Source organism: Triturus cristatus, chromosome 11 (genome assembly GCF_964204655.1).
Source record: "Triturus cristatus chromosome 11, aTriCri1.1, whole genome shotgun sequence".
NCBI lineage: Eukaryota > Metazoa > Chordata > Amphibia > Caudata > Salamandridae > Triturus > Triturus cristatus.
In genome coordinates, this window is record NC_140594.1 from 1,178,653,195 (window position 1) to 1,178,941,552 (window position 288,358).

Genomic DNA, 288,358 nt, shown 5'->3' on the forward strand with positions numbered 1-288,358 from the left:
TAACAGACAGATGAAGTACATACATAGGAGATGCATAGGCAGCCACACTTAAATGGACATACATGCCCTCTTGCTCTTTCCCTCTCCCATCCAATCGCCTGAAAGCTCGCTTTGCCCCAGCCCCCTCGTTCTCCCTCTCATCCAATCACCTGGAAGCTTGCTTTGCAGCTTTGGTCCCCCTCCCCACCCGGGCAGCCTCCACGTGTCCTCAGGTGCCCGCCTCGCGGCTCCTCCCACAGCCCGTCACTCACTCGGGTCTGCCCGCAGGCGGCTCCTGCGAGGGCGCCTCTAATGACGCTACTTGTGATTTTCTGCATGCGCGAGCATGCACGGAAGGCGGAGAGGCGCTCATTGACATGAATTACATTTCCCAAGGTACCCTTCTTCGAAGAACTGTCTCAAGGACGCAGAACCTTCCGAGACAAAAGTGTAATCTCTGCACCAACGGGAAGTGGGGGGAGGGAAGAGACAGACAGTACAAGGGAGAAGGCGTCACGTGACATGGAAAGAATGGAATAGAGCGTCAAGACATTGTGCTCAGAAAACTCGGCTCCCTTCTGGCGAGGATGTTATGGTTTCTAGCATTTGATAGTGTGCAACTGGCACCTGCGTGGCACTGTAGCAGCCAAATTAAAACCCTCTACCAATGTGCACGTGTACAGTGGGATCCGGCCTCCGTGCACAGGTATTTCCTTATGACGATGCGTATGCAACAGGGCAGCCCGTCAGCAGACCCCTTCCACAATCTCTGCCTCCAGAAGGACTCTAGGCTCTCCTCCATGCACTCTCGTGAGTACTCGCCCACTTGCCACATGCACTCTGTGTTCTCGGGGTGGGAAACGTTTTTTGTACCCCTTGAAGTTTTAAGCAGACTCAGATCCTCACCCTTCCCAATGACAGCAGCCTTTCCAATCTGCCTTCCAAATGCATAGTTTTCATTCTGTATGGCCAGGCCATGGGCTTGATATTAGAAGCTAGTCGCATGAAACGTGGCTGGGAGCGCCTCGTGTAACGCGCACATTTGCGAGTCCAAACTGGCAAAGAAGCACAGAATTTTGAGGACCTTACAGTTCTTATTTTTTCTTCAACTCCAAGGTGCTCAAAACCTTAAGAAACTTCGCCCACTCTTAGTTAATTGTTAACCCAACTTTGCATCTCGTTCAAGATTCTCCGTTTCAAAAGCAAAGCCAAAGTAGACCGAAGCAATGGACTGTGAGCCTCTGGTCTTAGCCTGAGAAGACATAAGCAATGGAATGTGAGCCTCCTGTTTTAGCCTGAGCAGACATAGGCAATGGAACCTCCAATCTTAGCCTAAGCAGACCGAAGCAATGGACTGTGAGCCTCCTGTCTTAGCCTGAGCAGACATAAACAATGGAATGTGAGCCTCCTGTCTTAGTCTAAGCAGACATAAGCAGTGGAATGTGAGCCTCCTGTCTTAGCCTGAGCAGACATAAGCAATGGAATGTGAGCCTCCTGTCCTAGCCTGAGCAGACATAAGCAATGGAATGTGAGCCTCCTGTCTTTGCCTAAGCAGACCGAAGCAATGGACTGTGAGCCTCCAGTCTTAGCTGAAGCAGACCGAAGCAATGGACTGTGAGCCTCCTGTCTTATCCTGAGCAGACATAAGCAATGGAATGTGAGCCTCCTGTCTTAGCCTGAGCAGACATAAACAATGGAATGTGAGCCTCCTGTCTTTGCCTAAGCAGGCTGAAGCACTGGACTGTGAGCCTCCTGTCTTAGCCTGGGCAGACCGAAGCAATGGACTGTGAGCCTCCTGTCTTAGCCTGAGCCGACCGAAGCAATGGACTGTGAGCCTCCTGTCTTAGCCTAAGCAGACAAAAGCAATGGACTGTGAACCTCCTGTCTTAGCCAAAGTAGACCGAAGCAGTGGACTGTGAACCTACTGTCTTAGCCTAAGCAGACCAAAGCACGGAACTGTGAGCCTCCTGTCTTAACCTAAGCAGACCGAAGCTATGGACTGTGTGCCTCCTGTCTTAGCCTGAGCAGACCAAAACAATGGACTGTGAGCCTCCTGTCTTATTAGCCTAAGCAGACCGAAGCAATGGACTGTGAGCCTCCAGTCTTAGCTGAAGCAGACTGAAGCAATGGACTGTGAGCCTCCAGTCTTAGCCAAAGTAGACCGAAACAATGGACTGTGAACCTACTGTCTTAGTCTAAGCAGACCAAAGCACTGGGCTGTGAGCCTCCTGTCTTAACCTAAGCAGACTGAAGCAATGGACTATTAGCCTTCCCTTTTAGCCTAAGCGTACCGAAGCAATGGACTGTGAACCGCCTGTCTTAGCCCAAGGAGACCAAAGCAATGGACTGTGAGCCTCCAGTCTTAGCTTAAGCAGACCGAAGCAATGGACTGTGAGCCTCCAGTCTTAGCTGAAGCAGACCGAAGCAATGGAATGTGAGCCTCCAGTCTTAGCTTAAGCAGACCGAAGTAATGGACTGTGAGCCTACTGTCTTAGCCTAAGCAGACCGAAGCAATGGACTGTGAGCCTCCTGTATTAGCCTAAGCAGACCGAAGCAATGGACTGTGAGCCTACTGTCTTAGCCTAAGCAGACAGAAGCAATGGACTGTGAGCCTCCAGTCTTAGCTTAAGCAGACCGAAGCAATGGACTGTGAGCCTCCAGTCTTAGCAAAAGTAGACCGAAGCAATGGACTGTGAGCCTCGTGTCTTAGCCAAAGTAGACCGAAGCAATGGACTGTGAGCCTCCTGTCTTAGCCAAAGTAGACTGTAGCAATGGACTGTGAGCCTTCTGTCTTAGCCAAAGTAGACCAAAGCAATGAACTGTGAGCCTCCTGTCTTAACCTAAGCGGGACGAAGCAATGGACTATGAGCGTCCTATTTTAGCCTAAGCAGAGCAAAGTAATGGACTGTGAGCCTCCTGTCTTAGCCTAAGCAAAGCAATGGACTTTGAGCCTCCTGTCTTAGCCTAAGCAGACCCAAGCAATGGACTGTGAGCCTCCTGTCTTAACCTAAGCAGACTGAAGTAATGGACTGTGAGCCTCCTATCTTAGCTGAAGCAGACTGAAGCAATGGACTGGGAACCTCCTGTCTTAGCCTAAGCAGACCAAAGCAATGGACTGTGAGCTTACTTTCTTAGCCTAAGCAGACAGAAGCAATGGTCTGTGAGCCTCCAGTCTTAGCTTAAGCAGACCGAAGCAATGGACTGTGAGCCTCCAGTCTTAGCAAAAGTAGACCGCAGAAATGGACTGTGAGCCTTCAGTCTTAGCCAAAGTAGACCGAAGCAATGGACTGTGAGACTACTATCTTAGCTTAAGCAGACCGAAGCAATGGACTCTGAGCCTACTGTCTTAGCCTGAGCAGACCAAAGCAATGGACTGTGAGTCTCCAGTCTTAGCAAATGTAGACCGAAACAATGGACTGTGAGCCTCCTGTCTTAGCCAAAGTAGACCGAAGCAATGGACTGTGAGCCTCCTGTCTTAACCCAAGCAGACCGAAGCAATAGACTGCGAGCCTCCTGTCTTAGCTTGAGCAGACCGAAGCAATAGACTGTAAGCCTCCTGTCTTAGCCTGAGCAGACCGCAGCAATAGACTGTGAGCCTCCTATCTTAGCTGAAGAAGACCAAAGCAATGGATTAGGAGCCTCCTGCCTTAGCCTAAGCAGACCGAAGCAATGGACTGTGAGCCTCCTGTCTTAGCCTGAGCAGACCGCAGCAATAGACTGTGAGCCTCCTATCTTAGCTGAAGAAGACCAAAGCAATGGATTAGGAGTCTCCTGCCTTAGCCTAAGCAGACCGAAGCAATGGACTGTGAGCCTCCTGTCTTAACCTGAGCAGACCAGAGCAATGGACTGTGACCCTCCTTTCTTAACCCAATGGACTGTGAGCCTCCCGTCTTAGCCTAAGCAGACCAAAGCAATGAACTGTGAGCCTTCTGTTGTGAGCCTCCTGTCTTAACCTAAGCGGGACGAAGCAATGGACTACGAGCGTCCTATTTTAGCCTAAGCAGAGCAAAGCAAAGGACTATGAGCCTTCCATCGTAACCTAAGCGTACCGAAGCAATGGACTGTGATCCGTCTGTCTTAGCCTAAGCGGACCCAAGCAATGGACTGTGAGCCTCCTGTCTTAACCTAAGCAGACTGAAGTAATGGACTGTGAGCCTCCCATCTTAGCTAAAGCAGACCGAAGCAATGGACTGTGAGCCTCCTGTCTTAGCCTAAGCAGACCGAAGCAATGGACTGTGAGCCTCCTGTCTTAACCTGAGCTGAACAGAGCAATGCACTGTGAGCCTCCTTTCTTAACCTGAGAAGACCGAAGCAGTGGACTGTGAGCCTCCTGTCTTAGCCCAAGGAGACTGAAGCAATAGATTGTGAGACTCCTGTCTTAGCCTAAGCAGACCAAAGCAATGGATTAGGAGCCTCCTGCCTTAGCCTAAGCAGACCGAAGCAATGGACTGTGAGCATCCTGTCTTAACCTAAGCAGACCGAAGCAATGGACTGCGAGCCTCCTGTCTTAGCCTAAGCAGACCAAAGCAGTGGTCTGTGAGCCTACGGTCTTAGCCTAAGCAGACCGAAGCAATGGACTGTGAGCCTCCTGTATTAACCCGAGCAGACATTAGAAATGGACTGTGAGCCTACGGTCTTAGCTTAAGCAGACCGAAGCAATGGACTGTGAGCCTCCAGTCTTAGCTGAAGCAGACCGAAGCAATGGACTGTGACCTTATGTCTTAGCCTAAGCAGTCCAAAGCAATGGACTGTGAGCCTCCCGTCTTAGCCTAAGCAGACCGATGCAATGGACTGTGACCTTCTGTCTTACCCTAAGCAGACTGAAGCAATGGACTGTGACCTAATGTCTTAGCCTAAGCAGACCGCAGCAATGGACTGTGACCTTATGTCTTAGCCTAAGCAGACCAAAGCAATGGACTGTGTCCTTATGTCTAGCCTAAGCAGACCGCAGCAATGGACTGTGACCTTATGTCTTAGCCTAAGTAGTCCGAAGAAAGGGACTGGGAGCCTCCTGCTTTAGCCTAAGCAGACCACAGCAATGGACCGTGACCTTATGTCTTAGCCTAAGCAGACTGAAGCAATGGACTGTGACCTAATGTCTTAGCCTAAGCAGACCAAAGCAATGGACTGTGACCTTATGTCTTAGCGTAAGCAGACCAATGCAATGGACTGTGACCTTATGTCTTAGCCTAAGCAGACCGCAGCAATGGACTGTGACCTTATGTCTTAGCCTAAGCAGACCAAAGCAATGGACTGTGTCCTTATGTCTTAGCCTAAGCAGACCGCAGCAATGGACTGTGACCTTATGTCTTAGCCTAAGCAGACCAAAGCAATGGACTGTGTCCTTATGTCTTAGCCTAAGCTGACCAAAGCAATGGACTGGGAGCCTCCTGTCTTAGACTAACAGACCGAAGCAATGGACTGTGACCTTATGTCTTATCTTGAGCTGATGGAAGCCATACATTTTCTGTCTCCAGTGTTCGTGTAAGTAAGCCACAGTTGCAGACTGTCAATCTCATATCTTAGCATGAGCACATTGAAACCATGGAGTGTCACCCCCCCCCCCTTTTCTCAACAGGATGCTAGGGTTGTACTGTCCTTTGTGCTGTAGTGGCACGGGCTCGAAGGTTCTTTTCAGAGCAGGATGTGCTACCATAACTCAATCAAGTCCCCATGGCTCCATTGTCGCTGTGGTCTCCTCCAATTTATGTTGGTTTGAATATTTATGCAAGTGTTGATTTTTGTTTTCTGTCAGGCCATGAAGTAGATCAAACCAGTAATTCGACTATCAATTACCTTAGCAAGAGCACAGCAAAGAGGTGGATTATCTGACTATCATGAGCATGCCAACGTGAAGAATTTCTTTTTTTATATCTTGCTTGCTGAGCGGAAATGTAGAGAAAAACGGGCTAAAAAAGTCCCAAAGAACAAAAAGAAGTGAAAAGAGTGAAAGAGCAGAAACAAAAGAGACAACCAGATGCAATCCTGATTCTGAGGCCGCAACGAGGCAACGACGGAGAGAGCGGGGCCTCTTAGTCTGGAATCAGGATCCGGGCGAGGTGAGGTCCGTTCCCCGATCATTACGGATGCACGCAGCATCCTTTTGAGACGGAGGATACACATAAGGTGGTACAAGGTGCCATTATCACATGATAGTGAGATAAATGTACTTGTCTGTCTTTATCTATATGTTTGTCACTATACATGTTTTTCACTTTTTTGCAGTAGCTAGATATATAACAACATAGGTCCTGAAGAAAGCCGCAGAGGTGATTGTATCTCATTTGGCTGAAACATGTCGACCTTCATACGGCAGTCATTTGTTTAATACTGCTTTTCTGCACTGTTGTTTTACTTAGGATGCGAGACACGTATTAAATTGTTAGTGTTTTCTCGCAATTCTATTTTAACACACCACCTCACTGTTCCTTGTTAGCACTGCACTCCTGTCAATTGTCCTATCATCCAACTATGGTTGGTTTTTCCATTTCAAACCTTTGACAACCTCGGACCACCCACGAGTGAAATTACTCTTATTCAGATGCTCTCTATGATCAAGAGAAGCATCTCACTTTGGATTGGACAACCTGATGATAAGATTGATCACACGGATATTTGATGGGTATCCAATAATTCCGCTCCAAGGCTCACTCTCGATTGCATCTGGTTGTCTCTTTTGTTTCTGCTCTTTCACTCTTTTCACTTCTTTTTGTTCTTTGGGACTTTTTTAGCCCGTTTTTCTCTACATTTCCGCTCAGCAAGCAGGATTTGACTAGACCCCCAGTTCATTGTTTTGTTGTTTTACACTATAGATTTAGGGGATTAGAACTGTGGCAGGTCATTAAATTTTCCCTTAGACCCTATCAAAAAAATTTTCTAGTGCCTTTTTTTATATCTTAGCATTAACAGACTAAAGCAATGGAATGGAAGTTTTGTCTTCCATCATAGTATGAACAGACCAAAGCAATGGAATGTGTGTTATCCATCATAGTATGAGTAGACCAAAGCAATAGAATGTGTGTCTTCCATCCAGTATGAGCAGACCAAAGCAAAGGATTGCCTGTTTCCCATCTTAGCAGGAACAGACAGAAGCAATGTATTGTCTGTCTTCCAGCTTATGTTATGTTATGTTATGTTATTGAAACTTATTAAGCGCGACAATTACCCGGAGGTGTCCTGGCGCTAGCTAGAAGTCCTGAGGCTCAAACTGTCAAGGATCCATAATGAAAGAAATCAGTCATGCACAAAAAGCCAAGTTTTAAGTTCCTTTCTAAAGGACAATAAATCAGGCGAGGATCTAAGATAGAAGGGCAGAGAGTTCCACGCCCTAACAGCTCCATGAACAAAACTTCTGCCTCCCCATCGGGCCCTCCTGATTCTAGGGACTTGCGCCTGTTTAGTGCTTTCTGAACAAAGGCATTTGTTTGGAACATACCAATGTATGCATTGCTTTAAAAAGTCCGGGCCTAATCCATGCAAGGCCTTGAAGGCCATGGCCAGCGCCTTAAAAAGTATGCAGCTTTTTAGAGAAAGCCAATGAAGGGATCTTCTTTCTGGCGTGACCGGGGAAAACCTGGAAGAGCCTGACAGCAGACGGACTGCCGCGTTTTGCAAGGTCTGTAATTTAATCAATATGCTTTGTTGCGCATTTAAATATAAACCATTGCAATAATCCAGTCTTGTAGTAACTAAGGCCCTTACCACCGTATGCCTACTCTCTTGAGGGAGCAAAGGAAGCACTTTCCTCATCATTCTGATGGTATACCAGGTTTTAGATGTTAATGCTTTGATTTGGCGCTCCATGGTAAGTTTATCGTCCAAAATCATACCGAGGTTTTTAACCTGGGTAGCTGGGGTTGGAAGGGCACCCATGGAGTTGGGCCAACAGGCTGGAGTCCAAAAGTTGGAGGAATTGCCAAACAGGATAACCTCAGTTTTGTCCGAATTTAATTTCAGACAGTTTAGGGACATCCAACTGCTCACAGCCACCATGCATTCCCGCAGTCGCGGTTCCACGTCCACCTCTCCCCCTGGGGTCAGTGGTATAACAATTTGTGTGTCATCTGCGTAGGAGGTAATGCCAAAACCATAGGACCCAATAACGGGTGCCAACGCACTAACATACACATTAAAAAGGGTGGGGCTGAGAGAGGATCCCTGAGGGACCCCACATGGTGTTGAGAAAGGTTTCGAATGGAAGTCCCCCAAGGTCACCACCTGTTTTCTTTTGGCTAGAAAGGATTTGATGAGGTCCCTGGCTTTCCCAACAATCCCGCATGTTTTTAAACGATTCAGAAGAGTAGAGTGGTGAACCGTATCAAAGGCAGCGGATAAATCGAGCAGGATCAACGCTGCCTTGCCTCCCTGATCCACTGCTTCCCTGATCTCTTCTGTAGCTTTAATTAGAGCCGATTCCGTACTGTGGCCTGACCTGAAACCATATTGCGTGGAGTGAAATGCTTGGGTATCTTCCAGGAAAAGACTAAGTTGTCTATTCATGACCTTTTCCACGAGTTTAGCTGGAAACGGAAGTCTGTCTATAGGTCGAAAACTGTTGAGGTCACTGCTCGGGAGATGGGGTTTTTTAATTAATGGGAGAATGGAGGCCAATTTCCACTGACAAGGAAACAGTCCCGTTTCAAACATCAAGTTGAATAGCCTAGAAAGCTGCTCAGCAATCGGACCTGCAGCTAGTTTGGCCACCTTAATAGGGCACGGATCAAAAGGAGATCCGGACTTCGCTTCCAACAGGATCTTTTTCGTGTCTAGTGAAGACACTGGGCAAAATTTAGCCAGAGTAGGATAGGAGACAGATTTTTGGCTAGAATCCTCCCTTCTAGTCTCCGGGCTAGAGAAATTCTTCTTTTTAAACACCTCGAAGATGGTTTCCACCTTAGAGGAGAAGAATTTGGCCAAGTCCTCGCACAGCTGTTGGCTGGGTTGAACTGGGCACGGCTTAGGGGCTACCAGGTTGGTCACTGTCTTAAATAGCTCCTTAACGGAGTTGCTGGAGTCTCTAATCTGTGTTGCAAAGTAAGATTGTTTCGCCTTAAATTTGCCTGTTTATATGTCAGAAGACTGGATTTATAGGTTTTTCTGTCAGATTCATTGTAGTTACTTCTCCATCTGCGTTCATGCTGTTTGCAGATGAGCTTTTGGGCTCTAATCTCCTGTGAATACCATGTCAAATCAGGCTTCAGAGCACACAGGAATGAGTTTACCCCAGTGCAAAAACCAGGGAGAAAAACCAGCGAGGGTGACATTTTAAACCCATTTACGTAGTCGGGGGGATTTAGGAAATTTCAGCCATCATCAAGAACCAGTAAACACCAAACCACCCAGGAAACCTGCTTGCATTTCAGCTCTGGTTTAGACACTGCTGTGTGTTGTGGAACACATAACAATGGTTGAAACATATTTAATGTTTCTATCTCAAAGTGTTTTCGCCGAAACTTCACCTGACACTGTGCTGGCACAAAATCCAATGAGCTGTCATTTACCTTACCGTACCAAGTAATGTTTGTGCGCATCCTTGTACATTTTTATTAGCTCATTATGTTATTCTCTCTTACTCCCTCTACAATGTTCCCCTTTTACCTTGTTCTCCCCTTCCATTATTGTGAAGCGCTCTGATACCCTTCGGGGTCTTGTTCGCGCTATACCAAACTTTTTAAATAAATAAATACATTTAGATTGTCTGAAATCTTGAACTGGGCTAAGTTTAAGTAAAAGTATTGTTTGGTGTAATTAAATTACATTACAGATAGGCTCCTTCAGTGCCAGTAGTCAAAAGGCACTTAACACTGGTCCACTCCACCCCACGCTCTCTTTCTTTTACTCTCTCTCTCTCTCACGCACACACACACAAAGTTACGTGTGCGCACAAGTACACAGACACACTAAAATAGACTTCTGGGATCTTTGTCTTAAAAAGGGACACTAAAGAACTGATTCCTTTCCTGTCCGTCCATCCCTGAAGAATGGTGATTCTGATTTTGAATCTACAGCAGTCCGTGTCGCTCTCTTCCAGGAAGCCGATGAGTTCTGCACTCTAGCTTACGTGTAATGTTTTCCAAGGGCAGTGGAAGATTGCAGATGCTCGTCACATGGTTCATTGTTGGCGCTGATGCAACAGCCCAAACCTTAGAGCGAAAACGGCCTGAGGCTGTTGCTTCAGGTAGAAGCAGGCGCTGCGCATGTTTAATTTATTGAGGTAAGTGCCATTGGTCTGCAGGGGATCAACCCACCTGGGGACCGTTCCTGATGTACAACCACAGGCTGAGGATTGAAGGTACTGGACTGTAGTGGGACACTCACCACTGGCTGCAGCACACAGACCGGGGTCTTGCAGAGCCCACCAGTAGATAACTAAGCAGATACCCACCACAGGTGCAACTCATGTCCAACTCCACAGGGCGAAGACAGTCACCGCGGGACATTGACTCCCTATGCAGACTCCACCAGGATCAGCCCACTCTAACTCCCGCCACAAGACTCAAGACAGTAACAACACTGGTCTTTCCAACAGCCCTCCTGGCCCCAATCTGATGTAATCAGTCTCACAGAGTGACACCGTGGACTGAGTCACTGCCTGATCCCTCTTCGCGAAGAAACAGGCATATAATGTAGAAATCGTTTCGTGGAATCTTGCTGGCACACCTGGAGGGGACAGACTGAAAGGCAACCTATATGGGAAGATCTTAGCTTCCCATCCACCCCTAAGGGGTGGGAAGCACTACACAAATGCTACACTACAACACACCATCTCACATGTACATAATGTCAAGACTTTCTATAGTTCTATGTCCGCAGATTGAATGCTAACTAAGCCTCCGCCCACTATATGGAAACCCTGCATGAAAAGTGCCCTCGACTTAAAATGATTGTTTTATCCTTCATTCTATTGAACGATCCTCTCCTTACCTTCAATCCCCTAAATGCCTCTTCTTTCCGAGCACCTCCAGCTTTGAGTGGCATTACTGTGCCTTATTCTCTCTTGTATTTCTGCAAACTGCCCACACCTCATTTTATAGATTACAACTTCTATTTCTTTGAAACTAAATCCCTGCAACCAAACAATGCTTACTGGGCTCTAGCCTATCTATTCACCATACCAACTATCTGCACAAACTCACATACCTCCTGTTAGTTTGATCACCACATAAACTACAGGGAGTACCTGCAATGGTTGCGGGAACAAGGATAATGACCACTGGTTTAACCATTAACCTTGGGTTCCGCAAAATCTTACTACTCACCACAAAGCATTTCAACACCTTATTGTGGTAGTAAAACCATAGCATTGCAATGAAAAGAAAATACTACTATGAGGCATCCCAGATTTGCCTGCCGCACGCATGGTCTAAGTTTTCTTATACCTTCAGTCGGATGACCACGGCATCATGGAAAGGATATGAACAAATTTCCAAATAAAGTTCCAAGGTATATGCAATTCTTCTTTTTATTCTTTTTTTGTTCTTGTATTCTTGTATAAAATATATGTCGCCAAATTTACAAAAGAAACAGCCAATGCGTTTCGTCCATAGCAATGTACTTCTTCTGGGTAAAGCTGTATTCAAAGCTCATATCATCAGGTAAATTCTCATGCATGCGACGACTGTCATCCTCCAAAAAGCATGTCAGTGTGGATCAATAAATCGTCAACCCCTAATCAAAACAGACGATGTGGCAAGTGAAAGCGTCCACAGGCATTAGAGTAACAACATTCGGTAAATTCTCAAGACATCCAACTGAAATTATATTGTTGAATGTCAAAGAAGGGGTTTATCCACCCAGCTGTGGCACTACTGTAGGTGCCCGAGCCGCTCTGAAGAGCATGCGTCAGGTACTCCGTGTACCAGATTCGGTATTTGGGAATTTGTTCATATTGTTATTACTTGTGGTGCACTTTTTGTTACAATTCGAAATGTCCTTGCTCTAGGGCTGCGTTGTGGCAGAAGGTGCTGGTATTGTGTGCACACGCAAACTGGAATTTTCCCATTAGGAGTGTTCAGGGACACAGGATAAGTGCGGTGAGCTGCATCTTTTTGGTGTTTTTGCCAACATGGAAAGGACTACAGGCTGCAGAGAACAGTCTCTCTGACTGTCACCTGAGTCACAGCCACATCATTTACTTTTCCCAGGCTGTAAGTCACATAGTCAAACATGACATTCCAGCAAAAAAGGGGCGTGGCTGGAAAGTTCCAGTACCAGCCAAATGCTCCTTTTAGCTAGAGTACTTTTTCAAACAGCAGCATCTTACAGGTCTGTGAACTGATTAAACAAACAATAAACCAGGCTTGTAAGGGAGCTGACCTCCCAACTTTGCACAAGCCTAAAAACTTTCTACTAGTTTGTAAATATGATTTGTGTTGGGTGTTTTCTGGGATTTGCGCCAGATGTACACTTTGGCACAATAATGGACAATACTGTGTGCAAATGGTATTTATTCCCTTATTGTGAGTGTCATTTTCGCATTTTTCCAATTTACCCTCACACACGTCACCCGCTAAAAGAAAGTGATAAGTGCGAGAGCAAGCGATGAGCAAGCACAGTATGCAGTGGTTGTTGATTCGAATCAAGCGGTGACATCTATTTCCTACAGTGACGAGACAAAATAGAAGACTGCACTGGAGACATCAAGTCAAGAAATAAAGAAATTGGGATTATATCAAACCACCTGTATGTGCAATACAAGCGATTATTGTAGCTATAGGGGAGAGGAGTTGGCCTAACGGCTAGGGTGTTCGACCTCAAAACTGGGGAACCGGGTTCGAGTCTTGACAGGGACGCACAACATCCTGTGATTCTAGGCAAATCACTTAATCTCCCCTTGCCCAACAAAAATGAATGTGTCCTCATGTAACGCAACTGGTGCTTGTGTAAAGCGCTCTGATACCTTTGGGTCAAGTTCACACTATATAAAAGTACATAAAAAGAAAGTTGTGCTATATGCTAGAGAGATAATGTAGTTGCATAAGAGAAATGCATATTTGGGACTGAGTCCTTGATACATTAGAAAGAATCCGCGAATGCCCCACTCAGGGGGTCAGATCTGACCCAGGGCAATGCTCTTGGAGCAATATATATTTTCAGACCACTATATGCTTTTTGCTAGTCCTGCAAAGGGTGTCACAACTGCCTTGAAAGATGTTTTCCAGAGCAGGATTCCAAGAGGTGGCCCCAGTCAGAGAAGGGTGGAGAGAAGTCATTGGTTCGGGTTGCACATGGGGTGAGGTATTGGGTAAGGAAAGGATCTCAAAGAATCACTTTATAAAAGGAACACTAAGCATGATATGTTTTATCAAAAATAAATCATGTTTGGTAGCAGCAAAAGATGGATTTTCTAGGGTTTCGGAACTCTGTAAATAATTTTTATGAATTGCGCTGTTTAAACTTAAGGTATGTGTTTTAACAATAGCTTTTTAACTGCTGTCATACTTTCAATAATAAATAAGCATTGTCAAAGCCAATAGGTTTTGCCTATATGAAATCTACTGGCTTTGCAATTTTTATTTTTTTTATGTTGCACAGCGGTGCATGCTGCTGAGCTACATAGCTTAAAGTAAAAAACACAAGTGATATGACATGGCCAGACTGCATCATATCACTTTCTTTACTTTAAGCTGTGCACATACAAACAAGTTAAAATGTTTTTTTCCCTCTGCTTAATATACAGTTTATATTCTGATAAAATGCCCATTGCAGTTACCATCATGTCAAAGTGTAGCTAGCTGGAACACTGCGCATGGAGAGGCTGTGGCGTTATAGCCAGAGCTGCTCACTTTGGAGCAGCGGAAGCAGGTTCAAGTCTTGGCGCTCACCATCTTGTAATTCCGGGCAACTCACTTAATCACACTTTACCTATAAAAATGTATGTGTCCTTGTGTTATGTAACTGACACTCGTTGAAATTGCACCAAGTCCTTCCAGTAGACTTTGCACTATTTAAAACAAGCGATGACTAGCAATGGAGTGGAAAAGGGACATGCAATGATGGGAGTGAGAGAGTGGGAGGGACAGGCCAGCAACCAACGGGGAAGGGCATGCAGCAATGGACATTAGGAGGTGGTAGTGACAGGTAAGAAACAAACAGAATGTGGCTGCTGGAAAGTAAAAACAAAACAAAAATAAAGTATGCTAAAACTGCCCGCCAGAAGCAGTACTTGGTCCAAGCTCCACAGCCAGGACGAAGACTTGAAGCGGAGCAGAAAGCTGGAGGTAGGAGGAGGGGCTGACCAACAGGAACAAAGGAAACAAGAGTGACGTGGGAGCCACCCAATGATAAGGAAAGATAAGTAATGGGCGCGCTCTAAGTCCCTTTAAGATTTTGTTTTTCATTACAAGAGATTTTGCAAGCAAGGCACAAGTGCCGTGTAGATGAAATCTAGGGCCTGTGAATGTTGCATTATAAGCCATTTTTACAGCACAATCTATACCATTCAAAAGGACTATTGGCGTATAGATCAAGGGAGGAGACTGAAACAGAAGTGCAGTTGAAAAAAAGTTACATTTAAGGGATTTACTTCAATGATATCAACATTTAAATGTCGAACTTCCAAAATAGTGTGACCATATTGACTACTAGAATATCTTGAAGGTAAGTATATACAAGAAAGTAGACACTTAGCATACTTAACTCAACATTCATGTAGCTATATATTTATATATATACACACACACACACACACACACACACATAGGTGCATACATATATATATATATATATATATATATATATATATAGAGAGAGAGAGAGAGAGCGAGAGAGAGAGATAGAGTGTGAGAGCATGCTTCAAGGTACCAAGATGTGGTAGATGTAGAATTAAGAATAGTAAATGCTGGCAGGTCGCTATTTTTGACCTCGATACTCTAAAATACAACTCTGAAATAATCTGCTTTCCGAAATGTCAAGTAATTATATTTTGAGTGTCCTTGGCTCCTAGGGCCCCGCAGGTTGTCAAAAACAGTAGGGCAATGTCTTGAACCCCAGGGCACCTTGAGATATTTCAACAGGTTAGGGAACATTTCAGTTTCAGCGCTATGCCACCATTGGCCAAAAGTGTGATTCTCAAGTACGACAGTTGTCAATCACCCCCCTATGTCTATAGGAGGGGTGCAGCCAAGACCAATGGAAAAAGGGTGTGGTGAAACCCCTTATGAAAAAGGCAAACAAACCCCCCTCTGATTTAACCAACCTTCGTCCCATCACCCTGTTACCTGCGCTGGGCAAAATAACAGAACAACTAGTCCACAAGGAGCTCAAGTCCTTTCTTGATGCCCACAACCTACTCCACCCCCAGCAATCCGGTTTCCGGTCTAAACATTCTACCGAGACCGCCCTGATCGAGCTGACCGATACCATCAAAGGTCTCCAAGATCAAAGGAAGAAGGCCATTTTGATCCTTCTTGACCTCACGGCGGCTTTCGATACTATTTCCCACTCCATTCTGCTTAACAGGCTTATGGACATCGGCGTAACCAACTCGGCCCTTGCCTGGATCAGTTCCTTCCTCAGTGACAGGTTCCAAACTGTTTCACTGGGCCCTTTCCAATCGAAAGAGAAAAAGATCTTCTGTGGAGTTCCCCAGGGCTCCATTCTTAGTCCCCTTCTTTTTAATATATATCTCATCCCCCTGCTTACTCTCATAGAATCGTTCGGCATAACTGTCACGTCTTATGCCGACGATACTCAGCTTGTCATCCCTCTCGACGACAATTCAAACACGGCCGAACTTAATCTCAAGCACTGCCTTACAGCGGTCTTTCAATGGATGGACGCCAACCACCTCCGCTGCAACTCCAATAAAACCGAAATCTTGCCCATTGGAAAGAATGCTTCTTTTATTCCAGCCCTGTGGTGGCCTGAAAACTCTGCCGCCCCACCGCAGACAGTATCATCGGCCAGAAACCTCGGAGTCATTTTCGACTCCGATCTCTCTTTTGACTCCCACGTCGCAACCGTAGCAGGTAAATGCTTCGGAATTATTAAGTCCATGCGAAAGTTCTTTGACTTTCTCCCGCTCGATTCTAGAAAGACCATTGCGGTAGCCCTCATACTCTCCCGAGTAGACTACTGTAATGGCCTCCTGGCAGGGACCAAAAAATCCACCCGACTGAAACTACAGAGTGTCCTGCACACTGCTGCTCGGCTCGTCCTCAAACTGCCACGCAAATCTTCTATTTCGGCTGCCCTCAAATCCTTACATTGGCTCCCCTTGCACAAGAGAATACTCTTCAAAATTCTCATTGTTGCCTTCCGAGCCTTCAACAAATCTGGCCCAGCCTACCTGTCGAGACGCTTCCCTCACTATTCCCCGGGTCGCACTCTCAGATCCTCGCAAGAAAATCTCATGACTCCCCCCAAATTCAACCTGAAGACTAAGGGTGGAAAAACACTCAGTTTCCTTGCCATCAGAGCCTGGAACAGTATGCCAGGGCATCTTAGACTTCAGACGCAGGAGAAGCCTTTCAGGAAGCTCCTCAAAACGTGGATTTTCAACCTCTCCGATGACTGGACTAAAGCAGCGATCTAGTCCTCCAACTCCCCCCCCGGTGATCTGGTCCTAGGTTTTACAGCGCCAAGATGCTCCCTTGGGAGCGAACGTTAGCGCTTTATAAATACCTATCCAATATCCAATATCCAATATCCAATGCAGCAGATAGAGGTGTCCCATGGCCCTGGTGTCTAAGGAGCCCCATGAACCCTTGCTGGCCCGCGGTGGCAGCCTGAATAAGTTACGTTGGCACTAGAGCCTGGGGCGCCGCTGCTATACCGCTGGGCAAAATCCATGCAGCCCGTCACTTACAGGGCAAAGCTTTGGAACCAGGTTGGTTGGAAAACACGACAAGTCGTGGAAAACAACGTACTGTGATGGTGGCTGCATGCAGGTTATCGTACTCTGAGGAACGACCGGAGGCCATAGTTACGTTTTTCGCTGATAGAGGAAATTGTGCTATCTACTCTACTAAGTAAGATTGTGACTTCATCACATGAAGGAGTTTTCCAAGAACATCTTGTAGATATTCACTTGTGGGCTGATGTTCTGTTACTTGCTTATACAAAGTTGTAATTTTGCCCTTACACTTTAGATACATCTGGGAAAATCCAAATGTGTTTGTACTCACGGGATACTAGAATCTTGGACGATGCTTGTTTCCAGAGATGTACTCAGCCTAGGTTTGCTATTTTGGAGTTCTCCATACTGGGGACCGACTTTCTGTAGGGTGTGTTCGGTTGTACCTCAGACCTACTTCTGGATAATGTGTTAGCTCAAGTGATGACTAGACTTTGGAGGCCATTCAGAGTTTGCCATAATTGAACGTTTGTCGTCAATCAGTAAAAGTCTTGTTGAGCTCACTGTCCCCCATCTCATTTACAGGTGTTTCCAGTGACAGCGACTCAGTGACCTACAAAGTTGGGAATTCTTTCCATCTGTCACATAATTTATGGGAACACAGCCCTGGGCGGCCCACAGGACGAGCCTTTGAATGCAGAGTTTCCTTCGTGGACTGCCAAGTGAGGTCTGGGGGACCTAGGTAAGAATAGTTATTATGACCTCCACACACAAGGATAAAGATACCTGCACACGAGGGACTTTGCTTTTAGGTCTCCCTTACAGAGAGCTTTAGCCGTCGTGTGTCAAAGACCTATTGTGGACTTCCAGTGCCTTTCTAGTGAACCTCAGCTGATGCTTCTTATTCAACGGATTTCCTTCCTCTTCTTGTGCTTGGCTCTGCCCTGGAGCTCAGCTTTGTTACCATCCTCTAGATTAGATGAAACGCATCCTTCAGCTGCTCTCATTCAGGAAGTTACTGTTTTCCTTTTTAGGTCTCGCCTGATCTGGCGCGCTGGTCTGGCGAGACTTATTGAGAGGGCTCCAAAAAGTGCTACCAGGCCAGCCTAGAGCTACAGTGCATGTGCGCGGGCACGCGCGTGCGCTTTACCGCGATTACTTTCACTTTCGCGGCCGCTTTGATGTTTGATCGTGATTGCGAACGCAATCACTTTCACTTTCGCGGCCGCACGGCCGCTTGGCATAGCCAATAGGTTTCGCTTTTGGGACCGTATAAGTATTTAGTTATGCAACTGTTGCATGGCTAAACACTTATAAGGTCCCAACGGCGCGACCTATTGGCTATGCCAATTCTTGTGCTTTCTGCACTCTATACAGTGCGTCTGCTTTCTTGCCCTCAGCCTGTGTGCTGCTCCCCCCTCAAATACATCCACACATGCTCTGTCTTGCTCCCTCTTCAACCTGTTCATTGCTTCCTTCCCTCCTTCACGCACATCTATTTTCGCTTCTTTTGCGTGTTTGTTTTTTTAATTTTCTGTACCTCAAGTTTCTATATCCAACCACCCCTTGGCAAGGGTGGATATAAATAATAAAGTAACCTTAAATTCTACAGGACCAGGCAGCTGTTCCTGGTCCTTTCTGGGAGAGGTTCTGAGTAACAGGAATCGAGCTTGGGAGTAAACTGCGAGTGCGAGCCTCAAAATAAAACAAGCATTTGCAATGCAATAGGTCTCGCATTTGCGAGAATTTGAGCTATTGGATTAGTAAATGAAAATGCCTTTTATTTATGTGTTGGTTTTTAAAACAAAAATAAAAGGCATCGTCATTTACAATGTGGCCAAAAATTGTACAAAATCATTCAATGTGAAATGTATAAAAAGTTTTGCCCAGGCCTTGTCGAAATGTTCATGCATTTGTCCACTCAATTTCTCAGGATTGTATTGATGAATTGGCGCCCCACTAACGGCCACTTACCATCGTCATCAACTTGGCCTATGCTAGTTTTCTTCACAACGTAGGTGTGAAATTTGGCTCAAAGACTTTGGCACTGAGACCTTATGCACCAAGACCTTTTGCACCCATGATGCTTATGTAATGCACAGTGCAAAAATGATATTGAAAAAATGAAAGTATTAACACCACAATAATGCATACTTAACAGTCTGAACATTCCGCCCAAGGAGATGGTGACTTGCCAACAGTCACATGAGTGCTAGTCCCTCGCCGAGGTCGGGATTCGAACCCTGGTCTCTAGGTTCTAAGAGAAGCTTTCGTTTGAGTGCCTGCTGGGCAAGGATGACGTGCCACTTGCGGAGGAAGTAATGCAATGGGGGACCCTTGTGGAGTATAAAGTGATTAGCTATTCTTTGTATTTCAGAGTGTTTTCCGAAACTTTGCACTAAAATAATTCTGCAGTCATATTGCGTGGGCTCTGTCGCTTTGTTGGGGTGCGGCTTCCCTGGAAGCGGGGTGCAAGAGCATGGAGGTGACAAGCTGCTCCTGTATGATATGTTTTTGCTAGGCATGGTCTTAGAGTGACGATGGGAGGGGACATTCTGAACCCTGGTCGTGTACTAACTGAATTAGGGAGATGGCAGTTGGGTGCAGATCCCCCGTACTCTCTTTTGCATCTCCCAGCCTTCCAATGATATCCCCACGCAGTAAAAGACGCAGCGAAACAATGCACTGTGAAAGTGAACGCACACATGGCATGCTGTAAATACATACAAAGAAGCGGCCGCCATTGCTGAAGCTGGCGTCCCGCAAGTGCTATTTACAAGAATTTAGCAAAGAGTTCTCCCCAGCAGCTAATGCAAGCTATACAGTAAGGACACAGTAAAAAGTCCAGTCGTTATGGGAGGTTACAAATGCAGACAAGGCGGTACAAAGGCATGACTAAGCCTATTCACAAATGAAAAGCAACCATTTCACAAGGGCGGTAACAAGAGGCAATTGAAAAGATGGATGCCATGCCTCAATACAGCGTGCCCCACAGAGCAGCGCATGCGCTGCCCAGGCTAGACGTAAAAAGGGGGCACATGATTTTTTAATTTTTTATTTTTTAAATCATGCCATTTTATTTGCAAGCATTTAGCAGCCATGTTCAGAGGGCTGTAAGTTTAAGCTCTGTTGCTGAATATGTGGGATGAGTTTAAAGAGGATGTCTCCAAGCTTGTCGCTCTGCATACTGGCTCCATCCTCACAGCTGCGAGACATTCTCCTGTCCTTCTCGAGCAACAAAACTGACACGTTATGATCTAGCTTTACCAACAGGACTCCACACGTTTAGCACTTGCCCTCCCCACCAAAGTCTTCAATGGATTCTTGGTTTGCTCTGGTACAAGCAGATCTGTACCTTTGAGGGCCTGGCAGGCCTGGCCATCTGAAGGTGTTTGGGTTTTATTCCAGCATCTTTGCTGGATTTGACTGTCACTATAGGGACACAGTATATGGAAATCAGGAAACCAGTGGCCCTTTAATACTCTGAGTTGCAAGTGATGGCTGCTCATCGAACGGACTCTTTGTCCAGATGTTAACTTCATTCAGTGATGTTAAATAGGCTGAGTAAGATCATGGCTGGACTTAAATTAACGGCAATATTTGGGTGGATGGAGGAGGGCAGCCAGGCGGCAGTTGTGCTTATGGCCACCTCAAATGATGGGCCCTTCCAGCTCCAATAGAAAAAGTGTTAAGGTGGACCAGAGTAACAGAGCCTCCGCTGAACCATTTCTACTTTTTTTTATATAATTTCGGAAAAGCTTGACTATCTGGAGCGGAGTTGTTGAATCAAGTCTTAGCTATGGCTAGGAAGTGGATAATAATTTTAAGATGTGGTCCTGATCGTTAAAGATTTACATTTGTGTTATTATACACTGTGTTGAACACTAAGCATGTTGTGTGCTTGGGGTGGGGGTGTGGTTGGGAGAGGGAATGTACCGATGCAATGTGTGGTGACAGCATGGAAGAGAAAAGTAACAGTGCAGAGGTCAGCTGGGAGAGACTCTTAGTGGAGGGAGGAGGAGTCAAAGGAGACACTCCCCCTCAATGTACATTAAACCACTCTGGCACAATTAACCCTCTCTATGAACACAACACGCGTGCTGCCATTTTTCTCCTGCACACATAACCGGTTTTGCAACTTCTAAGACAAACATACTAAACCGCACACAAAAAAAACCCTGAAATGCTCACGCATTTCCCATAATTACTCCATCACTAACAGACTGACGTTACAGACGTTCAAAGAAGTTCCAAGGTGAGTATGCTGTAAATCAAGGCTTGATGCATTTATACCCTTTTTACAAAATTACAAGATGTATCTTCAGTGATATTTATCCCAACAACTAAGAGCGTACCATCAGCCCGCAAGGAAAGGGAAAAAAGTCGCAATATCTGGGATTCAAAATCAGAAACCCACTCAGCGACGCGACTCCTGAGTAACAGCACTTGGGTGGCATTACGAAGCGCCGCCTCGTGTTTAGCAGGGTCTCAAACTCGGGTGCATTTAATATTAAGACAACACAACAAAACCCCCTCCCACGTCAAAGACTGAACCCATCACTTCAAATCCAAGCTGAAAGAACCCACTAAATCAGGTGTAGGTTTTCACATTGATATGTCTACTTAATGACCATCACCATGATCGCATGCACCTAGTCTCTCAAACTAGGACATGCTTGGAAATATTCCTCACAAATTACATTTCTGATCAAAGTTTGTATCAGACTTTGTTCTGTATCGGACAGGGGTTATGTTATGATTTTTCGGTTGCCTCTAAAATAGGTCAAACACACAGAGATCATACACAGCGCAAAACATTCACACTCTGGAGGCAACTTGCTGCTCGGCTTTGGGACTCCTGTTTCACAAATGTTCTGTTTACTGATGTAACATGACTACGTCCAGCCAATAGAATTACAAGCATTGAAAAGTTGAACATTCCTAGATATCAACTGCATCAAAATAAATCAACATTATGCTTTCTCAGTGACGCAAAACATGATCACAGTGCACTCGAAGAAGGCAGGCAAACTCTTACTAAATGTAAAGCATTTCATTTAAACAAAGAAAGGCCCTCGGACAGCTTGGTAATAAGAGTGGTGAATCTGAACATTAGGAAAAAGATTCAAACATCCAAAGTGGAATTTCATGTTCCAGACGCCGCCCATCACTAAGGAATCAACAATGACCATCATAAAAACAAGCATTGGCATAGCCAATAGGTCTCGCCTTTGGGACCTTATAAGTGTTTAGCCATGCAACAGCTGCATAACTAAATATTTATAAGGTCCCAAAAGCGAGACCTATTGGCTATGCCAAGCGGCCGTGCGGCTGCGAAAGTTAAAATAATCGCGGTAAAGCGCGTCGCGCGCGCCCGCGCACATGCACTGTAGCTCTAGGCTGGCCTGGTAGCACTTTTTGGAGCCCTCTCAATAAGTCTCGCCAGACCAGCGCATGCGCTGGGTCACGCGAGACCTAATGAAAGAATAACCTTAATTTTCAAATGTCTCACAAGCAAGGGTAAAAAACTGTTGCAACCAATATCACGTCTCGCAAAGCCACAAATGAGCACAACCAGCCCAAATCCTTATCCTGCAACATATGTGATGATGCTTCGCAGCATTTAGCTTTGTGTTTTTACCCAACCCAGCACGAACTGTCTGTGGCCCCATGAAGGAAAGCTGGACGCCTTATGAATTTGAGTCTACCAGACATAAGCAGGTCACAAGCAGGACAGCGAAGGGCAGGTAAAACCGGACAGCTCTATCTGGTGTCGAAACTATTTGTAACAGAAAACTGAAGCGGCGCCATCAAGTAAGAAGGATTGGAAAGGAGTAACTGCTACTGCAGAGAAAAGACTTCGGTTCCAAAAATGCCTGAAAACGGATTTGCATAAAACAGATCCGTGTGCTGAGCGTTTATCAGTATGCACTGCAGCATAATGCAGAGTAACAGAGAGCTCTATAACGCATTGACTAAATAGATGCTTGTCATCCTATCCTAGACCTCGTTCTAGTAATATCAATGCAAAATTGCCCAAACCGGGGCTACTGAACTTGGCATAGCCAATAGGTCTCGCCTTTGGGACCTTATAAGTGTTTAGCCATGCAACAGTTGCATAACTAAATACTTATAAGGTCCCAAAAGTGAGACCTATTGGCTATGCCAAGCGGCCGTGCGGCCGCGAAAGTGATCGCGATCAAGCATCAAAGCGGCCGTGGTCCGAGAAAGTGAAAGTAATCGCGGTCAAGCGTGGCGCACGCGCCCGCGCACATGCACTGTAGCTCTAGGCTGGCCTGGTAGCACTTTTTGGAGCCCTCTCAATAAGTCTCGCCAGACCAGCGCATGCGCTGGGTCAGGCGAGACCTAAAGAGCTTCTTAGATGCTGCCAACTAAAACTGGTGGCCTGTACATTCCTGACTCTGGTCTCTAATAAATGTATATTTATCTTACATTTATATTTTAATCCACATTGGGAAATAATGCTCTTTTTCTCCAGTGATATGTTTGGAACTGGTGGTTTGTTGAAACATCCTGCGTAGCACGGTCACAAGGGATGAACACAATGTCTCCTGTGCTCTTTTTCTCTACACTGTTGTCCAGTGATGTCATTGTAATATGTTTCACACTATAACTGATTGGATAAAAGTGCTTTGGTGACCCTGCACCAACCCTACCCGCCTTCCAGAGGCATAGCCCTATAAGGACATCTCCTTTCTTTACTCTGCATGTTTAACCCCATCATTTGCCCTGATGCCACTGGTGTTTCACCCCACGCCTTCGCCCTCCTCGGGTGCTCGGTTCCACCTCATTGGTCACAGACGACAGGCCGGCCACCGGCCACTGACCTTTCAAACATGGAAAGGCTGCCTCGCCCTCTCTGCACGCCCTGCTCGGCTCACAAACAGAAGGTGAGCTGTCAGGAGCGCCCGGGGCAGAGTTTGTACTTGAATTCAAACTTTTGTTTATCGAGGTAATAAACCGGTCCTCGGCTCCAGGTGTAAAAGCTATTATGCAGACGGATTTGCGCGGCTCCGCCTTGACTGTACGGTATGTTCTGGATGCGGCCTCCGACGAGGCAGGGAGAGGTTCCTCCGGCTTCTTACAACACTGAGAAGAATGCAAGCGCCTTCCCTGGGAGCTCGCTGACTTGGAAGTACAAAGTAGCTGGGTAACCAGAAGTCACTTCGGTGCCTACCACCCGCTCTTGGCCTGGCAAGCCTGGGTTGACCCTGGGCCCGCGGTCTCCCACGCGGAGGTGGCCCCAGGTGTCCTCAGAGTATGTTTACTTGATCTGTTCTGGCAACTTCTTCCACACATTCTTTATTTATATTCTCAACAAAACAACTTGAGACCAAGTGGCACCTGAGAGCAGCGTGTCAGGTTCAGCGGAGTAGATGGGCAGCCGCCAAGTCGCGGGGAGTGGCTGCTGAACCGTTGAGCTGCCGGGACAGAATAGGGAACCGCCATGTCGAAGGAAGTGGCCAGAAATCCGCTAACTCAGGGGACGGACTGAGAACCGCCAAGGCGAAGACGGTGGCTACGCAACCACTAAGGCCCTGATTACGACGTTTTGGCGGAGTGGTGGCACGGCTGTGTAAACTGCCACGCCACCGCTCCACCGAAGGTCGCCGCCGCCCACCTGCCACTTTACGACTTTTTAGTAGTCTGGCAGGCAGATAGCATAGCGGTCCCATGGCAGTGCCACTTCTAAAGGCTGTGGTGCCTTAGAAAAAGGCACCACAATGGTACCACACTATAAGGTTGCTGCACGCCATGTACCTGAAAGTTCATGCCATGAAGGAACCTATGTGGGTGCACACAGGGTGGCACATGTTATGCCCACTGTGCATATCCACGAGCAGTTGGGGCACAAGGGGGACCTGTGGAGCCCCCTTTGTTTCCTCTCCTCCAAGGTTTACATGGAGGTAGAACCTCCATGTAAACCCTGGAGAAGAGGAAACTCGTAATATGCTTGGCGGGAACACGGCGGTCCCGCAAAGCATATTGCGGCCTCTGACCACCGCTCCAATGCCAGGGAGTGGTTGTTCCCTGGCGGAGCCGGCTGTCCCAGGGCGGTCCGACCGGTCAACTCCTAATGGGGTGGTCCGACCGCCAGTGCGGCAGTGGATGGATCTGCCACCGCTGCACCACAACGAGTTTCGGACTCCCAGACTCATAATCAGGCCCTAAGTTATAGGGCAGTCAAGTGCCTCTCCAAAGTAGTGGAAGTGAGAACTGCTACGATGGAGACTGTGAACAGGCAACGGTAAAGTCATAGGGATTGTACCGTGAGCTGCCATGTCGAAGGGAGTGGATACAGAACTGCAATATCACAGGGAGCGGATAGGCAGCCGCCAAGTTGAAGGAAGGAGAATTTGGCTAGTGGCGTTTGTAGGAGAGTAGGATCTGCACTTGTGTTGCCCCCACTTTTTTCTGATGTATACACTGGTTTCTGGCTATAGTCTAGCTGGGTCCCTGCTAATCAGGGCCCCAGTCTAACTGATCTCTCTAAACAACTTGGTGTGCATATTAGATGCACTAGTGATTGGATACTGTTGTACCTTATGAGCCCCTAGTATATGGTACCTTAGGTACCTAGGGCATTGGTACTTCACAGGCCTACCAGGGGCTGCAGCATGTATTATGCCACCCCTGGGAAGCATTCACAATCTGACACCACAGGCCTGCTACTGCAGCCTGTGTGAGGTAGTGTTAGCACTCCTTACTGAGATATAGGTTCCTATATCTCACCATACACACACATATAAACCTATCAATCACCCCTATGGTAGGCCCTATCAATCCCAAGGGCAGGGTGCTTGGTTTACTATGTGAGGGGGTGCTTCTGCCTGAGCAGGACCCCTCTGCAGCTGGCAGAGTCTATTCTCTGCTGCTGTTTGTGGATGCGGTTAAACCATATACTTTTAAGTGCATTATAACCTCGCGGTAAATGCTAACTTTGGAATGACTGCATCAAAACATGTCGTGTTTGGTGTCAAACAACTTGGAATCCTACCCCCACACCAGTAACTGGTGTGGGAGTAGGATCCCACTCTTCTAGAGTGGACGACATGTACCTACTGTACTACACGATAGAAATCTTCTAGAGCCCTGGCATCACAAAATGGATGCCACCAGCACAGACACCGGGCTGCCCTCCTGCTGCTGACCGAAACTCGCAGTGGAGGGTGCCCAACAAAGGGTTTCCTGTCACAGGGAGGTGTTGCCACCTCCCAGACAGGATTTAGTGTATTGGAGCTGGGTGGGTGCACTCTTAGAGTGCTTTGAAGTCCTGCACTGGGGGAGCAGGCGGCTCCTCTGTGCATATGCCAGCTCAAACCGGTTCAGGGGCTACCTGTCCCTGCTCTGGCATGAAACTGGACAAAGGGAAGTGGGTGTAACCACCCACTACCCTGACCCTCCTAGAGGAGTGGTCATAGAGCTAGTCCCTCCCATCTTTTTACTATAAGGTACCAAAGCTTGCCAATGCAACTTAGATTACACCTGGACGACGCTCTACAAAGAAGAATCCTGGCCCTTCGACGTTCCACTATCTCTGGAAGACTGAAGAATCTCCCTTGGAGTCAAGGAGTGACTCCCCTGCTTGGCAGGCACCAAAACTCTTCAACAACGGTTGCAAACTTTACCGCTCCCGCCGGAGCCCAAAGTCTCTGCGTCCCCTGGAGCAGATTTCCTGACCTCTCAACGGCCATTTTGAGTCCCCAGCGAAGCTGTGGCATCTGGACCCCACGAGTGACGAGGAACAGCAATACCAGGGAACCGTGCACTGATTTCAAGTGCAAGCCCTAATCTACGTCCAACGAAGTTGTGCTTTAGAACACTTGTTGTCCGTGTCCCTAGCAGGTCTAGTACCGAATTTCAGCGGCCTACCGCGTCCCGAGTGACCGTGGGCTGTTGTTAAACTTTTCTTGCAAAGGCGTCTTTGCGGTTGCTTGCCCGTTGGCTAGTAACTCACCTGAAGACTTCCACATCGACTTCAAGGGCTCACCTGGTTGCTCTGGGCCTGCCCTCACTTACCTTTGCTGGGTAAGTCCATCAGACCTTGCTGGTCTGCACCATTGCCAATCTTCACTCCACACGAGACTTGCGGCTGCCAAGGCTTGTTGGCTCCAATCCGGGTGCCAACACCGTCGACAGCTGCAGACGTTGTGGGCCCTCCTGAATCCACCTGCTGGTCATCGTTGAACCTTCCTGGACCTCGTGAGCGAAGAGACAAAACACCATCAACGACCTGAAGAGACGCCACAGCTGTGGTCATCCATCTTGCTGGCCACCGGTCACGGGCAAGTGACTCTGAACTCTGTCCCCTCAATTTCTAGGTCTTCTGCAACTCCAATCCATCTTCGGATTAGAACGGACATCTCTCCAGTCGTCACAAGCAGCAAGTCTTCAGTGTTCACCATTGAAAACAGCATCGCGACCCGACACCAAAGGACACCTATGCACCCGGCTTCCCTGGGTGAGGTAACTCGTGCACTCCAGTGCCCAAGTGTGTGTTGGCTCTAGAAATACTTACCCTGCAAGTTGCTTGCCTGTTGACTTTTGAGAAGTGCCCTAAAACTGTAATTTACAAACCGCGACATTTGCCATTGAAACGTATAGAAAACCCGTGTGTGTGTTTAGACACTGCACGCGTCTCCTGTGGGCTGGCTACTTACCTGCTAACACTGCAGAAGTGAAGCCCCAGCGATTCCCAAGGCCCTAGGCCTCTTCATTTTGCAAGTTGAGTTTGTTACACCATTTTTTTGTATATGGTCTGGTACGCCCCTAGGGCTACAGCCATATTTGTGCTTAATTTATTGAGAACTGTTGATCTTTTGAATGTTTACCTGGCTCTAATCTCATAAAGAGATTAGTAGAGTATATGTAGAAATAAATACATATATATTTGATATATATACCTGTGTGGTGTCTTTTCATTTGGTAATTCAAGAGATTATAAGGTAAAACAAGCTGCTTTACATTCCTCAGAGACATAGCCTGAAGGCTGCTCTCCACAGCTACCACTAGGATAGCTTTCTTTAAAGGTTGTCTTAAACCTATCTACCATAAGAGTCGAATTGGACTGGTGCAAGGTGGCCACTATAACTAGTGACCAGCATATGCCAGGCCAACTTCTCACATTGGTGGGCAGCGTGTGGGATTCCAGCTTGCCATTGTTTTACCAGAAAATCTCTACTTGAATTACTAACTGGAAACCACTTAAGGTACTCAAGGTACATATAAAGTCAAGCTAGTATCAATAAGTTCTACTGAACTTAGAGCTGTTTGTGAAGGGACAAGCACACCCTTGTTACAGCTCAAGCTAGGTCCAGTAGGCCTCAACTAGTGTAGGTAGTACAACACTGCACAACACTAGTATGTCTCACCAGGGTGGAGCCAGTGGGTCCACCCCATCTCAGAACAAAGATGTAGCCTACACTGAACTGAAGGCCTTATGCTTTGAAAGACAACTGAGGGTGGGCAGGAGTCCCTCATCACAACACCTGATAGATCTGTTAGTAGCATATGACCTGAGACAAGCTCTAGTAGCAAGTGGGTCTGCATCAGGGGGTAGGTCAAACATAGTCTCTGGGTCTGATGATGAAAATCAAGATGACCTGGACTCTGTGGGGTGAAGGGCCAGACCCAGAAGGGTCTGAAAAGAACAGAGGAATTCTCCCTAAGAGAACTGACAAAGTGGGAGGAAGGCCTTGATCCCTTTCAGGGGACTCTGACCATTCATACCACTCTGGAAAAGAATCTGCTCACCAGAGGAACTCCAACTTTCCCAGGGAGTCCTCCTCTGAAAGAAGGTTCAAGATGCTCCAGTATGAGGAAGCTAGGCTTGCCCTCAGAACCAAGCAACTGGCCTTAGATAGGGAAGCCTTCGAGCTCCAAAGAGCTTAAAAGACGGAGGGGTTAGATACCCCTGGTGGCAGCAACAGTGTCCCTAGAGGTAGAGATTACATGCCAGATCATAGGAACCTGTCCAAGGTTGTTCCTCCCTACCAGAGTGGGGATGATATCCACAAATGGATAACTGCTATGGAGAGGACATGTAAAGTTCAACAGGTCCCCCAGAAACAGTGGGCAGCAATCTTGTGCCTCTCCTTTTCAGACAAAGGGAGATACAAGCTCCTCACTGTTAGAGAAGAGGATGCTAATGATTATGAAGTCCTGAAGAGTGCTTTGATAGATGGGTTTGGCTTAACCACTGAACAGTACAGGTTGAAGTTCAGAGACACCCAGAAAGCACAGACTCAGGATTGGACTGACTTTGTTGATTGTGCAACCAAGGCTCTAGAAGGTTGGCTGGTGGGTAGTAGAGTAACTGATTTTAAGGGATTGTATAATCCTATAATGATAGAACAGATCCTTAATAATTGCCAGAACCAGTTGTTGCATCAGTACCTGGTGGACTCTGATCTGACCTCTCCCCAAGAATTGGGAAAGAAGGCAGACACATGGGTCAGAACCAGGGTGAGGCAGAAAAACCAGAACCAAGGTGGTGACACTAAGAAGCAAGATCCTAAAGGCTCAGATAAGGGTGGGGATAAATCTAAAGACCAGAAGTCTTCACAAGGGCCCCAAAAATCTGCAACTGGTGGGGAGTCACAAAAAGAAGCCAAAAGGGAAAAGGCCAAAAGAAGCCCTGGTGCAAATTCTGTAAACAGATAGGGAACTGGACGTCTGACTGTACAAAGTCCAAAGACCAAACCACCACCACTCCAGCCCCTAAGGCAACTGTTCCCCCTAGTGCAGCCAGTGGTGGAGGTAATACTCAGAATAAGGGTGTGGTAGGGTTGACCCTGGGTTCTGATGTGGACTCTGGCCTAGTCAGAGTACCAACACAGGCAATGCTAGTTTGTGAGGGAGACCTTGATATGTCCTTCCTGGTGAGCCCCAGTAATCTGGGCAAATACAAACAGCAGCCTATCATAAATGGCAAACAGGCTTTGGCATTTAGGGACACAGGTGTTAGTGTCACCATGGTGGCAGAGGACCTAGTGGACCCTACACAGATCATCCTGGGTGAAATGTACCAGGCAACCAATGCAAGCAACACCAGGACCAACCATAGCCTGGCAGTTGTGAATTTCTCCTGGGGTTGGGTAACTGGCCTCAAAAAGGTAGTAGTCAGTGCAGACCTCCCTGTCGAATGTTTGTTGGGCAATGATCTGGAGACTTCAGCCTGGTCTGAAGTAGAATTATGGACTCATGCTGAGATGTTGGGCATACCTGCAGAGGTATTTGCTGTGACCAGGTCCCAAGCCAAAATGCATTAAGCTGAACCAGCTCTGGATCCTGAAACTATGGACCAGGTGCTACCCAAGAGGAGGAGCAGTAGGGTTAAGGCTGGGCCTTCCCCTCTGTCTCAGATCTCAGATTACCCTCCTGAGGGAGGAGAAGCAGAGCCTGAAGAAGGAACTGCCCCAGAGGAACTTGAGCCTGGTCAGGTTGAGTTCTTGGAGGCAGGGGGACCTTCCAGGGAAGATCTGAGCAAAGAGCAACAGTGCTGCCCCACTCTTGAACCCCTCAGACAGCTGGCTGCTGCTGAGGCTGCTGGGAGTGCTAATGGGTCCCATAAGGTTTATTGGGATGAGGGGCTCCTATATTCTGATGCTAGAGATCCTACCCCTGGAGCCACCAGGAGGTTGGTAATTTCTCAGAAGTTTAGGGGGTTCCTCTTGACCCTAGCACATGATATCCCATTGGCAGGACACTTGGGCCAAAACAAGACCTGGGACAGGCTTGTACCACACTTTCATTGGCCACACATGTCTGAAGACACGAAGGAGTTTTGTCGCTCCTGTGTCACTTGTCAAGCCAGTGGCAAGACAGGTGGCACCACAAAGGCCCCCCTGATACCACTACCTGTGGTGGGAGTTCCCTTTGAAAGGGTAGGGATTGACATTGTTGGTCCCCTTGACCCACCAACAGCATCTGGGCACAGATTTATACTGGTGGTAGTGGATCATGCCACCAGGTATCCAGAAGCTATACCCCTAAGGACTACCACAGCTCCTGTGGTAGCAAGAGCCCTCATTGGAGTTTTCTCCAGAGTGGGTTTTCCAAAGGAGGTCATCTCTGACAGAGGTTCTAACTTTATGTCAGGATAACTAACTGCAATGTGGAAGGAGTGTGGTGTAAACTACAAATTCACTACTCCCTATCACCCACAATGCAATGGGTTAGTTGAGAGATTCAACAAAATCCTTAAGGGAATGATTAAAGGACTCCCAGAGAAGCTTAGTCGAAAATGGGACCTTTTACTTCCCTGCCTTCTGTTTGCATACAGGGAGGTTCCTCAGAAGGGGGTTGGCTACAGCCCTTTTGAACTTCTGTTTGTGCACCCTGTTAGAGGACCATTATGTCTGGTGAAGGAGGGATGGGAGTTACCTCTCAAACCTCCCAAACAAGATGTAGTGGACTATGTACTTGGTCTCCGCTCCAGGATGGCAGAGTACATGAAGAAGGCCAGTAAAAACCTTGAGGCAAGCCAAGAACTTCAAAAAGCTTGGCATGACCAAAAGGCTGTCTTGACTGTTTACCAGCCAGGCCAGAAAGTGTGGGTGTTGGAGCCTGTGGCCCCAGCAGCTCTCCAGGACAAATGGAGTGGGCCCCATACAATTGTTGAAAAGAAGGGAGAGGTCACCTACTTGGTAGATCTCGGCACTCCCAGGAACCCCCTTAGGGCGCTCCATGTCAACAGACTTAAGGCATATGTGGACAGGGCTGACATGAGCTTGCTCATGGCAACTGATGAGGACCAGGAGGAGGAGAGTGACCCTCTCCCTGACCTGCTCTCACAGAACCCTGAAGATGGGTCAGTTGATGGTGTTGCTTTGGCAAGCAGCCTCACTGAACATCAACAAACTCAATGTAGACAAGTGTTACAGCAGTTTAGACATATGTTTAGCCTGACCCCAAGTCAGACTTCCTGGTGCACCCATGAGGTGGACACTGGAGACAGTCTGCCTGTAAAGAGTAAAATCTACAGGCAACCTGACCATGTCAGGGACTGTATCAGGACTGAAGTCCAGAAAATGTTGGAGCTAGGTGTTATTGTGCCCTCAGATAGCCCTTGGGCTAGCCCAGTAGTACTTGTCCCAAAACCTCACACCCAGTGCGGTAAGAAAGAGATGAGGTTTTGTGTTGACTACAGGGGCCTCAATGCAGTCACCAGGACTGATGCCTACCCAATACCAAGGGCAGATGAACTAATAGACACTTTGGCCTCAGCCAAGTATCTCAGTGCATTTGACCTTACAGCAGGCTATTGGCAAATCAAGTTAGCTGATGATGCCAAGGCTAAAACAGCATTTTCGACCCCTGGTGGGCACTATCACTTTGTGGTAATGCCCTTTGGCTTGAAGAATTCACCTGCCACATTTCAGAGGTTGGTGAATAAAGTTCTGACTGGTATGGAAACCTATTGCGCAGCATATCTTGATGATATTGCTGTCTTTAGTTCCACCTGGCAGGATCACCTGGTCCACCTCAGGAATGTTCTGGAGGCCCTGCAGAAAGCAGGCCTCACTATCAAGGCCACCAAGTGCCAGATAGGGCAGAGTCAGGTTGTGTACCTGGGCCACCTTGTAGGTGGAGGCCAGGTTCAACCATTGCAGAGCAAGATCCAGACCATAATGGACTGGGTAGCTCCAACCACCCAGACACAGGTGAGAGCCTTCTTGGGCCTGAATGGGTATTACAGGAGGTTTGTTAAGGGATATGGATCTATAGTGACCCCCTTAAATGATCTGACCTCCAAGAAAATGCCAAAAAAGGTTCAGTGGACAGCTAGCTGTCAAAAGGCATTTGATGACCTCAAGCAGGCAATGTGCACTGCCCCCATCTTACAGAGTCCAGATTACAAAAAGAAGTTCATTGTCCAAACAGATGCTTCAGAGCTGGGTGTGGGAGCTGTACTGTCTCAACTTAATGATGAAGGTCAAGACCAGCCAGTAGCTTTCATAAGCAGAAGGCTGACCCTTAGAGAGAAACGTTGGTCAGCTATTGAGAGGGAGGCCTTTGCTGTGGTGTGGGCCCTGAAGAAGCTGAGGCCATACTTGTTTGGCACTCACTTCATAGTTCAGACTGACCATAAGCTCCTCCTATGGCTTAAACAGATGAAAGGTGAAAATCCTAAACTGCTCAGGTGGTCCATTTCCCTACAGGGGATGGACTATACAGTGGAATATAGACCTCGGACCCAACATGCCAATGCAGATGGACTCTCGAGGTATTTCTACTTAGAACATGAAGACTCAACTGGTCAAGGTTAGTTTAATGTCCCTGCGTTTGGGGGGGGGGGGGTTGTGTAGGAGAGTAGGATCTGCACTTGTGTTGCCCCCACTTTTTTTCTGATGTATACACTGGTTTCTGGCTATAGTCTGGCTGGGTCCCTGCTAATCAGGGCCCCAGTCTAACTGATCTCTCTAAACAACTTGGTGTGCATATTAGATGTACTAGTGATTGGATACTGTGGTACCTTATGAGCCCCTAGTATATGGTACCTTAGGTACCTAGGGCATTGGTACTTCACAGGCCTACCAGGGGCTGCAGCATGTATTATGCCACCCCTGGGAAGCATTCACGATCTGACACCACAGGCCTGCTACTGCAGCCTGTGTGAGGTAGTGTTAGCAATCCTCACTGAGATATAGGTTCCTATATCTCACCATACACACACATATAAACCTATCAGTCACCCCTATGGTAGGCCCTATCAATCCCAAGGGCAGGGTGCTTGGTTTACTATGTGAGGGGGTGCTTCTGCCTGAGCAGGACCCCTCTGCAGCTGGCAGAGTCTATTCTCTGCTGCTGTTTGTGGATGCGGTTAAACCATATACTCTTAAGTGCATTATAACCTCACGGTAAATGCTAACTTTGGAACGACTGCATCAAAACATGTCGTGTTTGGTGTCAAACAACTTGGAATCCTACCCCCACACCAGTAACTGGTGTGGGAGTAGGATCCCACCCTTCTAGAGGGGACGACATGTACCGACTGTACTACACGGTAGAAATCTTCTAGAGCCCTGGCATCACAAAATGGATGCCACCAGCACAGACACCGGGCTACCCTCCTGCTGCTGACCGAAACTCGCAGTGGAGGGAGCCCAACAAAGGGTTTCCTGTCACAGGGAGGTGTCACCACCTCCCAGACAGGATTTAGTGTATTGGAGCTGGGTGGGTGCACTCTTAGAGTGCTTTGAAGTCCTGCACTGGGGGAGCAGTAGGCTCCTCTGTGCATATGCCAGCTCAAACCGGTTCAGGGGCTACCTGCCCCTGCTCTGGCACGAAACTGGACAAAGGGAAGTGGGTGTAACCACCCACTACCCTGACCGTCCTAGAGGAGTGGTCATAGAGCTAGTCCCTCCCATCTTTTTACTATAAGATACCAAAGCTTGCCAATGCAACTTAGATTACACCTGGACGACGCTCTACAAAGAAGAATCCTGGCCCTTTGACGTTCCACTATCTCTGGAAGACTGAAGAATCTCCCTTGGAGTCAAGGAGTGACTCCCCTGCTTGGAAGGCACCAAAACTCTTCAACAACGGTTGCAAACTTTACCACTCCCGCCGGAGCCCAAAGTCCCTGCGTCCCCTGAAGTGGATTTCCTGACCTCTCGACGGCCATTTTGAGTCCCCAGTGAAGCTGTGGCATCTGGACCCCACGAGTGACGAGGAACAGCAATACCAGGGAACCGTGCACTGATTTCGAGTGCAAGCCCTAATCTACATCCAACGAAATTGTGCTTTAGACAACTTGTTGTCCAAGTCCCTAGCAGGTCTAGTACCGAATTTCAGTGGCCTACCCCATCCCGAGTGACCGTGGGCTGTTGTTAAACTTTTCCTGCAAAGGCGTCTTCGCGGTTGCTTGCCCGTTGGCTAGTAACTCACCTGAAGAATTCCACATCGACTTCAAGGGCTCGCCTGATTGCTCTGGGCGTGCCCTCACTTACCCTTGCTGGGTAAGTCCATCAGACCTTGCTGGTCTGCACCATTGCCAATCTTCACTCAACACAAGACTTGCGGCTGCCAAGGCTTGTTGGCTCCAATCCGGGTGCCGACACAGTCGACAGCTGCAGACTTCGTGGGACCTCCTGAATCCAGCTGCTGGTCATCGTCGAACCTTCCTGGACCTCGTGAGCGAAGAGACAAAACACCATCAATGACCTGAAGAGACGCGACAGCTGTGGTCATCCATCTTGCTGGCCACCGGTCACTGGCAAGTGACTCTAAACTCTGTCCCCTCGATTTCTAGGTCTTTTGCAACTCCAATCCATCTTCGGATTCGAACGGACACCTCTCCAGTTGTCACAAGCAGCAAGTCTTATGTGTTCACCATTGAAAACAGCATCGCGACCCGACACCAAAGGACACCTATGCACCCGGCTTCCCTGGGTGAGGTAACTTGTGCACTCCGGTGCCCAAGTGTGTGTTGGCTCTCGAAATACTTACCATGTAAGTTGCTTGCCTGTTGACTTTTGCGAAGTGCCCTAAAACTGTAATTTACAAACCGCGACATTTGCCATTGAAACGTATAGAAAACCCGCGTATGTGTTTAGACACTGCACGCGTCTCCTGTGGGCTGGCTACTTACCTGCTAACACTGCAGAAGTGAAGCCCCAGCGATTCCCAAGGCCCTAGGCCTCTTCATTTTGCAAGTCGAGTTTGTTACACCATTTTTTTAGTATATGGTCTGGTACGCCCCTAGGGCTACAGCCATATTTGTGCTTAATTTATTGAGAACTGTTGATCTTTTGAATTTTTACCTGGCTCTAATCTCATAAAGAGATTAGTAGAGTATATTTAGAAATAAATACATATATATTTGATATATATACCTGTGTGGTGTCTTTTCATTTGGTAATTCAAGAGATTATAAGGTAAAACAAGCTGCTTTACATTCCTCAGAGACTTAGCCTGAAGGCTGCTCTCCACAGCTACCAGTAGGATAGCTTTCTTTAAAGGTTGTCTTAAACCTATCTACCACAAGAGTCGAATTGGACTGGTGTAAGGTGGCCACTATAACTAGTGACCAGCTTATGCCAGGGCAACTTCTCACAGCGTTGTAAAAGTTTACCTTGTTCAAGCGAATGAGTGTTGAGTTCCCTTGTATGTTATGTTTCTACTGCCAGTACTGTACAACACATGTGATGACTCACCAACCTCTTGCTAGCCAGATAATTAAACCAAATGCTATCCAAGTTTTCAGCCTAATTGAATAATGATGCCCCAGCGGCCAATTACACATTTTTCGTGTACTCCTCCTTCTAGGGCACGCCATCTTGGAGTTTAAGTCCTATTTTTATTTCACTTGTTGACATTTGTTGGAGACAAATGGCGGCACAAATGCTTCCCAAACGCAAGGCACACTCGCAAGTCACATTGGCGAGGGTGAAGTTGAGAGGGTTTGGAGCCCCAGGCGAAGGCAGCTGCTGCTCCTGGTGGCTTTGCAGTGTCAAGTCTGTGATGGCAGTCAAAAGGTTCAATGCTACAGGGAGTCCCGAAAGACTCCACAAGTCAGTCTTCTAATGAAGTGATAGAACCCGTTGGCCTGGTTTTGATAAATTGAAGCATGCCCGGCAGTAGGGTGCGAGTCGTCTGTGCAGTGTTCTTGGCACACTGCAGTTGGAGCACGATGGGGCCAGGTGGGTATGCCCGTCACTCTCCCTGGCTTCAGTCTCCCTTTGAAAATTGGGATCTTTCTGTGTCACCATGCAGCAGGGCAGGATAGACTCACCTTCTTAGACAAAGTGTGGGAAAGGCATTATTAGGGGCGGGCCTGCATGACTGTAGTTAATGATGCTCGGCTCAATAGCAAAGAAACAAGTTCCTTTACTGATAATAAAGCCCTGGTCACAGGACAGCTGGTGTTCAGATCCCCAAATAGTTCCTAACTGTCTCCTTCAACCCCAAGAACCCTCTGTACAATAGACACAGACCTCTGACCCCTGTAACATTCTAAAGAATATATAGAAAATAGAATTCAAGCCCATAACACAGTCCCCTTCCTTAACCAGAAATACACCAACACTTAAAAAAAGAGAAAGAAGTAGATACAAGTGAACAAAGAAGAGTCCATAAAGGTCTGGTGGAGTAGAACTGAAAAACCATAGGTACAATCATAACAAGCAAGGTTCTTTGGTACTCTAATCTTTCTACTAACCTTACTCACAGTATTATATTCCTCAAAATACATACTAGGTAAAATTCATCACCATTTGCATCAGCAACACATGACTGCTCCATCTCACTACCGCCCAAACCATTCACATGCGCGGCCTTTGAGGATGGGTCATCTGCGGACAGGAAAGAACCACTTATACATATAGGTTGAATGCAGCCATCCTCATGCTGCAACACCTTTCCACCCATCTCTCCACTCTGCAAGATTCACCTCCACATTCCTCTTCATCTAGTATGTGTATGTATACTGACCTTATTTCAAATCTTCAGCCACTGTTTCTGATCACCTCCATCATCAACATTAGAATGTGTTACATGCGTTCATGCCCCTCTTCTATCTAGTACTGAGTGCTTGTTTATGGTGAAGTAGGGATGCTGGACTAGTCACGCTTTTTCTGATGGAGTTTAGACACTGGACAATTCCATACGGAGACCAAACATGAACAATCAATACTTTACTATTAGGTGTGCACAAGTGCTTTGGCCATCTCGGCGATGTACCTTCTATGAAACGGACAGAACGGAAAGAGTACTTCTTGAATTATATCCTAGTTATTGAAAAAGGAAATGTAAACACAGCAGAAAAAAAAGAGAATGTTATTGCACTCAGCGGGTCCTCATGGGATTAAACTGTACAACCAAATGTCTAACTGTGCAGCCATTGGGAAAACCAACATAATTGTGCATTTCTGGATTCTGGCAATTAATTTGCACTTAAACTTTGTGCAAGGACCAGTAGTTGCGTCCCAAGGAGATTAGTCTAATCTGAGTGAAAGGGAGGTAGTAGACGAGTCGGTTACACATGAGTGTGAAGTAATAAATGCACCTTCCGCTGTTGTGGACATTCTTGACTGTTCCAAAACCTTGTTGGATGAAGCTTCCACTTCACCCTCACATCTGGAAATATGGAAGAGAAAGCCGACTATGTAGCTGAAGGGTTATGACACTGGCGATTCTCTAAAAGACATCAGAGCCCTATGCTCAAGTTTCTTGTAATCTATTTTTTAGGTTTTGCCAGCATAGTGCTTGCGCTGTGCTTGAGAAATCTGTTGTTTTTAATATAAACTTAAAAGGGACTTACATCCCACCTCTTCTCATTGCTGGCTACTCATTGGTTCCTGTGTGTGCCACTTACCTTTCCTCCATTTCTATTGGCTGTAGCATATTTTCCTGAATGTACCAATTCTTTTTCCTCGTCTGCTTCTCATATTAGTTTCCCACTACTGAAATACTGTTAACATCCACTTTGGTGGAACTATATTTTCATAAAGTTTTTCCTTTTACTATTACAGCGTATTTATACAACAGTTTGTCACCGGGAGAGATTAAGTGATTTGCATAGAATCACAGGATGTTGCGCGATGCAGCCAAGACTCGAACCAGGATCCCCAGCTCCTGAGTCAGCAGCTCTGGCTGCTGCACCAGAACCTTTCCACTCCCGTGTTATCTGCTAGGGAGCTCTTTCCTTCTCCCGGATGGTGATTGATGTAAACAGCTCTTTATTCATTACATAGGTGAAACCGATGCATTAACAATGCTAGTTCTTTTTTCTTCTTCATCCTTTCTTCTTTGCAACTAGCATGGGGTTTTGTCTTTTGTTATTAAAGGGGGAAGGTGTAGGGTGGTGGAATGTTTGGTTTGTGTTCCACAATTTGCTTGGTTAGGGGAGTTGAGACATAGAGCAGATAAAGATGTTTCTACTTCTCAGGTGTGCACCAAAATAAAGCTAAGAAAAGTATTCTTCAAATGTGAATATTGTGGACATCACCACTACAGTAACGCACTCGGAGTCAAATCCCTGCAAGTTTGATGCATTACAAGTGGCAACTTCCATCACATCACAGGACACAGGACAACCCTGAAACGACTTACATTTGAGCTAAGTTCTCAATCACAGTCTGATATTGTGTGTTTTAATAAAGTCACAGACCTATAATGTCCCGGCAAACAATTCCATAATTTAATCCTGAACTCAATACTAGTAGCTCTGGCACAGTGAAAACAGAAAATGTATAAAAGATTTAGAAGTATCAAAACAGCAAAAAAGTTCAAAACTCAACACATTTATAAAAAAACATGATAAATGTAATAAGCAAAATGACACAAAAACAAAAAAAATCTGATAAGGAGAACATGAGATATGAGTTTTTCAACATTTAAGGCAAAAGTGTAAAGAAAAAGTAAAGCACCAGTCATTAGTCACTGTTCGTGGGTCACCGGGACATATAAGCACGATGTTAAGCTGACCGCAATGGCGTGCACGTTTGATACGCCAAGCAGATTAGTCCCCAGGACCTGATTTAAAGATTGGCAGGCAGGCTGCCCCGACACAAACGTGACGGATATCCCGTCCGCCTAATTATAAGTGCCTTAGTGTATCCCAGGTGTCTAATTACAAGTGCATTGGTATATAATGCACTGGTAGTTAGGAGGATGGGATATCCACAACGTTTGTGATGGAGTAACCTGTGTGCCATTAGTCTCTGAAATGAAAGTCAAAATCCTTCGGTCAGGCGAGGAAGTCCTCTCGAAGCTGGGTAGCCAATAGATGAGGTTCCACTGAAGCTGTTGGTTGTGCCGGGGAAAGATCAGAGCAGAAAAAGTTCAAATTTCGGGCGCAGGGATGTCCCCTTGACAGCCGGATACATTAGTCTCGCTTGGACCACAAACATGCACCGGTCCAGAGTGACAAATTAGTTGACCTGGTCTGTGCAACAAGAAAGCCACCTAGAACAGAAGGAGTATACGATCAGCTGGGTTTGTACCACTTAAAAACTACCTAGGAGAGAGGAGACACTATTTATCATGAAGCTGGGCTGTACCACAAGAAAACTGCCCTGAACAGAGAGAGCATATCATTAACCTGGACTGTACCACATGTAAATTGTCGAGTAAAGAAAGAGCGTACCACAAGCCGGGGCCCTACCACAAGTCAACTGCCCAGTACAGAGAGTGAGTGTACTATTAGCCTGCGTGCCCCACAAGAAAACTGCCCAGATCAGATATGTATTGCTATTTAACATTAGCCTGGGCATTCTGTACCACAAGTCAACTGCCCAGTACAGAGAGTGAGTGTACTATTAGCCTGCGTGCACCACAAGAAAACTGCCCAGATCAGATATGTATTGCTATTTAACATTAGCCTGGGCGTACTGTACCACAAGAAAACTGCCCAGTACAGAGAGGTATACCGTACAAAATGAATGTTCTTTATCACAAAAATACTGTTAGACCCGGCCCTCGTAACATAGTCAGACCTGACCCCTGCACCTCACACCAGCCCCGAGCCCCTGGCCTGGCCGATCCTTCCCACCAGAACACACACACCAGACCCGGACTTCCCCCATCCGTAGGCCTCCCTCCTTCGGCCACCCCGGGCCTGCGTGCCCACTTCATGCACCAAGATGGCCGCCCGGCCCCAGCGCGACCCTAGCCTACAGGCGCCACTCCGGCTGGAGGACATCGCGCTCCCCTTGGGATGAGAAAGGGAGGAGCAGTTTCCATCACACCTCTGCGCTTCCCTGGGAAGGTGGGTTTCGATCGGCCCGCCGGCCTCCCCGAGGGCTGGCTCCATGCCTGCTGGGTGTCTGGGGCTCCTCCCGACCCGGCCCTGAAAGGATCAAAGGACAATGGCAGGAAACCCCCAACAAGCGACCCCCAGGTGACAAGACCCCTGCCTGCACAGACTCCGGACATCAAAGAGGAGTCGCCCTATAACAAGGGGTGCCCTGGGACTGTCCGGCAGATTCGCCTTGGAAACACCTGAGCCCTGCTGAGTGACTCGCGGCTCCCTGAAAGATTGTAAGACCTCCGAACTTGTGCTTGAGCCCTGCTGAGTGACTCGCGGCTCCCTGAAGATCGTAAGACCTCCGAACTTGTGCTTGAGCCCTGCTGAGTGACTCGCGGCTCCCTGAAGATCGTAAGACCTCCGAACTTGTGCTTGAGCCCTGCTGAGTGACTCGCGGCTCCCTGAAGATCGTAAGACCTCCGAACTTGTACTCGAGCCTGCTGAGTATCTCGCAGCGCCCCCAGACTCCCTTGGTCCCGCCGGACCCCACGACGACAAGCGTATCCCCCAGCTCGAGGATTGTGAGCTGTGCGCCGGATACGCTCCTGCATTTGATCCATTCCCCCAAGGACTGTCCCGCTACCTCCTAACCCCCCTCCAAGACTTTGTGAGCCCACGCTCTACTTGTATATATATTGCCTTGCTGATCATAAAGATCTTACCACTCCGATCTGATAAAGATTTGCTCTTAAGAACTCTCGGTGTGGTGTCTCTTTGTCGTGTGGTGCCGAGTGTACGATCCTAGATACGAGATTCCTCCCCTGAGGAGTCTCCCGCCAGTGCCCGGCTACGATACCTCGAGGGTTGGTCTCAGGACAGTCAGGGCCCCCTCCGGGCCCCTCTGAGGTCGCCTTCTAACATTGGTGGCAAGCGACGGGATTCGGGCCCATAATCTAGAGATCGTACCGTGAACGGCTGACGCACTACCGACAAAGATGGCAGAAGGAAACGCCGTGGTTCTCGTAGAAGACGACGCCAGTACCGTGTTCCAGGTGGAACAGCTGGAAGAGTACACTCACAGGGAACTAAAGCAATTCTGTAAGGAACTCAGAATCGCTACCACTGGTCTCAACACCAAAGAAGATATGCAAAAGGCACTGAAAGCTTGGGTGGATTCGGGAGCCCCCCGCCCAGAAGGAGCGGTGGAGCCCCACGACGAAGCAGGACCCTCCCAAGGAGAACGCAGCAGCAACCAGGTGCGAGGCTTCATACCAGACGGGGGACTATCCCCGGAGGAACTCGCAGACAGAGAAAAAAGTCGCCATCACGAGCTCGAATTAGCCAAACTCAAAATCGAGGGCGAGTTGAAATTAGCCGAGAAAAAGCTAGCAGTAGAACAGTTGCGAGTACAAGGAGAACTGGAAGAGAAGAAACTCCAACGAGAACACGAGGGAAGGAGACTTCAACTAGAACATGAATGCAGTTTGAAGGAAATAGAACTGAAAGCAAGAAGCGAAGAAGCGCGGCCCCCGGGTAACCGAGAGGCGGCCGCCCCGACGGAACAGAACGTCCACATCCCCAAGGATGTGGTCAAGGAATATTACAAGAATTATGACATTCAGCAGTGGTTTCGGGCCTACGAGGTCGCCATGACCTCCCATCGGGTCCCGCAGAAGGATTGGGGGGCTGGGTTATGGGGACGGTTCCTGAGCGAAGGAAGAGACACCCTGCTCGACCTACCCACCTCCATGCAGACCTCATATGAACACATGAAAGCGGCCCTCCTCACAAGGTACGGCCTCACCCCGGAGATGTACCGCCAGCGGTTCCGGGACTGCCGGAAGATCCAGGGTACCACCTGGGTGGAATATGTGAATTTCTTCAGCCGTGCCTTCGATGGGTAGATCAAGGGCAGCAAGGTAACCACCCTGGAAGAACTAACTGACCTTATGTTATGGGAACACCTGGCTGCCAACTGCTTTGTGGAACTACGCCAGCACCTGCTCGACAGCAAGCTCACGGACCCGAGAAAGCTGGCTGTCGAGGCGGATCGCTGGACCAACACCCGGGTCTCCCGGGGCCCTGTAGGAGAGTACCCCCGAGCCAGTCAGGGACCACCCCGCCAGAGAGGGGGGGGAAACCAGGGAGGGCAGAGAGAGCCCCAGACTAGTCCCCCGAAGTCCCAACCTACGCCTTTCCCGGCACCCCCACCAGCTGTATCCAGCCCCCCCCTGAGACGGGGGCACCGGGTAACCATCACTTGTTTCCGTTGCCAGAAGCCCGGGCATTACGCCAACGACCCTGAATGCCCCATGGCCCCACGCACCAACCAGGCAGCACCCCCCGCTAGACAGATAGCCAATGTAGCCCTGGGGGAGGAGGTTGAGGAGGCCGAGGAGTGGGAACCCGCCGCTATGGCCCTAGTGTCCTTAGGAGATAGAGAGATGGTCCCTGGGAGCCTCCTGCCCTCTAACACGAAGAAATATGGGCAGCTCGTCACGATCAATGGCCACCAAGTAGAAGCCCTCCGTGACACCGGGGCCAGCATCACCGGTGTCCTCAGCCATTTAGTCCACGAGGACCAGGTCCTCCCCAACGTATTTTGCCCTGTCATTTCAGCCGACAACACAGAAAGCCTATGTAAGGTAGCCCTGGTGCCTTTCGAGTGGGGAGGGGTGGTCGGTAAACTGAAGGTCGCAGTGAGAACATCCCAGCCCGTCGACTGTCTCCTGGGGAACGACCTGGAAAGTTCCCCCTGGGGGCAAGTTGAGCGCAAGACCCACCTAGGGATGATGGGCCTCCCTGAGTGGGTGTGCGCCACCACTCGATCCATGGCGGCTCGACTGACCCCCCTGAGGGACGTAGACGACGCCCTGACCCCTGAAGATGGGATGGTCCCGGCCGAGGGCCCCCACATCCCCCCACCGGAAGAGTCGCTCGCCAGTGACGAACCGCCGCCTTCCGACTCCACCCCAGACACTGAGTTAGGCGATCTTCCCGAATTAGCACAGTGGCGCCACGAAGGGGGCCCCTCCCGAGAGGAGTTCTGCCGAGAGCAGGCTACCTGTCCCTCCCTGGTTGGGCCCCGGCAACAGGCAGAGGCCCAGGCCGCAGGCGACCAGACGGGGATGCACCGGGTCTATTGGGAGAATGACCTTCTGTACAGCGAACAGAAGTCGGTGGAGCTAGGGTCTGGCCGAGTGCTGGTGGTACCACTACGCTTCCGAGACCTCCTCCTGGGCTTGGCCCACGACGTCCCCCTCGCAGGCCACTTGGGTCAGGACAAAACATACAGTCGCCTCGTGACTCACTTCTACTGGCCCAGAATGAAAGCGGATGTAGAAGCCCACTGCAAGTCCTGTCCCACGTGCCAGGCCAGTGGGAAGAGTGGAGGGAAGCGTAAGGCTCCCCTCCAGCCCTTCCCTGTCGTCAGTACCCCTTGTGAGCGGGTCGGGATCCACATTGTAGGACCTCTGGACCCCCCAACTTCCCAGGGGCACCGGTTCATCCTCGTCCTGGTGGACCATGCCACTCGTTACCCTGAGGCCATCCCCCTGCGCACCGTCACGGCCCCCGTGGTGGGCCGGGCGCTGATGGGGATCTTCTCCCGCATGGGTTTTCCCCGCGAGGTCGTGAGCGATTGCGGTACCAACTTTATCTCCCGATACATGAGGTCCTTATGGCAACAGTGCGGGGTGTCCTACACGTTCACCACCCCGTACCACCCCCAAGGAAACGGCCTGGTAGAGCAGTTTAACCGGACTCTGAAGGGGATGATCGTGGGCCTGGAAGAGCCCCTCCGGCGTAAGTGGGACCTCTTGCTCCCCTGCCTCCTATTCACATACCGAGAAGTTCCCCAGAAATCCTTAGGTTTCAGCCCCTTCGAGCTACTCTACGGGCACCCCGTCAGGGGGCCCATCAGCCTGGTCAAAGAAGAGTGGGAGGCGGCGCCCCGAGGCACCCCCCGAGACGTGTTCCGTTACGTCCTGACCCTCCGCAATCAGACTAGGAGGTTCCGGGAAATGGCAGAGGCCAATCTGGAGGCGAGTCAGGAGGAGATGAAGCGCTGGTACGACCAGAATGCCGCGCTAGTCGAGTTTCAGCCGGGCCAGCTGGTGTGGGTCATGGCCCCCGTGAAACCCTGCGCTCTCCAGGATAAATGGACCGGGCCCTTCAAAGTAGTTGAGCGAAAGAGCCCGGTCACGTACTTGGTAGACGTCCAGTCACCCCGGGACCCCCTCCGGGTCCTCCACGTGAACCGCCTCAAGCCCCACTTTGTGCGGACAGAGCTGAGCCTCCTACTGGCCACTGACGACGGGTCCGAAGACGAGCCGGATCCTCTCCCTGATCTTCTATGCACCAAGGAGAAGGACGGCTCCGTAGAAGGAGTGAACCTCTCCCCGTCTCTCACTCCCCAGCAACGTGAGGATTGCCGCCAGCTCCTAGGGCAGTTTCCGGACCTTTTCTCCCTGGTCCCCAAGGTCACCGACTGGTGTGTCCATGATGTGGATACCGGGGACAGCCCACCAGTGAGACACCGAGCCTACCGAATCCCCGATCGGGTCCGGTCCTGTATCCAAGCCGAAGTCTCGAAAATGTTGACCCTAGGCGTGATCGAACCCTCAGACAGCCCCTGGGCCAGCCCCGTGGTCCTGGTCCCAAAAGCAGCCGCCCCCGGGGTCGCCCCGGAACTCCGCTTTTGCGTGGACTACCGGGGACTCAATGAGGTCACCCGAGCCGATGCCCACCCCATTCCCCGAGCCGACGAGCTCATTGACCGGCTCGGAGCTGCACGGTTCCTCAGCACCTTCGATCTCACCTGCGGCTACTGGCAAATTGCGCTCACAGAGGGAGCCAAGGAGCGGTCCGCCTTCTCCACCCCGGATGAGCACTATCGCTTTCGCGTAATGCCCTTCGGGATGAAAAATGCCCCGGCCACCTTCCAGCGACTGGTAAATAGAGTCCTGGCCGGGCCCGGAAAATTCAGCGCTGCATATCTCGACGATATCGCAGTTTTTAGTTCCGAATGGAGCGAGCAACTCCAACACCTCCGGAGGGTGCTAACCGCCCTACGCCAGGCGGGCCTCACCATGAAAGCCAGCAAATGCCAGATTGGGCAAGGTTCGGTAACCTACCTGGGGCACCAGGTCGGAAGCGGGCAGGTCGCCCCTCTACAGCCCAAAATCGACGCCATCCTAGCCTGGGAACCTCCCACTACCCAAACAGAGGTCCGAGCCTTTCTGGGCCTCACGGGCTACTATCGGAGATTCATCCGGAATTACGGCAGCCTGGTCGGTCCCCTCACGGGGCTCACGTCCAAGAAGCAGCCCAAGAAGGTACAGTGGTCCCCTGCCTGCCAAGAGGCGTTCAATGCCCTGAAAACGGCCATGTGTACGGCCCCCGTCCTCCAGGCCCCCGACTACTCCAAAGAGTTTGTGGTACAAACTGATGCCTCCGAGCATGGCATCGGGGCCGTCCTCTCCCAAGTAAATGACCAGGGTCTGGACCAGCCCGTGGCCTTCCTCAGCCGAAGGCTGTTGCCCCGGGAACAGAGATGGAGTACCATCGAGCGCGAGGCGTTCGCAGTAGTCTGGGCCCTCAAGAAACTACGCCCTTACCTGTTCGGCACCCATTTCAGGGTCCAGACCGACCATCGCCCCTTGCGATGGCTCATGCAGATGCGAGGAGAAAACCCCAAGCTTCTGCGGTGGTCAATCTCCCTCCAGGGGATGGATTTCACCGTGGAACATCGCCCTGGTACGGACCACGCCAACGCCGATGGCCTCTCCCGATTCTTCCGCCTCAGCGAAGAGAACCCCCAAGAAGATGGGTAGTTCTCTACGGCTTTCAGCTGGGGGGGACGCGTGTTAGACCCGGCCCTCGTAACATAGTCAGACCTGACCCCTGCACCTCACACCAGCCCCAAGCCCCTGGCCTGGCCGATCCTTCCCACCAGAACACACACACCAGACCCGGACTTCCCCCGTCCGTAGGCCTCCCTCCTTCGGCCACCCCGGGCCCGCGTGCCCACTTCATGCACCAAGATGGCCGCCCAGCCCCAGCGCGACCCTAGCCTACAGGCGCCACTCCGGCTGGAGGACATCGCGCTCCCCTTGGGATGAGAAAGGGAGGAGCAGTTTCCATCACACCTCTGCGCTTCCCTGGGAAGGTGGGTTTCGATCGGCCCGCCGGCCTCCCCGAGGGCTGGCTCCACGCCTGCTGGGTGTCTGGGGCTCCTCCCGACCCGGCCCTGAAAGGATCAAAGGACAATGGCAGGAAACCCCCAACAAGCGACCCCCAGGTGACAAGACCCCTGCCTGCACAGACTCCGGACATCAAAGAGGAGTCGCCCTATAACAAGGGGTGCCCTGGGACTGTCCGGCAGATTCGCCTTGGAAACACCTGAGCCCTGCTGAGTGACTCGCGGCTCCCTGAAAGATCGTAAGACCTCCGAACTTGTGCTTGAGCCCTGCTGAGTGACTCGCGGCTCCCTGAAGATCGTAAGACCTCCGAACTTGTGCTTGAGCCCTGCTGAGTGACTCGCGGCTCCCTGAAGATCGTAAGACCTCCGAACTTGTGCTTGAGCCCTGCTGAGTGACTCGCGGTTTCCTGAAGATCGTAAGACCTCCGAACTTGTACTCGAGCCTGCTGAGTATCTCGCAGCGCCCCCAGACTCCCTTGGTCCCGCTGGACCCCACGACGACAAGCGTATCCCCCAGCTCGAGGATTGTGAGCTGTGCGCCTGATACGCTCCTGCATTTGATCCATTCCCCCAAGGACTGTCCCGCTACCTCCTAACCCCCCTCCAAGACTTTGTGAGCCCACGCTCTACTTGTATATATATTGCCTTGCTGATCATAAAGATCTTACCACTCCGATCTGATAAAGATTTGCTCTTAAGAACTCTCGGTGTGGTGTCTCTTTGTCGTGTGGTGCCGAGTGTACGATCCTAGATACGAGATTCCTCCCCTGAGGAGTCTCCCGCCAGTGCCCGGCTACGATACCTCGAGGGTTGGTCTCAGGACAGTCAGGGCCCCCTCCGGGCCCCTCTGAGGTCGCCTTCTAACAAATACTACCCACATTAGAGCGGGATCTTTGTTTACCATTGACATGGACTGTACGATGAGACAACTGCCCAGATCAGCGAAATAACGCAATACGAGGCTCAAACCACAAAACACTGCCCAGAAGAGATATTGAAACCCAACATTATAGACTACAGTTTGCCATTACACCTGAGAGTTTGGACTTAGAGTACTCTGGCTTGGTTAGAACATTATGCCCAAAATACATTGAGTGGATCAGTATGTTTAAAATGCTTTGCCCTACTTAAGAGGCCTTATAAACACATAAGGGGCAGAGTACTCTCCAGTCAGTACTGACAGAGAAGAGGACCCTGCAGGCCGGAATTGATGTGCATCAACACAGCTATGCACGGGTCTCAGTACTGGACCATCAGGAAGCATTCCAGGTCCAGAGGGATTTCCATTGGTAGAGCAGTGCGAACCCCAGTACACGCAAAGCAGTGGGGGCCAAAGTCAAAGATTAATGTGCATTTGTAAAGCTGGGTTCATAGTGCTTGAGAATCACGCGTGTTAAGAGTGAGGATTGAGGTAAGCTAACTTAGCTCCGTGTGGGTCTCTGACATGGAAGTGTAGGGAACGTGGTAGGCCACTATTTGTTTATTATGTTTCAGGTTTGTAAAGCGATACTATTCATCCTGTGGTCATCTCGGAGCACTTTGTGGAAAAAGTAGACACAAGACGTAAGAGTGAGTTCTAATATGGTACATTTACTAGAGCCGGTGGTGGAGAACGAGTTGAGCATCCAGCAGTGACACAGTACATGGATTAAACCTGCCATCCATTTGCCCCCAACTAGATACCAAGCCTTGGAAGAGCAGTTTATTGTGCTGCAAGAGATGGGCTGCCCACGGGTGTGAGTATTAGAATAGTAACGGGTGCCACAAATCCAGAATAACTTGCATTGTCTTATATTTTTGTTGTCCCAGTACTAGACTAACAAGGGAACTGCAGGTCACGATAGAAATGCTTTGGGCATCTAGGAACATCCCAAGTGCTGTCATAGCAAGGGTCCGGCAGGCGGTGAGAATTGAAGGGATAAAACACGTTACTTATCTGTACACTGCGGTTCTCCAGATTTGAAATCTTTCATTGATTCAAGCCTGCGAATCTATGAAAGATTCAACACTGGAGAAGTGGACTTCATACCTAACCCACTCCGAACCTAGATGTTTATTTCCTCCCCCCCAGGTGTTATAGTTGAGCAGTGTGTATGGTCACCTGGTGCCTAACACCATATCCATATTTGTTAGTCTTGACTTGAGTCTGCTGCTACTTACAACTACGTCTTGTGATGATGATGATGATGTGATGAAAGACCTCCATCTTAGAGTGACTGAACTACTGCCTGAAAGCTAATCATTATAGTACTCCAATTACTTTGAGTGGCCGCGCATCTATCCTACATTATTACTTGCGATGTTCTAACCAGTCTGGAGTGTGAAATGTCCTCATTGAATGGAAATCTGATTGTGCGAGGAGAGTTTAACATCAGTCAAGGTCGCGTAGATCAGAGTTTGGTGATGCATAGACTACAACTGGAAAGAGATGCAAGCTCTTGTATCATTAAACAAAGGTCAATCTAGTAAAGATTTGATGGGTTTGGCTGAGACTTCGCTGTTCAATACAAGATTCATACTTATATGTCGATTTGTAATGAGCAGATAGATGGCAATATTACTAAACATGCATTGTCATCTCCAATAGACAGTCTGTTGTACCGTACCTTGCTCCTGCACGCTCTCCTTTGTTCTCAGTTAGGATACAAAACATAATTTGTCTTGGAAATTAGAATATTTGGTTCTTGGCAAGACCAGATTTAAAGAGTGTGTTAACAACCAGGTTGATGTTTTTGGAAAGCAATATGGGAGATGTTGAAGTCTTGGGTCGGAAAAGTATTAAAGCAGTTTGATGGGTATTTTTATTTCAGAAGCATGAAAGCGAAAGAAAGGTATGTATATCAATCCAGAAACAACACCTAGCTACACTTCGTTAATGGGTAAGATACCAGTAGACGTGGCACCCACGCCTGATATTAGACATTACAATAAATGTGAAATATCAACTGAAAAAAAACTTTACTGAAAAAAACAGAATTATGTTGAATGAGGATTGAGCAACAGTTTTGGGAAAGAGGTGAATTAAATATCAAACTCTTTGTTCATTCCAGAAGATTATTCAAACAATTAGACATCAAAATAAACAAAACGTCAGTGATGTCAAGGAAATGATTCATAATTTCAATCTCTACTATGAAAACTACCCCAAAAAAGGAAATAAGGCATTAAGCCTTCCGAGAGCTCTTATGATGTTTGGCAGTATACGAACTGAAAGCAGAAAGTAAAGAGTGACTCAGTGAACTTATCTTAGGTGTTGACGTCCCCAAACTAGTAAGATTTTTCATTTTGGAAATCAGCAGACATTATAGGCACTTCACGTATATAGTGCACCTTTGTTAAGGATGCCTTGGTAAATGTCTTCCCAAGACATACATAAGAAGGAGTCTCAAAGAATCCTCTTGCAAAGATCCACTGTACTGAACATCCAATGTATTGCTGTAAATATAGTCCAATCTCCATGGTAGTTCATCAGAGTTTATTGATCTGAGGTCCCTTTTCCATTTCTTTGATTTCGTTGGTTCAGCATTCCTCATCGACACTTCCAAATTAATATAAAAGAGGATACAGTGATGGTCGGTCCAGTCACATGGGGTAATGGAGTCCAAGGTGATTGTCTGCCCTTTCGAGATAATGAGGTCTAGAGTTTCTCCTTTAATATGAGTTGGTTGGTCACATTGTTGAGTCAGTTCTTGATCATTTAAGAATGATTTAAGGCAAGATACAGCGAGGCCGTTGGGGTTAGACCAGTGAAGGTTGAAATCACCAAGGAAGATTTGGAACGGGGTTGAATCAACATTGACGGAGATGATTTCCATTAGTTGCTCAATGAAGGGAAAATTGTTTCTTGGGGGGGGTGGGGGGTGGTTGGTAGAGGGTGTGAAGTTTACAAACCGGTAGGTTCATACTTGAGAAGCTGAGACAGAGGTATTCACATGAGAAAGGCTTAGAGGACTCCAAGTGAGAGATCGCGAGTGTGTTTCTATCAATACAGGCTAGGCCACCACCCAACTTCAGAGCTCTGTCTAGCCTAAATATTTCATGAGTGGGAGGTACTAGTAGGTCTAAGATCAGAGTGGAAGAGGGATTTAACCAAGTTTCAGTGAGGATGAGAATGTCTAAGTCATTGTGTTGGATGAGGTCGAAGATGTCGGAGGCATGTTTATTGGCTGATCAGCAATTAAGTAATACACATTTAAGTCATAACGGATTATGGGGGGGAAGGAGTGTGTGTGACTGTCACACGAGTGAGGTTGTCATTATGGCTGCCTCTAAGATTGCGAGGAGATTCTCTGTACGGGTTTGAATGGATGGATTGTATCTGTCTCAGCTGGATCATGTTGGGGGTGGACCCGGTAGAATAAGAGTTGTGAAGGTCATGGAGATCAATGGACGCCAGGTGGGTCTCGCGTCTTTTGGGGCGGGAGGGAGCATTAGGTAGGGGAATGGATTTTGGGATGGAGGGGGCTAAAGGCTGACCCTTGCGATCACTATCACTAGTGGAAGCTCTGGGAACATTCGCAGAGGTGAGGAGAGAGCTGATCACGGGGAAAATATCATTATAGAGGGCTTGCAGGTCATGTAGCTCAGAGGTGAGAAGGTGCAACTGGAGAGATATAGCATCCAGGCGCGTAGCCAAGTCTTAGTGTTGGGCGAGCGGTGGAGGGAGGGGAGGGAAAGCCAGTGGAGAAGGGGGGTCTCGGTGTAAGCATGTGGGGTCTGCGGGGAAGGTGACTAGTTCCTGGGGAGGAAGTTGATCATTTGGGACTCAAGGGGTTCCATGTCCTTTTAATGGTGAGGTTGGAGCATTTGCAAAGAGGGTGTGATCAATGAACTTAGGGTTAGGTACATTCAAAACCGGAATGAGTGGGATTGACGGATCATGAACGGTGGTGGGCGTTTGCCCAGATTCCAAACTGATATGAGTCGTAGGGATAAGGCTGAGGGACGAGGGATCAATCGTTGGAGGAAGTGCCAGTAGGTCACACTGGGATCTCTCCAGTCGAGGATCGGGTAGGATCGGACTGGCTAGCTGTGCGCCGAGTGAAAAGTCTCTCACCCTCTGAGTCGAGGGTCTAGTTGGTTGGGGCACATCAATAGCGGACAGAGCCACTCTGTGAAGATCTAGTGGCAAAGGGTGGTTTAGATGGAGTGAGCGCCTTCCTAGTTGGGGCACGTCAACAGGGGACAGAGCCACTCTGTGATGATCTATTGGTGAAGAGTGGTTTAGAAGGAGTGAGGGCCTTCCCGAAGAAGAGGGGGGTGGACTCGACAAGTCCTAAGAGATGGTAGGGTGAGTGTATATGTGAATACATGTGTATGTGTAAGCATGTGTATGTGTGAGTGAAAGTGATGGTCAAAGGGCATGTGAAGTCACTTCTACAACCCCAGGCATTTTGGTGAATGGACGTTCATGGGTGCGAGAGAGGAAGATAGTGGGGGGTGGGGATAGGGACGTTGCGAGTTAGTGTGGGGAGAAACACAGAGGGGGCTGGTCGAAGGATGTAGAAAGAGACCTAGAGGATGAGAGAGGAAAAGATAGAGTGAGAGAAAGTGCAACAGAGAAAAAGCAAGATAAAGAGAGATATACCAAAGAGGGGATGTAAGAAAGTGCAAGAGAGAGAGGAAAGGGGAGGAAAATAGAGGCAGAGAAAAAGAGGGCACAAGACGGTGAGAGATGAGTGTGAGGAAACAGGAGAGTGCTATAGGTATGAGTAACTGTCCCACAGAACCACTGACTTCTCAAAACTGGACGATGAACAGGGGTACTACTCAGACAAGAACCAGACATGTCGGCAGAATACCTGAGGGTGAATATCACCAGCAGAGACGGCCCTGGAACACCTGAGGAATATGCGGAAGCTTGCAAAACTTTGACAATACCTTTAAACAGATGAGACAGGTCAATAAAGCATTATTGAGTTGAAATGGCAAAGTTAATGGTGGAATAACGGGTTGAACAGAATGAGAAATGATTCTAACACCCAAATGTTCCAGTTTAGTGTTCTGCAGCAGATAATCTTCTGCCCAAGGCCAGAACCCACCACTCTAATCCTCAGAGTGTGATTGGGAGGCCATAGGTCAGACAGCGACACCACTATATTTGTAACTGTAACCTGGGCCTGCCTGCCAGGACATAATGTGGTGTGACCCGTGGGAGTATAGCTTCAAGCACCACGAGGCGTGGTGGCGGCATCCCCATGGCACCGTGGTGCTAGCCCTACCCCTCTCCTCCAACCACAACCACCAGTAACCTGAGGTTTCCAGGCTATCGCCTTGTCACCTATGTCTGTGAAAGGAGCACAGGCAGAAAGAGCAAGGAAAGTCCATGTTACAATGTTACTAGTGCTTCACCCAAGGATGCAAAGCAAGCTCTCCCTCCCCCGCCCCAACGCCCTCCCAAAATAATGTATTGTTTACATTGGTAGACACCTGACTGCAGCCATGCCTGAACGGAGGCCTGCAGAGGCGAACAGCCTGCTGGGAGTGCTGGAAGCTGAGGTCCTGTTCCTCGAAAGAAGCCCCTCCTCGGTCGGCCACTTCCGTAGCCTGCGCTCATTTTGTAACTTTTGTGCAGAACCCAGGGCCTCGTTTATGGGGTTTTGGCGTGAGGCAGCGCAGCAAGGCACCTTGGTGGTCTGCTCAACCCCAAAGTGAAAGGGAAGGAATGCACCGTATTGAAGCAATACGGTGCATTGCTGTCCTCTTTTCCGGCGCTGGCACCGTTTCAGCAGCCTAGCGCCAATGGACGCACCCTTGAATGGTGGAAGTGTGCCTCTGTTGCAGGCAGGATTGTTTTTGTACAGGAAGGGAATCCTTCCTGCACAAAAAAATCTTACGCGGTCTCTTCCTCTTTTTAAAAAGTAGAAACAACGAGGAGAAATAAACATATTTCTCCTCATTACGGCTCACCTCTGGAGGTCTATGGATTTGACACTTTCCCAGGTTTACATCTTTTTGTAAATCTGGGGCAGCGTCAAATTCCGTGGGTGTTGCCCATCGCAATGCCCGTGAACACCTCCCGGGTTCAGAGTAAGGCGACGCAACGATTTACGCTGAGTCGTCTCACTCATGATTTAGGAGGCCACTCAAAGCCACGCAGGGTGGCTTTGCGTGGCTTCATAAATCTTTATGAGACCACTGCGTCCCGCATGTACCACTTTAAATGGCCCAAAAGTGACATGGGACATGGGGCTCTCATTAATAAGTCCCCCCCCCCCAGTGCCTAACTTGTCACCACGCATTCCGTACTGCAAAAATGCAATTCAAACATCACTCATAGAGATTTCATTTCTCCAGTTACAGCTGGTTCATGCTGGATTCAGTTAGATTTTTTGGGGACTTTTCTGGACTTCTGTGTAGAAATTGCATCCGATACGCCTTGGAACTGGTTTTTGGCATTCGATGGTGTCTGTTAACTTCTGTTGCCATTTTAAGCCAATAGAATTTTCCCTTATTATATTTTTGTCTGCAACATAGTCCAATGGCCAAAAACATATATGCTGTAAGTGGATCAAGTCGAAATTTGTTGTGGCTTGTCAGCTGCAATTTCCAGAGGGGGGAGAGAGAGCTTGAGAGTGAGAGAGACTGAGATGGGTGATCTTGTGAGTGAAAGAGTTTAACAAAGATCCCAGAGATCAACTGAACTAGAGTAATGAGCGCCACTGGTTATACACCATGCTTGCATTTCTCTTCGAGACAAATTCAAATGTTTAGTCTTGGAGAGCAGAGCATGACGACATAGCAATCATTTTAATAAATTCATCAACAACAAATTCCCCTTTTCAGTTGAGTTTGTATTTTAACACGTTAAATCGAGAGACCTCCAGGAGAGGAAAAAAAATGGAATTTAGTAGAATGAAAAAGGGTCCAAATGCAAAAATAGATTGTAAAATATTTGTCACTTTCTGTACATTTTCTCTATACTTTAATTGGGTTTCTATGTTAAAGTGCGAGCTAAGACCAAGCTTTAGCTCACAGCTCAATGCCAAGGTCACAATGTTCGTGAAAGTAATGGCTTCAGAGTGTGAACAGGTGAACTTAAACTAAGTAGTCGCATTGCATTGTTCTAGAATGCCGGGTGACAAGGACACCTCAGATCACACAAGCCGTGATAGACCTTTGCTGGGATTACAGAGATTTGGAGTTGCCCCCCCCCCCCCCCCCGTCCCGTTAGGTATACGTTCCTATGAAGCTATGCTGCTATGGAAACCAAAGCACGGTTGCTATGCTGCGGAAGGGAGAAACGTTGCCCTGCATTGCAATAGGGTTGACACCTTTCTCAAAGAGACTTACGAGCCGTTTTTGCGTGATTTGGGGTTCTGGAAGGACAGCGGCGGAGACTCAAGGAGGAGGCTGCGTAGAATCATCTGACACCTTTTTTAATGCAGTAATTTAAATTCGATTTGCTGGAGAAAAAAAACATTCTTGAATAGTAGATAGTATTAAAATTCGTTTGATGAGTTTTTAAAAAAAATATTTACTTCTGGGGCATTTGTGGCATTGGGTAAAAAAAAGTAAAAACTAATCCCTCCACTAGGGCCAGCCGGACAGGCCTGTTATTGCACTGGGTATTTCCCCAGTGGGCTGGAGCCATGGGAGGCCAGGTTTGAAAACCGAGGACAGCTTTCCTAGTTCACACAGGTTAACTGGAGCAGACGCAGGGGGGACTTAAAGAGGGAAAGAAAGGGAAGGGGTGGAGAGAAAGCAACAGAGAGATAGTAGAGAAGGGGAGAGATTAAAGGGAGGCAGAGAAGCGAGCGAGCTCGTTTGAGCGTTTTTGCCAGGGCTGCTTTTAAATCCCCAGTCCCCACTGGGCACCGACACATGCCACCAACCTGCCTACCTCTTCCACACCTTGCACATGGAGAGCGCCAAAACACCCCTGGCCTGGCCACTACCACACCACCTAGACGGCCGTATTGCCCATCCTTACCATCAAACCTCTTGCCCCGAGAATTAGCACCGGAGCACAGCAGCAGAGCAGCAAAGCAGGACTGGAGCTCAGCAGCACAGCAGCACAGCAGTGCTCTTGTGCCTGGAAGTGGGGATAGTTGTGACGGTACCTCTGCTCACTACTTGCAGAGGTAGCAGAAGTGAGCAGGTGATGGCAGCCAGGTAAGCCACCGGTCTGTGGCTGGCACTGTGCATGTCCACCGCACTCTACCGCTGCTGCCCGTTCACCTCTGAGGGCCTCCTCTCGCCTTCTCTGTTTGGACTGTATTAGTTCTCATGGTAGAGGAGGTAATGGAAGGGTGGGTGGGCACAAGCTGTCCTGGTGCTCAGAGGTGGAGTGGTGGTGATGTGATGTACAGTGCGCCTTCCTGAAGAGGTGCAGTGGATGGTAGATCCTTACTAGCGGCTGCAAGGGAGAGTCCAGCACGGGGCATAGGAACTCTGCGAGGATTTAGCTAAAGTCTTCCTGAATAAAGTGGAGACCATGTTTTCGGTGTTTAACAATCCAAATGCAGCAGGGTGGGCCACAGCTAAAGAGGAACACAATTTTCTTAATGTGTTCCCCTATACTCTTGATAAGTTTGAGCCACTATCCATGGATAAAACTCGCAGCCTGCTCTTAGCAGTAAGCTCGGGGTCACCTTATGACCCATGCTCAATTGAAGTGGCCACTTTAGCCATGGAACCAGTCACCCTTGCAGTTCTGCCTATCTTTAACGCAATGATTGAAACAGGATACTTCCCCAAATTATGGAAGGTGGCTTTGATCCTGCCCCTCCTGAAAAAGCCCAGTCTGGATCCCAAGGACCCTAATAGCTTCCGTTTGATGTCGAGGCTCCCTTCACCTGCCAAAATGATAGAAGAAGCTACAAACATACAACTTAGTGCCTTTCTTCGCGAGTCCCATGCCCTGGATCCCACTCAGTATGGCTATAGAGAGGGTCATAGTACGGAGTCAGCCCTCATCAAAGCCACGGATGAGATCAGGAAGGCAGTGGATCAAGGTGGCAAGGCCGCCTTGATCCTACTGGATCTCTCTGCGGCCTTTGACACGGTCCATCATGATCTCTTGATGGACCGGTTAGGGGCATGTGGGATTCAGGGGAAAGCATGGAAACTCATTCAGTTATTTTTAACAGATAGAGTACAAATTGTACCCCTGGGAGATTTCCAATCAAAACCTTTTGTCTTACCATTTGGGTTCCCTCAAGGGTCATCGTTGAGCCTCGCATTGTTTAATGTATATGTCTCATCTTTGGCTCCCATCATTAGTACATTTGGTTTTGGTCTCACCTCCTATGCGGATGACACCCAAATTGTGGTGTCTCTGCTTCCAGGACAGGAGGGGGGAGTAGACAGGCGCTTCCAGGACTGCATGGAATCTGTGGGCAGCTGGATGGCGAAAAATTGCCTAAAACTGAATGCAGGCAAGACATAAGGGTTACTATTCGGGAATGACGCCAACTTCTGGACCCTAGACTGGTGGCCGTCGTCCATGGGCCCTAATCCTATACCCATGAAAAGAGTGAAAAAACCGGGAGTAATAGTAGACGAGACTGAATTTTGGTGACCAAGTAAATGCTTTTTCCTCCTCAACAGCATATGTCCTTAAAACAGTGAGAAAAATACTACCGTTTCTACGAGCTGACAGGAGGCAAACGGTGGTTAACGCACTAGTCTTATCAAGGCTGGATTATTGTAACAGTCTCTATCTAAACATCCAGGAACGCTTTATGAACAAACTTCAAACGCTGCAAAATGCCGTGGCAAGGCTACTCACGGGAACGCCTAAGTTTGCCCCAATTTCTAAAGGAATTAAAAAACTACATTGGCTCCTGGTGAAGAACCAAGTGCGTTTTAAATTCCCGTGCACCGTTTTTAAAGCACTCCAAGGAGCAGGACCTGACTACCTATAAAAACAGTTTAAATGGTACATACCTAAAAGAAGTTTACAGTTGCTCGGAGCTAAGCTTGTTAGTGTCCCAGCTACAAAAAGGCGATGTGGGGTGACCGTGGCTTCGTTTTTGGTGCAGCCAAAGCCTGGAACGACTTTCCGGTTCACCTAAGAAACGCATCAGACTTGTTAGCCTTTAGGAAGGGTCTGAAAACATGGCTTTTTGATAAGTAACTCTGCCTATGCCACTCTTGCATGACGGATAGGTAACTAGCGCCAGGACACCCTTGGGTAATCGTGCGCTTAACAAATATCCGTAACATAACAGAACAGTTGTGGCACCCCTGGCCAGCTGGTCTCTTCTCCCTTTCTTCACTCCTGGTCCTTCTCAGAGAGTGCCTCCAGTGCCAACATTTCAAGGATGGTGTGTGTTTTGCGGGTGAGAATGAAGCTGTTGTGGTGCCAGCTGGATGTGAGATGTCTCATAGAGTACAGTGTTACCCCCTGCCTCTGCTAAACCAACTGTATTTGCAAATGCTTGTTTCAAAGTTTTTCATCAAAGCCAAAAAAGATCACTCATTGGTATTAGAGGGGTGTGAGCTTATATCTTAGGGTTTTTCCCAAATGAAACCAAACCAAATGCCACACACAAGAGGAAATCAACCTCATTATTTAGAACATGTGTCACAGGACCCTCACCAATTGCACTTGTGAAGCCTTCTGGGTCTCTAGTGATGGAGCGCTGGCAAGGCTACGAGAAACACTGGCGGAGCAGGCGCCCAGTCCATAGTGGCTCGTTGACCACATGTGCCAATATCACCACCAGAACTATTGGCCTGCAAATAGTGGTGGTCTCTAACAGGAGGGTAGAAAAGGTGCCCCTAAAACCCTGGGGATATCAGTACAGTATGTTACGGAGTCCTGTAATGTGTCTGCATTTCCAGTGCCGACATAAGTTGAAGGAAATTCCACTGTCCGCCATTGTCATCATGGATTTATGCTTTGAACATCTCCCCCAACATGGATTCTTCCAACATGGAGGAATGCTATTAACATGATGGGTGTTCATCTGCCATGGCCAATGCAGTTGTCATGTTTAGCCTAAATAGAGCTTTAGTTCATCAATATATGCTTTGTTAGAGTCCCATCTTTGTAAAATGTGTAGTTTTTTCCCCCCTGCTATCCGTGGGATTTCCAAAAGACCAGTCATGGCCAGGAGCAGGTATCACAGAGAGCTTCCAGGCTATTGGATAGGATAATACGGCTGAGCCTGAAGGCACTGCACAAAACAGGCGGTTCTCTGGGACACCTGCATACAAGGCAGTCCGCAGCTCCTCCCCTTGCAAGACGTCCCTCTAGGAGCACAGAGGATGTTCAAAGATGTCCTACTTGCTGAACGTCATCTTCTTTTTCTATCTTCTTCTGAGGTTAATGTTGGTGGATTGTTTGTTACCCATGTGCCCTGTTCCACAGGTTTTTATCCGCATCCTAGCGAGGCTTTCACGATTACTCTGACCTGATCATGCATTATGCACTGCCCGGTACCACCCATCTTGCGGTGTCTTCTGATCTGATTTTTCCTGATCCCACTTTGGCATGGAGGCCTGCAGGGACTTAATTCAACAAGGCTGATTACTGAGTGGCTTGTACCACTGGATACCCAGTCTTGTAACGTGGACATCGCATCGGGTACGGATGGACACAGAGGTGGAGACAGCATCAGTGTGGGCAACACCTCCATGCTAACGCTGTCCCACCCAGATCAGCAGGGCTTGACGGCCACTCAAGCCAGAGTAGGTTCTTTGCAGCAGGGGCACTTGATGGGGTCGGCTACCGATTCCACATTGTGGTAGTGGCGTCCGAGGGGTGGTTTTTCTCAGAATGTTTTTCTTTTTAGTAAATTGCTTTTACATAGGCTTCCATTATTATGCAACTGTTGCCTGAGGTAGCTGAGTGACAAGCGATGACCCAGTACACTATGTATCAACTTTCAAAGTGTCCTTTATTTCATTAGCAAAACACTTGTCTCCTTCACTTATAATTATCTGTCTCGCTTCTTTTAGAGTTGGAAGCGCGGATAGTCTAACGGTGTAGTATTGGTTTCTTCCTTTCATCTTCTCTTTTATAGGTTATCTTCCCGTCCACCGCCCCTGGAAAGAACAAAAGTACCTGTAAGTTCTTAATTCTTAAGGGTATTTAATTTTTACACTTCTATTTTCTTTCCTATCTACTGTGTTCCTGTATCACTTCTATTTTTGTTCTTCTATTTATCAATTCCTGTTTCCTCCGTCCATTGGCCAACATTGAGTCATCCCCTTGAATTCCCTGAAGTAGTTAGTACTACAGGGTTGTCAGGTGTGCGTGACATTGGCGTTCGGTGAGTGCAGCAAGTATAGGCAGAGAGGGCAATGCAGAAAACCCCTGACAGTATATTCAGCTACAAATGGCCCACAGAGAACTGCTGTCATTTCACACTTCAGTGCTTAAACAGGATGCACTTGTGTGGCGCCTACCCCACTGTGTCCCAGTCTGATAATAGTGAGGTGACCGGCCGCAGAGAGAGGGCTGTGGAGCCGGGGGAGATCCACGGGCCCTGAGAGGTGACAGTGTACAAGGCTGAGAAGACTAGGACATTGCATGGTCATCACTGTCACGGCTTGTCGCAGTATGTCATGATCGATAATGCCACAAGCAGATGAGGGAGAATGGAAATGGTGAAGGGATGGCTGCCGGCTACGAGTGAGAAGTGAGTTGTGGTAGTAACTCATGGTGCGGCTGGGAGGGCAGCTTGAGTGGGAGCACCTGGGTGTCTTGGTTCTATCTGAACAGAGAAGGAGGTAGGGGTGAGGTGATGTACGTGCATAGCCGGGTTCTGTGCATGCAGCTAGGATGTACATGTTTGTGTTTGAGGGAGACAGTGTAAAGGAGAACCAGCGTTGGCTATTTTACGAATTCAAGAGGGCTGATCCGGAGTGGTCTTGGGAAATGTTCATAGCATCAAGCTCGACTCATCCAAAGTCTGGGGTGATCCATGGTTTGACGGCCCCTTTACGATTTTCTAAGTTTGAGGCCGCGGATTTCACTGCTCTAGCGGCTGCGACAACCGTTCTCCATCGCTTTCCTCCAGTATTTTTCCTATGTCTATTGTTACAAAGATATAGAAAACAGACTAGCACGGGCAGGAGAAGGAGAGGCATACATACATCGAATCTGAAACCAAGGTTTAGCAAAAAAACTATTTACTTACCAGCATGTGTCTTTTGCTCACTTCTCCGAGACCCTTTCTGCCTAGCTCATTCATTTTCTATGTCCAGGTCACCATAGACATGGAACACACACTAGAGAGAGGTGACAGCTGCATTTGGGGGGAAAATATAAGGGTCTATATGTTTTTATGGAAACCCAAGATTGTCCTGCTATGCAGATGTCTGGCATCCCAAAAGAATTTCATAATAAATAACCAGGAACACTGCCCTGAGAGGGCCTTTCCTTCCTCTCAAGAGTCCAAACATAAAGAGAAAACAATAAGGGGTACACAGTCTTGAGGAGGTTATCCTCTCGCTTGTGGGACGTAAAAGGTTTCCTACCCATCCCCCCATTTTCCACCATACATGCACTTACAGGCATAAGAGCATGCTCCAATGGTTAACGTATGCAGATGCCACAGATAGCCCAAAATTAGGTTTGCCCAACTTACATTTTCATGGCTCCACACTCGCACTCGCGTGCATGGAGTTCGCAGGAGCGGTTTTTAAGGTCCAAGAGGACAGCACAGCTGTTTGCAATACCTACATGTTACAGTAGACATGGAGCAGGTTTGGGTGAGTCCCCTTCAACCAGTGGGTGATCTCCATCAGCTTCTCTCAGGTATTGGCTTGAGATAATGTTAGTCACGTCTTAGTTTATCCCAGAGAAGAATGTATCAACTCCCTCGATGGTATTGGCTGGTTGGTGTATCATTCCACAACCAAGTGTTTGTGTGCAATAAAAGAGGGACTATTTTGCATGGAATCAGACTTTTTGTCGCATTCAGAAAGTCTCATCAATGTATTCTCCATTACATGTTTCTGAGTTACTCTTTGAAATTTATGGACTTCACTCATTTCCAATGGTTTGAGTGACGCTTTTCAATTTAAAAGACCCTGGTGATATTTCTGCATGCGTCTAGTCCTGGACTCATATGAAGGGATGTGGTACAAGAACACCGCTGTCCGAAGGGGCCATAATCTTGTTCTGTATGGGGGATGTGTGGTAGTTTAAAGCAATAATACATTAAACACCACACCGAAATGAATCTGTTCTACGTTGTTTCTAAAGTTTGCATTTAAGAGAAATGAACCACAGTGAGGTCAAAGGGTTTGCTTAGGATCACACATTTTGGTGAAATGGGGAAGCAGTGATTTGAACCCAGTTGGGTCCGTAGAAGGGCACCCAAAGCAGGCATAGAATGATTGCCCCGTGTGTCTCATTTCATGAGGGAGACCCCTGACTGGCGCACGATTGTCTTTCTGAAGCTAAACTGGGATGCTGTTGTGACTTGCAAATCCCATGACAGGCCCGCCTGCTTCTCTAGAAGAAATACTTCTATGAACAAGTCAGGCCAAGTAAGTGTGACTCAGCCACAAATGGGTATCAAGTGATGCGAAAGTGCGTGGGACTCATTGAAGTCAAGAAACCTCATACGGAAATGAAAGCATTCTAAACACCAGTGGAATTATTAGATATTTGAGCTTAATTAGCCGGCAGCAGGACACGCTGTTGGAAGAACAATCTTCATGGCTCTTTGATAAAAGAATAAATCAATGAAGTGCTGGACCAAGGAAGCTTCAGTCAGACATGTATTGTATTCCTACACACATAACAAGAAGGTGTGGCAGAGTGTACCAATAGTGCAGACGACACAGTGAACATAAAGGGTTCAACAGACAACAATCATTACAATTCAAAGACACCGTGTGATCTCAACGCTTGGGAGCGTTTTTGAGTTCCCAAGAATAAATGGAGGCTCAAGGAGTGTAGCCAACCTTTGGTTCAATTCCAGGTATGAACCAATTGGGAATATTGTCTCTTCGGGAAGTCATTATTGCTTACTTTTAATCTCACTGAAGTTGTCCTTGTGCACCTTGTTTTCCCCACACCGGGATCCTGAAGCCTTTGCCACCCGGTCCGCCACAGCTTGTGCTGATTGCACGGAGAAAGCCTGTCCCCACTTCCGGTTGAAGCGTGGTTAGCACTCTAGTGTGGCCGCATACATGGCCATAAAAGCCAATGCCGGGACAGATGCGCAGCGGGCGGCCCACAGGCACGCCAAAGTCAAGCCCTTCTGCGCCCGTCTGCGCCTGGACGTCGCCAGGAGCCAGGAATCTTGGACATTTTGAGGTGAAAAATAAGACCACTCAGCGCCTTCACTACTCAGCAGATATGTTACACCTACTGAGAGCACAGAAGGTCAGACACCATTACAGCTCTTTTGCACCAACCGATATCCCCATACCCTAGAGGGGCCGGTGGCCTGTTACAATTGCCAGTTCCAAAGCGACCATGATACGGATATATACCTGGGGAAGGTACCCAGGCCCACTCCAACCAAATATGGCCTAAATAGTTTTCTCTGTAATGTAAGGTAATTGGCCAAGCACTCAACCGAGATATGGGATGTGATCACCACCCAGTCTCCTGATATTTGTTTCTTGACAGAGACATGGGTAAACCCCTCCAACCATCCAACTATCGCGCTAGCTAACCCAAATAACTATAACCTAATCCGTCTCGATAGAGAGGAAAAATGGGGGGAGGCATTGCCATAGTTTTTAAAAATACAATCAATGTGACATGGATTTCAACCACCAGCACTGACTCTATGGAGTAAGGTATTTTCAAGATAAGAGTATCCGCAATGGATAGCTGGATTGGAGCACTGATTTACCGCCCCCCCCTGGGCCTAAGGCCAATTTCAGTCAGCTATTGGTAGAACAGATAGCCACACATGTTATAGCCTCAAACAAATTTCTCCTCCTAGGTGATTTTAATTTTCATGGGGAAGAACATACTAACTTGGAAGTTAGGAAGCTACTAACAGATCTAGAAACATTAGGACTCTCCCAAAGAGTCAGTGGCCCTACGCATAGCTGGTCACACAATTTTTTCCAACATAGAACAGCTGGACTGTAAGACACCTTTTCCCCTCAAATGGGCTGACCATTTTTTAATCCCTTTTGAAGTACAGTCCCCTCACTTCCCGGGTACCACAAAGAACAGCAGACCGCGACACGATGCTCATAGACTGTGGCATAAACTTACTTCGGAAGCCTCAGCAAAGCTTTCCACCCTAAGCCACCAAACGATAACCCCAAGGTCTCTGAATTGCTGAACTCCTTCAACTCTGTCCTAATGGCGGCGCTGGACGCAACCGTTCCCTACAAATATTACGGTTCCACGCATCACCGATCCTCAGGCCTGTCGTTCACGCCAGAGCTAAAACTAGAAAAACACAAGTGCAAGAACTCAGAGAGGCGTTGGCGCAGAAGGAAAGAGCCTCAAGACAAGGATCAGTACAAACAAGCGCTGTCTTACTACAGCCATAGTATTAAATTGGCCAGGCGAAGCTTTATCATTAACCAAATCGAACTAGCTGACAATTCCCCCAAAGTCCCTTTTAATATAGTACATGATTTTATCACCCCACAAGCGTGTATTCAGTCTCCCTCAGAATCCCAGGACCTCTGTGACTCTCTGGCCAATTTTATCCAAGAGAAAATCTTGCACATTTACTGAAAGTTCCTTCCAGCCCCTTGCAGGACACAGAGATCACCATCTCCAAAGAAGAGCGGGCAAAAGAAACCCTCCATGCATTCGACAGTTTCCAGCCTATCACTTCAGAGGAAATACATAGATCCCTGATCTCAGCTAAGTCTGGGTCTCCCTGGGATCTCTGCCCTCCAAAAATAATGGCCCAGTGATCCAAGAGATCTTTAATTGCTCAATTAAAACAAATAGGCATCATTCCGCTAGAGTGGAAGGCAGCATGTGTACGGCCCATATTAAAAAAAACAACGTTGCACCAAAAATCCCTCGGCAATTATCATCCAATATCCTTGTTACCTTTATTGGGCAAACAGCTCGAAGGCCTAATAAACAAACAGCTGGGATCCTATCTCGAACTCAACCACATCCTTGATTCCTCACAATCTGGCTTTCGCCCAGGGTACAGCACAGAGACGCTTCTGGCTATGACGATTCTTTGAGACTGGGGGTAGATGCAGGGAAGCCAGTGATACTGGTGTTATTAGACCTCTCCTCAGCCTTTGATACTATCTCCCATTCAAGGCTTTTGGAAAGGCTGCAAGCAATCGGTATACAGGGTCTGGCACTCAAGTGGCTTCAGCATTACCTGACAGACAGACAGCAAACTGCCACTCTGGGCCCATACTCATCACGTAAAACGACCTTAGACAAGGGTGTTCCGCAGGGCTCATGTCTGAGCCCCACTTTGTTCAATAGCTATATGGCACCGCTGGCGAATATTGCAGAGCACTTCGGCTTTGAGATAACATCATACGCCTATGACACCCAGCTGATGTTTAATCTAGGTCAAGACCTGATAACAACAAAAAAAGTTTTGCATCAGGCATGTTAGTAATCTCCAGTTGGATGAACGAGAACTGTCTCCAGCTAAATGCAGGAAAGACATAGATCATGCTGCTTGGCAAAGCCCCCTCTATTTGGTCGGATGACTGGTGGCCTCACCAATTGGGTGCCACTCCCGTGCCCAAACAAACAGTAAAGAACTGGACCAAGCGTTAACCCCTTCAGCGCTGCGCGGATTCCCCCGCGGTGCTGAAGGGTTCTAGCGCGGGCGTGGTCATGACGGAACGGTTCCGTCATGAGCACAGCTCAACCGATGCTCATGACGGAACCGTTCCGTCATGAGCATCGAAGGGGTTAATGATGTACGAGCTCATGCTACTACAATCTGCGCCTTCTGTGCAGAATATTCCCCTTCCGCCCGTAGAACGCTGGTCCAGGCCATGGTGATAAGAAGACTGGACTATGGAAATGCCCTTTTGGCAGAGGCCAGAGACACTGCTCTCCAAGCTCCAGGTGGTCCGGAACACTGCAGCCAGGCTTATTCTGAACCGCCCTTCTGGAACATCCTCAGCCCCCTTGCTGAAGGAACTACACTGGTTGCCAGTGAAGAACCGCTCCTACTTTAAGATCTGTTGCCTCACGTACAACGCCTTAAAAGGCAGAGGCCCGCTATATCTTCGGGAAAAAATAACAGCATACTCTCTCAGTCGCAATCTTAGATCCGGCGATAAAGCCTTACTATGTGTTTCCCGCATCCGCCAAACGTGCACGGGGGGAAGGCCTTTTCAAAACATGCCCTAAGGTCCTGGAACAAACTCCCCTTGCCCATGCGATCCACCCTCAACTATTGTGAATTCAGGAAACAACTCAAAGCCTATCTATTCTGAACTACCAGGTATGCTTTCCTGATATGACTTGAAGAGTAAAACATAAAAGTAAAAAAGGCTTTATTCACTGTGCTGTGTCCGGGACCTCGTCAGGTTTATGAAGAGCCGGGATACTATGCGAACATCTGTGCAAAACAGAATCGTTCATTGATTATAAATGTTACAACCTCTGGGCTCGATTCACAAATTGCACTTTCTAGTAAGTTTAGTAATACTACATAACTTACTTCAAAGTGCTATTCACAAACTGCTCTTTTGTAGTATCTTACACTTTTGAGTAAGTTTACAACTTTTCAGTAGTCACAAACTGCACTTTAATAGTAACAAACATGTTTGAGTATGTTTACAACTTTTCGGTATTCACCAACAGCACGTTTGTAGTAATTTACACTTTCATAGTAACTCAGACTTTTGAATGAGACCCTCCCCCCCACCTTTTCGATAGGAGGGTGTGTCAGTGCTAGTGGTTGGCTGTATGTAGTGATGGGTTACTACAGAAGTGTACGCTTACTACAAAAGTGGAAATGACTACAAAAATGCAGTTTGTGAATACCGAAAAGTAGTATACTTAGCTAAAAGTGTAAGTTACCTTTGTGAATCAGGCCAGTATTAGCTACTCACTCGAATTACTCGTACAACCAAAGTCTGCCACAGCCCTGCAAGGGGTAGGAAATCGCTGTACAAATGACAATGAAAACACTAATCCATTCGCATCTGAATTGGTAAGGCACGGGTAGGTGCATCTCCTCAGAATGGTCATCCACTGATGAAATAAGTAAGCTTTTTAGGAACTGGGCGCGAGGACAGAAGCGTGGCGCTGGGTGGCATTCCCGAAAGGAGCCAGTGATGTAAACTCCAGTCATCGAGAGTTGCCTGTTGAGGTCATGTACCAGCCGAGCTTGTACACAAAGGCTGCTTTCTGGGCAGGAGTAAAAAAGAAAAAAAGGATCAGATGAACTGTAGGCATTGGATGAGTTCCATGGCATGGATGACGGCAGTGCAGTGGGCACGGTGCCGCCCTGCCCGCTAACAATCATGTCTCAAGGCACTGGAATGGCGGGTGCAGATCGCAATGAGAGCCAAGGTCTGCTGAGAGAGACCTGCGAGGTTGAGTGATGATTCAACAGGACTCAGTCCAAAGAAGGAGTGTCCATGTCATGGATGCATCAACACCGATTCTTTCAAACCCACTTGGCCATGGGCGTCTACCATCTGATTGGCTCCCATAGTTGGCAAGCGCTGCCGGAAGCTACCTTTCGCCGTAAATTAACAATAGTATCGAAAGAGCATTTCCCTCTGTACTTTTTAAATGATTTAAAATTCGTTTTACTGATATCCAAGGGCTGATTGGTTAAAGTTTCAAGATTCTGCTTGCAATAGACTCCTTGGCAGACAATAATCCACGCATTTTAGTACTTGCAAGACATTGCCTGTGGCTTCCTGGTGCCTGACGCGGAGGACTTTAGTGATGAAGCATGGTGGTCAACCAACCGTGCATGTAGCAGGGGCCAGGCATGATGCACAGGAAGACTAGAGGAGCTTTGCCCTCCATCTTGGGAACTTTGAAGAAGTTAGCCAACGGTAAGAGGCACATTTTCTTCTATTCCGATTTAAAGCTTATTGTGCAATACATAGATCACGACATGGGCGCGCAGCGCGAGTCTGTGCAAGCGCAAGGCTTGGAAGGAAATTGTAGAAGCCGTCTCCTAATTTGTGGATGGCTGCAGGAGTGCAGTTAATTGTGCTTTGAACAAAAAGGAATGCAAATGCATGAATGCATGATTAAAATAAGAGATACATCTGCATAATATCTCATGCCTTCATGAGCATTAATTAGCTCTGCATGAATACAGGTGAAAGGACGTAGGCGAAGCTGCGTGGCTGTTAGTGCTCTGCAGGAATGCATGCGCAGAACCCCTCAGCCTTACATGAGCTGGAAAGCCTTAACCGTGAGCTTGATTATAAACCACAAGAAGTGCAAGTAAGAAGAAAGGAGAAACGGACTTTTTGAAAGAATTGAGACTCCTATAGGTCGTATGCTAATAGAGACTCCTATAGGTCGTATGCTGATAGAGACTCCTATAGGTCGTATGCTAATAGAGGAATCTTGTCTGAACTGTCTTTTCATCTATCCTGTCCTAAGTATGACTTGTGGATGCACGCATGTTTGTCCTTCCAATATGTTGAATTCTGAATGTGGTTTTCTACGATGACGTTTTGTTAACTTGGTTATTGGGATGTGTAGCATACTCAAGCCATACACACGATAACAAATATATTTTCAGCACGACCCAGCAAATAGGAGTTAGATGCAAAAATGTAAAATTATATTGGATTTGTGATGGACTGTAGGAGTATATATGTGTTTGATATGTATTACCAGCCCCGCCTCCAGAAACGCCCTCAGGGCTACACCTAATATTGATTTCTTGACCAGGCAAGGCGTCGCTCGACAGGAGGCCGAACCCACAACACCCAACTCTTGAACAGGGAGCACGGAGTGTCAGGACGACGGACTTGTGTGTTGCAATGAGGGTTTCGTAATTTGCGTTCACGCCTTCCGCACTGACAACTTCGAGACCAGTAAACGTTGGAACACTGCCTACCCCTCCAATGCAGGGCAGCTCACTACTTTCCATGGCTGTACGCTCTGCCTTTGTGCCCTTGGCTGTAAGGTTTGCACATGTGTCCATGGATCTAGGGTTTGCCCTTGTGTCCATGGCTGTAAGGTTTGCCCTTGTGTCCATGGCTGTAGGGTTTGCCCTTGTGTCCATGGATCTAGGGTTTGCCCTTGTGTCCATGGCTGTAAGGTTTGCACATGTGTCCATGGATCTAGGGTTTGCCCTTGTGTCCATGGCTGTAAGGTTTGCACTTGTGTCCATGGATCTAGGGTTTGCCCTTGTGCCCATGGCTGTAAGGTTTGCACATGTTTCCATGGATCTAGGGTTTGCCCTTGTGCCCATGGATCTAGGGTTTGCCCTTGTGTCCATGGATCTAGGGTTTGCCCTTGTGCCCATGGATCTAGGGTTTGCCCTTGTGTCCATGGATCTAGGGTTTGCACTTGTGTCCATGGCTGTAGGGTTTGCCCTTGTGTCCATGGCTCTAGGGTTTGCCCTTGTGTCCATGGCTGTAAGGTTTGCACTTGTGTCCATGGATCTAGGGTTTGCCCTTGTGTCCATGGCTGTAAGGTTTGCACATGTGTCCATGGATCTAGGGTTTGCCCTTGTGCCCATGGATCTAGGGTTTGCCCTTGTGTCCATGGCTGTAGGGTTTGCCCTTGTGTCCATGGATCTAGGGTTTGCCCTTGTGTCCATGGATCTAGGGTTTGCACTTGTGTCCATGGCTGTAGGGTTTGCCCTTGTGTCCATGGCTCTAGGGTTTGCCCTTGTGTCCATGGCTGTAAGGTTTGCACTTGTGTCCATGGATCTAGGGTTTGCCCTTGTGCCCATGGCTGTAGGGTTTGCACTTGTGTCCATGGATCTAGGGTTTGCCCTTGTGTCCATGGATCTAGGGTTTGCCCTTGTGTCCATGGCTGTAAGGTTTGCACTTGTGTCCATGGCTGTAGGGTTTGCCCTTGTGTCCATGGCTCTAGGGTTTGCCCTTGTGTCCATGGCTGTAAGGTTTGCACTTGTGTCCATGGATCTAGGGTTTGCCCTTGTGTCCATGGCTGTAAGGTTTGCCCTTGTGTCCATGGCTGTAAGGTTTGCACATGTGTCCGTGACTGTAGGGTTTGCACTTGTGTCCGTGGCTGTAGGGTTTGCACTTGTGTCCATGGCTGTAGGGTTTGCAGTTGCATCCATGGCTCTAGGGTTTGCCCTTGTGTCCATGGCTCTAGGGTTTGCACATGTGTCCGTGGCTGTAGGGTTTGCTCTTGTGTCCATTGCTGTAGGGGCTGCTTTTGTATCCATGGCTGTAGGGTTTGCACTTGTGTCCATGGCTGTATGGTTTGCCCTTGTGTCCATGGCTGTAGGGTCTGCATTTGTGTCCATGGCTGTAAGGTTTGCACTTGTGTCCATGGCTGTAGGGTTTGCACTTGTGTCCATGGCTGTAGGTTCTGCCTTTGTGCCCATGGTTGTAGGGTTTGCTCTTGCGCCCATGGCTGCAGGGTTTGCACATGTGTCCATGGCTCTAGGGTTTGCCCTTTTGTCTATTACTGTAGAGTCTGTACTTTTGTCCACGGCTGTAGGGTCTGCATTTGTTGTCATGGCTGTAGGGTTTGCATTTGTTGCCATGACTGTAGGGGTTGCTCTTGTGTCCACGGTTGTAGGGGTTGCATTTGTGCCCATGGCTGTAAAGTTTGCACTTGTGTCCATGGCTGTAGGGTTTGCACTTGTGTCCATGGCTCTAGGGTTTGCCCTTGTGTCCATGGCTGTAGGGTTTGCACTTTTGTCCATGGCTGTAGGGTTTGCACTTGTGTCCATGGCTCTAGGGTTTGCACTTGTGTCCATGGCTGTAGGGTTTGCCCTTTTGTCCGTCGCTGTAGAGTCTGCCCTTGTGCCCATAACTGTAGGGGTTTCCTTCGTGTCTAGTGGTCTCTGGCACACTTCCACACGCTTGGATTTCTCTCTGGTATTAAACGTTGTGTGGACTATGTCCACCAGTAATGAACACTCATCAAACACTTTGTAATGCAGCTGGACAGCTCCCTGTGTCCTTAGTGTATCTATGTCCTACCAAACTGGAGACCCTACATCATTGTCATCTTCTACACCATCGTGGGTGTCTGAGAGTTGATAGTTCATGCTTGAGAGCAGCATCTCTCTGTCTGTTTTCCCTCCTTTTTTAAAAAGGCCCTGGGAGCGTTAATGTCTTGGTCTGTGGTTGCCTGTCCCTCTAATTCACCGGGTGTTCCTGTTTCTTTGCTGTGATCCTAATGTGGCCACCATCTACCTCTGGACTAGGTTTCTTAGTTCGGAATCTGAAGTCTGTTGGCTGGTTCCTTGCATCTTTTTAAGCTTCTCTCTCACTTTGATCACACATGGATGGTTGAATGCCATCAAACCTATGATGCCAGCCGCTTGTCTTTTAAGACTTCAATGCCCATTGCACAACATGCACAAGAACACTCGCGTCTTCATCCTCTACAAAAAGTCCTACTGAAGGCTTTGTCCCTGGATCTCTTGGGTGGAAGGAGCTGAGGTGGAAGTTGTCCTCACGCCTTTTGATGTCTCTTGCCAAACCTTGCTTGTCAGTGATTTTAGACCAACCATGGTGAGTCGGAGTGTTTTCCACAACGTTTGTCTCTGGTGGATAGGGTGGGATTTGCCTCCACCTATAAATTTGAAAATGGTTACAGCATCGGGCTGTCTGAAAGCGCAGCAACAACCCTGTGTCACCCACAGCAACAGTTGTGGGAGTCACTGTTCTCCGTGCACTGCCACGACTTTACTCTTTCTTACAGCAAGTTCTTGTGCGTCGGAACCAGCAGCTCCCGCACTTTCAAAGTCAACGTCATCGGAGATAGTAGCTTCACTTCAAAAGCTTTATTTTGAGAATATTGTCATTAAAGCAAAAGCAACACAGTATACATAATGTGACTAATAGATTGATCTACAAATCAATATGAACAGTGGTATAAGCCAAAAAAACAATTAATCATTACATCTTAGCGGATTTAAAAATAGGCAATTTCATCAATGGTATCGCCACAGAATTCATATATCATACACTATACAGTACAAGCATGATGTATAATGTAGTAAGATACCACAACTCAGGGGGGCACAAACCTCGAGACGCAAGGTTAACCAATTAAAAGGTAACCTATAAAATATATCAAGTCAATACAATCAACATTTCATAAAACTCCATACGTGATATAGATAAAAGGTTAAAAAGTTATTAAAGAGACTTACAATGCAAGTAATAAAAGATTTACACAGTGTGGTTCAATAACCCCATGCGAGGATCGAATGGATGCTTCGGCGGAGGGAGAACCTGGTGCAAGGGTGCGGATGATTCTCGGTGGGGGCGGCTCTTGATCTGATGCACCAAGCACCCTTTAGATATTTGGCCAGGGGGATGGCACAACGAAGCAAGGGGTCAGTCCTCAGCATTCTTGGGGCTTCGCTGCTTTGCCTGGTGCCCAAGTAGCAATTACACTTCATGTTTTTCAAAACGAGGAATAGATTTTTCTACGTGGAAAAAACACCAGTTTTGGCGGTGTTCTCTGCCCTTCCTCTCTGGAGAGGAATCTACTCCTGCAAACGGCAGGAGTAAACGTGGCCCTGTTTCCAAGGTGGAAATGGGCAGAGTAAAAATTGAATAGCCAGAAATGTATGAGATTGTGGTTACACACACACTTTCCTGAGCGATCCCACCCTGCAAACACCCCTCCTCCCTCAGGGGACCATATTTACTCCCACATAATGTTCCACCATACTGGGGGTAATTTTACATGAATATATTTACAATTGCAAAAACACCTTTTGTGAATTGCACATGCTGATCAGTGTATAGATCAATAACTTTTCATGTATAATGTGAACTTGTTTACGCAGATTGCTTTATACAAAGAACTTCAGGTGTGGTGTGTCGGGTGACTGCTGGGGGAGAGCGGGACTGAATCAAAAGTCATACTCCGATACACCACCTTCCTAGAACACTGCAGCAAGAAGTCAACAGCCACGCCCACACCCACCTAAAATAATGTGCAAAACCACGACCAAGTGTCACAGATGAGCACAAACAGAAGCCCCTAAAATCTGCACAAGAATGCAATCAAGCAAAAAGTACATTATTGGTCATTATCGGTTGAGCATCCATCAATCAGCAACAACTGAGCTCTGTCCACAAATTATAAAACATCGAGCCCAAGGTAACACATGTATCTGGAACTTGCAGAGTCATTTAGATGCCTTGAAAGGCATCACTGAATTCCTAGAATGAAAATAAGTTGAATTGTTGGCTGGTGAAGTGCACTGACGGCCACTGAAAGTTTGTCAACTTGAGAGATTTTCACAGTCAGAAGTTTGCGGTGAGGGGTGTGGAAAAGAGGGAGTCTGTGCAGGTGACTGTACAATGCGATCCAACCCACACATGTGCACGTCTGTACAGAGTTATGAACTGTGCTTGAAGGGTGAGATAGGGAAAGGACTCACTCCCTGTCTGTGCTGCACAGGCCCCTGCAGGGACGCTGCTCCCACCTTCAGACCAGCTGACCTGGAGGGGGAAGAGGGCGCCGGCCGCCTGGACATGTTTACAGCCGGCACGGCCCCACTCCTGCGGCTGAAGCCATTCCAAGAGCGGCTGCATTGATCCGCGCTGGGTTCTCCCATTCCAATGCAATCCATTCCATGCAATCTTCAATTGTCCAATTTGTTTTTAGATTGGATGATAAAAAAGAACTCTTGGCAAACATATTCTGTATCCCATGCCTCTTCATGTCGCATCCCTTTGGTGTCATTCCGTGCAATGCTTACCATGTACAAATGAATGGAATCACCATATATTTCAATTAAGAGTATTTCATATTTTGCTGCTTGACTTGCACCGTCTTTTTTTGCAAGCTGAACATGTATACTCTCTATCTTACATTAGTTCATCTGGTTTTGTAAAGCGCTACTTTTATTCGCGTAGCACTTACTGATGTTGACAGGCAGGAGAGAAACTCACACCCAGATCTTCTCGCTAATATCACAGAGGCTGGCTCTGATAGATTTCTTCGGCAAGTTCCTGAGAACTTCTGAGTAAGTCACAACTAAGCCAGGAGTAACTCACACATTTTAAACATTTTCGAGAATCAGGGCCTTGTAGCTGAAGAACTTCTGCACAAAACAAATCATTAGTAACTTGAAAAGTATGAGATGACGCGATTCTCCTCTGTGGGGTTCTGGGATTGAATTCCAGTGGTTAGTTCCCGGCACTCGCACAGATCTATCTTAATTCCATCTTGATGTGGGAGACTCAGCCCTGCCCTGTGGCAAATTGCTGTTCACCAGAAGCATGGTCCTGTGCCAAGGTCTTGCTGAAGAGACTCACCAGCCAGCTTAGGCGCCACACCCAGTTGTGATGGCGGCTTCCTTCGTCCGTGGACTGAGAACGGATAGGAGCTAACTCGCCCGCTATCAACCGTTGTTGCCTAAACTTGAATGTGCGTCACACCGCTCAGGTGTTGGATTCAGGAATCACTTTAGACATGTCCACATTTGTAAACTTCAGATGATGCAACATCAAGATGAAAACCTCAAACATATCAAATGTCATGATGTTCAAATCTTACCATCCAATGCAGGATTTTTAGTTGAAAATGTATAAAGTGTGAACCACAAAGTGAACTCCGAGGATACCTAACTAATATATTTAGTTAAGTTTGTTGTGTGCTTACTGGCAGTGGTCCTGCGGTGTTACCTCTTATCCTATAAATATTCCTTCTTTTGTCAAACGTTTTGAACTAAAAGCCCAGTCCGACTTTTCTGCTAAACCCTATTAAGGGTAGTGTGTTCTAAATATGGCAAACTTTGCCACATCCACACACATGAGCAGTTTTCAATGGTACATCATTTCCACGTAGGTAAAATGAAATTCTTAAACACTGAAAAACATTGAAGATCTCCACCTCTCCCAGATGGCTGCCCCATCCCAGAAGTGAGGCATCTGTCACAACTGTGATCTCTGGTTGGGGGAAGGAAGAGGGGTCTGCCGTTGACCCAATCGTGGTCCGTCAACCACCACTGCAGATCTCTCGCAGTTGATTCTGAGATCTGGACCATGTCGGTTTGATTTCCTCGATGCTGTGCTCACTGGAATTTCAGGTCCAGCTGCAGAGCCTGCATACACCACCTGGCATGCCTTACCAACAGGATGCAGGAGGCCATGAGGCCCAACAGCCTCAGAGTCAGTTTCACCGAAATCCAGGATAGAGGCTGAAACATCGCAATCATAACCTGAATATAACGCACTCACTGCTCGGGAGTATAGACCTACTGGGATCTAAGTGATTGTCACTCCTGGGTACAACCACATACCGGGCTCAGAGTGATCATCACTTCTGGCTACAGCTCACCTACTGGGCTGTAACAGTCAGATGTACAAAGGATTTTTGCAGTCAACATCCCTCCAATTTGGTAAAATACATCTACTGCAACGGCAAAAACCCTTTACATATGTATTAACCTCATTTTGTGACTAGGAAAAGTTTTCCGAATCACAAAATGGATTCAGAAATTATTACTGAAACATTAAGGGGCGTGTTAGGGGCCTTTATTCCAAATTGTGATTCAGTAATCAATTTTGCAATGGTTTTGACCATAATTCCTGTAGCAAAATTCGAGCCCTGTTTGAATCCCTTCCCCTATGGAAACAACCATCGTGGCTTCAGGAGGAACCTGCTCTCAAACTCTGGAAGTTTTTATGTTTTTTTAACAAGCAGCTTGGTTCTTTTAAGGAATGAGACTGCTTTTTGTTTAAAAAAAAAAAAGGTTTTCTGTTATGGAAAGCAATGACAGGAGGTGGTTTGCTGCCCCTTGAAGACCATGATCTCAGGGATTGTAGCCAATCCAAGGGGTTTGCAAATTTACAACCTGCCTACTGAACATTAATTAGGTAGGCTGTTCATAAAATAGTGATCGCAAAAAGTCAGTACACAATCTGTGACTGTTTTTTCCAACCCCTTTCTTTATTCATCAAATCATGATTCGCTTGTGAACTCATCGGACGTGACTCAACTAGGCACACTTTGGTCTCTCTGTCCATAACACACCTGGGGTCGCATCACAAGTACCACTGATTTTCTGATGTGGCTGGTTTCATCTGATGTGGCCTTTACTGGTCGCTGGAAACACCTTGCACCTGTCTTGTTTCCCCTACAAGCTTATACTGTTCAAAACTCCAAGGGAAACTCTGGGGACAGATGGAGAATTATCTGTTGAATCGTGCTCAGAACTACCGATTCACCTAGTAATCCCCCAATTCTTAGTGGACCCTTACGGTTGCACTCAGAATACCAGCAAACTCGCCATCCAGAGTTAATGGAACCCCTTATAACATTAATTTGGGGTTGCAAATTTATCAGGTATGGGTACTGGTACTCATAATGAGGCCCTGAAGGGGAGTTACAACTTCGCAATACAGAATTACTCCATCATGGGCCCTCTTTGTCCCAGTCGTAACTCAGTGAGGGTACCCCGCCCCCAGACAGACCATCCACATGCTAGTCCTTTTTCTATTTTAATAGAAAGTTTGAAGGCTCCTCCTGCCCTCCACCATTCCTGTAAGTGACAAATCGAAGACAGAGGTGTAAAATCTTATGGGAGGGAGGGAAGGCCAATGACTGGGACGAAGAGGACCCTTATCGGGGTAATGAAGTTTACTGGTAAATAATGTATTCATTTTCAGCTATAACAGCCTTCCAGAATGGGTTTGGGAAAAGTGCCATCAAAGTATGGCCCTGTGATGCATGTTTCTGGGAACTCACCTGTTAGTTTTTAACAAGAGTTTGCAGGTTTGCCAGCCAGACTCAGTGTGAACTGTCTTAAAGAACAAGTTACTTACCTTCGGAAACACATTATCTGGTAGAGACTCTGTCTAGATGCAGATTCCTTACCTTTGAATTTCCCAGGTGTCAGACTGGATCTGGAAACTTTTTCTGACCAATACCCCTTGCACGTGCCGTCGAGTGGTTCCATTTGGCTCCGGGTGACTGTGTCGGCAGCATCGGTTATGACGTTGCAGTACCTATATAGTCACCACCCAGGTACGCGAACATCAGTACTTTTCGTTTTTTCCACACCAGAAGCGCAGAGCCACTAAGCAACTGATGTAGTCCTATGCAAAACTAGGGCCCTGAAAAGGGGAGTAACACTGGCCTAATAAAATCAGTCCGGAAAGCTGGGAGGCATGGGTGGGGCTGTAAGGAATCTGTAGCTTGATAAAGTCTCTAGCAGATAATGCGTTACCAAAGGTAAGTAACTTGTTCATTTGATAGAGACTTCTAGCTGCAGATTCCTTACCTTTGAATTAGATGCCAAGCCATACCATCTCGGCTGTGGGTTGCAAACCAATACCTTATACTACGAAGTCCTGTAGGACTTAATGGGAAAAATGCCCGTACCTACAAACCTGACTGTCCAGGCAGTAGTACTTGGCAAATGTGTGCCAAGATGCCCACGTTGCCGCCTGACAGATGTCAAGTACTGGGACACCCCGAGCCAAGGCCATAGTTGCAGCCTTCCACCTGGTGGAATGGGCCCTTAATCCCTCAGGGGGCTGCTTCTTAGCCAGGGCATAGCAGATCTTAATGCAGAGAATGACCCAGCGAAAGATGCTCCTTTTCGGCACTGTCTGCCCTTTCTTAGCTCCCACGTACCCCACAAAGAGTTGGTTGTCCACCTGGCAATCTTTCATGCAGTCAAGGTAGAACGACAACTCTCTTTTTGGGTCCAGTCGGTGGAGATGCTCCTCTTCCTTAGAGGAATGCGGGAGAGCAAAGAAGGTGGGCAGCATGACAGGTTGACCCAGATGGAGTGGGGTCACAACATTGGCAAAAATGAAGCACAGGAGCGAAGCATTACTTTATCCAGAAAAGACATAATGTAGGGAGGCATGAAAGATAGCGTATGCAATTCATCACCCTCTGGGGCAGATGTAATTGCCACTAAAAAGGCTGTCTTCATGGTAAGCAGTAAGAGGGGACAGTTGTGTAAAGGCTTGAAGGGAGCACACATAACATAAGTGAGGACCAAATTAAGGTCCCACTGCAGCATAACAAAGGGTGTGGGCGGAAACAAGTGAGCCAGCACCTTTAAAAACCAATTTACAATTGAAGTCCTGAAGAGAGAAGGTTGGTTTGGCAGCCGCAAAAAAGCCGACAGAGCAGAAAGATAACCCATGAGAGTTCCCAAAGCAGAGCCCTGTTGGGCAAGGGTTGAAATGAAGCGAAGGACAGTGGAAAGAGACGCAAACAGAGGGTCAATAGACCTTTCTGTACAGTATAATACAAATTTCTGCCAACAGCAGGCATATACCTTCTTAGTGGAGGGCCGCCTGGCCACCAAAAAAACATTACATACATCGGGACGAATGTCAAAAGCCATCAACTGTCGCCGCTCAATTTCCACACATGGAGGCACAGAGTTGACAGGCACGGCTGCTGCGACAGAAGATCCTCCCAAAGGAGTAGCCTGATTGGAGGATCAATGCTCATCCTCAGAAGCTCTGGATACTAGACTCTCCTCACCCATTTCAGAACCACAAGAATGACTTGGACTCGGTCATTCCTGATCTTCGTCAGATTCCTAGGCAAGGCGGAAAGGCGTACAGCAGGCTACAGCAGGCCTGAGCTCCACTCGTGACTAAAGGCGTCGCCGAGCGATAGCCGCTTCAGAAATTCCAGCGCGCAGTATAGCTGACACTGCACATTCTCTTCGGAGGCTAACAAATCTAAGCAAGGTTCTCCCCCACTGCTGAAAGAGACCTTGCGCCACCTCCGAATGGAGACACCGGTCGTGATCCATTAGGCATCGATGGCTGAGTTTGTCCACCCTGGCGTTCAGAGAACTTGCCAGGTGTTGAACCACCATGGTTATGCCCTGCTGTTCTAGCCATGTCCAGAGAAGCAGGGCCTCTCGACAAAGGGTCCACGGCCCCACCCCGCGCCACTTCTTGCAGTACCACATGGTGGTGGTGTTGTCCATGAACACCTGCACTAACTTCCCCTTGACAGGAAAAAATGCTTTCAATGCCAAGCGAATCGCTCGAAGATCCAACAAATTTATGTGGAGCTCCGTCTCCGCCGGAGACCAGTGTCCCCTGATCTCCACCTCTCCCAGATGGCTGCCCCATCCCAGAAGTGATGCATCTGTCACAACTGTGAGCTCTGGTTGGGGAAGGAAGAGGGGTCTGCCGTTGACCCAATCATGGTTCGTTAACCACCACTGCAGATCTCTTGCAGTTGCTTCCGAGATCTGAACCATGCCGGTTTGATTTCCTTAATGCTGTGCCCACTGGAATTTCAGGTCCAGCTCCAGAGCCTGCATACACCACCTGGCATGCCTTACCAACAGGATGCAGGAGGCCATGAGGCCCAACAGCCTCAGAGTCAGTTTCACCGAAATCCAGGATAGAGATTGAAACATCGCAATCATAACCTGAATATAATGGACTCGCTGCTCGGGAGCATAGACTTGAAACTGCACTGTGTCCACGACAGCTTCGATGAAAGGGAGCATCTGAGAAGGAGTCAGGTGTGACTTCGGCACATTCATAGAGAACCCCAATAAATGCAAGAGGTTCACTGTATTTCGAAGGTGGGAGACGACAGCCTGGGGCGAGAATGCCTTCAACAGCCAGTCGTTGAGGTAGGGGAATACTGACACCCCTAACCTGCGCAATGAGCTGCAAACACTGCCATCACCATGATGAACATCCGAGGGGCACTGATAAGGCCCAAAGGGGGCATGGCAAACTGAAAGTGTAACTTGAACGGCAGGTAACGCCTGTGGCCCGGCAGGATGGGGATATGAAAATACGCATTCTGCAGGTCCAACGCTACAACCCAGTCTTCTTGGTCTATGGCAGACAAGACCTGAGCTAGAGGGAGAATCTAGAACTTTTCCTTCTTGAGGAAGAGATTGACGTTCCGAAGATCTAAAATGGGCTGCAACCCTTTGTTCTTCGGAATCAGAATGTAACGGGAACAACCACTGCCTACTTCTGAAACCGGGACCCTTTCAATAGCTCCCTTGGGCCTGATTTGGCAGAACAGGAGGAGGAAAAGAAAGGAAAGACAGAGAATAGCCCTCCTGACTGATCGGCAAGACCCACTAGTCCGATGTCATGGACCTCCAGTGAGGGAGAGGATGATGGATTCCCCTTCCAACTGGAGAGGTGTGGTCTTGCAGAGTCAGACTAGGAGTGCTTGGAGGCGGCGGCTGCCGAAGGCAAGGTGGCCGACGGCTTCTGGCTTCCATTGCTAGGCCGGAATGAACCGCGTCCTTGCCCCACACGGCTTGGGAAGCCTGCACAGGATGGTGGCTGGGATAGGGCTGATGCGGCTGGAAACCCCTACCATTGCCACGAAAGGGGTGAAAGGTAGACTGGCCACGAGGAGTAGAACAGAGGCCCAAGGATCTGGCCGTAGCTCGAGAGTCCTTGAACCTCACTAAGGACGAATCTGCCTTTTCCTCAAGAAGGCAGGTTCCATCAAAGGGCATGTCCATCAAATTTGCCAGGACATTATCCGAGAAGCCAGTTACCCTAAGCCAGGTGTGGTGCCTCAAGGCCACTATTGTGGAAATCAATCTACCCAACGAATCCATTGTATCGAGGCCACACCTTATGGTGAATTTTGCTGCATCTCTCCCATTCTTAACTGCTTTAGAGAGCACAGCCTGGGCCACCTCTGGGACCTGTGGCAGCACTTGCTCAACCGTCTCCTAAAGAGAGTGGGAGAAATGGCCAAATAAGCATGTGGTCTTTACCGGCCGCAATGCCAGGCTGGAGGAAGAAACATCTTCTTACCAAATGAACCCAGCTTCTTGGATTCCCTATCCGGAGGGGCAGAGGGAAAGTGACCTGGGATGTGGAGGCCTGCACCACCAACCTGAGGCTGAGGAACTTAGGGTTGCTATGCGGTAGGCGATGGCAACGTGCAATTGTCCTATTCACAGGAACCCCTGTGCTAGGCTTGGACCACGTGCCTAGAGGTACATTGATTAGTGCTTCATTAAAGGGCAAAAGGGGTTCATAGGCAGAAGCTCCAGGTTGAAGCACTTCAGTCAGGAGATTTGTCCTGACCTGCACGGAGGGCAGATCTAGTCCGAGGACCTCGAACACCCTTTTAACCACCATGGCATAGGATGCCCCCTCCTCCGTAGCCACAGTTGGCGGAGACAGCATGCCAGTATCTGGAGACGTATTTATTTATTGAGTTTTATATAACGCTGGCTAGACGCGGAGGTATCAGAGTACTTTACATAAGGAACAACAGCGAGTTACAAGAATATTAATTTTAACATTTTCACGGAAATTTCAAAGTAAATGACAAATCATAAGAGGCAGAGAGGGAAGGGGGAGAAGAATATGAGTAAAAGGATAGGTGGAGGAGGGGGGAAGGGAACCTGAGGGGGGAGGGAGTAAAGGAAGACAGGTGAAAAGAGAAAGACGTTTGACTCAAGTGTTAAGGAATCATAGCGATTAACATAAGGTCAAGGTACAGTAAATTAAAGACAGAGTTGCACGGAATAAACAATGATAGTGGAAAAATCAAAGGGGGGGAGAGAAGGTAGAGGGGGACAAAAGTAGTGTTATGAGAGAGGGTGGGCGGATAGGAGGGAGCGGGGGGGGGGGATGGAGTTAAGGCAGACCAGAAAGAGGGAGAAACGTTTGAGAATCGTCTGGGATAGAACAGAGGAAAGGGGAAAAGGACACAGGTTCAACAAGATGGCGGGTCCGGGTCCAGGGACTCGGCAGTGATCAGCAACAAAATGGCGGGCAGACCAAAAGTAAAAAAGTCCATAGATGCGAACCAGGGAGCATGGTTTAAGGGCAAAAAAAGAAGTCAAAGGGGGGTACGCAGCTCCAAAGTCAAAAGCGGGAGGAAGGGAGAAGAGGAGTGCAGGCTTGGGACCACTGGGACATCGGTGTAGGCAATCCGCCGGTCGTGGGTCCCGTGCCCCCATACCTGGAAAAGGTCTCTCGGGTCTCAGAATTCGGGGACGAGGCAGAGCACATCCAGGCAGACGGCGAGCATGGGGAGGCAGCAGCGAGGACTGGCAGACAGCCGATGGAGACAGAGCTGTGCCATGGCTGGCCCCATTATCAGACATCGACGGAGACTCATTCCGAGGCAGTGAGCAGAGGGAGAGAACAGCAGCAGCAGCGGGACGAGGAATGTCTTTCCCCGATGTCCAGCTGGGTAGGTGACGGCGCCGGGAGAACCCGGGCCGGACTCCTCGATAGCCAAACCATGTGGCTCCACTGGGCATCGGCCAGGTCGTCTTGATGTCCCGCAAAGAGTGGAATCACGCCCCAGAGCAATCCGACGCCATCCGCAGCCATCCAAAGGAGCCAAAACGGCGCCGAGGCTGGTTAGTCATCAGGAGGACGATAAGCTCTGAGGGGGGCGGTAGAGCCGGAAAGAGAAGCATCAGCGGGGTGAGATAAGCCATGCCCCGATGTCCGGCTGGGTAGGAGATGGCCTCGGGAGAAACCAGGGCCAGAATCCCCTATAGCCGAACCAAGCGGCTCCCCTGGGCATCGGCCAAGTCTTCTCTGTGTCCGCTGTCCGGATACCAGAGAAAATTACAGGGAAAAAGGGGTTTAAGCCCAGAACGGCAATCACTGACCGGGAGCTCCCGGTCGGAGCTCCTCACCGGGTGGCCCTCTTGAGACCTTTTTGTCTAGTATCTAGTGCACTGGCTTTCCTAAGTTCCCCATACCAGTCCAACTGCTCTGCAGAGTCATCCTGATGTTCCAGAGGGTCCATAAACCCCTCCCATTCCTCTCCCGAACCTAACACATCCTTAAAGTGTTCAGGAGTCAACATAGAACCCCTGGGGTCAATCGGCACCAGAATTGGCATCGAGCGACGTTGTTCCAACTCTTTTTCATCGGTGATAAAGATGGGGCTGGTGTGGCATCGAAGGCTCCAACTTCAGGTCTGATGCTGGAGTAGGTCGCAATGGCACAACTGGCGTTGACCCGGATCCAGGATCAGATCCCTGAGCCCCCACGGACGCCGTGGCTGGAGCGACAGCGTTGAATCTGATGGGGCCCCTTCTGACCCCACGGGGCCCGAGGGCTCACCAGAGGGGTCAGCCCATTCAAATACACTGTGCATGGCCTCGTAAAATCTTGAATTTGAACAGGGGTCTCTCAGGCTCCCGGAAAGGGAGGAAGGCACAAAGCTGACCCTGACTCTGGCTCCAAGAACCGTGCCTACAGCATCAGTGCTCCTTACCTCTTTTGTCGAGGGACGACAGCCGTGGTGAAGATGAAGTCAGCTTGGACTTCTTCTTCTTCTTGTGCCTCTTTCCCAAGTGTCCGGAAGACCTTGAGTGGGTTGAAGAGCACTTGGGGCTCCGTGAGTGGACCCGCAACCTCCTCTTCTTTGATCAGGACCAGGTCCTCCGCTGAGTCTCACTGAACAGTGTTGACTACTGGTCTGCAAGGAGCGTCATAGCCTGCTTCCACAAGGCCTTCAGAGCCGTAGCCCAACAGCCCGAGCACGACTTTGAATCGTGGTCGCACCTGAGACAGACAAGTGGGGATGGGTAACCGACATCATGCGGTGTCATGACTTGAAACCTGTCTTCTTTGAAGACATCCTCGCACATGAAGGTGGAAAAAATTCCTAAGTCGACAAAAAGTCAAGAAAAAGCCTGTCAAAAGCAAAAGAGGGTGGCTCTTTTCGGAACGGTGCTTAACTGGCGTGGAAACAAAAGAACTGACGCCCGCGCACCTGGGTGGCACCTATTTAGGTAACGTGATGTCATAACCGACGCTATGGATGACGTCAGGAGCAGCCGAATGGAGCCACCCGATGGCGAACGCAAGGGGTATTGCTCAGCAAAAGTATCCTGATCCAGCCTGTCGCCAGGGAAATTCAAAGGTAAGGAATCTGCAGCTAGAAGTCTCTATCAGATAGAACGAGGTATGGCAAAGTGGCGCATTAGGAGCATCACATCTGGCATCTGCTGAGATGTGACCATGTTTAGGGAGGGCATCACTTCTGAGATTGTCTCAAATGGAACCAGGTTTAGGGAGAGCATCACAGCTGAACACACTTGCGGACAAGAAGTTAGGTGAATGGGGGAACATCAGGTGTCAATGGCTGAACTGGACCTCGGTTTATCGAAGGTCATCAGATCTGCATCTTCTGAGGCTGAGATAGGTTCGTTGGAGAGGGTTACATCTGCCAGCTACTGGGAATGAACCAGGGTTATGTTGGACCAGCACTGCTCCCACCTGCTGAGATGGGAGGATGAACTGCAGTGACATAGGAAGCAGAACACGCCCCCTCTTCAAGATGCATGTCTTTCAGAATGCAATTAAAAGAATCAGAAACGTTTAGGCTCCATCAGAAACATCCAGAGCCGATTGGACATCATTTCATTGGTCAGTCGACAAAGAAGGCTAAACAGGGCGTGTCTGAGAGCAAATAAGCGAACTGCAAGTAGAGATGAAACACAGAATATTTTGCTGCCGTTTGATTCCGACAAGACTGGGACTTTAGGCAAAGAAAAATATACATATACATCCTTGGAAGAAGTCCTGTTGGGGGATGGGGATGGAGGCAAAATGTAAAGGCAACAGCTCCAACCCCCAGAATTCAGTGTGCTCGGTACCATTTAAACACAAACCTTTCTGTTGTAGCAACTTAGAAAGCTGTTTGGACTATGTCTCTTTATGGCTCCATCCTTGGACGCATTACGCGCGGGAATGACCCCCGTTGCTACAGAACGCTCCGCGGCCGGTTTTGCTTCATGTGCACTTTAGCTCGCCCCCGCGCTGCAGCGCGTTTCCTTCTCGCTGCTTCTTTCTCCAAGTGAAGTGATGCAGTGTCGCTGCGTCATTGACTCGTGGTCCTGATACACACGTGTCTGGGAAAGTGATTCAGTGACGGAGGTTGCGCCGTGAACTCTACAAAGACGCCGAGTGTGATCCCGAGAACCCTGCAGTGTACAGAAGAGAGGGGGCACTGCGAGTGGCGGCTGGGCTGGGCCGGCCCAATGTTCCTGTCTAAATATAACATACCGGGATCACATAGGGACGCTCCCTCTAGGGGTTCTGCAGGGTATATACAGTGTCTGACTGCAACTGGCTACAACCCTTCTTTTATTGGGAGGGCCAACACTGGTTGGACTCCGTCATGTATGGTACTGATAAGGTGAGCACTTGAATGAAATGCTCCCACAGATTCTCACAGTGAGCACCATATTTTGGTCACATTTAATCACTCAGTGAGTTTCCTGGATGGTATTTGCAGATATAGGTCTAGGCAGCTGCGGCCGCTGCAGGTATGAGCGCTGAGGCGGTGGGGACAGGTGGGAGGGCATTTCGAGAGACCACCACATAAATAAATAATTCATTTTCCCCCTTGGTCGTCTCTCGAAATTGCCCCTCACCTGGCCCCACCGCTCTTACCTGCAGCGGCCACGGCTGGGTCTAGGGTTCTTTATGCCAAAGAACCACCGGACAAGGCCACAGATGCTTGTGGTCTCACGCAGGATGAATTGAGTCCGGTAAGTGCGAGTCAGCTGTCCTTTCTCAGGTGGGTCCACACTGACTGCCATAGAGCAGGTCACCTTTTAAAATGGGACGTCTCAGTCAAGAACTGAATGCAATCGCGCTCAGCAGAATTCACAAAGAATAAGAAATGTTAGCGAGATTGCAGAAACACAGGGACATACATGGCAGAGCTGTGGCAGAGTGACCGGATTCGATTTGCTGCTACAAATTAATGTAGATGGACCCATCTCAACAAGTCTTCGTAACATCAAAGACACCTTTGGTCTCCAGAGTCCTACTAATTGGAAAGGACTTGATTCTGACAGCGTGCTGGTCAAGCAGAGACCTACCTTTGAGGACTGGGTTTCAGAAACCCTAACAATTCAAAATAAGAAAAGGTTATCTATCATTATACGCTAGCATGACAGTCTATGGTGATGCCTTGGTGTATTGGATACATACGTATTTTTTACTTTTTTGCCTATCCCTCGTGACATATCTTTTTAATTAAGAAAAAGATCTTTCACTTGAAATTTTAACTGACATTGAGTTATAAGTAGAAAGTCATTATTTGATTGAAATCCAATGATAATTTCAGTAAGAGCCTCAAACTGTAATATTATCAATCTGTTATTAAATATTAACAGCTAATTGGTTTAAAGACAATGAATATTAAAAAGGAATAGCGTCCCTCATCCATCAGGGTAAACTGAGTCTCAAGGTCTTCGGATCTGTAAGCAGCCAACGTATCCAATATACCCTGTCCTCCCTCAACTCAGCTTTTCAAAATCTGTGCCCATTCCAATGGGGAGTAGGGTACAAGACTGATTTGCATATGGCTGGGTCCAAACTGGAATGGCATGGTGAACAAGAAAACGATGGACTTAGGCATAGATCTCTGTACTGGGGTGAATGTTTGACATTGTTCAGCATTCCATCCATCATCTTTTTTGTGTTGCTATAGTCACCGCTAGTGGGAAGGGTAAGCCCTGACGTGGGTCCCGTGCTCACTATGCCACTGGATTCAACCCAGCCCATCTGATGAGGGGTGGCACCCCAAAACCGGTCCCAGGATATTTGTTTCTGGTCCAGGGAGGACCTGAACTGGAAGTTCAGGATGGACTGCTTCCATGGGGAGCAGGGTCAAGACTGATTTGCATATGGCTGGGTCCAAACTGGAATGCGTGGTGAACAAGAAAACAATGGACTTAGTCCCAGATCTCTGTGCTGGGGGTGAATGTTTGATACTGTTCGGCATTCCAGCCATCATTCTTTTTTCTGCTCACATTCTGCCACCCAGGTGGAGTCTTCGCATCCTTCCCACATTTGATACTAAGGTCTGGGTGCTCCCGGTCACAGGTTTCTGGCCATTCAAGCTCACATTCCACAGAGAGCTGAAGGAGACATCACCATTTTCCAGGGCAGCAGGCTTTGCCCCGTTTAATTACTTTTAATTAATTTAAATTGAAAACCTTACCCTTGCATTTCGGTTCATTTAATTACTTTTCAATTAATTTAATGCATTTCGGTTTATTTAATTACTTTTCAATTAATTTAATAAAATAACCTCAACTTAGAAATACTGTTTTAAATTATTTTGATATGTATATGTAATTAACATATCTTGCGAGAATTCCCCTACAAAGCCCAGATTTTGTTTAACCCAATTAAACACATTTAAATCGATTTAATTTAAATGTCATTAATAATCTCGAACTCAAAATAAATTAATTAGATTTATACTAATTTTACTTAATGTTCATTAATAACCCTGATTGCAAAATTAATTAGGGACGGCTGTATAATTGTGCGTTCACAAACCAGTCAGTGTTTTTTGCATGCCTACTGGTTTGAGATTTCTTTTCCATTTTGTGATGAAAGTGATGTGATAATCGGATGCATCGCCCATCTGCTGGAAGCTGCCAAGACTCCTGCCTCATTCATATGTCTGAGTCAGAAATCCTTGTCACTGCCTGCGAATGGCTGTGAATGCACTGATTGAGGTCCTTGAAGAACTACAAACCTCGCCCACTGCATTCATGGTCAATGAATGTCAATATTTGTCTTTTAAAGTCACCCACGTCCGTGCAGGTAAGAGCTGTGAGGCGGTGGGGCTGGGTGAGTGTGGGGGGTGGGGGGCAGGGATTTCGACCGGTGACTACGAGGGAAAATTAATTATTCATTCACTTTTCCCTCGTCATCGTCCGTCGAAAGCCCCCCCACCCCTCTTACCTGCACAGCCCTGACCCAAGCCAAAAGCACACATTCACAAGGTGTGAGCTGTTTCAAGGCGACAGCTACCACTTTGCGGATGGAATATCAACCCCTTCATGAAGGTTGTATCAGGTCAGTAGGTTTGCGAGCACCATTGATACATTCCATTGCAATTCACAACGTTGGGTGCCAGTGGCGGCTGTAAGCTATGGAGAATGGAGGGTGGGCACATGGGTGATGGGTCAGCGCAAAACTTTATGAACTAAATTGATGCCGATATGCATTAAATTATCATTTTAAAGTTACAATGTTTAGTTTTAAAACGGTAATGCAATGCATGTCGGCGATTTAGGGCATACATGCAAACACATAAAATACATACAAAACAAAAGGAAATAAATGTCAATTACCTTGCTGCACAACCTCTCCGGTCCCGATGTTCTTCTCTCCTTTGGCCCAGCCAATTCCCCTAACCAATCCTGGTACTGCTCTCATTCTGTTAACTAGTATGAGAGAAGCACCAGGATTGGATGGAGCAGCCTCTCTCAGCGCTTTCAAGGGCACTGGAGGCCTGTGATTTCTCTAACCCAGCTGTTTAAGACAGTTGGGTTAGAGAGGTTTCAAATGTGCACATCTGACTGGTCGTTACAAGATGGCTGGCCAAAGAGACATACATGCTCACTTTACACTAGTGCACAGGCAACCCACCACTCCTCCGTGCTGTTGCCACTCAGCAGGCCCCGCCCCCATCCTGACACTCGGCTCGGGACACAGGTTTGTCGAGTTAATGAAAAAAAAATGGTAACAATGTTTATTACCATTTTATTTTTTATCTCGGCGTATTTTAATTAGTGGTGTGTCACTCCTCCGCCTAAAAGGAGGAACCACCCCTGAGAGGTGCCCCTTTCATGTCCCCTCCTTCTTCTGAAAGGCAATCAGCCTCGAAACGTATTTTGCGAGTAGCACAATCCTGTTTGAAATGCCATGTGACTTGTGTACATTGCTAATTGCACTTTTCGGACACAAAAGCTGTGACATTGCGAATCATAGCCTTTGTGACCACAAAAGTGCTACATTTGTTGGGCTCTTTGTTACTTCTGTTAGTCAATGGAGTTATCAGGCATGTAGTAAGCCATGATATAGTTGTGCTGAGGATGTAGTGGAGGAGATGTAGTAGGAGAACCAACAACTGTATTCCTATAAATCTACTCCAGGGCAGATGAGCAGGCTCTACTGTGGCTTGTTTCCTCCAGAAGAGTGACACTGATGTTTTAAAATTCAAAAGAACCTTGGTTTACAACTTTGATCTCCAGCTCAGCATTTCTCTGAATATGGATCTTGTCTGGTCATCTTCTACCACCTGCTTCATTGATAACTCTCAGCCATGTACTTTGTAGGGAGACGGAAAGTGTTGGCAAGGTGGACGCAGTCTATAGAACTCATAATACCTTGATCCAGGATGTGGGATTTCATGGGTCAGATTCCACAATGGACAATTCACAGACCAGCCAATCATCACCAGTTCATCAGTTCCTCTGAAACCTGTGAGCACCCAGAAGCATGCACCATGTGATTGTAGGCACTACGTACATGTGTATGGATATGCATTGAACTGGAGGGCTAATCGAATATTCTTACCAAGTCATCTGTCAGTGCAGAGACGCTCACCTCCTCACCATCAGGGGAGGGAGGGCTCCTTCAGAAGGCAAAACTGGCATCACCAGTGATAGTCCAGGGTCCTCTCGGGAAAAGGCTTCGGTGGAAAGTCAGATATCAAAGGTGATTGGGATTCAAAGATTTAAAACCTCTTTTGGCATTTACAAACTCTGCCTCAATGACATCTGTGGGGGCTAAGGTTTGGAAATTGCAACTCTGGTTTTAGGTAAACATGTTTTATTCATTGTGACACCGGCTAATAATGTAGATTTCTGAGCTAATATATTATGTATACTGCTTTCATGAACACGTGGAGGCTAGTTAATACTTTAACTAAATATAATCAAACATTTGGGGAAGTTCTATAGCTCAAGCAATCCAAGCATGTAGCGGTAGAGTCAGGTGAGGACCAAGATGATGCTATAATTGGGCTACATATCCTACACCTCAGAGGATATGAAAAAGCAAAATCGATATTATGTACCTGGTCTACCGCCAAGCACTAACTGCATCATCAAGGTAAGCATACAATCAGTAGCGGCGGGCACAGGTAAGAGCGGTGAGGCGGGGTGGGATCGGGTAAGTTGACATACGACGGGAGAAGTCAAATTAAATTATAAAATAAATAAAACTGATTACCTTGCCCTCGCCGCATCGCCGTTTCAGCGATGCGTCGAGTGCAAAGCAAGTGGTTTTGTTTTTTTTCAATTTAATTTTACTTCTCCCGTCATATGTCGACTTACCCAACCCCCGCACTGTCCCGACCCCGCACCGCCCCACAGCTCTTACCTGTGCTGGCCACCACTGCGTACAATTAGAATTCTTACCTCCACCGTTGTCTACTTAGACTTGTGTGGCGATGTCGCTTTTTAAATTGATGTGGTGGAAGCAATACTTCTGGGAAGTCATACAATGTTTCCAGTATAGTGAGTGCATTTCATTGGAGGTAGGAGTGGATGCGTATGTGCACCAGGCTCCATAGTGAAGGGACTTACTTTACAACGTCTCTGCTTCTTCGTGAGCTTTTGCATGCATGGGGTGTGAAGGATATGGCTGGAGGTGCACCAGGAGGAAGTGCTGACATATGTAGACAACATCCCTTAATTATATTCATGGGTGAGAAGGAGGCCTTTATAGATGATCCAGGAGCTGACTAGGAGCCAGGGGAGTCTTCCTAGAAGTGAGTAGGTGGAAGCCCGAAATTATTACGGTGTTACTAGTTTCAGTCTTCTCCAGGGCCAGGATTAAAGCAGCACATTTGATGATTGGGCCACTGAGGTAGAGAGAATTTGCACTAATAATCTAGGAGGGACCACCTAGTCCTCTGAAGGAGCAGCGGAAGGTTGACTTGCACCTGAAAGACTTACGTTGCCTGTAGCTCAGCCCTAATATTTGGTGAGTGGGCCTTTAATGACTAGTATGGTCACAGGCAGTGGGCTATAATGCAACATACTTAAACTTGCCAGGTCAGTGCCATCCCATATGAGGAGCAGAGAAATCATCACCACTGAAGAGATAGAAATTGGATCATCCACCGATATTGTGCGGTAGTATGAAGAACTAATACTATAGTACTTATGAGCAGTGGCGGCCGGCATTACTCGTAGGCGCGGAGGGCACTAGGAAAAAGTAAAACATACAAAATAATTAAAAATTGTATACTTACCTTGCCATTGGATCCCGCAGCCGTGTCTCTGCTCCTGGCTCCTGCTCCCCTCATGGAACAGGAAACCAGCAAGAACAGCCAGGCTCCCTTGACCAATCACAATGCTGCAATGCAGTGTTGTGATTGGTTTTGAGCATCCTGGTTCGACGCTCAACCAGGGAATGGGGGCCTGGGCATGTTCTCCTTGCAGTCTGTAATACAGCCTGCATGGAGAGCGGAGAAAGTGTGCATGACTGGTTTGGGTGGCCAGAGAGGGCTGTCCAAACAGTCATGTTCACTTCGGAGTGGGCAAACCACTCCTTCCCTGCTCCATGAGCAGAGGAGCATCGCCCACCCTCAAACGAAACATAAAATGATAATAACTCAAACCAGCATCTTTCTCAACGCGAACGGAAGGTTTCTCAATGCAAGCAGTCGCGACCACCCGCTACCGCCCACATTGAGAAATCCAACCGCTCACATTGAAAAATCTCGCCGGGAGGTTGATTTTTCTCACTCACGCTTGCCAACTTGACATTGGGGATCACGAACAAGGAGAAATGTCACCGGGAGGTGGATTTACCTTGTTTGTGCTCGCCAATTTGACATTGGGGAGCGCGAGTGAGGAAAAAACTCTACTGCGCTACACGGAACAGAGTGTTTTAAAAACTCTGTGTACTCCGCAGAGTGTGGAAAACTCTGCAAACAGAGCGTAGTTCACCGCCCGGGCTTAATTAGCAGATCAAGGAGACAAGTGCAGCAGGAGATTGTTGTAACTAGTAAAGGTGGTTAAGACTAAGGGCCTGATTTAGATCCTGGCGGACGAGTTACTCCGTCTCAACGGTGACGGTGACGAATATCCCGTCCGCTGAAATACATATCCCATTATATACCGTGGGATTGATATTTCAGCAGACTGGTTATCCATCACCATTGTGACGGAGTAACCCTTCAGCCAACATCTAAATCAGGCCATAACTGTTTGAATATTAACGTTAAGAATTTGTACTAGGCCCCATTTTGCCACGTTCGAAACCTATACAATGTCTTAAGGAGGTAGTAAGGAAGGGTCTATGGAAGGAGGACAGGGCGTGAGTTATGAAATTGAAACTTTTTCCAGCGTTAGGAAAGACTAGAATAGGAGAAGAATGTCAAGGGTGACGTAGCAGTCCAGATTTCTGAATATTTCAGTACTCATCAAGGATTTTGAAGGATGGGGGGGTGATATCTGGACAGAAGTTGTGACTTTTCAGAAGGAGGCTGTTGGGGAGAAGGACAGCGTTAGAGGTGAGGAAGATGGAAAAATGGAAGGTTTCTGGGGGCGACTATTAATGCATGTGGTTGTCATGGTTATCTGAAGGTTTCTGGCTGAGGGTGTCCTCTGCAGATACTGATGGGAGCCCTGGTAACAGTGGTGGAAGGAAACACACAACGTTTGTGTTGTGTTGAGCTCCAGACAATTCAGATCCATCAAGGTACAAGCAGCATTGAGGAAATGAAAGCTTTGCTAAGGAGATGGAGCCAGATTGGGCGATGGTAGGAAATTAAATGTGGGTGTCAGGTAACAGTCACACTTTAAACATGAATTCAAAAAAAGAAATGTCAGAGACATAAATCAATTAAAAATCGTAACAGATTAAAAAATCAATATATAAACAGGGTCAGATAGTCAATTACAAAAGACCCTGGTCAATCTTTTTAAGAAGAAGATTGGAGAGAGTTCCAGGTAAAAGTGCTGCAAGAAATAAAAGGTGAATATTTCGTTGTGGTGAAATAACGGAGAAATGAAAGTCTTCGGTCCTGTGCTAAGGATGAGACGATAGTGAAGGGCGTTTTTAAATTCTTACCACCTGTTTGAGACATCATTTAGATAGCTAAGAAACCATAACTCCCTTTCCCCCTCAAATAAAAGTTTTCACTAGTTTTATAAATTGTGCAATTCCTGATTCGGAATTCGACTTTGATGTCTCACAGGGAAATGTTTTATCAATCAATCCCTTGTATGAAAGTCCTTTTCTGTACTGCGTCCCTGTTTCACTTTCCTAACCTGTCTTTTCTATTGAATGAATTCCTTTTGTGCTGCAACCTTTTCTCATTTGAGCGTTTATTATTTCCTGAGGGATCCAGCGGTGTTTTCCTGCCCCGTTAAATTCTTGTTTGCGGATAGAGATGATTTGCACTCTGACAATCATTTGTGGCGTTCTCAGTAGAGATAGTTTTTTGCTTTGTCAACTGAAATTTTGTGTACCTTTGTAATGATTTATGAATTGGTCTTCTGGGGCCGATGATTCATTTGGTTTATTAATAATGGTTTTTGAAAAATGCATTGATATCCCATTGGGGTGTCTTGATATACTCCATTATAGGTGTATAAACGTGTCCCTCCCCAACTAACACCAATGCATTGGGAAATTGGCAATGTGTTTTTGTTTATCAACTATATTTACAATAACTATTTGTTCCATAGTCATGGCAAATTTTGTTTTGGCACACAGGGGGTTGCTTTTTCACTTTTTACACTTACGAATTTTCACATTCCATACAAGCAAAAGTCTTTCCTTCATGTCTATAATGTTGGTAGCCCTTTAAATATTTGGTGAGCGCAGCTACATGTCATGTGAGCAAGACCGAGTTCACGGTTGAAACCTGTGTTTCTTCCACATTTCCGCCAAGTCCAACTACATGAAGTAACTTCATTGGTGTGGTTAGTTTTTTCCTGACCAAAGTGACTGTGAGCTGATTATATATATCTATATCTATCTATCTATCTATCTATCTATCTATCTATCTATCTAACTATCTATCTATCTATCTATCTATATATATATATATATATATATATATATATATATATATATATATATATATATAGAGAGAGAGAGAGAGAGAGAGAGAGAGAGAGAGAGAAATATTTATATGACTTTAGTGATGTAACAAGTGAGGTCATTAGCAGTGCAGTATCTATGGTTTTAAAATGTTATCTGTTTTATTTTTAAAGGACCTAAGTAAACCTCCCCTTCAACCTTTGTTTTTTTCAGTGCATTTCTACATTTTGTTTTAATACAAGTTCAAATATTATTACCCCACATTTTACATCACTCATGGCATCTTCTATGACATCATTGATAATACCGCTGCAAAACTTGCAATGAAATTATTGATGAGTAAACTTCATGGCAGGAGCGAGAGTAATAGTCACCCTAGGGTAGGAGTTATAGTTACTTGAGATAACTATCACTGGTGGTTTTCAGTGGTTTTGTATGTTTCAACCGTTACGTTGTGACTGATATTTTTACCTCTCTGTAACATGACCTTTGCGTCTTCCTTCTTCTGCCATTCGTCTGTCTGAGCGTCATTTACACTCTGCTTCCACCCATGGCTTCATACTGTGCGGTACAATGGTTCCGTCCTCATCTGTCATTGGCTCGCTTGCTCAGTGACAGGTGGCATTTAAATCACATGTGCACCCCCACCTGAAAATGAGTGTGCTTCAGTGTGTGGGCTAGTTGGCGAGTCCTTTAGTTTTAACCGTACTCATTTTGTAGTACTCCTTTTATTTCTTTGCTTTTCCTCTTTTCATGTGATTTTTTAAAGGGGAGACTGCAGCTCCCCTGGCTGTTCTTGCTGCTCATTTCGTCTGCAGTGCACCACATCGCATATAGCCGCTTCCTCTAAACCAGGCAACCATTATGGAATGCTGCTATCAAAAGCATATCATTGTTTTACCATTCCAAGATGGCCAACATGTTGGTTCTAACGTAGCGGCCATGCTGAAACTTTAAAAAGGGGTTGGTCAGAGAGAAATAGAGAACGGTGTTAAAGAGCAGCTGATTGCAGGAAGGTACAGAGGGACACACGAAGGGAGAAGGCAGTGCGTACCCTGAGGGCACAGCAGGGGAGCTGCATGTGGATGGGAGCCTTCTTCAGCGAGCAACCGGTAACTGTTGAGTAGCACCAGAATACAGTGAAGTCTGAAGAGAAGAGTCTTCAGTTTGTTTCGGAATTGGATGATCTCGGTGAAGACAGAGGTCCAGATGTGTATGTGCCGAGCAGGAGAAGGCCTGCAGTCCTTCCTTTGTTAGTCTCTATCCTGATGCAGTTGCTCCTGTGAGTACCACAGACACAAGTAAAGGCATTTCCAGAAGCTTGTATTCTCACTTTGTGTCATGGACATTACATACATGGATAGCTTAAGTTACGCACGTCCTACTTTTGGTCATTGTAGATACGTATTTCGATAATTGGTCGTCCTTGCCCCTGTCTTGCTTAGATGGTTTATAATAAAGCTCATTTGTTAATGTCCTTCGTTCCTAATCGTCAACTCTCAGTTGTGCAATGTTATTCCACCGCTAGTGTTGAACTGAGGTTACCTGTGGCACCGAGTGCCACCACAATTTTGTTTTCTTTTCTGTCTCATCTATATTTTTTGTGGTGATCCACAGTTACATTCCAGTCATGTGACAAATGCCACTAAGTTTCTGTCAGACTTAGAATAGTGTAGGTTTTTGCCCACATTACAGTTGTCGTTGTTCTTCCTGCTTCAAGCTTTTGTGTATCAGCACTTGTGTGAACTACCCCACCCGTATCTGTGATGTGTTCCTTCTATTACTGCTTCATGTTTGCCTTTTCACCCACTTCTTGCGCACACCACTAATTTAGCCTGTTTAATGCTGCTGATGGCAAACAGTTGGCAGAACTGCCTTCACGGGTGCAGCCAATGGCAACAGCCCTTTTGCATTCATGTGTTGGAGGCCCTTACACTACACGGGGCCCTGACTCATTGCCAAGCAAGGAAGCGCAATGTACAAGGGGATAATAAAAAAGCCGCAAGACACACTCCAAGCTTAAGTTCTGGTTACTCAATTTAAATTTCCAATTTATAACTAAGATCTGCTTCTTGTCGTCCCGTGGATGTATGACGATACAACGCATACTAATACCACGCGTGCCATTACAACGCGGGTATTACTACGCGATGTCAATGACATCGCATGTCATTACATCGCATACTTTTACCATGAGTATGCCTTTACCACGCATGCCATTACAACGCAAAGGCATGCGTGGTAAAGCTATACTCGTGGTAAAAGTATGCAAGGTAAGTGACAACCCTACCCCTACACAACACACTACTCCCACCCCTACACTACCCCTAACCCTAAAACACTACTACACTACCCACACTACTCCCACCCCTACACTACCCTAAACCCTAAAACACTACTACACTACAACACTACCCACACTACTCCCACCCTTACACTATCCTAAAACACTACAACACTACCCACACTACTTCCACCCCTACACTACCCTAAACCCTAAAACACTACGACACTACCCCCACCCTAAGCACAATCAGCCTTACCTCTTTCCTCGTGGGTCCAGCGTCGCTGTCTCTGCTCCCGGTTCCTTCTTCCTGCGTCGTCCGAGGTCCACGTCGTTGTGAGGAAACAGCCTCAGTTTCCTCACAACGACTTGGATAGCTGCCACATTACATCGCATGCGTTGTAAAAGCGCATGCGATGTAATGGTATGCGTGGTTTTACCACGCGTTGTAACATCGCATGCGTTGTAACGCATGCGATGTAATAGCAACGCGTGGTAAAACCCGCGTTGTAATGGCTGTTCCCCCGTCCCGTATGGTTTAATCACTGATTATTCATTTAGAAGGAGTAGTTTCTTACCTGTAACTCCAGTTCTGTCGTAGGGTTATCCCAGTTATAGTCATAATCTGTGAATAGTCCCGCCCATGTGCGTGGACCCCGGAGCAATAGAAATAGTCTCTTAAGTTGTCCTCTTCTGCAGTCCTGCATAGACACTTAAGAGACAATCAAAGACAAATAATGCAGCCTGACATTAACAAGGCTACACTGGCCAGCACTTCATCCTGCAGTGACAAAAAAGATAGCCAAATAATATTTAAATTTACACATTTTGCTAAGTTTCACACCAAGAGAAACTCCCCTTCACAAAAATCCTTTGTCATGATAGAGAGGAAGGGTTGGACAGACAAGCCCCATAGGCTACTATTATGTGTCTGGAAAAGGGATATCGTGCCTTTAAGGAACCCTCTAGAGACCCTCGGTATCCCATGATGCACAGCCAAAGGCAAGTTACTTTCAGTTCTTTTTGAAGGTGTATAAAGCCAGGCCTGTAGCTTTCATGATGTTGTCATTTCATCCTCTGGGGAGGAGGGTGGGTCGCTTATGACTATAACAGAGATACCCCTACTACATAACTGGAGTTACAGGTAAGAAACTACTCCTTCTGTAGTAGGGGATCTCTGTGTATAGTCATAATCTGTGAATAGAATGGCAAGCCCATCCCAAACAACCCAAACCCAGCGGTGGAAGAAACATATAGAATCACTACTGTGCAAATAAATTCCTCAGCGAAGGCTGCCCAACCTGCGCATCTGCTCTGGCATCAGAGTCCAAGCAGTAATGCTTAGCAAAGGTATGGACGGACTTCCAAGTGGCAGCCCTACAGATGTCTGCAATAGGAACATTACGCAGCAAAGCCGCAGTAGCCGCTTTGCCCCTGGTAGAGTGAGCCTTAGGCTTACCCCCTAGAGTCTTGTTAGCTTTCTGGTAACACAATTGGATACAGGACACAATCCACCTAGAAATGGACTGTTTAGAGGTGGCAAGACCAGTCCTGACCGGACCATAATTAACAAATAACTGATCGGATCTACGAATCTTCTTGGTCTTATCTAAGTAGAATTTTAATACCCATCTCACATCAAGTGAATGAAGGGACCTCTTCGCCGGAGAGGAAGGATGTGGAAAAAACGATGGTAAAGTGATCGTTTGATTGACATGGAAATCAGATATCACCTTAGATGAAACTTAGGGTAAGTCCTCATGACAACCTTAGATGCATGAAACACAGTATAGGGCTCTTAGCAACACAGGGCCTGGATCTCACTCAACCTGCGAGCCGATGTTATAGCTACAAGGAAAGCTGCCTTCCAGGATAAATGCTGTAAAAAGCCTTATGATTAGGCTCAAAAGGCTCCTTCATCAATCTAGACAGCACCACATTAAGCTGCCACGGAGGCGAAGGACACCTAATGGGAGGAAACACCTTCTTCAGACCTTCCAGAAAATCTTTGATGACAGGGATTTGGAAAAAGGAAGTTTGTGAAGGGCATTTCCTATACGCAGTTAAAGCTGCGAGGTGGACCTTAATAGAATGAATATTAAGGCCAGATTGAGCCAAATGCAGCAAGTACGGAAGGATGACATCCTCCTTGCAGGATGTAGGATCAGCATCTTTAGAGGCGCACCAAATGCAGAATCTCTTCCATTTGTATGCGTAGGAAGTCCTCGTAGACGGTCTCTTTGCCTCTTTTAGTTTCTCCATGCAGCTCTCAGGAAGATTTAAATGTCCATACTGCACTAGTTCAGGAGCCATGCTGCCAAACTCAACGACGAGAGGTTGGGATGCATCATCTGCCCTCCGAACTTCGTGAGAAGGTCCGGCCATCATGGAAGCCGAAGATGCGGTAGGAGAGACCGATCTAGTAGGTCGGTGAACCACCACTGCCGAGGCCATTCCGGAGCAATGAGGATCATTCTGGCCCGTGCCTGGGACAACTTGATCAACACTGTCAGGATCAGGGGAATGGGTGTAAAAGCGGAGAGAAAACTGTTCGACCAGTTGATCCACAGTGCATTCGCCAGCGTCCCCGGTTGGTAAAACCTGGAGGCGAAGTCTCGGCATTTGCTGTTTTCTGCGGTGGCGAACAGATCGATGTCTGGAGTGCAAAGATGTCTCTTAACACCTCGTCGTTTAAGACCCACTCGTGGTTTTCTTGAACGAGCCTGCTGAGAGCGTCTGCCTGAGCATTCTGCACACTTGGTAGATGGGTCGCCGTTATCGTCAGTCCCCTGGCCAACAGCCATTTGCAGATCGCTTGCGCTTCCAGAGACAGTGTGCGTGATCTTGAGCCCCCCCTGCTTGTTGAGGTAATACATGTTGTCCGTCTGTACAAGCAGGGAATTGGTCCGAAAGGACGGGTGGAAGGCTTTCAGTGCAAGATGAACAGCTCTGAGTTCCAGAAAATTGATGTGATACGTGGATTCTGTCTGAGACCACATGACTTGGATCTGAGGGTGGTCCGAATGCGCTCCCCAGCCCTGTAGAGACGCATCTGTCACCATGGTCTGAGTCGGTATCTCCTTGTGGAATGGAATCCCTTTGAGGAGATTCTCCGGTGAACACAACCACTTCAGGGATTGTAGAGCGTGTTGAGACAGTTGGATCCTGTCCTCCCAGCTCCCTCATCTCTTGTCCCACTGATCCTCCAGACATTCCTGCAACGGCCTCATGTGGAGGCATGCATGTGGAGTGAGAAAGATACAAGAGGCCATCGACCCCAGGAGAGAGGACACCGTCCTCACCATCGGTGATGGAACGGACATGAGAGTCTGAACTTTCCGAAGGATCGATAACCGTTGCTCCTCCGAAGTACACACGCTTGCCTTGAGGGTATCGATGGAGGCTCCCAAGTACTTCAGACAGTGAACAGTAGTCGGGACAGATTTGGATATGTTGATGTGCAGACCCAATTGGTTCAACAGAGCAGCCGTCCTGTTGAAATGTAGCTGCGCCTCCTGGAACGTGGATGCTTTGATCAGCCAGTCATCCAGGTACGGGAAAACAAACACCTTGTTCTTTCTCGGGTGCGCTGCCACCACTGCCATGCACTTTGAAAAAGTCCTGGGAGCAGACTTCAGGCTGAACGGAAGTACTGTATACTGATAGTGGTTGGTGCCGACCAGGAAACGCAGGAACTTCCGATGCTTCTGGGCAATGGGGACGTGGAAATACGCGTCCTGCAGATCTATGGCGCAGAGCCAGTCTCCTCGATGCAGCTGAGGATAAATCTGGTGCAGGGACAGCATACGGAAATTTTCTCTGCAAATCCATTTGTTTGCTTGCGGCAAATCCAGAATGGGCCTGAACTCGTTTTTGTTCTTTTTCCGCACAAGAAAGAACTTTGAGTATAGACCCTTTCCTCTCAGAGATGGAGGAACAAGCTCTATTGCCCTTTTTCATAACAGGGTATCGGCCTCCGCTTGGAGTTCGCATAGCAGGTATTGTGAGCGAACTGGTGGAATAGCTGGAGGAGGGCTGATAAAGAGTAGACTGTATCAATTGCAAACAATATTCAACACCCACTTGTCCTGAGTAATTTTTCTCCACTCTGCCAGGTAGTTCTGAATGCTTCCCCCCACCGGAGTGGGTAACAGAGGAGGGGGAAGTAATCCCTCAGGGCTTAGACCCAGCCGGGCCCTTGTTTCCTGATGTGGACTGTTGGTTGCCTCTGCCCCTTTGACGTCTCTGAAAAGGCTTCTGCTGAAACTGCTGCTGCTGTCCAGCCTGACGACCCTGCCCGCGTTGAAACCGTTGGGAAGAATAGCGTCGTTCATAGGTGCGGAAAGTTTTACGCTGTTCTTTGGGCTTCTCCAAGCCAACAGTCTTGAGTGTCTCAACTTCTGCCTTCATGCAAGCCATTTCCTCGTCTGCATGGGCACCGAAGAGCGTGGAACCCGAAAAGGGCAGATTAGCAATTCGCTGCTGTGCCTCCAGTTTCAGGGAGGTAAGCCGCAACCAGGAGTGCCGCCTCAGAGTCACACCGTGACAGTATTCATGGACTGCCAGGAGAGAGGTGTCTACTGCCGGACTGATGATCTGATTTGACACCATCATGCCCTCATTAAGAATCTCCTGAAAGTCCTCACGCTTGTCCATAGGGAGGAGTTCAAGAAATTGCTGGAGAGACTCCCATAAGGAGCGGTCATAGCAGCCCGAGAGGGCAGTTGAGCTTGCTGCCTTCATGGAAGTGGGTGCTGTACTGCAGACCATCCTCCCCGCCGAATCCAGTCTGCAGCTTTCTTTGTCCGGTGGTACAGTGGACGATGGAGCCGTAGAGTGCTGTTTCTTAGTCGCCACCACTATAACCGAATCCGGAGGATCCGTTCGCAGGAATTAAGGGGTCAGAGTACTTCTTCTGAAGCCGTGATGGAGCCGACTTCACAGAGGCAGGCGTCAGGAACAGTTCCATAGCCGGTTCCTCCAAACGGGCACTAGAGGAAGCAGAGGACGAGAGATTTGCTTCCGTTGTAGCGTCTCGAAGATGACAGAGGTGGACGGGGCAGGCACAGCCAGTGCGATCGCCAGTTTAGCCGCTCCTCTCAACCGCACGTCTTGAAACGTGGCGATGTCATCAACCGGTGAAACCCTCGTAGGAGGAGAGTCTGACAAAGTTGGCGAGTATCTTCCACCACTAGAGGAATCCGTGTCCCTAGTGTACCTGGAGCGTGACCTCTCACGACGGTGACGATGTCGAGACCTGGTAGAAGATCTGTGCCGGCTACGAGAGCGATGCCCCGACTGGGAGCGAGGTCTCGGCCTTCTGGGCACAGCCGGAATCACCGGCACAGGCTGCTGAGGCTGAGGCGGTGGTGTTGGCGGAGGCGGAGCCAGAGGCAGAGGAGCAGGTGGCGGAGGAAGAGTAGGAGGAGGTGGCAGAGGAGGAGGAGGAGTCGCCATCCGAGGCCGTGGCCGGGGAGGCGACAGACGAGGGACCACAGGCTGGGCTGTTTCTGGAGACCTAGATGGTGAATAGGTCCTGGAGTATTCCGAGTCCGAGGTACGAATCACTCTCCTCCTCTTGCGGGCAGGTCTTGAAGAGGGTGCTCTGGAGGCAGTATCCCCTGATGGAGAACGCCGGTGCCGCCTTGACCTAGGACTGTCAGATGTGGAAATGCTGACCACAGAGTGTGACAGGCTTCTCGAAGATGACCGCCTTCCCGACGTCGACTTTCTTCTCGATGCTGACTTCCTTCTTGACGGCGACTTTCTACTCGACGTCGACTTCCTTTGTGACGTTGACTTCCGGCGAAGATCTCCTTCTCGAAGGCGACCTGTGCGTCGACGTTGACAGCGAACGGCGGTGTCGCCTTGACGGCGAGCGCCGATGTCTTCGGGACTCAGATCGACGACGATGATGTGTGTACGTCGTCTGTGATGTCTATCGACGTCGACCTCGTCCGAAGTCTCGACGTCCTTCCCCTCGACGTTGACGCCGTTTATACCCAGAGCCCTGGGTCGACGGAGAGCATATCGTCATCATACCTTTAGACGTCGACGTCGTAGCCATCGACGTCGACCGGGACCGGTACCGTTTCTGGGCCTTCTCGTGACTGGGGAGCCCCCCAGAGGCCGAAGCACGGGAAGTGGAAGATGAAAGGTTCCCTCCATGCCCCGAGGCCTCACCTGCATCCTGATGTCTTCTCTGCTCCAGGCCTTGAAGACGAATCTTCTCCCTGTCACACAGGGTCCTCCTGGAGAATGACTTGCAGATGACACAGGAGTCAGGAACATGAGAAGATGGAAGACAGAGTATGCAAACCCTGTGGGAGTCTGACTTGGCCTTCTTCCTGCCACACTCAGGGCACTTGTCAATAAGAACTGGCATTTTGACAAAAAGGAAGTGGCTTAGCTGGCCAAAAAGGACAGCAAATGGAAGATAAAGGCCCAAGACGTCGAATGAAACACTAAAACTATCAAAAAAGCTCCAAAAATTGAAGAAATACCAATAAAGGTAGAGCTCAATGCTCCAGGGTCCTGCTAGCAGGAGCCGGAAAAAAGAACTGAAAGTAACTTGCCTTGGGCTGTGCATCATGGGATACCGAGGGTCTCTAGAGGGTTCCTTAAAGGCACGTTATCCCTTTTCCAGACACATAATGGCAGCCTATGGGGCTTGTCTGTCCAACCCTTCCTCTCTATCATGACAAAGGAATTTTGTGAAGGGGAGTTTCTCTTGGTGTGAAACTTAGCAAAATGTGTAAATTTAAATATTATTTGGCTATCTTTTTTGTCACTTCAGGATGAAGTTCTGGCCAGTGTAGCCTTGTTAATGTCTGGCTGCATTATTTGTCTTTGATTTTCTCTTAAGTGTTATGCAGGACTGCAGAAGAGGACAACTTAAGAGACTATTTCTATTGCTCCGGGGCCCACGCACATGGGCGGGACTATTCACAGATTATGACTATACACAGAGATCCCCTACTACAGAAATGTTGTTTACTGTATATGTGGTTTGAACTGAATTTAATTTTATAGCCAAACTCTTTATGTAGTGTTAGATATGGTGATGCCCCGAAACCGGTCCCAGGATGCTTGTTTCTAGTCCAGGGAGGACCTGGCTTGGTAGTTTGGGCTGGACTGTTCCCTTGAGGCTCAGGGTCAAGACATTTGCATTTGGCTCAGTCCAAACTGGGCTGGCATGGTGTGCAAAAGAACGATGGATTAAACCCAGATATTTGTGACTGGGGTAAATGTTTGCATTGTTCAACATTCTGCAATCAATAGTTCATTTTGCTTAAGTGGGAAGGGTATGCCCAGACATGGGTCCCGTACGCACTACACCACTGGATTCAAGCTAGCCTGGCTGATGAGGGGTGATGCCCTGAAACCGGTCCCAAGATGGTTGTTTCTGGCCCAGTGCGGACCTGACTTGGCAGTTCTGGCTGAACTGTTCCCTTGAGGCACAGGGTCAAGACTGATCTGCATATGGCTGTGTCTAAACTGGGCTGGTGTGGTGAGCAAAAGAACAGGGGATTAAACCCAGGTTTTTGTGACTAAGGGTAAATGTTTGCATTGTTCAGCATTCCATCCATCAGTTGTTCCTTTTGCTTTTGTAAGATAACTAGTCCTGGGTTTTATCCCTTCTTCAGCAGTACGGTGCTTCACCTTCATGCTTAACACAAACCTCAGAAGCAATGCACACATTTCAGAACATTCTGATGGTCGCGTTCGTACAGTCCATGCAAGGACTAGGCCATCACCACTCCAGCGTTACCTCTTCTGACCATCAACTTAACCCCATTTCAGCTATCATACCATCTCCTTTTCTTACTATTAACTCAACACTTTTAATTTAATACACATAGATAATAAACCATGATTAGCGTTGGGGAAAGGATTACGTTTCTAGAAATTCAATTTAATTAATTCAATTTAAATAACTGAAATCTCAGCATGTGTTAGAGTAAGCATTTGGGTTAGGGTCCCTAAACTATTCTAAATTATGGTAATTCGAGAGAATTTAATTCATAAAACATATTTTGCATTGGTAAAAGATAGTGTTAGGCACAACAGAATTAAATTATTATCTAATAATACTTAACATAGGTCAGAGTTGAGGTTAAAAATCGTTACAGTATTTATTTTAATTTAATGAAGAATGCTGAAAAAAATACAAAAGTAATGCTCACAATAAAAACAATATCTTAACGGACTAGGGCGTATACTTAGCCTTTATTGAGAGGGCAAAAGTCAAAATGAGAAGATTTTAAGATAATTGTGATATTAATGATAAAAATTGGTTAATGAAGTAATGGAAGATGGGAAAATTGGTGCGGTAATAGCTGTAGCAGGTAACGAGGGAGAGGTAATGGTATAGCAGAAGTAATGGTGTTGAACTATAGTGAAAGTAATTGCAGGAGAGATAAGAGGATTGTTAAGTATGTGTTCACAATTCACTTGCAAATTGAACCACTGACTTAGTAGACATATATTCCTCCTTCAAATTTTACCTTTTCAATTATTCTTATCCTAAAAGTACTCATATTTTCTCAATTCATATTTTAAAAAAGGTGTATAGTTCCAAATGTTCTCTGTTCAGCATAGTTTTTGCCTATTCTTGAATCATTTCCACTGAATGGATTTGCCCTTGGATGTTTTCGACGCTTACTGGCTAACCAGAACGGACAACCCATTTTCAGATTTCCACTACCTGAGATTCTGAAGAAAGGAATGAAACTCCCACAAATAGGCTATGATTTAAAAAGAGTATTTAGTTTTAGAAGTTAGCTGTGGACTCCCCATTTAAGAGGAGATAAAAACATAGGTCTGGCAGATTTTGTTTTCTACTTTGCTTTGATAGAGATAACTATAGATCATTTGTCGTGAATGTACAATATAATGGTTTTCGCATTACTCAGCTGAATAATTCTGCTGTTAGCAACATCAGAAGGATGGAAAACTATTTTAGGACCATGGTGATTTGAGCCAGATACGGTTATGCATTAAACCTTCATTAGTGTTAGGCATACGATTAGCGTTAGTATAATGACTTAAAATACATTACAAACCCTTGAATTGAGATGTTGTATTAATTCTGAAGCAGACACATTAAGTCACTTATGCAGTACCATGTGATATGTTTCTGTGAGCTGTGACTGGTGCCTTCTTGCTGCCAGGCGACCCTTGAAGATTCAGGAATAGTTGTGTCAATCTCCTATGAAGTGTTATCATATTGATACACAACAGAAATCAGATAACATACATGCATACGTGCATTGAAACTTCTGAATTTATGTACACATGATCATTGTAATGGTAGAAATGAGGTTGAGAGTACACGCAGGGCCATTGTTTGAATACCTGCAGACGCCTCAAAAAAATAGGGAATCCTTCTCTTCTTACTCGGATGGACAAAAATAATTACAAGTGTTGCCACACCACACCATAGGAGACATTTAATAACAAGAATTGGCAATGGCAGAAGGTCTGGTTTATAACTGAAAGTGCCTCTTAATTGCTGAGAAGATTATGGACTCAAGAAGTCAACATGCAGGTACTCTGTCACTCATTTGTGCGCTCATTCATCCACCCACTGATTCATTCTTGTATTCATCCACTTATCAATCCGTAATAACACGGGCTCTCAATCTCAACAGGCATAAGGAAGGTGTAATAAAAGAATAAAAGCTGAAAAAAGAAAACAGGCCACCACCTAAGTTAGTGTGCATGTGCTTGCAATAAAAAATAATATAGCGCCTGTCTTGCTATAGTATTATTGTACATAGTGTATTGTCATTTTAAAGTTTCAATATACCTGCCATATTTAGAAGCAAGGTGATAGCCATCCTGCAATGAAAAAAACAATGTGAAGCTATGCAAAATACCATTCCAAGATGGCTACTTAGTAAATATCACACTGGGAGGCCATCTTCAAATGCTTACGTTTATAGTGTATCACTTTTGTCCTGGTTCAAGGTGGCCAACATGATGCTTCTTGGAATCTAATCTTGGAATGCTACAACAATGATACACTGTGGACAATACCATTCCAATATGATTACCCAATTTAGAAATAGAAGCCTTACCAGATGCAGCACACTGATGATTAAATGAGTGGCAATCGTCCCAGCGGGCATGTCTGAGGAGATGCAAGATGCACATAAGAAAGAGGAGGCAAGAAATCAAAGAGGAACAAGCATTTGCAATGCAATAGGTCTCGCATTTATAAGAGTTTGAACTATTGGCATTGTAAAATTACAATGCCTTTTATTTATGTTTTGGCTTTAAAACAAATAAAAGGCATTGTCATTTACAATGTCAGTAGCATTAAGTCGCATAAAAGCAGTGTGGGGAGTGCAGCAGTGTGTGGAGTGCAGCAGTGTGTGGCGTGCAGCAGTGTGCGGCGTGCAGCAGTGTGCGGCGTGCAGCAGTGTGAGGCGTGCAGCAGTGTGAGGCGTGCAGCAGTGTGTGGCATGCAGCAGTGTGTGGCGTGCAGCAGTGTGTGGCGGGCAGCAGTGTGCGACGAGCAGCAGTGTGTGGCGTGCAGCAGTGTTTTGTGTAGCAGTGTGAGGCATGCAGCACTGTGTGGCGTGCAGCGGCGTGCAGCAGTGTGCTGCGTGCAGCAGTGTGCTGCGTGCAGCAGTGTCGTGCAGCATGCAGCAGTGAGTAATGCAGCAGTGTGCAGAAGTGTGTGGCATGCAGCAGTGTTCGGCGTGAAGCAGTGTGTGCCATGCAGCAGTGTGTGGCGTGCAGCAGTGTTTCATGTAGCATTGTGCGGCGTGCAGCAGTGTGTGGCGTGCAGCAGTGTGTTGCATGCAGCAGTGTGTGGCGTGCAGCAGTGTGTGGCGTGCAGCAGTCTTTTGTGTAGCAGTGTGCGGCGTGCAGCAGTGTGCGGCGTGCAGCAGTGTGCGGCGTGCAGTAGTGTGCTGCGTGCAGCAGTGTGCGGCATGCAGCAGTGTGTGGCATGCAGCAGTGTGTGGCGTGCAGCGGCGTGCAGCAGTGTGTGGCGTGCAGCAGTGTGTGGCATGCAGCAGTGTGTGGCGTGTAGCAGTGTGCTGCATGCAGCAGTGTGAGGTGTGCAGCAGTGTGTGGCGTGCAGCAGTGTGCTGCATGCAGCAGTGTGCTGCGTGCAGCATGCAGCAGTGAGTAATGCAGTAGTGTGCAGCAGTGTGTGGTGTGCAGCAGTGTGCGGCATGCAGCAGTGTGTGCCATGCAGCAGTGTGTGGCATGCAGCAGTGTGTGGTGTGCAGCAGTGTGCAGCGTGCAGCAGTGTGTGGCATGCAGCAGTGTGCGGCATGCAGCAGTGTGTGGCGTGCAGCAGTGTGTGGTGTGCAGCAGTGTGAGGCGTGCAGCAGTGTGAGGCGTGCAGCAGTGTGTGGCATGCAGCAGTGTGCGGCGTGCAGCAGTGTGCGGCGTGCAGCAGTGTGAGGCATGCAGCAGTGTGAGGCGTGCAGCAGTGTGAGGCGTGCAGCAGTGTGCAGCATGCAGCAGTGTGTGGCGTGCAGCAGTGTGTGGCGTGCAGCAGTCTTTTGTGTAGCAGTGTGCGGCGTGCAGCAGTGTGCGGCGTGCAGCAGTGTGCGGCGTGCAGTAGTGTGCTGCGTGCAGCAGTGTGCGGCATGCAGCAGTGTGTGGCATGCAGCAGTGTGTGGCGTGCAGCGGCGTGCAGCAGTGTGTGGCGTGCAGCAGTGTGTGGCATGCAGCAGTGTGTGGCGTGTAGCAGTGTGCTGCATGCAGCAGTGTGAGGTGTGCAGCAGTGTGTGGCGTGCAGCAGTGTGCTGCATGCAGCAGTGTGCTGCGTGCAGCATGCAGCAGTGAGTAATGCAGTAGTGTGCAGCAGTGTGTGGTGTGCAGCAGTGTGCGGCATGCAGCAGTGTGTGCCATGCAGCAGTGTGTGGCATGCAGCAGTGTGTGGTGTGCAGCAGTGTGCAGCGTGCAGCAGTGTGTGGCGTGCAGCAGTGTGCGGCATGCAGCAGTGTGTGGCATGCAGCAGTGTGTGGTGTGCAGCAGTGTGAGGCGTGCAGCAGTGTGAGGCGTGCAGCAGTGTGTGGCATGCAGCAGTGTGCGGCGTGCAGCAGTGTGCGGCGTGCAGCAGTGTGAGGCATGCAGCAGTGTGAGGCGTGCAGCAGTGTGAGGCGTGCAGCAGTGTGCAGCATGCAGCAGTGTGTGGCGTGCAGCAGTGTGTGGCGTGCAGCAGTGTGCGATGAGCAGCAGTGTGTGGCGTGCAGCAGTATTTTGTGTAGCAGTGTGAGGCATGCAGCACTGTGTGGCATGCAGCGGCGTGCAGCAGTGTGCTGCGTGCAGCAGTGTGCTGCGTGCAGCAGTGTTGTGCAGCATGCAGCAGTGAGTAATGCAGCAGTGTGCAGCAGTGTGTGGCGTGCAGCAGTGTTCGGCGTGAAGCAGTGTGTGCCGTGCAGCAGTGTGTGGCGTGCAGCAGTGTTTCATGTAGTATTGTGCGGCGTGCAGCAGTGTGTGGCGTGCAGCAGTGTGTTGCGTGCAGCAGTGTTTGGCGTGCAGCAGTGTGTGGCGTGCAGCAGTGTTTTGTGTAGCAGTGTGCGGCGTTCAGCAGTGTGCGGCATGCAGCAGAGTACGGCGTGCAGTAGTGTGCTGCGTGCAGCAGTGTGCGGCATGCAGCTGTGTGTGGCATGCAGCAGTGTGTGGCGTGCAGCGGCGTGCAGCAGTGAGTGGCGTGCAGCAGTGTGCGGCGTGCAGCAGTGTGTGGCATGTAGCAGTGTGCTGCATGCAGCAGTGTGAGGCGTGCAGCAGTGTGTGGCGTGCAGCAGTGTGCTGCGTGCAGCAGTGTGCTGCGTGCAGCATGCAGCAGTGAGTAATGCAGTAGTGTGCAGCAGTGTGTGGTGTGCAGCAGTGTGCGGCGTGCAGCAGTGTGTGCCATGCAGCAGTGTATGGCATGCAGCAGTGTGTGGTGTGCAGCAGTGTGCAGCGTGCAGCAGTGTGTGGCATGCAGCAGTGTGCGGCATGCAGCTGTGTGTGGCGTGCAGCAGTGTGTGGTGTGCAGCAGTGTGAGGTGTGCAGCAGTGTGAGGCGTGCAGCAGTGTGTGGCGTGCAGCAGTGTTTCGTGTAGCAGTGTGCGGCATGCAGCAGTGTGCGGTGTGCAGCAGTGTGTGGCGTGCAGCAGTGTGTGGTGTGCAGCTGCATGCAGCAGTGTGTGGCGTGCAGCAGTGTGCGGCGTGCAGCAGTGTGAGGCGTGCAGCAGTGTGAGGCGTGCAGCAGTGTGCGGCATGCAGCAGTGTGAGGCGTGCAGCAGTGTGCAGCGTGCAGCAGTGTGTAATGCAGCAGTGTGTAATGCAGCAGTGTGCGCAGCAGTGTCTGGCATGCTATAGTGTGCGGTGTGCGGCAGTGTGTGGCGTGCAGCAGTGTGTGGCATGCAGCAGTGTGTGGCGTGGTTTGTAAACAACAAGAAAAGCGGACATCAAAGGAAGGGTGGGAGGGAACGAGCATATGGGGTGTGAGTTATAACGAAAGTTAATTGTTGTAAGAGGGGATGCAGGAAGTGAGGCCCAGCGCGCGCTGGCGAAAGCAGTCTGCTGCTTTGAAGTCCGATGCCAGATGCCAGCTTCGCGCTTGAATGCCTCACATGGACTGGCCATAAACCGCATTCTTAAGGTCTTGTGCCCCTTACTAAATCTCTCTGAATGCGTGAGGCGGCGCACGCGCAGGAAGTAGCTGGTGGCAAATGGAATGCGCGTGGTTGTGCGTGTAACCGCCACCTGATCCGCCTGGGAAGCCTTTGGGAGCATTTTCTGAAGCCCCTACATAAGTCTCGCTGTGCAATCGCTTACGCGATAGCCAGGCGACACCTAAAAAGGAAAAGATGGAAAACTTAAGACCTGACATCAACCCAGATTCGGAAGCACACTCATTTTCAAGCCAATATGCACACGGGATCATGCAAAATGCTGTTACCCACAGCACATCAAAGCCAAAATATGCTTGGCGGTGCTGCAGCGGCACCCCCGGCATATTTCTGCCTCTGACTGCTGCGCATCCGCCACTGGATCTCCGTCGGTTGCAGAGGTCCTGTGGTAGTCCAGCCGTCACACATGTAATACTGCAGGTGACCCGCTGTATGGCGGTGGTCGGCCCTCCACTGCAAGTACGGCGGTCCTATGGACCGCCGTACTCGTAATGAACCCCTAAGTATTTTGGCTTCATAGACACAATACAGTAGGAAAAAGGATTGCCCTGATACTGAAAATATTGCCAGTTTATTAATATTGTACAGTTAACAATCAATCAATCAATCAATAAATCGGGATTTTTAAAAAGCGACAAATCCCCCGTGAGGCACTAAAAAAGATTAAAGTGAGATCCAACTATAATATACATGAAGAATTGGGATTATAGGGACTCTCCTCCAAATAGTAAACACAATAAACCAGAGAAAGGATTTATTGTGAAACATACATATCTCACGTTTATTAGCCAGTGGAGGAGGGATAGGGGAGGACTTCTACTGACAATTATGTATCTCCAGTTCATAAATGCAGTACAGGAATGAGAGCGAAGGGACTTCAGTGACATCTATCACACGTTTAAAAATATTATACAGGGGGGGAGTGCATATTTCTATGTACACTCAAGGAGTAAATGGGCGTACTTTAGAGCAACATCAAAAAAGCTCATTAACAGATGTGGAGTAGAAAAGGGAGAAATGTTAGGCGTTTAAATGCCTCAGGATATTAATAAGGTAAAAGTGCGAGGGGATTTACTGTCACATTTAAATACCACAGCTTAATAAATAAAGTACAGGAGAGAGATTAGATGTCTGGAGCTATTTAAATATCTTAGTGATATAAATATAGTATGGAAGAGGGGCAAGCGATAAGATACCTCTGAATACTTAACCGATAAAAATAGAATGGGGGAGGAGAATGAGAGCCTAGAGACATTTAAACATTGGTGGGATGTGAACTCAGTAGGGGATTAGGAAAGATATTACGGCCTACTGAAATACTTCTGGTAATAGGTGGGTGATGAAGACATTATAGAACGAAAAATCAGAAAATGAACAATATGGTAGTCAGAGAGAAAGATGGCAAAGACAGATTTAAATGCCACTAAGGTATAAATATAGAAGAGGGTAACCAGAGATGAAAGAGAGACATTTAAACACATCGCGAGCCTAAACACAGAAAGAGAGTGTTAGGGCTGAGGAATAAACATATCCTCGAGTAACAAGAACAGAACACTGGGAAGAGGGCGACATTGGAGGTGAAACATCCCAAAGGTGTAAACACAGAAGAGGAAGAGATATGATAGACACGGTTAAGCGCCACAAACACTAGGGTGGGTAGGAGTAGAATGCTAGGCACACCTACATACTACAGAGGAGTGACGGGTACATTACAGAGGGTTTTAAATACCACCGTAGAACGAAAAAAGTAGATGGTGAAGCAGGAGATATGAGAAAAACATTTAAATATCCAAAGTCATAATATAGAACAGGAAGGAATAGGAAAATGTTTTAAAAAACCTCAACATATAATTAAAATGAAGAGAAGATATATCATAGAAGTATAGAAAGGTTTAAATACCACTGACGTACAAGTACGGTGTAAGGTGGGAAACATAAGAAAGCATATTAACACCAGAAGGGCATCAGTAGAACAGAGGAAGGGGGTGAGATGCGTGCGGCATGCATATAGATACACCGGGGGTACCCCTTTCGAAAGGCATGAGTAGAACAGAGGAAGGGGAGGAGATGCGTGCGGCATACATACAGATACACCGGGGGTACACCTTTAGAAAGGCGTGAGCAGAACAGAGGAAGGGGATTAGATGCGTGCGCCATACATATAGATACACCGGGGGTACACCTTTAGAAAGGCATGAGTAGAACAGAGGAAGGGGGTGAGATGCGTGAGGCATACATATAGATACACCGGGGGTACACCTTTAGAAAGGCATGAGTAGAACAGAGGAAGGGGATGAGATGCGTGCGGCATGCATATAGATACACCGGGGGTACCCCTTTCGAAAGGCATGAGTAGAACAGAGGAAGGGGAGGAGATGCGTGCGCCATACATATAGATACACCGGGGGTACACCTTTAGAAAGGCGTGAGCAGAACAGAGGAAGGGGATTAGATGCGTGCGCCATACATATAGATACACCGGGGGTACACCTTTAGAAAGGCATGAGTAGAACAGAGGAAGGGGGTGAGATGCGTGAGGCATACATATAGATACACCAGGGGTACACCTTAAGAAAGGCATGAGTAGAACAGAGGAAGGGGGTGAGATCCGTGAGGCATGCATACAGATACACCGGGGGTACACCTTAAGAAAAACATGAGTAGAACAGAGGAAGGGGATGAGATGCGTGAGGCATACATATAGATACGCCGGGGGTACACCTTTAGAAAGGCATGAATAGAACAGAGGAATGGGATAAGATGCGTGAGGCATACATATAGATACACAGGGGGTACACCTTTAGAAAGGCATGAGTAGAACAGAGGAAGGGGATGAGATGCGTGCGGCATACATATAGATACACAGGGGGTACACCTTTAGAAAGGCATGAGTAGAACAGAGGAAGGGGAGGAGATGCGTGCGGCATACATATAGATACGCCGGGGGTACACCTTAAGAAAGGCATGAGTAGAACAGAGGAAGAGGATGAGATGCGTGCGGCATACATATAGATGCACCGGGGGTACACCTTTAGAAAGGCATGAGTAGAACAGAGGAATGGGATGAGATGCGTGAGGCATACATATAGATACACAGGGGGTACACCTTTAGAAAGGCATGAGTAGAACAGAGGAAGGGGATGGGATGCGTGAGGCATACATATAGATACGCCGGGGGTACACCTTTAGAAAGGCATGAGTAGTACAGAGGAAGGAGGTGAGATGCGTGAGGCATACATACAGATACACCAGGGGTACACCTTTAGAAAGGCATGAGTAGAACAGAGGAAGGGGGTGAGATGCGTGCGACATACATACAGATACACCAGGGGTACACCTTAAGAAAGGCATGAGTAGAACAGAGGAAGGGGTGAGATGCGTGCGGCATACATACAGATACACCAGGGGTACACCTTTAGAAAGGCATGAGTAGAACAGAGGAAGGGGGTGAGATGCGTGAGGCATACATATAGATACACCAGGGGTACTCCTTTAGAAAGGCGTGAGTAGAACAGAGGAAGGGGATGAGATGCGTGCGGCATACATATAGATACGCCGGGGGTACACCTTAAGAAAAACATGAGTAGAACAGAGGAAGGGGATGAGATGCGTGCGGCATGCATACAGATACACCGGGGGTACACCTTAAGAAAAACATGAGTAGAACAGAGGAAGGGGATGAGATGCGTGCGGCATGCATATAGATACACCGGGGGTACACCTTTAGAAAGGCATGAGTAGAACAGAGGAAGGGGATGAGATGCGTGCGGCATACATATAGATACACCGGGGGTACTCCTTTAGAAAGGCGTGAGTAGAACAGAGGAAGGGGATGAGATGCGTGCGGCATGCATACAGATACACCGGGGGTACACATTTAGAAAGGCATGAGTAGAATAGAGGAAGGGGGTGAGATGCGTGCAGCATACATATAGATGCACCAGGGGTACACCTTTAGAAAGGCGTGAGTAGAACAGAGGAAGGGGATGAGATGCGTGCGGCATGCATACAGATACACCGGGAGTTACACCTTTAGAAAGGCATGAGTAGAACAGAGGAAGGGGGTGAGATGTGTGAGGCATACATATAGATACACCGGGGGTACACCTTAAGAAAGGCATGAGTAGAACAGAGGAAGGGGATGAGATGCGTGCGGCATGCATACAGATACACCGGGGGTACACCTTTAGAAAGGCATGAGTAGAACAGAGGAAGGGGGTGAGATGTGTGAGGGATACATATAGATACACCGGGGGTACACCTTTAGAAAGGCATGAGTAGAACAGAGGAAGGGGATGAGATGCGTGCGGCATACATATAGATACACCGGGGGTACACCTTTAGAAAGGCGTGAGTAGAACAGAGGAAGGGGATGAGATGCTTGCGGCATGCATACAGATACACCGGGGGTACACCTTAAGAAAGGCATGAGTAGAACAGAGGAAGAGGATGAGATGCGTGCGGCATACATATAGATGCACCGGGGGTACACCTTAAGAAAGGTGTGAGTAGAACAGAGGAAGGGGATGAGATGCGTGCGGCATGCATACAGATACACCGGGGGTACACCTTTAGAAAGGCATGAGTAGAACAGAGGAAGGGGGTGAGATGCGTGCGGCATGCATACAGATACACCGGGGGTACACCTTTAGAAAGGCATGAGTAGAACAGAGGAAGGGGGTGAGATGCGTGAGGCATACATATAGATACACCAGGGGTACACCTTAAGAAAAACATGAGTAGAACAGAGGAAGGGGTGAGATGCGTGCGGCATACATATAGATACACCAGGGGTACACCTTAAGCAAAACATGAGTAGAACAGAGGAAGGGGATGAGATGCGTGAGGCATGCATACAGATATACCGGGGGTACACCTTAAGAAAGGCATGAGTAGAACAGAGGAAGGGGGTGAGATGCGTCAGGCATGCATACAGATACACCGGGGGTACACCTTAAGAAAAACATCAGTACGACAGAGGAAGGGGATGAGATGCGTGCGGCATGCATATAGATACACCGGGGATACACCTTTAGAAAGGCATGAGTAGAACAGAGGAAGAGGATGAGATGCGTGCGGCATACATATAGATACACCGGGGGTACACCTTAAGAAAGGCATGAGTAGAACAAAGGAAGGGGATGAGATGCGTGCGGCATACATATAGATGCACCAGGGGTACACCTTTAGAAAGGCGTGAGTAGAACAGAGGAAGGGGATGAGATGCGTGCGGCATGCATACAGATACACCGGGGGTTACACCTTTAGAAAGGCATGAGTAGAACAGAGGAAAGGGGTGAGATGTGTGAGGCATACATATAGATACACCGGGGGTACACCTTAAGAAAGGCATGAGTAGAACAGAGGAAGGGGATGAGATGCGTGCGGCATGCATACAGATACACCGGGGGTACACCTTTAGAAAGGCGTGAGCAGAACCGAGGAAGGGGATGAGATGCGTGCGGCATGCATACAGATACACCGAGGGTACACCTTTAGAAAGGCATGAGTAGAACAGAGGAAGGGGGGTGAGATGTGTGAGGCATACATATAGATACACCGGGGGTACACCTTAAGAAAGGCATGAGTAGAACAGAGGAAGGGGATGAGATGCGTGCGGCATACATACAGATACACCGGGGGTACACCTTTAGAAAGGCATGAGTAGAACAGAGGAAGGGGTGTTTGCTAGTAGCCCGGTGGCAGTGGGCTGGCTGGTAAAACGCTTGGATAACAGGTCGCGATCTCCTCGCTCTCCGCCTCCGCTGATTACTAGCGCAGGCGATGTTCACTAGTACTGCATTTTTACTGCTACTAACTCGTTTTTAAAGTTTGTGCAGGTTTCTTACCTTTATTGGGGTTTCAGAGTTGGGTTGCCAGGGCGGGTTGGCGTATTTGCGGGCTCTTAGCAGCAACGGGCGCCATCTTAGATCGGGCTGCCTTCCTTCCCAGCCCTGCCCCTCCTCCACCGCCCCGCCCCTACTTAAGAGCTTGGACTTGTTCTCCTCTCGTGTTTGCTAGTAGCCCGGTGGCAGTGGGCTGGCTGGTATAACGCTTGGATAACTGGTCGCGATCTCCTCGCTCTCCGCCTCCGCCGATTACGAGCGCAGGCGATGTTCACTAGTACTGCATTTTTACTGCTATTAACTCGTTTTTAAAGTTTGTGCAGGTTTCTTACCTTTATTGGGGTTTCAGAGTTGGGTTGCCAGGGCGGGTTGGCGTATTTGCGGGCTCTTAGCAGCAACGGGCGCCATCTTAGATCGGGCTGCCTTCCTTCCCAGCCCTGCCCCTCCTCCACCGCCCCGCCCCTACTTAAGAGCTTGGACTTGTTCTCCTCTCGTGTTTGCTAGTAGCCCGGTGGCAGTGGGCTGGCTGGTATAACGCTTGGATAACTGGTCGCGATCTCCTCGCTCTCCGCCTCCGCCGATTACTAGCACAGGCGATGTTCACTAGTACTGCATTTTTACTGCTACTAACTCGTTTTTAAAGTTTGTGCAGGTTTCTTACCTTTATTGGGGTTTCAGAGTTGGGTTGCCAGGGCGGGTTGGCATATTTGCGGGCTCTTAGCAGCAACGGGCGCCATCTTAGATCGGGCTGCCTTCCTTCCCAGCCCTGCCACTCCTCCACCGCCCCGCCCCTACTTAACCGTGCAGTATGTGTCAGCGCAGCGGACGAGCGCAGCGGGCGCGACGTAGGCGCGCCGGAGTTGCGCTAGAGTTAAGCCCGTCTGCGCCCGTCCGCGGCCGACCGGGGCTAGGGGCACGAAAGGCTGCCCGTTTACTTACGTACTCGTCAGCACTACTACTCTCCTATTGGGTCTCTGGAGCGGTTGACCCCCTGATCAGTACCCACCTGAGACAGCTTGATCTATACTCCCCCCCCCTCACTGCCCTCCCATCATTGGTCCACACTTAGTTCCTTCACCCAAAACACCATCCTCTATTCTCTTGCCCCCATCAGCTCCCCCAGCGCCAACGTGCAATACCTCAGCAATACTCTTAAATACTAGGTCCGCGGTTAGTCATCAATACGAGTTATTTGACTATATTGACACTCATAACCCAGACCTTATATTTTTAACTGAGACCTGGTTCAAGGCTGACTCCCTGCCCAACGTGTTAGCCGCGCTGCCTCCTTCATACTCTGTCATTCGAGCTGATCGGCCTGAGGGCAAACGGGGTGGTGGAGTCGCCTTAATAGCCCGGACTGACTTCAGCTTCCAGATTCTCCCTTCCCTACCCATTCCTGAGGTAGACTACCTTGTAGCTCGTTCAACCTTCCACCAGGTACCACTCACTTTTGTTTTAATTTACCGCCCTCCCCAGCCTACCCCATCCTTCCTTCCTAGCATTCAGGCTCTCTTAGCCACCCTGGTGGTTAACAACTCATCGGTACTAGTTCTAGGGGACCTAAACTTTTGGCCCAATGAACCTGCTGAGAGCCCTCAATCCAAAGAATTTACAGACTTTATGATTTCTTTAAACTTCTTACTGCTCACTCATGGCTCTACACATACACACGGTCACATGTTGGATCAAATCTGGGCATTAAACATTCCATCTACATCCCCCATAATTTCCCCGTGCTCTTGGTCCGACCATTTTATCATTTCCTTTTCCCTGGCACTGACCGCGTTGGTCAAACCTCCACTTCCCAAAAACACCTGGGTCAGGAAATGGGGAAAAACGGATATGCCCACTTTTTGTTCAACCCTGGCCAAAACCGCTCCCGATCTTGCAGACCTTACTGCTACCTCTCAACTGGTCGCCATCGACAACTGGCTGACTTTGGCGGGTGACGAATTCGCCCCCCTGAGGCGACTCACTGTTAAGCGGGCCCATGCAGCCAATCGATGGTTTACTTTAAAACTAAAAGAACAGAAACTAGCAGCTAGAAGAGCCGAGCGAGCCTGGAGGAAAAACTATAGTCCAGAGCTAAAGACAATGTATCTGTCTGTTCTAAAAACTTATAAAAAGGGCATTCTTGCGGCTAAAACTGAGTTCTACACCAGCAGGATTATGGCAGCTGAGTCTCGCTCAAAGGAAATGTTTGCCACGGTCCATGAACTAGCATTATCCAGTAGAACCACGGCCACCATCCCCCCCTCTCAGTCCCTCTGTAACTCGCTCAATGAGTTTTTTATTGACAAAGTAGCCAAAATTAAACTTAACATTCCCCCACCCTCCCTCACATTTGTCATTCCCTCCCCCCCGCCCACTGTCCCTAAACTCAATCTCATTCCACTACTAACTGAGGACACATTCTTCCCATTACTTCACCGTGTCAAATCTGGTTCTCCCTTAGATTTCGCCCCAGCCCATATCCTTAGGGAAATTTATTTAACCTCCCCCACTCCCCCTCTTACCCTCCTTAATGACTCGTTAAGGAAAGGAAATGTCCCTGGCTTACACAAATCAGCGGTTGTAGTACCTATTATTAAAAAACCTGACGCTGATCCTTCCTCCCCCTCCAATTATCGTCCCATATCCCTACTGCCTTATCTAGCAAAAATTCTGGAAACTCATGTCACAACTACCCAAAGTACTCATGTATAAATCAATCACTGTCTTTGTTCTCGTCAAGCCGGTTTCCGCCCATTGCACTCCACCGAGAAAGTGGTCATCTCGGTAATGGATGCGCTACGTGAAGGCATCGATACCAACCTTCCGCAAGCCTTGATCTTATTAGACCTGTCCGCCGCCTTTGATACGGTGGACCACTGCATTCTCCTCAATCGTGCCAGGGCGGCGGGCATAGAAGGCCTAGCCTTCTCGTGGATTGAGTCCTTCCTCACAGGGATGGCCCAAGCTGTCCATCTGGCCAACTTCACCGCGGACTCTCGTAAGGTGGAATGCGGGGTTCCTCAAGGCTCATCACTTTCCCCCCTCTTATTTAATTTATACATCCACCCCCTCATTTTTTCGTTACAGCAGATGGAGGTCACGGTGTTTAATTACGCCGATGATCTCCAGTTATTTTTAATCTTTCTAATTCCCCTTCATCTGCCCCCAATGTTCAGACAGTTATGACATTCATTCAGGACTGGATGAACTGCAACCACCTCAAACTCAATCCGGACAAGACTGAGTTAGTCCTGACCGGAGGTGGTTGCAGTCCATGGACCTCTTCCCACTGGCCCCTGTCACTTGGTGTTCCCCCTCTTCCCGTCCCTAAGGTCAAAACTCTCGGGATTTTTCTTAACTCACAACTCTCTATCCACTCACAAGTTGGTTCAGTGGTTTCTGCTTGTTTTTTTTCACTAAGGCTAATTAGGAAAGTATCCCGTTTTTTTTCCCTTTCTGCCTTAAAAATTATTGTGTTGGCCATGGTACTGTCGCGAGTTGACTATGGTAATATCATCTATAATGGAGCCCCTGCCTATGCGATCTATCGCTTGCAGCTCATTCAGAATCAAGCGGCTCGTTTGATTTATGGCTTACCCAAATACCATCGTGCCACTCCCCTGCTCAAAGCCTTGCATTGGCTCCCGGTGAGGGAACGTGTTCTTTTTAAACTCGGTTGCCTCACCTTTCAGGCCAGATCGGGCACAGCCCCCGAGTTTATATGCTCTGCCATAAAACCGTACCTTCCAGGTCGCGAACTCCGCTCTGCCTACAAGGCTCTCCTGACCACTCCTCGCTTCAAGAAACAGAAATCTGGCTGAGCGAAATTTGCTGTTCTCGCCCCGCTCTTCTGGAACTCTCTTCCTGCCGCTCTCCGTATTTCTCCCTCATACATGCAATTTCGGAAAGACCTCAAAACCCTGTTATTTGAGCAAGCCTACATTGTCTAGCCTTCTACTGCCGACTGCTACTGCATCACTTAAAGCGCCATGAAACCGCATGGTATAAGTGCCCTCAATAAATGTTTTTAAATTCAAATTCAAATTCAAATTCGAAGGGGATGAGATGCGTGAGGCATACATATAGATACACCAGGGGTACACCTTTAGAAAGGCATGAGTAGAACAGAGGAAGGGGATGAGATGCGTGCGGCATGCATACAGATACAACGGGGGTACACCTTTAGAAAGGCGTGAGTAGAACAGAGGAAGGGGATGAGATGCTTGCGGCATGCATACAGATACACCGGGGGTACACCTTAAGAAAGGCATGAGTAGAACAGAGGAAGGGGATGAGATGCGTGCGGCATACATATAGATGCACCGGGGGTACACCTTTAGAAAGGCGTGAGTAGAACAGAGGAAGGGGATGAGATGCGTGCGGCATGCATACAGATACACCAGGGGTACACCTTTAGAAAGGCATGAGTAGAACAGAGGAAGGGGGTGAGATGCGTGAGGCATACATATAGATACACCAGGGGTACACCTTAAGAAAGGCATGAGTAGAACAGAGGAAGGGGGTGAGATGCGTGAGGCATGCATACAGATATACCGGGGGTACACCTTAAGAAAAACATGAGTAGAACAGAGGAAGGGGATGAGATGCGTGAGGCATACATATAGATACACCAGGGGTACACCTTAAGAAAGGCATGAGTAGAACAGAGGAAGGGGGTGAGATGCGTGAGGCATGCATATAGATACACCGGGGGTACACCTTTAGAAAGGCATGAGTAGAACAGAGGAAGGGGGTGAGATGCGTGAGGCATATATATAGATACACCAGGGGTACACCTTAAGAAAGGCATGAGTAGAACAGAGGAAGGGGGTGAGATGCGTGAGGCATGCATACAGATACACCGGGGGTACACCTTTAGAAAGGCATGAGTAGAACAGAGGAAGGGGGTGAGATGCGTGAGGCATACATATAGATACACCAGGGGTACACATTTAGAAAGGCATGAGTAGAACAGAGGAAGGGATGAGATGCGTGCGGCATACATATAGATACACCAGGGGTACACCTTTAGAAAGGCATGAGTAGAACAGAGGAAGGGGGTGAGATGCGTGAGGCATACATATAGATACACCAGGGGTACACCTTAAGAAAGGCATGAGTAGAACAGAGGAAGGGGGTGAGATGCGTGAGGCATACATATAGATACACCAGGGGTACACCTTTAGAAAGGCATGAGTAGAACAGAGGAAGGGGGTGAGATGCGTGCGGCATACATATAGATACACCAGGGGTACACCTTTAGAAAGGCATGAGTAGAACAGAGGAAGGGGGTGAGATGCGTGCGGCATACATATAGATACACCAGGGGTACACCTTTAGAAAGGCATGAGTAGAACAGAGGAAGGGGTGAGATGCGTGAGGCATACATATAGATACACCAGGGGTACACCTTTAGAAAGGCATGAGTAGAACAGAGGAAGGGGATGAGATGCGTGCGGCATGCATACAGATACAACGGGGGTACACCTTTAGAAAGGCATGAGTAGAACAGAGGAAGGGGGTGAGATGCGTGCGGCATACATATAGATACACCAGGGGTACAGCTTTAGAAAGGCATGAGTAGAACAGAGGAAGGGGTGAGATGCGTGCGGCATACATATAGATACACCAGGGGTACACCTTAAGAAAGGCATGAGTAGAACAGAGGAAGGGGATGAGATGCGTGCGGCATGCATATAGATACACCGGGGGTACACCTTTAGAAAGGCGTGAGCAGAACAGAGGAAGGGGATGAGATGCGTGCGGCATACATATAGATACACCGGGGGTACACCTTTAGAAAGGCATGAGTAGAATAGAGGAAGGGGGTGAGATGCGTGCGGCATAAATATAGATGTACCAGGGGTACACCTTTAGAAAGGCGTGAGTAGAACAGAGGAAGGGGATGAGATGTGTGAAGCATACATATAGATACACCAGGGGTACACCTTTAGAAAGGCGTGAGTAGAACAGAGGAAGGGGATGAGATGCGTGCGGCATGCATACTGATACACCAGGGGTACACCTTTAGAAAGGCATGAGTAGAACAGAGGAAGGGGGTGAGGTGTGTGCGGCATACATATAGATACACCAGGGGTACACCTTTAGAAAGGCATGAGTAGAACAGAGGAAGGGGATGAGATGCGTGCGGCATACACATAGATGCACCAGGGGTACACCTTTAGAAAGGCATCAGTAGAATAGAGGAAGGGGATGAGATGCGTGCGGCATACATATAGATGCACCAGGGGTACACCTTAAGAAAGGCATGAGTAGAACAGAGGAAGGGGGTGAGATGCGTGCGGCATACATATAGATGCACCGGGGGTACACCTTTAGAAAGGCATGAGTAGAACAGAGGAAGGGGATGAGATACGTGCGGCATACATATAGATACACCGGGGGTACACCTTTAGAAAGGCATGAGTAGAATAGAGGAAGGGGGTGAGATGCGTGCGGCATAAATATAGATGTACCAGGGGTACACCTTTAGAAAGGCGTGAGTAGAACAGAGGAAGGGGATGAGATGTGTGAGGCATACATATAGATACACCAGGGGTACACCTTTAGAAAGGCGTGAGTAGAACAGAGGAAGGGGATGAGATGCGTGCGGCATGCATACTGATACACCAGGGGTACACCTTTAGAAAGGCATGAGTAGTACAGAGGAAGGGGGTGAGATGCGTGCGGCATGCATACAGATACACCGGGGGTACACCTTTAGAAAGGCATGAGTAGAACAGAGGAAGGGGGTGAGGTGTGTGCGGCATACATATAGATACACCAGGGGTACACCTTTAGAAAGGCATGAGTAGAACAGAGGAAGGGGATGAGATGCGTGCGGCATACATATAGATACACCAGGGGTACACCTTAAGAAAGGCATGAGTAGAACAGAGGAAGGGGGTGAGATGCGTGCGGCATACATATAGATGCACCGGGGGTACACCTTTAGAAAGGCATGAGTAGAACAGAGGAAGGGGGTGAGATGCGTGAGGCATACATATAGATGCACCAGGGGTACACCTTTAGAAAGGCATGAGTAGAACAGAGGAAGGGGATGAGATGCGTGCGGCATACATATAGATACACCAGGGGTACACCTTTAGAAAGGCGTGAGTAGAACAGAGGAAGGGGATGAGATGCGTGCGGCATGCATACAGATACACCGGGGGTACACCTTTAGAAAGGCATGAGTAGAACAGAGGAAGGGGATGAGATGCGTGCGGCATACATATAGATGCACCAGGGGTACACCTTTAGAAAGGCATGAGTAGAATAGAGGAAGGGGATGAGATGCGTGCGGCATGCATACAGATACACCGGGGGTACACCTTTAGAAAGGCATGAGTAGAACAGAGGAAGGGGGTGAGATGCGTGAGGCATACATATAGATGCACCAGGGGTACACCTTTAGAAAGGCATGAGTAGAACAGAGGAAGGGGATGAGATGCGTGCGGCATACATATAGATACACCAGGGGTACACCTTTAGAAAGTCGTGAGTAGAACAGAGGAAGGGGATGAGATGCGTGCGGCATACATATAGATACACCAGGGGTACACCTTTAGAAAGGCGTGAGTAGAACAGAGGAAGGGGATGAGATGCGTGCGGCATGCATACAGATACACCGGGGGTACACCTTTAGAAAGGCATGAGTAGAACAGAGGAAGGGGATGAGATGCGTGCGGCATACATATAGATGCACCAGGGGTACACCTTTAGAAAGGCATGAGTAGAATAGAGGAAGGGGATGAGATGCGTGCGGCATGCATACAGATACACCGGGGGTACACCTTTAGAAAGGCATGAGTAGAACAGAGGAAGGGGGTGAGATGCGTGAGGCATACATATAGATGCACCAGGGGTACACCTTTAGAAAGGCATGAGTAGAACAGAGGAAGGGGATGAGATGTGTGAGGCATACATATAGATACACCGGGGGTACACCTTAAGAAAGGCGTGAGTAGAACAGAGGAAGGGGATGAGATGCTTGCGGCATGCATACAGATACACCGGGGGTACACCTTTAGAAAGGCATGAGTAGAACAGAGGAAGGGGATGAGATGCGTGCGGCATACATATAGATACGCCGGGGGTACACCTTAAGAAAAACATGAGTAGAACAGAGGAAGGGGATGAGATGCGTGCGGCATGCATACAGATACACCGGGGGTACACCTTAAGAAAGGCATGAGTAGAACAGAGGAAGAGGATGAGATGCGTGAGGCATGCATATAGATACACCAGGGGTACACCTTTAGAAAGGCGTGAGTAGAACAGAGGAAGGGGATGAGATGCGTGCGGCATGCATACAGATACACCGGGGGTACACCTTTAGAAATGCATGAGTAGAACAGAGGAAGGGGATGAGATGCGTGCGGCATACATATAGATGCACCAGGGGTACACCTTTAGAAAGGCATGAGTAGAATAGAGGAAGGGGATGAGATGCGTGCGGCATGCATACAGATACACCGGGGGTACACCTTTAGAAAGGCATGAGTAGAACAGAGGAAGGGGATGAGATGCGTGCGGCATGCATACAGATACACCGGGGGTACACCTTTAGAAAGGCGTGAGTAGAACAGAGGAAGGGGATGAGATGCTTGCGGCATGCATACAGATACTCCGGGGGTACACCTTAAGAAAGGCATGAGTAGAACAGAGGAAGGGGGTGAGATGCGTGAGGCATACATACAGATACACCAGGGGTACACCTTCAGAAGGGGAGAGATAGTGATAGCAGCCACGTTCTTGGGTGTGAGTTTAGTGGCACAGCTACTACACTCCATTTTCAGGGTATATTTATGGGATTAGGGGATGTTTTCGACTATGGCTGACATCAGAGTTATCTTCGTGGGAACTGGGCGAGTGGCAGTTGGTTCTCCAGTCCAGCGGCATTACTACCTTGATTAAGGCTTCCAGTTTTCCGTCTTTACTGATTTTTAAAGATAAATACAGACAGAACACAATGTGTTTCTTGTCTGTATTTATTTGTAAAAGCAGAAAAATACTGAAAATGGTGCTTCTTTTAAGAGACTTAAGCTGTCTCTCGTGAATTCTAGACAACAGCTGAGCAGCTAGACATCATGAAGACTTAAAAACAGCTTGAGATTTCCTTAAATACTGTCCTATGTTAACATGTATTTGTAGTAAAATGCTAATTTGCTAAAACGACTGGCATCCATGGATGAGTGCATAGACAACAAAATAAATATGGATAAACACCAGTGATATGGACAACAAAATAAATATGGATAAATACAGACGGAAATGTTAAAAAAAAGAAACACCATCAACCCGGGAGCCCTATCCATGATGAACATAAAACACGAACTGTTTTCTGAGGCGATTGCACCACAGAAATCCGGTGTTTACAGATTTCAGCAGCGCATGCATATAGAGTAACTCAAGGGTCAGCCATCTTTACGTAGGCCAACCCTCCCCAACCCTGTATATGAATTTGAATGTGTACATATTTGGTAAGGATTTAGGTTTCTCAAACAAATATTATGGAATTTGTGGAAAAACTTTTGATGGTACAAGGTTTAATTAGTCTATTGTTTTTGCTTTCTTACAGTTTCCTATTTTTAGCACTTGTTTGACATAATGCAGAAACAAAAAGAAGAAAAAAAGAAAACAGAAAGCGAAGAAGAAGCTGCGGCATTCCAGGACTACGACTGGCAGAGGGATGGCCGGTGGGCAGGAGAACTGGACTGTGGCTGCAGGTATGATGCAACGAATGAATGTTGGAGGTAAGGGTGAAACCCCAGAAAAACCTCAGCGTGAAAGTCCGATTGCAAAACACGGCTCATACACAAGCCATTCTGATCCTGAGCCCCTACAGAAGCAGAACCCTCTAAACCAACTAAAGGGCACTGCAGTGCTTGTGAAATCATTCCCATGCCAGGCCTGCTGTGAAAGCAAGCGATAGCAGGGATAAAGGATGTCTTTAAAGCGATGATATTATTAAAAGTACAGAAAACAAACAGACGTGAGCATCGCCCTTCTGCAGACCTGTTACCTTGCTCCAACGGAGCTCCATAAAAATCTTAACCATGCACCTTATCTCTGTCTGTATATCTTTCAATCTGTCTGGCGGGCTGGGCTGTCTGTCTGTCTGTAGATCTTAACTATTTCTTTACCTGCATGTCTTACTGAGATGTGTGTCTTTATTCACTAAACAATGAAAGGAAAGTTAGCATTTGCTAATGAAAAAACAATTAAAAATGCCCCTAAAATTCCAACTGCCTGTAGAACAGCCTGGTCGCCAACGAAGGGGGCCGTGGCCCCCAGTACCTGCCACCTGACGCTGGAGTTCTGCAGGGCCAGTCACTGTGGCACAGTCTGCTGTCAGTACTGATGGGACATGTCTTGTCGTCTGTGAGGTCATGTCTTGTCGTCTGTGAGGTCATGTCTTGTCTTCTGTGAGGTCATGTCTTGTCCTCTGTGAGGTCATGTCTTGTCGTCTGTGAGGTCATGTCTTGTCTTCTGTGAGGCCATGTCTTGTCTTCTGTGAGGTCATGTCTTGTCCTCTGTGAGGTCATGTCTTGTCTTCTGTGAGGTCATGTCTTGTCGTCTGTGAGGTGATGTCTTGTCTTCTGTGAGGTCATGTCTTGTCCTCTGTGAGGTCATGTCTTGTCCTCTGTGAGGTCATGTCTTGTCCTCTGTGAGGTCATGTCTTGTCCTCTGTGAGGTCATGTCTTGTCCTCTGTGAGGTCATGTCTTGTCCTCTGTGAGGTCATGTCTTGTCGTCTGTGAGGTCATGTCTTGTCGTCTGTGAGGTCATGTCTTGTCCTCTGTGAGGTCATGTCTTGCATCTGCGACTCCAAGTGCGAAGTAATGGGGGCTGCACTGGGGGAGTCATGGGTCACTGCTCATCATAGCAGGCAAATGTCACTGTTTTTTTAGGTTTTGCAGCACAAACATATCAAGACATAGTAAGACATTTTGAGGGCAATTTCAGTGTTTTTAATGACAAAGATTTTTCTCTTCTGAGCGAAATAACAGATCTTCCTTGAAAGAGCTATTTTCGATGAATTCTCTTGGTTCTTGAACGCCATGCTTCGGCCATGGCAGGAATGTGGGTGCAGGCTCTGGTCTTGGATGGATGCCAAGAGGCATGACCTCAATGTAGCCTTGGGTCCAACATGCGCCTATATCTTCATGTCAAGTTTGGGGGGATTCTTTTAGGTATTTCTTACTACAGTCAAGAGCAATGTTTCCTTTGAGATGTAAAATGGGAAATGTTTCTTTTAGTTTGCCGCAAAATTACTTTGCCAACAGGTCTAATCTGGAGGAAGAAACGAAACTAAGCTGGACCCATGAGAGTCTCTGATGATTAGTGTAAGAGCGACAAACTTATATATGCAAATCAGAAAGGCCTTTTCTCATGAAAATGGCAATTTAATCATAACTACAGAGATGCTGTTTGTGACTCTGGAATACATTTGATTGGCCCTCTGTAGGTCTACCTATATCTTTCCGCGCATCTTGCAAACATTTTTCAATGTATATATTTACCTCTGCATTTGACTTTCAATACACGTGTCTATCTACAATATTTACAACCAGCATTAAGAATCTTGTGCTCTAGAGGAGACCGTGAGTAACATGTTTGGGAAGTGCCAATCTGGTCATCGTAGGAAAAAACAATCGCACAACAAACGAATTCTGCTTACACAACAGATTGAGAATCAATATATCTTTAATAATGGTTTTAAAAGCAATATTTCATACAAACTAAAACATGTACAATAAAATGTCATATTTTTTTCAAAAAGATACATTTCTTGCCACCCATATTGAAATGTCCGTAAGAGGATATACCAGCTGTAGCAAAGTCTATGGGTGCGCGCGGCCTCCGAATAGACCCAAAAGGCACCACGGCAACCAGGGGGGAGGGGGGAACCCGCGTGTCTGTGCCCATCACATCTGCCCTACCAACCCTGAACTCATATCGCTGCCAGTTTCTTCCTCTACTGTCTGCAATCTTGTGTTGAGGGACAGCCTGCACACTTGTGATAGGTTGTTTGAAGCCGCACTGGCGATACCACGAGGTTGAGGGTTCCTTATATAAGTAACAAATGATAAAAAATATAGAGATATTATGAACTTCTAATTTGTTTAAATCGTTTTCACTCCACCAACATAAAGGGCACCAGTCCATTTCATTCAACCTTAAACTGGTTCAGTAAGAACTTTTCCCAGTGTTTGTGGTTTCATTGTGTAGGCGTTATGGGTGATTTCCTTTTTGCCCAATGTTTGTATTTTAAATGCAAGTCTACTGTTTGAAAGCAGTAGAATCTTTATTAACCCTGGCTTGTGCACGTGATTCAATGTGTTTGTTTTAAATTCCACATCCATTTGTTTTAGTCCGATGTTTGTTTTTCTCCAATATACTGTTCACTAGGATTGTACACAGTGGCCTTCCTACTCTCCCCCCACCAGGTTGTATTTACACGTAGCCGGTCCTTTAATGTTTACTGATGGCCATATGTTTATGATAGGTAGAAGCATTACACTCACCACATTAATTATTTGACGTCAAGTTAATTTAACACCGATTTTAATTCAACTTCGTTAGTTTTATAAAAATATATACAATTGTTTTTTTATTCTTTCAGTTATATCAATAATTTGCCTCAAATCATTCTTTAGTAAAAAAAAAGCAGGGGGTTTCTCTTCAAAGAGGCCCAGTTTTCTTTTTTTAAGATCGTTATGGAACTATAATAAGTCAGATCGTTTTAATATAATGCCATTTGCCTTATTCTGTTTTATTCCCAGTGGTTTGTAGATGGTGGGTCGGGTTTGTTTTTATGGTATTTTTAGTCCATATTTTTATAAGGCATATCATTTCTGTTCATGCTTTGACACTTTTTGCTTATATTTGGTTTAGAATACCGAATTAGAAACAGATTTGTATGCAAGTCAGTAATTCTCATTTTTTCATGTAAATGTTTGAGTCAAGCACAGCCTTGTTATGGTGCACAATTTTCTCACCATTCATTTTGCGCAGTGTTCCAAGAATGCGAGTTCAGGTTACGCTTTGTTCCACATTTATTTTTAGTTGGAGTCGTGTACTCACTTAGGGCCAGCTGTTTCTTCTGGTCGCTCATCCTCACTCTGATTTATCTTGGATGTGTCCCATTCTTCTTAGAGCCTTGAATGTATGGGATTCCACTGGAGTTTTGCTCCACTTTTCCTTGACTGTCGTTGATTAGTCATGTCTCTTCACGGCTACATTGGTATTGCTGCGGATGTTGATGCGGGTCTTGTTTTTAAAAGGTTTGTTTTACCTACCATACTGTGAATGGTTTAATGTATGTTTCATAATCAAGAGAGTAAACTTCTTTGGTCGGCTTTGATGTCTCACTTTTGGGCACAGTAATTCTGCTCCACATTGAGATGATGAAGCTACCGTTCAGCGCTCAAGAGCTTGCTTTTGGGAACATGTCTTAGGCCACCGTCTGCAGGAGGCACACCACACAATCTGGTACTGGCCTCGGTTCAAAGTTGGGCTCTTAACATTAACAATAATGTTTTTATATGGCAATCCTAAATTACAGGTGTAATAGTGTACACTTTACCGGGCTTGCAATGATGGAAGGCGGCTTCGGCCTTGTTTGGGATTGATTAAACTTGTGACTTGCAGCTCCCCGCAATGAACTATCAGCTCGCTCAGCCACTGCTGGCCTGGAGGGGACTAGCCTTGGCCCACAGCCCGTTGGGGAGGATGACCTTGGGGTTCTGGTCTTGGGGCACAGGTCATTGGGTGGGACCATCTTTTGGGTCCTAGCTGTGGACCTTTTGGGACTGGTCGTGGTACCCAGACTTATAATTATGTGCAAAGCGAAATCAATAAATCCAGCTGTGGCTCAGATCCATGCAGCTCCCACCTTACCCCACCTCAGTCTCAGTCATCTGCCCCCACACTATCACTCCCACCTCAGTCTCAGTCATCTGCCCCCACACTATCACTCCTACCTCAGTCTCAGTCATCTGCCCCCACACTATCACTCCCACCTCAGTCTCAGTCCTCTGCCCCCACACTATCACTCCCACCTCAGTCTCAGTCATCTGCCCCCACACTATCACTCCCACCTCAGTCTCAGTCATCTGCCCCCACACTATCACTCCCACCTCAGTCTCAGTCATCTGCCCCCACACTATCACTCCCACCTCAGTCTCAGTCATCTGCCCCCACACTATCACTCCCACCTCAGTCTCAGTCAGCAGCCCCCACACTATCACTCCCACCTCAGTCTCAGTCAGCAGCCCCCACACTATCACTCCCACCTCAGTCTCAGTCAGCAGCCCCCACACTATCACTCCCACCTCAGTCTCAGTCATTTGCCCCCACACTATCACTCCTACCTCAGTCTCAGTCATCTGCCCCCACACTATCACTCCCACCTCAGTCTCAGTCAGCAGCCCCCACACTATCACTCCCACCTCAGTCTCAGTCATCTGCCCCCACACTATCACTCCTACCTCAGTCTCAGTCATCTGCCCCCACACTATCACTCCCACCTCAGTCTCAGTCAGCAGCCCCCACACTATCACTCCCACCTCAGTCTCAGTCATCTGCCCCCACACTATCACTCCCACCTCAGTCTCAGTCATCTGCCCCCACACTATCACTCCCACCTCAGTCTCAGTCAGCAGCCCCCACACTATCACTCCCACCTCAGTCTCAGTCATCTGCCCCCACACTATCACTCCCACCTCAGTCTCAGTCATCTGCCCCCACACTATCACTCCCACCTCAGTCTCAGTCATCTGCCCCCACACTATCACTCCCACCTCAGTCTCAGTCATCTGCCCCCACACTATCACTCCCACCTCAGTCTCAGTCATCTGCCCCCACACTATCACTCCCACCTCAGTCTCAGTCCTCTGCCCCCACACTATCACTCCCACCTCAGTCTCAGTCAGCAGCCCCCACACTATCACTCCCACCTCAGTCTCAGTCATCTGCCCCCACACTATCACTCCCACCTCAGTCTCAGTCATCTGCCCCCACACTGTCACTGGGTGTTGAAATCATCATAAGTGAGACGCAGCCGCTAAAAATCACATGCACTCCATGTAGAGCAGTCGACTCCTGTTTCTTGATTCTAACATTAAATATCTAACATCATATTAAACATAGTGTTCAAATACAAAACACGTGGACTTATTACATGAAATGCGGTCTCCTTAATAGAGACGGACATCTAAATTCAATCAATGTCCAGTGTTAGGGATGGACGGGGCGTACGCAAAGTTACCATTTGGTACGCCATTTATGTGACACAATAAAAGCAAGATTTAAAGGCCTGTTTACAGAAAACGAGCAGTCGGAAGGATACAGTAAATAAGACGTGGGCAAGGGAAGGGACGAACTCAAGCCGGACAGCCTGAAACAAATAAAGCCGGCAAATGTGAGTTACAACCCACAAAGACAATGGACAGCAATGGACGGAAAGCATTCCTAGGCCAACTTTCTGGAGGTCTCCAAGATGTCAGACTGCTGTTCTGCATCCTACGCTTCGACCACAAAACATTCTCCCATGTTCATTTAGATGGTTTTTTTTTACATGTATTACCCTCTTATCCTTCTGCGACCTGAATCCACAAATAATTTACAAATTAACGGTCAAGAATTACATAAAACTACCTCTTTGAAACACATCTAAAACAATGAAACAGACGTATGCAAAACTTCATGATAAGCTGTTCAGGAGATTTCGTTACAGTAGCCAGGTTTTTAAGAGACTTAAAATGAAAAAGCTTCTATTTTCAACCCCCTGTCATTAATTTCCCCTCCCGGACAGATATGTATGAATATGCACATAACAAAAACTAAGCTGAAAGTGATAAGCGCGAACTAACTCTCATGCAAGTTTCTAAAACAGTCTGAAAAGTGAACTCCCCTATAGAATTGCTTCCTACACTTACCTGCAAAATAATGAACATTCCAAACCTGAGGTACATCTGCTCTATGCCAAATTTTGTGCAGACCCATATGTGCATTAAAGTTATTACTAAATGAAAAAAACATGTTTTAATGGAACTTCAATTTTATCAAAAATATATATTTAAAATCCTGATTTCAAACTGTGATTTTTCTTTAAAATGGTCATTCAAAAAAAAATATATATTCTCATAGAGAGAAATTGTTTCTTTTTTTTATTTTCCTAATACCTGCAAAAAGCATAGTATATTTTGCATATCTGCTTGTATGATTTAGACCATGACATTTTTTAGGTTTAATTGTTTTAAAAAATATTGAACTGAAACCAGAATGCAAAGAGTAAACATTGAGCAGTAAATTAAGCTCACATGGAATATGAGTCTTGTGTTTCTTAGCAGTATTGTTTCCATGCATTAGGTTATTTTAATACGCACTCTGTCAGGCGGTAATTTTAATACGCACTCTGTCAGGCGGTAATTTTAATACGCACTCTGTCAGGCAGTAATTTTAATATGTACTCTGTCAGACGGTAATTTTAATATGTACTCTGTCAGGCGGTAATTTTAATATGCACTCTGTCAGGCGGTAATTTTAATATGCACTCTGTCAGGCGGTAAACAGTATTTATCTAATGTCAAGTTCGCACTTCTCTGCTATTCAACTGAAATTTCACTTTGCAGTGTAGACATGTGTAAATGTGCACTTACCAATCATTTGCACTATATACTATATTTCGAATATATATATTTTTTTTTTGCAGAGTGTAATATCCTATTTATGACCACTGTTGATTTTTGATGGGTTGGGCCATGACCCAGGAGAAGCGAAGCTTTGAGTGAGTCATGATCCCCTCGCCCCACTCCCTCAAAAATGTTATTAATTCCATATTATACTCTGCACATCTGCATTTATGATTTATATACTATGGCATTATTTTTATTGTATTTATTTTAACAAATGTATTTAACCCGCTTAAGGCAAGGGGATACATTTGTGCAGTAAGGTGCTATCACACTGAAGAGACATCGTGTCAAAGAGGACACAATATCAAATACTGGGTATTTACATATTCCAGGCACGCACAGTAGATGCTTATATTTTACATTTAAACAGCTGCTAGAAATGCCAAATTTACATAAGGTCGAATGCCAATGACCAGCGCCTGGAAGTGAAATTCGCTGTATTTGATCTCTGCATTTTCCTTAAGCATAATTTGTCTATGGAAACAAACTATTTGAAATATAAAAAGGCAACATGCCTGGGGCCAGTTACACCTTTGCCCAGCCCTCAGCACCAGGTGTGGTAGGTTCGAAGTCCAAGTTCTTCGGGGTCTTTGTTCTAAAGTATGTTTGTAGTTGGTGTGGGTCGAGGGCTGTCAGAGTTACTATAGGCCCAACTATTGGTATCCTACAGAGTGTTGTGTCACCTTTAACTAAAGCGACATCATCGCTACCTGTGTAATGCACACATATGTATCACATAAAATTACATGTATGTCATGGCAGTGAAAATAAATGGCCCAATAAAACATTTAATTTAGAGCAATTGTGATAATAAAGACACTCACACATTTAGCACTACCGTGCACATGTCACATTTCACTTTACTACCACGGTATAGCAAATCTGACATGAGAAAGCACGTGTTACTTCCTCTCAAATGACATGTAACAATGACTTCACACAGAGAAAGGACTCTCCTCTAAGACACAATATATCTTCAGTGTGAAACCACCTTGCTGCACAAATGTATCCCCTTGCAAAAAGCTGCTTAAACACATTAGTTAAAAAATACAACAAAAATGCCACGGTATAAATCATAAATGCAGATGTGCACAGTATAATATGGAATCAAATACATTTTTGAGGAAGTAGGGGACATCATGACTCACTCGAAGCTTCGTTTCTGCTGAGTCTAACAGTAGTAATACATAGCCCATTACAGTGTGTGTGTGTGTGTGTGTGTGTATACATATCTTATATTTGCATCTAGTGCAAATGATTGGTAACTGCACATTCACACATTTATTTCTACACTGCATACGTGAAATTGCAGTTGATTAGCAGAGAACTTTATACTTGACATTAGAAAAATACTGTTCACTGCCTGACAGAGTGCATATTAAAATTACTACCTGACAGAGTGTGTATTAAAACTACTCCCTGACAGAGTGCATATTAAAAATACTGCCTTAGCAAGTGCATATTAAAATTACTGCCTGACAGAGTGCATATTAAAAATACTGCCTGGCAGATTGCATATTAAAATTACTGCCTGAGAGAGTGCATATTAAAAATAATGCCCGGCAGATTGCATATTAAAATTACTACCTGACAGAGTGCATATTAAGATTACTGCCTGGCAGATTGCATACTAAAATTACTGCCTGACAGAGTGCATATTTAACAAATTGCCTGACAGAGTGCATATTAAAAATACTGCCTGGCAGATTGCATATTAAAATTATTACCTGACAGAGTGCATATTACAATTACTGCCTGGCAGAGTGCATATTAAAATTACTGAATGACAGAGTGCATATTAAAAATACTACCTGGCAGAGTGCATATTAAAATTGCTGAATGACAGAGTGCATATTAAAATTACTACCTGACAGAGTGCATATTAAAAAATACTGCCTGACAAATTGCATATTAAAAATACTGCTGGGCAGATTGCATATTAAAATTACTACCTGACAGAGCGCATATTAAAATTACTGCCTGGTAGATTGCATATTAAAATTACTGAATGACAGAGTGCATATTAAAAATACTGCCTGGCAGAATGCATATTAAAAATACTGCCTGGCAGAGTGCATATTAAAATTACTGAATGACAGAGTGCATATTAAAAATACTGCCTGACAGATTGCATATTAAAAATACTGCCTGGCAGAGTGCATGTTACAAGTACTGCCTGTCAGATTGCACATTAAAATTACTACCCGACAGAGTGCATATTAAAATTACCGCCTGGCAGATTGCATATTAAAATACTACCTGACAGAGTGCATATTAAAATTACTGCCTGATAGAGTACATATTACAATTACTGCCTGGCAGATTGCATATTACAATTATTGCCTGACGAATAATGCACTTCTCTGTTGGACCACGTGCATTCTCCCTTCCCTGACATGTATATACAGAATACATAATGGGTAACATCAAATAACATGGCCTAACATTACTATCGGACGATGGTGGTGACGCCATAAAATACGTGGCCAGAGGAGAAGTGGTTGCCCCCCCACCGCTCTCCGCACTGCCTCATAATACCAGTGGCCCTGGCAATGGAAAGGGTCTGCAGAGGGGCTGCCTTTAGGATGCCCTGAGCCATATTTTACAGGGGCCTGTGGAGCAGGTTTCTACTTGCAGGGGTCCCTGTGAGTTATGGGGTGATACACACCATTCGCCTCGCAGTCCTGGTGCAATGCGCACACCTTTATTAGTTTCCCATAAGTCCTTTATGGCCGTACTATCTGAACCGTCCGATGACGTCATTAGACCACCTCTCCATGGTGTCTCTGTACTTCGACGTGTTTGGGGGCGGGGGCGCAGCGATGAGCCTGAAGTGGGGGGACACCCCACTCCCTGCAGCGTCTGTGCCATGATGAGAACTTTATTGGGCACCGAGAGACACAAGATTTCTGGGTGAACCCTATACTTAAAATCCAAGTCATCTGCGAGTAGTTTCCGTCCCTCCTCCAACTCCGAAGGTAACATTAGAAAGCGCCCGATGACTAATGTAGCGCTTGGTGAATGGTTAACCTGGTGTCAACCAGCAGCTGACAGATAGCCTTGCCACAGGAACAGGGGGGTCCTCGAAGCACGCCCGCATTCGGCATCCTGCAGCCACCAGGGCAGCCCGCCAGGGGGTTAACGCAGCTGCGGCTCTGTCCACCTGCCGAGCGTGAGCTGCGGTGTTTACTTAAATGATTCCTTCATTATTACCTTTTACAATAATCCCTTGCAAAGCAATATCACTCATGCAAACGTCAAAGGTGAGGTTTTTTATTTGAACACGTAATTTCGCATGTCTTCACAACAATGAAAAACAGAAGAAAACGTCATTAACATGTTTATTTCATTTTTGAATTTGCTCAGGAGCGCGTGCGCTGCACTGCTGGATTGATGTCTAGTGCCTCGTTTACAGTGGGACCTGCAGAAAGTAAACAGGGCCCCCATAGAGGCCAGGGTCACAACTGCGTCTATCTCCTGGCGACCCCGAACTGACGCCCATGGGTCGTCCTCATGCCCATCGCCCCAGGGCACTGCGGCAGGGGTAGTGCAGGGGCCTGCCTCAAAAGGGCAGCCTCGCCAAGGGCACTGCTGGCACCCGACGCTCTCGGAGAGCCTGGCCACTCGCCGTGCTCGGTCTGCATCTAAATGGCAGCCAGGCCAGAGGTCGTGCTGCTGCATAGCTTTCAAGGGTAGCCTTCCCCAGGGTCACGTGGCGCCTGTCTCTCACGAGCAGCCTGACCACGGGTAGTAGTGCTGGTGCCTGTCTCTCAAGGGCAGCCTAGACAAAGATCGTGCTTGTGCCTGTCTCACAAGGGCAGCCTAGACAAAGGCCGCGCTTGTGCCTGTCTCTCAAGGGCAGCCTAGACAAAGGTCATGCTTGTGTCTGTCTCACAAGGGCAGCCTAGACAAAGGTCGTGCTTGTGCCCGTCTCACAAGGGCAGCCTAGACAAAGGTCGTGCTTGTGCCTGTCTCTCAAGGGCAGCCTAGACAAAGGTCGTGCTTGTGCCCGTCTCTCAAGGGCAGCCTAGACAAAGGCCGCGCTTGTGCCTGTCTCTCAAGGGCAGCCTAGACAAAAGCCGTGCTTGTGCCTGTCTCTCAAGGGCAGCCCAGACAAAGGCCGTGCTTGTGCCTGTTTCACAAGGGCAGCCAAGACAAAGGCTGTGCTTGTGCCTGTCTCTCAAGGGCAGCCTAGACAAAGCACATGCTTGTGACTGTCTCACAAGGGCAGCCCAGACAAAGGCTGTGCTTGTGACTGTCTCACAAGGGCAGCCCAGACAAAGGCCGTGCTTGTGTCTGTCTCACAAGGGCAGCCCAGACAAAGGCCGTGCTTGTGCCTGTTTCACAAGGGCAGCCTAGAAAAAGGTCGTGCTTGTGTATGTCTCACAAGGGCAGCCTAGACAAAGGACGTGCTTGTGCCTGTCTCTCAAGGGCAGCCTAGACAAATATCGTGCTTGTGACTGTCTCACAAGGGCAGCCTAGACAAAGGCCGCGCTTGTGCCTGTCTCTCAAGGGCAGCCTAGACAAAGGCCGTGCTTGTGCCTGTTTCAAAAGGGCAGCCTAGACAAAGGCCGTGCTTGTGCCTGTCCCTCAAGGGCAGCCTAGACAAAGATCGTGCTTGTGACTGTCTCACAAGGGCAGCCTAGACAAAGGCCGCGCTTGTGCCTGTCTCTCAAGGGTAGCCTAGACAAGGGCCTTGCTTGTGCCTGTCTCTCAAGGGCAGCCTAGACAAAGGTCGTGCTTGTGCCCGTCTCACAAGGGCAGCCTAGACAAAGATCGTGCTTGTAACTGTCTCACAAGGGCAGCCTAGACAAAGATCGTGATTGTGACTGTCTCACAAGGGCAGCCTAGACAAAGGCCGCGCTTGTGCCTGTCTCTCAAGGGCAGCCTAGACAAAGGTCATGCTTGTGTCTGTCTCACAAGGGCAGCCTAGACAAAGATCGTGCTTGTGTCTGTCTCACAAGGGCAGCCTAGACAAAGATCGTGCTCGTGCCTGTTTGAAAAGGGCAGCCTAGACAAAGGTCGTGCTTGTGTCTGTCTCACAAGGACAGCCTAGACAAAGGCCGTGCTTGTGCCTGTTTAACAAGGGCAGCCTAGACAAAGGCCGTGCTTGTTTCACAATGGCAGCCTAGACAAAGATCGTACTTGTGTCTGTCTCTTGTGCTTGTGCCTGTCTCTCAACAGCAGCCTGACCACGGGTAGTGCTGGTGCCTGTCTCACAAGGGCAGTCTAGTCAAAAGCTGTGCTTGTGCCTGTCTCTCAAGGGCAGCCTAGACAAGTTTCCTGCTAGTGCTTGTCATAGGTAGGCTAGGCAGAGGTCGTGCTCTTACCTGTCTCACAAGGGTAGTTGGACAAGGTGCCTTGCAGCTGTCTGTCTCCCAAGGACATCCTAGCTAGAGGTGGCGGAACTTGCGGAGTTACATAAAAAGTCTGCGAGATTCCGCTGAGTTCTGCGAATGGCAGAGTTTGGTATGACACGCTGCTCGCACTGATTTTTAGTGCCGGGAGCTTGTCTCGCACTGTAACATCAGCTGCTTCTTTCTGCCGCTTGAGTAGCTCTTCTACTCAAGCGACAGCTTTCTCAACACGAGCGGCAGCTTCCTGAGCGCGAGCAGTAGCGAACAGCCGTGACCACCCGCGGAAGTGGTATACTGCTCGATATTCTCATTCCCACTATGCAACTTAACACTGAAGAGGCACGCACAAGAAAAAACGGTACCACGCGGCGGTTGGTCGAGTTTTTCTGAAACTCCGAGAGTGGACAAAACTCTGCGAACTTTGCCGGAGGAGGGGAGTTTACGCCCACCCCTAATCCTAACCAGGTGTCGCGGTCTGGCCTGGTCTCGGCAGTTTACGAGGGGTTGTGCCGGTGCCCATCTCTCAAGTGAAGCCTGACCAGATGTCCTCTTCATGCCTACCACTAAGCAGCCTGCCCATTTGTTGAGCTTTTGCTCGTCTGTAGATGGCAGCCTGGTCAGATGTCTGCTGTGTCCATCTCTCAAGGAGCACACTGGCCGGGGTCATGCTTTTGCCATCTTTAAAGGGCAGCCTGGCCCAGGTCATTCTTTTCCCATCTCTAAAGGGCAGCCTGGTCGGGTCATGCTTTTGCCATCTTTAAAGGGCAGCCTGGTCCCAGTCATGCTTTTCCCATCTCCAAAGGGCAGCCTGACCGGGTCATGCTTTTGCCCATCTCTAAAGGGCAGCCTGGCCCGGGCCATGCTTTTCCCATCTCCAAAGGGCAGCCTGGCTGGGGTCATGCTTTAGCCCATCTTTAAAGGGCAGCCTGGTCCGGAGTCATGCTTTTGCCCATCTCTAAAGGGCAGCCTGGCCCGGGTCATGCTTTTGCCCATCTCTAAAGGGCAGCCTGGCCCGGCTCATGCTTTTGCCATCTTTAAAGATCAGCCTGGCCCCGGTCATGCCTTAGCCCATCTCTAAAGGGCAGCCTGGCTGGGGTCATGCTTTTGCCCATCTCTAAAGGGCAGCCTGGCCCGGGTCATGCTTTTTCCCCATCTTTAAAGTGCAGCCTGGCCCGGTTCATGCTTTTGCCCATCTCTAAAGGGCAGCTTGGCCCGGGTCATGCTTTTGCCCATCTCTAAAGTGCAGCCTGGCCCAGGTCATGCTTTAGGCAATCTCTAAAGAGCAGCCTGGCCGCGGTCATGCTTTTGCCCATCTCTAAAGGGCAGCCTGGCCCCGGTCATGCCTTTGCCCATCTCTATAGGGCAGCCTGGCCGGGGTCATGCTTTTGCCCATCTCTAAAGGGCAGCCTTGCCCGGGTCATGCTTTTTCCCCATCTTTAAAGTGCAGCCTGGCCCGGTTCATGCTTTTGCCCATCTCTAAAGGGCAGCTTGGCCCAGGTCATGCTTTTGCCCATCTCTAAAGTGCAGCCTGGCCCGGGTCATGCTTTAGGCAATCTCTAAAGGGCAGCCTGGCCCGGGTCATGCTTTTTCCCCATCTTTAAAGTGCAGCCTGGCCCGGTTCATGCTTTTGCCATCTCTAAAGGGCAGCTTGGCCCGGGTCATGCTTTTGCCCATCTCTAAAGTGCAGCCTGGCCCGGGTCATGCTTTAGGCAATCTCTAAAGGGCAGCCTGGCCCGGGGTCATGCTTTTGCCCATCTCTAAAGTGCAGCCTGGCCCGGGTCATGCTTTAGGACATCTCTAAAGGGCAGCCTGGCCCGGGTCATGCTTTTGTCCATCTCTAAAGGGCAGCCTGGCCCGGGTCATGCTTTAGGCCATCTCTAAAGGGCAGCCTAGCCCGGGGTCATGCTTTAGGCCATCTCTAAAGGGCAGCTTGGCCCGGGTCATGCTTTTGCCCATCTCTAAAGGGCTGCCTGGCCCGGGTCATGCTTTAGGCCATCTCTAAAGGGCAGCCTGGCCTGGGTCATGCTTTTGCCCATCTTTAAAGGGCAGCCTGGCCCAGGTCATGCTTTTGCCCATCTTTAAAGGGCAGCCTGGTCCGGGGTCATGCTTTTGCCATCTCTAAAGGGCAGCCTGGCCCGGGTCATGCTTTTGCTCATCTCTAAAAGGCAGCCTGGCCCGGGTCATGCTTTTGCTCATCTTTAAAGGGCAGCCTGGCCCGGGGTCATGCTTTTGCCATCTTTAAAGATCAGCCTGGCCCCGGTCATGCCTTAGCCCATCTCTAAAGGGCAGCCTGGCCGGGGTCATGCTTTTGCCCATCTCTAAAGTGCAGCCTGGCCAGGTTCATGCTTTTGCCCATCTTTAAAGGGCAGCCTGGTCCGGGGTCATGCTTTTGCCCATCTTTAAAGGGCAGCCTGGCCCGGGTCATGCTTTTGCCCTTCTTTAAAGGGCAGCCTGTCCCGTGTCATTCTTTTGCCATCTCTAAAGGGCAGCCTGGCCTGAGTCATGCTTTTGCCCACCTTTAAAGGGCAGCCTGGCCCGGGTCATGCTTTTGCCCATCTCTAAAGGGCAGCCTGGCCCGGGTCATGCTTTTGCCCATCTCTAAAGGGCAGCCTGGCCAGGTTCATGCTTTTGCTCATCTCTAAAGGGCAGCCTGGCCTGAGTCATGCTTTTGCCCATCTTTAAAGGGCAGCCTGGTCCGGGGTCATGCTTTTGCCCATCTTTAAAGGGCAGCCTGGCCCGGGTCATGCTTTTGCCCATCTCTAAAGGGCAGCCTGGCCCGGGTCATGCTTTTGCTCATTTCTAAAGGGCAGCCTGGCCAGGTTCATGCTTTTGCCCATCTTTAAAGGGCAGCCTGGCCTGAGTCATGCTTTTGCCCATCTTTAAAGGGCAGCCTGGTCCGGGGTCATGCTTTTGCCCATCTTTAAAGGGCAGCCTGGCCCGGGTCATGCTTTTGCCCTTCTTTAAAGGGCAGCCTGGTCCGGGGTCATGCTTTAGGCCATCTTTAAAGGGCAGCCTGGCCCGGGTCATGCTTTTGCCCTTCTTTAAAGGGCAGCCTGTCCCGTGTCATTCTTTTGCCATCTCTAAAGGGCAGCCTGGCCTGAGTCATGCTTTTGCCCATCTTTAAAGGGCAGCCTGGTCCGGGGTCATGCTTTTGCCCATCTCTAAAGGGCAGCCTGGCCCGGGTCATGCTTTTGCCCATCTCTAAAGGGCAGCCTGGCCAGGTTCATGCTTTTGCTCATCTCTAAAGGGCAGCCTGGCCTGAGTCATGCTTTTGCCCATCTCTAAAGGGCAGCCTGGCCAGGTTCATGCTTTTGCTCATCTCTAAAGGGCAGCCTGGCCTGAGTCATGCTTTTGCCCATCTTTAAAGGGCAGCTTGGCCTGGGTCATGCTTTTGCCCATCTCTAAAGTGCAGCCTGGCCCGGGTCATGCTTTAGGCAATCTCTAAAGGGCAGCCTGGCCCGGGTCATGCTTTTTCCCCATCTTTAAAGTGCAGCCTGGCCCGGTTCATGCTTTTGCCATCTCTAAAGGGCAGCTTGGCCCGGGTCATGCTTTTGCCCATCTCTAAAGTGCAGCCTGGCCCGGGTCATGCTTTAGGCAATCTCTAAAGGGCAGCCTGGCCCGGGGTCATGCTTTTGCCCATCTCTAAAGTGCAGCCTGGCCCGGGTCATGCTTTAGGACATCTCTAAAGGGCAGCCTGGCCCGGGTCATGCTTTTCCCCATCTCTAAAGGGCAGCCTGGCCCGGGTCATGCTTTAGGCCATCTCTAAAGGGCAGCCTAGCCCGGGGTCATGCTTTAGGCCATCTCTAAAGGGCAGCTTGGCCCGGGTCATGCTTTTGCCTATCTCTAAAGGGCTGCCTGGCCCGGGTCATGCTTTAGGCCATCTCTAAAGGGCAGCCTGGCCCGGGTCATGCTTTTGCCCATCTTTAAAGGGCAGCCTGGCCCAGGTCATGCTTTTGCCCATCTTTAAAGGGCAGCCTGGTCCGGGGTCATGCTTTTGCCATCTCTAAAGGGCAGCCTGGCCCGGGTCATCCTTTTGCTCATCTCTAAAGGGCAGCCTGGCCCGGGTCATGCTTTTGCTCATCTTTAAAGGGCAGCCTGGCCCGGGGTCATGCTTTTGCCATCTTTAAAGATCAGCCTGGCCCCGGTCATGCCTTAGCCCATCTCTAAAGGGCAGCCTGGCCGGGGTCATGCTTTTGCCCATCTCTAAAGTGCAGCCTGGCCAGGTTCATGCTTTTGCCCATCTTTAAAGGGCAGCCTGGTCCGGGGTCATGCTTTTGCCCATCTTTAAAGGGCAGCCTGGCCCGGGTCATGCTTTTGCCCTTCTTTAAAGGGCAGCCTGTCCCGTGTCATTCTTTTGCCATCTCTAAAGGGCAGCCTGGCCTGAGTCATGCTTTTGCCCATCTTTAAAGGGCAGCCTGGTCCGGGGTCATGCTTTTGCCCATCTCTAAAGGGCAGCCTGGCCCGGGTCATGCTTTTGCCCATCTCTAAAGGGCAGCCTGGCCAGGTTCATGCTTTTGCTCATCTCTAAAGGGCAGCCTGGCCTGAGTCATGCTTTTGCCCATCTTTAAAGGGCAGCCTGGTCCGGGGTCATGCTTTTGCCCATCTTTAAAGGGCAGCCTGGCCCGGGTCATGCTTTTGCCCATCTCTAAAGGGCAGCCTGGCCCGGGTCATGCTTTTGCTCATCTCTAAAGGGCAGCCTGGCCAGGTTCATGCTTTTGCCCATCTTTAAAGGGCAGCCTGGCCTGAGTCATGCTTTTGCCCATCTTTAAAGGGCAGCCTGGTCCGGGGTCATGCTTTTGCCCATCTTTAAAGGGCAGCCTGGCCCGGGTCATGCTTTTGCCCTTCTTTAAAGGGCAGCCTGGTCCGGGGTCATGCTTTAGGCCATCTTTAAAGGGCAGCCTGGCCCGGGTCATGCTTTTGCCCTTCTTTAAAGGGCAGCCTGTCCCGTGTCATTCTTTTGCCATCTCTAAAGGGCAGCCTGGCCTGAGTCATGCTTTTGCCCATCTTTAAAGGGCAGCCTGGTCCGGGGTCATGCTTTTGCCCATCTCTAAAAGGCAGCCTGGCCCGGGTCATGCTTTTGGCCATCTCTAAAGGGCAGCCTGGCCAGGTTCATGCTTTTGCTCATCTCTAAAGGGCAGCCTGGCCTGAGTCATGCTTTTGCCCATCTTTAAAGGGCAGCCTGGTCCGGGGTCATGGTTTTGCCCATCTTTAAAGGGCAGCCTGGCCCGGGTCATGCTTTTGCCCATCTCTAAAGGGCAGCCTGGCCCGGTTCATGCTTTTGCCCATCTCTAAAGGGCAGCTTGGCCCGGGTCATGCTTTTGCCCATCTCTAAAGTGCAGCCTGGCCCGGGTCATGCTTTAGGCAATCTCTAAAGGGCAGCCTGGCCGCGGTCATGCTTTTGCCCATCTCTAAAGGGCAGCCTGGCCCCGGTCATGCCTTTGCCCATCTCTAAAGGGCAGCCTGGCCGGGGTCATGCTTTTGCCCATCTCTAAAGGGCAGCCTGGCCCGGGTCATGCTTTTTCCCCATCTTTAAAGTGCAGCCTGGCCCGGTTCATGCTTTTGCCCATCTCTAAAGGGCAGCTTGGCCCGGGTCATGCTTTTGCCCATCTCTAAAGTGCAGCCTGGCCCGGGTCATGCTTTAGGCAATCTCTAAAGGGCAGCCTGGCCCGGGTCATGCTTTTGCCCTTCTTTAAAGGGCAGCCTGGTCCGGGGTCATGCTTTAGGCCATCTTTAAAGGGCAGCCTGTCCCGGGTCATTCTTTTGCCATCTCTAGGCCATCTTTAAAGGGCAGCCTGTCCCGGGTCATTCTTTTGCCATCTCTAAAGGGCAGCCGGGCCCGGGGTCATGCTTTTGCCCATCTCTAAAGTGCAGCCTGGCCCGGGTCATGCTTTAGGACATCTCTAAAGGGCAGCCTGGCCTGGGTCATGCTTTTGCCCATCTCTACAGTGCAGCCTGGCCCGGGTCATGCTTTAGGACATCTCTAAAGGGCAGCCTGGCCCGGGTCATGCTTTTGCCCATCTCTAAAGGGCAGCCTGGCCCGGGTCATGCTTTAGGCCATCTCTAAAGGGCAGCTTGGCCCGGGTCATGCTTTTGCCCATCTCTAAAGGGCTGCCTGGCCGGGTCATGCGTTAGGCCATCTCTAAAGGGCAGCCTGGCCCGGGTCATGCTTTTGCCCATCTTTGAAGGGCAGCCTGGCCTGGGTCATGCTTTTGCCCATCTTTAAAGGGCAGCCTGGTCCGGGGTCATGCTTTTGCCATCTCTAAAGGGCAGCCTGGCCCGGGTCATGCTTTTGCTCATCTTTAAAGGGCAGCCTGGCCTGGGTCATGCTTTTGCCATCCTTAAAGATCAGCCTGGCCCTGGTCATGCCTTAGCCCATCTCTAAAGGGCAGCCTGGCCGGGGTCATGCTTTTGCCCATCTCTAAAGTGCAGCCTGGCCAGGTTCATGCTTTTGCCCATCTTTAAAGGGCAGCCTGGTCCGGGGTCATGCTTTTGCCCATCTTTAAAGGGCAGCCTGGCCCGGGTCATGCTTTTGCCCTTCTTTAAAGGGCAGCCTGGCCCGGGGTCATGCTTTAGGCCATCTTTAAAGGGCAGCCTGTCCCGTGTCATTCTTTTGCCATCTCTAAAGGGCAGCCTGGCCTGAGTCATGCTTTTGCCCATCTTTAAAGGGCAGCCTGGTCCGGGGTCATGCTTTTGCCCATCTCTAAAGGGCAGCCTGGCCCGGGTCATGCTTTTGCCCATCTCTAAAGGGCAGCCTGGCCAGGTTCATGCTTTTGCTCATCTCTAAAGGGCAGCCTGGCCTGAGTCATGCTTTTGCCCATCTTTAAAGGGCAGCCTGGTCCGGGGTCATGCTTTTGCCCATCTTTAAAGGGCAGCCTGGCCCGGGTCATGCTTTTGCCCTTCTTTAAAGGGCAGCCTGGTCCGGGGTCATGCTTTAGGCCATCTTTAAAGGGCAGCCTGTCCCGGGTCATTCTTTTGCCATCTCTAAAGGGCAGCCGGGCCCGGGTCATGCTTTAGGCCATCTCTAAAAGGCAGCCTGGTCCGGGGTCATGCTTTTGCATATCTTTAAAGGGCAGCCTGGCCCGGGTCATGCTTTTGCCCATATCTAAAGGGCAGTCTTGCCAGGGATTGTGCTGGTGCCCGTTTTTCACAGGCTGCCTGACCAGGAGTCTGGCCTGTCAGCGTAGGAAGGATTATGCCAGGTGTCTTCGAGCTGAGGGGCAATCACCGTGGGGGGCGTAAGCTGATATTGGGCTGCGGATGCCAGACTCTGGGCTAAGAGGAGCGGTTAGTAAGCCCCTTAGAGTCCAGACAAACATCATGACTGATTTTAGGAAAGACAATTTTTGTCCGTGTTGTCTTGGCTGAGTGGGGCTCCAAATAACACCTAACATCTCATCCCTCGCGCTGTTAAAGGGTCACACTGGGGACACTTTTAGAGTGGTAGATCTAAAAACTCTTATGTTGGCACTCATGTATTTGACGTCACTTTCTAAAGGGATAACTGAGCATAACTGCAAGGTTCCAATTGTTAAATATGGCGTCACTTCCTGTGAAACATCTTCAGCCAGTCCTGGTGGTTTAGCTTACAGTGCACTGCATTTTGGAACGTCTTTTTTATATTTGATATTGTAGGAATGGGTTCGAAAGTTCTAGCATGAAAAGTGCTTTTGTCTAAAATGCCAGGACTGGTCTCAGTGTCACATGTGACATAGGACTAGTTGTGTAGCTAGGTACAAATGTAGCAAAATAAAAGGCAAGAATGCAAATCAATTTTTCTTAACATTTATTTGATATGCTTATTTTAAATTCCCTTACATATTTTGGCCCCTTTGCTTATAACATTTTTTTTTCAATTTTGCAAATGTGATGTAGTGTAGGAATACAATGAAAGAGAACATTGCTTCTGGGAAGGCCTTCTAAGTCTGCAGACCATCGAGTTATACTGACTTCTTAAAATCCTGATTAACAAAGAAAGTCAGCAATGCCCTCTTCCTCCGTCTGGAACAATTTTCGACTTTCTTGGAATTTCGAAAGTATTCCGCGACTCTTCATTATTGCTGCCACACAAACAATTGGGAAATCGAACAGGTGCACATATCTGAATGGGGAAAACGTGCTGCGTGGGTGCCCTTGCACATGCTAACTACAGTTTACACCAAGGGAAAACATTTTTCACGTAGAAAAAAATGTCTCCTACATCTCTGTCTGCAGGGTTCCCTCCCCTCCCCCACCATGAAACTAAATGTACTCCTGTCTTTCACAGATGTAAACCGCAGGGCGTTAGATGGCCAGTAAATATTTTGTGAATGCCAAATAACTTTGGTTTGTGGGGGTTTGCTAACTTCTGCAGCTGTCCCCCACTCTTGCACTCCCACATTATATTAAAAAAAATAGATACAAAACAAAAAATGAGAGTAACACAAGTTTGTCACTGTGCAAAAATATTACTTTAGTTTCACTTTGAAACAGAATCAAGAGAGACATGAAGAACTCTATTGTCGAGCCATAAATCAATTTAAAAATGGGAAGAACTGTCTCGAGCAATATAATGGAAGGTATGACGTCTCTTCCAGGAAGATGAAACCAACAGGCCCGCCCGAGGGACTTCTATACACACATTACATACATTAAGTTTCAGATTGCTGAACCTTGAATGCTGTTGAGAGAGTACTTGTGGAGACCCGTATGCCACCGTCTGCCATCTTCCAGGTGGCTTTATGGCGGACAGCAGGTACAACAGTGGATCACAACGAGACGCAAACTCCATAATAAACACTGCAGTCTAAACAACATATTATGGTGGCTTTACAGAGGAAAACAACTGCTAATACTCAAAGAAATGCGTCTTCGAGGTGATTTCTCAGCACTTCACAAATGTAACCCTTTCATCTTGATTTTGGTCAAATATCTTTATTAACGCGATTTCACATCAAAAAGACCACAGCACAGATTGTATATGCAAAGGAGAGTGTAATATTCCACTTCTTGCTATTGTTGAGAAAGAGGAAGGGCTTCGTGATGAGAGTTGTGTCTTTGTGTGTTTTGTGCTATTTGGTGAACGTGGAAAGGCAGGCCTGGGCTAACGTGCGCCGAGAGGCCTGCGAGGCGCTTCATTCATGGCGGGGCTGTTTTCAGGACTATGGCTTTATCTGTGATGGGCGCCTCCCTAGGTTCAGACGATGATGAACAGAGCCCATGGCAGACCCTTTATACCAATGGGTTTGAAATTCACAAATCAACTGAGTGAGCGAGAAAGTCCAATCCACTGGGCCTGGATTTAGTAAACCGGACTATGGAAAGAACTTATGTTGCTAAAGGGTAAAAACTAACCGCACCAGAGGGGTAACGTATCACCCGCTGTGAAAAACATTCTGGCGATGGCACAGTTACCACACGTTTTGAATTTATTACCGCTGGCAGGAGCTGCGTTGGAGGAGGCCTTGCCCATTTTAGGAGACCTGCCATCCAGAAGTAAAATTATTACCACTGGAAATAAGATGAGATCTGAGCAGTCCTAATATAGGGCCAGAACAAGACCCAGCTGTCAGCACCTGCAATGAGGGCGAGGAAGGGACACTACACACCCAGATAATGGGAGGGTGCTGGGGTTTATTAGCGTGGCCTTCAAGTACATGCAGCGTTGGGGTCTCCATGCCAGAGGGTTCCATGTTGGTCAGTTGTAGACTGGAGATCGAGGGGCTGGTGGTTTATTATCTTAAGCTAATAAACACATCATTAAAATATGCATTTATGCACCCATCTTTTTTTCAATGGGGACAGGAAATGTGAGCCAAGGCTGGGGGTACTGGGCAAACCCCAAATTAAGCAATAATAACAAAAATAAATGATGTCCACAATCCATAAACGTGTGCGAGGGCTGCAATCTAGTTGAGCAGTCTTAAAATGTCAAGAGCGGTGAGGATCATGGCATGGCTGCGGAGACTCAAATTTACAAACACACAACACTTGATAATGATCTTATCTCTGAGCGGAAGTTCATTGTGTTGGCCCTATATGAAGACAGCGCCAAAAAGGCCAAGCAGAGCAGGGATTGCAGCGCTGTATGCAGTTTTGTCGCATCTTGAAAACTGCAAGCAATAATTTCGTTATTTTTTCCTGATGGGATAGGAGTGGGCAAGCAACAAAGGGGAGAGGTTTGACAGACAGGGCGAGCAACAAAGAGGGATCGGGAGAACTGAACAAGCAGCAACGAGGAGGGGTTGTGGGGGCCGGGCACGCAATAATGTGGGAGTGGGGAGGGATGAAGGGGTTCAAGGAAAAGGAAAAAGTACCTTTCAAAGCTGAGAGCAGTGAAAGGACACTGGGCAAGGGTAGCAGTACTTGGGTCATGCTCCAGTGTATGGACAAGCACACAAAGAGGAAATGCACCATCACTTGCTGAGCAAAGACAGGTAAAGGGAGGTAAGGGTGATTTTAGGGTTCAAGGGTGGGTAGGCATAAAAAGAGGTAAGGGTGATTTTAGGGTTTTAAGGTGAGTAGAGGGGAAGGGAGGTAAAGGTGATTTTAGGGTGCAGATGGGTAAAGATAAAGGGAGAAAACATTGATTTTAGTATTCATAGATGGGTAGAGGTAAAGGGAGGTAAGTGTGATTTTATGGGTTGCGGTGGGCAGCTGTAAAGGAAGGTAAGGTTCATTTTAGGGATGGGTAGAAGTTAAGGGACATAAGGGTGATTTTAGGTTTTAGGGGTGGATAGAAGTAAAGATAAAACAAAAACCTTTTGAAATCACTACATGTTTGATGATGAATAAAACATCCTCTAAATAAAAAAGAAAGTAATCAACAAATAAGTAAATGTGACACAGTGTAAACGTTAATTCAGAAAACACATGCTGTATGAGAACAGTTTTAAACAAAGAGAATATGTTTTCCAGCTAATCATCAATAAAAGTGACAGGCGGCCAAAATGTTTGTGTCAGAAATTGGTCACATGCCATAAAGCTTTGCGATTAGAAATTCAGTTCTTGGACATACTGGGAAGTGAGAGCTTGAACTCTGATGGTTTCAAGTTGTCCTGCAAGCAAAACCAAAAAAGTACCACAGTCCGAAACACAAAGGAACACATAAAAAAATTCAAAGGTTACATGGTCCATGCTCCAGGGAAGAAAACAAACACACATAGACACAGTGAAGCTGACCTGCATACGCTCACCAATCAAAAGAAAGAAAATAAGATCGACAATGAAGACAACCAGTAGTGAGTAATGGGTGGGCTCTAAAAGCCCCAAGGGTCTTGGGACTGGATTGCTAATACATGGGGCAGATATACACCCAGAGACATAACATTAAGAGCTCTGTGACGGGACCCTCAGTTCGAGGGACTGATGCACACACACAGGGATTAAGAAAGAGCAGACAGGCACAAGGGGTCTGTGACGGGACCCTCAGTTCGAGGGACTGATGCACACACACAGGGATTAAGAAAGAGCAGACAGGCACAAGGGGTCTGTGACGGGACCCTCAGTTCGAGGGACTGATGCACACACACAGGGATTAAGAAAGAGCAGACAGGCACAAGGGGTCTGTGACGGGACCCTCAGTTCGAGGGACTGATGCACACACCCAGGGATTAAGAAAGAGCAGACAGGCACAAGGGATCTGTGACAGGACCCTCAGTTCGAAGGACTGATGCACACACACAAGGATTAAGAAAGAGCAGACAGGCACAAGGGGTCTGTGACGGAACCCTCAATTCGAGGGACTGATGCACACACACAGGGATTAAGAAAGAGCAGACAGGCACAAGGGGTCTGTGACGGGGCCCTCAGTTCGAGGGACTGATGCACACACACAGGGATTAAGAAAGAGCAGAAAGGCACAAGGAGTCTGTGACGGGACCCTCAATTCGAGGGACTGATGCACACACACAGGGATTAAGAAAGAGCAGACAGGCACAAGGAGTCTGTGACGGGACCCTCAATTCGAGGGATTGATGCACACACACAGGGATTAAGAAAGAGCAGACAGGCACAAGGGGTCTGTGACGGGACCCTCAGTTCGATGGACTGATGCACACACACAGGGATTAAGAAAGAGCAGACAGGCACAAGGAGTCTGTGACGGGACCCTCAGTTCGAGGGGCTATTGTACCTCCACAGAGATTAAGAACACTCAGGCACACCGGGCCAGGGGCAGGGCTTTCAGCACATGGGGATACACAAGGGGCGGATGACCATGTATATAGATTAGGGACAGACAGACACACATGCCGTACATCCATTCCCACTGAGAGCAGACAGGCCTGCCGGGCCCACAGAGTCTTACACCGCGCACTCACAGACGTAGCCAGGGACCCCTCCCCAAGCAGCTCTCAGACACGTCTGGGGCTCCGCTGCTCTTTTAAGTCATTGCCTTTCCAGCACATTGGGTTCAAACAGCAGACTTTGCTCCTCAGCAGAGTTAAACATTGATGGGGGCGGGGCACGGGTGTATCACTCTCTGTTGTGACTGAGAGAACAACACTGAAGCCATATCACTGTGCACATGAATCAGTTAGTGCCTAGACACCGGTCATTCTGTACAGTTTAGCGCCGTCCTTACTCCCTTGGACTCCAACCAAGAACACGTGATCAGTCCAGGGCCATATTAAGTGGTTTTAAAGACCACATTTAATTCTGCTACAACAGTTTTAAAAACAAATTAGACGGTGTTTAACCTGTTTCTGCCATGACATAAGTAATAAACAATATTCCCTTGTTTTTAATTGTTCATGGACCAGGGCTGCTTTGTAAAAAAAAAATCGTTGTTTTAAATCTCCATGTAAAATGATTTATGAGTAAAATAATGTCTACGTTTAGCAATGTCTCAGCAATTAGTTTTTTGATGTTTGCCCTGATGCAAACACCTTTCCACAGTATACTCCGGATCAAAATTAGTTTTTTACATTTGAAATAAGACGTGCTGCAAACTGGGGCAAAGTTCTCCAACTCTGTTTTTTGTCCCTGTCCTGGAAGTCCCTCTGCAGGACAGGATGTGTGCACGAGCCTCGGAGAAAGGATAACTACGAGGGCGATCCTAGCCTGACCATTAAAGGCTAGGTTTACCGAGGGTGCTGTGTGCCCGAGGGGCCTTTGTAATGTTAGGTACCTCTCGATGCAATGCGCTGTGGCGCTTTGCACCACGTGACCTCCGATGCAAAGGTGACGCAGGTGACGCAAGCAATCTCCCTCGCTGGTTCTCAATCTTCGTGGTACCTTGTGGTGGGCCAAGATGGCTTCCCTAACAGAAGTGCTCCACTGAGGGAAACACCGTAGGGCGAGCTGTACAACTCTGCATACTAGTTTGCGAGGATTTAAAAAAACCACACACACATATATATATATATAATATACATATATATATATATATATATATATATATATATATATATATTTACAAATCTGTAAAATATTTGTTTTATGAACTTTGAAAAAAGTTAATAAAAAAACAATACCGGTAGATATATACTGGATAATGGGGGGAGGGGGGGACAGGGAGGTTGTCAATAAAATTACGTTTTGCAGAGTAATTGATCTGCACACTAGATCTTACAGGAATATTCTCCCTTTAGGACCTTTTAAGGCAAGAAAGTGTCACTGAAGACTGGTGAATTGCGAAAGTTTTGCCCTTTAGACAGTTTCACAGATGAAATTTGTAATTTCACACAGGACAGTCATTCAGGATATCTTGGGCAGGGGAACTTGCCACGTTACATCTGTGAGCACAAAAAGGTGTGCTTAACTTTAAAAAAATAGCATAAATACGCCTTTTGTATTTTGTATGTTGTAAATTAGTGAAGTCACGCGTTATTATGTATTAAGTAAGTACATGTTTGTTGTTCATTAGTCATGATATCTCATCTTCTAAGTAGGGGTGAGCGGTTTTTATGCCGACTAATGTTTGCAGGGTATCTGGTTTTTCGTCATTTGCACAGTTTGCAGGTTTAAGCACAGCATTGTCGCGTGTGAACATTTTCATCATATTCCAAGATAATTTTCACTCTAATGAAAACCTGCAAATATGGACATTTTGTGCAAAACATCTCAGTGCAGGATTACTTTTGCCTAGTTATTCTGTGCACAATGGCAAATGCATGCAAAGTTCTTCTCTGCAAATATACCCTTTGTGGCACCAACTGCTGTAAAAGTAGCCATTTTGACGAACACGTGAGAAAAGCAGTATATTTTGCAAGTTCCCAAAGTTGCAAGTATTTTCATGAACTTGCATTGGTTGTGAGACAAAAACTTCTCAACTTCACGCACTGTAGGCTACATTTTGCATATGTATTTTAACATGTCATGTGGTTATATTGAGGGCGGATATGGGTTATCACAAGGCATATGCTTTATATTTTCATATGTAATATATGTTACATTAACTTGTATGGGAGTGATTCGATATCGTGGGGCACATCTTGAGAAAAGTAGCATGTATCTTTTGTCCTGCTTTTTTTCTTGTGTTTTTCCTTTCTTGGGGAGGGTGGTTATATATGGGAAGCTTTTTCTTATTAAAAATATATTTAAAAAATCTAAATGCCGAAGTATTACATGGCCAAATCCCCTGTCCTCCCTGGTAAGACCCAAGCAGTGGCTGTATAGATTACGACGTCACTGTGGTCTCCTGTGTGAACCAGAGTTCTTGTGGAGTCAGTCCATACCAGAATACCATGGATGTAATACAACCCGGCAGTAATACCTTAGCCCTGTGACTGGCACTCAAAATATTGCTAATTATACAGTTAAGTATAGGTTTACAACACTTTACTCTCTCTCTCTCTTCTACTGGCGGTCGCCAGTAGATAGTTATAGTTAGGACCGAGTTCCCATAGGAAATCTGAAAATTCTATTTTGAATAACTTTGGCGCCGGTTGACGAATCCTCGCGAAATTTTCAAAACTAATGGGGCGCTCTACTCAGCTCCTACCCTGAAAGTCTCGGGGGGATTCGTCAAGCGGGGGCTGAGAAAAAAGGGGGGTCCCAAAACACGTTTTCCCCATGCATTTTCCCACAGGACCTTTAGTCGAAGGTACAGCCCGAACGGCTGAACAGAATTACTTGAAATTTGGCAAAGAGGTAGTCCTCAGGTCAGGAATGTGCCTTTTGCATATATGGTGTCAATCTGTTCAGTAGTTCCTGAGAAAATTGCAGTTAAAAGTACGTAAATATCTATAAGCGCACACCATGCGCGCACCGTGCGCGCACCATAACGTGCGCAAGCGTAATTCTGATTGGTGGTTACATGTCAGTCAACATTCGAGTCGGTCGAAATCGGGAAGTGTCAGCCGCCATTTTGTGTGTGACAGTGAAAAAGAAAGGTGGAGAACATGAAAAGGGGGCACGGTAGAGAGTTCCTGACCCCCTAGCCTTTGTCAGGGGGTCCCTGAAGAACCCCGAAGGGTGAAAAAAACATTATTTTTTTTTCAAAAAATCGCGGGTTGGGGGGGGGGGGGAACCCTTAAAAAAAAAAACATTTTAAACGAGCCATTCTATATTACAGGATACAGTCAATCTATAACTATATACATAGGTAGTTTATTGTAAAATAAATATATAAAAAATATAATAATACATACATAAATTAGCATTTGAAAAACCTTACAAATTCACTTAAAAAACCATAGGTTTCACACACGTTATAGTTAGGAATTAGCATTTAAAAAACCTTGCAAATTCACTTAAAAAACCATAGGTTTCACACATGTTATAGTTAGCTGGACATTTCACTCGTAAAAAACCATTGAAATTCCCCCGTTATAGTTAGTTCAGATAACTATAACTCGCGCGACCGCCACTCTATCACAAGGATGATGTCATCAGTGATGTCATGAGTGATGTCACTGACCATATCATGAGTGATGTAATATGTGACTGCGGGACAGTGGATTGCGGGCGCGCGAGTTATAGTTATCTGAACTAACTATAACTTGGGAATTTCATTGGTTTTTTACGAGTGAAATGTCCAGCTAACTATAACATGTGTGAAACCTATGGTTTTTTAAGTGAATATATATATATATATATATGCAATCAAACGCCTCATAATTGTTGAAAAAGAGACGGAACCGGCACTCCGAAGGTTTTCACTCTGGCTTTTACATTTATAGATTTGTACCAATTGATGCAATATAAATAGATAAAATCTGGGAGAAATATTTGCACTTTAATAAAATTAGAGCACTTTTTTAGCACAGCACTTTAAAATGACAAAGCACTTTAGCATGTTTGCACGTAAATAAATTGCTGAGAATTATTATAGACGCACCAGTAGGAGATGGCAGCCATGGACAAATAGGTAGGGGTGGGCGGAATTTGCGTAGTCGCACTACGCAAAGCTCCGCGAAATGGTAAAAAATATTCGCGAGCATGCAGAAATCCCGCGAACTTGCGGAATTGCTTGTTCTCGATGCTTTTTGTCCTGTTTGCGAACACTGTTTGCGTGCTCAGGGGGGAATATCTTGCAAACAAGCAAACATTTCTGCCAAGCCGCAGAACGCAGAATTTTGGGCAAGTCCGTGTTCTCCGCGGAACGCAAAATTACCCAAATTCCACAAATTCTGCGAGCGAACGGAATTTACCACCCAGGACTACAAATAGGCACTTGCTTAAATTAAAGATGTAATACAACATAGAAGTTGGACAAATGGGTACTTTCTAATTGAATGAAAGCAACAACGTTTTTTAGTTAACAAAAAACTATTCTTGAGTGTTGAAAAATGTAATTGATTGTGCCAGTATGCATGGTCCAAGATGGCGCTGATGTATACCTAAGGGTGTGAGAAAGAAGAAAACAACAGCAATTGTCCTCTTTCTATGTTTTTAGTAATGTAGATTGCATTTAAGTAAGAAAACAAAATGGTGCTCATCATTGTGAAAAAGGCTGCATTGGGGAGCCGAAACGCCTAGATGAATGTGTCACTCTGAAGAAAATAAAACCGGAGTGATGAACCTAAGGAGTGCTGATTTCAAATCTATTAGTTAAAGAGGTGTTTGGTTTTATATATATATATATCAGGTGATCAAGGCCGCTTGGACGGCCGAAACGCGTCTTGACATAGAGCATAAAATAATGCTGAATACAGTTGGTCTACGCTGGTGATTTCCGTGTGTAAGCGGGTGAATATCGCGAGTTGCTGAGATATATATATATATATATATATATATATATATATATATATGAAACACTCCTTCTCGCAGCAACTTCTCCTCTGCGCACAAATGGAGTAGAGACCACGATTACGTGCAGCTCAGATTTTATTCAGCTCCTGTAAAACACAACTCCATCAGCATGACGCGTTTCGATCCCCAAAGGGATCTTGATCACATGACGCGCAACACAGTGGGTGGAACATTTAAATACAGGTGGTTTTGTTTTTTGAAGTGACATGGGCATGGATTTCTATTGGTCAATCATATAGACATAGAAAAAAGACTCTGCAATCAACTGGAATTTGATTTATGGTTACATAAAACATTTGGTTTAAATATGTATTTTTATTACCATAAAATCATCCATTTTAAAAGGTATTTTAAAAAAGCATTCAAAGATTATACTGTAACACGTTAAAAAGCTATTGTTAGATCACATAATGTTAAAAGAGATTACAATATTGCTTTTATATGTTGGTGTCTGACATACATATACAATCAAACAACTCATAATTGTTGAAAAAGAGTCGGATACAGCACTCCGAAGGTTTTTCGCTCAGGCTTGTTTTGATTTTATGATCATCCGTGCGTTCAGTCTGATAGTGGCAGCCTTGTTCTCTCTCTCTCTCTCTCTCTATATATATATATATATATACATATGTATACACATGTACATATATTTGTGCACGCGCACACACGCACATAGGTATTTTGGCTACATTGTTCTTGTAAGACAGTGTTGCATCTCCCACAATCTTCAGACACACAACTGTTCATAGAGAACAAAAGGCGGATCATTACTAAAAACAAAACAGCCTGATTCACAGAAACTTGACTAACCTAAAGTAATTCCATCTACTACAATTATAACAAGAAAAAAACTTGTTGGAAATTTGCTACTGAAGTAAACTATCAATAAAAATGGCGTTTCTTGCTCTCCAGGATGCCTTTTATATTTCCTTCTGTATTTATCCATACGCATTTGTACTCATTTTATTTTACTTTATGTTTTGATAAAAAATGAAGCTGAAACTTGTTTCTTTTTATATTTATTCAACCAACGCATGCACAGTCACACTGTGATGTTTGAGGGCTGATAGCACTATAAGTAGCAGTCAGTAACATAATTAAAACAATTCCTAACAAAACAGTAACATTATAATACAAACACGCGTGGATGTCAAAATTGTTTAAGCTTCTTTAGAAAAACGCCATGCCTTCCTTCACCCCCCCATCCCCCCCCCACACACACACACATGCCAACCTTCACAGCTAGCATTAAGAATACTAAGGAATACGTATTTAACATCGGTTTCCATATTTCAAAATACACACAGCCCGGGAATAACGCTCTGCGTCCACATGTTAAAAGCAATAAAACAGAAACGTTTTAATTACTGTGTGTGAGCGACTGGCCAGCCTGGTAGGCGCTACTCAGGAGTCACATACCGACAGAAATATCTTCTAAGGAATTACGCGCTGTATTTTTGAAACAACAACTGAACAACTTTATTCACGTACGCAACATGCAAGCTGTCGCTGGATTTTCAACAAAAATGTACACATCTGTTTCGATAAACATGACTGTAGCTTTGAGGGAGACAATCGATGAAAAACTCCCGAAAGCGTCTGCATTGCCACGGTGGGCAAACGTCACCTGCTGAGGTAGCCCTGTCGGCTAACACACCTGCTGCACAGAATACTCTCAACTTCAGGCGAAAGGCTGAAAATCTAGTAAGGGAGGTTAATGCACCAGATGCAGACTGGGTTAATGAACCTGCTGCTGAGATTTGAATTCTGTAGGTCACAGGTTCTAACTTGAATAAGCCAGCTCAGAAGGCACCAGTCAATCAGAACTCTATGTGGCCTGTGAGCCACAGGTTAAAAGTGAAGTATGACAGCTCAGAAGGCTAATGCAACTGTTGCAGACATATGTATGTCATCTTCAAAACACCTGTTAACACTGAATAAGACAACTGATAGGGTTCACCTACCTGCCACAGAGATGTGTGTGTAGCCTGCAGGCTCCAGGGCAGGATTCTAGGAAGATGATTAAGGCTCGAGGACCTGTACCCGAAGGTCAGGGTTTCACTTTCAGTTCGACGACTCAGAGGGTTAATAGGCCTTCAGCAGAGATCTCTTTGTCAATTGTCACCTACAGGTTGGAAGTCTAGTAGGACAACTCTATGGGTTAAAGCACCTTCAGCAGAGATCTCTTTGCCAATTGTCACCTACAGGTTAGAAGTCCAGCAGGACAACTCTGTGGGTTAATGCACCTTCGGCAGAGATCTTTTTGTCAATTGTCATCTTTAGGTTAGAAGTCCAGCAGGACAACTCTGTGGGTTAATGCCTCTTCAGCAGAGATCTCTTTGTCATCTATAGGTTAGAAGTCTAGTAAGACAACTCCGTGAGTTAATGCAACTGCTATAAAGATCTGCATGTAACCCGCAAGTGACAGCATCTAATCCAATAATACAAACATGCGCGCCCTGCCTTTAGCCAACGAGAGCACACATTGAGTGGTGAGAGAGCGTTCGGTTTGTTCTTCAACAATTTCACTGGTCAGATATGTATAATGCTGGTATCTAAATTCATAATTTTATAGAACGCCCGCATGTTGTTGCTGTGAGCAGATTATGCAGTCGCAGGCTTTTTGAGCTGGCTGGTACAGATCTGGAGGCCACTGTTTCCCAGAAACTAAGAATAGGAAAATCGTTTGCCACTAGGTGTTGCGTGACACGTGTGTGTACATACAGCGCTACTTCAGCCGTTGCCAACCTCTGCACACACATGATTCATAACCCAGCGTCATTGAGCTCACGTTATTAAGGCCTTCTAAGGGAAAAGAAAGGCTCGCTGAATTTGAGCCGGTGGCCTGCATATCTCATCCGCGACTCCACAACCCACTGAGCTACGTAAAAGTGTTATAGAAGAGGCGTCTGACAGGACCCCTTACTCACTGCCTGCCACTGCCCCAGCTCACATAGTTATGTGCCACAGGGTACCTCCTGTTCATGCACTGTCTGCACCCTCCACGCACTGCACTTTTTATGCACCGCGCCGTCTATGCTGACAAATGTGCCCTGCCGTCAGCAGTGGAAGTGCATACAGACAAGTATAGGAACTGTGATCATTGGTACAAATAGGGGCGTGGTCAGCGAGTGTGGAGGCGGCGCTGAGACACGAATACAAGAACAAAATAATCAGAAACTATTTTATAACCCTTTCACCTACAACTTAAGTGAAAAGTTAAATGCAGTTTAAATGCATGTGAGGGGAAGGGATCAGCTGGTAAAGTTTGGTAGCTTAATGCGATCGCTTCAGATAAAATTGGCTGTAGGCGCGCGGCCACTGATTTGAACCCTGGTTGGTGCCAAACAGGCCCGGTTCCAGGAATTTTGATCTGGATGGACTAAGGGTTTGTTTGGGTGGGAACAATGTGGGTCCAATTTTTGTCAATTCTGTAATCCCAAGATTTACATCATATCTTCTTCCAAACAGGCCTACAGAGCATCTAGAGAGTTATTTTAGAGTAGCAGCTGATGCCTATACTCAACAGCTCAACTCATAATTTCCAGCAGGCTAAGATTTAGCACCAGAACCAGGATTCCAAGCAGACTGCAATAGAAGTTTAAGATTAAGGAGGTACCTGTTACCCTACCTGATCCTTGACATTGAGCACTAGGAAGACAGGCACTGAAAGCTTCATCCGGGCTTGAGCCTGAAGCCTGGCTCTGGCTCAGCTTGAGGTCCTGTTGGAAATTCGAGCCCATAATGAGCCAAACTATTGTGTACCTTCTGCGTGCCACCCTCAATCGCATCAAGATATGGCATTACAGCGAGAGCTTCCAACCTTGAAACTCTGAAACTGAACAAGCTAGGTTTGAGTCATGGCGTTGGCTCGTATTTCTGGGCAAAACTCAAGTGCCTGAAAGAAATGAATCTGACCTTGTGTAGTGTAACTGCTGTTCACGTGGAGCGCTTCAATATCTCCAGGTCGAGTTCACACTGTATAAAAATCGTAAAAAACCTGGGAGGTAAAAACAAAGCCTTAACATAAGAAGGAGAGACAAACAGCCACTCAGCGGCTGATTTGTACAAAGTGAAAACATCAAATCTGGATAAATTGCCGCGTCTCCACTTAAATTGTGTGAGCTTGGGCAAATATTTTATTTCACCAAAACTCGATTTTCTTCATATTTGCGCATAAAAGCACATTCAAATACATGTATCAGAAAACCAACTATACAAAACCTATTGGGACACATGCATCAAGTATTTTACCAATCGCAAACGGGCCGATTTGCAGAATCGACCCGTTTGACATTGGAAAAATGCTTTTTCCAATGCATGTACCTTTTTGCATTCGCAAACTAGGTAATCGCAATATTTTGCGATTACCTAAATTGCGATTGCATTTAGGGAATCACAATTTACAATTCCCTATTTGAGATGCATGTAGCATTTCCTAAATGCGACTGTGCATTTAGGAAACGCTAATTACCATCAACTTCAAGTTGATGGTAATTTGTGCATGCATTGGAAAATGCAAAAAAAAAGATTTTTTTCAATGCGCTATATAGCGCACAAAGGCCCTAAGGGCAGTATGCCCTTTGGGCATGTGTGTGATACACATGCTTACTTACCTTTTTGGGGGTTGCTTCAGGGGGGCCTTAGGCCCCCAGGCATCCTTGGATTTGCATTCTCAAATTCTGATTACCAATTTGGTAATCGCAAATTGCGAATGCATTCCTATGAGCCTGTAGGCCCCTAGGAATGAATGGGGATCCATTCCCTAATAACGATTCGCAATTTGCGAATCGCTATTAGGGAATGTTAATGATTCGCAAGATTAATTGCGAATCCTTCATGCATAGGCATTCGCGATTACCAAATAGTAATTCCTTAAAATTCGCTATTTGGTAATCGCAAATGATTACCTTGATGCATGTGCCCGTAGTGTTTTATTTAATAGACTAACGTTGCTCTATATTAATCGGGGCCACATACAGTGTCCACGTGACAACTGTCCTGCATGTTGGTTCACTAATAGCGCTGTCACCAGTATGCGAACGGGGCAGGAATGACTGACTCTCAGCTCATGTTTAAAAACTATCACTTTGGACAAGTGCTCCTTAGTGCAGCGCTATATTGTGACATATTTATGTCAAAGCTTCCTTGTGTAAAAGAAATACAGTCTCATACATTTTTTTAAAAGTGTATCATATTTTACGTGATGTTTGTTGTATGGTTTACATAGCAAACATTTTCAGGGCTCGGCTCGTGCATGGGCTCTAAGAGCCGCGCCAGAGCCTGAGCTCGGCTCTCCCTGTTCATCTGTTTGCTCGCCCACCTCTAACCTCCAAACCCAATTTCAATTTCAAAGACAGTGAAAACAAAACTTCGACGTTCTGACGTTGAGATTGATGTAGCACTTAACAGGTGCCTTCTCCGTGGCCTCTCCTGGCATCTTCTGTTGTGATTGGGTGAGCCGAAGGTCATGTTTGGGTGGGCCTGGCCCACCCGGCCCCTGCTAGAACCGGGTCTGGTGTCAAAGTAAGTGATTCGTTTATTATTCGCCTTTCTTTCCGGAACCAGCCATTCGAAAGAGACGGCTTGTTGTTTCTTCCTTAGCTGCCTCTCTCTTCAGGACAAAGGAGTCTCTTCTCCCCCTTTAACCAGCGGCAACTCAACCCTCCGGGAGGGATCATTTTGTAAATAAAATTAAGTAAGCACTATTTTGACCAACCTAAGAAAGCTTCGGAAGGTCCAGGGCTTTAAGTGTGCTGGGTCTCACCGGGTCTGAGCACCGGCAGTTTTTAGGTCTCGCCTGACCCAGCGCATGCGCGGGTCTGGCGAGACTTATTGAGAGAGCTCCAAAAAGTGCTACCAGGCCAGCCTAGAGCTACAGTGCATGTGCGCGGGTGTGCGCGCCGCTTTCACCGCGATTACTTTCACTTTCGCGGCCCCACGGCCGCTTTGATGTTTGATCGCGATCACTTTCACTTTCGCGGCCCCACGGCCACTTTGATGTTTGATCGCGATCACTTTCACTTTCGCGGCCGCACGCCCGCTTTGCATAGCCAATAGGTCTCGCTTGGGGGACCTTATAAGTATTTAGTTATGAAACTGTTGCATGGCTAAACACTTACAAAGTCCCAAAGGCGAGACCTATTGGCTATGCCAATGCTTGTTTAAAGGGGGGCTTGAAATGGGTCTCTATAAGGCTCTGTTTGTGCCCTGGCACAGGCGGTCTGTTTTTTCCTGGACTCCAGTGACAGCGGCACATCGATGTGCGCTGCTCACGCTGCTCACGCCTCACTAGTGGAGAAGTTACAGCATGACGTCATGCCAGGTGAGCGTTGTAGGGGAAGGGAAATCCTTTAAAGAGTCATTTTTTCTCCGGAGTTCCCTTCTCTTTTTGAAACTCAGGAGCAGCAACATTGTCGTGATGTCACCTGGGCTTTAAGTGGAAGCTTTTTCAAAATTATATACAAGCCATAGTTGATGCTTATTTATCTTATGCAACTAACAACCATTGGCAAAGCCAATGGTCCTGACTTGTTGTAGGTATGATGCTACTTGTTGTATCACATATCTGGATGCAATGAACGAAATAGCAAAATACAAGTCGGCACACTATGCTAAGCACAGATTTTTAGCTTAAGTGTGTAAGCCATGCCCCTGATTACATTACATTAGCCCCTTGAGAGACCTCCCCCCAGTTTTTTCATCCCACTTAAAGCCCTGGGAACGCCATTCCCTGTCCCGGCCCACTTCGATGTCTGCCTGCCTTAGGAAGGGCACTTGTGCACCACAGCGCGCGCCGTTATAGCAGCAAACATTAACTACTGCCAGTGGTACCTACTACTGTCCCGCACCGCAGGGCTTCACAGGCACCCATGGGTATGGCGGCAAAACAGTCCTCTCTTCCTCCAACCCCACTTACAGGGGTACAGGTCACCACAGCAAGCACCTTGAAGCCGGATCTCACGCCTTTAGAACAACAAGCCCTTAGATGCTCCTGTGTTTAGGACCTACATAAATGCATAAATGTACGTCAAATAAACTGATGCCTCTGTCCTCCACTATCTTCACACTGCACTACAGCGCCACACTGACTTTACTATACCATCCACAGCAGGCACGCAACGCCCTTAGGGCTGAAAGGGTTTCAGCTCCCACCCACCCACCCCTCCCCCCGAGTGTCTCAGCCCAGGCTGCTGCAGCTCGATCACAATGCACTCCCACTAATCACCTGCAGTCACGCCATTCACGCGCTCACCCTGCACTCACAGTGATCACTCTGCACTCACAATGCACTTGCGCTCCTCACCCTGTACCTCACCCTGCAGTCACACAAGCACACTACTCACCCTGCACTCATGTGACACTTCACTCACCGGTCCCCATCAGTGCTCACTCTGCAATCTCTCTCAAACAAGCCCATCACTAACCATGCATTCATTCATCCCACTCTGCACTTACATCTACCCCCAAATTCATATGGTCACCTCACACACCCTGCAGTCACTCCTCTTACCCTACTCTCACACTGTTGCATCGCTCACAATGCACTCACATTGGCACTTCTGCCACCCACACAGTGCAGAGGGTTAATGTGCCTACTACAAAGAATGTGCACCATGCAGATCACAGAACTGAGTGTGAGTAAACTATGAGTAGCGCTATAAAAAAATTAAATGTTTTTCAGAAAGATGCCATAGAGAGATAAGGTGCATTGTTGGTGAGTGGTAATGAGGGAATTCATGGAGAAGGAGGAAATGGGGGAGGGGGCGTCAAAAAAGACTGTTGGACCGTGTGCGACCAGTGCTAGGGCTAGCCCTGGCTAGGAGTTCTAGCCCCACAAAAGTTCGGGTCTAGTTGCGCACCTGATCCACACACCATGTCATCCTTGCACTAACCCCAGTCTGTGAGCCCTAGCATCAGTGCCCTGCACCAACAGTGAACTGCACCCCCTCACTGGACACCACCCATGCCTTTCACCATCACTGCACTGCATCAAAAATACATTGCTCCATCTTTGACCATCACAATGGCTGCACCAGTCATATATGCACTATCATTGCATGAACTCCCCTATACACAACTATATACACACCATTCTGTGGTGAACTGCACCATCATTGCATCATACCATGACTAAGCTAAAACCGTGTGTTATGCCATCCTTGTATAATGGATACTTTGTTTTACACCATTTGTACACTATGTGGCCCGTGCTTCACACCATCCTAGCACTGCACCATCTAGACATTATACTATCCTTGCACTTCCGTAAGTAACATTGCGTCACAGTCTTTGAATTGGACTACACTTACACTACTGTGCCCTTGATTCACGTTAATTTGCACTACAGTGCACTATAGTGCCCCTGCACTGCTCTATCTTTTCATGGTACCTTTGCTTCACTGCCCTATAGTGCTACAGTATCTTAGTTTCACGCACTGTCCTTGCTTGGCATTCCTTTTGCACTACAGTGCCCTTACACCATCTTTACACTACAGTGCTCTGGAATACTCTTGTTTCAAACACCCTTGCACTGCAGCTGTCCTGGCACTAGAATACTATTGTTTCATACACCCTTGCACTACATTTATCCTGGCACTGGAATACTATTGTTTCATACACCCTTGCACTATTGTTATCCAGGCACTGGAATACTATTGTTTCATACACCCTTGCACTACAGCTATCCTGGTACTGCAATACTATTGTTTCATACACCCTTGCACTACAGCTATCCTGGCACTGGAATACTCCTGTGTCACATACCCTTGTACTGTCCTTGCTTGGCATTCCTTTTGAACTACAGTACCCTTACACCATCTTTACACTACAGTGCTCTGGAATACTCTTGTTTCAAACACCCTTGCACTGCACCTATCCTGGCACTGGAATACTATTGTTTCATACACCATTGCACTACAGTTATCCTGGCACTGGAATACTATTGTTTCATACACCCTTGCACTACAATTATCCTGGCACTGGAATACTATTGTTTCATACACCCTTGCACTACAGCTATCCTGGCACTGGAATACTCCTGTGTCACATACCCTTGTACTGTCCTTGCTTGGCATTCTTTTTGCACTACAGTACCCTTACACCATCTTTACACTACAGTGCTCTGGAATACTCTTGTTCCAAACACCCTTGCACTGCAGCTATCCTGGCACTGGAATACTATTGTTTCATACACCCTAGCACTACAGTTATCCTGGGACTGGAATACTAGTGTTTCATACACCCTAGCACTACAGCTATCCTGGCACTGGAATACTATTGTTTCATACACCCTAGCACTACAGTTATCCTGGCACTGGAATACTATTGTTTCATACACCCTAACACTACAGCTATCCTGGCACTGGAATACTATTGTTTCATACACCCTAGCACTACAGTTATCCTGGCACTGGAATACTATTGTTTCATACACCCTAGCACTACAATTATCCTGGCACTGGAATACTATGGTTTCATACACCCTTGCACTACAGCTATGCTGACACTGGAATACTATTGTTTCATACACCCTTGCACTACAGCTATCCTGGCACTGGAATACTCCTGTGTCACATACCCTTGTACTGCCTGCACTTCAGCTATGCTGACACTGGAATACTCTTGTTTCACACACCCTTGCACTGCAGCTATCCTGGCACCGGAATACTCTGGCACTAATTGACCCTGGCTTAGCAGCAGTTTCAATTAAAGCACTCTTGCTTCACATCACCCTTGCACTACAGTGCCCAAGCTTAACACAATTACACTCCGCCATCATTGCATTAAACCACTTAGAACTATAGAATCCTTACTTCACATCACCCTTGCACTAGAGTACCATACTTCACATCACCCTTGCACTGCAGTACCGTACTTCACATCATGCCTACACTGCAGTACCTTACTTCACATCACCCTTGCACTGCAGGACCGTTCTTTACATCACGCCTACACTGCAGTACCTTACTTCACACCACCTTTGCACTGCAGTACCTTACTTCACATCACCGTTACGCTGCAGTACCTTACTTCACATCACCCTTGCAGTGCAGTACCTTACTTCACACCACCCATGCACTGCAGTAGCTTACTTCACACCAGCTTTGCACTGCAGTACCTTACTTCACATCACCGTTACACTGCAGTACCTTACTTCACATCACCCTTGCAGTGCAGTACCTTACTTCACATCATCCTTACACTGCAGTGCCTTACTTCACATCATTCTTGGACTGCAGTACCTTACTTCACATCACCCTTGCACTGCAGTACCTTACTTCACATCACACTTCCACTGCAGTGCCTTACTTCACATCATTCTTGGACTGCAGTACCTTACTTCACACCACCCTTGGACTGCAGTACCTTACTTCACATTACCCTTGCACTGCAGTATCTTACTTCACATCACCCATGCTCTGCAGTATTCTACTTCACATCACCCTTGCACTGCAGTACCTTACTTCACATCACCCTTGCACTGCAGTACCTTAATTCACATCACCCTTGCACTGCAGTACCTAACTTCACATCACCCTTGCACTGCAGTGCCTTACTTCACATCACCCTTGCACTGCAGACCCTTACTTCACAGCACCCTTGCACTGGAGTATCTTACTTCACATCACCCTTGCACTGCAGTACCTTACTTCACATCACCCTTGCGCTGCAGTACCTTACTTCACATCACCCTTGTGCTGCAGAAACCTTACTTCACATCACCCTTGCACTGCAGTACCTTAGTTCACATCACCCTTGCACTGCAGTACCTTACTTCACATCACCCTTGCACTGCAGTGCCTTACTTCACACCACCCTTGCACTGCAGTACCTTACTTCACATCACCCTTGCACTGCCTTACTTCACATCACTCTTGCACTGCAGTACCTTACTTCACGTCACCCTTGCACTGCAGCATCTTACTTCACATCACCCTTGCACTGCAGTACCTTACTTCACATCACCCTTGCACTGCAGTACCTAACTTCACATCACCCTTGCACTGCAGTGCCTTACTTCACATCACCCTTGCACTGCAGACCCTTACTCACATCACCCTTGCGCTGCAGTATCTTACTTCACATGACCCTTGCGCTGCAGAAACCTTAATTCACATCACCCTTGCGCTGCAGTACCTTACTTCACATCACCCTTGCACTGAAGTATCTTACTTCACATCACCCTTGCACTGCAGTGCCTTACTTCACACCACCCTTGCACTGCAGTACCTTACTTCACATCACCCTTACCCTGCAGTGCCTTACTTCACACCACTCTTGCACTGCAGTACCTTACTTCACATCACCCTTGCACTGCAGTATCTTACTTCACATCACCCTTGCACTGCAGTACCTTACTTCACATCACCCTTGGTCTGCAGTATCTTACTTCACGCCACCCTTGCAGTGCAGTACCTTACTTCGCCTCACCCATGCACGGCAGTACCTTACTTCATGTCACCCTTGCACTACAGTGCCTTACTTCATGCCACCCTTGAACTGCAGTACCTTACTTCACATCGCCCTTGCAGTGCAGTACCTTACTTCATATCACCGTTGCACTGCAGTACCTTACTTCATGTCACCCTTGCACTACAGTGCCTTACTTCAAGCCACACTTGAACTGCAGTACCTTACTTCACATCACCCTTGTACTTCTGTATCTTACTTCACATCACCATGCCACTGCAGTACCTTACTTCACATCACCCTGCCACTGCAGTATCTTACTTCACATCACCCTTACACTGCAGTACCATACTTCACATCACCCTTGCACTGCAGTAACTTACTTCACATCACTCTTTCACTGCAGTACCTTACTTCACATCACCCTTGCACTGCAGTACCTTACTTCTCATCACCCTTGCACTACAGTACCTTACTTCACATCACCCTTGCACTGCAGTATCTTACTTCACATCACACGTGCACTGCATTACCTTACTTCACATCACCCTTGCACTGCAGTACCTTACTTCACATCACACATCACACTTGCACTGCAGTACCTTACTTCACATCACACTTCCAATGTAGTATCTTACTTCACATCACTCTGCCACTGCAGTACTTTACTTCTCATCACTCTTGCACTGCAGTACCTTACTTCACATCACCCTTGCACTACAGTATGTTACTTCACATCACCCTTGCACTGCAGTATCTTACTTCACATCACACGTGCACTGCAGTACCTTACTTCACATCACCCTTGCACTGCAGTAACTTACTTCACATCAACGTTGCACTGCAGTACTTTACTTCACATCACCCTTGTACTGCAGTACCTAACTTCACATCACCCTTGCACTGCAGTACCTTACTTCACATCACCCTTGCACTGCAGTATCTTACTTCACATCACACCTCACACTTGCACTGCAGTACCTTACTTCACATCACCCTTGCACTGCAGTACCTTACTTCACATCACCATTGCACTGCAGTATCTTCCTTCACATCACACATCACACTTGCACTGCAGTACCTTACTTCACATCACCCTTGCACTGCAGTACCTTACTTCACATCACCCTTGCACTACAGTGTCCATGCTCAACACCCCTGGACTCCGCCATCATTGCATGAAATCACCTTGAACCGTTGGTTGAAACCACTCTTGCACAACAGGACCATTGGGTGACATTATCCTTGCATTAAACCGTCTTTGCAAAATACCATCTTTGTATTATACCTTTAATTCACACCGTCCTTACACTCCACCACAGTTGCATTATGCCATCCTTGCACTACAGAATCCTTGCTTCACACTACCCATTCACTTCACCATGTGTGCAAAATACAATTTTCGCAAAACAGTACCCAAGCTTCACAACATCCTTGCATGGCAGTACCCCTGGTGTATACCATTATTGTATTGCAATGTACTTGTATCACATCACACTTGCGTGGCAGTACCTTACTTCACACCCATCGTTGCACTGCTGCCATCACTGATTGATCCCATAATCCCACACCACCATCCTTGCTTCACACTTTCTTAGCACTAAAGCGTGCTTGCTTCACACCAGTCGCACACTGGAGAGCATCTTTGCCTCACACTATTCTTGCACTGCACCATCTTTGGCTAGAGTACCTTTTTCCACTGGATTACCCTTTTTCACACATCCTGGTACTACAGTGCGCTTGCCTCAGTACCACCCACAGACTGCAGTGTCTTGTCTACGCTTCATCTCTGGACCACAGTACCCCTGCTTCAGTACCACCCACGGACTGCAGTGTCTTGACTACGCTTCATCTCTGGACCAGAGTACCTTTGCCTCAGTACCACCCACCGAGTGCAGTGTTTTGACTACGCTTCATCTCTGGACCACAGTACCCTTGCCTCAGTACCACCCATGGACTGCAGTGTCTTGACTACGCTTCATCTGTGGAAGACGGTACCCTTGCTTCAGTACCACCCATGGACTGCAGTGTCTTGACTCCTCTTCATCTCTGGACCACAGTACCTTTGCCTCAGTACCACCCACAGACTGCAGTGTCTTGTCTACGCTTCATATCTGGACCACAGTACCCCTGCTTCAGTACCATCCACGGACTGCAGTGTCTTGACTACGCTTCATCTCTGGACCAGAGTACCTTAGCCTCAGTACCACCCACCGAGTGCAGTGTCTTGACTACGCTTCATCTCTGGACCACAGTACCCTTGCCTCAGTACCACCCATGGACTGCAGTGTCTTGACTACGCTTCATCTCTGGACCAGAGTACCTTAGCCTCAGTACCACCCACCGAGTGCAGTGTCTTGACTACGCTTCATCTCTGGACCACAGTACCCTTGCCTCAGTACCACCCATGGACTGCAGTGTCTTGACTACGCTTCATCTGTGGAAGACAGTACCCTTGCTTCAGTACCACCCATGGACTGCAGTGTCTTGACTACGCTTCATCTCTGGACCACAGTACCCATGCCTCAGTACCACCCACGGACTGCAGTGTCTTGACTACGCTTCATCTGTGGATCACAGTACCCTTGCCTCAGTATCACACACGGACTGTGGTGTCTTGACTCCTCTTCATCTCTGGACCACAGTACCCTTGCTTCAGTACCACCCACGGACTGCAGTGTCTTGACTCCTCTTCATCTCTGGACCACAGTACCCTTGCCTCAGTATCACACACGGACTGTGGTGTCTTGACTACGCTTCATCTCTGGACCAGAGTACCTTTGCCTCAGTACCACCCCCGGACTGCAGTGTCTTGACTACGCTTCATCTCTGGACTAGAGTACCTTTGCCTCAGTACCACCCACGGACTGCAGTGTCTTGACTACGCTTCATCTGTGGACCACAGTACCCTTGCTTCAGTACCACCCACGGACTGCAGTGTCTTGACTCCTCTTCATCTCTGGACCACAGTACCCTTGCCTCAGTATCACACACGGACTGTGGTGTCTTGACTACGCTTCATCTCTGGACCAGAGTACCTTTGCCTCAGTACCACCCCCGGACTGCAGTGTCTTGACTACGCTTCATCTCTGGACTAGAGTACCTTTGCCTCAGTACCACCCACGGACTGCAATGTCTTGACTACGCTTCATCTGTGGACCACAGTACCCTTGCTTCAGTACCACCCACGGACTGCAGTGTCTTGACTCCTCTTCATCTCTGGACCACAGTACCCTTGCCTCAGTATCACACATGGACTGTGGTGTCTTGACTACGCTTCATTTCTGGACCAGAGTACCTTTGCCTCAGTACCACCCATGGACTGCAGTGTCTTGACTACGCTTCATCTGTGGACCACAGTACCCTTGCTTCAGTACCACCCATGGACTGCAGGGGCTTGACTGCGCTTCATCTGTGGACCACAGTACCCTTGCCTCAGTATCACACACGGACTGTGGTGTCTTGACTACGCTTAATCTCTGGACCAGAGTACCTTTGCCTCAGTACCACCCACGGACTGCAGTGTCTTGACTACGCTTCATCTGTGGACCACAGTACCCTTGCCTCAGTATCACACACGGACTGTGGTGTCTTGACTACGCTTCATCTCTGGACCAGAGTACCTTTGCCTCAGTACCACCCACGGACTGCAGTGTCTTGACTACGCTTCATCTGTGGACCACAGTACCCTTGCCTCAGTACCACCCACGGACTGTGGTGTCTTGACTACGCTTCATCTCTGGACCACAGTACCCTTGCCTCAGTACCACCCATGGACTGCAGTGTCTTGACTCCTCTTCATCTGTGGACCACAGTACCCTTGCCTCAGTACCACCCACGGACTGCAGTGTCTTGACTACGCTTCATCTCTGGACCACAGTACCCTTGCCTCAGTATCACACACGGACTGTGGTGTCTTGACTACGCTTCATCTCTGGACCACAGTACCCTTGCCTCAGTACCACCCATGGACTGCAGTGTCTTGACTCCTCTTCATCTCTGGACCACAGTACCTTTGCCTCAGTATCACACACGGACTGTGGTGTCTTGACTACGCTTCATCTCTGGACCACAGTACCCTTGCCTCAGTACCACCCACGGACTGCAGTGTCTTGACTACGCTTCATCTCTGGACCACAGTACCCTTGCCTCAGTACCACCCACGGACTGCAGTGTCTTGACTACGCTTCATCTCTGGACCACAGTACCCTTGCCTCAGTACCACCCATGGACTGCAGTGTCTTGACTACGCTTCATCTGTGGACCACAGTACCCTTGCCTCAGTACCACCCATGGACTGCAGTGTCTTGACTCCTCTTCATCTCTGGACCACAGTACCCTTGCCTCAGTACCACCCACGGACTGCAGTATCTTGACTACGCTTCATCTGTGGACCACAGTACCCTTGCCTCAGTATCACACACGGACTGTGGTGTCTTGACTACGCTTCATCTCTAGACCACAGTACCCTTGCCTCAGTACCACCCACGGACTGCAGTGTCTTGACTACGCTTCATCTCTGGACCACAGTACCCTTGCCTCAGTACCACCCACGGACTGCAGTGTCTTGACTACGCTTCATCTCTGGACCACAGTACCCTTGCCTCAGTATCACACACGGACTGTGGTGTCTTGACTACGCTTCATCTCTGGACCACAGTACCCTTGCTTCAGTACCACCCACGGACTGCAGTGTCTTGACTACGCTTCATCTCTGGACCACAGTACCCTTGCCTCAGTACCACCCATGGACTGCAGTGTCTTGACTACGCTTCATCTGTGGACCACAGTACCCTTGCCTCAGTACCACCCACGGACTGCAGTGTCTTGACTATGCTTCATCTCTGGACCACAGTACCCTTGCCTCAGTACCACCCATGGACTGCAGTGTCTTGACTACACTTCATCTGTGGACCACAGTACCCTTGCCTCAGTACCACCCACGGACTGCAGTGTCTTGACTACGCTTCATCTCTGGACCACAGTACCCTTGCCTCAGTACCACCCATGGACTGCAGTGTCTTGACTCCTCTTCATCTCTGGACCACAGTACCCTTGCCTCAGTATCACACACGGACTGTGGTGTCTTGACTCCTCTTCATCTCTGGACCACAGTACCTTTGCCTCAGTATCACACACGGACTGTGGTGTCTTGACTACGCTTCATTTCTGGACCAGAGTACCTTTGCCTCAGTACCACCCACGGACTGCAGTGTCTTGACTACGCTTCATCTCTGGACCACAGTACCCTTGCCTCAGTACCACCCACGGACTGCAGTGTCTTGACTACGCTTCATCTCTGGACCACAGTACCCTTGCCTCAGTACCACCCATGGACTGCAGTGTCTTGACTCCTCTTCATCTCTGGACCACAGTACCCTTGCCTCAGTACCACCCACGGACTGCAGTGTCTTGACTACGCTTCATCTCTGGACCACAGTACCCTTGCCTCAGTACCACCCATGGACTGCAGTGTCTTGACTACGCTTCATCTCTGGACCACAGTACCCTTGCCTCAGTACCACCCACGGACTGCAGTGTCTTGACTACGCTTCATCTCTGGACCACAGTACCCTTGCCTCAGTACCACCCATGGACTGCAGTGTCTTGACTCCTCTTCATCTCTGGACCACAGTACCCTTGCCTCAGTACCACCCACGGACTGCAGTGTCTTGACTACGCTTCATCTCTGGACCACAGTACCCTTGCCTCAGTACCACCCATGGACTGCAGTGTCTTGACTCCTCTTCATCTCTGGACCACAGTACCCATGCCTCAGTACCACCCACGGACTGCAGTGTCTTGACTACGCTTTATCTCTGGACCACAATACCCTTGCCTCAGTACCACCCACGGACTGCAGTGTCTTGACTACACTTCATCTGTGGACCACAGTACCCTTGCTTCAGTACCACCCATGGACTGCAGGGGCTTGACTACGCTTCATCTCTGGACCACAGTACCCTTGCCTCAGTACCACCCACGGACTGCAGTGTCTTGACTACGCTTCATCTCTGGACCACAATACCCTTGCTTTACAGCATGCTCAAACTTCGAACCATCCTTGGAATATACTCTTCCTCCGCACCATCCTTGGACTACAGAACCATCCATGAACTATACTACCCTTACTTTTTAACATCACTGGACTACAGTACCCCTGCTTTGCACCATCATTGGACTACAGTACACATGCTGCGCACTATCCTTGGACTAATAGAAGCAGTCTTCGAATCATACATAGCCTACAGTAACCTTGCTTACACCATAGTTGGACCACAGCAATCTTGCTTCACACCGTACTTCACCAGTACCCTTTATTTTCACTATCCTTAGAACGCAGTCCCCTGCTTCACACCATGCTTGGACTACAGGATCCTTGCTTCACACCACAGTTAAGATACAGTACCTTTGCTTCAGACCACACTTGGACAACACTATCCTTCCATCAAATCATACTTGAACTACAGCACAAAGGCTTCACACAGTAGTTGGATTACAGTACCTGTGCTTCCCACAATACTTGGAAAGTACACACCATACTTGGAGAACAGTATCTGCTTTGCATCTTACTTAGAGGACACTACCTCTGCTTTACGCGATCCGTGGAATACAGTATCCAAGCTTCACACCATGCGTGGACTATATTACCCGTGCGTCACACCATTCTTGCACTACAGTACCCGTGCTTTACACAGTACTGGGACAGTACCCTTGTTTCACACCATTCTTGAACTACAGTACCATTGCATCACACTGTCCTGGAATATAGCACCTTCGCTTCGCAACATACTGGGTCTAGAGCACCCTTGAGTCTCACCATCCTTGGACTTCCAAACCCTTGATTAGCACTATACTTCAACTACAGTACCCCTGCTTCACACCATGCTTGCAGTACAATACCCTTGTTTCGCACTTTTCTTGAACTACAGTACCCCTGCTTCACACCATACTTACAGTACAATACCCTTGTTTCGCCCTATTCTTGAACTACAGTACCCCTGCTTCACACCATGCTTACAGTACAATACCCTTGTTTCGCACTATTCTTGAACTACAGTACCCCTGCTTCACACCATACTTACAGTACAATACCCTTGTTTCGCACTATTCTTGAACTACAGTACCCCTGCTTCACACCATACTTACAGTAGAATACCCTTGTTTCGCACTATTCTTGAACTACAGTACCCCTGCTTCAAACCATACTTACAGTAAAATACCTTTGTTTCGCACTTTTCTTGAACTACAGTACCCCTTCTTCACACCATTCTTACAGTAAAATACCCTTGTTTCGCACTATTCTTGAACTACAGTACCCCTGCTTCACACCATACTTACAGTACAATACCCTTGTTTCGCACTATTCTTGAACTACAGTACCCCTGCTTCACACCATACTTACAGTACAATACCCTCGTTTTGCACTATTCTTGAACTTCATTACCCCTTCTTCACACCATACTTGCACTACAATACCCTTGTTTCGCACTATTCTTGAACTACAGTACCCCGCTTCAAACCATACTTACAGTAAAATACCTTTGTTTCGCACTATTCTTGAACTACAGTACCCCTGCTTCACACCATACTTACAGTACAATACCCTTGTTTTGCACTATTCTTGAACTACAGTACCCCTGCTTTACACCATACTTACAGTACAATACCCTTGTTTCGCACTATTCTTGAACTTCATTACCCCTTCTTCACACCATACTTACAGTACAATACCCTTGTTTCGCACTATTCTTGAACTACAGTACCCCTGCTTCACACCATACTTACAGTACAATACCCTTGTTTCGCACTATTCTTGAACTACAGTACCCCTTCTTCACACCATACTTACACTACAATACCCTTGTTTCGCACTATTCTTGAACTACAGTGCCCCTGCTTCACACCATACTTACAGTACAATACCCTTGTTTCGCACTATTCTTGAACTACAGTACCCCTGCTTCACACCATACTTACACTACAATACCCTTGTTTCGCACTATTCTTGAACTACAGTACCCCTTCTTCACACCATACTTACAGTACAATAACCTTGTTTCGCACTATTCTTGAACTACAGTACCCCTTCTTCACACCATACTTACAGTACAATACCCTTGTTTCGCACTATTCTTGAACTACATTACCCCTTCTTCACACCATACTTACAGTACAATACCCTTGTTTCGCACTATTCTTGAACTACAGTACCCCTGCTTCACACCATACTTACAGTAGAATACCCTTGTTTCGCACTATTCTTGAACTACAGTACCCCTGCTTCAAACCATACTTACAGTAAAATACCTTTGTTTCGCACTTTTCTTGAACTACAGTACCCCTTCTTCACACCATTCTTACAGTAAAATACCCTTGTTTCGCACTATTCTTGAACTACAGTACCCCTGCTTCACACCATACTTACAGTACAATACCCTTGTTTCGCACTATTCTTGAACTACAGTACCCCTGCTTCACACCATACTTACAGTACAATACCCTCGTTTTGCACTATTCTTGAACTTCATTACCCCTTCTTCACACCATACTTGCACTACAATACCCTTGTTTCGCACTATTCTTGAACTACAGTACCCCGCTTCAAACCATACTTACAGTAAAATACCTTTGTTTCGCACTATTCTTGAACTACAGTACCCCTGCTTCACACCATACTTACAGTACAATACCCTTGTTTTGCACTATTCTTGAACTACAGTACCCCTGCTTTACACCATACTTACAGTACAATACCCTTGTTTCGCACTATTCTTGAACTACAGTACCCCTGCTTCACACCATACTTACAGTAGAATACCCTTGTTTCGCACTATTCTTGAACTTCATTACCCCTTCTTCACACCATACTTACAGTACAATACCCTTGTTTCGCACTATTCTTGAACTACAGTACCCCTGCTTCACACCATACTTACAGTACAATACCCTTGTTTCGCACTATTTTTGAACTACAGTACCCCTGCTTCACACCATACTTACAGTAAAATACCCTTGTTTCTCACTATTCTTGAACTACAGTACCCCTGCTTCACACCATACTTACACTACAATACCCTTGTTTCGCACTATTCTTGAACTACAGTACCCCTTCTTCACACCATACTTACAGTACAATAACCTTGTTTCGCACTATTCTTGAACTACAGTACCCCTTCTTCACACCATACTTACAGTACAATACCCTTGTTTCGCACTATTCTTGAACTACATTACCCCTTCTTCACACCATACTTACAGTACAATACCCTTGTTTCGCACTATTCTTGAACTACAGTACCCCTGCTTCACACCATACTTACAGTACAATATCCTTGTTTCGCACCATACTTGAAGTACAGTAACCTTACCTCACACCATACTTAGAATACAGGACCCTTACTTCATTCTATACTTGGACAACAGTAGCCTTACTTCACATCATACTTAGAATATGGGACCAGTTTTTCACGCCATACTTGGACATCAGCAGACTTACTTCGCACCATACTTAGAATACAGTATCCTTGCTTCAAGCTATACTTGGGCTACAGTTGCCTTACTACACACCATACTTAGAATACAGTAACCTTACTCCGTACCATACTTAGAATAGAGTACTCTTGCTTCACTTTATACTTGGGCTACAGTAGCCTTACTTCGCACCATACTTAGAATACAGTATCCTTGCTTCATGCTATACTTTAAGCACAGTTACCCTTACTTCACACCATACTTGGACAACAGTGCCCGTGAGCCATACCATCCCTGGGACTACAGTACCCGTGCTTACACCATACTAGGACACTTCCTTGTTTCACATCATCCTTGGCCACAGACTGGCTTCACACTCTCTTAGAGTGTACGGTGCGATCCATGCACTGCAGTACACCCGCTTCACACCACCCCTGGACATCAGTACCCTACAGTACCCGTGCTTGCACCATACTAGGACACTACCCGTGTTTCACATCATCCTTGGCCACAGACTGGTTTCACACTTTCATGGTCTGTACGGTGCGATCCACGCACTGCAGTGCACCCGCTTCATACCACCCCTGGACATCAGTACCCCACAGTACCCGTGCTTACACCATACTAGGACACTACCCGTGTTTCACATCATCCTTGGACACAGACAAGTTTCACACTCTCTTGGACTGTACGGTGCGATCCATGCACTGCAGTGCACTCGCTTCACACCACCCCTGGACTACAGTACTCTACAGTACCCGTGCTTGCACCATACTAGGACACTACCCGTGTTTCACATCATCCTTGGCCACAGACTGGTTTCACACTCTCTTGGTCTGTACGGTGCGCTCCACGCACTGCAGTGCACTCCCTTCACAGCACCCCTGGACATCAGTACCCTTCAGTACCCGTGCTTAACACCACACACAGCAATATCGTTTCTTCACAACAGACTTACACTTTTGTTTCACACCATATTTGCATTCATTTTTTGGCCAAAGGCATAAACATATCGGACCTAAAAATACCGAAGCCTGCAAACCCCTAAAAATATACGTTAGCAGGCACCGACGAGGAACAGACCCCGTGGAAAGAAGGTTAAATAAACCCTAAAATACAATGATAACGGTATTCAGACCCTGAAACGAGGGGGCAGCGTCGAGCTCTCTGTGCTAAAGCGCTGCCCAGAAGAGCAGCCGCGTGTTTCACCCCGTCACTGAAAGTCGCTTTAACAAAGTGTCCAGACAGGGAAGCGGGGAGCTGTCTGTCTCCCCCACCCGCCCCCTCCCCTGAGCAGAAGGGTCCTTTCAGGACAACATCCAGCATCTTCGCTGCATTGCGTATTGTGGGGCACGGTGAGTCCTGCCCCCGCCCATGAACCCCTCCCCTCGCTGCCCCCGTGCCCTCCGCCTTCATCGGTAACACGGACTGGCACCCAGCCTGGCACCGTCTCACCACGGGCGCTGTCGGCCATGCTTTCTAGGATGTTCCACAGTACCCCAGGCCCTGCAGTAAACATCCCTCCGCTGTAGGGCATTCACATGACAATGTTCACACAGGGATAAGGCATGACGCAGGCGCGGGTGTGCTATTAACATACAACACGAGGGCGCAGGGCACACTTCAGCTTTCACTCACTGAGTGGGTCTCGCGCCATAAGGTTCAATCCCACTCACCGAGGAGGACTGAACACACTGAGTGAAACCCTACATTGTGGCCGGACGGGGTGGTGTGTGGTTGTGAATGCACTGCTTGGCTTACTCTGAAATATTTGAGTCACTCTGATAGCTTGAGGCAGTCTCGAACACGGGAGCACAGGCTCTGTCACGTCTCAAGCACCAGAGGACAGTCACAACCATCAGATCCGAGTCTCACACCTTGTGACACAGACACGCTCATCAGACGCGAGTCTCACACATTGGAGCACAGACACATTCATTTGATCGAGTCTCACACATTGGAACATTGACACATTCATTGGATCGAGTCTCACACATTGGAGCACTGACAGTGACAAACTCACCAGACTTTTAGTATCACACACTGAAGCACCGACATCTATCAGGTCCGAGTCTCACACCTTGTAACACAGACACGCTCACCAGATGCGAGTCTCACACATTGGAGCACTGACACATTCATTGGATCGAGTCTCACACATTGGAGCACTGACAGTGACACACTCATTAGACCTAAGTCCCACACGCTGAAACAGAATACATCCATCAGATCCGAGTCTCACACCTTGTAACACAGACACGCTCACCAGATGCGAGTCTCACACATTGGAGCACTGACACATTCATTGGATCGAGTCTCACACATTGGAGCACTGACAGTGACACACTCATTAGACCTAAGTCCCACACGCTGAAACAGAATACATCCATCAGATCCGAGTCTCACACCTTGTAACACAGACACGCTCATCAGATGCGAGTCTCACACATTGGAGCACTGACAGTGACACACTAACTAGACCCAAGTCTCACACGCTGAAACAGAATACATCCATCAGATCCGAGTCTCACACCTTGTTCACAGACACGCTCACCAGATGCTAGTCTCACACATTGGAGCACTGACACATTCATTGGATCGAGTCTCACACATTGGAGCACTGACAGTGACACACTCATTAGACCTAAGTCCCACACGCTGAAACAGAATACATCGATCAGATCCGAGTCTCACACCTTGTAACACAGACACGCTCATCAGATGCGAGTCTCACACATTGGAGCACTGACACATTCATTGGATCGAGTCTCACACATTGGAGCACTGACAGTGACACACTAACTAGACCCAAGTCTCACACGCTGAAACAGAATACATCGATCAGATCCGAGTCTCACACCTTGTAACACAGACACGCTCATCAGATGCGAGTCTCACACATTGGAGCACTGACACATTCATTGGATCGAGTCTCACACATTGGAGCACTGACAGTGACACACTAACTAGACCCAAGTCTCACACGCTGAAACAGAATACATCCATCAGTTCCGAGTCTCACACCTTGTTCACAGACACGCTCACCAGATGCTAGTCTCACACATTGGAGCACTGACACATTCATTGGATCGAGTCTCACACATTGGAGCACTGACAGTGACACACTCATTAGACCTAAGTCCCACACGCTGAAACAGAATACATCCATCAGTTCCGAGTCTCACACCTTGTAACACAGACACGCTCATCAGATGCGAGTCTCACACATTGGAGCACTGACACATACATTGGATCGAGTCTCACACATTGAAGCACTGACACGTCCATCAGGTACGAGTCTCAAACCTTGTAATACTGACCAGTTCATCAGATGCGAGTCTCACACACTGGAGGGTGCACAGACACAAACACCGGATCGAGTCTCACACACTGGAGCACAGACACATACATTGGATCAGGTCTCACACATTGCAGCTCTGACAGTTTCACACTCACAAGGAATACGTCTCTCACATTGGAGCACCGATACATCCATCAGGTCGGAGTCTCACACCTTGTAACACAGCCACGCTCATCAGAAGCGAGTCTCACACACTGGAGCACAGGCACATACACTGGATCGAGCCTCACTCATTGCAGCTCTGACAGTTTCACACTCATCAGACGCAAGTCTCACCGATTGGAACACTGACATGTCCATCCGGTCCGAGTCTCACTCCTTGTACCACAGCCACGCTCATCTGATGCGAGTCTCACACACTGGAGCACAGACACATGCATTGATTCGAGTCTCACTCATTGCAGCTCTGACAGTTTCACACTCACCAGGCACAAGTCTCACCGATTGGAACACTGATACATCCATCAGGTCGATGTCTTACACCTTGTAACACAGACACTCATCAGATGCGAGTCTCACACACTGGAGCACAGACACATACAGTGGATCAGGTCTCACACATTGGAGCACTGACAGTGACACACTCACCAGGCACAAGTCTCACAGACTGGAACACTGATACATCCATGAGGTCGATGTCTTACACCTTGTAACACAGACACTCATCAGATGCGAGTCTCACACACTGGAGCACAGACACATGCATTGATTCGAGTCTCACTCATTGCATCTCTGACAGTTTCACACTCACCAGGCACAAGTCTCACCGATTGGAGCACTGATACATCCATGAGGTCGATGTCTTACACCTTGTAACACAGGCACTCATCAGATGCGAGTCTCACACACTGGAGCACAGACACATGCATTGATTCGAGTCTCACTCATTGCAGCTCTGACAGTTTCACACTCACCAGGCACAAGTCTCACCGATTGGAACACTGATACATCCATCAGGTCGATGTCTTACACCTTGTAACACAGACACTCATCAGATGCGAGTCTCACACACTGGAGCACAGACACATACAGTGGATCAGGTCTCACACATTGGAGCACTGACAGTGACACACTCACCAGGCACAAGTCTCACAGACTGGAACACTGATACATCCATGAGGTCGATGTCTTACACCTTGTAACACAGACACTCATCAGATGCGAGTCTCACACACTGGAGCACAGACACATGCATTGATTCGAGTCTCACTCATTGCAGCTCTGACAGTTTCACACTCACCAGGCACAAGTCTCACCGATTGGAACACTGATACATCCATCAGGTCGATGTCTTACACCTTGTAACACAGACACTCATCAGATGCGAGTCTCACACACTGGAGCACAGACACATACAGTGGATCAGGTCTCACACATTGGAGCACTGACAGTGACACACTCACCAGGCACAAGTCTCACAGACTGGAACACTGATACATCCATGAGGTCGATGTCTTACACCTTGTAACACAGACACTCATCAGATGCGAGTCTCACACACTGGAGCACAGACACATACAGTGGATCAGGTCTCACACATTGGAGCACTGACAGTGACACACTCATTAGGCGCAAGTCTCATACATTGGAGAACTGATACATCCATCAAATTGGAGACACCCCTTGTAGAACAGAAACTGACAAGGTCATCTTATGCGTGTCTCACACCTTCTAGCACATACAGTAACACGCTCATTGGACGCAGGTCTCACACACCGGAGGCACTAACAGATCCATCAGGTCGGAATCTCGTGCTTCGGCGCTCACACACTCATCAAGCGTGAGTGTCACGCTTATAAAACCGCACTGGTTTGAACGACGTCTCCTGCATGGACTATGGACCCGTCGGACGAGAGCCTCACTGCTTCAAGTACGGAACCCTATTGGCCCTCGTCATTTCACATAGCCAGGCACACACACACCAATCAATCTTTTCCGCTGAAACGTTACCTTCTTGGTCGAAATCCCACAATTATAAGTCCTGGGACCTGACGACCCCTTGAGATGGTCGTCGAGTCCGAACATGGGGTGATTAATAGGGAGAGAACGGGCTTAGCTCATGGTCGACATAAATTAAATGCAAAATAAATTCGAGCCGCCAGCCAAGGTCGCACCTCCTGTCCTTTTACCACGGCTCCGAGCACCATCCAGTTGTGCAGGGGGTCATCATGGGCTGGGCAGTGCGCGAGCGCCGGGATCCGGGCAACTGCCCTCACTGTCCTTCGTGGATCCATCTGTGGGGTGCTGGTGGCTGCCGGGAGGGCTCCTTCTAGGAAAAGCATGAGGGAGCAAGTCATGGACTAGCCTTTAGAAAGACGGGCAAAAATGCCCCGTCCCCTCCCGCGGAGAGCAGTGGGTGGAGGCGGGTGGCCGTCCGGCGCCCCCACCACAAAGACGGCCGCAAGGATGCTGGCTGCAGGCTCGGGAACACAGGAGCAGCCCGGTTCCATGTATGCCGATTCCTGGAAGGCAGTGGAAGGAGGGGAGGGGGGGGGGGTGGGTGGACGCATGTGAACAGAAAGGGAAAGTGCTGCTGGGAATCACCCCTCCCCACCCGGCCCTCCGAGCTAGGATACCAAGTGCTTCCAAAGTGTCCAAAAGTGGCCTCCGAAGCCGCTTCCACGCGAGGAAAAAACACAAGATGAGCAGGGAAGGCCTGCCGTGCAGGGCCCGCCCCTCTTCCTGCCGCCGCTGCCTCCCGGCACGGCATTCCCAGCCTCTGCCCTGGATGGAGGTGGCGTGGGATGGGCGGGGTCTGCTCCCGGAGTGGGAATCGGACCCTCTCCCCCTGTTTTCATGTATTTATTTTCAATTTTCCGCTGTTTGATGTAGTGCGAGCCTGGCCCGGGGCATTGGAGCGCTTTACATGAGCATCAGTCACACTACACAAGGACAGATTCTTGTATATAGGCAGGGTCAGGGAGATTCAGTGATCGCCCAGAATCACACGATGTGACCCTCAAACCGCTTTCCCAGTTCCAAAGCCAGCATCTCTGGCATTCGGTGTTCAGCTGCCCAGTGGATCTGCCACCATCCTTTCCCCTTTAATTGCTTGGGTATGCCCAAGGGCACTGGAATTATGGGGCAGGAGTGACTCAATTATGCAGCAAGAAAAGCCAAACCATGAAGCGTAATCCAGCACACTTTCTGATAGTATTACTTTATGTTGCCATTTTTACACATGTTAATACTGTCTGGCCATTGGTTGCCCCCCATTAGTACCAGTTTAACACCCAAACATAGCAAAAACGAACAGAAAGGTGACCAGTCCAGCTTTGCAAACGGCCTTCCACTGTGCGGCAGCACGTGTTGCTGCGTTGTCAGTAACTTTTGATCTGTTTGAGCTAGAAAAATTTTTTGTTGTTAAAATCTGCAGAATATGGAGCAGAAGATGGACTGTGTGGCACATCCATACTATGCGCAAACGCTGCAGCCGCACAGGTGAATAATCCCCGCGGCTCTGGGTGTGCCCTCTCTGTCGGCTCTCAGGATGTGCTCCCCATTGTGTGACTGCTCTGAAACTGGCACGCCAGAGAGATTGCATTATCAATGAGTTTATTGACGATGGCCATCTATTGCAGCGCACACAAACTGCGCAAAGAGCGCTATATGAAATCACATTATTACTTGAAGCCTGATCTCCGTTAACGGACTGCACATTTTTATTTTTGTGGGCTTTACGAGAAGGCCCCACAGGGCTTCAGAGCACCTCACAAGTATACCATTTATAACACAATGTACACAAGACGCACCAATGGTGAAGTAGCGCTACGTTGTTCAAGACGAGTAATAAGTTATGTTATGTTATGTTACTAAGTTTTATACCGCGCACAGCTGCCCCAGCAAAGGGGCGTCCTGGCGCCAAAGGTGAACACAACAACACAGTATGCAGTGAGATTACTTTGATTTATTAAAAAGAAACGTTTTAATAGCCCCTCTAAACCTGGTTAGATTATCCACAGCACGGATTTCAGCAGGAAGAGTATTCCAGAGCTGAGCAGCTACCACTCGGAAGGAGCGGCCACCCGCCCTGGTCAACCTAAAGCGAGGAGCAACCGCCAAGTTCTGGCCCAAAGATCTCAACAAGCGCGAAGGAGTGTACGGAGTAAGGAGATTCATAAGGATAGGAGGGGCCAAGCCCTTCAAAATTTTGAAGGCCAGGCACAACACCTTAAACTCAATACGCCGCACAACAGGTAGCCAGTGAAGAGTGTATAATGCTCCGGACACTGAGCAGCGTTTGGGCAACCCAAGTATTGCTCTAGCCGCGGCGTTCTGAACTCTTTGTAACCGCGCATGTTCAGCCTTGTTCGTGCCTGCGAGCACTGCACTAGCATAGTCTATTCTAGATAGAACCGAGGCCTGGACCACCAGCTGTCTCGTACTGGCGTAAAAAAATTTGAGTGGAACACAGAGTCAGTTTGTGATGCCAGTGCATCACCAACTTCAAGAGCACTGCACTTACAGTTGTACCTGCTGCCTCTGCTCTCCGTTTGCAGCGAATGTCCCCACTATTACTGATTTTTAGGTCGAGCCTGGGGAGCACATATGCTGCTCTGTGAGCCATGCTGTATTGGGGTATTCAGTTGAAGCCCCGCCTACTCTCCGCCCATATTTGTCATTGGTTTTTGTCATTGCCCTTCGCAAATGCTGGCTTCTGGTTAGTCGCTCCTTAGTACCGCCTTGTCTTCATTTGTACCCTCCCATGAGGACTGGCCCTTTTACTTTGTTTGTTACACGGTCTGCTTTATAAGTTGGTGAGCACATTTTCTTTAATGCTCTTCCCCTATTCCACCCACAACATCGCAGCACCCGCCCGCTTTTAGTTTAATAGTAATGTATTTTTATTCAAATTACAGCGCGGTCCGCTTTATAGCAGCCGTGTTTATTTAATTATCTAATATATGGCGCTGTCCGCTTTTTCTCTAGCGGCCGCGCCTATTTAATTTTAGATAATTACCAGCAGGGGCCACTTTCACTTTAGCGGGCGAGCGATAGGACCTTTTGAAATGATTTTTTTGTTTTTAGCTTTGGGTGAAAGCGCTATACCGCTTTCACTTTAATGTTAGCCACACCCCTTTGTTTAGATGCTGCTTACGGTAACGTGAATATGTGAGCAGCGTCTAAAAAAAGGGGTGCGGCCACCATTATAGTGGTCTCGCATTTGCGAGAGTTTGAGCTCTTGGCATTGAAAACAACAATGCCTTTATATATATGTGTTCCTTTAAAAAAACATAACTAAAAGGCATTCTCATTTTTAGTGCCAATAGCTGAAACGCTCGCATATGCGAGACCTATTGCATTGCACATGCTTGTTGTTCCTGTTACCCTGCTTACAGGTTCTACAGGCTCTCTGAATGAGCTCCTCACCAGATGAAGCATAGATGGGCAGGGTCTGCTTTATCAGTTTTCTCTGCTCCCCACGTATACAGGCTCAGGTCTCCATGTGATGTGTGCAGGCTCAGGTCCCCACGTGACAGGCTCTGCTCCCCACGTGCTGCCTCTGCTCCCAACGGTGCTCTGACATGTGCCTGCTCTGCTCCCCAAGTGCAGGCTCTGACCCTTATGTGAAGGCTCTGCTCTCATTGTGTAGGCTCTGTTCCTTAGGTGCAGGTTCTGCTTCCAATGTTCAGGCTCTGCTCTCAATGTGCAGGCTCTGTTCCTTAGGTGCAGGTTCTGCTTCCAATGTTCAGGCTCTGCTCTCAATGTGCAGGCTCTGTTCCTTAGATGCAGGTTCTGCTTCCAATGTTCAGGCTCTGCTCTCAATGTGCAGGCTCTGTTCCTTAGGTGCAGGTTCTGCTTCCAATGTTCAGGCTCTGCTCTCAATGTGCAGGCTCTGTTCCTTAGGTGCAGGTTCTGCTTCCAATGTGCAGGCGCTGCTCTCAATGTGCAGGCTATGTTCCCTAGGTGCAGGTTCTGCTTCCAATGAGCTAGCTCTGTTCCCTAGATGGAGGATCTGATTCCAATGTGTATGTTCTGCTTCCAATATGCAGGCTCTGCCACCCGTGCTCAGGCTCTACACTCACTGTGCAGGCTCTGACCCTTATGTGAAGGCTCTGCTCTCATTGTGCAGGCTCTGTTCCTTAGGTGCAGGTTCTGCTTCCAATGTTCAGGCTCTGCTCTCAATGTGCAGGCTCTGTTCCTTAGGTGCAGGTTCTGCTTCCAATGTGCAGGCGCTGCTCTCAATGTGCAGGCTATGTTCCCTAGGTGCAGGTTCTGCTTCCAATGAGCTAGCTCTGTTCCCTAGATGGAGGATCTGATTCCAATGTGTATGTTCTGCTTCCAATATGCAGGCTCTGCCACCCGTGCTCAGGCTCTACACTCACTGTGCAGGCTCTGAGCCACATATACAGGCTCAGGACCCCACGTGTATAGCGTCTGCTCCCCGTGTGCTGCCTCTGCTTCCCAATGGTGCTCTCCCATGTGCCCGCTCTGCTCCCCGAGTGCACGCTCTGCTCCCATTGTGCAGGCTCTGGCCCCTCTGTGCAGGCTCTGCTCTCAAAGTACAGGCTCTGCTCCCTAAGTGCAGGCTTTGCTCTCAATGTGCAGTCTCTGACCCCTATTAGCACACTCTGCTCTCAATGTGCAGGCTCCGTTCCCTGCGTGCAGGCTTTGCTCTCAATGTGTCCCTTAAGTGAAGGCTTGGTCCCCTTGTGCAGGCTCTGCTTTCAATGTGTAGGCTCTGACCCCAATGTGCACATTCTGCCCTCAATGTGCAGGCTCTGTTCCCTAGATGCAGGTTCTGCTTCCAATGTGCAGGCTCTGTTCCCTAGATGCAGGTTCTGCTATTAATGTGCAGGCTCTGGCCCCTATGTGCAGGCTCTGCTCTCAATGTGCAAGCTCTGCTCCCTAAGTGCAAGCTTTGCTCTCAATGTGCACTCTCCGACCCCTATGTGCACACTCTGCTCTCGATGTGAAGGCTCTTCTCTCCATGTGAAGGCTCTTCTCTCAATATGAAGGCTCCGTCCCCTACGTGCAGGCATTGCTCTCAATGAGCAGGCTCTGTCCCCTATGTGAAGGCTCTGTCCCCTTGTGCAGGCTCTGCTTTCAATGTGCAGGCTATGACCCCTATGTGTACCCTCTGCTCTCAATGTACAGGCTCTGTTCCCTAGGTGCACACTCTGCTCTCAAAGTGCTGGCTCTGTTTCCTAGATGCAGGCTCTACTCTCAATGTGCAGGCTCTGTTCCCTGGGTATAGGCTATGCCTCATCTGTGCATGCTCTGCTCTTAATATGCAGGCTCTGGTCTCAATGTGCAGGTTCTTTCCTGTATGTGCAGGCTCTACTACCTAATGTGCAGAGTCCATTCGTTGTGTGCAGGCTCTGCTGTCTAATGTGCAGGGTCCATTCCCTGTGTGCATGCTCTGCTATCCAATGTGCAGGGTCTATTCTCTGTGTGCAGGCTCTGCTGTCTAATGTGCAGGGTCCATTCCCTGTGTGCAGGCTCTGCTATTCAATGTGCATGGCCTGTGTGCAGGCTCTACTGCGCAATGTGCATGCTCTGATGTCCACTGTGCAGGGTCTTTTCCCTGTGTGCAGGTTCCGCTGCCCAATGTCCAGGGTCCATTCCCTGTGTGCAGGCTCTGCTGTCCAATGTGCAAGGTCCAATCCCTGGGTGCAGGCTCTGCTATCCAATGTGCAGGGCCCATTCCCTGTGTGCACACGCTGCTCTCAATGTGCAGGGTCCTTTCCATGGGTGCAGGCTCTGCTATCCAATGTGCAGGCTCTGCTGCCCAATGTGCAGGGTCCATTCCCTGGGTGCAGGCTCTGCTGCCCAATGTGCAGGGTCCATTCCTTGTGTGCGGGCTCTGCTATCCAATGTGAAGGGTCCATTCCTTGTGTGCAGACTCTGCTGCCCAATGTGCAGGGTCCATTCCGTGTGCAGGCTCTGCTATCCAATGTGAAGGGTCCATTCCTTGTGTGCAGGCTCTGCTGCCCGATGTGCAGGGTCCATTCCTTGTGCAGGCTCTGCTATCCAATGTGCAGGGCCCATTCCATGTGTGCAGGCTCTGCTATCCAATGTGCATAGTCCCTTCCCTGGGGGAGGCTCTGCTATCCAATGTGCAGGGTCCATTCCCTGTGTGAAGGTTTTACTGCCCAATGTGCAGGGTCTCTTCCATGTGTGCAGGTTCCGCTGCCCAATGTGCAGGGTCCATTCCCTGTGTGCAGGCTCTGCTGCCCAATGTGCAGGGCCTCTTCCCTGTGTGCAGGTTCCGCTGCCCAATGTGCAGGGTCCATTCCCTGGGTGCATGGCCTACTGCTGAATGTGCAGGGTCCAATTCTTGTGTGCAGGCTCTGCTATCCAACGTGCAGGGTCCATTCCTTGTGTGTTGGCTCTGCTATCCAATGTGCAGGGTCCATTCCAATGTGTGCAGGCTCTGCTATCCAATGTGCATAGTCTATTCCCTGGGGACAGGCTCTGCTATCCAATGTGCAGGGTCCATTCCCTGTGTACAGGTTCTACTGCCCAATGTGCAGGTTCCGCTGCCCAATGTGCAGGGTACATTCCCTGTGTGCAGGCTCTGCTATCCAATGTGTAGGGTCCATTCCCTGTGTGCAGGCTCCGCTATCCAATGTGCAGGGTCCATTCCGTGTGCAGGGTCTGCTGCCCAATGTGCAGGGTCCATTCCCTGTGTGCAGGCTCTGCTATCCAAAGTGCAGGGTCCATTCCCTGTGTGCAGGCTCTGCTATCCAATGTGCAGGGTCTATTCCCTGGGTGCAACCTGTGCTATTCAATGTGCAGGGTCTCTTCCCTGTATGCATGCTCTGCTATCCAATGTTCAGGGTCTCTTCCATGTATGCAGGCTCTGCTGCCCAATGTGCAGTGTCCATTCCCTGTGTGCAGGCTCTGCTGTCCAATGTGCAAAGTTCATTCTCTGTGTGCAGGCTTTGCTATCCAATGTGCAGGGTCCATTCCCTGTGTGCAGGCTCTGCTATCCAATGTGCAGGGTCCATTCCCTGTGTGCAGGCTCTGCTAACCAATGTGCAGGGTCCATTCCCTGGGTGCAGGCTGTTCTATCCAATGTGCAGGGTCTATTCCGTATGTGCAGGCTCTGCTGTCCAATGTGCAGGGTCCATTCCCTGTGTGCAGGCTCTGCTGCCCAATGTGCAGGGTCCATTCCCTGTGTGTCGGCTCTGCTGCCCAATGAGGTCCATTCCCTGGGTGCAGGCTCTGCTATCCAATGGGCAGGGTCTCTTCCCTGTATGCATGCTCTGCTATCCAATGTGCATGGTCCATTCTCTGTGTGCAGGCTCTGCTATCCAATGTGCAGAGTCTATTCCCTGTGTGTCGGCTCTGCTGCCCAATGTGCAGGGTCCATTCCCTGTGTGCCGGCTCTGCTATCCAATGTGCAGGGTCTCTTCCCTGTATGCATACTCTGCTATCCAATGTGCAGGGTCCATTCTCTGTGCGCAGGCTCTGCTATCCAATGTGCAGGGTCCATTCTCCGTGTGCCGGCCCAGCTATCCGATGTGCTGGGTCCATTCCCTGTGTGCAGGCTCTGCTGCCCAATGTGCAGGGTCTCTGCCCTGGGTGCATGGTCTGCTTCCTAAATGAAGCATATGACTCCCTGTGTTGGGGCCCTGCTCTCCCAGTCATGGTCTGTCGCACCTACATGGCGTCTTGTTCCTCGCCCTGGGCGTGGGCTCTGCTCTCCTTCTTGTGGGCTTTAGTCCCTATCAGTGGACCCAGAGGCAGATTCCTTTGCAAGCCCTTTGCAGACTCTGTTCCCTCCACGGTTTGCTCTGCATGCGATTCATGCTCTTCGTGAGCAGACCCTGCTGCCCCATTGGTCAGGATTCTCTTCCCACTTTCTCTATATTGCTCCCTATATGAGGCATGCATCCCATAAGTAGGCTCTGCTCCCCCGTGTGCAGCCACATGTGGGGTTCGGTTCTTCCACGCACATGCTTTAAGCCCCATATACCACCATGCACAGATACTGCTCCCATGTCACGTGCAGCCGCTGTTTTCATATGAGTGGTTATGAACCCCATGCACACGTCCGGACATCTCAGGTCCCTACTCGTTGTTCCATTTGAGGGCTCTGGTCCTCCATTTGCCACAATGCATGTCCTCTGCGGTGTATTGCTCCCACATGTCATGTTCCCCATATGCGGGCTCTATTTTAGTATGAGCAGGCTCTGAACCGCATGCACATACCCTGATTTCTCATGTGCAAGCTTTGTAGTTCCATTTGAGAACTCTGTTCCCCGTGTGGCATGCACCGCATCTGCTCTCCACGTTGTCTGTTTTTTCCTATGCGTCAGGTCCCCCATGTGCAGGCTTTGTGTTCATATGAATGGGCTCTGCGCCCCATGTTCAGCCTCTGACCCCCATGCACCGGTCCTCATGTCTTGTGTGCAGGCTGTGCCGTTCCGTTTGAGGGCTTTATTCTCCTTGCGCCATCACACCCAGACTCTGGCCCATGGGTTGTGCATGTTACTTCCATGTGGCATGTATCCCATGTCCTGCTTCTGAATTCCGATGCGAGAACACTGGTGCTGGAACAATGTTCAGAATGGTGGAATGTCGTCGATCTCGCAGAAGTCATAGGGATAGTAAAAAGCGGACGCCTCGCTCAAGGAACTAGTGTAGGAAATGAGCGACGCGTTCAGCAGTAGAATGGAGATGGTGGAGGACGTGTCCGGAGGTGTATCGTGGAGCACACTGCTGCAAATAGATTATCAAAGCATGGCATGGTTGGCTATGGTCAGTGACAGCAGATTTTTCATTGAAATGCCCACTCAATTTTCACAGACCTTTGATTTTACTGATACAACTATGAAACTACACAGCACACAAATGATAATGTGTTGAAAATGTTTAAGCAAATATTTATCATTTACGCATCACTCAGTAAAGTGTCTTGATTTGTTTTGATCCTGTTAAAATCTTTATTTTCATTATGCTTCGGAATTACAAATATGCTTCATTTGGGCTTCCCTTGCTGCTGCTATATTTTGAAATATCTGTACAGGTTGTTTACAGCCATTAACATCATGCTATGGTATTCTAGGAAAAATGGCATCCTATTGCTTTTCCTTTCGCTCCCCAGTACCCCAAGACTGTCACGTAGTTCACTTTACAGGAGCCTCTCACTTCGCAGCCAGAGAAAGCTATTTAACCACCAACATCCATTTTAAAAAGTATGAGCAGCAATTTGTCAGAAGACAGTGTGACATTTGACTCCTCTATGAACCACTGCAAATGTGACATGCTAGAAAGAAAATGTAAAGACATCTTTAGTGCTCATTCACTTTCTGAACTCCACCGTGGTTATTTTTGGGTTGTTGCAGCACCCCTGCCCCTTAATTCCAGCACCTACGTGGAAGGGCTCGCAACCCTAGAGGTGTCTTTGTCTAACTCTGATGTTCTATCGAGGGCTCTGCTCCTCATGCGTCCCAGTGCACAGGCTCAGCTCCGCAGGTTGTGTGTTTTCATATATGCATTGCCAATAGACCTGATTCAGGTGGGAGACTCCAGATTTTTGATGCAAATAATGGCTGTAGGTGTCTCCAGCCTAATATTGCCTCCTTTAATATAAACCCATGGCGAAATACATTCCCCCGATGTTCTGTTTCAAACTCTCCCCTTTGGCAGTTCATAAACGTTGGCATATGTGAGTTAAGCACCGCACAGGGCCTCCTGCTCCCCCCTCCATGCGCAGACTCTGCCCTCCATGTGCAGGATCTTTTCTTCCTGCGCAGGCTCTTCCCTCCATCCCTATTGGACAGCGCGGCCTGCGCATCATCAGCTAGAACAAGCTCCAGCCCCGCCTCCCCTGCAGCTGCCAACGTCATCGCATAACTAATGAGTTCTCAGAATTTCGGGGCTGGCATTCCAAGCGCTGGCCTACGTCACAATCCGCCCTCCCACGTGACCTGTAGAGCCGGGCACTACCAACTGTGTAGGGGTGACTGCTGGAGAAGGGCCCCATAATATCTGTTTTTATAGTAAATATTAAATTGTTTGAACAGATTAAACGATCTTATGGTGCTGCGGTGGTTGTAGCCCACCGGGACCATGGGTGCGGGTGGGTCAGCCGAGCCCGGGGAGGTGGCGGGGGCCCGGCCGCTGACAGTCGGGCCTCCCCCGCCCGCTCAGGGTGGTAGGGCCTGGAGCTCAAATTCCGAGAATTTGCCGAGGTGATTCTTAGAACTGGGGTTCTTAGAAGTGGTGATGCAGGAATTCTAGGAAAGCCGAGCAGGTGATTCTTCAAGCCTTTTATACATTCTGGAGTTTTTTTCAACAGAAATCCTGATTGCGATGTTTTGGCGCGAAGGCTGCTGATGTTTGTGTGTGTGCATGCGCCTGCCCGTGCTGCGTGGGGCTGGCACCCCGGCGACCGGCGGGGTGTGACGCAGAGGGGCGGCAGCCCAGGTTGGAGCGGGGTTCCCGGGGCGCAGCTGCCTTGGAAGCCCCAGTGCCTGGGAGAGTGCCTGCCGGGCTCGGTGACTGCCTGTGACTGCGCAGGGTCCCAGCGGTGGCTCTGCGTGTACCGTAGCAGCGGGAGGGGGTGTCTGCGTGTGCTGAGCCCTGTCTGCTCCTGCCTGCACCCTGTCTGCTCCAGTCTCCCTGCCTCTGAATGTTTTCATGACTCTGGAAGCAGAGTAGGGTTGTTGTGTTCGATCTGACAGGGGCGTCTTGCTGCCTTTGCTGGGGCTCGGTCTCATGCTTGGTGCATGCGATCTGACAGGCTCTTGTCCCTGTCTGTGATAGGACTTGTGTCCGCCAGGGCCATGCTGGTGGTTCTGTGTCCCATGCTCAGTGACAGGCTGTTGTTGCTACCTGTACCACGGTTTGTGTCCGATCTGACAGGAGCTTGCTGCTGCCGCCAGGGCTCAGTCCATGCTGGGGTTCTCTCTCCCATGCTTGCTGGGTATGATCTGACAGGCAGGGGATTTGTCGCTGCCTGTGCTGGGGCGATCTCCATGCTGTGGGGGTTCCCTCTCTCATTCCTGGTGCATGTGATCAGGCAGGGGATGTTTCGCTGCTTGTGCTAGGGCTCTGTCCATGCTAGGAGTTCTTTTTCCCAAGCGTGTTGCCTGTGCTAGGGCTCTGTCCAAGCTGGGTTTTCTTTTTCCCATGCTTAGTGCATGTGATCTGACAGGAGCTTGTTGCTGTTGCCTGTGCTAGGGCTCTGTCCATGCTGGGAGTTCTTTTTCCCAAGCGTGTTGCCTGTGCTGGGGCTCTGTCCAAGCTGGGTTTTCTTTTTCCCATGCTTAGTGCATGTGATCTGACAGGAGCTTGTTGCTGTTGCCTGTGCTAGGGCTCTGTCCATGCTGGGAGTTCTTTTTCCCAAGCGTGTTGCCTGTGCTGGGGCTCTGTCCAAGCTGGGTTTTCTTTTTCCCATGCTTAGTGCATGTGATCTGACAGGAGCTTGTTGCTGTTGCCTGTGCTAGGGCTCTGTCCATGCTGGGAGTTCTTTTTCCCAAGCGTGTTGCCTGTGCTAGGGTTCTGTCCATGCTGGGAGTTCTTTTTCCCATGCTTAGTGCATGTGATCTGACAGGCGCTTGTTGTTGCTGCTAGAGCCCGGTCTATGCTGGGGGTTCTCCCATGCCTGGTGCATGTGAGCTAACGGGCAGGGGGCTTGTCGCTGCCTGTGTCTGAGCTGGGTTTCTATCTGTTATTACCGGTGGCTGTGTATGATCTGAAGGCGGTGGCTGCGGCTGCTTTGCCGTGTGTGCAGGAAAGTTCGGTGTTTTCCTGCCGGTGTCTGGTGCTTGATTCGGACTGTGTTTGATTGCCCCAGGCTGTCCTTTGCTGCTGCTTTGCACTGCAGAGCCGGGGGGTCTGATTCTTGATTCCATCGGAGGGAGACTGTTGCCGCGGCTCGTCCCTGTGCTGCGCAGACAGCTCCTGCCCCCGGTGTCTGGGGCCTGATGCTGGCTCTCTTTTTCGCTCCGACTGTAAGGGGTTATTTACACTTTCCCTGACAAGGGTAGTCCCGGAGTATTTGGGCTGTTGCTGCCGGAGCTGTATTAGCTAACACCGGGTGAAGGCTGCGCTCCTACTGCCGGTGCCACGGTGCTAGGGGGTTAGTCTGGTGTGACCGGGGGTCGGGTGCTAGACCCTGGCGCTGTGTCTGCCCTTACAGCAGGGGGAGATGAAGTTGTTGCCGGTATTCCCCGAGTCAACCTCGGGTATCCCTGACCCTCGGCCCGGGTGCGGTGCCAGTCTGCGCCTGCTCTTCTGGGGCTCTTGTAAGGAGACTCGCCGATCCGGGTGTCCGGTAGGGGCTCGGGTTCTAGTTTGGGGCCGGTGTCTGCGCCTCTGCCCCAGCAGCGCTCTCCTGCATTAAGGGCGCTGTCCCAGAGGCTGGGCAGGAGCGGCCAGAGTGTGCCACCTTCGCAGGGCACTTGGTTCTACGTACCAGCGGATTCTCAGGACTTGGCACCTGAATGCATTTAGGGGAACCGTTCACTTTTTTTGGTGTTGTCTGTGTTAACCAGTTTGCAGTGGCTTTTTCTGGGCACAGCTTCTGACCGAGGGGCAAGCTAGGCTTTAGTTATGAGATCGTCCCGCTCACCCGCTGCCCAAACGTGTGTTGTGGGTTCCCTCCTAGGCGGTCTTGCCCCCGCTCCATCGGGCATGCCCTTGGACAGGGGCAAATCGCCGCTTCGCGTCTCGAGGAGCAATTCATATAAACAGTGTATACAATGCAAAGTATATGGTGATTTCTGATGCCCAACAATGCTCGATGACGTGATTTACCTTTTTATGCACATTACGTGTCTTTTTATTTTCAACTTACATTCGTGTAATACATTTGGGACCGATATTGCTTGCTGTGGGACCTTCCCGCAATGCTGTTGGGGGCATGAAAGACATTTTGATTGGCAGTGGGGGAGCGTGCCCGTGAAACCCGCAGACGGAAGCCTTCTCTTCAAAGCAAAGGCATATCGCGGGAGGGGGTTGGAAGTGAGGGGGGGGGGGGTGTCTTTGCTGTGTTTATAGGCTGCTGGCGATGAGCTAGGTAGAACTCTACAATTCGGGAAACTGTCCCAAGATTAAGGAGAACTAACTGTACTCCGATCCCTTGGCAATTAGGATGTGTATGTATGTGTGGGTGTGTAATATATATATATATTAAATGGTCCCGTGTGAGATCAACATCTCCGCAGATGAAAACGTCAGTGAACCCTTCTGAATGACAGTAAATAAGTGTCACATGCCAATCGCGCGCAGCTCTTGCAGTCTGTACGAAGTGATCTGGGGAATAGCACAGTAAAGTGTTTTTTTTTTTTGAAGTGCTTGGTAGCACGTGCTCGGGTCCTTCTTGCCCGGTGTCTGTTATAAACGTGCCTGTTCAGTGATAAAGTGACTATCGGGCTCGACCTCCTTGACGGGGGTGTTGGATAAATAAGACGGGGTGGTGCAGGAGCGGCAGGGAGTTCACGAGTAGTTTCCTAACCACCCTGGAGTAAGTGATGAGAAAAAGTTGACCGTCAGGGTGAAAGGAAGGGGCTGGGGGCGCGTCCAGTGTCGGTGCAGGATGTTCCAGTGGGTCTCCAAACTGCCCTCCCCCCCCCCCCCCCCCTCCAGTATTTACGAGCTCGGAGGCCTGGCCTTGTCACAGGGGCTCGTAAATCTGCGGCTTCCCTGGACCCCGGCCACACGCTATTCCTGGAGGGAGCTCTGCCAGACGCCCCGAACAGGGGGCTGACTAACGATACCCAAAAGAAAACAAGCACAAACTTGCGTGTTTTTGATTTCAATAACATATCTCCACACAGAAGGGTGGCTGTCCATCCTTTACAGCAGTTCGGGGAAACGTTCACATTTGTGTTCGTTTTCCTGCATCTGCCTGGACGGAAGGGGCGGTGGCTCTAATAATGCACTTGAGACTCTTTACATATCTTCCGTGTGCGGCCACATTGCACTTCAAGCCCGAGTTGCCAGACAAACTGCTCCTTATGAATCGAGGTTGCTGTTCTAATGGAAGTAGGGGTCGCCCTCCATCTCACCCTGTGGTAAAGATGCGCCTCTATCTCCCCCCCCCCCCCCCCCCCCCCAATGGAAAACGTTTCCAGCTGCAGAGTCGGGTGATAACGCAAGTATTTCCCAAGGAGGAATAACATATGCTGAGACTTTTCTGGCCGGACGACAGCGCCCCCTTCTGATAGAAGAAGAGCCAGGTGGGGGCGGGTGAGACAAGTATGTGATAAATGTTCGGGAATCTGAGCCAACCGACGGCGGTACGGTGGATGGAGCCAGGTCTGGAGTGCGCTTTCCCACAGTGACTGGCACTACGTAGGCTGCAGGACACGTCTCCCCCGTCCACTGTTTATAAGGCATCTACAGCCGCACCTTATATGCGGCTAAGCCCTCGCTAATATGAAAATAGGAGACGGGGCGTAGTGACGTGTTTTGTTTTGCCCATGCTGATCAGGCCTTGTGTGGCTTGCCCAGGATCACACTTGTAATCGAGTGCTCGTGGTGAGGTGCGTCCACTCTGAGTTGCGCTCCCACCACCCTCACCAGAGGGTCCTGGTGGTACAAACCGCAGCAGGCGCTAGAGTTGAGTGAACGCCTACTGTCGTTGCAGTCCAGTACTGCGGACTAACTTGCCCCCACGCACGTGTTCTGTGTCCCTGGCACGCATTGGTGAGGGCACCTAATGTGTCGGCAGGATAGCCCACTGCGGGGGGCTTCGGAGAGTTCTGCGATCACCCTTTAACCCTGACTGGCTTAGCTTTTCATACTTCTGATGGCGATGAAACGAGTTATAATTGGCCAAAAGAGTCGGTATAATTGCCATGTCACGTTTAAAGTACGCCCCAAAAACTCTAGTGAGATGGCAGACTGAAACCGTTTTACAAATTATTCTAATTAATGTAAATTAAAAAATGTTTCGAATTCTCTCGAATGGTATTCGCCCCTCCTTACAACCACCACGGTGTGTGTGCAGCGTTCTGCGCAACCACAGCCAAGCAAATGCAGCAAAACATCGAGCTTTGGAAAGTGACGTCGGTCAAACTTGTTTTTGTGAATAGGGTAAAAAAAAAAATCGGCTGTCATTGGCAACAAGTCTCTCTGCAGCATCAAAGTGCTGTTGTGAGGACGGCGCTTTTCCCGTAGCTCAAGGGCGCCACCCAGCGGCCACACTACTTTCTTTCTTCGGTCCCATTCAGAATTTTTTCGCTCTCTGCTAGCGCTACGATCTCCGGGCGACAATGTCTCTGCCACCCTTGGTGTTTCTTGGAAAGGTCATAAGGGGAGCAGCCAGTCCTACTTTTCTTTTTTGTTTTTTATCAAAGCGATGTATTCCTGCAGCAGATTACGCAATTCCCCAGTCCTTTTCACAGCAACGATCCAGTACCTGAATCCACACCAAGGGTTATACCGACCATGGCAAGATGATGAACCCGCCGCAAGAGTAAGATTATACCGTCAGCTGACTCGCGGATCTCCGTTTAAAGATGTCGGTGGTTCAACATCACATGAATAAGACCATACATAGTGCGTGCGTGCAGGCTAGGGTAGGTTAAGGTTTCATTGCACATTCATATACGTTTGGATTATGTGCGTAAAATACAGCCAGCTGCATTACACGCTTCTAAAGACTAAGGGGCAGATTTATGAGCCCCTTGCGCCACTTTTGCGTCACTTTTAACATGGGAAAAGTGACGCTAAAGTGGCGCAAGGGGCTCACAAATCTGCCCCTTAATACATATTTTTTTAAACCCAAGGACTTCCAGACAGTGATTACGAGATGCAAATTGGCGTGTTCTGAACCTTGCTGGCCTCAGCACACTACCCTGGGGTTCAGGCTTGCCCTTGCAGTGTAGAAGGCTGCGCTGCTGTCCCATACTGGGTATTTAAAGAACTCTGCGACCTCGGGTGGCCGGCGCCTGTCACGGTGATTTACCGCCTGCACATGGTCTGCCCTGCCACAGAAGGATCTCGCGTCACCGTTTCAGACTGCACGGAAAGGGTTACACCGCTTACTTAGTGTGTCTTTATTTATTACAGAATGCTTCCATTCGAAGTGGCCCTGTGGCTGGAGTTGGACCGGGGCCGTGCCTCAGGCTAGGGGTTCATACTGGCACGAGTCTGCCTCTGGGGGTGCCAACGGGACAGGGCCTCGCTGTTGCTGGTGAATGTGTTAAAAAGGGACCATCTCTCTAGCATACCTTTTACAATAGGGCAAGCCTGCAACTGGAGCTGAAAGTGGTTCAACTCAGAACGCAGGCTTCGGAAGGGGCTGTTGGCTAACTGTGGGCTCTAGAGCCAATCCTGTGATTATGGTTTAATGTCCTGAGACCTACGGCTGCGATTACATGGGACGCAGAAGGCCAACTCTACGTTTTAAAAGATGTCGAGTCCAGGATTAAACCGAATCAATAGATTAGTTTAAAGTGGCAAAAGCAAGGCAGAACGTGGAAGTGCGCAATTAAAATCCATGGCGAAGTGAGCTAAAGAACGATGATGGTTTCAACCCAGATCTGTGACTGGTGGTGAGTGTCTGAAAAGTTTCAGTGCTCAGTCCATCACCTTGTGTTTTCTCAATTAAAATCTAGTCTTGATGGGAAGATAGTCATTACTACAAAAAACGTCCGCACAGCTGGCTATTTGAGAGCGCAAGAACAATCAAACACAAGATGTGCTATTTCAGGCAATGTTTTCGAATGTCAATCCCAGGGCACAAACATGCATGCACCTCGATCACGAGGAACCTTTCCGGGTTCACAAGCTGATACGACTACAAATTAGGGTGGGCAGTAAACTCCGCTCTGCTGGCGGAGTTTTGCCCACTTCGTGTGTGGAGTTCCGGGAAAAACTCCACGTGGCAGTTTTTCTTGCATGCGGGTTGCCAACTTAATGTTGGCAAGCCTGATACAAGGAATGATTGAGCGCTAGGATGAATTCCTGTGTGATTTCTCAATACAGGCGGTTGCAGCCTGTTGCTATCCTTTGCATTGAGAATGCTGCCACTTGAGTAGGCAGTCTACTTGAATGCAGAAAGAAATGGCACCCTCTGGCATGGCGCGTGGAGCCATTTACGTTAACTTTACAGCACAGAACAAGTTCCTGGTGCTAAAAACCGGTGCAGGCAGCTTGACGTGCTGAAATTCCACAGATTGTGGAAAACTGTGGAATATTGCAGACTAAAACTCAGTGAGTTCCACCCACCCCTACAAACACTGAAGTGTGTCTGAAGACCACCTGTTCGCTGTGCTCCCACACTAAGTGCTGTGCGCAAAGACTTGTAGCTCTTGCTTAAGCCTCACCTCCCGCTTTATGCAGAGGCAGTAGATAAAGAGTGGTGTGCTTCACCTTCGGCTCCGGGCTGTGTTCTCCACATATGCACGTTCTTAGGACTGTTAGGAGTTTATCTAAGGCTGCCCGGTACTTTACAGAACACTTGACGTGAGCATGACTCTTTCTAAGCGCTCCAAGACTCGGCAGACAAGAGTACCGGGCTCTAAGAGATCTAGCCTTGATCAAGTAACTCGGCCACGTGCGTAACCTGATGCAGCATAGAGGTCGCCTGGCCACACATCTGATCTATCCCTCGACGTTTAGCGGTAAGGACCCCGCTTCCCTGCAATTCAAACACTTGTTGTGATGGCCTGGTTTGTCTGTGCTCTGAGTCGTGTGTGTAAAGACTCTAGACTGCACCTCCCAGAAACACCAATTTCCAGGGTCTCTCCATTTAGCAGAGTTCAGTGCAACGACGCGCACTTCAAGCCCCCCCCCCCCCCCCCCCCCCCCCCAATGCGGTCATCCATGGAGCTGCGTCTTTTAAACATATTCTGACGAACAGGCCCGTTCCCTCAACGGAGCTCTATGCATGCCCCTTAAAATCACGGTACAAAAACGTGCACATGGGCAGTATTTATGCCACCGTGCTCCTACTTGCTATCCGAAACATCGAGTGTTTTCCTGGAGCCATTTCTCCCCGGCGACTCGACAGGTCATCCCTGGAAGTTCTCGAAATCTGCAATGCTTTGGCTTACATTTCCTCGCGGTCGCGTTTTTGCCACTGTTCTGTCGTCTTCTGGATGCTAAACTACTGAGAGGCCAGGCGGTACCACCCCGGGAGCTGGCTGCAGTCCGGGCAGGTTCATGTGAGGTCTGGTGCACCTGTACACGGTGTACGCCCAGGCTGTGCAGTGCACCGCGCCATGGCGCAGCTCTGGGCACTGCCTGTGTTGGCGCGCCCTCTGCTGGCCGCCGCGCTCTTCGCCCCCCGCGTGTTCGCGTGTTTATGAAACCAACTTCTAACTAGCATTGCCCTCTCTAATTCGTTACTTTTTAACAGCAGAGCACACCACACGTGAAGAGGCACGGGCTTCGTTCGCCTTTAAAACAACAATTCGAAATGGGGTGGGAGTGAATACTCACAGCGGAGGACTTCCATCCTGCAGCAAAACCGGAAGAGAGGCAGTGAGTGAGTGCATGTGAGGTCAGCTCCACGCCCCTGCTGCCACACTGCAGAACGCACGCCCTATCGAGGCTCCTTGAAAGCCCTTGGTGGCACGTTTAACTCATGCGCCGCCTCTCCCAGGCTAAAGGAACAGCTCGGTGCTGCTTCCAGGGTTTATCAAACCCTGTGCACGGAAGAGGCGTGTGCGAAAACCTGGAAATCAAGGGCCCTTCACCCCTAACCGGGGCTGTACAAGTCATCTCAAATTGCGCCTGGGAGTAGAAGGCACAGTCCGAAGTGCCGAGGCTGGACTAACGCCATGACGTCAGGCTGGCCACGGCCCTCTGCAAGCCTGGCAGGCATGTTGACAACAGCCATTGGGGGCTTCAGATCAGTAGGATTGTACACTCGCTCCGCAGGGAGCCAGGGCTCGTGGCCCTCGAATGGGCAAACAAAAAACCTCACTTTGCTCGAAGTGTTTACCACCGTCACCGCTTTTCAGAGGAAACCTACAACGAACTCTGATTTTCAGTTGATAAACGGCGACACGACCTCATGCCCCTGGGCAATTCACCCAATAGGAAAGAAGTCTGCGCCAGTAACTCAGTTGGTGAATCCCTCTCTCGAGATCAGTGGCTGAAGTTGTCTGCTGGCATCACTTGTGGTCCTACAGATGCCCACTGCTCTACTCGCATCTCTGGGGCCTATTATAACAAGATTGGACAGGCTGGTAGAGACCTCAATCACGGGCTAAAATATCGTACAGTACCTGGAACCTCCCGCAGAGAACTGGTGCTTCATGGGTTCACCGGTGGCATGCGATGGCAGAAAGCGATGGGAACTTCAGCTCATGGGCACAAGGACACCCGGCGGCCCTGGCGCACTGTACTAAAATCAAGCTTGTAGCTGGTCCTCCCAAACACATTACCTGAGGGCGAGCGCCTAGAGGCACCGAAGAAGGACCACAGGCAAACCGTAGACTTTGGTTACCAGCCATGTGTTTAGCCATCATATTCGAATTCCATACAACCTTTGAGATGGTCTTATTAAGGTAGCTTTTACCACATCATTTGTTAGGGCCCTTTCACTTAGTTGGCGACCCCAGTTAGCGGAGGGGTGTTTATGTTTGAGGGCATCAGACACACAGGTCTGAAAATAAAAATCAGGGAGTCAAAAGGCAATTTGAGCCACCCTTATTGCTTGAGTGCACAGGTCTGCTCTGGTATGCATCTTGAAGGCACACATGGTTATCAGCCCACCAAAGGGGTACCCATTCTCCCGCACGAAGAAGGCACATTTCTAAGAAATGTATTTCTCCAGGAGTCATGTCAAGGTTCTGCTCAGGCCAGGTTCCACATCCGCCCAGTTTGGCAGGCATTCCTTCAGTATAGGTGCTGCCACAAGACCAACACAGCACTTTATGTTCACGGAAGGAAACCTGAGTGCGCAGGCAGGGACCAATGCATACAAAACATGTGAGGAATGGAATGGTTTGTGCCAAGGAGTAAGTCAGAACGACATCCACACAAATGTAGTCTTTATTTTGACAATTTATAAGGGCGGCAAGAAGACGTCTGGTTTACTGACCATTCATACGTGACCAGGTTGTACAAGTTGGTCACAGGAGGACACAGATGGATTTTTTTTAAATAATTGATGCCAAACTGGAATGGTATGGCATAGCCAGCATATATTGAAGATAACTAAGCCTCACGGTGACTGAGCGACCCCAAACCTTACAACACTGTTAGACTAAAGCGAGTAACGATACTAGACCGAGGACAGTCAATGACAGAGATGAAGGCTGGAATGACAGAAGTACTAAGGCTCTTTGGTGCAGCAAAGGTTCACTCGTCTTGACTGCAAAAGGGGCAGTCATGAGGCGAAAACCCCTCTTCAGCAGGGCAGAAAAGACAATGAAGCACTGCAGAGTAAACACCGTCACAAATATGGCCCCAAAGAGGTCAGCTTTATACTCTGCATGCCGTAGAATTGTGGAATCCCTATTCCAGCCAGAATCCGGGGGAACAGGTTAGTTAATAGACAATTCTCCCTTTTAAAAAAAAAAAATATTTTTATAAATGCTCTCCTTAACGACAGTCTGGCTATACAGCAGGCTGCAGTACACAATCTGCATTACTGGCCATGATGAAAGATCTTGGGGTTGATTTTGGACAAAGGCAGATTGCCTACTCTGGTCCTTTTAAGATCTCTCAGCAACCTTTGACACTGTCAATCATATCATCCTCTTCAGAGTAAGCAGGGGTTTGTCAGGAACCTCCAGGCTGGTTCCACTCATTCCTAATGGGTAGAAAGGAAGTTGTCCATCTTTTTCACCTTTTTTAAACTGAGCCTTTCTCCATAGGTTGTGGTGTTCCTCTGCATTTATAACTACATTGTTTAATATCTATACATTTCCTTGGTCACCATTATCAAGTATTTCAGCTTTAAGATCCTGTGGTATGCATATGACACTCAAATTGTCGTTAACATAGCCAACGACTACAAAGCCACTAAACTGACTTTTATCCAATGTATGTTAGCAGTGGAACACTGGACACGCAAACATTTTCTACAACGTACAATAGCGAAGAGACAAATGCTACTATTTGGGGAACATCAGTTAAATGGTCTTCCAAAGGCCTGCAGAGTTAGGGCAGCCCCCACCCAGCCATTCCTGCTCCCTCGGCCTCTACAGAATTACGAAGTTCAGGAAACTTGTGAAAACTTGGTGTTTCAGTCTTTGTTGGTCCCCTCTAGTCCCCGTCCTCCTCTTTTTGGTTCATTTAATCTTTGGGTATTTGTATCACTTCATAAATACTGATTCATTCAGACAGCAGGGTCAGATGCAGAGGTACCAGACATGGGACCTGCAGCCCAAGTCTTTCTTGAAAAAGACGGCGAATCAGTAGCATGCCTGGCACCATGCATTGTAGAGTTAAGTTATTGTGACAAATGCCAAACAGTTCAAGTGAAGGAAAAGCGCTTTAACCTTTGACTGTTTGCCCTCTCTGCCCTGAGAAGCCGTTTTAAACTACAGGGGTGGCTGCCAATTGTTATAACCCGTTTGACCTCCATTCCTAATGTTTATCCCACAGTCTAATCTCTGTTTAATTCTCTTTCAAACTCTGACATGAATTAAGGAAAGTGAGACCGAGACTAAGAATGCCACGTACAGGCTCCTCTTCACCCACCCCGACCTCTCATTCATCTAAATCCACCCTAAGATGAGCGGTGCCAAGTTGTAACCAGTTAACTGCGAAGTGATCACCCAGAGTGCATTTTCTTTGGAAGACTATCCGGTCTGTCTCGCATCATCCACTCATGCCTTCTGATAATCTGCATCTGTTTGTACACGTCCTATACATTGCTGCACTGCTGGCTAACAGTACCTGTCCAGCACTTCATCTGGCCCCGGTAGTCACTGGGGCGTCCAACCTTGCTACTGCTAACCTTGCTAATTCTTCCATACTCTTTCTCCAATATGAGCACCTCTACACGAGCTACTACATCAACCCCGCTTCTTTGCATGTCACTAATTTAATTTCACAGACTCGATGACATTTCCACGGTGAAACAATCTGCATTTATTTATTTGGTGTTGCAAGTATCTCTTTTCAGACAAAGTGAAGGAATACATTTCTTTTCAGTTAATATTAAAATCTTTAATACCCGTGTACATAATCATTTCTGAAAATGCCTGAGCACAGCATGCACATATTTCTCCCATCATATCCAAATCACTGATTTTAGCTATTCCTAAAGCAAGAGTAGTTCTGGCTAAAGACGGTTGCACAGGTGCTAGTTCCACAAAGTTATAGTGGTCTGCACTTACCCGTTATTGGTCAAACTACTACAAAACCATAAATACATTAAAACAGAAGAAACACACAAAGGAGTGACTCATGAATCCAACAATTGTATTGTAGAGTTAGTTCTTTGTTTTCTCTCCTCCTTTCATGTTTTACACATTTATTTGAAGGTTTTGTATAGCGCAAACAAGACCCTTGCAAGGCAATTTTAAGTGATGGACATGAACATAGAAATAATATAAGGTGTGCTACTACAGAAGTGGAAGCTATTTAGAGACTATTCCAGAATAGCATATATATATATATATATATATATATATATATATATATATATATATATATATATGAGACTGTCTAAAAAATTAGTGATGGTTAGGTGATATATATATATATATATATACTATAATTTATGTTAATACAGAAGTGGTAACTGTTACAGACTATTTACAAACTAGCAAATATATACATGTCTCTGTGAAGAGTTCAAGTGAATTTGGCCATGAGAATCGCTTTCACTTCTTTTTTTGGAAAATGCCGTGGATGGGTTCTGTCTCGTTTCTACGGGCAAGGCATTTCAAATCCTGGGATCCATTCCTGAGAAGGTACGGTTGTATGTTTTCTTCTTAGTAGATCGTTGAGGTTTCAGTAGAAGATTGAAGGAGCTCCTAGTGGTTCTATTACCACCTAATAGTTCCAATTTCTCTGCTAGGTATCTCAGGGTATTGTGATGCAATGCCTTGTGTCATACAAGTGATTTTCAGATGGATTCTGGCCTCAAAAGGTAGTCAGTTGAGGGCATGAAGGTCTGGGGAGATGTGACAGTTCCTTTTAGAACCTGTGATGAGTTTGGTGGCTGCATTGATTGAGGCTCTTAGAGGGGCTGTCGTCGATCTGGGAAGGCTGCAGAGAGCCACACTCCAATAATCCACTCTGGGGGTTACTAGAGCTTGAACTGCCTGTTTGAAGTCATTTGCATGTATGAAGGGTTTCATTTGTCTCAGGGTGTTCATCTGAAAATTTGCTCCTTTTGTTGCAGCGCTGATGTGATCCTGCATATTTAGCTTATTGTCCAGAGTAATTCCTAGCGATTTTGCAGAGTCCATAATGAGAGGTTGACCGTCGAGTGCTCACTCACGTATGATGGTACTTTGGTTGGGGGAAGTGATTAGGAGGAATTCGGTTTTGAGGGTGTTGAGTTTTAAGTGGTTTTTGGCCAGCCAAGTCTGCGTGTATTTTTGTAGCGTTGAGGGATTTGATGTCCTCCAGTGAGTGGACCTTAATGTAGAGCTGAGTGTCGTCTGCATACATATTTCAATAGTGTCAACATCAATGTAATCTTCTCCAATATCAAAATAACATGAGAGCCGTGGTATGGGTCTCAAAACAATTCTCTTTATTATTCTTCAATAAACCAACAAAATAGCCCGGCCAACGAGTTGAGTCTTCCGAGAGGACTTCATCAGGGTTAATGTATTTCTTTACAGCAATGTCACATCAAAGTGTAACATGGATCAGTTCTCCCCAGAAAGTCTTAGCACACTCTTACTGCTCTTCTATTGTTGTAGGGAAATACCAGGTGACCATATATAAATATTGGAGCTTAATATCCACACCCCATTGGGTTCTATAAGCTCAGACCAGATAATGCAACACACCACCACCATTATTATTGACAATCTCCAAGGTCAGTAATGGTGGTGTGGATATCAAACAGGGATATTTAACAGCACTGTTTCCTTCTGGTTGCTCCTCTAAGGAATGGAGATTTTTAGGTCCCAACCCCTCCTCCCAAGCAGCATATGATCTCCAGATCATTTTTTGACCTGGCACACTTAATGCCACTCTCCTATGACTGGTAGGAGTGAGGATAACATGGACTCTTCCATACCGTCTTCTCTTGTTGCACTGAATGAAGGGTTCGATGTAGCAGCGGTGCTCCGCTGTTTATCCAACTAGGAGGGCGTTGGTTTACCAACACAAGAGGCCTCTGCAGGATTAGAAGGGGTCAAAGGCTGACGTGTAAAACCGGGGCCTAGAGTGAACCCAGGGAGGAAACAACTTGTGTTTTGCAGCAGGTTTCTAGCAAAAGAGCTGGGGCCCAGGTAGATGACTTCTTGGAGAGTGGAGGATGGCAGGAGTGGGAGGGCTCTGCACATGGTACTCTTCGCTCTTGGGCCCTGGGGGTTGTGGCGGGAGTGGGAGGGCACTGGGCACTGCACACTGCACTCTTGTAACTTGGGGCCCCCATGGGTTGTCCTCTAGGAAGAGTGGAGGAACCCAAATGCGGGAGGGCACTGCACACTGCTCTCCTCACTCTTGGCTCCCGGGGGATGTCCTCTAGGAAGAGTGGAGGAACGCACATGCGGGAGGGCACTGCACACGGCTCTCTTCACTCTTGGGTCCCTAGTGGTTGTCCTCTAGGAAGAGTAGAAAATGGCACACATAGGAGGGCTCCGCACACAGCACTCTTGACTATCTGGGCTAGGTAGCATTCAGTTTCCACCGTGACGGCAGATAACAGGCTGCCTGTTAGGGTTATTTCAAATGGTTTGCTCAAAATAATGAGTAACTTTTCAAAGATGTCAGTGGGCGCTACATGCCATTGAAAAACCGTAGCGTTAGAGATTCGTTTTTTTTTGGGGGGGGGGGGTCTTGTTCTACCCAAGCCACTCATGTCCAAACCAGAGGGGAGCCACTTTTTGGTCGGAGTCGAGCACCCCTGGTCTGTACACAAAGGGAAGTCGTTATCTACGTGGAGTTACATTATTAGATCAAAAAAACCTTATAATAGGAACCCTTAAGGCTTGAAGTACAAAAATAAACATTCATATCTTGGGTCGAAATGAAGCAACTAACTCTGGACATATGTAATATACATGGGGCCATTGCCTAATGAGCGAGGGGCAAAACCAGTTGCACCTCAAAAGTATTCGCAAAACGACAAGGTCTGATTTTTCATCTACTCATGCATGCATGGTGTTTGCACACATTAGCACATGAAAGTCAGACCTCTTTGCTTTGAGAAAATGGTAAGATAGCAAGGTAGCCACCATGGTAATCCTACATTTGTTTCTGTGATACAGAAAGAAAAGCAGGAATATCTCTAGTGCCTTGACCACTAAGTTTAAGGCGCTCTATGAATGTACTCGTCCTCTGATAATCAAGGCTTTGTTGGCATCTAAGGTGGTTATAGAAGGCCCCCTTGCTATCCTACCCAATGAAGTGGAAGTCCGACTGCAAGGGCACCTGTGAGGAGCAGGTCTTAACCTGAATTGGTATCGGCATGCAAAGACTAGGCTGCCGCCATCCTTATCTCCTGGCTCCAGGCTGACTACTGGCACAGGAATAAACAAACGCGCATTCTGGAAAACTCCACTCTGTCCGAGGAAAGAACTATGAATAGAAAAGGCTCCTCCTAAGATGTAGGCAAGAACTAGGCAGGAGACTGGAGTTAATGTGTTTAAGTCATTCAATGAAAACTGATAGAGCTCTCCAAGCAAGCAACCAGGCTGACTTGCAATGTTTGGAGGCACACGCCAGGTTTCCTAGCGAGTTCATAGATGTACAAAACTAGGAACAAGTACAGGAACATCCATCTAACATTCCCAATTGCAGAACAGTAACTATGTACATTCTAATGTGTATTTGAAACCTATATGCTCCACTATGGCAGAATAGTCAGCGTATTTACATTTCATGTCCGAATGCTCCATCTTGGCTTCTCGATAGTCATATGGGGGACCTTTGTCTCGTCCTTTTTAGCCCGCATGACTAAAAGGTCAGTATCTTTGTAAAAGTATGGATCTTTGATCCCATAATAACTGCACGGTCTGCCTCTTTAAATCTCGCTGTCCACGAGAGGCGCCCTTCCAGCAGTTAATTTTAGATCCCATTACAAGTCGGTGCATTTGCTCATATAGTGCAGTGTAGTCTCAAATTGTTACATTTTGCAGATGTGTAGAGATCTTGAATCGGCAATGTAAGCTGAGCTCCCTGCATTTCCTTAAGGGGCTCGTCCTAATAGTAAATGGTTGAAGTTAATTAATCCTGTATATGCGTTTTACAAATCATACATAAGGATGCACAGCCTGCCTTATTGGCAGACTATTCTTTCTCAGATCTATACTGTGGCACTGTAGCAGCCAAGGTATTTAAGTTAGAGGAAGTTGGGACCACTTGTCCATTGGACAAAATAAACATCAGCATTTGTTGTCCTTGACCCAAATTAATGTATCCGTGGTGTCGTGCCATCGGAATTCCACACCCTTGCAACATATTTTGATAAAATATTATTAATTTCTGAAGGTTCACTGCCCGTGCCTACTAATAAACCTTTTTTGTTTTGGTTTTTCAGGGTTTGAATTGATTTGGAGATTGTGAACCACGCCACCAGGTAAGTCACTCTCAAAATCTTAACCCTGACCAGTTGAAAGTGATTGTGTGCCCATTTGTCTTTACCCACAGTGCTCTGCAACTTGAAGTATGACGAAATACCTTTAGCATCCCCACCTGATAGAATTCTTGCACAGGTTGTGTGGAGCTAGCTGCAGTGGTCCTCAACTTTGTACATTTTTCTACCGCCACTATATAAAAAAACAAGTAAATGCTCCTTATAATCATAGACTACTATGTATGCCCACGTAGATGCCCGCTGTTGCCACTGGATGCCGCCGACCTAAAACTCAACCAATTGTTGAATTTTACATTTACATTTTTTCTCCTTTCCCTCCCAGTAATGATGGCGTCACCTTCGGATAGCTGCATTCAGTTCACTCGCCATGCCAACGATGTCCTTCTGAATCTCAACCGGCTTCGAAGCAGGGACATTCTGACAGATGTCATCATTGTGGTTAACCGGGAGCATTTTCGAGCCCACAAGACTGTCCTTATGGCCTGCAGGTAAAGGATCCAGTGAGGTGCCTTGCACACACCCACATAACCTATTTGGTGTCACTTGGACTACAGTTAACAACTTACTATGGCAGTTCATCGTCTCCTCCTTGGTTCCTTGTTATGGATGGTAGTGAAACAATTCTCTTTGGTGAGAAGCACTGCTTCTACCTGTCCGAGCATACCTGAAGCTTTGTCTGATCGACTTGCTTTAGACGTTCTTCAGTGTGATTGCAACAGAATCAAAGATCACTTTTCCTCTCTTGTGTTGCGGATCATCATCCGTGCTTAGAACAAGACACCCACACACCCACACACCCTCCCCCCCCCCCCACACACCTGTGTGAGGGGTTCGACTGAAGTTGGAGCCTGAGTACCAACGATTCATGTTTTCTGGTAACTACAGCAGCAAAGTTTAGACTTGTACTGCAAATCCTTTCCACAGTAACCTATGTGCCACCGTTATTTTTTTTGGTATTAAATTCACATACCAAACCTTCTGACGCTCTTTTGCAGAGTGCATGACACTTAAGGCAACACCATTTAAATCTTAGCGTGTTTTGCATTTCCCAACAAGACATTGCGTAATAGTGATTTATTTAGCACTAGTGTTTCAACTGTTCATTATTTTCGGAGTATTTTGTAACATGTCTATGTCAATGCAATACCCTCTACATGGAAACACACTGCAAACTGCCATAACCCTCAGTGTGAATGAAATACAACTCTTTAGAGGGTCACATTCGATCCAGGGCTTTGACAATGGAGACTAGAAGTAGAGCCACTTTTTCGAAATAGGCTGCTATGCTGAACTCCTTATACATGGATCTACATCCAATCTCCGCTGTTGATTGGACTTGTGCTGCCGGATGTCAGACAGAAAGCAGTCTAAACATATAACATACACCCTCTTTTCCCAACAGTGGTCTGTTCTACACTATCTTTACTGACCAGACTAAATGCAACCTGAACATAATCAACTTGGACCCCGAGATCAGTCCAGAGGGGTTCCGGGTCCTACTGGAATTCATGTACTCTTCGCGACTCAACCTGAGGGACAGCAGCATCTTGGCAGTCATGGGCACTGCGCTCTACCTGCAGATGGAACATGTCGCAGACACCTGCCGGAAGTTCATTAAGCCCAGGTGAGATTGTGCATGCAATTTGTGGAAGTCGTATGAAAACTCAAGTGTATGTAAGAACACACCTGAAGGCTGATAGCTTTACTTTAATCATCTGCCATCCATCTTAATGCATTGTGTGCCAAAATGGATGGTACTAAGATATAACACTTGATGGCAAATAATGGAGACATGGCCCAGCTAGTCCAACGGTGTCCCTACCAAGTTTGAGGCATGACCAAGATAAATATAGATTATCTAAGTTGTCTAGCTGCGGCATGACCAAGGTACTGCTGCTTTCTTTCTCTTCGCACCTGCACCACCGCCATCAACTTCAGGCCTTATTAAAACGGAGCTTGTATGGGAGGCCTAGCTTTTGCAGTTCAATCTGCTACTCGATGGACTTTTCTACAGGTAGCCTTAGAGAACCAGACTAAATATTTAGCGTTTCATAGGCAGCTGATAGGTTATCATTGCTAGTGAGACGCCAGTCCATGCAAGCAGCCTTTATTGAGTGCATCTCGTTAAAGAAACTTTGCAAGACTGACAAGTTTACTCCACTACATACACTGTTTGCCCTGGCCTGAAGTTGTCATTACTACTCCTATGCGCCTCCTGGCAGTTTCCTGTTTGCACCCTTTTCACAGATATGCACTCTTTTCACAGATATCATTTAGTGTAATAGCATAACTCAGAGTTTAGCATTCAGCTAGTCTCTGCAGTCTGTTGAACAGAGTAGTATTTACACCGTTGTCTGCATGGGTTAGTAAAGTAGTCTTAGTTGAGTGCACATTTCTAGAACTATAATTTTAGTATCCTCTGTTGAAAAACTGTCTCACCACTTTCTAATACATGGTACTTAATGTTGATTGTCTAATGTTGGTATCTTTCAGTGAAGAGATTGTACCTTCAGTGAAACCTCTCCGAGAAGACATTATGGGAGGAAGATTGATGTTGCCCCAAGATGTAATGCCCTATAGGAATCGAGATCTGAGTGAAAACAATGGAGCACTTCGGAACAATGGTGTCTGTGATGGAAGACCTTTTGTCCCAGGCCTGTACAATGGTATGCCCGGTTCCCCCTCTTACCCCTTGTACAGTCACATCCCAGTACATGGTTTCCTCTTCCCAGAAGACGATGTCCGAGATGGGAGAATGGCTGCATCAGAAGTCACCAGAGGCAGAAGTTTTCCGAAGGAAAGCGTTTTGCCTTGTACCAGCTCTAGAACACTCATAACGGATTATAGTAGGGCTGTCTCAGATGTCTCTGGCAATGTGTGCCAGAACGCCAGCTACTCCCCAAAGGAAGCTGCGAAGGACGACATCAGAAGGGACTTGCACTACAGTGTGGCTTCAGGTCCCAAGTCTGCTGTTTCTTCAGTGAGGAACAATCCATACTTCATTTGCAACAAGGCTGCAAATGAGGAGGACAGGACTTCTTCAGAGGATGAAATAAGTCTCCACTTTAAGCCATCCAATTCGCCTGCAAACCGCAAGGGCCTGGTCAGCCCTCAAAGTCCTCAAAAATCAGATTGCCAACCAAATTCACCGACCGAGTCCAGCAGTAGCAAAAATGCATGCATCAATCAAGCCACCAACTCGCCAGTGTCCAAAAGTCCCACTGACCCTAAAGCATGCAACTGGAAAAAATATAAGTATATTGTCCTCAACTCTCTCAACCAGAATACAACGGACAAAGGTACCAACCAAAATGAGGCAGACTCTCTTTCCCCTCAGTCGTACAGTTCCACGTCTGCATGCCAACCACCCAGTGAGCCTGAACATCTGGATGCCACATCAGAAAAGATGAATATTGGCGAAGACTCCACAATACCTCAAGCAAGCCGGTTGAACACCAGTAACAGGTAAAGACAATTAAGTGGCAGCCTTTCACAGCTGCTGCATATCCACCGTGTCAACCAGCTTTGCTATATGATATCTTTGCACTACAACTTTATTGAAAAGTTTGAATAAAAGAACATTCGTGGATTTCCTTTCTGTATGCAAACACTAGTAAAGCAACTATCTAATCATCAGTCCAACGCCATGTAAAAACACCACCCAGCATCAAAGCGCATCAGAAAGGCCTAGATAAGAGGTCACCGCCAGGCACTCCATCTCTGGGCCTAAAACAGTGTACAGTGAGCAATATTGACATAATCAACCCATAGCATTGTAACAAATGCAGATGGATGGTAAATATAGGAAGTGCAAAGAGATGTTTCCAACTTAGAGCGCATCACATAAGGGGATAAAGCAGCCACTCGGCATTTGTAATCGTTGAAGCAAACTAGAATCAACATATAAAGTATAAAAACATAAAGTACTTTATGACCACACGCTGAATATTACTAGTTCCAAGATAAAAAAAGGTTGTCCATATATAAATCGGGTACAGATATTACATTTGAACTAAGTGAAAAGGGGAATGTTTTTTGTTTGGCTGGAGCACAGGTGATTAGATGGGTAGGGGATATGGCAGTTCACTAAAGGAGCTATTAAAGGTGGTCTGTACAGAATCAGTTAAAGGGTGAGACTACATTTTCTTCAGTCTTGTTTGTACATTTGTTTTTCCCGGAGTAATGGACTACTTAGTTATTACATATCTCGCTTAACAAAATGTAGAAAATCTAACTATAGTTTGGTGGACACTTTATTCTTGTGTTATCTCATCTAGGATTTGGGAAGATAATGAGGTGATTGGGCATGGTTAGATCACCACAGCAGGTTCTGAACATTTTGCTGAAATACACTGGTGGCTGTTGACAGCACGAGTCCTTCTTTATTGGTGACCAAGTGCTTGATATTGTTCTACAGAAGACCCCTTGGCCGCTCTCTCCAAATTCTAATATCCGTCAATGCTCCTGAGATTGAGTGGGGCCTCCAGCCTTGCTTGCTTGAAATGCTGGTCTGCCAAAGCTGTGACATCTCTTTATTAAAAGCATGTTGTGCTCTTGCAGATATTCCTTTTGAGAATGGCCTCTGTCTAATATCGCAGAAGGGTTCTTTGGTCTTTTGGGGCAGAAACCTTGTAAATGACTGAATGGAAAGCTACACAATTAGCTGTTACGCATACTTTGCATCTTCTTTTTCTGAGAAATATTCAAAAGTGCCGCAAAATCCATGGTTTGCATGATGCTATGAGCTTTTCCTAAAAACAGAATGCTACAATACGTCCAATTTCAAATGTTTATTGAAATAAGATGTCATGATGCCAAACTTTTCTCTTATGCACTTCAATGTATTGTCCCCCTCAAGGTCCCCAGCGGTGTCACCTCAAAGCTCTGAAGGAAGCTCACCTCTGTATGTGCACACCCCAAAATACAGCTCCTGTGAATCACGGTCACCGCAACACTCTGAGATCTGCCCACATACTCCAGGATCCACTTTCGGCGAGGAGATGACGGAGACCCAGTCTGAATACTCCGACTCCAGTTGTGGTACGTAGAAGATTATTACACTCTGAGGAAGAATGCATGTGGATCCATGTTTAGGTTTTTACAGTTTTCGAATCTGGAGTATCCAGTATTTCAAAGGAAAGAAAAGGAATATGAAGGGATTGGTGGAGACTAAGCAGTTTAATTTACAGGTGTATTACAATTTGCAAGTCGTGCAGTATCTTTTTTTGTGTAAGCTTCCAGGTGCCGTATTGACGGCGCTACAGGTTGTATTACAAGCTGCCTTGTGCAAGTTCCTCAGTCCTTGTTCAGGTGGGATTGGCGGTGCTGTAAGCGGATCCTGTTGAGGCGGAACGCTGAAAGCCACCCTTCTCTGTTCATCGGACTGCTAGGTTCATCTGTACACATTCCTGGAGTACGTCAGTGTTGTGTCTGTCACAACAGTAACAGTATCATTGTTCGGTCACACACCATTAGTAATGCACACCTTTGCTCCTGTTTATCAGTCATGATGATGCAGACAACATTTTGTATTCTTTTTTTTTCTTTTATATTCCTCAGATTGCAGTGAATTTATAGAGTAAATGTAACCAAGCCAACGCATTTCGTTCCCCTAAAAAATCTTCAATGTTAAGAGTCCCAAACCCCAAGTCTCTGAAATTTCAAGAAAATTGCACGCAGTTCTTGGAATCCGCAGAGTATTTACCTTATAGGCAGCAGAGGTGGAGCTCTTCTATTGTGACTGAAATAAACAGAACGGACTCTTCAGTGACATGTTTTTGATTTCGGGAACTCAAAGCAGTCACCCTTTTTAGGTCTCGCCTGCAGGCAGCGCGCATGCGCCTTCACTATTGCGACAATCTTGTGTTAAAAGAAAAAAATCTAAAGGGAATTAAGCTCGCCCGTTACTTCCTTTTTTTGATATCATTATTACTCTTCCTTGCTGCCTTCTCATTCGGCAGCGCACACGACTCCTCACTTTCTGTTCTTCAGGTGGAGCATGGACAGAGGACACATTGAGAGAACATGCATTTACAATGCAATAGGTCTCGCAACTGCGAGATTTTTAGCTATTGGCATTGTAAATGGCAATGCCTTTTATAATATTAAAAGGAATTGTCATTTACAATACCAATAGGTCAAACTTCGCTAAAAGCGAGACCTATTGTAATGCAGAGCACGAGTGCAGTGTCCCTGAAGCGGGAGCCGTGCTCAACAGTAAAGTAAAAAAAAAAGTGGGAGACAGCGCGGTGTCTCTGAAGTGGGCGCCGCGCTCACTAGTAAAGTTTTTAAAAAATATAAGAAACTGGGCGCGGTGTCCCTAAAGCGGGCGCCGCACTCAGCATGCAAGTTTATTAAAAAAATAAATGAGTAAAAGAAAGCATGGTGTCCCTGAAGCGGACGCGCATTTTTCTTAAAAAGTAATTAAAACAAACAAGAAGCGTGGGGATTTTACTGCACCTGGTAGACATCAGTTGTAATCAAGTTTGTACACTAGATAAATGTTGCAGACCAAAAATGTCAAAATTTAACAGGGAAAAGGCCAGGTAAATACTGGACATGTGGATATTGCTTTGAAAATTGTGAAATCTTTGACGGGCAAGATTGCGGACAAGTGAGTAGCGGGCTCCCGGTGTCTTTCCCCCTTCCCTCTTTCGATATAGTTAGCGGGAGAGAAATTTAGCTGGAAACAATGGAGGATTATGCATGGCTTAAGAAGATTTAAAAAAAAGCCTCATGGAACGCAGAAAAAAGCTGGGAGAATAGTTTCTGCTTAGTGGAAAAACGCTGGACGCAAGCAAGGGGGAAAAAAAGCACAATTACTTACGGCGGTGTTCGTGAACGGCAGCGGTACTGGAGAAGTCAGCGCTGAACTCGGCGGAGCATTTCGTACCGTAATGGTTTAAAAGGAGGGCTCGGAAGTCCGAGGGTAGTGTGTTTTCGGATCAAGGAAGAAAAAAAAAGGGAAACTTTGTAGCATCGAAGAGAACAGTGCTGCAGGAGAAGGGCAGCTCATTAGTCCGGAACACAGCTGTGTGTGGTGATTCCTCGTAAGCTCTGGACGCCGACATGCCTCCCAAAACTGCCAGGGGAGGGAAAACTAGAGTAACGGTAGAGTCGGTTGTTGGGAGTAGAGCTGCTGTACTCGGGCGGCATGCAACTTTAGCTGTGGAAGGATCAACAAGATTTCTGGACGACGTAGCTCATGGAGGTGAGCAGGGGGCGACAGAGATAAACAAGCATTGGCCGCACGCGCGCCTCGCGCTTGAAGTTTTAAAAAAAAAGAACAAGCCCGGCGGAGCGTGGCGCGCGCGCTTGGGGGCGGGGAGCGGACCCTTTGAAGTGCTCCCAAAAGGCGGATTGCATGGCGGCACGATGCGCGTGATTGTGCGCGTGCTAGCAAGGCAATCCGCTTTTTGGGAGCACTTTTGAAACCCGTATTCTATAGTCTCGCTTTGCAATCGCTTACGCAATAGCAAGGCGAGACCTAAAAAACAACAGAGGGTTGAGTCAATAATGCCACACCTGTCACTTAAAGTAATTCAGCAATATAATGATGGTGCAAGGAAACCAGGAAGTGCACCCCTCTCCACTTCCTAATGGGGATATCCCCAAAAACAATCACAGAAACCTGGAATCCACACCCATCAATTATATGTGTATTTAGAGTTCATTAAACATTAGTTGTCCATGATAATCTAGTGTCAAACAAATAATCTAGTGTCTTTACAATCATCTTGATATGATGATAACTATGCAAAGGTTAACATTGAAAGGCAGGGTGGCCAGAAGTAGTCATCTCTGCGTCCTTATGCGAAGTGTACACTTCGCATACGGACACAGATGACTACTTCTGGCCACCCTGCCTTTCAATGTTAACCTTTGCATAGTTATCGTCCTATCAAGATGATTGTAAAGACACTAGATTTATTTGTGTTTTAGGATTTTCCCTGTTACTAGAACACAGACATATATCGTGTTCATAAGTTTGAGCCCTGAAGAAGTCGCTATTGAGACGAAATGCGTTGGCTAAATGAATTGATCCGTGGATTTAAACCACTTTATATGTTCATCAATAAAGGAATTTTTGAGATAACATTTGGACTTGGCACATTCTTCAGATTATCATGGACAACTAATGTTTAATGAACTCTAAATACACATACAATTGATAGGTGCTGATTCCATGTTTCTGTGAGTACACATTGAGTAAACTCTGTCATCCACTCTGTAGTGTCCTGGGCCTTAGGCGCTCCTGCTACGAGTAAGGACGATATGGACACTAGTGGGAAGGGTGCATAACTAGCCCAGGGCACATGCACCAGGCCCTTTTATTAGCAGGGTCACCTGACTGATGACGCCTGTGTGCGATGGTTGAGGGATGGGTGTTGGCACAGCCCCAGGGAGGGGCTGCTCCATGACGTGTCATGCAGGTCACCACATTCCTTGCACACAAAACTATTCCAACCTTTGCAAACAAAACAAACTGGATACCACTTGGTCCTTCAGTCTCTAGAGTCAATCAGCAGAACAGTAGTGAATATATGGGCTGATGAAACGAGCTACAACAGGACATCTCCTCTTTCATCATTTAACCCGAGTGCTTCAGGACTCAAACGCAGGCTCAGATGCCAGAGACCTTCTGGCTGCATTCTGGTTAAAATCATGCACTTGTGTTATTGATTCTCCAGATGATTCCGGTCAGTAGTTCAAAAACATGGTGTCAGGAGCATTTGAGTCCATTGTAAAGCAGCCATGACGCATGCTTTGGTGACATTGTTGGCTCGTTGGACACGTCTCCAAGCTGTTGAGGACCCTGCTGCAAGGCCTTGCTACCTCCTGGAAATCAGTTGGTGGAGTAATGTCCAGTCCATCTCTCGACTTGTGTATGGGTTGCCACGGGACTGGGTGGTCTGTGCTGGGACTGCGTATATTCTGCCCCTTAGCCGCTCCAAGACCACAGTCTCCACTGCGTAGTTGCTTGTTTAACCACAGGGGTAGATGGGTCTTGGTCAAGGTTCTCTTGCCACCAGAAACCGTGTGCAGGTAGGGTGAGCAGGTAGTCTCTGGTTGACTGACTCTTCCATGTGTCACTGATGCTGCTTGTCTGTAGTTCTGATAAGGGTGTCGAACTCACTCAAGATGTTCGATGCGCCATGGTTAGTGGGGAAGACTCTCTAAGAACGGGGTGGCATGCTGGGTTTGCCAGTCATGCTGAATCTGTACAATCTGGGTCGACAACTTGCCTTGATGATTGAAGGTCTTCTTTCTTGGATCGTTGAGCAGGTTGGATTGATAGTAGCCAGATGCATACATTCTTTCTATGTGAAGGTATCTGCACTCTTTTACTTGGATGTTTTGGGTTGCTGAGCTATCGGTGACTGTCTGGATGGATATACTGGAAAGCGTGGGGCAGAGACTCTGCACGCTTGTGCTTGCAGTACACTCTTCTCTGCTGTGCTGTTGCCAGACCCTCCTCGTTTCACCTCGGTGGCTCGCTGCTGGTGTCTAGATCTTCACCAGCAGTTCGAGTCGTCTTGCGTGTGCCTTTCACGTCTGGCCTTACTTGATCTTCCTGCCTGGGCTTGGTTGATTGTATGGGTTTCCAGTGTGACCCAACAGGTCACTCTTGCAGTTCCTCCTACTTTCTCCCTGGTGCTTCGGCATGCACCTTATTTTTAATAATGCAGTTGAGACTTCTCGTTGTGAGTCTTTTCTAGATGCAGCGGCATGCACCAATTATCAGGACAATCCAACAGGGCCTCTCGGAGCTCAACTGTCTCTGGACCATGAGGGTGAGAATTCTAGTCGCTTGAGTCTCTTCTCCTGCTGGGTGCAGCAGCATGAACCGTCTGGCACATAGGGCCTCTCTGTGGTCGACTGTCTCCGTAGTCCAACCACCAGCCTCAGGTGTTGCGCTTTGGCTTGGTGATCAGGGCAGTAACTGATCTGGTTAATTTCATTTCTTTTTTTTAGAATGGCCACTGGAGGGCACCATAGTAAAAGACTGCCTATAAACGTTATTATGAGGTAAAGTAAAGGACTTGAATACCATAAAGTAGGAGGAAGCGCAGAATAAAAGCATTGGCAAAGCCAACAGGTTTCACCTACGCAAGAGCTACTAACTTTGTCAATATTTTCTTTAGCATGGTGTACAGCAGATGCATTGATGTGCACCACAGAAAACTCAAAAGAAAACAAGTGCTACGATTCCGTCAACGCTGACCATGTCATAGTGCTTTTTTTACTTTCATTTTGGCCATGATGCACAGCCATGCATGTCAACCCTTCCGAATTAGACGGGAAAATATAGATTTCAAGGCTAGTCTCCTGATCACAGCATCCAAAACCCGATTCCTTGATGGGCTACAGCTGAGACTGGTCTAGTGAGACTCCTAATATTCGCTGCCAGTAACCTGCTCCTGCAGGCTGGGGGACAGCACTTTTGTCACGCACTCTTCCTGTCATAGCGATTTCTCCATGCCCCTGACTGGTAAGGGAAAACAATGCGTATCCATAATTCTGATATCCAATTATGCAGCAGCACGCTTTCACGCCCCATGCAAGATAATCGACTAATCAGTCCTCTACAGAAGTCAAACCCATCTCCCAAATATTTTTCTAAAATCTCCCACTTTCCTCTTCTGAAATGTTGACATATAGTTACATAGCTCCTACTAGTCCTTTTTTGATGTTGTCTGTCCAGAGAGGTGATTGCTGACCCCGTTTGCCCTGACTAATTTGCCACTAAAGTGGTCCACAACATGCTGTGTTTTTAAATTTGGTACAGACTCACAGTTCGGAATAAAGGAGAATTTGAGTTTAGTCCATTTTAAATTGAGACTTCTTGTGTCTCATTTCTTTCACGGGGGACAAGTTTCTTTCCTTTTCACTTTCTTCTCTACTGGACATCACTCTTCTTGTGAGAAAGTTATCAATGATGATACAAACGTGGGCAAGCTGGTGAGAACCTGCTACTAGCTCCTCTGGTGGTGCGCACATGTGATACTTTCTCTGTTCTTACACAATTTTTTGCACATATATTTGAAATTTGTGGTATGTGTCAATTAAAGATTTTTAAGCACTGACTGACCACTTTCTGATTTTATTTCAGTTTTTTTTTCATTTTAAGAGATTGAGGCACGCAGGATTGGGCTACATTAGGCCATTCAATAGGTGATTGAGAGATTCTTGATAAAATTATCGTGTGTGTGTGTGTGTGTGTGTGTGTGTGTGTGTGTGTGTGTGTTCGCTCTTTGTTGTTAAAATAAGTGTTGAGTGGAGGGTGGTCTGGCACATTTGTTGCCCTCTATAGCTCCTTTTTGGAATTACATAAACATCAGTGACCAGGATGTGCCGCCTCTTAATTGTGACTTTTACAATCTTAGTCTTGTTAAATGAGAACTAATCTCGTGTAGGCTCTTTTGGCTTGTGTGAATTACAATATGAGAAATTTAAAAAACACAATCTTGTTCGCATCCGTATGAATGCTTGGTAACATTCAAGTATTAATGGTGTTCTACCATGTCAATTAATGCACAGATTCAAATGACCACCAGGTTCGTATCTAGGTCCTATCTGTTTACAGCAGGAATGGAGGGATTTTAGTACTTATCAAATGTTATTAGTTTGTACTGTGGGGACCAGCTTTGTGGTGTGCATCTACCCGAGTCACTGTTGTGTTAGTATTACCAACAATTTACAATGAACCGAGGAATACTAAAATGGAATATAACAATTACTCCAAAATCTTACAGACGTTTAGTACCCTGCATCCAAGCTGAGGGACAACTGGTACTTTGGTTTGTCCATGCAAACATCAATTCTTTAGATGCGTTTTCTGGAGCCATACATGTTATCAAAAGCCTTATTACATCCTTAAGGATTATTAAATGGTCCGCTCTGGCTCACCAAACCAGAACAAGCTCTCCGGAAGGCTTGTGGACTCTGTGCAGAAGACTCCAGCATGGGAGATGGGGAACAATGTGCATGTACGGCTCTTACCAAAGCCTGGTCTGTCAGAAGGCCTTAGCCAATTCTTATACCAAAGTGTCATTTGTTGCATTTGAGAATACCAGGGCTGCTGTAGGACAGTTTCCTTTCTAGTCAAAGTAGTCTGAATAAAATTCCAGCAAAACGTTCAGAATTTAGGGGGGAGCGTTCTAGAAAGTGTGGCTTGGTCGCTGTCAAAACCTCTTAGTCTCAGCGTGACTTGAAGCTACAAGTGGACAGTCACTGTCAAATAGGTTTACAATTGGCAGCCCTAGTTAATTCTGTTTCTTCGTTATTAGATAGTAATGAGTTTGAGCTCCATGCAATAGCAGATTGAGTCGTTCTCAGTGAGCAAGCCTGTGTAGCTCACACTTCACAGCAAGACCTCTTCAATTAAATTCCGTCTGTTTCTCTTATTTGCACCCGCTTGATGTAGGGTCATTACCTTGATAGTCTAGCATTACATCTGTATAGTTTTTCTGATTTCAGAATCCAACAGGGCCCTGATTTTACTGCCCTTGAATTTCACTCTTGGGGACATACCCATGTAGTGTACATATACATGCTATAAATAGCGTTTTTTCTGAACGTCTTGATTAGTAAAAATGGCATGCTGAGTTATTTCTCGCACTTGTTCCCTGCAGAGAATGGTACCTTCTTCTGCAATGAATGCGACTCCAGGTTCTCGGAGGAAGGCTCTCTGAAGCGACATAACCTGCAGATGCACAGTGACAAACCCTACAAGTGTGACCGTTGCCAGGCCTCATTCCGCTACAAGGGAAACCTAGCCAGCCACAAAACGGTTCATACAGGTATGTTACTGGGGTTCCTTTCCTAGACCCCTGCATCTGAACGGATGTGTGGAAGGCACTGCTGGTGGCACGTGATAGTATCCCTGTGGTATACTCTGTGTCTGAACGGATCCTGGCTCCAGTTTGGCCTAGCGTCAGGTCATTCTGCTTGGGTAATGGTGATGGAGGGGGAAGCGGTGTCTTTAGGGAAGGCGGAACATCGAGGTCTTTGGAAATTGCAGCTTTACAGAGGTCCATTACCCCAAATCCAGCGTGTAAAGATTTCAATTTCTTGGCCCACTCAACATCCAGGGAAGTGGAGGATGACTAATGCAACTTCCTAGGGGTAAGCCATACACTCAGAAAAAAGAAAAGCTACTCCTTTAAGGCGATTTTGTAAAAGAAAGTTCAAATAGGCAAAAATACTCCTAGACAAATAGTCCCCTTGCAGTCCACAATAACTTCGAAGGAGTAATCAAATCCATCCCCTCTTTGTCAGCAGTGCGAATAACCACATTTTGTAAATCTGGTTTACTCTGCCTTTCTTTTTCTCAGCACTGGTTTTGTAAAACTTATCATTGTCTGTTTATAGCGTGAGCTGCATTCTTAATCTTAGTATCAATAATGAACCAGACGAGCAATGCATGTATCTTGTGTAACACTGAAATTACCATTTGATGTACGTCACCCTGTTCCTATAATTACTGAGGTGTCTGATGGAAATAGCAAAGATAAATGGCCCCTTTTGCTGGAAAAAACCCCCATTATATTACCTTAAGGGGAGTAAATCTAAATCTTTGTTTGCATCATTTGACAATTGTATTCCTTTGTGATGGGCTCTTGGCTCCATAACATTCTCAAGTGGGAGCATTTCCATCTTCAGTTGTGACAGAACTGCCTATGAGCTAACGGAGTAGGGATATGCACAGGGCGTCAGTGCATTGGTCTTGTGTAGTAGTTCCTATTATCTGACACTCTGTTGGTCTCTGATTTTAAAATGTAAAAGTACTAGACAAACCGCATCATAAGATTTTCTCTCTTCTACAAAAGGGGAGAAACCCTATCGTTGCAACATCTGTGGGGCCCAGTTCAACCGACCGGCAAACCTGAAAACCCACACGAGGATTCATTCTGGTGAAAAGCCGTACAAGTGCGAAACCTGTGGAGCACGATTTGTGCAGGTTTGTTAACTAGCATTTCATGAAATTAACTCACTTTACAGCAACTCATTCGTTTGTATACATGCACAACGCGGGGGGAGGGGGGGGAGCCATTTTTCTCAGCCTTCTTTAGATCTGGAACACATTATTACAGTTTACTTTTCCCTTTGAAAGGGCAGCTCATTCACTTGTAGCCCATCATCAGTCCAAAGCGTAGCTAGTGGTTGACTTTCTTGTAGGGATATTGGTAGTTTTTGCTGAAGGTCTGAGCATATGAAGAGCTTGGGTAGTTAGGCTGCCTTGTACCGTGCCTCTGCTTGGAATGTTGTCTGCCTGACCTGATGCAGCCACCCACAAATTTACTTTTCACAAAATCAGACTTTGTGATCATAAACAGTGTGTTGCAATGTAAAAGTGAAAAGTGTATCCAACTTGCAAAGTAGATTTTACGACTCATGCCGACTTGTAAAAGACATGGGGTTCTAATGGGAATTGACCTCCCCTTTACGCTTCACATGAAGTGTTTTGATGATTTGCAGCTGCAAACAATTGATCTGAAAGGGGGTTGTAACACGTTCAAAGTTAGGGTGAGTTGTGGCTGTCCGCATTGAGTAGAGCAGGCACAGGACGATGGAACAGTTGCTTCTGAAAGCCACTGCTGTTCGCAGAGTCAAACACTCCTGCTTCACGAATTTTTATGTGGCAGGAGATTTTAAGAACGCTGCAAATGGGCACTGTACCCTGAGTCTGACTAGTATGGCCATCACAGTGCAAAACAAATGTGAGGACGCAAAGCAGACCGTGTACAAAAAATAGACTGGTTTGCCACCTCACGTTAGTACAACTGCCCCCCCCCCCCCCCCCACATTGTTCAGAGATGCCCTTTAAGATACAACTACTTAGGCAGACAACAAATGGCTGTTTATGTTTGTTATATATAGGATTGTAAATTGTATCTTGAATGACCAAATTGTGCAAAAATATGCAAACTTGGATTTTTAGGTTTAACCAAGCGTATATTGTCCATACCTCTTAAAGCAGTCTTTAGTTTTTCCAATCTGTGCAAGCTAAGTTGAATCTGACAGGTTAACTGACTGTGCACAATAGAACAATAGAGATAAAAATGCATGTGCAGTTTTCTGGATTGTATTTAATGTGCAACATCTTGTCCTTCTCACAGGTTGCTCATCTACGAGCACATGTACTGATCCACACCGGTGAAAAACCGTATCCCTGCGAAATCTGTGGCACCCGCTTCAGGCACCTTCAAACGCTGAAAAGTCACCTGCGGATCCACACAGGGGAGAAACCTTATCATGTAAGTCCTCAAGCCTGCCCTATCGTCTGTAGGCCAATGACAATCCATTCTGGATTCCAGCTTTTGAAAATGGAGCACTTTATTGTTTTATGTTTCATCCAGAAGAGCACAAGGGATCTCCACAAAACCGCTCTTAAACGGGTTGACCTAAGTTGATTATCTGGGTATAAGATTTAGCATTCCCAGATGGTTCTCCAAGATTTTATTTCTTTTCTTTGCGTTACTTAATGCTAGTGTTGTGCTTGTTCCAAGTGCTCACACGTTTTGCAGTCAAGAGTACTGGATAGAAAAAAACTTGAACCCCCACCACAGTTTTTTAAAGTGAGTAAAAATGGGTCAGAATGTAGGTATATTTCAGCGACTACAAATATACCACTGGATAGCCCTGCTTTCTTAAGACCCATTCCACTTGAAATGTTATTTCACATACCACTTCCTACCAAAACTCGGAGCTACCCATTTCTTCACACACTATAGTCGCTTTTAAACTCCTAAAAATTATTAAAACCACAGATAAGTTAAACAGTATCTGGGAATGAAGCCCCAAATTACATTGCTTTATCCGCAGCTACTTTGGGCATCATATTAGAAAGCAGTGCTAGATCAGATTTGGACCTCTGAATTATTTTAACTGTATGAAACCTATTCTTATGCGTTCTGCAACAAACATACAAAGTGCTTCTGCATCAGTCTATGAATCGAGAGTAAGAACGTGACGAGGCAAGAGTCAGAACCAGAAGATATGATCATGAATTTATGCATTTGATAGTCCTGGGTTAAGGCAATATGTAGACACTAAAATGAATGTCTTTTCTTATTTTTAGTGTGAAAAGTGTAATTTGCATTTCCGCCACAAAAGTCAACTGAGGCTTCACCTGCGGCAGAAACATGGTGCCATCACCAACACAAAGGTCCAGTACCGAGTGTCTTCTAGTGAGCAGCCACCAGACTTGCCCAGGGTCTGCTGAATGGGGCTGCTGCAGGGTAGCATCCCAAGATGGACAAACTCACATTTTAAATCACGTCACATGGTGATGACGATGGAGTGCCTCTGCTGACCTGGTTGCAAAGATGGGATTTCTTTCTTCTGGACGTGAAACGGAGTCAGTGGCTTGTACATATTTCCTTCTAAATGTCAACGTGGTGGAGTGTCCATACGCTTTGGAACTAAACTGCACAGCCTTCATATTGCTGAGGAGCCTGAAATGTCATCAATTTGCATCAAAGTCTTGGATTTTATTTCTGGAAGGGAAACCTGAATTCTAGGAGGCCTGGTCAAGTGTCCAGAATGGTCTCCACCCACTCTGACCTCCTAGGTTTAAAGGTTCAACGGCACCCTTTTGCCAAACTGGAACACATGAACACAAGCTTACCTGCTGAGCACTGTTTTTTGAAGACTGACCTGCTTTCATAATGGAGGCAGTGGGACAAAAGACTCTGACACCTTGTTATGATCTGTCTTTTCCGTTCTGGATAGAATGGAGCGTGAACCAGCCTATCTTTGCTGACTGCAGGTTAGGGCAACGCCGAGAATATGCCAGCGCCTGAGCTTCAGGGTTAAGGAGGGGTGGTAGTCGAATTTAATGAGTCATGGTGCCCATCCTAAGCTTTCCAAAGAGATTATTTCCCACTAAACTTTCCAGAAGAGCCAATGACATCTGCTTCGTGTTTGAAAACATGCAGTTTGTGGAGTATGCAGGGCATTTTCCAACGTATTCACTTAAGGTTCCTTGTGAATTCAATGGCACCTAATAGGTACGAGTCCAGCAAATAGCACTTTACCGCCTTGTCCCCCATCAAATCCTAACACATTGTAGGAAATGGTACTGAGACGTTTGGGGTGGGAACTTGCTGTGCAATAGTTTGCTCAGCAGAAAGCACCCATGCACTCCACAAAAGGTAATTCTTAAATACACTTTATGGGGACGTACGAATGGTATGCAAACTGCACTCTTAAAGGCACAGATAACTGTTATGAGAGGGTTTTATTTTTTTTAACCAAAGGTACAGCAAAGGAATATATGGCAAAGCTGTGTATATATATATAGATATATAAATAGATATATAAATATGCATATTATGAACATTAAATAAATATATAAAGTACATTAAAGGCTAGATTGTATCTGCTGGCAGAATTCAATCTTGATTTGTGATAGAGCACTTACGAAATATTTTAAAGTATTGCATCTGTAAGTCAGAAAATATTTTGTCTAAACGCATCAATGTATTTGTATTTTTTTGCAAGTGGAGGTTTACAATTTACAGTGTGTATTAAAATGTCAAAAACAACTGCGGAAACAAACGTGTACTTTTGTTCTAGTTTGTACATATGTAAAATAAGTCCTCACGGTGCCTTCGTTGAAGTTCAGAAATGTACGCCCCGCTCTGCCTAGCAAAGGCAAATACACTCCTCACCAAGTAAATGCTCTTTCAGAAGGATTTTTTTGGGGGGTCTTCAACATGCTACATCCTGCTTATGTAATGATTTCTCGGGAGACAGGGTTTGGGCTATGTCTGAACTGCATACATGCATTGTAAACTATAGCTGTGCAAGAATAAAATTATGGAAACGAAACCTGCTTTTTAATTCTTAACATTCAGATTTGGTGTGTGGCTAGGCAGATTAGACAGTTCGAGAGACAGACGCGTGAGTGCGTTGATTTGAAGATGAGCATATGTAATACCTCCTCACTTTCCATCACTTCAGTATTCTGTAATTGACCAGAAAGATTAAGCCACCCGCCTTATGACCTCTTTATAGCACATTAAGCTGAATCCAGACAATCTGTTAATCAGATTTGAGGATCTGAAATATAAGCGATTGTCTGTTGTTCGTGAGGAAAAAAATCTTTCAAGTTAAAAAATCTGAAGGCTCCTTAGCTCAATACAATGTTGACGGATGTACTTTTATCAAACGCGCATCCATGGGGATGGATCACATTGGATACGTGGATGACATCTGTCTACACCAAAGACATCCAGAAGGAAAATATGCTTTAGGACACAGGGTCAGTCTCAGGGGGAATGTCCTAGTCCCTTATCCTACATATAACAAGTTAGTATTTGTCCAGCAACAAATGACTTTCATTCAATATAATCTGACGTAAATTACGTTTAGGTGACTGTGTTTACCTATGAAACACAATGGACTTGAACTGCGGCAACTGCTGTTGATCATTCAGACTGACCAATGTCCATGTCAAACATTAGACCAACTCTACATCCAAAAGAATAATTCCATGTTCCAGCTGCTGGCCACTAAACCACGACCGATGTTAAAGAACAAGAAACCAAGCGTAACTGTTAGAAATGACTTCAGTGTAAACTTGACTGGGTTGAAATTTTGTATTTTCCTTTTCAAAGTACAACATAACCTCATTGGTATTTGATAAACGGCCATTAAAGTGTTATAGAGACTTTTCTAACGAAAAAGGGAAACCTTTAGAATTAATAAAATACTTGCATTACATGGCTTATGCTTGCTCTTATTAGTGTTAGCCAAGATCTTATTCAGGATCTTGCTTTCATTATGCTAATTTAAGTAATAAGTATTTATGCCCAATACCACCAAGTATACATTGACAAATCGTATTAAAACTACAGGAAACCATATTGGAGTAGTCTTTGTATGGAATGTAGTGTAGGTAAATTGTAGACTATTCAGTTAAAGCTGTCTTTATACCTAATCTTTGTGGACTCTCCGAGCAACTGTAGGGGCTAATTGGAAAATTGGCCTTTATTATAAAAGTTCCTCGGTTTGGTTCAAAGTTAAGGATATATGGAATAAATCTATATCATACGAATAACATACTTTCCTTCAGTAATTTTGGTTCTGGTGAGTAGTCTAACTACAGATTCATCACCTTGTGAATATCCCCAAAGTGTCAAACTGGAACTGGAAATAGAAATGCAGTATCCCTGCGCACCGGTATCTGGTTGCAAGTGGCTTTTGACAGACTTTGTTCTGCTCCAGATGTAACAAGAACGGCTGCATATAAGCGCCACCCAAGGGCTCTGATGTCAAGTAGTCTTGTCTGAGCCCACCGATGCAGAGCACATCTGTAATCTGCTTTGCCCAGTGTGCAGATCTCTGGTTTGGGATCTTTTTAGATGGGAAAAGAGTCCATTTCTCAGAATGGAGAGCAGGAAAGGTGCTAAGGAATCCGGAGGTAGAGCAGAGTATCCACCAGAAAGAGTTACAGATGGTAACTTTATTCTTCTGATGGATACTTGTAGCTGCAGTTTCCTCACCTAGAGAAAAGACCTCCAAGCAGTACCTACCCCCACCCACCGACAGAACTGGCTGTCAAGGCATTGGTTCTTCTTGAACATGTGCCTTGATGCCACATAGCAGTCTGACTGAAATCCAGGATATGTACTACACATGCCAGCACAGAAGTAGCAGTCTTGGCTTGAGTGCTATAAGCCCATTATCTTTTAGATGGCTGCTACTCAGCTGACACATAGCAGCGTTTAATGTAGAGGACTATCCACCTAGAGGCTGCTCTTTTCTGCACTGCCTTGCTCTTTGCTCCCAAGAAGCCCATAAAGAGTTCATTGTCAACTGAGGGCTCTTTGGATCCAAACAATGGTGCCTCTCCTCCTTTTTCTAGTGTTGCCACAGGTCAAAGACAGTTGGAATGGTAATAACCTGTGTGACTTAGAAAGGTGTTATCACTTTTGACAGAAAAGCACCTCCAGTTCTCAACACCTGTTTGTTTGGAAAAAATGTGTATGATGGCTGTAACACGGGTGCCTACAGCTCACTCATGTAGCTAGCTGAAGTTATTAGGACCAGAAACTTAATGCACTTCAGCTAAAAACACGTTACTTACCTCAATAATGCTTTTTCTGGTAGATACATTCTCTGCCTATAGATGCTTCACCTTTTGAATATACTCCTTGCGCAGCATCCCACAAACTTTTATCCATAACTCTCTCACATAGACAAGGACGTCATAAATAACATTACGTACTCGACTCCACGCGATGTCATCGGAGCCATAAGACATCGTGGGTGTGCTGTCAGTTTCCAACTATTTTTACAGTGCCATAGTATACAGTACATCATATTCATAAAATGACCATATGCAATTGAATTGCCGAGTCAATAGCATCCTCATGAGTTGTATAGAAAATCTCAAACCTTCATATTAAATATATATTTATATAAATAAACGTATTTTTGGTAGAAGCAGACAGGCAGCTGGGTCAGTGAGGAATCCACAGGCAGATACCGTATCCACCAGAAAAAGCATTACCGAAGTAAAGCAACTTGTTCTTCTGATGGCAACATCCGCCTGTGGATTCCTCACCTTTTCAATCGAATCAACAAGCAGTCCCGCACTCAGAGGAGGGTGCCTGCACCAAAAAAAATCCTGTAACAGAACTGGCAAAATAGCAGTCCTGCCTCCCTTCCGAATACATGCAATAATGCTTTACAAAAGTGTGGAGGGAGTAGCCAAGTTGTCGCTTTGCAGATGTCAATCGCAGGGACACTTCTAGCCAAAGCAGAAGTTAAAGATTTGGCTCTGGTAGAATGTGCTCCAAAACCTTCAGGTTGCTCCTTCGCCATGGTGTACCAGATCTTTATGCACAGGGTTATCCACCTGGATAAAGTTATCTTGTGGACTGCTTTCCCCTTCATCTTACCTTCATATCCAATAAACAGCTGGTCGTTCAATCTGAACTCACGGGTTCTGTCCATGTAGAAACTCCCAGCCCTCTTTGGGTCCAAACGATTTAAGTCTCTCCTCCTTTGATGGATGTTGGGGAGGATAGAAAGTAGGTAAGGTAATGGATTGCCCAAGTGGAATGGAGTGACCACCTTAGGCAGGAAAGCAGCTCTGGTCCTAAGCACCATCTTACCTGCATGGAAGGTGGTGAAGGAAGGCTTGGAACTAAGGGCCTGCAACTCACTTGCCCTTGTAGCAGATGTAATTGCAACAAAAAATAGTTGAAAAGGTAAGAAGTCTCAACGGGCAACTATGCAAGGGTTCAAAAGGAGAACCCATAAGAAATGTAAGTGCAAGATTAAGATCTCACCTAGGCATTTTAATGGAGAGGGAGGAAACTTATTAGTGAGACCTTTAATAAATCTAACTATAGGCAGCATAAATAGTTAAGGCTGATCCGACAAACTAAAATGCTGATAAGGCAGATAAATACCCTTTAACAGTTGCAACAGTGCAGCCTTGCTGCAGCAGGGATAGCTCAAAACTTAAAACATCTGATCAATGGTCTTTCAAGGGATCAGCTGACTTCTCAACACACAATTTAATGAATTTTGCCCACCTACCACCATACTCCATCTTTGTGGAGGGTCTTCTGGTCAATAAAATATCGTCCACCATATTAGGTGGGAGAGAAAAAGAACTGGTTCTCCAGTTAAATCTCCAGGTGTGAAGGTGCAGGGTCTGTAGTGGGGGGTGGGGGTTTTCGAGAGGGGTGGGGGGAGGGGAGAGGGGTGTGTGTGTGTGTGTGAGAAAATGTAGAACCTGCCCCTGCGAGGCACACTGAGCAGAAGGTGCAATAAGAGGTAAAGAAGGTCTGTGTACCACACCCTTTGCGGCCAATCCTAGGCTATTAATATGACTTGGGTCAGGTCCTGGCAAATCTTCCTCTGAACCAAGGAATCCAGGATATGGGGGGGATGCGTAAAGAAGCTAAAATCACCAATCTACCTGAAATGCGTCTCCCAATGAGCCCTGCATTGGATACTGGAGGCAGCAGAACGCCTGGCAGTGCACATTCTAGTGAGTGGGTCTGAGGAATCTCCACATCCTGAAAATGTACTGTACCACTTCTGAATCGAGATGACACTTATTGTCGGCTGAATACTGGCGACTGATACTGTCCGCAAGTAGATTCAGAACTCTGGCCAGTGATTTGCAATAATGCACGTCTGATGGTCCTGAACCCAGGACCAAAGCCGTAGAGCTTCCCTGAAGAGAAGATAAGACCTTACTCCTCCCTGTGTGTTATACCACATCGTGGTAGTTGTGTCTGTTAAGACCTGAATGGACTGACCGCAAAGGGAAGGGAGGAAGACTTTGAGAGCCAAACATATCACCCGCAATTTCAGAAGATTGATGTGGAACAATCTTTCCTCCAAAGACCTTTGACCCCCAGATGAGCTCCCCACTTTATAGTGGAGGCATCCGTTATCACTTTGGCCACCAGAGGAGGAGGGTGAAACAGCTTCCCTTCAGACTGGTTGCCGGACACACCCCACCATTGCAGATCCGCTGCAGTGTCTCCAGAGATCCTGATTAACTCCTTGATTTTTGTTCTGTTGAAACCACTGTCTGAGAAGGCACCACTGAAGTGCACTCATATGCCAGCGTGCATGGTTTACCAACATAATGCAGTAAGCTAGCAGACGCAAGATTATCAGGACAGGACAAAAGCTCCATTCTTAAAAAGCGGAATCATCGCCTGAATGTTATGAATCCTTTGAGGACATGGGAAGGCACTACTCACTGTAGTGTCCAGTACAGCCCCTAAGACCGTTGTGGTGAGAGGACTTCTGGTGGAGATATGGGTACATTAATTGAAATTTACCAAGCTGAACAACAGTTGTGCTGTCAACTGCAAATGGCACAACACCATCTCAGGCGACTTTGTTTTGAGCAACCAATCGTCTGAATAGGGAATTCTGGAATACCCGACCTTCTGAGATGTGCTGCCACCACCTTTTGTGAAGACCCGAGGTGTGGAAGTAAGGCTGATCGGAGGGACCAGAATTTAATCATTCTGAAACCCCATCAAAACCATCTAGTCTTCCTTTTTCAGCAACCTGTGCTAGGGTCAGCATTTAGAACTTTTCCTGTTTAAGGACCATGTTAAAAATCCTGAGGTCGATCGGAGGTCAAGAATCGTCCGCAAACAACTGTCCATGTTAGGAATCAGGAAATACCAGGTATAGCATCCCTGATCCCGTTCTGGAACCAACTAAACTGCCCCCTTTTGAAGCTGAGTTTGCACCTCACCTTTGGAGGAGCAGAAGATGCGTCTCTGGACAATGCCCCTGTTTGGGAGGGAGGGGGGTTGGGTATGGAGGGAGATACTCCTGAAAGGGTAGGGCAAACCCATGTTCTACAATGTCTAAAACACAGAGTTCTGTAGTGACAGACCTCCTAGGCCACCTATCCTCCCACCGGTGGGGGGGGGGAGCGAGTTTCGCTCCTTCCCCTGTAGATCCACCCCTTCCCCTGTAGCTCCTTTAAAGGGTATTTGAGCTTTGTTTCTGCAAAGTCCTTCCTCAGAAGGACAGGTTCCTACTAAAGCCCCAAAACCTGTGAAACGGTCTATAGTCCTTAAGTTGTGACTGAGGCCTAAGGAATTGATAGTCTCCTTGCTATCGTTAAATGGGTGCAGCACAGAATCTGCCTTGGCCTCAAACAGTCGAGCCCCATCAAAGGGCAAATCCAAAAGTGTAGATACATCTGGTGAGAAGCCTGATCCCCCTCAGACAAGCATGCCTTTTTGTAGCCATAGAAGAACCCATGGCTCTTACCACTGAGTCTGCAGTGTCCAGACCTGATTGAATAACCTGGCGGTCCGCCACCTGAGCATCATTCAACAGGTCCGGGAAATGACCCTGGAGATCTCCAGGCAACTGTGGAACAACCTCCCTTGCTGAGTCCATGAAGGCATTCACATATGGCCCCAACACACAAGTCGAGTTCGTGGCGGTGAGGACCATAATTCCAGAGCAAAACATTTTCTTTGCAGACTGCTCCATCCTCTTACATTCCCTGTCCACTGGATTAGTAGGGAATGACCCAGATGAGACCAATCTTTCAGGTGTGAAGATAAAACCCACAGGATCCCCTCGAGCTGGCTTATCTCTTCTGGCCAGTGATCTCGACACCGAGCAGAGGGCATGAGCTTTTGCCATATCTCAAGAATGGGCTCTGTCAAAGCTCCATTAAAGGGTAACAGCAGCTCTGGAGCGGAGAGGCAAGGCCAACATATCTGCAGCCTCGGGAGGTGCAAAACCTTTAGGAGATAAAGCTGCCACTCAGGGGAGGTATCTGGACCACTGGCCTTGTCTAAACCCTCAAAATCCAGATCCAATCCTACAATATGCCCTTCATTAACAGCCTCGTGCTCTTCCAGATATCTTCCTTGCTACAGCAATTGCTGTGCTTGCCTACGACATCTGATCTTTGGCAGCACCCGAGTTGGCACTGGCAACTTTGGTACTGGTGCCAAAGGTTGATCAGAAGGCAGTCGAAGCAGAGAAGTTGGTTCCGGACAAAGTGACATCAGTTCCGATCCAGACCATGTCGGAGCAGGTTTTTTTGGCATTAAAGACTTGCGTCCTTCCTGTCGTGGCAACTGTCGGATATCTCAGAACTGGCGGAGCCAGGCCATCGGAGTCATGGGCATGAAAGTGATAAAGGGTGCCTGCTGAAAATGGGATGGAGATTCTCCAAGAGAATATGACAGACGACTCATGGGGCCTGCAGGTAGACCAGAGGGAGTTGCAACCCTCAAAAAATGCTAAACATAGCATTGAGAAAGGAGGATGGATCAGATCCAGGAGCTGGGGATGCCAGATACTCTGGTTCCTGGTTTAAGGGCACTGGCGCTAGATGCAACTTAGAGAGCACTGGATCCTAAATCAGCTCCGGTAGAGGCTGTTCTGTCAGTCATAAGCTTTTTTTTTTGTGGCGTTTTATATAGCGCAAACTAGAATCGAAGGTATAAGAGCACTTTACATGAGCACCAGTTACGTTACAGACAGACACATTATTTTTTGTTGGGCACAGGGAGATCAAGTGATTTGCCTAGAATCACAGAATGTTGAGTGTCCCTACTGAGACCCCAACCCGGTTCTCCAGCTCCGAGGTCCCTCGCCCTAGCCATTAGACCACATTCTCTCCCCTTGGTGTTGGGGACGAAGCCAGAGACCTCCTCGGAGATGGAGTCGGTGATAACTTTTCTCTGTCTTCCAGGGGATTTTGGGAAGCCGACCTCCACAAACCACCTTTAGAAGAACGATGTTGAGGCCCATTATGTCACTTCTTCTAAGGTTTTCTTTTGGACAACCTTGAAGTATAGGGAGATGGAGACTCTTAACAAGGTCGAGATCTCCGACGACCTCTCTTCTACCTCTTAAACATCGCCATGTACAGCTTCGTCTCCCTTTCCTTCAAGGCCTTCGGATTAATCTGGTGACATGACGAGCAGGCAAACACCAGGGAGAGTCTTCCTGCGGGTCAGTGATGGACATCTGACCGCTGCATTCTTTACAGGGTTTAAAGCCCAACTTCCTCAGTGGAGACATCTTCACCAGCAACAAAGTTGCAACTACAGAATAGAAAATCTCCCACAAAATGGAGAGCCTGGAAAAAACGTTGCGCATCAAGGGTGCAGAAGAGAGGAAACTGAAGTCAGTGCATTGAGAAGGTAATCTAATGGCTCCAATGATGCCACGCAGAGGCTCATACGGAGCCATGGTATTTTGACATCCTTGTCGATGTGGGAGAGCTATGGAGAAAGGTTTCCAGGGAATGCTATGCGTGGGGTATATTCAAAAGGTGAGCAATCCATAGGCAGATGTATCCATCAGAATATATGCTGTAAACCTTTAAGAAATGTAATTACAATAGGCAATTTCAACAAAGACGACCGATCTGGCAACAGCAGAGCCAAAAGAGCTGACCAATATCCGGTAACAGTGCCCAACGTAAGTTCTTGCTGGGCCAACGACAAAACAAACAACAACACTTAGCTTAGCTCATAGCGGGTCAATCTGGAGAGCACCGCACCAAGCCACAAACTTTTATCTGCGCCCGCCTTACAACTATTTCTAGATGGGTGCCTGTTTGTCAGAACAACATCAACAACCTCAGAAGATTGAAAGACACTAGCTGCCATTTCTTAATCTCCATGCTTTTAGATGCAGATTGTGAAGGACTGGGTGCAGGACTCTGCCCTGTTACTGCAACAGTGGATACTCTCAAAGCAGCAGCCTGTTTGGAGGACAGATGCTCCTGCCCAGAAGTTCTGGATACCATACTCTCCTAGTCTAATCTATGAGCAACTATGATAAATTTGGCTTGGTCGGTCTTGATCTTCAGAACTCTAGTGAGGAGGGGTAGAGGCTTGCAGGTATCCAGGAGTCCCACGCTGCACTCTAGACAGAATACATTTCAGAGAGCTGGGAACTCCTAGCTGCAAAAGCGCTGACATCATGCATTCTTGCAGTGGCGAAAAGATTGAGCCTGGGTTCTCACCATTGAGGGAAAATACCCTTCGCCACCTCTGGGTGTAACTGCCATTCATGATCCTTTAGGCATTGACGACTGAGTTGTTCTGTTTTGGTATTTAGAGATCCTGCCAAGTGGGCTACAATCAGAACAAGCATTTGCAATTCAATCTGCCTCGCACTAGTCATAGTTTAAGGTATTGGCGTTGCAAATAATGTTTCTTAATTATGCTATTTTGTAAAATGCATATTGGCAGTAACATAAGCAATACAAGAAAATCCTAGTAGCAAGGAAGGGGTGCATTAACACACAGGCTGTTTTCTTATAGCTTATTAGGCTGCAGTTTCTGGTAATGAAAACGTACGGGCTTTCTGTAAATACAGGCATGCGCAAAATAGTTGTACTTTAAAGTGTTCGTTTAAGCGTTAGCATAATAAATATAGCAGCCTTAATTTTTGTTTTGGCCTGACTAAACAATGAAGTAATACTATTACAAAATGTGCAGCACTAAGCTGCATAATTTGGCTTTTCTTGCTGCTTAATTTACTCAGTCCTGCCGAATAATTTGGCCCTTTCCTGCTGCATAATTCCAATAGCCCTGCCTATAAATCAATTATGCAGTGCCGGATGGGCTGCTTTGTGAGGTCAAAGAAAGAGCCGGTGTTTTGACCGTTTGTGTGCCTGTTTTATGTTCTAGTGGAACAACAAGCCAACTGTTTTCAGTTAGTGCAGCACAGCTGCGTAACAATTTTTGTTTGTTTTTACTTGTTTATCGGAAACATAAACTCTATGCAAATCACGGATTATTTTCCCGACTCAAGTCACTGTATTAGAAATGCCTTACTTATGCCATGACCAAAGCATTGAATATCAACAGCTCGATGCCTTATGTTCCCTTGCCAGTAGGCGTTTGTGAGAGACACCATTTAAACAAGCATTGGCATAGCCAATAGGTCTTGCCTTTGGGACCTTATAAGTGTTTAGCCATGCAACAGTTGCATTATTAAATACTTATAAGGTCCCAAAAGCGAGACCTATTGGCTATGACAAGCGGCCGCGAAAGTGATCGCAATCAAACATCAAAGCGGCAGTGCGGCCGCGAAAGTTAAAGTAATCGCAGTAAAAGCGGTGCGTGTTCCCGCGCACATGCACGGTAGCTCTAGGCTGGCCTGGTAGCACTTTTTGGAGCCCTCTCAATAAGTCTCGCCAGAGAATGATGTTGAGGCCCATTTTGCCACTTCTTTTAAGGTTTTCTTTTGGACAACCTTGAAGTATGGGGAGATGGAGACTCCTAACAAGGTCGAGATCTCTGACGACCTCTCTTCTTCCTCTTAACCATCGCCATGTACAGCTTCGTCTCCCTTTCCTTCAAGGCCTTCGAATTAATCTGGTGACATGACGAGCAGGCAAACACCTGTGAGAGTCTTCATGCGGGTCAGTGGATATAGAATGTTAGCTCTCGACTTGCAGGATGTTTAATTCCACATTCCCGCCCTGCAGCCCCAGAGGCATTAGTTGCAGTTTACAGTAGGCCAAGAGGATTATTAGTTTGCAGTGCTCCATTTTAGCCTCACCAGTGCCACTCTGGTGTTCACAAAAGTGATGGCGATGGTCGTAACACCTTAGGAAGCAAAGCGTTCCAGTCTTTACCTACCTCAACAACTGGCCCTTAAAGACAGACTCACCCCAAACAGTTGTAGAGCATCTCCAGACAATGACGGACCTTCTAACTATCAACATGCTGACGTCACACCTGACCTATTCGCTCACGCTCCCATCCTTCTGCAATGGTGTCTGATAGAACATGACTGGGCCAGTGGCAGACACCTCTAATTACTTGACCCAGAGCACACGGTGGTAAAGGATGCATTACTACTGGATAGGGGAGGCCATCGAGGAGGGGTGGAGATCAGAGAACTCAGATATGTAGGTGAATTTCCACTGGAAACCAATTTGTTGGAGTAGCAGGCAATCCGCTTGGTGTTGAAGGTATTCCTACCATCCATAACAAGCATTGGCATAGCCAATAGGTCTCGCCTTTGGGACCTTATAAGTGTTTAGCCACGCACCAGTTGCACAACTAAATACTTATAAGGTCCCAAAAGCGAAACCTATTGGCTATGCCAAGCGGCTGTGCGGCCGCGAAAGTGAAAGTGATCGCGATCAAACATCAAAGCGGCAGTGCGGCCGCGAAAGTTAAAGTAATCGCTGTAAAGCACGGCCCGCGCACATGCACTGTAGCTCTAGGCTGGCCTGGTAGCACTTTTTGGAGCCCTCTCAATAAGTCTTGCCAGACCAGCGCATGCGCTGGGTCAGGCGAGACCTAAAAAGGATGCTAATGCAGATACTGAGAGACAACACCACCGCTCTGTGGAACTGCAACAAGCAGAATGAGAGGGGTTTCGGGCACTGTGACAGTAGGCTGTGCACCTCTGGAAGTGGCTAGGTCAAGCGGCCACGAAAGTGAAAATGATCGCGATCAAACATCAAAGCGGCCGCGAAAGTGAAAGTAATCGCAGTAAAAGCGGCGCGCACGCCCGCGCACGCCCGCGCACATGCACTGTAGCTCTAGGCTGGCCTGGTAGCACTTTTTGGAGCCCTCCCAATAAATCTCGCCAGACCAGTGCATGCGCTGGGTCAGGCGAGACCTAAAAAGCTAGAAATATGGATGAGATTAAAAACTGATTGAGCACATTTTAACCTTGCCCTTAAAATGGCCAAAATAGAGCTTAAGCATAAGATCTGGGAATGTTTATTGAAGGCTTCACAGAGGTGCCATCCAAATATCTTCTAGCAGACGATCAATTCAATTAGGGTAAGTGATTGCGTTTTGACCATAATAAGCGCTGACATTACAGAAGCTCAGTGGGTTCCTCATTTTCAGGTCATTTATAGTTTCAATGCTGCTTCTACCCCTTATGCTCAAGGTAAACCTCTTAGTAAAGCTGCTGGTTCCAACTTTAAATATGATGACATTTTCTTAGTCTTGTAGTGGCCCCCTCAGCTGATCCCTAGGTTGCACTGATGTGAAAAACCTCCCACCTCTCGCATCCCTCCCCAAACTCTCCTCATAATGGGACAACATGCCAACTGTTTAGGTCCCGGCTAGCGAAGGCTGCGCTTGCGCAGTCTCGCTCGCGAGATTTAATGACTTTGAGAAGTGGGGCTTGAACCCGCCCCTCTTCTCCATTGGCTGGCCTCTTAAATGCTGGTCAGCCATTGGAGAAGAGCTTTGTCTCTCCAAAGAAGCCCCGTCTTTTTCGGATTCGGGGGTGTATTTTTAACTTTCTTTCTCTCCTCTGGAATGTAAACATTCCAGCCAATGGCAAGAGGAGAGAAAGAAAAACACGCCCCCGAATCCGAAAACGCCGCAGCGTTTCTCCGAGGCATTTCTGCTTGAGCTCGGAGAAAGGCGGTGGTGTTCAGGGCGGCAGCAAATAAGACTTGTTTTCCATTCTCGATGTACGCTCATTCTCAGGTTCGTAGTCCTCTTGCCTAAATCTCCCCTATACACCGATTTCTGGGCTTGGTTCATAGCCTGACAGCAGAACATGTGAATCCTTCCATCTATCATATTCCTTTAGGTTACCCTACATGTGGTCCTTATTACAGCGATCCGGTAATTGATGTGAAAGTTATTGCACCCGATAACATCCGAGTCGGAATTTATTGGTAGTGATATCACTGAATTTCTTGCTCTGCGATAATAGAACGTGGAGTTTGATGCATACTGTTGTACCAAATAAATATGCTCCAGTAAATAGTTCGAATTTGTCTCCGCTAAATATCGGTTACAATTGCGCTATTTGCAAAACAGCAGTGCCCACACGTAGCAATTCGCCGGGCTGCTGTAAGGAGGGCCATGGAAACCGTCAATGGCGGCGGTGCGCCCCTCCCCCCTGCTTTGGTAACTGCTCTTAAGATGGCGCTGCTGTTTTGGAATGTTTCTCCTTCAGCTCGGGGCTGCTCGGGAACAACTGCCTCCTCAATGCTAGGACAGGACTTCCCTTTAGATGTTCAAGTGTCCCGTCCTCGTGGTTAGGTAAATGGAACATTAAATACTGATGTTCAGTGGCCACCATATTGTAATAATAACATGCATAGCCATGAATTGTAACTTCATTCGATAGTCTGTCGGATTCAGGCCCGCATTTCTTCGATGCTTCGTTGCACACTCCGATACCTTCAGTAAAACTACTGTAGTAAATAAATGTGGTAACCTCCAACCATTATTCAAGCTGAAGAAACTTGCAGTAAACAAGACAACCACTCCATTAGAGATGATTCAAACTGAACGTACCGTTGCGTTTTAAAGTGCTTTTCTAAAACACGTTGCATTTAAACAATGCAGTTCACTTAGTGAGGTGTTCAACAGACTGACATGCACGTCTTTAACTATAGCCAGAAGAAATGTCCATCTGTAGCATATTTATTCAATGAATGGCTAAAGTGTAACCATGTAAACTGAAGTTTATAAGTGTGTGTTGAATGGCTTTTGAGTTGGGCTTGTATTTGCCAAGATTTGTTAATTGTCTATTAGACAGAGTTTATTATTTGAAACAGAAGCATACTAATTTCTTTTAAGTATCCAGTGGTAGCACTTGTCGATTTTGGACAAGTGCAGTGTAAGAGGAAAACGGTGGTGAAAAAATAGCATTGTCGGTGATATTCTCCATAAGCAAATATTTTGGCAAGTTCCCAAATATTCACTGTCTTTAATTAATATTCCAGAGTGTTTCCTGTTTGGTAGACTACTTATGCTTTCTGTGATATTCGAGCAGTTACCAAAGTGTTGCAGTGACAGCAGGATGCATAGGTAGTTAATAATGCCCCTAAGATGACAAGAATATATCTGCTCCCCAGTTCCCTATCTTTTCATGAAGGATGAATGTGGTACTGAAGCACAAAATTACTGGTTCTTTTCCTACACTTGATTTTAAGACCAAGAACTTGTTTGCAGCATACAGAGGGTGTCTTTTGACATGGACTTGGATAACATTTGATCATCAGCAATTAAGTTATCTGTTTGTAAAGGTATCTGCAGTGCTTGACAGAAATTGAACTCTCTAAAGGACTTTGTTTTTGCCAAAAGGGTAATTTTATTAACATTATATAAAAGCATTTGATGGACACACAGGAGAGGAGAAAAGTCATAGAAAGACAAATAATGTCACGAGCAATGCCAATAGCTCTAACTTTGACAATTCCGAGACCATTGCATTGTAAATGCTTGTTTTAGAAATGTTTATATAGTGTGATGTCAGCACATGTAATGGTTGAGAAGCTTGCGCCAAAGTGGTGCCAATTGCTTTACTTGTGAAGTACTGTACATAGCTACTGACATCAGTTTTTATTTTTTCACAAAGTATTTTAAGCAAGGCGAGTCTCCTGACATGCATCCTGCAGAGAAGGAATGCGTAATGGTTTTAAGCCTAGACACTGGTAATGTGTTTAGAGGGTGTTGGGCAAGTGCTTAATGGTCCGTTCGTTGGTTTCATTAATTATGCTGCACAGAGTGGATTGAATATATCCATTTTGGGCGATACCCTCCGCCGTAGATATGAAATGTGCATTTATGAACGAGTTCGCAGTTAAGCACTGGAAGGTGTAATAGCTGACGGGTCGAGTGTTTTCACGCTACGGTGACCACACGTCATCCGCAGGCCAGGCATGGCCTGCGGGAACCAATAAAGGGAGCCGGCCCGCTCGGGGGCGAGGTCTCCGACCAGAGCAGTGGTGTGAGCGTCTATCTGTGCTCGGCGCTGCGTGAGCTGCGCGCCCATCGTCCCCGCCGTAGGCCCGGCCACACAACTTAACACTGGCGATGAGGGTGGGGGCAGAATTCACTGCGTGCTCCCGCAGCATCACCTGGCAGCATTTATCGACCGGTCTTCCCCGGCAACGCGACGGCGTCCCGCACGCACGTGCGCGGAGGAGAGCCTGAGGCCCGAGACCAGTGCGAGTGCCCGCCGGCCGAGTGCCGTTCTTCCTGTCACACCGTGGTTCATGCGCGAACCGAAGCAACGTTGCCTTCTGCAGAGCTGCTGCTGCCACAAGTAAGGAGGCTGTCACTGTGTCCCATAAAGCATTGGTAGCTCCAAGAGGGGAAAGGCTGTTACCTCTTTATCTGGTGCCACGTAAAGTGGATCTGTTGCCCACAAGCGGTGCAGGGGCCAGGCACTGTGCCTAGGGAGGCACCCAGGGGAGATTCGCCCCATGGCGACGCGGGCTCACCCACTCGGGGCCCCGAGGGAGAAAAGGAGGGACAGTCCTACAGAGACACAAGAGACACAAGGGAGTGACACACCTCCTGATTCACGGCTCCACCTCACCCGCACGAGCAGACACGATGAGCAATGGTGGCCAGGCGGCCGCACCAGGCCCTGGAGCAGCACCCGGGCAAGCGGCTGCGCCAGCCCCTGCCCCTTTTCAACATGCCGTGTCGGGGGTCTTACCCCCTTTCAGCGAGCTGGAGGACCCGGCAACCGCGGCGCCTCGTTGGGAAATATGGATAGAGCGCCTCAACAACTATTTCTTCGTCACAAGAGAGACCGACAACGCAATAAAAAGGTCGTTGCTGCTACACTATGCAGGGGATGAAATATTCAAGTTGTTCAAGCATCTGCCCAACACGGGCACAGCCGCAGACTACGACGCGGCAGTGGCCGCTCTCGATGCCCATTTTGACCCACAGCTCAACCCAGATTTCGAGCGTTTCAAGTTGCGCCAGGCCCGGCAACGGGAAGGGGAGTCGATGGACGTCTTCTACGCGCGGCTGTGCGAGCTGGTGAGCACCTGTACGGAAGACGACCAGACGAAGGAAATACGCGCCCAGCTCATACAAGGGTGCAGAGACAAGACACTAAGAGGCCTCATCCTGCGCCAGCCGAAGATCACGCTGGAGGACATGCTGGTTCTGGCAAGGTCGCACGACTTGTCGGCAGCCCGGGCCAACGAAGTGGAGCAAGCTCTGGTCAAGGTCCCAGTGAAGACAGAGACCATCAAGATGGAGCGGGCGGACGCCCTCCGTGCCAGGCCACGAGGAGACCAACACAAGGCATTACATCAAGAAGGATCGAAGCAAAAGTGTGGATATTGCGGGTACGAACCGCACGCAGCAAAGGACTGCCCCGCGCAAGGGAAAACGTGCACCAACTGTGGAATCCCCAATCATTTCGCGTCAGTATGCCGGAGACGCACCAGAGGCCGGGAGTTCCGAAGCCGAAAACCACCGACTAAGGCGGTGCGACAGCTGTCCGTAACGGAAAGGAGGCTGCCAGTGGAGCAGACGAGAGGGAGGAGATATCAGGATGTGAGTGAAGAGTCGTCAAGTGATGGTGAGGAGGAGGTACACTTGATCTCGTTTGCGAGGGAACTCAAGTTACGCCACAGGCCCCAACCGACGTGTGTGGTGCACGTGGCCGGGACGGAGGTGCACGCTGTGATCGACACGGGAACCATGGTGAATGTAATGGGCCTCCAGCAGTACAGACGCCTGAAGCCACGCCCGCCGGTGCACCCGTCCAAGACGAAGATTTATGCCTACGGAGCCAACACCCCTTTGCCTCTAAAGGGAAAGATGACAGTCCCCGTCAAGGCCGATGACCACGAAGTGATGACGACAATCCATGTCATCAATAGGGAAGCCGACACCCTCATAAGCAGTCACACGGCTGAAGACCTAGGATTAATATCGTTGCACGGAGGGTGCAAACACACCAGGTGGATAAGCTGCTCAACCAGTTTCCGGAGCTGTTTCGAGGCCTTGGACGCATCAAGTGTGACCCCGTGAAGCTGCATCTCGATAAGACAGTCGTCCCGGTCGCGTTGAGACACAGAAGAGTCCCGTTTCATTTGCGACCACTAGTGGAGAAAGAACTAGATAACCTCAAGAGGCTTGGCGTTATCGAGAAAGTATCGGGCCCGACGCCGTGGGTATCCCCAATGGTGATAGCGGAGAAACCGAAACAGCCCGGAGCAATACGGCTGTGTATTGACATGAGGCTTCCCAACAAGGCCATAAAAAGGGAGCGGCACATCACGCCGACAATGGATGACATTATAGCCGATGTAAATGGATCCAAGTGGTTCTCGAAGATTGACCTCAACGCTGGATACCACCAGCTCCCGCTGGCTAAGGAGAGCCACTACATCACGACCTTCAGCACCCATCTGGGACTCCGAAGGTACAAAAGACTGAACTTCGGGATATCTTCGGCGGCGGAGGTATTCCAGAACACAATACGAGAGATGCTGTCAGGGCTCCCAGGAGTGTTGAACGTAAGTGACGACATCCTCATCCATTCGGCAACAGCGGCCGACCACTACCGACACCTCCGCAGCACTCTGGCGCGGCTCCAGGAGCACGGGGCCACACTCCACAGAGAGAAGTGCCAATTCTTCTAACCGTCCCTGGAATTCTTCGGGTATGTCTTCAATCAGGAAGGCATCCAGGTAGACCCTCGGAAGTCGCAATCCATCAAAGACGCACCCGCCTCGCCCACGGAGGTGCACAGCTTCCTGGGCATGGCGACGTACTGCGGGAGGTTCATCCCTGGTCTGGCCACGCGGGCGGAGCCCCTCAGAGCCCTCACCAAGTCGGATGCCCAGTAGCAGTGGGGACCGAAGGAAGAAGAGGCGTTCCAAGGTATCAAAGACGCCCTCCTGGGAGAAGCCAAACTAGCGTATTTCGACCCCACAAAGCGGATAGAGGTGTTGGTCGACGCCAGCCCCGTTGGGCTTGGCGCCGTGCTGACGCAAGAACGTGAACCAGGCCGGTGGGCCGCCCTGTCGTTTGCCAGCAAGTCCCTCACGCCCACCAAAACACGGTATGCCCAGATAGAGTGGGAGGCCCTCGCCATCAAGTGGGCCTGTCACCACTTCCACTTATACCTCAAAGGGCAGCCGTTCACAATGGTGACCGATCACCAGCCACTCGTGCCACTCTTTAAAGGAACCTCGCCAAGTCCCCCACCTCGCATCGAGAGATGGGCGGTCCAACTGCAACCCTACGAGATGGAGGTGCCAAGAACCCGGCCGATTTCCTATCTCGACATCCGGACAAAACGGCCACGTCAGAGGACAAAGACGGCACCGACCAGTACGTGCAGCTAGTGTCAGAAGCAGCCTGCCCGCTGAACATGACCCTGGAAGACATAAAAGAAGCGGCCCTGACCGATGGGGTGTACACCTGAACGCTGAAGGCAGTGCAAGAAGGGTCATGGGCACACTTCCTGAAGCAAGCCCACTCCTGGGGCCCAGGAGAACGGGAACAGACGTCGAAGATGTGGCAGATCAGGCACGAACTCAGCGCCACTCCGGACGGGATCCTGCTACGAGGGCCTCGGCTTGTAATACCCCAAGGGCTACGACAAAAGGCCACGCAGCTAGCCCACGGAGGACCTCAAGGGATCACGAAAATGAAATCCCGGATGAGAGAGAAGGTCTGGTTCCCGGAGCTGGAGAAGATGGTCGAGGAGTACGTGAGGCGGTGCCCACTGTGCCAACTAACTGGAGGCGCAGAACGGCCGGCGCCAGTGATCACGGAAGACGCCTGCACGGCCCCGTGGTCACGGGTCAGCATAGACTTCGGAAGTTTCCCGGGGGGGAGACACACCCTGGTCCTAGTAGATGGGTTCTCAAAATACCCCATAGTGGAGCTAGTGGCGTCCACAGCCTTTGTACACGTGGCACCCATCCTCGAAAAGACATTTGCCATGTTTGGATTCCCAGAAGAGATCCGCAGCGATAACGGACCGCCATTTCAGGGAGCTGAGTTCGCCACCTTCCTTGCGCACAGAGGGATACGCCATCGACGCATAACCCCCCAATGGCCGCAGGCCAACGGAGACGTAGAGGGTTTCATGCGCACACTGAACAAGGTGTTCCGGATCGCCGAGGTGGAACAGGCAGACCCAGAAAAACGCCTCCACGAATTCCTGCAGGAGTATAGAAGTTCTCCCCACTGCACCACCCAGAGGAGCCCGTGGGCACTGATGCTCCATGGCCCACGATGAGATTTACTTCCCACGTGTCCCGGCTGGGCGCCGCCCCCACTGAGAGAAGAGGAAACACAAGACCGACGGACCCGCCGCAACAACCGCGCGAGTCACCGGCGGCGCGCCGCCGAGAGAACAATCCGTCCGGGGGCCACCGTTCTCCTATGGGACCGCCGCCCAGGAGGGAAGTTCAGGACCAACTACGAACCAGGGAGCTGGACAGTCACCGCCAATCAAGGGACCATGGTCTCCGCCCGAAGGGGAGGCGAAGAAGTGTCCCGCAACATCTCGTGGTTCAAAGAAATACCCCAGGACCACCCGGGGACAGCCACGGAAGGACAGGCAGCCACCCCACCCCCCATCACACCGGAGGGGGCGAGGACCCCACAAGTCCCCCGGCAAGTCCCACCCCAGCCGGCGGACCCCTCGCAAGTCCATGCCTGAGAAGTTCTCCCAGAAGTTACAATTTGAGACCCAATCCAGGGCCCAGCCAAAGACTGAGAGACTTTGTCTGCTGAGGAGTATCCAGGAGCGACGGACGAGGGGCACGGCACGCAAGTAACACTACCTATATGACTGTGAACATTTGAGTGTAATATTGTCATGTAAAAGAAGAAGGAAATGTTTGTTTTATATGAAGTTGGATAGGGATGTAATAGCTGACGGGTCTAGTGTTTTCACGCTACGGTGACCACACGTCATCCGCAGGCCAGGCGTGGCCTGCGGGAACCAATAAAGGGAGCCGGCCCGCTCGAGGCGAGGTCTCCGACCAGAGCAGTGGTGTGAGCGTCTATCTGTGCTCGGCGCTGCGTGAGCTGCGCGCCCATCGTCCCCGCCGTAGGCCCGGCCACACAACATAACAGAAGGGATACTAAAAAATGATAATGCAAGAAAATATATGCCAAAGTCAACTGTGGCGTTTTATCAGGTTTTTAAAAGGGGAGGAGAAAGTGGGAGGGAGAGAGAGGAAGAATGCAGGGGGGTGGGTTAGAAGCCGGTGAAGGGGAGATAGACGGGAAAAAGCGATAAGACACAGTGCTAAACAAGAATGCCGCGAAATTTCATTTGCTCCATAAATTAAATGTAGCTCTTTTGCAGAAGTGAGCTTTGGGGCAGGGCTGATTACAAGGGTCTGTTTCAGTGCATGAAATGGAAAAATAGAAGCGCCGGTACTGTGAATCCGAGTACCTGCTTGTTTTTAAGAAGTTTCGGCACTCTCCAATTAAAATTATTACGTCGCCCTTGAAAAGTGCCGGTACTCTCCCTTTCAAAATAAAAAAGTGCCGGTCTGTTTACAAGAGGTGTTGAGGCATGTGAGATAATTCTTGAAAAATTACAAACATCCGCCACCAAGGTTTCTGTTGCCAGTCAGACCACCCACAGCAACAGTAAATGGCAGCCTTCTACCCGACGCAGGGAAGGGAATTGGAGCTGTGGGTGGATGGACGCAAGGAAAGCTGTGTGATTGGGTACATCCTCTCTGTAATTGCCCAGCCGTTCACACCTTCGGATTTGTGTGGTGTGGATACGTTTTCCAATCATTGTATGCAGCTGAAGCTGCCCAACAAAACTAGAAGTACTACGCAAGAAGCTTCCACCCCATCGAGCGCCACCATTATGAGACCCTAGGCCCCTAGTGACTTATCAGGACGGTCGGTCCGGATCTATGCGGATGGAGAACAATGCTAATCAGAGGCTGCGGAATGAACGGGCAGTGTCTTGAGGAAGAATTTAATTAAATACATACGGCATGATAACACTACACTGGAGAGACTGACACCAGTGTAGTGTTATCAGGCTGTATGTATTTAATGGAATTCCTCCTCAAAATCAAACAAATGCTGTTTTTGGTGCATATATTTATATAGCGCAAACTCACCTGAAGGTATTGGCGCAATTTACATGACACCAGTTACGTTACCGAAATGATATACCACCGTAGAAGGGTGCAGCCCTTCTAGAGAGATGCCGAGTCAGTGCTTCACCACCATGCATATCAGTCACATGAATTCCTCCTTACTTGATGTATTTAATCCAGTGACAGCAAAGCCTTCACTTGCTCTGCAGGCTGTTTGTTTCACTTTCCTAGCGCTTTCCATGAGCACCAGTAACATTACACATACATATTCATATTATTTGTAGACACGGGGAGATTAATCGGCAGTGCTGTTAAAGACATTCAAGTAATGTCCTGAGCTGCTGAATAATCTCCTCGTGTCTAGAAAAAATATGGATCTCTCATTGTGGAAGGTAACTGGTGCTTTTGGAAAGCACTGACGAATGAAACACAAGCATTGACATAGCCAATAGGTCTCGCTTTTGGGACCTTATAAGTATTTACTTATGCAGCACAATATCCTTGGTGCAACAACATCAACTGTTGCATGGCTAAACACTTATAAGATCCCAAAGGCGAGACCTATTGGCTATGCCAATGCTTGTTTTTTTTCAATAGGACAGCGCAGAAATCATCTGTTGGCGGTGTATCAAGGAGGGAAATGTAGACAAGATTAAAATTAAATTAACATTTTCCATAATTTCTCTCAAAATTACAATTGTTGTACAATTCTACACGCACAGGAATGGATGGGCACCCTCTGAAAAAGATATAACGAGAGACGAGTTGTTACACTACAGTCTTATGTGCATCTGTGGTACCAGAACCTTGGTCAACACCATTGGTCGACATTCAGACAAAAGAAGGTGGCCTTTACTGGTAATGCTGCACTGCTCTTATAAGAACAAATCTGAGATGCTTCTGATGGTCTTTCTTGAACAACCGCTGCCTGCCCAAACTGGAGCTAGCTGACGCCGAGTGTTTCTAGAGATGGGTGAGCAGAGCCAAGGGTCTGGTTTGGAACTAAGAGCCGTGCCAAGTCCTGAAAATGTTTGCTATGTAAACATATAACAAATATCACATAAAATATGATGAATTCTCTTCAAAATTCGTAAATGTGTATTTCTTTAACGTGGAAGTTTTGACATTTAATTATCACTTTATAGCACTGCAGCGATAAGTACTTATTAAGAATGTTTAAACATGAACTACTAGTGAACAGAGGCAAGTCAGTTGTCATGTAAACCCTATACTTTGTCTAGATTATTATAGAGCAATATTATAGTCTATTACATTAAACACAATATAGGTTTCTGTACAACTGATATTCTGAACTCACATATTCAAAATTCTTTTCATATGCAATAATGAAGATACAGGAGTTTTGGTAAAATTAAATATTTGCCAAAGATCACACAATTAAAGTGAGGAAGCTGGGATTTATCAAAAAACAGTATGAAATCTTGGGGTCAATGGACAAACTATTAAACAAAGTATGTAGGTACTATTCAAAATTGTAACAACCTTACAGATATAGACCAATGACTACACCTCACAGAAATAAAACTGTGGGCATATCCCTTTAGAGAACGAATTCCCTCACTCACCATAGGTGACATGCTTCATCATTTGGGAATCTCCTCCCAGAGGAAAAACCTAGTTCCTGCGGGGGCTACAACCTCCTCTCTAAGAGGAAGGAGCTCAGGGATGTTTTCTTCTTTACATATAAGTGGAATGGACTAAATCCACAAATGATGAGCCTAGTGCATGTGAGGATAGACGCAGCGCAAAAAAAAACAGAATGTGCAGGGAGTGCAATTAAAACTAGTTAGAGAATGTAAAACGGAAACTTTATTCTAATACATACCTACTAGTTTGTGAGGTCCCTGTTCTTGATGCTTTGGACTGTTTCTAGATTTGAGACAATAGCCTATTGCTTGATCAGGTGACAACCTACCTATGCAGGGCATGTTTGTGGGTAGGACTCTAAGATCGTCTTAATCATTTGGTAGTACCACGTTGATTGTGAGCCCTATGGCTCTGATGAAATTTTCAGTTAGTTCCTTCAGCTCCAAAAGCTCCAAAAGACATTTGGTGCTTTATCCATTTCTAGCGTTACATTTGTCCTTTACAGCTGTTACGTATGGTGAGTGAGGGAATTCGTCCTCTAAAGGGATATGCCCACAGTTTTATTTCTGTGAGGTGTAGTCATTGGTCTATATCTGTAAGGTTGTTACAATTTTGAATAGTACCTACATACCTTGTTTAATAGTTTGTCCATTGACCCCAAAATTTCATACTGTTTTTTGATATATGGTAACACGCTTGGTAGGTGGAGCAGTGTGCGACCAATTAGACTTATGTTTTTTGATATATGTTATGGGGAATAAGTCTTGTGATGGTCATTAAATTTTTCCCTTAGACCCCCCTTTTTTAACTGTATTGTTTGTTGGTTTCATGAGCAGCTGCCTGGCTGCGGGTCTTTCCTGGCGGGAGTATCACTATGGGTTACTCTTGGTTTTGTCAAACGATCAGTAGTGTTAGGGTTTTTATTCCGCTGTGCACAGGTTTTGTAGGCATTGAGTATTGTATATATTATTTTCCAGAGACATCTAGTTGAACGCTTTTGAAGTAGAAATGGCTGAACAACAGGGCTTAGCTTTTGATGATTTGTTGGCACAGGCCATTTTGAATACCCCTAGTATTTTAGATACTTACCAAGGAGGTATAACTGCGTCAGGAGATGATTGGTTGAGTCTACTGACATTAAAAAAGTCCCATTCTAGAATTTACATCCACGGGGCTATAATGACAGAATATTTGAGAGGGAATTGTGCTCCTACTGGGTTGATTGTCACCAATGCTCCCCGTCTATTTCTGGATGATAAGACTTTTCTTAAAGACTGGTTTTTGATAGCCTGGAGATGTACTCGCGATTGGCTGATTTTGATTATCAGCACAGCTAAGCGCATCGCTGATACTATTCTCATTGAAATACAGGCTCTCGAGTCACAGATTAAGGTCACATTATCAGCTGCTGCTTTTAAGAAACAGAATGAGGAAAATAACAAGAACAATAACGAGTTTAAGGAATCGGTGCTAACCACTAAGATCAATAAATTTAAAAAAGACCTGGCTCGCTTCTCAATGGAGAACATCTATCCTTATACAAGTGCACAATATGTGCCTCCTCAATACAATCGGCAAGGCCGTAGATATGGGTCTAACTACTCATCATCGGGAAGCGATGAATGGTCCAGCGACTCTGACACTCCAAATCAAGGAGATCAAACTTTTAAAGGACGTGGCCGGAGAAGTAGAGGTAATTGGGGTGGGTACCGAGGGGGATTTCCTCCTCAATCGCATCCCCAATGGTGGCCCCCAGGACCTTTTGGCTATCCACCATTACAACCACCAGGGCATATTTTTCCCTATCAGCCACAGCCCCCGATGTATCCTAATCAGTCTTTTTTAGGGTTTGGCCGGGGCAGATCCAGAGGCAGACGCAGGAACCAGCAGGCACAGGTACATTGGGCAGACAATCCACTCGCACGCTCGACCCGGAGCACAACAGACCCCCCAAGCAGGTCCAAGCAACCTGATGACTTAGTAATTAACCTGAGTGGAAGAATATTGAGTGTAGACAAACTTTCCTTACTCAACAAAGGACTTGGCTTTGTACCCTCATATCGAGGTGACACTTTTAAGATCAAGCAGGAACTTGCTCAATTCTTCCGTAAAATCCGTCTCAATTTTTTCTTCAGGGACAATAGTCCAGATGTGATTGAATTACCTGATAAAAACACAGGCCTTAGGAATAAATCCACTTTTTGTCCTCTTGCAAATCAAATTCCTCTACAAGTACTCACTTTTGAAAAGGCAGTCAATGCACAAGTTAACAAGATCTGTGCCAATGAGAGTAGACAATTTCAGAACCTCAATAAAAACGAAAGACTAGCAATGCGATATCTAGCCTCTGATGATACTGTCACAATCAAAACCCGCTGACAAAGGGGGAGCGATTGTGATCATGGACACCATAGCTTATCGCACAGAATGTCTCAGGCAACTAGGAGACACTCGCTGTTACAAACTATTGGATGAGGATCCAACAAAGAGGCTCGAATTAGAGATCAAAATTGCAGTAGAAGAAGCATTTACCAATGGGTGGATAACGTCACACGAATCCACCTTTTTGATCAAGTCTTACCCAGTTGTACCTTATTTCTATACGCTCCCTAAGGTGCACAAAAACCAGAGGCCTCCCCCTGGGCGTCCCATCATCTCGGGACTGGGTTCTCTGTTGGAACCACTTTCCACCTTTGTTGACTATTTTTTAAGACCTCTGGTAGTGGAGATGCCCACCTACTTGAAGGACACGAAAGATGTTCTTCTTTTACTTGACAACATTGAGTTTGACACTGAAAGGGATTTCCTCGACTCTTTTGACGTACAATCTCTTTATACGTGTATTCCTCAAGATGAGACTTTGGCAGCCGTTGAAAATTTGCTACGAGAGAGGACTCCAGACTCCATTACTCCTGTTTCATTCATCATCAACTGTGCTAGATTAGCTATGAAAGAAAACTTTTTTAAGTTCGAAGATCAACTTTATTTGCAGATGTCTGGAACTTCAATGGGGAGTGTTTTCGCTCCTAGTCTAGCTAACTTGTATGTGCACATTTTTGAGCAGGAACATATCTTTAACATCAATAATCCACACAGAGATCATATTCGTCTATGGAGACGATATATTGACGACGTGTTGGTGATTTGGAGAGTAAATCTTCTTTCCATCATTGAGTTTAAAGAATGGCTGAATGGAAGGAAGGCTTACCTGAAGTTTACTTGCGAATACAGCAAGACCAATTTACCATTCTTGGATATCATGATTTCCCCTTTAGCAGGAGGTTTGAGCACTGAGCTCCTTAAGAAACCAATGGCTAGGAACTCCCTTTTGGCTTACGATAGCTTCCATCCACAATCCCTGAAAGCAAATTTACCTTTCGGACAATTTCTGCGAGTCAAAAGGAATTGTTCCACTATGGCCAAATATAAAGAGCATGCCGCAAACCTGTCGGTCCAACTTGAAACCAGGAAGTATCCGAAAAGACTTATCAAGCACTCCATGAAACGTGCAGCTAATAACAACAGGGCTGCACTACTAGAGTCTATCGTCCCTAGAGTTTCTTCTGAGAGGATTACTTGTGTCAACACGTTTTGTAGCTTTTCACATAAGATTAAGAAAAGCATTTTGTCAAATTGGAAGATCCTCAACATCGATACGAGACCACTACCCCATCCACTTTCCGCTTTCAAGCGAAGTTCCAACATAAAGGATCGGATAGTACACACCCGTCCACGTTACAAAAGAGGAGACACACAGGGTACCCTATGGGATTTACCCCCGGTGCGAGGCCATTTTCCTTGTGGCTCCTGTTCAGTCTGCTCTCAGACGTCGCACACCTCTGAAGTTGATATTGGTTCCTCCAGGCCCTGGATATTGATGACTCACACTAATTGCAACAGTGAGAATTTGATTTACTTGATCACATGCCCTTGTTCCCTCCGTTATGTAGGGATGACCACACGTAAGGTCAAGACCCGCATCTTGGAGCACAAGAGCACGATCAGATGTAAAAAAAGCGCAACGAGGCTGACCAATCATTTCCTAACGGTCCAACATGGCCCACAAGATCTGTGTTGGTTGGTTTTAGAGAAACCCTCTATCCCCAGACATATTGTCGATGTATCCTCCTTTCTATTCAGGCGTGAACAATGGTGGGTACATAAACTTAAGACAGACCTGGTAGGTCTTAATGATGATATTCCATGGGTTTCTTTATGATCCATGTTTTGGGTTATGAACATGTTGCTCAAGTAGGCGATAACCTACCTCTGAAGGTTATGAGTGTTTGATAAACTCAGAGATTGTCATAATCAGATGCCAATGTCACGCTGTTTGTGAGGTCCCTGTTCTTGATGCTTTGGACTGTTTCTAGATTTGAGACAATAGCCTATTGCTTGATCAGGTGACAACCTACCTATGCAGGGCATGTTTGTTGGTAGTACTCTAAGATCGTCTTAATCATTTGGTAGTACCACGTTGATTGTGAGCCCTATGGCTCTGATGAAGTTTTCAGTTAGTTCCTTCAGCTCCAAAAGCTCCAAAAGACATTTGGTGCTTTATCTATTTCTAGCGTTACATTTGTCCTTTACAGCTCTTACGCCGTTTTTTGTTATTTCATGACATTTGAGCATGTTTTCAATCTGCGCATGCGCTGTGCTAGAACCCGTTGTTTGTGCACAGCGCATGCGCTACGGGGAAGTGTCACCATTGCGCCGCATGCGCGCTGATAATGTGATTTAAAATCTAACACACCGGTTCCTGATGAATGAGATTACTTCCGATATATAAGCACTGCGTACCACGAGGCACTCACCTCCAGTTACAGGCTCATGTAAAACCCGGAGTACCGACAGAGAGGTGAGTGGCCCCTCAGTAAGGTTAAGGTTTTGGTTGTCCATCTGCTTATTAGCCATCTAATGCATACGTCATGTAGCAAACTACCGGACCTTTGGCTCCGTTTGGGGTTGATAATATGTGAAAAGGTTACCGGGCATAACGTTGAAGTAATCCTTGTTATATGCATGTCTTTCAGACACATGCGTTGTGGTTATTGGCCAGTTTAAAGCGATTGGTGCAACAGCCTTTATGTTTCCTGTGTGAGGCCACTATACATAATCTCTTTGGAGTGGTTCCTCCACATTGTCAAGAAAAGAATACTCTATTGAGATGCACATCAATCGCTAGCGATCTTTTATGTACATTAATTGTTTTTTTCTGCCTACTCATAGACACACAATGCCACTAGTTGGATGGAGTGTGTTTTGATTTTTTAATTTGGCATTTGCGTGTTTCTCTCCCTTACTTTTACACTACCCACCACATGGGGTTTAAAATAGGAAGAATGTTTTTCCAAGACCTTCATGTAGGTTGAGTCAATAATGTTCTTCACATCGTTTCTTTTTAGAGCGGTGCCCCATCCTGAGCTGTTGCCAGGTTGAGCTGAAATGGTTACCCAGCGGAATGAGGGTAAGCCTTGTTTTCTAACTGTAGCAGCACTTTCGGTGTTTAGACCTTTGGCATTTGATAATAGAACTAGAGATGTTTTGTATAGGATGCTGTACATTATTTATTGTCTCCTATGTAGGTATTGGTTTTTAGAAGAACAGATAGACTGCTTCAAGTTCCTGTTCGTATATCCTTTTCAGTTGATATCACTTACACATTTACGCAGCAGCACCATTAATAGGTCCTGATGAAAGCTTTGCCCACCAAAGGACGTTAGGCTGAAACATGTCGACCACTATTTTCTATTCCACCGAAGCAGTTTAAAATTACACTGCTGGTGCACTGTTTTTCTTAATCCTAGTAGGGATGTATTAGAATAAAGTTTCCGTTTTACATTCTCTAACTAGTTTTAATTGCACTCCCTGCACATTCTGTTATTTTTTGCGCTGCGTCTATCCTCACATGCACTAGGCTCATCATTTGTGGATTTAGTCCATTCCACTTATATGTAAAGAAGAAAACATCCCTGAGCTCCTTCCTCTTAGAGAGGAGGTTGTAGCCCCCGGAGGAACTAGGTTTTTCCTCTGGGAGGAGATTCCCAAATGATGAAGCATGTCACCTATGGTGAGTGAGGGAATTCGTCCTCTAAAGGGATATGCCCACAGTTTTATTTCTGTGAGGTGTAGTCATTGGTCTATATCTGTAAGGTTGTTACAATTTTGAATAGTACCTACATACTTTGTTTAATAGTTTGTCCATTGACCCCAAGATTTCATACTGTTTTTTGATATATGTTATGGGGAATAAGTCTTGTAGTGGTCATTAAATTTTTCCCTTAGACCCCCCTTTTTGAACTGTATTGTTTGTTGAAGCTGGGATTTACCCAGGCTTTCTGGTTTCACTTTGTACAACTCAGCCACTGAACGGGTAGTATCAATTTGTCTTTTCTTTTTTATGCTAACTCTTTGTTTTCACCTGTTTGTACATTTTTCTGCAGTTTTTGAATAGTGCGACCGAAGGTACTGGGAAACTTTAGATGATCATCATTTTCCTTACACAAGGCCACATTCATGTTTTTTAGGTAAGAGTGATATGCCCAGAACCACAGGATAAGGAGCCGACGCCGAAACTCGAACCTGGTTTCTACAGGCTGCTAACTGCAAACACAAGCATACAGGGTCACATTCGGCAGCTCTGCTGTAATGCTATACCATGAGTAGAGAGAGGGCGGCAGGCAATATCAACGTCCAGCTCTAAGATGTCGGAAGTGCATTTTACGACAGTGGGCCTGCACGAACCCTAAAAGTTAAGATGAAATGCCGCAGCCTGCTAGACAGGATCTCAGGCATAGCGGAACATCTGTTCACTAGAAAGAAGCCCAAACTCAGGGACCAAATGACCAGACATGGGCCGGTAAACACGGGGTAATGAATCCAAATGCCGTTTGCAGGCTGCTAATTGCAAACACAACCAGCTACAGGCTCGAAGTCAGCATCTCTGGTCGTAACGCCATTACCGGATTAGAGGGAGGGTGACAGGCAAAATGCACATGAAAGCTCGACTCGTCCTGGGCTCGGGGTTCCAACAGGATCTCGAGCTGAGATAGAGTCAGGCTTCAAGATTAGGCTTTCAGTGGCCTGGTCTACTTGTGTCTAAGATGAGCATCAGACATTCAGCTTCATTTCCAGCTACAAACTCCTGAAAGCAGAACAACTCTGGAATTCCCTCAAAATTGCCGGAAACGGATACTTTTGCATTTCTTCCTGCGGACTCCAGGGCTCTCTTCTGGTGAATGGCAGATGATGTGCAGACATATTCTGATGAAACGTACCCAGGAGCTCTGCACCATAAGTCCCTCGCGATGATGCAGATGAGGCACTCTACTGGCCTACAAAGGAGGCCTGCTCCTGAATAACTAGTCAGGCTGCAGCCACTGCCGACCCGAAGAGATCAAACTCTTCAATATTCGCCAGACTTCAGCTTGGCAAGAGTAGTATAAGAAGAAAGAATTCTCATTGTGCACCAAAGCCGAATACCACGCTGCTAAATAGTCATTAAAAATCTGAGCAGACTTGGTTAAATCCTTGCAGTGACATAAGATTTCGCTGCTCAAACATGCCCATAACTAGCAGCTTACAACCACAAATGCAGAATAACTTACTACTTCTGAGCATCACAAAAGACAAGGCGAGAGCAGAGCATTGGGGAAACAAGCATGCGAGTGGTGAGTTCGTGCGCGAAAACAAGTCCGGGAGTTGTGTGCGCTCGCGCTAAAAGAAAATTTAAAAAAGCACTCGAGTGGTGCACGCGCGTGCAATGACAAAAGTGAAAGCAGCTAGCGAGTAGTGTGCGATGTGCACGCACCATGACAATAGAGGAAAGCCAGATGGCGCCTCTGCTGGTCATTGTGCGTGTAACCGCACGCTCTATGCCACCCGGTCGGACTTTTGAAAGTCCACTCACTAAATGTCTCGCCAGGGTAGCGCATGCGCTGGCTCAGGCAAGACCTAAAAATGCCCTACCGACCTAGCCACTTCCAGAGGTGCACAGCCTACTGTCACAGAGCCCGAAACCCCTCTCATTCTGCTTGTTGCAGTTCCACAGAGCGGTGGTGTTGTCTCTCAGTATCTGCATTAGCCTCCTTTTTAGGTCTCGCCTGACCCAGCGCATGCGCTGATCTGGCGAGACTTATTGAGAGGGCTCCAAAAAGTGTTACCAGGCCAGCCTAGAGCTACAGTGCATGTGCGCGGGTGCGCGCGCCGTGCTTTACCGCGATTACTTTCACTTTCGCGGCAGCACAGCCGCTTGGCATAGCCAATAGGTCTCGCTTTTGGGACCTTATAAGTATTTAGTTGTGCAACTGTTGCGTGGCTAAACACTTATAAGGTCCCAAAGGCGAGACCTATTGGCTATGCCAATGCTTGTTATGGATGGTAGGAATACCTTCAACACCAAGCGGATTGCCTGCTACTCCAACAAATTGGTTTCCAGTGGAAATTCACCTACATATCTGAGTTCTCTGATCTCCACCGCTCCTCGATGGCCTCCCCTATCCAGTAGTAATGCATCCTTTACCACCGTGTGCTCTGGGTCAAGTAATTAGAGGTGTCTGCCACTGGCCCAGTCATGTTCTATCAGACACCATTGCAGAAGGATGGGAGCGTGAGCGAATAGGTCATGTGTGACTTCAGCATGTTGATAGTCAGAAGGTCCGTCATTGTCTGGAGATGCTCTACAACTGTTTGGGGTGAGTCTGTCTTTAAGGGCCAGTTGTTGAGGTAGGTAAAGACTGGAACGCTTTGCTTCCTAAGGTGTTACGACCATCGCCATCACTTTTGTGAACACCCGAGTGGCACTGGTGAGGCTAAAATGGAGCACTGCAAACTAATAATCCTCTTGGCCTACTGTAAAATGCAACTAATGCCTCTGGGGCTGCAGGGCGGGAATGTGGAATTAAACATCCTGCAAGTCGAGAGCTAACATTCTATATCCAGGACCCAGGGCAGACTGAACCAGGGCTAGCATGAGCTTCTTGTGCTGTTTCACAGAAAGTGCACTGAGAGGGCGAAGATCTAAAACAGGACCAAGGCCTCTGTTCTTCCCCGGGACAAGGAAGTAGCAGGAGTGGCACTCAACCGGTTGAATTAGTGAGAACACCACCAGGGGAGAAATCAGAGATGACTAATATAAGAACTTTAAAACTGAACTGTCTTGGGAATCAAAAGAAAGTGAATTAAAAGTAGACCGAGTGCCTAATAATACAGTTGGTCCTTTGGATGTGCTAAACCAGCTTACAGCAGCCATTGAGACAGTTTTTTTTATGGGAGAGTCACGGGTTATTAGCAATTGGAAACGGTTTGGAGTTAATTGTGGTTGTAAAGTATTTAAATATGGGTAGATTTTCTCTCGTGTGACATACTATATTTTTTTTGTCAGTGGGGTCTCTGTGTGACTGGATTTGATTGTGTGGAACCATGATTTTATTGTATATTATTCTTTGTCTTTCACTATGAGGAAACCTACTACTTGCAACATTTAAAACTGGTAATTTTATTAAGAAATGGGAAATCTATGTTGCTGCCTTTGGTCCGAGAGTTAAGCAGAGTTATGTATGTTTCTTGGACTTGGTATCCCAATTAGGAGGAGGACATTTTTGACTTGACCAAATAGCATAGCACCTATATCCCTTTCTTGCACTCATTTTATTTTTCCTGCTTTATTACAAGCCAGGGATGTGAAACATTGTTACTGAGGGTTCTATGGAGAATCATTCAAGCATGTGAATCTATGAAAGCTCCAATGCTGGAAAAATTCAAATCCCACACTTATGTGACAGAAAAGCTCAAGAATATACAGTGAAAGGCAAAAGCATTACCAACTTCCATACTTCTTCTAATGAAAGCCATACCCTATATGTGTGGGTGGGACTACAGCCCGTGGCAAGAATAGACCAACCCACTGACCATGCAAAGACAACATTGATAGAACACTGACTTCATAAGGTCACTGTTTTTATCTATTCATGTTGCAGGAGACTGACCCAACCACACGTGGGATACCATTTAATTCTGGAGAAATGTGGGAATGCTTTGTGGAAAGACTTGTCTTTCCACAACACCCAGAAACACTATTCGCTGACATAAACCACTGCTCCTCCAAAGGCCAGTTGAAAATGGATCTCATTTTCCATACCGAAAGCCCTGCAAAATGTAACACCATTCTTGGAACATACCTTCACATATCCAAAACAACTAGCACCCCCTTCAGCTGCAAACTGACGATCTCAATCCCAAACCGCCTTACGCGTAGTGGCAACACCTCTGCGACTATCTACACCAACGGTACAGTCATGATCCAAGCCAACAACAACAACCTAGATGTATTTGACTCCCTCTTCCCCACGCTACGCAACGCACTCACTCTCACGCTACCCCCACCCGAGCAACTCCCTATCCCCCGAAAGATTGACCCCCCTGGAAACATTCCCCCTGGAGAACTCACAAAATAATCTCAAGACTTATGCCAGCAACACCAACTCCTCCCCTCCCCCCGGACACCAACCTCTCCTCCCACTACCCCTCCCTTGACACGCACAATACTTACTTCCCTCCATAACAAATCGGAGATACGTCTCAGGTGAGACTCCGCAACCCCCTGCCGACCAACACCTTCCCCCCTCCACCCCAAAATACTATCCCCAACAAAACAACTAGCTAAACTGACCCTCAGTCAATGACTCCTAACTCTCTCCCTTTACCAGCAAGCAAGAGACGGCCGCTTGAATCACAAAGTGATTTTACACACCTCATGATCATGGCTACCCACAGGGTCAATATAGGCAAAACTAACACCAAAAGCAAATCTCCCAATGACAAGCTCTCTCCTTCCCTGGACTACCTCGCTCAGGACACCCCGAACGCAGACTCCCCCACCCCCTCCTCTATTGAGACAACTCAGAGACTTGCTCTGCTGGAAAGCCAGCTAGAAATTGTAATACTGGGCCTCAACAAAATCCTACTGAACCTCACCACACCCCTGGAGTCTATCCAACTCCCACACCCTTCACCCACAGTGACCAACACCAAACACTCAAGGCCTCCCAAAGCTCAATGGCACAGTTGGACCACAACCCCCCCTCTTGAACCAGCCACAGAGACCCAAAAGAACAAGAGCCGCAATGTCCATGAGAGAGCCGATTGATCTTGCCATCTCTTATGCCACAGCCTCTACTGTCACACCAAGCTCCAAGATCAAAGTTATCACTGGATTTGGAAGAGACCGCTCCCTACCTAGAACGTCAAGACCTCCAGCCTTCCTCACTAATATCCCCAGGGCCCCCCTCAAGAAGAAACTCAACAACAAGGGGACTGCCAACTGCATGCTCATAAATTGTAGGTCGCCCACCAAACATGCAACAAAACTGGCAGAAACCATCCTGTCCCATGATATAGACATCACATTCATCACTGAAACATGGCTGAATGAGTTCTCTTCCCCAACCATTGACATGCTTATGCCCCCGGGCTTCTCAATCATAATAAAGACAGAAAAAAACAGGGAGGAGGGGGTATTGCAATCATACACAAGAGCAACATCTCCGTAACAGAAACTGACTCCTTCAAATACAACACATTTGAATATATAACCGCCACCATTAAGACGAGTAACAACAAAACACTAGACTGCCATCTCCACTACCACTGCCAGGCAACACCACCTCATTAGGAGAGCACCTTCCCGACCTAATAACTCACTGCTCACTCCGGGACTCCAACAACATTATATTAGGTGAGCTCAACCTACACTGAAATTAGGAAAACAACTCGCTGATCCAAACCTTGAACAATCTTCTACACAACAACAACCTTACCCAACACTGCACAGAGCAAACCCATAACAGGGGCTCCATCCTGAATGCCATTATTGCTCAAGTACATACAGTCACTTTTGACCACATCCTGCCTGTTGACTGGTCAGACCACCATATAATTCTATTCCACATCAACCAAATGATCCAATGCCTGTCTCGTACACAGGAACCCCCCCCGGCAGAGAAATCTAAGACAGATTCCCCTTGCTGACCTGGAAGAAAGGGTAAGCTCACTCTTTCCCATCACCACAGACAACCTCTCCACAACAGAACTCACCTCACACTACAACACAACACAACAATGACCTCCATTCTGGACCAAATAGCTTCCCTGAAACAAACAAGTCGGAGTCGGGAACATTCCATCTAGATTTTGGTCTAACACAGACCTAAACTCCGAAAGAAGACAACTAAGAGATGCAGAAAGACTCTGGCGGAACAACCCGTCGGAACAACCCGTCCACAATCCTTCTTGATCGACTCAAATCAGAACGTAGGAAATACAAAAAACACATCAAGAATGTAAAAACGTCCTTCTGTGATGCTCTTGACAATGCAAAAAATAGACCCAATGAACTCTTCAATCTTATTAGGCAACAAACTTCCAAGCCGCCTTCATCTTCATTTCAGGACTCCAAAGACCTTTGTGATAACTTTGCCAATTTCTTTAATGATAAAATCACCAAGATTGAGCTCTCCCTGGACGATCACCGCAGTCCCCCCCAATAGAAGCTCGCTCTCAAGGACAGAAGATATCACACCTAAGCACCCCCCAAACAAATGGAAATCCTTCAACCCCATCTCCGAAGGAGAGATTGTCAAAATGATTTCCAGTTCCAAACCCTCATCACACTTTTCAGACCCTATTCCTACTCAACTGGCCAAAAAGCTCAAACTCACCCTAGCCCCGCTCTGGACCAAGATTATAAATAGCTCCCTGAGACCCGGAGTCATGCCCGATTGTCTCAAAATTGGCCAAGTCATGCCATTACTCAAAAAACGGGCTCTGACACAAACGATCTTAATAACTTCAGACCAGTCTTCAATCTCCCATTCCTAGCTAAAATCTTGGAAAAATGTGTCCTCCTTCAACTTACTCAACATTTGGACACCACCAACCTTTTAGACCCTCCCCAATCAGGCTTCAGAAAAGGTTGCAGCACAAAGACAGTGATCCTGAATGTCATAGATGATGTCCACAAATCACTCGATACAAACTGATGCTGTCTACTCATACTCCTGGACCTATCGGCAGCCTTCGACACTGTTGATCATAAACTACTCATTAAGGTACTTCAAGAAAGGGTCGGAGCGCAAGGGGTGGCCTTACAGTGGTTCACCTCCTTTCTGCAGAACCGCACCCACAGAATAAAAATCAAAAACTTCACATCTGACCTACTCCCCATCATCAGGGGTGTCCCCCAAGGTTCAGTTGTCCTCCCGTAACTATTCAACATCTAAATGGAACCCCTCACCACCATACTAAAAAAACAACAACATCCCCTTCCACCTCTATGCGGACGATACTCAGCTCTATCTGGAAACCTGCTCCATTGATGACATTCAGAGACTAAAAGAGACTCTAAGAGAAGTCTAACACTGGCTATCCTTTAACCACCTGAAACTCAACCAAGACAATATGGAAATCCTCCTAATTTCCAAAAAGGAGCAGAACCTCCAAATCACATAATGGCTAAAAGCTATTGATGCTCTCAACTGCAATCTCACCCTGGCCTACTCTGTAAAATCGCTGGGAATCACAATGGACCAAAACTTAGACATGACCAAATACATCAAGAACACTGCAAAGTGCGCATTCTTCAACCTAAAACTACTCAATGAAATAAAACCCTTCATCCCTCCCAATGACCTCAAACAAGCTACTCAATCCCTGGTGCTGTCCAGACTGGTTTGCGGGATTGCAACAATCACAGGAACAGCAAAATCTCACTTCGCTCCCCTCAGATCAACTCTTAATGCAGCAGGCAGAAATGTCATTGGAATAGAGAAATACGAGCACATCACGCCCGATCTCAAAGAGCTAAAATGGCTCCCAATCGAAATGTGTGCCAACTTCAGAACTGCCTGTCTCCCGCACAAAGCTATGCACACTGGGAAACCTGCATACCTGGCCTCCAAACTCAAGAAGGCCGGTCAGACAAGGAACCTCAGGAGTACGAACACTCTACTTCTCATTAGCTCAAAAACTCGCAAACAAAAAACCTTATCTCGATCCTTCTCAGGAAATGCGCCCAAAATCTGGAACTCCATCCCAGTCCATATCAGAACTACCCCTTCCTTTTTAAAATTCAAAAAGGAGCTCAAAGACCTCTTCCTCAACCGATCCCTCCCAAATGGATAGCTGCCGCCCAATCGCAGAATCCTGCCCATTGCAGCACACAGCCACTTTGACTTGAAGACTTCTACTTCACCCACCTCCTGACTTTTTTTGTCTCCCCATCCCTGAACGGGCTTCGTCACGAGTCAATGTATATATTGCTGTTTTATTGTGTGATCTCTTTGCTAGACTTCTACCTTACTGACCTCCCAACTCGTTCCTTTGTCGCCCCCTCCCCGAACAGCCTTGTCACGAGTCAATGTACATATTACTTTTTTATTGTGTGACTTCTTTGCTATTAACCTCTTCGGTGCTCATGACGGCTCCCGGCCGTCATGAGTCACGGTAGGCGTGTGCTCATGAAGGCCGGGAGCCGTCCGAACGTTGCAGCTCCTCCCACGCGGTGTAAATTCCCCGCCTGTGTGGGAGAATTAATTAGTGGGCAGAGTTTGGATGGCTGCCGGCCGTCATGAGCACACGCCCACCGTGATTTATGACGGCCGGGAGGCATCATGAGCACCGCAGCACCACGCCCACCCCCTGGCCCCCCTCCCGCACCGCGGCGGAATTCGCGCCGCAGGGGTTAATGTTGTAAATCGTTCCGATACTTTCGATCGATCACGAGTCAATGTGTGTATTACTGCTATATTGTGGGTTTTTCTTTGCTACTAATGTTGTAAAGCGCTCAGATACCTTCGGGTCGGGCCAGCGCTATATAAAACTCTTAAATAAATAAATAAATTTTGTGGATCCTTGCAGATTTTGTAACTTTACCTGTCTGAAACATGGAAAAATCTGTAAATGTACACAAAGTTTAATGTTTGCAGGACATTCCAGTAAGAAAAAGTGGCAGAATTCCCATAGGCCAGACCACCCTGGACTACCCCGTGTGTCTAGGTTTTAGAATTGTCTGAGGTTGTTAGGTTTACCTGTGTGCCAAACCTCGATGCCTCAACATTGCATTTGGAGGTCTTTTTTCTGCTGAGCTACATAAGTGGGATACAGTTTGTATCTCTCTCTCTCTCCCTCTTTTTCTGGGTTCCAAATGTAAGTCAGTGTTGAAGGAAGAATGTACTTTGCAAACTGTTGCCTGACACTCAATACTATGGGTAATTAATAATTGCATATCCATACGAATGACCATTTCAGGTTTTGGTATTGTTGTGATGTAATGTGTTCTTTAAAGGAACATATAAGTAGTTGAGTGCCGCTGTTCCAAGCCCTTGCAGTTGCTGCCTGGGTAAGGTGCTAGCGGTGTCATCATTATCGCTCTGGCATAAAGAACTCTAACTACACTGGGCACTTGTGCACAGCTAGCTTTCTGTCCACCTGCCTGCACCTTGCAATGTTTTCTGGCACTCTCTTGACTGCACTGTCATTTCTGCAATTCCCTGTAATTCCCATGGGGGGGGGGGGGAGGGGGGTGCAATTCAGCACCATCTCAATCTGTGATTGAGTGGGCAGCTGTCATCAGAGCCTGTGCTGAGGAACCAGCGTTAGGATCGAGGCCAATGGCAAGTGCGGACTACATTGCAGTGTGAAAACTGCTGGAGTCAGGTATCGGGCCTATTTCCAACATACCCTCTGTCATATGCATAACAATATGGCGCATCACTTTTTGGGTGCTATCTTACACACTGATATGCGTGCCTGGACACCTTGTCTTGACACCTCATCCTCAATAGTGTGATCTGGTGTATGCACCCAGCGCCATTGGCATTCTCCTGAATTGGCACAAATATATCTTGAGTGCAACATGAAAGGCCATTTTGACTGGGTCTGTAAATCTAGTAATGCATTTCAAACAGTATCAAACTTTGAAAAAGAAGGGCAGGATTGTCGCTCTTTGTTGATCGTAACTGAGGGGTATTTTAAGGAGGGAGGTTCTGAGGAAATTAAAGTAGCTGTAGTGGAAGGGAGGAAGAGAAAAGCTCCATATTGTAACATCTGGATAAGCAAATGGGAAGTTTGAGTCGCGGCTGACTTGGGGTCACCGTTCGTGTTAAAAGGGAAAGAAGTATTCCACAAATTCCAACCAATGGTACTGAGAGAGTGAAAGGGGAATTCAATGTTGTGCTTGAGTTTGATGGAAATGTGACAAAGGGAGTGGTGTATGTAGCAAAGGAAGGATCAAACTGAATATCATTCTTGACCACAGTCACCCCAAACAGGTCAGACCTGGAGTCAGGTTGTTAGCTGTGAAGCAAATTGATTAGAGCAATTTGACAGCTAGGACAGGGTGGAAACTTTTCCTGAGGTATTTAGCAAGAGTTTAGGTAGACCAATAGGTTTCCAACATAAGATCATCTTTAATCACGGTTCAATACCAGATAAAGCGCCATATTTATCAATACTTGTGGCGATGCAAAGTCACCAAAAGTGATAAGCTGTTCAAAAGTGTTGATTTGAAATTCATTTTCCAGGACGAAACTTTATTTGCACTAATACGTTGCCTAAAAGTAACACAAAAAGCGTCACTTTGAGTCAAGGAGATCCCTCATGGTGGCACATGGGCATTCAACAGCAACCACACATGGTTTTTGACATGAAGCACCTGCTACTAAAATTTGTAGACAGGACTTTGCATCAAACAAATATGCTTCCTTGAGGCAGAAGTCTTCTTTTCTCGAAATGTTTACCATACAGCATACATACAAAGTGGTAAAAGTTTAAGAGTGTGTTTATGCTCACTATGTTGTAGTGGAAGGCAGGCACCTTTGCACCATTGCACCATTTGTGAGTTACATGGCAGCTAAATTGTACACCAGTGCTTCAGAAGATAGCCTCACATTTTGGTAGGCACGGCGCGGGAAACAGCAATCACATCGCATGCGAATCAACGCATGCGATTACAACGCAGTTGTTACAATGACCGCGTTGTTACATCGCAGTACCATTACAACGCAAGTCGTTACAATGACTTGCTCTAGGGGTTGCTCTAAACTGAGGGATAGTATAATTTACTATTCCAACACCTTCCCTACTGTTGCACACTCAGGAGTTGGAATAGTAAATTATACTAATCCTAGGTCCAGTGCGCCCCCTAGAGCAATTCGTTGTAACGACTTGCGTTGTAATGGTATTGCGATGTAACAACGCGGTCGTTGTAACAACCGCGTTGTAATTGCATGCGTTGTAAACACATGCGATGTAAACGCCTATATTCCATGGCGCTATCCTGTTCTCTAGCAATGCAGCACTGCAAATAGGTTGCTGCTCTACATTGCATAAGATATTAGTAAAAATGCCCCAAAGTTCATAAGGAGCATTTGGGTTTAAAGGAGTTGCAAGGAGAGTTGGTGAGATTGAACATTCAGAGTGGTTGGCCCCACTGATCTTGGCATACAAGTCAGACAAGGCACAACTATTATGTATCAACTTGCTTAACCGCAACATTCAGATAGAGTGGGAGTCCTTACACAATATAACAGAGATACTGTGCATTCTATGAATGGCCCAAGTATTTGCAGCACTGGACATGGTGGTTGCATTTCATCACTTTGAATGGTGCAGTGTCTAAACACCCTACTTCATTTATAATATTAGAGGGTGCCTGTTAGACCTGCCAGCCCTTTGGCTGTCCCCTCCTCATTTTTCTTCCTTTACCCTCTAATTTTTCTGTCCACTAGTTTTTTTTTGGTGTTGACTTAGAGGCTCTGGGTGCCCCATTATCACTAATTGATGGTGTGGCGCAAGGTGCTTCCCTAAAATGGAGGGAGAGTAAGAGCTCCTCTACAAAATGGTGGCCTAAACTATCACCTCAGAGACTGGGCCATAGGCTGACATGAGGAGTTCCAGAACCTTCTGGGCCACTCTGGACAGTCAGGGCCCAGGCTATATATAGAGGTGAGGTGCGTCGGCCATTTTGTGTGAAGTGAGGTAGTCAGGAGTAAGGCACCTGAATGGGGAGGTAGGTGCGCTGGGGGGGGGGGGGGAAACTGACTGTTCTTAGGGCGTGCTTTCTTCCCCCCTCGGTTGACACTGCCCCCTACCTCGTGACCTAGCCCTGCCATCAGCCTTTGACCCTGGGATCACGTTAACCTTTCTGTGCTCCCCACCTAGCCAGGACCCCTGAAGATAACCGGGGAAAGGAGTTAACACCTACGACCTTATCTACTACTTCCCTGATTGGGCCTGGGCCCCCCTATCTTGATCTGCCTCTGGCGTGTGGACTGCCACCTCCCAACCCACCTGCCCTGAGCCAGGGCATCGCTGTGAGGAAGAAGGGAGTGCTAGACGCCGAGAACATCGCCACCCCTTGATTTGTGTGAGGAAGAAGGGAGCGCTAGGCGCCGAGAACATCGCCACCCCTTAATTTGCGTGAGGAAGAAGGGAGCGCTAGGCGCTGAGAACATCGCCACCCCTTAATTTGTGTGAGGAAGAAGGGAGCGCTAGGCGCTGAGAACATCGCCACCCCTTAATTTGTGCCACCCCCGTCGGGGCTGCCCCAGAGGGTAACTTACCGCCGTGGCCCTGGGCCATGTCGCCTGTTCCTGCCATCCTTGGGCCCGCGGGGAGGAACGGGGCCCCGCCGCTGCCGTCGCAGCCTCATCGACGCGGCTCTCTGTGAGGAGAGGGCTGCCGGAGTTCAAAGAAGGCCGCGTAGGCCTGAAGCCGCGATCCACCGTCACGTGACGGGGGCGGACTGCACAACGCCGCCCCTGCAGGATTTAATCTGTGAGCCGCGCCCCCGCAGGCCGCACTGCTATTGGGGGCTGCGGGTGCGCCTCTGCCGGATCCCTCCCCGGTGCGGAGCTGAAGTGGAGGTCTGCCGGAGTCCCCGCAACGCGGGACTCCCAGCCGACATCTGTGGGCCCGGGCCCGAAGCCTTAGAGACCGACTGTTGGAAACAGCCCACTCCCACTCCGCAGGGTGGTGGTGGACTCCCCGAACACACTGTGGTAGCTTGGCTCGAGTGGTCAGGAATCAGGCTCCGTGCTAAGCATACAACATACCCAAACAATAACCATGCGTGCATCCGTTCCAAAAACGACTCTACACCGTAAAAATTATGAAAATATCTTTCTTTATCTGCTTTTTCTCTTAGTTGCTGATTGGAAAAATAAATAAGACAATCACAATATACAAATTTAAATAGTGCAGGTCAAATAAATACTGTCTGGAGATTCAATAAATAGGGATGATCATAAATACAAGGGACATAAATATAAGTGCCGGTAATACAGGCAATTAAATATTCTGAGGCAATAAATACTGAACCAATAAATATTGTACACCAACAAGTCCTGTAGACCAATAAATATAGTGAAGCAATAAATAGGTTAACACAATAAATACAGTGCCCCCAATAAATAATTAAAAGTATACAGCAGCACTCATGTAATCAGATCACTTTTCAATTCCTAAGGGCTGATTTGGCCCAGGCACAGCTTGTAGGGTTGTGGAAGGCTTGAGGGGTTCTGCTCCCTGGCTGGGACAAGGCTGAGGCCTAAACTGAGGTAGATCAAGGGGGGGAATACCAGTGCCCTGACTTTCTCTCTCCACACAACCTCTCTAGGTTAGTCCCAATTCACCCCTGGCACAGTCAGGTTGGTTCCAGCACCTCCCTAGCCCCTTAGAGCAGTCTCTCAGGTCTCCACAGGGCCTTAGGCGCCCTCTACTCCACTTACTGCCCTTTTTCTGATGTTCCGACGCCGCTGGAGTCGTGTCGATGCCGTGAGGCGGTTCCGGTTCGGTCTCGGCGGCCTCGGCACAATGTCAGTTCTAGACGACGCTGGTAGGCGGTTCCGGTCCGATGTCGGCGGCCTCGGTTCGATCTCGACCTCCGATTCGACGGCGTCGGGCAGTCTCTACTCGATGTCGACTTCGGGCGGCTCCGGTCCGATGGCGCTCTCGGCTTCGATGACGTCGGCCGGCCTGGCCTCGATGTCGACTTCCGGCGACTCCGGGGTGCGATCCTCACCCCCGACCTCCGGTGCTCCTCCTCTCAGGTTCCGGGCGACTCCGGAGTGCGATCCTCACTCCCGACCTCCGGTACACTTCACCTCGGTCTCCGACGACTCCGGAGGGCGGACTTCACTCCTCCGATGACGCCGCTCACTCGACCTCGGTTAACTTCCTCCTCGACCTTTGGTATTCCTCACGACCTCCGTCGGCGCCCTCTCACGACCTCAGGCGGCTCCGGGTACGACGTCTGCTTCTTCAGTCAGCGCCGCTTCTCCACCTCGGGCTCCAGGTCTTAGGCTACTCGACGCCGGACTCCAGGGAAACCAGTTTCCAGGTCAGGATCTTGCTGCTTTCTGCTTCTAAGGCCTGTTCCTGCTGTCCAGGTCCTTAGGATGAGTTTTTCTGGCTTCTTCCCACACAGGGCTACAGGCTGGGATCCATCAGTAGGGACAAGTATCAAGGGTGGGTTTATGGACCCCACTCCAGGCACAAGTTTCCACCCCTGCTGCTTCACTCCTTCCTCCTTCACTGTTGTGCTGCTCTCTCTTCACCAGTCAGGTGCCAACTGCCAACTCTCTCTCTTAACTCCCCAACATTCCAAACCGCCTCCAACTGTCACAGGGTTCTGGAATGTTCTGGAAGGTGCTGGTAGGTTCCAGTGGATGCTGGTGATGTCACAGGTGGCCACCATTTTGTGCTCCAGGCCCTCAGACAGAAGTTTCAGGGGTAGGTAAAATGGCTCCCTGAATCTGCAGCAACACTAAAAAGTCTGGTGGTTCCCAAAAAGGAAAAATTCAAACAGGGCTTGAGGCAAAAGTGGGACAAAATAAATAATGATGAGGAGGGACCACCCAAAGGGCTGACAGGTCTAACACGCGTCCCCCCCAGCTGAAAGTGGGGAGAGCTACCCAACCCCTTGGGAGTTCTCATCACTAAGGCGGAAATACCTTGAGAGACCGTCTGCATTGGCGTGGTCCACTCCAGGCCGATGTTCCACCTGAAAGTCCATCCCCTGTAGGGAAATAGACCACCTCAACAACTTGGGATTCTCCCCCTTCATTTGCATCAGCCAACGAAGGGGTCTGTGGTCGGTCTGAACTAGGAAGTGCGAGCCAAACAGGTATGGCCGCAACTTCTTCAGAGCCCACTGCAAAGGCTTCACGCTCTATTGCACTCCACTTCTGTTCCCTGGGAAGTAGTCTCCGGGATAGGAAGACCACGGGTTGATCCAGACCCTCTTCGTTGAGTTGCGATAACACTGCCCCAATGCCATGTTCTGATGCATCTGTCTGGACAATGAACTCCTTGGAAAAGTCTGGGGCCCTTAAGACCGGGGCCTCGCACATGGCTTTCTTAAATCTCACAAAGGCCTGCTGACAGGCCTCCGTCCAGACTACCCGTCGAGGTTGTTTCTTGGACGTGAGCTCCGTGAGGGGGGCTACGATGGTACCATACCCCTTCACGAAGCGGCGGTAGTATCCCGTGAGGCCCAAAAATGCTCGGACCTCAGTCTGTGTCTTGGGGGGTTCCCAGGCCATGATGGCCTCGATCTTCGCCTGGAGGGGTTGCACCGCTCCCCTACCCACCAAGTGTCCAAGGTACACTACCGACCCCTGCCCGATCTGGCACTTGCTGGCCTTGATCGTCAATCCAGCTTGTCTCAGGGCCTGGAGAACAGCTTGCAGGTGACGCAAGTGATCCTCCCAGCTGTTACTGAAGACGGCTATGTCATCCAGATAAGCAGCAGAGAAACTTTCCATTCCGGTGAGGATCTGGTTTACCAGGCGCTGAAACGTGGCAGGTGCGTTCTTGAGCCCAAAGGGCATCACACAGAACTGGTAGTGGCCATTGGGCGTGGAGAAGGCTGACCTTTCCCTTGCTCCATCAGTCAAGGAGATCTGCCAGTACCCAGAAGTAAGGTCAAAGGTACTTAGATATTGGGCAGCTCCCAGCCGGTCAATCAATTCATCCGCCCTAGGGATCGGATGAGCATCAGTTTTTGTCACTGAATTCAGTCCCCGATAGTCCACACAGAACCTCAGTTCTGGTTGGGCACCCGGTGGTGCAGCTTTCGGTACTAACACCACCGGACTAGACCAGGGGCTGCTAGAAGGTTCAATCACTCCTAGCTCCAGCATCTTAGTGACTTCACTATGAATGCTGGCCTTCACCTTGTCTGACATCCGGTAGATCTTGGACTTCACAGGTGGGCTGTCTCCTGTGTCCACGTCATGGACGCACAGGTGAGTCCTACCCGGGACAAGGGAGAACAACGAAGAGTACTGCCCCAGGACCTGGCGACAGTCCTCCTGCTGTTCAGGAGTTAGAGATGGGGAGAGAATCACTCCCTCCACCGACCCATCCTTCTCTTGAGACGCAAACAGATCAGGGAGAGGCTCGCTTTCCACGTCCTCTCCTCCGTCAGTCACCATCATCAAGATGACTTCGGGCCTCTCATGGTGGGGTTTGAGGCGGTTGGCATGCAGCACCCGCAGGGGCTGACGAGGGGTCTTCAGGTCCACCAAGTAGGTAGCCTTACCCTTCTTCTCCAACACCTCAAAAGGTCCTGACCAGCGATCCTGGAGGGCACTAAGCTCTCCGGGTTCGATCACCCACACCTTCTGGCCAGGCTCCAACTCCACCGGGTGAGCATTGTGGTCATACCACGCCTTCATCACTGCTTGGCTGGCTTCCAAGTTGTCAGAAGCTTGCTTCCACAACTTAGCCATTTGGCTCCGGAAGGCCAGCATGTAGCTCACCACATCCTGGGGAAGCTTTCTGGGAGTTCTTTCCCATCCGTCTCTCACCAGGTTGAGAGGTCCACGTACAGGGTGCCCATACAGAAGCTCGAAGGGGCTGAAGCCCACTCCCTTCTGTGGCACTTCCCTGTAGGAAAAAAGTAAACAGGGTAGGAGGACGTCCCATTTCCTCCGCAGGCTTTCAGGCAGACTTCTGATCATGCCCTTCAAGGTTTTGTTAAACCTCTCCACCAGACCATTTGTCTGGGGGTGGTAAGGAGTTGTGAACCGGTAGGTCACTCCACACTCCTTCCACATTGCCCGCATATACGCTGACATGAAGTTGGTCCCCCTGTCGGACACAACTTCCTTGGGAAAACCCACTCGGGTAAAGATTCCCATCAGGGCCCTAGCCACAACAGGTGCTGTTATGGTCCTCAGAGGTATTGCCTCTGGGTACCGTGTGGCATGATCCACCAGGACCAGGATAAACCGGTGACCAGCTGATGTTGGCGGATCTAACGGACCCACAATGTCGATGCCCACCCTTTCAAAGGGGGTGCTAACGACAGGAAGTGGTTCCAGGGGAGCTTTCAGCTTCACCCCTGTTTTCCCACTGGCTTGGCAAGACACACATGTCCGGCAGTAGGTATCGGACGACACTTTCATCTGAGGCCAATAAAAGTGTGGGACAAGACGGGCGAAGGTCTTGTCTTGCCCCAGGTGTCCTGCCAATGGTATCTCGTGAGCCAACTCCAGAAGGAAGGCTCGATAACGTTGAGGAACTACCAAGGCTCGTGACGATCCGTGTAGGGGTGCCTTGGGTTCACTGTAGAGGAGGCCATCCTCCCAGTAAACACTGTAGTTCCCTTCAACGTTCCCTGCTGCCTGGGCTTCGGCCTGTCGCCTCAGCCCCTCAAGGGTAGGGCACTCCCTCTGGCCCTGGCAGAACTCCTCCCTGGACGGGCCTCCCTCCACGTGCCACTCGGCCGGGATGGGTAGGTCCTCCAGGTTGGTAACGTCCCCCTCCGCAGACTCCTGGTCCACCACCTCCGGTGGCCTATCCGTCCTACGGGGTGGAGACGCCGAGGCAGGCTCCTCCTGTCCTCGGTTCTTCCCTTGACTGGCAGCTGGCTGGGCCTTTGTTCCAGGCTCCAGCCGAAATGAACTCCCTCTTCGGGTAGTCGCGGACCTTGTGCTAACACAGGCCCAGTCAGGTGTACCCAGCATCTCGGTGTGAGTCCGGTATTCCACCTCCTTCCAAGCGTTGTGCTCCATATCATTCCCCAGCAGACAATCGACTGGCACGGCAGGGCTTACGGCAACTCGAAGTGAACCTGCAACCCCCCCCCATTCAAAGGGAACCTCGGCCACGGGATAGTGACCTGTTCTGCCGTCAGCCATCGCGGCTGGGTGGAGTACATCGGGAATTACCTGCTCTGGAGACACCAGTTGACTACGCACCATAGTCATACTGGCTCCTGTGTCTCTCAGAGCCTCCCCTCTTTGGCCGTTGATGGTGACCCACTGCCCATACTTTGCGGTATTTGCGGGCACCTGGATCTTAGGAACCATCTCCCGTTCTCCCAGGGACACTAAAGTGACACCCGCCCACTCCCTTCCCTTAGTTAAGGGCATCTCCTCCCCGAGCACTGCACTAGCTACTCCGGGGGTCTTTCCTCCAGTGGGAGGGGGTGGTCGTTTCTGGCACTTCGGATCTCCTTTATAGTGTCCAACGCCACCGCACTCGTAGCAATGGACAACCCTTGGCTGCTGACTCTGGCCAGGATTAGGGTTTCTGGGTGGGTTAGCCTTAGAGGTGAATCCTGTTCCCTTCCCTTGGAAGTTATTTTGGGGGCCTTTGGAGAACTCCTTTTTCTTTTCCCCTCCCTCTTTCTTCTGGGGGGCGCCCTGTCCGGCCTTTTGAGTATCCCCTCCAGTCCCCCTTGTGGACACCCGGGTACTAGCCCAAATGTCCGCCTCCTCAGCAAGCTTCCGGGGACTGGTCAGCTTGCTATCCACCAGGTGTTGCCGCAGTTCAGGGAAACATTTCTCGAGCAGGTGTTCCTTCAGTACTAGGTCAAACAACTCCTCGTAGTTCCTCACTTCACTGCCCTGGATCCAACCTTCCATTGCCTTCTTTGCATAGTCCAGGAAGTCCACCCAATTCTGCGTGCCCAGTTTGTGACTACCCCTGAACTTCTGTCTGTACTTTTCAGGTGTTAGTCCAAACTTTCTGATGAGCGCCAGTTTCATGGTGGGGTAGTGGGTTTGCTCATCCTCTTCGAGGGCCAATAAAGCATCCCTACCAGCTGGAGGCATGTATTTGTACAATCCCCCTCCCCAGTACTTCTCTGGAACCCCATGGGCCCTCAATGAGACCTCATAGGCCGCTAGCCACTTGGCGATATCGTCGCCCACTCCATAGCTAGCTACTATGTCCTTTGGCAGGTATGGTTTAGATTCCCTGGTGATCTCTTGGGTCTGGCTGCCACCATTAGGAACAGGTTGTGCCCCGATTCTCAAGATCTGAAGATCTATTTCTTTCAGTCGCAATTCATGGGCCATCCTCTGCTCCTCCTTCTCCTTTTCCAGCCTTGCTAAGTCCCATGTGAGCTGTCTTTTCTCCCTCCGGTCCGTTAGCTCCACTTCAGACAAGCCACCGCTAGAGGCACTGCTGCCCTTCCTAGAAATGGTTCTGGGCCCTGCTGACAGGTTCCCCACCTCAGGTTGGTACATCTCAGCCCCCTCGGGGTCAGGCTCTCCATCCCTGTCTTCCTCCTCAGCCTTGCTTTCTCGGCGTGCCTCCCCCCAAGCCCTTAAGCTGGTTTGGAGTGCACCCTTCTTTGCTCCTGGGGGACAGTACACCCCCTCCCGCTGGCAAAACTCCCTGAGTTGGGCCACAGTGTACGTTTCTAGATTTTCTAGTACAAACTCCATCTTGCCCACTCAGGTTAGAGGACAGGTTTTGTGCAGTAACTATGCAGGGGGGTACCTTTAATAATACCTCCTCCCACCACCAGAGTAAATTTGAAAAAAACAAAAACCCACAATTAGGAAGGCCGCTTTTGAGAAAACTCCCGGTGTAGGCCTATGGACTACCCACAGTTATTGTTGAGTATGCGTAGGCACAGCTCTATCCCACCACTGAACACCAATTTATGTTGGAAACAGCCCACTCCCACTCCGCAGGGTGGTGGTGGACTCCCCGAACACACTGTGGTAGCTTGGCTCGAGTGGTCAGGAATCAGGCTCCGTGCTAAGCATACAACATACCCAAACAATAACCATGCGTGCATCCGTTCCAAAAACGACTCTACACCGTAAAAATTATGAAAATATCTTTCTTTATCTGCTTTTTCTCTTAGTTGCTGATTGGAAAAATAAATAAGACAATCACAATATACAAATTTAAATAGTGCAGGTCAAATAAATACTGTCTGGAGATTCAATAAATAGGGATGATCATAAATACAAGGGACATAAATATAAGTGCAGGTAATACAGGCAATTAAATATTCTGAGGCAATAAATACTGAACCAATAAATATTGTACACCAACAAGTCCTGTAGACCAATAAATATAGTGAAGCAATAAATAGGTTAACACAATAAATACAGTGCCCCCAATAAATAATTAAAAGTATACAGCAGCACTCATGTAATCAGATCACTTTTCAATTCCTAAGGGCTGATTTGGCCCAGGCACAGCTTGTAGGGTTGTGGAAGGCTTGAGGGGTTCTGCTCCCTGGCTGGGACAAGGCTGAGGCCTAAACTGAGGTAGATCAAGGGGGGGAATACCAGTGCCCTGGCTTTCTCTCTCCACACAACCTCTCTAGGTTAGTCCCAATTCACCCCTGGCACAGTCAGGTTGGTTCCAGCACCTCCCTAGCCCCTTAGAGCAGTCTCTCAGGTCTCCACAGGGCCTTAGGCGCCCTCTACTCCACTTACTGCCCTTTTTCTGATGTTCCGACGCCGCTGGAGTCGTGTCGATGCCGTGAGGCGGTTCCGGTTCGGTCTCGGCGGCCTCGGCACAATGTCAGTTCTAGACGACGCTGGTAGGCGGTTCCGGTCCGATGTCGGCGGCCTCGGTTCGATCTCGACCTCCGATTCGAGGGCGTCGGGCAGTCTCTACTCGATGTCGACTTCGGGCGGCTCCGGTCCGATGGCGCTCTCGGCTTCGATGACGTCGGCCGGCCTGGCCTCGATGTCGACTTCCGGCGACTCCGGGGTGCGATCCTCACCCCCGACCTCCGGTGCTCCTCCTCTCAGGTTCCGGGCGACTCCGGAGTGCGATCCTCACTCCCGACCTCCGGTACACTTCACCTCGGTCTCCGACGACTCCGGAGGGCGGACTTCACTCCTCCGATGACGCCGCTCACTCGACCTCGGTTAACTTCCTCCTCGACCTTTGGTATTCCTCACGACCTCCGTCGGCGCCCTCTCACGACCTCAGGCGGCTCCGGGTACGACGTCTGCTTCTTCAGTCAGCGCCGCTTCTCCACCTCGGGCTCCAGGTCTTAGGCTACTCGACGCCGGACTCCAGGGAAACCAGTTTCCAGGTCAGGATCTTGCTGCTTTCTGCTTCTAAGGCCTGTTCCTGCTGTCCAGGTCCTTAGGATGAGTTTTTCTGGCTTCTTCCCACACAGGGCTACAGGCTGGGATCCATCAGTAGGGACAAGTATCAAGGGTGGGTTTATGGACCCCACTCCAGGCACAAGTTTCCACCCCTGCTGCTTCACTCCTTCCTCCTTCACTGTTGTGCTGCTCTCTCTTCACCAGTCAGGTGCCAACTGCCAACTCTCTCTCTTAACTCCCCAACATTCCAAACCGCCTCCAACTGTCACAGGGTTCTGGAATGTTCTGGAAGGTGCTGGTAGGTTCCAGTGGATGCTGGTGATGTCACAGGTGGCCACCATTTTGTGCTCCAGGCCCTCAGACAGAAGTTTCAGGGGTAGGTAAAATGGCTCCCTGAATCTGCAGCAACACTAAAAAGTCTGGTGGTTCCCAAAAAGGAAAAATTCAAACAGGGCTTGAGGCAAAAGTGGGACAAAATAAATAATGATGAGGAGGGACCACCCAAAGGGCTGACAGGTCTAACACCGACGCAAGGGCCTGAAAAAGGCCGAAGACACAGGTAATCTCCAGGGAGGAGGGCGGGAGGCCCACGAGGCCCGGAGCACGCCCCTCCCCCGGGGAGATCCAACATGAGGCCCCCTTCGACCCCAGAGCGTGACTGAACTGGGCCACGGTCCCCCTTCACGAGGTGCCCCACGGGGAGAAGGGTCCAGCAGGTGCCTCAAAGACTTCCCATGTGTTAAAGCGCTATTGATTCCTGGATCACTACATTATGCAGGAGGGCCACATCTGACGTGTTATTGATTCCATAATTGAAGTGCGAATGTTCTGCCAGATGCAGCGCTATGTGCGACACTAAGTCTAATAACTCTATTTGAGGTGCTATGAAATCGCTATGTGCAGAACTAAGTCTAATAACTCTATTTAAGGTGCTATGAAATCGCTATGTGCAGCACTAAGTCTAATAACTCTACTTAAGGTGCTATGAAATCGCTATGTGCAGCACTAAGTCTAATAACTCTATTTAAGGTGCTTTGAAATCGCTATGTGCAGCGCTAAGTCTAATAACTCTATTTAAGGTGCTATGAAAACGCTATGTGCAGCGCTATGTTTAATAACTCTATTTAAGGTGCTATGAAATCGCTATGTGCAGCGCTATGTTTAATAACTCTATTTAAGGTGCTATGAAATCGCTACATGCAGAGCTATGTTTAATAACTCTATTTAAAGCGCTATGGAATTTGCTGTGCTGTGTTTGACCACCAGATGGTGCGCTTGATTTCATACCAGGTCTAAGATATTTATGCAATGCCAATCTAGTCACGATGAAATGTTTTGACCCTAACGTGATGTAGATAAAAACTGATTGGTTTCATTTGAAGGAAAAGAAAAAAACCTGATAGAAGGAAAGATAAAGCTTTTCTAATTTTTCTAAATTCTCTGGTGTAGTGTCGTTTTTAGTAATGGTACGCTGGAGTGCTGAGGTGAGTGGGATGCAAGTACGACATGTTACTCTGGAATGAGGCCTGTCCACTTGAGCCAAGCTACCCTAGGACTTTAGGTCCAACAAGTTGGTGTTCAGCGGTGGGATTCTGAGCTTGTGCTTGCGTCCACTCACCAGCAATTCAGTGTGCGCCACGCACCCTACACCTGATTTTTGTTTTTATTGGAGTTTTCGCCAGGTTGTCTCCCTGATTGGATTCTTTTGGATTTTCCAAAATTATCCCTGTCCTGTGGTGTGGCTTTCTTTTGAAAGAAGGTTCCTCTTACCTTGAGAGTTCTTTTCCGCATTGTTAGGGCCCCACCTGGCAGGATGGAGTTTGAGCTGGGTAGTCTAGAAGAGTACACTGTAACTCAGCTAAAGGAATTCTGCCAGGAGAGGGGGGTATTTTTCAAGCGGGGAGCAAAAAGAGAGGAGCTCCAGACTAGCTTGAGAGCCTGGGTGATTGCCCACCCTAGCGGGGGACAAGAGGAGGAGGGACCGGGACCGGACACCACGGAAGGGGCAGAGTCACTTCTTCCCACTGAGAGCAGCAATAGGGTTGCAGGACCCAGGGCGCCTTCAAGCGCCGGTAGTAGCGCTTCAGGGGGAAGCCTTTCTTCGGCTGACTTAGCCGACAGGAGGGAGGAGAGGCAGTTCAGGATGGAATTAGCCCGCTTGGAGCAGGAGAGGGAAGAGCGGAGGTTCCTTCATGAGCTCTATTTAAAATAATTGGATCTCAAGGCCCTTCAGTTAGGAACCCCCAGAAGTCCTGTTGGTGGCAGCCTACAGAAAGAAGTTCCCAGGGAGCCTAGACCCCACTTACCAAAGGACGTAGTTGCCAGCTATGGTGTTGGGGACGACATCGCCAAGTGGTTGGCTGCCTATGAGGTCTCCTTACGAGCCCATGGGATCCCGGAAGCTCAGTGGGGGGTGGTCTGTACAGGTACATGCCTCCAGTGGGGAGGGATGCCCTTTTAGCCCTAGAACAACGGGAGCAGACCAATTACCCCATCACGAGGGTCGCCTTGATTAGGAAATTTGGGCTGACCCCTGAGAAGTACAGGCAGAGATTCCAGGGTAGCCAAAACCTGGCCGCCCAGAATTGGGTGGACTACCCCAAAAAGGCTTTGGAGGGCTGGGTGCAGGGCAGTGAGGTGAAAGACTACGAGGGGTTGTAAAACCTGTTTTTGAGGGAGCACCTCCTCGAGAAAAGTTTTCCGGAGCTAGGTCAACACCTGGTGGACAGCAAGCTGACTAATCCTAGGAAGCTTGCAGAGGAGGCGGACATCTGGGCTAGTACCCGGGTGTCTTCAAAAGGAACAGGGGGGGATTCCCAAAGGACTGGACAGGGCGCTCCCCAGAAGAAAGAGGGGGGAGACAAAAAGAAGGAGTTCCCTAAAGGCCCCCAAAAGAGTTCGCAGGGAAAGGGATTAGGTTTCCCTCCTAAGGTTGGCCCCCACAAACCCCCTTATCCTGACCGTGGTCAGCAGCCTAGGGTTGTCCGTTGCTATGTGTGTGGCGAGATTGGGCACCACAAGGGGGATACCAAGTGTCCCAAGAGACCACACCCTCCCACTGGAGGAAAGACCCCTGGGGTGGCGAGTGTAGTGCTCGGGGAGGAGTTGCCCCTAGATAAGGGAGGTGAGTGGGCAGGGCTAACATTAGGGTCCCTGGGAGACTGCGAGATGGTTCCGAAGACCCATGTGCCCTCGAATACTAGGAAGTACAGGCAATGGGTCACCATCAATGCCCAGAGGGTGGAGGCCCTGAGGGACACAGGAGCCAGCATGACTATGGTAAGGAGTCAGCTGGTGTCCCCAGAGCAGGTGGTTCCCAACGTAGTCCACCCGGTTGTGATGGCTGACAACCGAGAGGGTCACTAGCCGGTGTCCCAGATTCCCTTTGAGGGGGGAGGGGTTGCGGGTCCTCTTCGAGTTGCGGTAAGCCCTGCCGTGCCGGACGACTGTCTGTTGGGAAATTACCTTCAACATACGGCCTGGAAGGAGGTTGAGTTCAAGGCTCATATGGATATGTTGGGGTCGCCTGAGTGGACCTGTGCCAACACGCGGTCCGTGACTGCCCGGAGGGGGAGTTCACAGAGGTTGGAGCCTGGGACAAAGGCCCAACCAGCTGCCAAAAATGGTAGACGGGGACAGGGGAAGCCTGCCCCGGCATCTGCACCTTGTAAGATGGATGGGGCAACTGAGGTGGTCCCGGAGTACACAGAGGGGGATGTGACTTCCTGGAGGGCTTACCTACCCCTGCAGAATGGCAGGTGGAGGGAGGACCTACCAGGGAGGAGTTTTGTCGGGGCCAGAGTGCCCCACCCTTGAGGGCTTACGGCGACAGGCCGCAGCCCAGGCAGTGGCTAACGATTCGGGGAACTTCCACATATATTGGGAAGATGGTCTCCTCTATAGCGAACCCAAGGCTCCGGTGCATGGATCATCCCGGGCCTTGGTGGTTCCCCAGCGTTACCGAGCCTTCCTTTTGGAATTGGCTCACGAGATACCCTTGGCAGGACACTTGGGACAGGACAAGACCTTTGCTCGGCTTGTCCCTCACTTCTACTGGCCTCAGATGAGGATTACGTCCGACACATTTTGTAGGACATGTGTCACCTGCCAAGCTAGTGGGAAAACAGGGGTGAAGCTGAAGGCTCCCCTGAAACCACTGCCTGTCGTTGGCACCCCCTTTGAGAGGGTGGGCATCGACATTGTTGGGCCATTGGATCCACCAACGTCTGCCGGTCACAGGTTTATCCTGGTTCTGGTGGATCATGCCACCCGGTACCCAGAGGCTATTCCTCTGAGGACCCTTACTGCACCTGCGGTGGCACGGGCCCTGATGGGGATTTTCACCCGGATGGGGTTCCCCAAGGAAGTTGTGTCTGACACAGGTACCAACTTCATGTCAGCATACATGCGGGCTATGTGGAAGGAGTGTGGAGTTACCTACCGGTTCTCCACCCCTTATCACCCCCAGACCAATGGTCTGGTGGAGAGGTTTAATAAAACCTTGAAGGGCATGATCAGGAGTCTGCCCGAGAGCCTGTGGAGGAAATGGGACGTCCTCCTGCCTTGTTTACTGTTCTCCTACAGGGAGGTACCGCAGAAGGGAGTGGGCTTCAGCCCCTTCGAGCTGTTGTATGGGCACCCTGTCCATGGACCCCTCAGCCTGGTGAAAGATGGATGGGAAAAGACTCCCAGGAAACTTCCCCCGGATGTGGTGAGCTACATGCTGGCCTTTCGTAGCCAAATGGCTAGGTTGTGGAAGCAAGCTTCCGAAAACCTAGAAGCCAGCCAGACGGTCATGAAGGAGTGGTATGACCAAAATGCTCACCCGGTGGAGCTGGAGCCTGGCCAGAAGGTGTGGGTCATGGAGCCTGGAGAGCTTAGCGCCCTCCAGGATCGCTGGTCAGGCCCCTTTGAGGTGATTGAGAAGAAGGGCAAGGTCACCTATGTGGTGGATCTTAAGACCCCCAGGCAGCCCCATCGGGTGCTCCATGTCAACCGCCTCAAGCCCCACCAAGAGAGATCAGAGGTCACTTTGATGATGGTGACTGATGGGTCAGAGGTAGAGGAAAGTGAACCTCTCCCTGATCTTTTCGCGTCCCAAGAGAAGGATGGGTCGGTAGAGGGAGTGATCCTCTCACCATCTCTAACTCCTGAACAGTGGAGAGACTGCCGCCAGGTTCTGGAGCAGTACGCTTCACTGTTCTCACTTATCCCGGGAAGGACTCATCTGTGTACCCATGATGTGGACACAGGGGACAGCCCACCTGTGAAGTCCAAGTCCTACCGCTTGTCGGATAAGGTGAAGGTTAGCATCCATGGTGAAGTCACTAAGATGCTGGAGCTGGGAGTAATTGAACCTTCAAGCAGTCCCTGGTCCAGTCCGGTGGTACTGGTACCTAAAGCTGCCCCGCCGGGCACTACCCCAGAACTCAGGTTCTGTGTGGATTACAGGAGACTGAACTCTGTGACGAAGACCGATGCTCATCCTATCCCGAGGGCGGATGAGCTCATTGACCGGTTGGGAGCTGCCCAATATCTGAGTACCTTTGACCTTGCATCCGGGTACTGGCAGATCTCCCTGACAGATGGAGCAAAGGAAAGGTCAGCCTTCTCCACACCTGAGGGTCACTACCAGTTCTGCGTGATGCCCTTTGTGCTCAAGAACGCCCCGCCACTTTTCAGCGGCTGGTGAACTAGGTCCTCTCTGGGATGGATGCTTTCTCTGTTGCTTACCTGGATGACATCGCCGTCTTCAGCAGCAGCTGGGAGGACCATTTGGGTCACCTTCAGGCTGTCCTTCCGGCCCTGCAGCAGGCAGGCCTGATGATCAAGGCCAGCAAGTGCCAGATCGGGCAGGGGTCGGTAGTGTACCTCGGTCACTTGGTGGGTCGGGGCAGGGTGCAACCCCTCCAGGCCAAGATTGAAACCATCATGGCCTGGGAACCCCCAAGACTCAGACGGAGGTCTGAGCCTTTCTGGGCCTCACCGGTTATTACCGACGCTTCGTCAAGGGGTATGGTACTATCGTGGCTCCCTTGACTGAGCTTACATCAAAGAAGCACCCTCATCGGGTAATCTGGACCGAGGTGTGTCAACGAGCCTTTGACACCTTGAAACAAGCAATGTGTGCGGCGCCTGTCCTCAGGGCCCCTGACTTCTCCAAGGAGTTCATCGTCCAAACGGATGCGTCGGAGCATGGCATCGGGGCAGTGCTGTCGCAGCTCAATGAAGAGGGTCTGGACCAACCTGTGGTTTTCCTATCCAGGAGACTACTCCCCCGGGAACAGAGGTGGAGTGCGATCGAACGGGAGGCTTTTGCGGTGGTGTGGGCTCTGAAGAAGTTGCGGCCATACCCGTTTGGCTCGCACTTCCTGGTTCAGACCGACCACAGGCCCCTCAGGTGGCTGATACAAATGAGGGGTGAGAATCCTAAGTTGTTGAGGTGGTCCATCTCCCTACAGGGAATGGACTTTAGGGTGGAACATCGCCCAGGAGTGGACCATGCCAATGCTGACGGTCTCTCCAGGTATTTCCGCCTTAGTGAAGAGAACTCCCAAGGGATTGGGTAGCTCTCCCCACTTTGAGCTGGGGGGGACGCGTGTTAGACCTGCCAGCCCTTTGGCTGTCCCCTCCTCATTTTTCTTCCTTTACCCTCTAATTTTTCTGTCCACTAGTTTTTTTTTGGTGTTGACTTAGAGGCTCTGGGTGCCCCATTATCACTAATTGATCGTGTGGCGCACGGTGCTTCCCTAAAATGGAGGGAGAGTAAGAGCTCCTCTACAAAATGGTGGCCTAAACTATCACCTCAGAGACTGGGCCATAGGCTGACATGAGGAGTTCCAGAACCTTCTGGGCCACTCTGGACAGTCAGGGCCCAGGCTATATATAGAGGTGAGGTGCGTTGGCCATTTTGTGTGAAGTGAGGTAGTCAGGAGTAAGGCACCTGAGTGGGGAGGTAGGTGCGCTGGAGGGGAAAACTGACTGTTCTTAGGGCCTGCTTTCTTCCCCCCTCGGCTGACACTGCCCCCTACCTCGTGACCTAGCCCTGCCGTCAGCCTCTGACCCTGGGATCACGTTAACCTTTCTGTGCTCCCTGCCTAGCCAGGACCCATGAAGAGAACCGGGGAAAGGAGTTAACACCTACGACCTTATCTCCTACTTCCCTGACTGGGCCTGGGCCCCCCTATCTTGATCTGCCTCTGGCGTGTGGACTGCCACCTCCCAACCCACCTGCCCTGAGCCAGGGCATCGCTGTGAGGAAGAAGGGAGCGCTAGGCGCCGAGAACATCGCCACCCCTTAATTTGTGTGAGGAAGAAGGGAGCGCTAGGCGCCGAGAACATCGCCGCCCCTTAATTTGTGTGAGGAAGAAGGGAGCGCTAGGCGCTGAGAACATCGCCACCTCTTAATTTGTGTGAGGAAGAAGGGAGCGCTAGGCGCTGAGAACATCGCCACCCCTTAATTTGTGTGAGGAAGAAGGGAGCGCTAGGCGCTGAGAACATCACCACCCCTTAATTTGTGCCACCCCCGTCGGGGTTGCCCCAGAGGGTAACTTACCGCTGTGGACCTGGGCCGTGTCGCCTGTTCCTGCCATCCTTGGGCCCGCGGGGAGGACCGGGGCCCCGCCGCTGCCGTCGCAGCCTCATCGACGCGGTCTCTGTGAGGAGAGGGCCGCCGGAGTTCAAAGAAGGCCGCGTAGGCCTGAAGCCGTGATCCACCGGCACGTGACGGGGCGGACTGCGCAACGCGGCCCCGCCGCTGCAGGATTCAATCTGTGAGCCGCGCCCCCGCAACCGCACTGCCACTGGCGGCTGCGGGCGCACCTCTGCCGGATCCCTCCCCGGTGCGGAGCTGACGGGGAAGTCTGCCGGAGTCCCCACAATGCGGGACTCCCAGCCGACATCTGTGGGCCCGGGCCCGAAGCCTTAGAGACCGGCGCAAGGGCCTAAAAAAGGCCGAAGACACAGGTAATCTCCGGGGAGGAGGGCGGGAGGCCCACGAGGCCCGGAGCACGCCCCTCCCCCAGGGAGATCCAACGTGAGGCCCCCTTCGACCCCAGAGCGTGACTGAACTGGGCCACGGTTCCCCTTCACAAGGTGCCCCACGGGGAGAAGGGTCCAGCAGGTGCCTCAAAGACTTGCCATGTGTTAAAGCGCTATTGATTCCTGGATCACTACGTTATGCAGGAGGGCCACATCTGACGTGTTATTGATTCCATAATTGAAGTGCGAATGTTCTGCCAGATGCAGCGCTATGTGCGGCACTAAGTCTAATAACTCTATTTAAGGTGCTATGAAATCGCTATGTGCAGCACTAAGTTTAATAACTCTATTTAAGGTGCTATGAAATCGCTATGTGCAGCGCTAAGTCTAATAACTCTATTTAAGGTGCTATGAAATCGCTATGTGCAGCGCTAAGTCTAATAACTCTATTTAAGGTGCTATGAAAATGCTATGTGCAGCGCTATGCTTAATAACTCTATTTAAGGTGCTATGAAATCGCTATGTGCAGCGCTACGTTTAATAACTCTATTTAAGGTGCTATGAAATCGCTATGTGCAGCGCTATGTTTAATAACTCTATTTAAGGTGCTATGAAATTGCTACGTGCAGCGCTAGGTTTAATAACTCTATTTAAAGCGCTATGGAATTTGCTGTGCTGTGTTTGACCACCAGATGGTGTGCTTGATTTCATACCAGGTCTAAGATATTTATGCAATGCCAATCTAGTCACGATGAAATGTTTTGACCCTAACATGATGTAGATAAAAACTGATTGGTTTCATTTGAAGGACAAGAAAAACATGATAGAAGGAAAGATAAAGCTTTTCTAATGTTTCTAAATTCTCTGGTGTAGTGTCGTTTTTAGTGGTGGTACGCTGGAGTGCTGAGGTGAGTGGGATGCAAGTACGACATGTTATTCTGGATGAGGCCTGTCCACTTGAGCCAAGCTACCCTAGGACTTTAGGTCTAACAGTGCCTATCAGTACAGGCCTATGCCCTATAGGTTAGTTTCCGCATACCCCATTTTTCAGAGATTTATTTTTCAGCACAAATGGGGTCTCTTACTTCCAGGATGACATCCTTTTGTATGGTCAGAACATAAGGGAACATGATGAGAAGTCAAATGAAGTACTGGAAATTCTCAGACAGCATAGATTGTCTTTAAATAGGGATAAGTGCCTATTTGCTGAAGAGGGAGTTGCCTATTTGGGCCGCCATATTTAAAAGAGAGGAGTGGAGTGTAGGAAAGTAAGATCTTTCTGGCATAGTTACCCCCCACTTTTTGACTGGTGTCTGTGAGGTTTGACGGTAATACACTGGGATCCTACTACTCAGGACCGTGTGTCTGTGATCGCTCCTAATTTTCATGGTAAGTACTTTGTACACCCATAATTGGCATACTGGTGTACCCCTCTAAGTCCCAAGTATATGGTACTAAGGTACCTAGGGCACTGGCATACCAGGGGTCTCCCATAGGCTGTAGCATGTATTGTGCCAACCATGGGTGCCCATGCAAACTGTGTCTGCAAGTCTGCCACTGGAGCCTGCGTGAAATGGTGCATGCACCTTTCACTTGAGATATAAGGTTTTCCTAATATCCTGGTCACTACACTTAAAACCTATAAGCCACCCCTAAGGTAGGCCTTACAGCCCACAGGCAGGGTGCATGGTTATAAGTGTGAGGGTGTCCTTGCATGAGCAGACACCGCTACAAACCCCAGAGTCCATTCTCTGGTATTGTAAGGGCAGAGAAGCCATTTTAAGGTGTGCAGTGGACACGTTAAGATGTCAGACTACATAATGGCTTCACTGTACCTGGTCATGTTTGGTATCAAACATGTTGGACTCATGGAACTACACCGATTCCGGTGTTAGTTGCACGATACCATGGACTGGACTGGGGTGCTCCTTAGACTACCCCGTCTACCTGTGTAGCCTTGCAGGGTCTGCGTGCAAGCTAGTGCTGCTGCCGACCCAAGACACTGTTCTGCCCTCCTGCTGCTGACCTAAACTCAGGCAGGAGAAGGCTGGACAAAAACATTCCTGTACAGGAGAGCTGTGACCACTGCTACTTTAGAAATAGGTGTCTTAGGCTAGGGTGGGGGTGCTTCCGAGCACCTCCAGACTGCTTTAAAGGGCACATTTGGTGCCTTCCTTCCATAAACCAGTTTGGCCCAGTTCAGGAGCCTTTGGCTCCCACTCATGCGCAAAACTTCATAAAGAACAGGAGAGGGACCCCCCCACTGTGCAGTTCCTCCCCTGGGAGGTGCCCAGAACTCCTCCAGGCATCCACTTAATTCTGCCATCTTGAATTTAGATGGGCAGAGGCCCCTGGGAGCATCTGATTGGTTAGGCCACCAGAGTAGTGTCTCTGACCCCTCCTGATAGGTGGGTTACCACAGAAGTAGTTCTACACCCCTTTTTAAGTTACTTAAGGGTACCAAGACTGCCTTTGCTAGGAAGACTCCTACTGCAACTTTGTCTCCATGCTCTTCCATGCATCCTCTGTTATTGGTCCTGCCGGCCACTGACCAATCTGCATCTCGACAACCAATGTGGGACAGCTTGTGAGTGTCTCATGGAATTCTGTATCATCGCCTGGGCTCCACAGCATCATCTTCAAGACCTCCGTGCTACAGCAAAGTACCTCCTACAAGGGCTGGCATTGTGCTCCTGCTCCTTCTGGACATCTCCGAGTGGGTTAGACTCTGTCCCCTCTTTTTGCAGGTACTCCTCATCCGGAATCCACGTCTGAGTTCCACTGCCCTGGCCCACAAGACTTTGTAGCTGCTGGACATCCAAGCTTCCCTTTTATGATAACGGGCGGTTCCAAAACCCTTCTCACCTTTGCACCTATGAGCCTGAGCTTTCTGGTGTAGGTATTCTGGTTCCTCGGGTATCAACCGCTGGGGGTGTCCTCCAACCTTCCGATTTCTAAAGCGTTTACTCGGGGTCTTCTAGGAAGGGTCCTCAATCTGTGAAACTCCAACCGCGACGTCCCCACTTTATCCTATGGACAGTTACCCGGGGTATCACCTCTGCACACGGGTGTCTAACAACTCTTAGTTACTTACCTGCGGTAGTTCTGTGCTTCCCCTGGTCCCTTGGCTGTTAGTCTTGGTTTGGTACGCTCCTCACATTACATTGTCTTAGTATACGGTTTGGCACATCAGTTGGGGTCCATGTGTTTCCTATGCTTTACTTACCTGTTTTAAAGTATATTTCTATGTGTATTGATATCTCTGGCTAGGAGATATACCAAAGTAGTTTTAGTGTTGGTGTATAATAAATACAAGGTATTTTTAAAAACACTGATGTGGTTCTTTCTTGTGTGTAAGCTTCACTGACTGACTGAGTGGTAATGTATGATGAGTTGCGCTATCCTCGACTAGAGAAGGGCGTCCCTCACTCGCACTCAGACATAACATGTAACAAGTTAATAAATGTTCAAGAAACGATGTTTCAAATCAAATGTATTCTTCTTTGTTCATGAAAATTAATTTGAATCTTCTTAGTACTTCTTTCATCTTCATGGTGAAAAAATACAATTTCGACAAAATATAAACTGTGTGCCTGGTTACCCAATGCATTTCGGGCCGCAGCCCTTCGTCAGGGGAATAATATCTGTAATTCTTAAAGGAATCATTAGGTCAGTCGCCACACATGACCTTAATCAGTTCATGCACTGTAGTTAATATGCAAATCGAATGTGGTACTGTCATGCTTTTTCAACAAAAAGGTGACCCAGGTAAAAAACGGTGAAAGACAAAAAATGAGAGTTCGAAGCACTATTTTACGACAAACGCTTGTGGTAAACCGATGTCTTCACAGTGAATGCGGACAGAAATTATCTAAAAAGCTATGAAGCATGCTCCCCATATCGTAGTGCCTTCGCTAGTTTGTTATCATGCACACGGTTCTCATAAACGACTGAGGTGAAGAATATTATTGTGTACCCAAAAAGTATGTGAATGCTGAGTTGGTAAATGTACACTTACCCAGTTTATATATTGCGTGGGTTTTTTCTAAAACTTAAAAAGGTCCACAATAATCAACCTAAGTAACGAAAATGTGAACACATGCTTCGTGAAAACGTCATATCCCTGACGGTTACAAGTAGTGAGCGTATAATTGGTGATGAATATTCCTCAATGTCACGGTCCTTATCCCGTATCGGCCCTATTCTAAAAAGTAAATAATGATGTTAAGTAGGGCATTCTAGTGACAATGTGTATTACTAAAAAAGTGATATTGATATTGAGCTTCTTACCCAAAGCGACCGCGAGTCGACTCTGACGTGAGAGTTCGGTGCATACGCGTGTAAAGATCGCGAGATAGTGAGCGCCATTGAACGGGACGCCGTTGTATAGAGCGTGATACTTCATGGTGTCACGTGATGTATAAAAATGGAAGAATTTGTAGTTTTAAAGGTGCATATCCCAATGTGTCCCGCGGTGTTTGAAAATTACGAATTATGTGGTTTTTAAAAAGGTGTGTCCCGATCTTAATAAACTTTTGCACAATAGTTTATCATCAGAATATTTCCTGTTGAAGTGCAAAACATTTAAATCCTAAGCCTAAACAAAAAACATAAATGACATTTGAATGCACATATTTCTATAGCTAATGGATCTTCTTCTGGTATAAATTAAACAATAACACTGTTTCTCAATGTTCAATGTTGTGAAATAAAAAAAAATTGAATGTGAAAGAACATAATATATATGAATGAATTATAACAATAATAAGTGTCCACGTTTCAATAAACGTCTTAACAACCAATGTCTTACAGAAAACAACTGAATTCAAGTTTTTCATTCAGTTCCTTTGGGCTAACGGTATTAAGAAAATATATCCAATGAGTTACTCGCTGCAAGAGATGCTTCGTGTTATCACGTCCTTGAATGGGTGTGACTCGTTCTAAAACACAGAAACGTAGTTGGCTGATGTTGTGCTTGAAGTTGTTAAAGTGAACCGCCACTGGTGACTTCTGGTTACCTGCGCGTATGTTGCTTTTATGTTCGTTCATGCATATCCTCATTTTGCGTTCAGTTTTGCCAACATACGCTAGTCCGCAGGGACATTTTAACAGATATATAAAATGTTCACTGTTGCAAGTTGCTGTGACTTTCAATTTGATGAAAATTCCAGTGTGGGGGTGTCTGAGTGGTAATGTACCCTCTTTACACCCTCCTGCATAGGCCTTAGCTGCTCTCCACAGCTACCCCTTGAGAACTTTGGTTATCAGGGACCACTACAACTATCACTAAGGGTTGCATTGACTCAGTGCAGGGTGCCTCACAAATAGGTGTGGCACCAGCCACCTACATGGAGTTCAAAATGACTGTCGAGGACGCCCCTGAACCAGGTCACAAAAATCCCTTTAAGCCATTCCTGGAGTATTTAGAGTATTATTCCAAGTTAGTGCCACAGGTTTTGAAAAAGACTACATCTTTGAAAAACCTTTTACAAAAGAATGCCAGGTACATGTGGGGTAATGAATGTCAGTCTTCTTTTGTCCAGGTTAAATCAGATATCAAGAATGCCTACCCCCATGAAACTTTTCGACCCCAAAGGATACCAGCATTGTTATGACTGATGTTAGTAGTCATGGGTTAGGCATAGTATTCCTCCAAAAGAGGTCACAGATGAGGTAATTCCTTT

General features: G+C 47.8%; 1 protein-coding gene and 1 long non-coding RNA gene across 4 annotated transcripts; both read left to right on the forward strand.

The window, feature by feature from the left end:
- Positions 1-272: 272 nt before the first annotated feature.
- Positions 273-39,067, forward strand: LOC146788671 (uncharacterized). The gene is made up of 3 exons (XR_014970894.1): positions 273-789; positions 17,360-17,516; positions 38,272-39,067. It is a non-coding gene; the product is annotated as an uncharacterized LOC146788671 (long non-coding RNA).
- A 28,011-nt stretch (positions 39,068-67,078) lies between these two features.
- Positions 67,079-224,920, forward strand: BCL6 (BCL6 transcription repressor). 3 transcript variants are annotated; one of them, XM_085635898.1, is made up of 11 exons: positions 67,079-67,590; positions 124,875-125,022; positions 207,312-207,350; positions 207,691-207,856; positions 208,771-208,992; positions 209,862-210,833; positions 212,227-212,408; positions 220,004-220,171; positions 221,201-221,331; positions 222,491-222,628; positions 223,453-224,920. In XM_085635898.1, the coding sequence occupies exons 4-11, from the start codon at positions 207,693-207,695 to the stop codon at positions 223,594-223,596; spliced, it is 2,121 nt and encodes a 706-aa protein (XP_085492024.1). In that variant the 5' UTR covers positions 67,079-67,590; positions 124,875-125,022; positions 207,312-207,350; positions 207,691-207,692; the 3' UTR covers positions 223,597-224,920. The 3 variants fall into 3 exon arrangements, with proteins under 3 accessions (XP_085492024.1, XP_085492026.1, XP_085492023.1); XM_085635897.1 differs by lacking the exons at positions 67,079-67,590; positions 124,875-125,022 and adding an exon at positions 190,846-190,979; XM_085635900.1 differs by lacking the exons at positions 67,079-67,590; positions 124,875-125,022; positions 220,004-220,171 and adding an exon at positions 190,845-190,979.
- The last annotated feature ends 63,438 nt before the right edge of the window (positions 224,921-288,358 follow it).

What these genes read in the sequence shown, in the direction of transcription:
- BCL6 (XM_085635898.1), top strand. Translation starts at nt 207,693, where the DNA reads ATGATGGCGTCACCTTCGGATAGCTGCATTCAGTTCACTCGCCATGCC. An exon ending in ATACTCCGACTCCAGTTGTG is followed by an intron (nt 212,409 to 220,003) that starts GTACGTAGAAGA and finishes TGTTCCCTGCAG; the next exon opens with AGAATGGTACCTTCTTCTGC. An exon ending in CCACAAAACGGTTCATACAG is followed by an intron (nt 220,172 to 221,200) that starts GTATGTTACTGG and finishes CTTCTACAAAAG; the next exon opens with GGGAGAAACCCTATCGTTGC.